Source organism: Triturus cristatus, chromosome 2_2 (assembly GCF_964204655.1).
Source record: "Triturus cristatus chromosome 2_2, aTriCri1.1, whole genome shotgun sequence".
NCBI lineage: Eukaryota > Metazoa > Chordata > Amphibia > Caudata > Salamandridae > Triturus > Triturus cristatus.
The window spans coordinates 262,245,009-262,532,105 of record NC_140582.1 but is presented as its reverse complement, the minus strand read 5'-3'; the positions used below and the strand labels follow the sequence as shown (position 1 = coordinate 262,532,105).

Sequence of the window (287,097 nt, the reverse complement as noted above, 5' to 3'; positions counted from 1 at the left end):
GAAAGTACAACAGCTAGAGGCCTAAAAATTAGGGTCCCATAAGGTAAACCACTATTTGACCCCATCCCATCTTGCAGTTCACAGGAATTGAGGTTGCAGGAAGTGAAAAGCGTGATTACACCCCCCTTCTTGGCCCAGGCTAATTAGAAGAAGTTCATTATACAGCTGCAATCAGAGCTCAACATTTGCTACATTGAAAAGATTCTGCCATTTCAATAAAGTGACACTGCTTCTTTAGCAAAAAGACACTACATGGGGGACATGGCTAGCCGCCGAAGAATGGTAGCGAGCTATAGACGCTCCGAGTCCATACGGGAGTAATCCCCATATATCTGCTCAACATCCTGCCAGAGTTGTGAGCAGCTGGGGTGCTGGTGTGCCAGTGACTCCCTAGAAGCCTGGAGGGGGGTGTGGGGTTTGAGGCGTGCTGTACCTACATCTTGAGAGCTGGCACGTCTCCAGCGTCGTACATCTTGGGAAGATGGCGGGTGGAGACTCCATGGCCCGGTGACGACCTGCATGGAGGCAGACGCCTTAAGTTGTGGACCCGAAAAGCCCTGCACGATTGTGGGAGAGCACCCACTGCTGGCCATCGGACTGCCACTGTGATGCTTGGGGCCCCCAGTTTCTGGTGGCGCAGCCCTGTCCGACCAGACCGTGGAGCGAGGGGTGATGAGACGCACCTGAGTCATGGCAGCGGAGAGAGGCCCTGGAAGGAACAGGATTGGCCGTTCTGCTCGCTGGGCGCACTGGGAGCATACGGAAGATTTGTTTCTCCACCATGGCCTGAAACGTGAGTGAGTCGACTTGTGAGGTGGGCCTGACGGTGTGGCTGGCTCTGGGACTGTAATTGCGGGGGGCCCAAGCTAAAAACTATGCAGAGGTCTTGGGTTGGGCCACTAGGTGGAAGGGGCTTGGTATAGTCTGTGGGCCTTGGGCCCACTCCCCTCCCCCTCACCTGCAGTTTGTTCAGGACTGGAACTGTGGAGTTTGCCGTGGCATTTCGGGCTCCTAAAGCTAATGATACCCATCGGGGGCAATGGGAGCGCCCACAGTGTTGGGCCAGTATTGGCCCCAGTGATTTCTGACTAGTCGTGTGGCCCATTGAAAATATACAACAATTTTTATTGTCGGTGGGGGAGACTCACAGACTCCACATCCACTATAAGTAGTACCTTGCTCCTTGGAACCCTTGAGCCCTGCCTGCCTGTTGTCCTGAGTTTGGGAGGTGTCCATTGATGCCTGAATTGTGGACGAGGCCTACAGGTGGTGTATGGGAGGTCTCGTCCCAGTCCCGTGATGAACCGGTGGCAAAAACAGGAGCCAGCTCTAGACATGGTGAGAGGTAGCAACCAGAGGTTCATGCAAAGAGGGTTTCTGGACAAGTACCAGTGAAAATGTCCTCTGCCACAGTGGGGTCACGGAGGTCGATAGCGGATGGGAGGTGAAAGAGTTGCAGCAGGATTCAGAGCCTACCCTGTGCTCCATTATAGCTTCCATTCAGGAGCTCTCGGGCTCAATAGCACCTATTAAGTTCAAACTGGACTCGGTCACTACAGCGGTCAAACTGTTCTGGGCAAATTTCCAAAAGATTTCGGGAAAAAGTTACAAAATCGGAAACTAACAGAAATGCTCTACTATCAACAACAAAACGCCCAGAGGAACAGGTGCAGACCTTGACCAAGCAAACTACAGCCCTGTGGCAAGCCTAGAGGACCAAGAGGGGTGCGCAAGGACAAACAATATCAGAGTGGGGGGTGTCCCGGAGGGGATGGAGGGCCTGAGTGTGTACCTTTTCCTAGAAGACCACTTCTTCTCGGTGGAATGGCCTCATCGCGTGCTGGCCCCCCCATTGCCACCCCGAGGCTTGGGGCTCTGCCACATGCAATCATAGTGCAGATCCTGAACTACAGGGCCTAGATGCAATACTTCAGTTGGCTCGCTCTCAGGAAGACTTATGCATTGATAATGCAACGATCCACTTATTTCCAGACTTCATCCTGCAGGTTCATTTTGATAAAGTTAAGAAAGACCTGCAAGAAAAAGAAATTAAATACATGATATTCTTCCCTGCCAAACTGAGAGTAATTGCCAATAGATTAAAAACTTGGCATTTCGCCACACCAGAGGAGGCATAGGATTGGCTCAAAGGATGAAGGGTGGTGGGGAGATGAGCGAAAGGTGAGGATGAGGGACTCTGCCCCCCCCCCAACCCCGCGTCCGCCCCTCCCGGCAGAACAACAGCAGATGTAGAATCCAGCAAGAATTGAGCAGACGGACTGGATGGGGATTTCCCCTGAGGAGTCGTAAGTGATGTGAAATATAGACAGTGACTGGCCTGCTTAGGATTGCGGGGTTGGGGTGTGTGGGAACAGGCACATATAACTCAGATAACTTTGAACTGGCCTCAGTAGTGATGACACAGTTTTCAGATTTTATACTTGTAATGGGAATGCACATATACAATCACTGATTTTATCAAAACAGTACTCATCTCGGCGACCATAGCCAACCTCAGTTACTAGATGCTGTTAGAGGGGCGACAGGAATTCTGCAAGTTGGGAGGGTGGGTAGTTCAAAACTCATGATGCAGGGAGGGGAAAGTTATTGGTATTTACGTATGTATTACAGTTAACAGAGTTTTTGGCTTCATGCGACACACGCTACTATGAGGGGAGGACAAGGGTCCACACCTCTTTTGGAACATCGACCATGCAATGACATTTAAAATCAGAGCATGACAAGGAGTAAACCGGGTGGTAAGTGGAGAGGCCTCAAGTGGAGGCCAAGGACGGCACGACATTGCCAGGTGTGAAAGAAGAATTGCACCAAAAATAACAAGAGGAGACCACCCTGCACCTTAGAGTATTTCCACTATAGTGTATGAAGTGCAAGGTACATATCATGGTGCCTGGAATAGAACTATTAGCTTGGGAGGGGCAGTTGGAGGAACACTACTGAAAGATTCACAAATAAAAAAATTAAAAATAAATTTTAAAAAAGTGTCCGATTGCCACAAGATTTATTGAAGAAAAGTGAAAATCACAAAAACATCACCAAAACCCTCTAAATACCCCAAAACAGATCTTTTGAGAACAACTTACAAAAAAACACAAGATAAGAGCTTGTCTCCCATAAGCCCGGCAGCAGGCTGTGAACAAGGCTTGGCCACTGGCCAGACCATGCGGCTACCCATTACAGCGCACTGGTAAAGGCTGTATGTAACGGGTATATGGCGTAGGGCCTGGCTGCAGGCTAGGCCCTGTAGCCAAAACCCTTCTCCACACTGCCGAAGTCTGTGCAAAGCAGGGATTGGCTGAACTTGGTAGGTTGGTTTCAGAACTTAGCTGAGGAGTAGAGACTGCTGCTCGCAATGGTTAGGGGCATGGCCCTGCATAGACCAGGCACTACACCCTACATCTTGCTGTGCATGGCCAAATACTTCAAAGGGGCTTTGAAATGTAGAATCATGTTTAAAAAACAATTCAATAAATAAATAGTCAAAAACTGAGTTATGTTTCTGGGTCAAATGCACAAAATCAGTAGAAGTTGCCAGTTATGGTATCAAGCGCACAATAACTCATTTTGTTTACAATACACAAAACACCCATTTGCCAATTTCCCAGGGAAAAACAGTCCAGCACGAGTTAAACATGTAGTGTGATGTGAATTAAGGCATTTGTTTTGTGAGTTACAGTGGTTTTGTGCATTTGAGCTAGACCCATAACTCAGTTTTAAGCTACTTTTTATTGAAAAAAAGATATGTATGTCTAAATAAAATCCTAACTTCTAGATTGTAGTTCTTTCTGTTTTGAATTGCAGAACGCATTACAGAAAATTGGTGAGGCTGCAGGATAATAGACAGTTACCATCATGAGTTTTTACTGCCTGTGCTTTTAAAACTAAGAATGAAAGTTTCAGGTTCAGAGATGTAAAGACTTTTTTTATGACATTGATGGCTTTGAAAAGAAATCCCCAAACATACCCCTTGATGACTTCAGAGCTTTTAAAAGTTTTGATGTCACTCTTGTAAATGCCCACCTAAAGTCATTTTTATATTTAATATTATGGGCCTAAAATTAATAATCTTCAGCTGAACACCCTTGAGTGGCTACAAGAACTATGGGCCATATGTATGAAGGCAAATTTGTGATCGCAGACGCCGAAATTCGCAGAATTTCGGCATTTGCGATCGCAAATCAGCAGTGTCCAATGTATGACACAAAACACCCCTTGCAAAATAAGGAATCGCAAATTTTGCGATTCCCTATTTTGCGATTGCATTTAAGGTATCACAAATTGCGATTCCTTAAATGCAATGTAAGAAGCACAATATAAGTGCGATTTGGCCTTAAGGAATCGCAATTTACCACCAACTTCAAGTTGGTGGTAATTTGCGATTCCTTTGAAAATGCACTTTTTAGCATTTTTCAAACTGCCATGTAACTCACATACATGCCCTTAGGGAATGTATGTGTACCACATTTCAGGGGTGCAACAGGGTGTCCTTTTGACACCCTGGCACCCTTGAAATTGCATTCTCAATTTGCGATTCTCTAATTGTGAATCGCAAATTGAGAACACTTCCTATTCATTCCTACGGGCCTCTAGGCCCATAGGAATAAATGGGGAGGTATTCTTCAATTGCGATATGCAAATTGCGATTCCCAATTAAGGAATATGTAGGATTTGCTAAATGTTTATGCAAATGCTACATACATAGCCTTTTGCGATTCTCAAATAGCGATTCACAAAAAAATCGCTATTTGAGAATCGCAAATGGACATTTTCATACATATGGCCCTATGTTGATAAATTGTTAAGACTGCTGTATAATTCGTTAGGAAAAATTGTGCACCCCAGTATTGTCAAGTGAAAAACCTTTAGAAAGATCCAATGTACCTGTAACTCTATCCAAAACCTGAATGAGTACAAAATAAATGATTAACTTTTTGTAGGTTGACAGAATGAGCTGTAGTAACATACATGCACTTATGTTTTCTGTCAAAAATCTAACATACCGCTTGTCTGCTGATCATGAGCCTCCAGTTGACTATAGAGGGTCGGTCAGCCTTTTAACAGCTCCCACTTGTACAGTGGTATAAGCCTGTGGTACTGCGCAAAAGGCTGGAAGTATACCCCAAGCACTCCTGTGACTTCAAGTGTACACAACAGCCGTGGTTGTTTTAGAGCTTGCTGCACTTCTGTCTTTCCACATTAGCACACCACGGCACTGCAGCGCATGGCAATGCCCTTTCATATTTGGCTTGACAGTGCATTGCTCAACTGCTTGTCTGGGTGTAGCTGAGTATAGTTTGGAAGATCCTCCTGCCCAATGATTTATAGTTCCTCCTGAGAAAAGCTGGAGGCCCTCTCTTCGTGATCGTCATCCCTTTCGGAGAAATAGAGGAAAAAAGGAGCAATAGGTTCGATAAAGATTGTGTTGTGGTCAATAAATGGCTCAGTAATGGTCTACTTCATGTTCCTGTATTTTACTTTCTGTTTGCAATGATTGGTGGATATCTCCACCCTGACAACAGCGCCCTCTGCCCACCTCTGGAACTGTTCGTCCTACATAGCATAGGCAGAGAAACCCAGAATGGAGATTGAATGCAATAATGTGAAAATATTTTGAAACGGATAGATGTAGGCACAAATAAAAATAACACTATTGTTTAATGAAAAATTACATAAATAAAATGTTTTTTTTAAACATTTAGAAGAAAATAGTAGGTGTTAAAAATGTGAGTAGGTAAATCAATTACATTTGACTTAACAGACACATTCAATGCCTGAGTGGTGTTGGAGCATAAAAACCACATGTTAATCTATATGAATCATGTATGCAGTCATAACCTGTAATACATGAATGAAGGTATAAGTGATGAGTGAGTGTATGCTTATTACGAGACATGCAAAGACTAATTGTGACATAACAGTAGTGCAACAGTGATGTCTGTTATGGCAATATATGTGGACGATGTCAAAGTCGGCCATTCATCCTTTACTCAACACTATCCAACCACTGTGATACAGCAACCAAAGTAGCAGCTCAGGTGAACAATGAGGCCACTAGTGGGTCATGCACCTGCAGATCCTGACCTATGTTCTGCGTACCTACTCCAGACACCTGAATGGGGCCTCAGTTTATGTGCGACAAGCAATAGGCTACAAAATCCTGCACGCAATTTCCGGGGAGTAATGAATCACAGCTATTGTATGATCAAGACATCTAAAGTGTAACTTGAGGAAGCCACAAGTGCCTCTTAAGAGCGACTTGAGGATGCTAAAATCCCCCTTAATGATGGCTCCTGTGCGTGTCCAGTTTTATCTCTTCTGAGGCTGTATAATTGGATGTCAGAATGGGCTGTGGAGATAGGGAGAAAGGGCATACCAAGAATTATCTGCAAAGACATATGCGGTACATTGTACAGAGTCATTTTAAAAAATGTGGGCATTCTATACATGCTTTCTTACAATGGTAATATTAGGGTTACATGCTGTGATGGAGAGAGGTTTTGACTATGTTTGTGATGTCACCCTTGCAAGCCAGTGTTAGTTGGTTACACTTACCTAGTACCGACATGCCACTGAAATCTCTTGCCACCAACTCCTGTGCAAGAGGTGATTATCGGAAGATGTATCTGCAAGAGGTGATTATCGGAAGATGTATCTGTTGTGTATGCACCTAAGAAAGGCAGTATGCACATCAATAAAGCAGCCTCTGGCATTACACATAGCTTGCACGTTGATGGAGTGTTAGTGGTGCAAGCTGTGGAAATGATGTTCCCCGTGGTAGTGTTGCTGGATTATCATATATGAGCACTAAATGCAATAATACACAATGGAAATAACAATGGTATAGAATACCATGGCCAACCATTTCCTGTCCACCAGTGACTGTGGTATGGTGATAAACTGGTGCACTTAGCTGGTGATGCATCTCAGTTTCTGTTGAAAACATTGTCATTAGCTTGCCTTTGAGATTGCCACTGTGCCTCCACTGATCCTCTGTTAATATCCAGTGGCCAGGAAATGGACTACAGCCAGTATTTTGACAGGTACACAGATGACCTTGTAGAGGGCTGCCGGTGAAATTGGCCCTTTATCCTAGTCTGCAACCATGTCAAGGTTCATAATAGGTAAAAAGCTGTACTGTCAATGGCTGCTTCCCTGGACATACTAAATGATCTTCTGTCTTTAAATCCTCGTTCTCCTCCTCCTGAAATTGTTCCTCAAATGAGGGGCAAGGCAACAAAGATATTTACTGACATGGTGAAATAAATAATTGTTTTATCTGTCTTGCCTTATCATGCATTCAGCCCATAGGTGATATGTGGCTATTGTAATGAGTTTCATATGTTGATGGGTGTGGTAGAGTCCCAACTGGTCATTCGTTCCCTTTCTTGCAGGGGTAGGTATGTTGCGCTAAATTAACATTGTTTATTCTTTTAATTTTTTATAATAAAAAATATAAAGTTATAAATGAAAAAAGTAACTTTATTTATTTTCCTCTTAATTCCTGTGTGGTGTCAGTGTTATTCCATGCCTTCACTGATTTCTATGGAAGTGTATTGTAGTGCCACTGGTTGACCATGTAGGATTGCTAGGCATTGTTGAAGAAAACAAGTTACTTACCTGCAACTTTAGTTCTCCAGAATTGGAAACTTTCATAGATTCCCATGCTTGCATCATTCCCCGTCGTCGGAATGGGAGTCCCTGGTATACATAAAATAGCAATAGACCCCATTACCAAAATAGAACCTAGGCCTAGGCCCATTCTTGTTTTGCAACCTATCCACCTCTTTTTGTAAAAGAAAGAAAACAACCAATCAGGTTAGCCTCACCCCCTAGAACCCTCCTGAGAGAAGCTCAGAACCTCAGATTTTTGTAGCCGTTGTGTAACCAAACCACTGAAGATGGCAGAGGCTGAGCTTTCCCAGGGGAGGCAGGTGGGTCGCATGGGAATCTATGAAAGTTTCCAATACTGGAGAACCAAAGTTACAGGTAAGTAACTTGTTTTCTTACTCCAGTATTGGAACTTTCATAGATTCCCATGCTTGTATCAGAGTAGCTAGCAGTTATCAGCACATCTTTTGGAACCATTACCAATATCAAACTAGGAGCAAAGCCATACTAAACAAATCATGAAGACATTCTCAATGGTCAACACCATACTTAGAAATATCAGAAACATAAATACATAAGGTTCAAAAATGTGTTAGAGCTGATAAAACAGTAACATGGAAGGAGGGATGAAAGGGAAAGCTCCCCGCTAGTGAAAGAGGTTCTTCAGGACTGCTTGGCCGACTGCTGTGTCACTCTGCGTCCCAGAATCGAGGCAGAAATGCTTTGTAAATGTATGTGTACCGTTCCAAGTCGCTGCACGGCAGATCTCCCGGATAGGAACACCAGCAAAGAGGGCTGTAGAAGAAGACATCGCCCTCGTGCAATGAGCAAGGACTCGCCCTTCCAGGGGCTTGCCCGCTGCCTTGTGACAATACTGGATAGCATTAGTAATCCAGCGAGCGAGCCCATGCTTGGAAAGGGGAAATCCCTTACGAGGGTCACTAAAAGACACAAACATTTGAGAAGACTTTCTGAAGTCTTTAGTTCGTTGAAGATAGAACTTTAGGCACCTCTGAATGTCCAGAGAGTGAAGTGAAGTGAGTGAAGCTTTCTCTGCTGGAGTAGCCGGTTGAGGGAAAAAAGTCTTAAGAATTACCGGCTCATTGAAATGAAAGTCCGAAGGAACTTTAGGAATGAATTTTGGGTTAGTACGTAGTACCACTGTTCCTCTTTTGAACTGTAGAAAGGGTTCCTGAATGGTGAGAGCCTACATTTCTCCCACACGCCTTGCAGAAGTCAAAGCTAGAAGAAGCTACCTTCCAGGAGAGGAATTTCAACTCTGCTTTGTGAATCGGTTCAAAAGGAGGCTTCATAAGCTGGGTGAAAACCAAGTTCAGATGCCAAAGAGGAGGAGGAGGCTTGACTGGAGGGAAAACTCCGAAATGTCCCTTGAGAAACTGTTTAATTATCCTTGCCGACCAGAGGGAAGGGCCTGAAGACGTGCGTCCGAAGCGAGAAATTGCCGCCAGATGCACTTTGATAGAAGAGTGAGCCAGTCCCGTTTTTGCTAATGATAGAATGTATGGAAGAACTTCATGCGGCTCTGATTCAAAAGGATGGAGGCCATTGCATTGACACAAGATACATAAATGCTTCCATTTCAATCTGTAAGTCTTATTCGTACTTGGGGCTCTTGCCTGAGAAAGTACCTCTTTACATTCTGCTGAGAGATTCAGACCATGAAATTCTCGCTGCTCAGGATCCATGCTGAGAGCTCAAGAGACTGAGGATCCGGATGCCAGACTTGGCCCTAGGACATCGTCAGCAGCGAAGGAATCGGCTGCAAAGGCAGAGGAAGGTCCAGGGAGAGAAGTTGAAGCTCTGTGAACCAAAACTGTCTGGGCCACGCAGGGGCTATCAGAATCATCCTGCACGGTTCTGCTTTGAGCATCCTGAGAAGTCTGGGGATCAGAGGAATGGGGGGAAAAGCGTAAACAAATGCGCCTGACCAGGCCATCGAAAGCGCATTCCCCAATGATCCCGGATGGTGAATTCTGCTTGCATAAAACGAGCATTTCTTTTCTCTGGAGTGGCAAAGAGATCTATGGAAGGTGTGCCCCATTTGTGAAAAACCTTCCGAAGAATTAAGTTGTTCAGTTCCCACTCGTGGCTGACAGACTTCAGTCTGCTGAGAGTGTCCGCTGCTTTGTTGAGGACACCTGGAAGATGTTCCGCTCGGAGTGATATTTCTTGTTGAATTGCCCACTCCCACATTGATTGGGCTTCTTGTGACAACAGTCGAGATCTGGTGCCTCCTTCTTCGTTTATATAATGCATGGCCGTCGTGTTGTCCGTACGTATAAAAACTGTTGACTGTTGAACTTGTGGAAGAAAAGCTTGCAAGGCTAAGCGAATCGCCCTGAGCTCCAGCAGACTGATATGCAACAGACGATGCTGAGGCTGCCACCGGCCGCTTACATGAAGATCTTGTAACACCGCTCCCCAGTCTTATGTGTGGAGCTGGGGCTAGCCTGAAAGACAGACCTTGAGAAATGTTTTCTTTGGTCATCCACCATGACGCCGCCTCTTTCATGGCCTCGGTCACTGAGATCTTGTCGTTGAAGGATCCGTCGACTTGGCGCCACTGCAAGTCTAACTCTTCTTGGAGAGGACGCATTCTTAATCTGCAGTGAGGAATCGGGGGTATGCATGAGGAGATGGAACCCGGCAGGGACTTGTAGAGGCAAACTGAAAGTGACCTTCTTATTAACAGTTGGGAAGCCATGGACCTCAGCTTCTCTTGCCTCGCCAAGGTCGGGAAAGCCTTGTTTACGGATGTGCTTAGAATGGCTCCCAGAAATCTGGCTGTACTTGACGGACTGAGAGAAGACTTCTGTTTATTGATTGTTAGGCCGTGATTGGCAAACAGGCGTGTACACGTTATGACTGTTTCCTCTGCTGCCTGTTTGGTAGGAGCTTTTAGCAACCAGTCATCCAGGTAGGGGAAGACATGGAGCTTTTGTTTCTGCAGAAAGGCTGCTACCGGAGCTAATACCTTTGTGAAGATCCGAGAGCACAACGCAGTCCAAAGGGAAGAACCCTGAATTGAAAATGGCTCTTGGCTACTGTGAAGCGAAGAAACCTCCTGTGAGCTGAGTGAATGGGTACGTGAAAATAAGCGTCCTCTAAATCCAGAGTGGCCCTGAAATCCCCTGAGTTGAGAAGTCGAAGGATGTCTTGTAGAGAAACCATCTGAAAGGATTATTTGATGAGATAGGTGTTGAGCTCCCACAGATCTAGTATAGGGCGCCACTTTTCTAACGTTTTCCAGATCAGAAAGAACCGGGAGTAAAACCCCTTTCCCCTTTGAGAGATAGGGACCGGTTCTATAGCTCCTTTGAGGAGCATTTGATGGACCTCTAATCGTAGCAGACGGAGATGTTTCGATACCGTGGCACGAGGGGGCATGGATGGTGGTGGCTGAACAAACTCCAGGGTATGGTCGTAACGAATGATGTTTAATACCCAACGGTCTGATGTTATTTGTTGCCAGTTGTGGAGGAAATATGAAACTCTGCCTCCCACTGATGACACAGGAGGAGAGGGGGGCAGTAGTCAGAGCCAGCAAGCCGCTAGTGGCGCTTAGAGTTGTCTCTGCCGTGACCCTGCCTTCCTCTATTGTTCAAGCAAGAGAAAGAAGAAGAAGAAGATTGATTCTGCCGTTGGTTATAATTCGGCTTGTAGGATTGAGACTGGGAACCATACGAGGAGTACCGTTGTTGTTGGTAACCTCCCCTATATGAAGAGTTACCTCTTCCCCTCGCTCCTCTGAATGGGAACATGCGTTACTGCACAGTCCCTAAGGATTTTGCTGTTTCTGTATCCTTCTTAATATCTTGGAGCGCATCATCGATATGTTTCCCAAACAATTATTCCCTATCAAAAGGTAGATCCAAGATTTTATTCTGGACTTCCAAGCGGAACCAAGTGGTCCGCAACCAGCCCTGTCAGTGAAGGACAGCCGCTCCAGCCAAAGAGCGAAAGGCAGTCGTTGCAATATCCATTGCACAATCAATGATTTCTGCCAATGTTATCTTGCCTTCCTGGAGAATCTTTTTATCTTCTTTCTTTCCTTCTTCGGCAACTGATCGAGATAGGGGGACAGGTCGCACCACATCTGGCAATCATATCGTCCAAGTATAGCCAAAGAATTAGCCGCTATGACCAGCAGGCTGGATATAGAAGAAAATCTTTTGCCCACATTATCCAGACACCTGACTGGAGGAGTGGTAAGGGGAGCTGAAGGATTTCTAGATTTCCTCTGAGCGGCCTGCCAGATGACAGAGTCCGGTTTAGGCTGGCTCGTTAAACAGGCCGGGCTACCGTCCGGAGCCTTATATTTCTTCTCCAGACGAGGTAAAACTGGAATGACCGTGGCAGGATTTTGCATTGCCTTTAAACCTTCCTCCCAAACATGGTCCACAATTGGAATTGACCTGACCGATTTCTTATAAGGTTCCTTAAAATCGTAAAGGAAGCACTCAGATTCCACCTAGGTCATGGGCAGGTCGAACCTTTTAGCGGCCCTCTCAATTAAGTTATGGAAACCCCCTATATCCACAGGGTGGAATCAACAGGTGCTGGAGCAGGAGAAGCTGGATCCGGAAAAACATAGTCATCCCACTCTACTTCTGGATCTGGGATTGTGACATTGCCTTGGTCGTCGTCAGAAGTGTCATCCTGGACGGGAGGCGCAACTGGTGGAACATCATGCACTTCCAGCATTGCCTGAGGCTTTGGTAATTGAGGGGCCACAGGACGATCAGGAGGAACAGCAGTAACTGGCCCTACTACTGGAACAGGAGGCTCTGTCGCAAATCTTTTCCTGTAATCCAAGAGCATAGCTTGTAAATCTGTTAGCAAGGAGGAGGGCATTTGGACCATCTCCTGATGATAGTCTCGTTGATATTGAGAGGGAGGACCATACTGCTCAAAATCCTAAAACTCCCCTTCAAAATCCGTGTCCTAACATTTGACATGTAGCTGAGAAGGACTATTAGCATAGCCAAAAGGTCCGTCCTCACCCGATTCCTCTTCTTCGAGGAGAAGTGCAGGGGGTAAAGGAGTCCCCCTCCTTGGCGAAGTCATCTCCGGTGTGATTTGACGTTTTTTTACCAAAATCGTAATGTTTTCCACCATGGGACCGTCGACGGGACTGTCGACATCGAAGAAAGAATCGTCGATGAAGAAATCACCGTCGTTGACGCAGCTGTCTTCGACGTAGTCGTCATCGATGTCATCGTCGTCGACATCCTCGACGCCGGTGGCGTCGTCACACTCATCGTCAACGATAGAAATACCACCGGCGTTGAACTCGTCGACACAGAGCCCTGTGTTAGTACCGGTGACGATGAAACAACCGTTGACGAGCTTGTCGACTGGGTGAAAGATGAAGACTGTACCTTAGGCTTTTTCGTCGACAGAATCGATGACGGCATCGTCGACGAGTGAGTCTTTTTTGATGATTTCACCTCATAAGTCAATGATGATGGCTTTTTGAAGGTCTTTGAAGCCGCAGGAGGAGACTTTGGAGGAACAGAACTGAATTTCCTCTCAGAACTTACTCCTGTTGATAGTCCTTCCCTCTCCTTTACACCTTGGTGAGGAGATTCGACAGGACTAAGCCTTTCAGACCTATCAGAGGTCTTTTTCAAGGCCTTACCAGGGCGTTTCTCAGAAGGTGAAGGAGAAGCTCTACCCCTTTTGACAGACCTTCTGGAAGAGGTCGCAGAAGATGTTTTGTCGCTGTCACTGGACACTGGCTCCTTTCTTGACTTCAGCTTCTAGAGCCAGGTCAGAAGACGCCCTTCCCAATCACGCAAAGTCTTGGTAGAAAAAGTGCGGCATATCTTACAGTCTGCAGCCTTATGGTCTGGGTACAGACAGTAAATACAGTCCTTGTGCTTGTCTTCAAAATATATAACCTCTTCTTAGCACAGGTAGCACATGCTTTAAAGAGGGTCTTCTTCTCTTTATCGGACATCCTGAAGAAATTGAAGAAAAAACTGCTGAAAGAGTTGTAGAATCCAAGTTTTAGGAAAACAACTGAGCAGAGCTCAGTGGAGACTCCCTTGCACAACGTGCGGTAGAAAATCTGAGGTTCTGAGCTTCTCTCAGGAGGGTTCTAGGGGGTGAGGCTAATCTGATTGGTTGTTCTTTTTTTTTGGTCTCTTTTACAAAAAGAGGTAGATAGGTTGCAAAACAAGAATGAGCTTAGGCCTAGGTTCTGTTTTGGCAATGGTTTCTATTGCTATTTTATGTATACCGGGGACTCCCATTCCGATGACGGGGAATTATACAAGCATGGGAATCTATGAAAGTTCCAATACTGGAGTAAGCAGATTTGGGCTGTTTTGCCAGATGTTTTGCCAAAGGTCCTACCGTTTGAGGTTTCAACTTTTGATACAAGTTATGGTGGAGACAAGTAGCGCATACATGAGATGCTTGGGTGCTGTAGTATTGTTGACTAGCACCGTATAGGGGATGAAAGGTATCCCTATCTTGAAAAATGGGATTGACTACAACAATAATTGTTCTCCTTTCCAGAGCGGGGCCTCATATTCCTGAGTAAAGGTTCCAGGTGAGGTGAGGTCCAGCCCTCGATAAATTTGGGTGAGCATCAACATAGAATCGTTGTGTTGAGAACAGGACAGTGGTGATTCCGCCAGCTGTTCTATAGAAGTGTTTTTTGAGATGTCATTTTTGAGGTCACATGAGTAAAAATATGTTAATTTATATGTTTTCGCATAGATGCCTACTGCATCCTTTTTGAGGCGGAGGATCAGATGAAGGTTGTATTAATTCCAACCTGTTAAGAGCAATATAAGCATATATACTCTTTCTATTTTCTTTCTTATCACATGTATGCAGTAGCAAAGACTTGACAACTGAGGTCCTGAAGAAAGCCCTGGGTAAAAATTGTTTCCCAAATGGCTGAAACATGTCGACCTGAATAGCAGTCATTTGTTGAACACTGTTTATTGCACTGTTGTTTTTATTTAGAGTATGAGGTTTTCTTTTCTCTTTATTAAATACATTTTTTTCCTCATAACTCTATTTTAGCACATCACTTTTTCTTTTCTGAGCACTGCATTAATTCCTCAATTGACTAATAATCAACTATATATGATCTTTTCTCTCTTGTCTATCTGTTGCTTCTCGGTTGATCCGATTGAAAGAGCTTTTTCCTTAGAAGATAGTCTCTATGATCAAGAGACATATCTTTCATTAGGATGGATGACCAGATGATAGGATTGATCACATAGACAATTGATGGTGATCCAAACTCTGCTCAAGGGTCCCATTTTTCTTTGCTTTGCTCTTGTTGTCTCTTGATGACATTCTTTTTTTGCACTTCTATTTTTGATACACGCTGACACATATATAAATACACCCTTATATATATGGATTCACTGTAAGACCCCCAGTTCCTTTAGTGTTTGATATTGCAGAGGTCCTATTGTGGCAGATTTAGATGTACCTTGTGTGAAAAAACAATTGCCTTAACTATTTTGTAGATGTGTTTGTATACTAAAACATATATCACTGTGTGCAGAAATCTCCACACATAAGAGATAGGTGGAGGTCTCCAGTCAGAGATTTGTGAATAGCATTTCTGAGTATCTTAAGCAGCACAGCTAGAGTACTGTGTTACATATTTAAAATGATTTTATAAATAGCCCACTTAATCTAGGTTTTAGTAAATCTTCCATTTCAATAAATCTCCCTTTTACCTATGGATTACAAGAAAATCAGCTCACAGGTCCTGGCTAATATGGCAGCCAAAGTCACTTGTTGGTTTTTGGAAATCCTACTGTTGATGTTGAACTGAAGCTCTAGTTTATTCATTTGATTTGCGGTCCAAGATGGACACTTAATGAGGATGCTACTGGGAGGAATATAGGCTTCTTACTAGGCAGAAACTGGTTCATTTCTTCAACCGCTTTGGAGCCACTAACTGGTATGATGCGGGGGGGTCCTGCATGGAGACATACAGACTGCTCCACTTGTTGGCCTGTTCTGCACATCAACTGAGACCTCAACTCACCTTCTTCAACTCATTGCACAGGCTGTGAAGTTGTGCATGAGGCAAGAGGGAAGGGCTGGTGGAGTCGCAGCCCCAGTCCTTTGGTCTTCATCGAGCAAGCGCATCAGGGTGTCCGAAGGGGGTCTGTGATTGCCAGATGACTGATCAATGAGTGAAGTGGCCATGCAGGAAAGGTGCTCAGACGCCTGCCTTGCTGATCACCTGCATATGATCACAGATATATGGTCAGTCTGCAAGGTTTGTTGGAGCATACAAAAATATAATGGTGGGACGCAACATCTTCTGCTTCACATCTTTGCCGATCTGGCTGGCTCGAAAGAGGTGGCAAGGGTACAAGGGCATCAGCAGTGGGTAGCTGGTGTACAGCATCTTGTAGGACATCCTACCACAATGCCATCTTATGTACATTACACCTTGCATATCACTTTACATGTTCTTTCCTGTGTCTACTTCTGCTTGAGGTGGTGTCTGTCTCATATGTTTTCGTAGGTTATTTTGATTATTTCATCATGTTCCTCTCTCTGTGCTCCAGTCCCTTTCTGAAAGTGTCTATTATTGTATTGCTTTGCTATCTGTCTGCTTGTCTATTTGGTACCACTGATTTCTGTGTGAGCCTACTGAAGCAACTAATTTAGACTGCTCCTATTTTAGTTAGACTCAAAGGAGAGGGGTACAGCCAATCAGAATGCAGTGATGGAATCTTCTTATATTTACTTTCAGCCCTGCTCAGACTGCAATTGCATAACGGGTGTGACTAAGATAGATCTTGCCACTAGGAGTCAATAAAAAGATGCACACAGGAAAACACAACGGTGATGGGTGGAATGTTTGCACGAATCTCAGCCATTGGCAATCGCACCGGGCTATATTCCAGTCCATTGTTTTTCAACCACTATGCCACTTCAGATAAAGACCAACCATATGCAAATCGGGCTTTGTCATGCTCCAGTAGGACCATTACAACTAACTACCAGGTCACAACACCTCTGCTTGGGAAGACAAGTAACTCCAGAATGATTTCAGCCTAGCTAGGCATTCTTGTGAGGGATAGACTGAGTCCTGTGGGACAGCTACAAAGAGAGCCACATCTAGGCATACCTAGGAAACTAAGGACGTCACACAGACGAAATATAAATGTGCTAGGTTGAATCGTTGTAAAAGACGCAGACAGAGAATTGAGTATGAAGAAGGAGAAGTTCATAGGACAGCCAATGCTAAGGGGATAAACAGACTCTATGGGATGCTAAACAATGTGCTTGGTTACATAATGTATGATTGGATATTATGGTCCATTCATGCCATTACGGGGTTTTGTTACATAAAAAGAACTAGGCCAAAGGCTGAGTGGTTAGTAAATATCACCAGAAACCCAAATACTTTGTTGGACCATAACTGAATGTTTGGTTTACCTCTCTTTAAGAGGCTGATAATTAGACAAAAGGAAATGGTGAAGATGAGCAGTGTGTTTTGATGCTGTTATCATCAAAATACATTAGAAAGTAAATCAGACTGGGACTGGTCCCTACAATTTAAGTAATTTCCACAATGATGGTTAATAATTTACAGGTATCACAGCTCCAAATAATATGTGTTTAAAACCCTTCTTTTTGTGTACAATAAAAGTACATAAACCTGCCCTGCCAAGTACCACGCATCAGGCGTTAGACTAACACATACATTTCAGTCTGGTGGTCCGCATCACCACACTGAAATGCAAAGCCACGCGTTATAAGTGTAGCGCCTGCTTCAGCTGTCTCGTAGAGCTGCTATTTAATTCCCAATTGCTGACTGAAACTCATAGCTGGTGGACTGGCAGCACGACATGGCGTGCTTGCTGCTCCCAGCAGGCTTATAGGGGCTGGCTGGGCTGGGCTAGCTACATTGTAAGAATATTAGACAGGATTTCCGAAACCACGCCACAGCAACTTTGTTCACTGACATCAGGAGAGGTAGTGCCCAGTGGACACAACAGAGACATCAGCCCACCCATGTGACTGGTCACTGGACTTGTGACTCACAGACTAATAGGCAGAGGTGTCTTGCCACCTCCTGTGGTGGCGCAAGAGGGTGGCTGCAATTCTATTGAAGAAAGGTTGGCTTTGGCAATGGCAGTGCTGTGCAGCTTGCGCTGCTGCAGCTGCATGATAAAACCAGCCCTGCCAAGTACCACGCATCAGGCGTTAGACTAACACATTTCAGTGTGGTGGCCCACATCACCACACTAAAATGTAGACCAGCTCACCACTGTGCTGCTGCTGAGATATGACAGTGCCTTAAGGCTGCAGCCCAGTGGGCGGCTGCGGCATGATTGCCGCAGGAGTCATTGTTCCATTCACGAGGCAGCCAGTAACCGAATTGCCTATAATAGACTCGCAAGGTAAGTGTGTTAGTGCCCCTCTGAAGTGTGTATATGGTCTCTCAGTCTCTGAAAATGTGGTCAGTAATGATTTATAATAACAGCGGTTTTAGCATGGTCATGATCAGCTGCCTGCCACTGCCCTGTGTGTTAGCTGAAGTTCACACACAGAGTAGTCTCTCTGCAGTTTACACAGTACTTTTCAGGAGCCCTGAACCGCACGACATAGTTGAAGTGGCACTTACTAACTCGTTTTGGACTGTGATGGTGACGTTCAATGACTCTGGTCAGTGGTGACATAGATAGTGTCACCCATAGTCATTGAACTGTCACTCGTGATTATACTGAAATTATGAAAATGTCACACATATCAATCTGAAACCTTGGCAGCTATGCCAAAGATGTCCCACAATATAAAATACGGGATAAAGTACTTTTAATGGTATTGCATGTCACTGGGAGGATCTGTGACCATCTAGAGGAATAAGGCCCAAGGTGAAGTTCCTATATTAGGTCTTGGAACTCTGAAGTGACTTGCAAACCTTTTTTAAAAGACAGTAGAATATTTTTTAATTTTCATAATACATGGTCACACCTTCACTCACAATCTTCTTACATCATTGGTGTCTTGTTCTTTTAGGCTCATTGCAGACGTGCAGAATAAAAGCAGAATCTGTACTTCAAAATTAAACACACTAAAAACAATTTGTAATTTTTTGCAAAAAGATTTCAGAATCGGTTTAATGTAATTCAGATTAAAAAATAATGTTGTGCAAATTGTGTAGAAACATGCAGAGGTTCTAGCTTTCATGTTATGACATATATAGCATGCAAAAAAGAAATATGTTGCAATAAATCTTCCCTTTATATTGATCAGTTTTTTTTCTAGAAAAACATATCCGAAAATGATAAAGCCAGTCCAATTTTATGGCATGGCACAGAGGCTACCGCTATGCAAATCTCCTTTATTGCCAGCCCACAGCAGCAACATAGAACTTTAGTAAGGTAAGAGCTATGAAAGAACCTTCAGATACTCCTATAGAGGAGGGAGGCAGACTGGCCCAATTCTGTGCAAACTAGAACTTGGGGAGTCAGTACTCCTGGGTCCTAGAGCCAGTGAAGGGATACAAGATAGAATTTATAGGTACACCAATGCAAAGGAAAATCCCTCCCTAAATGATCTTCTCTTAGGAAGATTCAACCCTAGTATCACAAGAGGTAAAGGACTTTTTGACCAAAGGGGCAATTCAAGAGGGAATGGAGCCATACTTTATCAGCAATATCTTTCTAGTGGAGAAGAAAGACAAACGGATGGGACCAGTAATAGATCTAAAAGAGTTGAATGAATGGGTGGATTGTCATCATTTCAAAATGGTAGGGGTGCACCTCCTAAGAGATGTACTATGGAAAAGGGACTGGCTAACTTGCTTCGACCTAAAAGAGGCATACCTGACTATTCCAATTTGGCCACCAAAACAAACATTTCTTCAATTTACCTGGATGGGCAAGCTTTGGTAGTTTTGCAGTCTCTCTTTTGGACTTTCCTCAGCTGTGTAGTGTTTCTCCAAGGTTGTTCGTCCCATAGCGGGATGGCTAAGGACAAGAGGAGTGAGACTAATTGATCAACCTAGACGATATACTAATAAGGGCCCAATCCAGAGAGATAGTTTCACGTCAGACAGAGCTCACTATAAATCTCTTCGAATACCTGAGGTTTGTCGTAAACAAGAAAAAATTGTGCACAGTACCAAGTCAGGAAACACAATTCTAGGTTTTAGTCTTAAGCACTATATGGACAGAATTGAAATTACCTGGGGAGAAGGCATGAAAACTTTGCAAGGAGTTGGGGAATATTTTAGCAAGAAAGGATTTCCCCTTGAGGACTCTAGAAAGGATCCTAGGTCTCCTGTCTTCAACGATCCAATCGACTTACCAGGCCCCTTATATGACCAGGCACTCCAAAGACTCAAAGCAAAAACATTGAGAACAAGTAAAGCTTAATCCTAAATATTGTGTCTGGACCCGAACTCCAAGAAGGAACTAGTATTGTGGCTGAGGAATGTAGAAGCATGGAATGGCAGGGCCATTTTTGGAGAAGAACCAGAAATAGCGATAAAATTGGGCGCGAGCTTAGAGGGATGAGGTGTTAGATGTGGTGACTCATCAGCAGGGGGATGCTGGACAGATCAGGAGAAGGAGTTGCACTTCACTGTTCAGAATTACTGGCATGTTCATTTACTGTTCGTTGCTTCACCAAGGACCTAATGAAGTGTTCTGTGCTGTTACGCATGGACAACGTATCTGGGGTCAGATATGTCAACAAGATGGGGAGCCCCCCACTCGAAGGGGCTAGCGGACTTGGCCAAGGTATTCTGGGGTTACTGCCTAAGCAAGGGCATCTCAGTAGTGGCAGAACATATTCCTGGATTATGCAAAAGTGTTGCAGAATTGTTCTCCTGAAACTTTAGGTACTCCAGCATTTGGGAGGCTGAACAGGGGAATCTTCCTCAATATCCAGATGAGTTGGGGACCTTTTGGGGTGGACCTCTTTGCAGACAGACTGAACACTCAACTACCAAATTTCTTCAGCTGGAGGTCAGACCCTCAATCCCGGGGGATGGATGCCTTCCTTCAGAATTGGAGGGGTTTAGCACCCTATGCTTTCCCTCCATTTGTCATGCTACCAAGGCTACTGCTGCACGCATGCAGGAACAAGGAGATCACAGTAGTAATAACACTCCTTAGAGGTCACAGGCCTGGATCCCACTCCCATTGGAAATGAGAATAGATTTAGCAATCCTAATTCAAACTTTCAAGGAGATAATTACAGGCCCAGAGGGAGGGCCACACCCTCCTGTAGAGCAGGGACTTCTAACAGCGAAGGCCTAGAGGATTTCAAGAGACAGTGGCAAATCCCAGGTCTTTTGGCAGATGCTTTCAGACTCAAATCGGAGTCATGGGCACCTGGCACAAGAAAAGCATATACACTGCCTGGGAGAAATGGGTTGGCTGGTGTCTTCGACGGGATTACAATCCTGTTTCAAGTGATCTAGTACAAGTAGTTAATTATTTATCCGAATTATTCACATCAGGACTCTCTTACAAAACAGTTAATGGTTACAGATCAGTTATTGCAGCAGGTCATTGCCTTCTAGACGGAGTTTCTGTAGGACAAAATCTATTGACTACAAAAATCATACAAAATATGCTGGTATGAAACCCACCTTCTACAAAATAAGCTGCCTGATAGGACATTAGAGATGTCCTACAGGTCCTAGTAAATTGGAGAGAGAATTCTGGGTTAGCCCTAAAGCGTATCTCTTATAAATTAACTGTCTTTATCGGTCTAGTATCGTTTAGACGGACCTCAGATGTGAAAGCCCTAGACATCACCAGCAGGGCCCACCAACCTGAAGGGGTTTGCTTTTATTCAAAACGACAACCAAAGACCATGTCAAATTCTGGTTTCTAACTCTTCTTTACACAGAATGAAAGACTTTGTGTGGTGAAATGCTTGCTGGAGTATGAGAGGAGTACTGTGAATCTAAGAGGAAATACGGAACAAATGCTAATATCTCATAGATCACCTCATAGAGTAGTCTCTTCCCCCACCTTAGCACAATGGGTGAAGGAAGTAATGAAACAAACGGGTGTAGACATTTCTATGTTTGGTGCACACTACCTTAGGTGTGCTTCAGCCTCCAAAGCATTTTTCCTGGGCGGAGGTTTGCAGGATAGACTTAGGGCCGCAGATTGGTCCAATTAAAGTATTTTTAAATCTTGTTATTTTAGACCTGTTACAAGTGCAATCGACAATGTATTAAATACACTTTAAACTTGCATAATGTTAGCCTCCGTGTTATGCTATAAAATTTAAAAACATTTATTGCCTGGTGGGCAGTAAATCTGTACTTTATCAAAGACACTGAGTTTAAGATTATCTCTACACATTGTTACCCTCCCTATTGGAGTAAAGTTACTGAATATACTGATTCTTTTCTCTTACAGAGAAAGAGACTCACCATTGAAAAATTTTCATTTGGAATTAATGAGATCGAAAATGATCTTGTTCGCAACGCCAAAGATGGGAGAATATTGCGTGTGTGGGGACCTTATAGTCTATTAGAATGTTACTAAAGTTCTATATTCTTCAATTGTTGCTGCTGTGAACTGGCAATAAAGGAGGTTTGCATAATCTAAGCCTCCCTGTCTTTAATAAAATCCAGATTTTCTGCCCAGCACGCTGTGAAAAATCCAAATTTTCCTAGCTTATGCTGAAGCTGCAATAATGCTCAGTCCCCTATTTTTCACCCTGACAGATTAATCTGGCAGAAGGTATGTGACATCAGAACTCAACTGTAAGAAGTTTTTACAGTTGAACAGCTAAGTCATTTTGTTATTAGAGGTAATCAGAGATGTGTCTGGTACTTATTCACGAGACTCCTGAGTAGCGCTTGGGCTTGTCCACAGTCCCCTCACACCAATTTCCGGAGACGTCCGTGGTGTGAAGGTGTAGCCTCCTATATTTATGTTTTATAGGTTTTTCAAGCTTGAAATTTAAAAGGTTATTCTTTCTCTGTTGACCTGCTTTTGCGCTACTGTTCTTTTGATTTGTTTTTCTGTATTTGTTATGGAGGTCGCTATTGCAGCACCTAACGGCGCATCGTGGTGTCCCTAAAGTGGGGGCTGATATTATCTTTGTTGTTGAGGCAGATGCAGCATACTACTTCAAGGTTTTCTATTCTTGGGTTACATTTCCAGCTGTGTATGGGAATGATAACTTGTTTCATAAATATACTGCAGCTACGGTTCTGCGGAAGTATCGCCCTTATCGATTACTTGAAGTTCCGTTGACAGCTTGGGAGCATACCATATGGTTTAATTGCACCCTTCCTCACCCTGTTTCTGTGGTTCGTTTAGGCCCCTTGTCAGTTGATGGGGCCACATGGCCTGTTTTGCCTGGTTTTACACCACATCCAAATTATCTTAATGTTCCTCTCGCAGAGCTATGTCAATTACATTCATCATCGATTCATATACATAGAAGTGTCATACAGTTTATGTCACTTAATATTTAAGTGGCTCTGGCTGGAGCCGCTCCTCAACCACCTGGACATGGTGGTGGTCTTGTCATTAGTCCCATCATGATTAATTCAGTAATGGGCAAACTTCCTCAGAATAGGGATGATTTCCCTTACTAGCTTGCAGAAAAATTTCAGCAACTCGAAGGCTGTTTTTCTCCATACTACACCTGTTGAGAAACACAGGATCCTTACAATGAGTTTACCAAGTGGTATTGTTCCCACATTAGCTGATTGCACCACCTGGGGGATGTTGTTTGCTGCAGTGTATACACTGTGGTTTGGCACCCCTTCCACGAGTGTTCTACCGAGCGTTCTGAAAAAAGGTTCATTATAAACACGGCGCTGGTCCAGCCCTGGAATTGGGGATGAGGATAGTGGGCATGTTCCCAATTGTCTCTGATATGATTCTGGCCAATGTCAAAGGTGAAACAGTTAGCTTACAAGTACGTCAACGCCTCTCGGCGGTGGCAGACGTTGATCGGCAGCGTCTGTTACCAATCATTATTGCAGATGTGTATACATCATTGGGTCGCAATTGTTTCCTAAAAAGACATGGAATAAAAATCAGCGGTAGCTACAGCAGAAGCCTAGATCTCATGCTGGTTCACCGACATCAGACGCTTCTGACCGTAGATATGATTTGCGTGACCGCTCTAAAATTAAAACACCTGAGAGGTTTCAGGTTCCTGATCCTCGTTCCTTTCAGGAATCGTCGGATCAACAGTTCAGCGTGGGCAGACATCAGGATAGCAGAGAAGGCAAGTCTGCGCAACCAAGACGAGACCCGCAGTGCCAGTTTGGCATAAAACCCTAACTGGAGGGACCACCTATATATTGTGCCCCTTTTTATAAGAAAAAAGTTGCCGCACTGACTGCTAAGTAAGCCTCAGGTGGTGAGAACCCTGTTCCTCAACTGGAGATGGGTGATGACAGTCCGGCGGAGGTTACCATAGTGTGGGAGGCACTCCACCAGTGTCTGGAGGTGATAGCAACTGACACGTTCATTACAGTTGAAGCAGCTGATACACGAGTTGCACCACCTGATAGGCTTCATGAGAAGTGCCTCCAAATTGAAGGTGATATTAAACGAAAAATCAAGGCTTTTTTGGGGACAATCTTACTTCTTCTTATGATATTTTGCTGGCGGAGGTTGATTGGCCTCCCCGGCTTTTCACATTACGTCTCAGACTAGGCTAAACAAGCTTACGCATCGGAGTGGGCGCTAGCACTTGCCCTGGCTGTGTATTGTAATCGGGTGGGTTGGGATGTGGAGTCCCCGGCACATGAAATTCTTTTGCGATTAATGCCACAACCTCAACCACAATATCCAACCAAGTGTGAAGAAAAATCTTCTGTCAGTGAAATCTTGACACAATTAGAATATCAGGGTGTGATTGAACCCTGTATTTCATCAATGAATAATCCTCTTTTTCCGATATTGAAACAGGATAGTTCATATCGTATCGTTTTGGATTACCGTCATTTGAAAAGTCATGTTCGTACCTTTGCGGTACAGAACACCCGCATTTGATACCATTGTTCGTAAAAAATATAAAACGACTCTTGATATCTTCAATGGTTTTTATAGTCACAATTTGGCTCTTGAAAGCTGTGACTTGAAAGCCTTCAGCGCCTTAGGCAATAACTAAAGATATACGCGCTTGCCTATGGGATATCAGATTAGTCCCGGTGCTTATGCGGCACGCATAGTGTCTCTTTTGCATGAAATTGACTCTGATGCTTTCTCTTACGTTGATGACATTTATTTGACGGATGATGAATTGATACCGCATCTTGTGTGAGTCTACCGCATCATAATGTATTTTGCAGACTTGGGATACACATTCAATTTTGCCAAGTTGCATATTGCCTGTTTGGCAATTCTTTTTTTGGGTTATGAACTCACCAATTAAGGTAGGGGGTTGGCCCCCCACTTTCTGGAGAAATGTGCTCAATTGCAACCTCCTTCTACTCTACTATAACCTTCTTTCTCGAGTTCCTGTTGGCTTCCGGAACATACCGCACTACTTTGGTCTCTGCAGTCTGGTCTGCTTGAGAACAACTTCTGAAAGAACGCTCTCTAGCTCAGGGTAAATGCATTTTTATGATCACGCTTGTCCCTGCACTGTATGCAGTTACAAAGGCTAGTGTCCAGAATTCTAAATCCTTGCATCCACGCTGGATACAATGGTCTAGTTCTTTGACGTAAGCTGAAGTCAACTTTATCTTTGACCCGTTTGCAGACACAGGAGTTTTTACAATATGAACAAGTACATCCTCCTCCTTTGTCTTTGCTTTCTCTGGATCAATACCAATGTATTATATACACTGATGGATCTGCGCAGCCGGTCGTTGGTTCTAAACATGCTTATTCGTCGGCAAGTGCAAAAGTGGCAGGGAAAATTGTTGCTGGTGATTTTCAATCCTCCTTGGTGCACACATAGTCTCTTGGTGATTGCATGGCTCAATTGGTTACGTGCGTTGGTTTTGGCACGTGAATTTGCTGATCCTGATGCCTCCACTCTTGTGGTGTTTGATTCGTTTTACTGGGTACAATCCTTCAATGAAAACGTATTCTTTTGGAAACAAAATGAATTCCATGATTCCAAAGGTAGCGTAATTAAGCATAAGATGCTTTGGGTGCGGGTGGCCAATCTTAAGGAGCGCTTGCCACTGACACATGTTATTTATACTGTGGGCCATCAACGGGTGGGAGCACACGCTGCTTGTAATTTTATGGCTGATGAGGCAGCCAAATCTGCAGTAGCCACTTGTTCACAGACATGTTTACGGCCCCTATGTGGGACAGAGACAGCACTCCTAGCAGTGACTGAAGAGTCCAGGAGGATCCTGGATCAAGGTGGCGTAGCGGCTATCATTCTACTGGAGCTCAGCGCCGCATTTGACACCGTTAACCATTATATCTTGATTAGCAGACTCAGCAGATTGGGAGTGTCAGGGGGTGTTGTTACTTGGCTACAATCTTTCTTAGAAGACAGATCCTTTCAGGTCTTCGAAGGAGAAGTTGTGTCTAAGGGTATGGCCCTCAGCTGCGGTGTGCCTCTGGGATCCTCCCTGAGCCCCACGTTATTCAATATATACATGAGGCTGCTGGCTGAGATAGTCCAACCAATTGGTATAAAAATTGTCCCATACACCAATGACACACAACTTGTCATGGCCTTAAACCGCCCAGAAAACACATCTGCAAGCTTAGGTCCTTGCTTAGAGGAGGTTGCCAAATGGATGGAGCTCTCATGTTTAAAATTGAATGGAGACAAGACGGAGCTCATTCTCCTAGGCAACTCCCCAACTTCTAACACAGGGTTACTGTTGCCAAATTGTTTTGGCCCTGCCCCAACACCAAAAATTCTGATCAAAAGTCTGGGCATGGGGCTGAATCGCTCCCTGCCTTTTGGATACCAAACAGCCAAACTGTCTGCGACATGCTATGGCATCATGAGGATGCTTCGGAAAGTTCTCCCCTCCTCTCGTTCCTATCAAGAAGGAAAATGGTCCAGGCTTTGATTCTCTCACGAATGGACTACGGAAATGCACTTTATGTAGGAGCTCCTAAGTCCACAACAACCAGATTACAGATCATTCAGAATTGTGCAGCCCGTTTGCTCCTGGGTTTCCCTTATCGGCAATCGGCCAAACTTGCTTTGAAAACTGGCTACCAATATCAGAAAGAATCAAATTCAAAGCACTCTGTGTTACCCATAAGTCTTTTGGGTGAAGGGACAGGTGATGAATCAATCTATGATCATCCCCTACCACCCTAACAGAAGCCTTCGCTCGATGAACATGTTGCTCGCAACAGTGCAAAAAACAAAGAGAGCAAGAAGCGGTGGCTGCTCCTTCTCCTATAATGCGGCTAGGCTGTGGAATGCCCTTCCCCCCCATATACGTCAAGAAACCAACTATCTGTCTTTCAGGAAATTACTTAAAACCTGGCTTTTCAAAATCACTGTTTAGTAGAGGTGTTGTCTCAGTTCCCGTCCGCAAGCAGCGCCGGGATGCCTCAGGGTAGCGATGCGCTCCATAAATGTTTATTTCATTTCATTCTGTAGCAGCAGTCACAAGGTCCATGTCTAAAATTGATGATGATATTTTTGCACCTATTGCTGCTACGAAAGAGGGAACAGAATATCCTCAAGGTTTCCCTTCAAGTTATACATACCAATCGTCGTCTGATCAAATTCCATTTGCAACTATTCCATCCGTTGGGGATCGGCTGACTCCCAATGAGGACCGCAGACTTTCTTTGATCGTTGCGCTCATAAAGGCATGGTTTCTGCCCATGCCGAAGTAAATGTGACTATTTCCCTTTTGCAGCAATGTTTTTGGTGGCGTGGTTTATACCAACTAGTGCGTAAATATGTTCTGTCTTGTGAGATTTGTCAACAGATTAAGGCTTCTACTGTTGCACGCCCACCACATACTCAGCTTTAGGTCTCTAATCAGCCATTTGGCTGTATTTATCTTTATCACTGTGGTCCTTTGACATCAGACGCTGCATTTAAAGATATATTGGTTGCAGTGGATTGGCGCACTAGATTCCTTTGGGTTTGGCCTCCACGTAGTGCTGATGCTCAAACTGTCATTAAAGATTTGTGTGTCTTTGTCGGAACATTTACCTGTGGCACCTTCCATTCTGAACAAGTTCCTGCGTTTGCCTCTAAGGCTTACCGGGATGCGATGAAGTCGCTGGGGGTTCAGGTACAATATTCATCTCCATACCGGCCCGAGGGCAATTCAGTTGTGGAGCAGATGAACCGTGACTTAAAGCAATCTTTGACAGCTAAAGTCTTAGGTACTGGCAGGGGTTGGATGACTGTCAGGCCTACAAGCTGCTCAACACATTCAGTTGTGTATTGCAGGTCAGAAAGATCAAGAAGAGCAAGAATCAGAATCCAGGCCCCACTTGGAGCAAGTAGTGGCACAGATGGAATTTCAACATGGCCGCTGATCTCTCAATCTGAAATGCGGTCTAGTTGTTTCCATAAAAAACGATTTTGAATCTTAATAAAGCGTGCATTAGCTCAAGGGCGCGCACTTCACTGAGGTCATTTCGAAGTAAGGTACCTTTAAAACTTGCTCCGTGCTTCGTAAGGTTTACATTAGAATATTTGGCGGTTTAGCTTGCTTCAGGTTTCCCTTTCGTCCTCTGAGCCCGTCGGGTATTAGGAGCCCCTAGTGCTTCGTGTTGGGGTCTGCGCACATCGCCTGAGAGAAGTATTTTTTGGGCGTATCCTTGTCATCAAGAAGTGTTCCTACACAGACAAAGTTACGTTGAGTTTATCGAGGGAAGAGCAGAGTCAGAACTCAGATGCATTTGACTGTTTATGTTAAAGAAAACACTTCATGCGCAGCTAAGTGGCATTTAATATTGTTTATAAAAATTGGTTACTGAAAAAGGTCTATGTATATACTGACTTAAATATTGAAATTGAAGTTAACAAAAGCAAAACGAACTGACCTTGGTGTAAAGACAGTTCTCGTTTAACCTAGAAGAAGAGAAACAAAAAAGGTTAAAAGGTCATTAATCCATTTCTTTCTACAAACAATACTTAATTAATTTGTCATACTTACATAGCGTGAATTGAATAATACTGTAAAAGAAGAGAAGCTCAGTTTCAGGAAATCTGGGTAGGTTAAATGACATTAAGGAAAATATTAGAAGATTTTTAGAATAGGAATAGAACAAATATCAAGCAGTAATTTTTGTGTGCTTAGTTTCCTCAGGTTTCCCTGTCTGAAATACTACTCAGAACTTGACCACAATCAGAGGGAGGATCTGGAAACCAGAAATCCTGGGCAGCCTCTTCTATTGTTTGTTGTTTTATCCACTCCCCTTTCCCCCTTGGGGGTCTTTTGGAGGCTAGGTGAAATATCGGGGCTCCGGAGGATCTTTGAGAGAGAGTTGGGAAAAAAGCAAGTTTCTGTTCCTGTGCAAGTCTTAGGTAAGAGCGCACTGTCCTTGACCCTGACTCATTTGTATGGAGTGCAACGTGCACTAAATAATCGCCCTAGAAGATCTCTGGGTGGGTGGACCATATCTGAAATGCTCTGTGGCATTAAAATGTTTGTGCCAGACCTTGATGGTCTAGACGTTGTAGCGGCCGCCGCATCCTTTGACATAGATAACCATTGTGCTATGTTACAGGATCTACAAAAAGCTTGTGATTGACAAGCAAGAGCCCAGTTGCCCTCTTCTGCAGATCCAGCGGTGCTGCTTCCTGTTGCGGGTTGGCTTCCTAAAGTTGGAAACCAGGTATGAGAAAAGGTGGAAAACAAAAAAGAGTTTGGTCCATCCCACCGTGCACTGATCAGAGTCCTTGGTTTGAAAGGCACCCACACTGTGATCCTGTCTCCTCTGCCTAGTCGTATGGAGAATGATTACATTTCAATAGAAGATGTCAAGCTACACCATATGGCCGATACTGAATGGTATGCTTCCAAGCATTTCATGTCGAGATCTTTCACTGAATCCAATGGCTTCTGTTTCTTTGACTACTCCCCAGCAAACCGAGGGAGAGACGGAACCTTCAATTGATCTATTGGCTGGTTTTCCTTCTACTTCCACATTTGTGGATATTGAGTATGCTTCTGATCCAGTTGAAGTCCTAGTTGACATTCCTGAGAGTAACATACCTGAGACATCTGATGCAGCACATCCCCTGATGTTTCAGCTGGGATCCAGGGGTTATTTTATGGATCGTAATAGATTTTCCACTGGCACATCTTCCTCGTCATCTTCTGTGCAGGAGATCCCTACCCGTATCAGTGTTTTTATCTCCTGATTCAAAAAGACTTACTTGGTCCCGCCCTGGACATATATCTAGATGGTGCTTACGATGATATTCCTCTTCATGTGGATTGGATGTGTAACTGTGTTTTTCTTACTCATTAATGGCCACTATTTACCTGAATGCTCTGCTGTGAACTTTGTTGATTGAGTTCTGGCCCATCACACATCGTCCCACATAATGAAAAGAGACCAAGCCCTTGTCAGTATATCAGCATTCCCTGTTGTTGATGGTATAGTCTGGGATAAAGTTGCATACAATATCCATGGCCTGGCCGAAATTTTGAACATTCCATACGTCTTCCGCATTTTGCTGGGAGATGTGGTTTTGCCTGACATCCATTTAGATGACTGAGATGCTCAGGCCGTTCATTCGTTGTTCTCTGATTTAAAATATTATGCTGCATTTGACACTGAAGACTTGTATTTAAATTTAGCTAATTGCGCAGATTAATTTTGTTATCAACATTATGGCCATCATTTCTTACACAAGACAAAAACACAGAGAGCCTTTTTTATGGTTTAAATCTTTTTTTTAAAAATAAATGCCAAGCATTGTATACTAGCAAGAGGGCAGTGCAAGCAATTGGGCCACGCAGGTCCCCAGTGCAATCGAATGACATATGTGATTACAAGGTGGAACAATCTATAGGAATAAGAACAGAAATACAGCCCCCCACCCTAGCCCAGGAGTAGAAAGAAAGGAGAAAGAAAAAGGAGTAGGATAGTGCTCTCCTTCCTCCCCAACTACCCTCCAACCCGGCCTATCTATATGTGAGTAGCACACTAGCTTGAGGGGTTAACCCCTGAAGTGAAAGTGTTCAGTGGTACCAAGCGCAGTAAGCGCTGGTAACTCAGGCATGTAAATTCCCTAAAGTCCTGTGCCAAGAGAGCCAGCTGCCATAATTCGCTAAATCCCGAGCCTTTGCCAACCATGGTGAGCGAAATCTTTTCCATGCCTAATATATGCCACAGGCAGTGAAGCCACCCGGTGTGTGTTGGAATACATGTAGATTTCCCATGTGTGAGAATGTTTTGTGTGGCGGTGCCCAGCGCAAGCGCGATCTGTTTCCCCCTCCTGGATTTCAGAGGATAGGTGAGCGGGTTTGGAACCCCCAAAAGCACATACTCCAGGAGCCGAGGAAGCTCTGTGTCTAAATACTTGTGGAATTCATCGAGAACTTGAGTCCAGTAGGGTGTCAGATGTTCACACTCCCATAGTAGATGGACAAGTGTATCCACCTTCCCACACCCTCTCCAGCAATCCGGACTATGTGCACTGTCAAAGTGGAGCATTTGCTCGGGGTGTAATACCAGTAATACGCGAGCTTAGTACAGGTTTCAGTGAGACCTTTGTGAGTCGCAGTGTGCCGCGCCCTGTAGCAGATCCCCTCCCATTCCTTACTAGTGAGATCACGACCCAAGTCTCTTTCCCATCGGGCCCAACCTGCATGGAAGGTATGAGTGTAGTAGGACGGAAGCATTCTATACAGGTCCGAAATTAACTTCTAGTCTGAAGAACGCGTGATCAGCCATCTCTCATACTGGGTGAGAATACTATGGGCCTGCGATCTATTATCCGGGTGCGAGGCCCAGTGCCGCAACTGCAAATAGTGCAAGCGCTCAGATTCCGGGAGACCATAATCAGTGCATAGCTGTGCGAAGGGCACAACCCCATCTGCGTCGTACAGAGTACCTAACGTGTGGAAACCAATGGTTCTCCAAAGAGGGAAGGAGGTCTCACCCATCCCTGGTCCAAAGTCAGAATTGTCAAAAAGAGGAGTGAGTGGGGAAGGGAAAGTCATCAGCCCGTGACGTCTGTTCGTCTGATCCCAAACCAACATTGTAGCGCGGGTCACATGAGAGGCGTAAAGGTTGGGGGGACGCTGAGTCTTTCGAAGGAAAGCGATCTTCATCAGAGAGGTGCCCGGTATTGCGCGGTCTTGGAAAAGCCAGTGTTTCTCTGACTCAGCTCGGCTCCACTCCACTAAGTGTCGAAGCTGTGCGGCTTTATAGTAAAAGAGTCCCTTTTTTAATTATACCCAATGGGAGCATTGTCCAACACCGGTAAAGGGAAGTTCAAAGACCCAACAAAGTCAATTTGTGTATTTTTCTGGTTACAATCTGTCTGACCTATAGTACTATTTTTATGAATTGAAGATGCCACCCATAACTAAGTTTATGTTAACACAGACTAAACTGGTTTATTCCATGTCCTTCAGGAAAGTTTTGCCCGAGATGGGTTATGAGCATTGGAAGGACACAATTGATTTAAAGTCCATTTGGGGTACTAAAGATTGGCAAGTGCAGGGCATTGAAGCTTGGTATTGTGCATGTCTGATACCATCTCAAATCTTATTGCTAAATTACACAGTACAACAGACTACTTGTTTCGGTTTAGCCACAGCCTAAAATCTGAATATTCCCTCCATTCCATTATTAGCTCCATATCATACATGGCAAACGTACCTTAACTATACAATTGAAGACTTGGCTGTCTTTTTCAAGAATGGCACACTTAACTCTTCCAATATTGATCCCTTGGGATGGTTAGTTCAAGTGCATGTCATTTACGCTTTTTGAATACTATGAGGGGTTTTACACAAAGTAGACCTGATCCACGTTTTCCACATTTGCATAGTTAACACATATTCAGTGGGTAAATTGTATCAGCAATGGTTGGAACATTCCACACTGTCGTCTTTGAAACAACACACTTCTCATTTGTCAGGTGACATCGATTTGGATGATTTTCTTTTAGGTCCAAAGTCCCCTCGAACAAAACGCTTTATTTATTCCGCATATAATGAATTTTGTAAACTGTTGCAGATGGAAGCTGTGGTGCGTCTCCCGCCAAATTGACCAGGCTAATTTAGAAAAAATAGTTGCAGTGGTAGAAAATAGCATTAATACACTGCCTTCCCGTATATATACTTTAGATAATATTGTATCATCTGCCATTGACATTGTGCAATATGAAGTGCCTGTTTTGTATCATGGTCAAAATCACTTACGTTCTGTATTGCAGATAGCTTGGACGTTGCAAACATCTAAAAATGGAAAAGTGCCATGGGATTATTTGAATGCTTCTGCACTGTGTTTGCCGTTTAATTTAACAGATTAACAGAAATTAATGTCCATGAAAGATGCCACATATACATTGTTGCATATTGAACAATTAGAACAGTTACCGTTTTTGGTAGCCGAGACTGATTCAGCTGTGTGGTTAATACATGGGGTTATTTTACTGCCTATCTCACTTTTTCAGTTCACAGCATGCATAAAACATCATCCTGTTGAGAGATATGAGCCCCTCTGCAATAATTATATTCATGAATTATGGTCATTACCTTTCACCTTTAGATGTCAGCGTAAAGAGAGAGAAGTTTTTCTTATAGGGGAGGACTGTGATTCCACAGTTGAACATTCCCTAGTCTGTAAACAAGATAAGCTTCACGGAGCCTGCAATGTTACGGCTCTTAATCTGGCTTGTTTTTGAAGAGGTACTCCTGTCCCGCTATTATTCCCAAATTAACGTTGCTTTCTAACAGAAGTTATCTTATTTTGAATAAGCACGATTGCTGCAGCTTGAGAGCTGGCATCCCGTATATTGTAACAGTTTCTCAACGAGTTACATGTTGCAGCAACGTCATGTTTCCACCCCACATGGGATTGTAGATACTTCACTTTGGCCTTCCATTCCGACTTTGAAAAAAGATTTCAATAAACTAAGCAGACTCAAAGCGCTATTGTTTCAACAAGAAGTCCCTCTCACAACAGCTCGAGACCTTCGAATTGCAGTTGGCAAGAACCGCAAGTGAGATACACTCGCTGCTAAACACGAATCTCCCACTTCATTTTGGGGAATTAATACACCAAATTTTTAATGCGTCTGATACGGAGGGCCTTGCTCACTTTTTTAAACTTGTGGGATCTGGCCTTGTTTCTTTCTTTCAGACTATTTTTGGAGAAATTCCGGCCTTTATTCATTCTATTTTTTCCAGCGCCTTCGGAAGGTTTCTCCTGGTGCTCCTGTTGGTTTGCAGTGTGCTGGTTCTCCTATTCTTGCTTCGCAATAGAAGCTCGATCTGTGGAGCAGCCAGACCCGGTCCAGCTGCAGATGTTCTGTGATCGTATGTGGCAGCTCTTTGGTTCTATGCAAGTTGAGTCTTTTGCCATTGACTACTGGCTGACCTTCAGTCATGCCTACTTCACCTGAGTGCAACCTGTGTTTCACTGCCTCCGGTATACTTTTCAATGAGCCATCTGCCTTCTGTGTAGACTGAAGAGGGAGCTTTGGACTGCGAGCACGTTGGAGCGGCTCTTCCTTTCATCTACTCCTCGCGGAACCCGCTTCGCGGGTCCCGCTTCGCATCTGGTTCTTTAATTAGCGCTGCTGGAAGTGCGCTGTGACTGTGAACTGTTACTCCTGATTGAGCCTCTGTGGCGGTGGTGTGTGCAGGGCTGCGAGCGTGGTCAAGCGAGGACTTCAAGTCCCAGGAGCGCCTGACCCTCGGCATCACCAGCAGCTGACCCGCTCTCCCTGCTGGCTCCTCCCCCGCCTCAGCGCGGCTAAAATCAGCGCGTCAGTTTCTCTGTTGGTTTCCTTACCTTCTGTGTAGACTGAAGAGGGAGCTTTGGACTGCGAGCACGCTGGAGCGGCTCTTCCTTTCATCTACTCCTCGCGGAACCCGCTTCGCGGGTCCCGCTTCGCATCTGGTTCTTTAATTAGCGCTGCTGGAAGTGCGCTGTGACTGTGAACTGTTACTCCTGATTGAGCCTCTGTGGCGGTGGTGTGTGCAGGGCTGCGAGCGTGGTCAAGCGAGGACTTCAAGTCCCAGGAGCGCCTGACCCTCGGCATCACCAGCAGCTGACCCGCTCTCCCTGCTGGCTCCTCCCCCGCCTCAGCGCGGCTAAAATCAGCGCGTCAGTTTCTCTGTTGGTTTCCTTACCTTCTGTGTAGACTGAAGAGGGAGCTTTGGACTGCGAGCACGCTGGAGCGGCTCTTCCTTTCATCTACTCCTCGCGGAACCCGCTTCGCGGGTCCCGCTTCGCATCTGGTTCTTTAATTAGCGCTGCTGGAAGTGCGCTGTGACTGTGAACTGTTACTCCTGATTGAGCCTCTGTGGCGGTGGTGTGTGCAGGGCTGCGAGCGTGGTCAAGCGAGGACTTCAAGTCCCAGGAGCGCCTGACCCTCGGCATCACCAGCAGCTGACCCGCTCTCCCTGCTGGCTCCTCCCCCGCCTCAGCGCGGCTATAAACCTCCCTTGTGACACCGCAACGCGGGAGCGTGCGGGAGCGCGCCGGGAGAAGCCCGGGACAAGGGCGGGACCGTCTGAGGCCGTCAGAGGCTGAAGAAGGCTGGGCTGGGCCCCCTCCCTTGGTTCTCCGGTATTAAATTCGTGTGACACTGTTTTATAGATTTTATTGTATTGTAGGTTTATTAGTTTTATTTTATTCTACAATTGTTATTAATTGATTTTTACTTCCCGTCAAATACAGTCTCATGACGGCTAAAAAACTGCGCTCTGGGCGAGTGCTTGTAGGGAGATCTGGGTCTAAAACCAAATCTAACCCCCTTCGGAACAAAATTGCAACTTCTATGCAATTGAAAGGTCAATGTCAGCTTTTCAATTTTTGGGACAAAGGGAAAGATAAATCTATTGGTCTGCAGTCCCCGATTGAAATCCCTGGGTCTAACGATTTGGTGCCTGTTAATGGGGTCATCGATGTTTCCTCTAGTTTGAGCTTGGTCGCTAGTCAATCTTTGCCTATTTTAGTTAGCCCCAAAGTACTAAGGGACTTGCCTTCGGCGTTAAATAATGTATCTCTGAAACAGAATACTCCCCCTGAACCTTCGGGTAATATGTCCTTAAAATCGGATAAAATTGTCCCCTCCCAAGTTGCAACAATGAATGTTCCTAAAGTATCAGTGAATACTGATCTTTTGTCTACCGCGTTAGTTAAATCCCCTGTAGTAGGGAACGATTTTACACTGCCTGACATTGATTTAACAGCACATAGGGCGCGGGTGGAAACGTTACATGGGAACCCTAATGGTGTGCCTTTAGAGGAAGCAATAACTATTTCGAATACCGGTCCTCTAAGAAGCACACCTTCTAATAAACTTGATTTTTCCCTTTCTCAATTGAATTTTACATCATGTTCAGGTCCAGTGTTGAACAATTTAACTGAGGGGTCTCCAAACATTAATGGGAGGCTAATTTCTAATTCTTTGTCCTCTCTGGAATCAATTCTTTCTTCGATTTTGAGTTTACTCGAAAAATTTGTGGGAGGTTCGGATTGTATTTTTGACACTGTAACGCAAATTTTGCAAGTACTTCTGCTAAGTAAAAATGAGTTAGCGTTAGATCTTCCCATTCCATCGGTCTCTCTGTTGATGCCCCCAAAAATAAGCGCTCCTTCCGCTTCGGCAGTTTTGGTTTCAGCTCAATCTCCTCCTTTGACAGAAGGTCAAAGGGAAAAGAAACATGCAGTTCTTCCAGCTGTCCCCAATCCTGCCAAAGTGGTTTCGGCTGGCGCTAATTGTATAGCCCCAATGACTGACAAGATAGAGGTAATAGCAACATCTCCTCTCATTCCTAAATCTGAAACTCCATCTCTTTTTCCGATATTCTCCTTGCCACCAATTAAAGAAGAGGAGATCTCTAAAGTAAATACGGGATTGATGGGAAAAGTGAGTCTCCTGAAACACAAAAAGATTAGAATGAAGAAGAGGAGATCCATTCGAAGATTCGCTAAAAAAAGACAGAGGAAACTTCTTTTTGATAAGAATGCTGAATTAAGTGCAGAAGATTCCCCGCAGGTGGAGCAGTCTCCTACCCCTCATGTTGAAGTTAGAGTTGTCTCGCCTAAAGAAGTCGCCCTTGCCTCTGGTCTAGGTTCTATAAGCTCAACCAATCCTCTCTTCCCTAAGGTTTCCCAGCCCTCCGCTAATCCTTTCTCAGTTTATTGTAATGTTAGTTCTAAGGTTAATACTTCTAAGGTTAATACTTCATCGGTCATCCCGTCCTCTTCTTCCTTAAACCCCTCAGCAAGAACCTTTCAGGTCCCATCTTCAACGTCAATTATTCTCCCAAAAGAAAAAATAAGTGTGGATACTTTATATCTCGATTTTTCTCCCTTATTTGAACCAGATTTAATTTTAAATAGATCTGCCCTATTGATCTGTTTTAAAGAGATCGAAGGTTTGAAATTAATTCAAACGTCCGATTTAGATATTGTATCTCTCCTTAACTCCTTCGTGGGGAAACCAATAAGATCAACAAGGGTGAAATTCTATTCGAAAGTTGTATTAAATCTTGTTCTTCAGTGGGCAGAGGAATTCCAAGTTAGAGGGATAGATGTTATGCCACACTTTGGGGAAAAGTGTACTCAAGGGTTTCGTGCCAATTCCTCACTATCACTTCCCTCTAATACGGGTGTGCTGTTGTCGGATTGGTCTAACCTCAGATCAGAGGACCTAAAAATTTGTGTGGCTAGGAATGAAAGGCTAGTCTCATACAAAAACGCTCCCCTTAGGCAGACAGGGAAGGATGACCAATCTAAATGGAGTTGGTTACCTGGAGTTCTAGCGAGTAAATCCGCTCCCTGTTCTAAACAGCCTTCCAATTTTTAACAGAGAGCTGAAATTTATCTCATGGAACACTGCAGGATTCAAGGATTATAAGGAGAAATTGGGTTTCTTGCATTCTCAAAAGGCAGACATAATCTGTTTGCAAGAAACCTGGGTCGAAGGAAGATTAGCTTTGGAAAAAGACTATTTTGTTTTGGAATATAGCGCAACCAGCACTAGAAGAGGCCATGCTAAGGGAGGGTTAGCATGCTTGTTATCTAATAGATTGCAATGGAACTATTCACACTATCTAGATCCAGGGAAACTGTTTCAAGCAATAACCCTAAAAGAGGTTTTTGAGGATTGCCCTAATAGATTGTTGATTGTGGTTAATATTTATATTCCCCCCAATTGTAGTTTTAATGCTGGTTTAAAAACTTTGTTCACCTTTTTAACTAAAGTGTTGGATCTCTCCCCAACTCCGCATGTGTTAATGTTTGGGGACTTAAATTGTAATATATCTAACTGTGGGTCGGAGTTGTTTAGAAATATTCAATTGGAAGAGTCTTTGAATATACCACCTGCCCAGTTTCCCTCTAAAATCAAAACTAACAAAAGAGGTAAACTTATTTTGGATGGATTACTTAAAGTTGGATGCTTAATAGTAAACGGGAGGCTTCCTTCTGACACCCCGGCAGCTTATACTCATAAATCTAATAAGGGAAAATCTATTATTGATTTTATCATGGTAGACTATGCCGGTTTTCACCTACTAAAGGATATGAAGGTCATTGAGTCTATTCTTAGTGACCATAATGCATTGATGCTTTCTGTCTCCGTTAATCTTCAGAAAGTGGATCCGTGGAGTCTGGATACAGATTTTGTGAATTTTGATTCCAGTTCTGGGAAATGTTTTTGGAACACTTGTACTGTTGAAAATGTGGTGCCTCTTTTGTATTTTGCTATTGAGAATTTACCCCACTGGGAAGGGAGAGAGTTGTTGAGTTTTATTAATTTTTTAGATTCTGTAACTGCTAGTGCAAAAAAGAAACCAGGTGTGAAACAATTCTTCGCAGTCCCTCATCCTCTACGTGCTATAAATAGAGAAATAAACAAAGTGGTAAGGGGACAATTTTTATCCTTTACCCAAGAAGCTAAGTCTAAATTGTTTATCTTAAAGAGAAGAAGAGTTAGACTTAAGGCCCGTTTAAAACGTTTTAAGGAAGATGCCCTCTGGATTCAACTGAGGGAAGCTTCGTATAATGGCCAACCCAAGACTTTCTGGTCCTTAATTGGCAAAGGTTGTGGTACCAGAGCCAGTCCTACGCCTATTGCCATTGAGGAACAGGTGTGGGCTCATTATATCGAGAAGTTGTACAGTAACAATAATTCTCAAGTTTTTAATGCTGAATCGGAAAATGTCTCACATATACTTGACTGTCCAACGGAAAGGGAAATTGAGTATGCAATTAAGAATATGCGTTCCTCTGGTGCGATGGGTCCTGATAAAATCCCTATTTCAGTATTAAAACACCAGAGTGAACTTTGGAGTAAAATACTCTTTCCAGTGTTTAAATTTTGTTTTTCTAGTGGAAAAGTCCCCCCCTCCTGGAAAGGAAGTATTATTGTCCCTTTATATAAGAAAGGGCCAAGAGATCTACCGCAAAATTACCGTCAAATCGCCTTGCTTGATGCCATTGGTAAGGTTTTCGCAAAATGTGTGCTTATCCTAATGAATCAATGGGTATCTGAACATGAAATTCTTCCCATGGAGCAAACAGGTTTCAGACAAAATCATGGAACTTTAGATAACCTGACTGCATTGCAAGTTATTACTGAAAAATATGTGAAAATCCGTGGTGGTCAGGTATATGGCGCCTTTATTGACTTCTCCACCGCTTTTGATAAAGTAGATAGAATTTTGCTGTGGAGAAAGTTATTTAACTTAGGTATGCCCCCATCCCTGATCAAGTTAATTCGTGCCCTTTACTCTGACACCTGGTGCAGAGTTCTACTTGGAGGTGAACGTGGTGTATCTAAATTAATTCCCACTTCCAACGGGTTGAAGCAAGGTTGCCTTTTGGCTCCATTGTTATTTTCTTTATATACAGTTAATTTACCCGTCACACTTTCTGCTTGCGCCGGTATTGCCCCTTCCTTGGGTGGTGTTCCAATTGCATGCCTTATGTATGCAGACGACATCTTGATTTTGGATCTCACCCCAAGGGGCCTGAACAATCGGCTGCAAGCACTCTTTGAATTTGCGGAAAGTCATTTCTTATCAATAAATACGGCAAAAAGCAAGGTGATTTGCTTTTCCGGTAGAAAGAAGCCTAAATGCCTTAATTATCCATGGGTTGTGGGGGGGAAAAAACTGGAATGTGTGAAATTTTACACCTTCCTAGGTAAAATTGTCACTTCTAATTTAAGTGACAAATTACACATTGATAATAACTCCCGGAAGGCTATTTCTCAGGGAAAGAGTTTAATTTCCCTGTATAAAGCCACAGGTAGAAGGCATTTTTCTATTCTTTTAGATGTTTTCAGAGCGAAAGTTCCGGCCTCCCTGTTGTACGGAATTGAGTTAATTGATGTAAAAAAGTGGAATTTTTTAAACTCTGCGGAAGGGAAAATTTTACGCAGTTTAATGTCTGTAGGTACAGCAAATTCGACTGCTTCCTTGAGACAGGAATTGGGTTTACGTAGCAGTTGGGTTCAAGGTCTGGCAAGTATAATACGTTGGGTAGTAGCTTTATCTAAAGGTGAACCTAATACCCTAAGAGATCTTATAAAAAATGAATTATTAGGATCTTTTAATGATTTCTCCCTGATTGTAAAAAACTTCAGATTTGCCGTGCTGCAATTAAAATTGGATGAGGGGACTTTATTTTTATTATCCTCTCATCAATTAAAAACTGTTCTGAAATCAGCCTCTTGGGAATTGGGGTTTCGTCAGGATAGAGACTTCTGTTTAGCGAAAAAAGGTGGTTCACCTGTTATTGATTCTTATACCCTGCGAAAAGCTCAATTGTATATGTCTTGGAACATCTCTCATGGCGTAAGACGCCTTGTGTACTTAGTAAGACATAATTTGCTTCCCCTGAAAGCTCTACATGCCAGCTGGTATGGTCATTCGGCATGCTGTGATCTTTGTCAATTGTATGATCAGGACTTAGATCATGTCATGTTTGTTTGTCCTGCACTGATGTCTTGCAGGCGTAGATGGTTGAGACCAATTTGCTTACAACTCAACATATTATCTGCCTCTTCATTTAAGGCAGCCTTGATTAATCCACCTAATGAAATGTTTGTTTTTAAACTGTACAACTTTTTAAAATGTTTTTTGGACCTGTATTAAGCTTGAGTAATTGTGATGGATTATTATATTATGTATTTTTTGGTTTTGTATGTATATGTTGTTTTATGTGGACCTCATAAAGAGTTCCTTATCATAATAAAATAAACTTGAAACTTGAATGAGCCATGGATGTCTGCCTGTCCAATAAGGGGAAAGGATGTAGCCTTGCGGCTAGAGTTCCTGACTTTGGAGCTGGGGACCCGGGTTTGAGCCTCGGTGCCGGCTCAGCATCCTCTGATTCTGGGTAAATCACTTAATCTCCCCACACCTACCAAATAATGAATGTGTCCTTGTGCAACATAACTGGTGCTCATGTGAAGCACTCCAATACCTGAGGATCGAGTTTGTGCTATATAAATCTGTAAAAAATAAAATAAATACCACACACGCTGCCCTGGATTACGATCTGTTAATGGGTCCGTTAAAGGCCCATGACCAGGTATGTGCCAGGAGTAGGTGTTTGGTGTGCGATCTGCTTGGACCAACGGCAGACTTGAGTACCTGTGCTCTTGTGCAGCGCCTCACAGACCAAAGTTTCATCAAGGTTGCCCTGAGATGCTCCTAACAGCCTCTGGGTATGAGGAGCATGTGCGCTCGTTCAACCTAGTGAACTAGATGGCATACTTTTTTACGGTGGAAGGAACAGACAACATGTTGGAGTTCATGGCATTCTGTTTTTCTCGCAACATTCATGACTTTGAAGACTAACTGTGAATGTATGGTATTTTTGGATCGCCCAAGTCTATTTTTTTATATAAATTATAACGTTGCAATACAAACAATTTTTGGCCTTCACAATTATACCAATTGGTTCTTGACTACAACGATTTGCCTTAGCTTACCTATGAGTTTTGTTTTCGCATAGGGCTAAAGCCCTGGCCAAGGGGAGGGGGCCACGTGGCCCATAGGGACGTTATCGTTTTTCGCTAACTTAGCATGAGCGCGTTGCAGCTTGCCTGCTGCTTTGCACGTTACTACACGTCTTTATTTTTTGCAATATTTTCAACGACTGCCTTCACATGAGAACTCATCGCTGTGTTCGCTTTCTGCATGTTCCTGGGATTTTGAGTAAAGATTATGTGCAATGTCGAACAACAATGCCCCTTGTTATTTTGTTCTGGCCAGTCCTTAGTCCTTAGACATAACATACTGATGCAGCTGTTGTTTGGACAGCGTACTTGTGTTTTTTAGTGAGGTACACGAATGGGTGAGACACAATTGGAAAGGGACCATTCCAGGAAGAAGAGCACCTATGATGGAGATCAACCATCTATAGGCTAGGGTATGGGGTCTACTGACAAAGCCCAGAGATCTTCTATTATATAATAATACTTCTTCTTAGCAAGGGAAGGGAGGTTAGGCACTATAGCCCTTTCTCCATTGTCTTTTTATGATGACAAAACCCCAGAGAGCTTCTATTATATAATAATACTTCTTCTTAGCAAGGGAAGGGAGGTTAGGCACTATAGTCCTTTATCCGTTGTCTGTTTATGATGATATCTCCCTTCATGATTTATAGACTGACTGCTATGCTGACAATATTTGTACTATGCATTTTCCTGCTTGTTGTGGCAAGTATACTGCATGTTAGGTCACGTTAGTTAAAATAAATATTTTAAACTGTTTCGTGTCTCCGTCAGATCGTATTGTGGACAAGTACAAGAGAGTGAGCGAAAGGGTGTGTCTTGTTACCGCAATTCCTCTGGGAGTGTTGTGTTCTGGGGTGCCTAATCATGTGTTTCTCTGTGAGTGAGAAGGAGAACAAGTGAGGTACTATAGTAAGTGGGTCCTGGGTTTGTGGGTACTAAGGTGGTAGGAAGACTCCATCCCTATACACCAAAGTCCCATATTCCTGCACATAGTTCTGTGTTTGTGAAAAATCCCTGCAACAACTTCAGTCTACATGTATTGTACAATTATAAAATTGCAAATATGTTCAAATGTATAGTTGGCAGAACAATACACAACCCCTCTTAAAAAGGGGTTACAAGGATTATCACAGTTCTAACGTGTGAGTTTGTAATCAGAGGTGACCCTTGCCTACTACAGTAATATGTGAGGTGTCATGTAAAAAAATACAGCTCTACAGTCTGTAACATAGTGTACTTGCACTTCAAATTAAAGGCCTATTGGCTTTAACAAATGTTTTTCCCAATAAATTAGCCAAGCCTACTCTCCTTGTCATTTAAAAAAGATCAGAACTATGGCTTTGGACATAACTTTTCTCAGTGATCCACTCAGGCTGATAGCCTATGTCACTGGCCTGTCACCACAACCAACTTAGTCCTGCTATATTGAGCATATGCTTTCCCTCAAAGCCACCTTTAATCATAGTCGTAAAATTGCAACTGCATACACAATCCACTGTTACATGCCTGTTTGCTTTAACATATGCTTTTCTCAATAAATATGTCAGGGCTACTGCTTTACTGAAACTTGTCATAATAAACTGATTAGGCATACAGCTTTGATCATTGGCTTGACACCATAACCAATTTAGTCCCGCTGTATTGAGCATTCCCATCAATAAACAAGCATTGGCATAGGTCTCGCCGGTGGGAAAAACATATCTTTTTTTGTCAAAGCGCCCATGCCGCTGTTGTGAAGATCGGAAGCAGGATTGGTATTCAGAAAGGATTTATTAACAATAAATATGAAATACAGGAACAAGCGAGTGCCAGGGAACACGACTACACTCTGCAGCCTAGATCATCTCCTCTCCACACTATCGAACTCTCGAACCACAAACATCCAGAGATGACAGACATGCATTCTATTATAGATCTTACGCACGAACTAAAGGAACCACAATACCCAGATATACACTACACATCCCCCTTCCTTAATAACACAAAAGAAGGAACCAGGATACAAAATAAAAACACAAACAAATATCAAATAAAAAGAGAGAAAAAAGAAACACAAGAAACCTTCAAATAATTCTACAATACCTCATATTACATAATCTTTTAACCACACTTAAGGAACCCTACTCCTTTTTGAACAATTTACACTCTGAGTATCAGAAATAGAAAAGTCTTGAACTGCTTCAGGACTAACAGAAGAATCTTGAACTACTCCAGGAACGACGGAAGACCCTTCCCCTCCTGTTGTAACAGAAGCAAATTTGTTTTGAAGACCCTCTCCATTGGAAAGTGCAGCATTGGGATCTCCATCTATAGGGTTGAATTCCTCACCCAAATAATCATCTGAAAATAACTGGGACTGTACACCACTGTTTTGAAATAAATCCTCCACCCAATCATTTGTTGAAGGAACAACAACTTGTTGATCACCTTGCACATCAAGGTTACTAATATCCAACGCCACATTCTTAAGATTCCACACTCTCCCATCAGTCAATCTCACAGAATTGCATAGAACCTCAACAACTTGCTTTGATGCTTCAAATGTACTCTCCCCCTTTGATACTTTGATAGGTCTTCTTTTTCGAACCCAGTCTCCCACCTTTACAGATGTAGATTTCACACCATGACGAATATCGTAAAATATTTTACTCTTCGTGTGATTGGATTCTAACTCATTTTTAACTTGTACTGGGGACCATTGTTGCACCTCCCCTTGAAAAGACCAAAAAGGATTAAACTTACATCTTGGAATTCTACCCCTCATCATAAGAAAAGGAGACACTCTTGTAGATGTTTGAACAGTGATCCTATAGGCCCAAACAGCCTTATGTACCTGTAACTTCCAATCTAATTGTTTATTCATGGCAGCTTGAATTATTCCTTTTACCACTCTATTAAATCGCTCCACAGTGCCATTTCCACTAGGATTATATAACAAAGTGGTTTTGTGTCTTATACCACACCTTTCAAAATAATCTTTTGCCAATTTTGATGTAAACTGCACACCATTATCACTAAGTAAACAATTTGGAAGTCCTTCTGTAATAAAAATGTTATCCAAAAACTCCAAAACCACCTGGGTGTCCACCTTATCCACAATTTTGACAATTGGCCACTTAGAAAAAAGATCAATTAAGAGCAATCCATATTCTTTTGAATCACCAACAGGTCCAAAAATGTCAATAGCTACTGTCTCCCAGGGAAGGTTAGGAATTAAGCCTTCAGACATTGGAGGTCTTAGGGTCTTGAAGGATTTATCAGCTGAGGAACATACTGGACAGGATCTGACAAACCTCTCAATTTCATTATCAATACCAGGCCACCAAAAATTTTTTTTAACCACTAATTTAGTTCTGATAATTCCAGAATGCCCTTCGTGACACAATTCTAAAATTCTCATTCGCAATGATTTAGGGGGAATAATACGGTCGCCTCTCATCAATATATCCTTATCACTTGATAATTCCGTACGCACCTCCCAGAAAGGTCTCAAATCCACTTTAATTCTATCTTTCCTAGGCCATCCTTTACACATAAAATCAGCCACTGAACTTAAGTCACTATCTTTGTGCAACTCCTCTAACCATTCTTCTTTAGCAATAGCTGGAGCACCTGAGTCATGAACAAGAGCAATACTGTAACTACTCCAGGGATCATCAACACCTTCCTCCAAAGGGACCGGTAATCTGGACAAACAATCCGCAACCACATTATCTCCGCCGGGTACATAACAAATCTTATAAATGAATTCTTTCATGCGCATAGAAATTCTTGCTAACCTGGCCGAAGCTCCCACACTACCTTCAGTGGTTAAAATACGCACTAAGGGTCGATGGTCCGTGCGAATGATTACAGGTTTTCCCCAGAGAAATGCACGAAAATGTTCTAGACCCCATGCACAGGCTAAAGCCTCTCTTTCTATAATTGGGTACTTGCTTTCTGCAGGAGATAAGGCTCTAGACGCAAATAAGATAATACTTTCTTTGCCTCCATCACTCTCTTTTGTGAGAGAACAGCCCCAAGCCCTTTATCGCTTGCATCCGTAGTAAGTAAACAATCAAAACACGGGTCAAAACTGCTTAAAGCACTAACATGCTGTAAGTCACCTTTGATTAGTAAAACCTCCTTCTCACAATCCGGTGACCACTCAAACTTAACATGTTTCTTTAAGAGAGAACGAATTTTGAAAACTTTTGCTGCAAAGTTAGGTATATATTTCGCACAATATTCTGCCATACCCAAAAATGATTTGACCTCTTCTTTAGATTTAGGAGCAGGTGTCATAACAATAGTGTTAATCAGCGAAGGTTTTGGTTTTACACCCTCATCGCTTATAACATGCCCTAGATACGAAACACTTCTTTCTGCAAATTTGCACTTGGACAACTCAACAGATAACCCCGCTTCTTGTAAGGTATGTAAAACTTTGTGCAAGGTGGTATCATGTTCATCCCTATTTCTAGTGGCAATGAGAATATCATCCTGAAAAAAGGAAACCCCTTCTAAATTACCTAAAAGCTTATGCATTAATCGTTGAAAAACGGCCGCTGCTGATGCAAGCCCAAAAGGCATGCGTCTAAACTGGTAGCAACCAAAAGGAGTGATAAAAGCAGTCAACTTTCTTGATTGCGGTTCCAGTACGACCTGATGGTAAGCTTTTGAAAGATCTATAGTGGAAAACCATGTTGCCCCTTTTAATGAGGATACCATCTCATTGATTCTTGGAAGTGGAAATTTCTCAACCACAATATTATTATTTAGATGGGGCAAATTAATGCAGAGACGGATTTTTCCATTCGATTTCCTTGCGACGACGACTGGAGAAATCCACTCTGAAGTGTCAATTTCTTCAATGACTCCCTTGGATAATAATTCTTGGAGTTCCTTATTAACCTCATCCCTTACTAACATAGGGATTGGTCTTACTCTATGTACTTTGGGTTCTGCACTATCTTTAAGCACAATACGGTGCTCCAATCCTTTGAGCGCCCCCAACTGCTCATTGAAGACCGTAGGATAATTTTTACAAAGGACATCGCCCATTTTACTAGTTTCATCCATTACCAACACTTTTTCTTGGCTATTGGGGTCTAAAATAATGTGTAAGCTTTTTTGATCATGCCAGCCTAAAACTGACGGTCCAAGCTTAGCGACATATAGCTTGCCCCTAGCTGACCTTCCTTTAAAAAGAAACGTAAGCCATCTGTAACCCAGCATGTCTATTTTCTCCCCTGTAAAACTTACCAGGTTAACATCAGAAACATTCAGATAATTCCCAATTTAATCCATAAAATTCTTCCTCCACACATCTTCACACACAATAGTATATGGTGACCCCGAATCAGCGTATACTTTCGTAACTACTCCACCTAAGGATACTTCACAGATTGGTTTGTTCCTTAAATAACTTTCGTCAATGTTCAAAACAAAATTCCCTTGTAAATTTTTAACACAAATTTCTTCCCCTTCTACAACACCCTCTGTATTATGTTCATCCTCATGCACATACTTAATATTACTACGCCTACGACACATTTTACTAAAATGTCCCAATAGGCCACATATCCCACATTTCTTCTTTAAAGCAGGGCAATTCTTGCTAAAGGCTAAATGTTCACTGCTGTCACAACGATAACACTTCCTTGCCTCCAACTTCCTATCGCTGGTAAAAGATTTTTGTGACTGGTTAGACCACCATCCTGTAGCTTGTTGACTTTGGTTCTTAGAATAGGCCTGTAACTTAAAAACACCAGAGGAGTCTTTCATTGGGTCTTTATCAGACTCCTTGAAAACTGTGGCACATCTGCCCGACATTTCTGACTTTCTCATGATGGCTAAAACGTCTTCCAAAGGTGCATCTCCATTCACCCATAATCGATCTTGAATAGGTGAGTTGTTGTTGTGTACAATTAATTGGTCTCTAATTAAGTCGTCGTGGAGATCTCCGAATTTGCAATCAATGGCTAATTATTTTAGATCAACAAGCCATTCATCTACTAATTCTTCTTTATTTTGTTTCCTCTGAAAGAATTTATGCCTTGTTACGCCAATGCACACTTTTGGCGCAAAATATCTGTCCATATCTTTAAGTGCACATTCAAAAACGTCTAATTCAGCCACAGTTACTTTTGTCATGCGAGAATACGTTTTTATTCCCATAGGTCCTAATGAATGAAGAAGAATTATTTTCTTTTGTTCAGGCTTCATTTTACCAGCCTCATCAATTGCACACACGTAGTTTATAAAATATCCCTTCCACTCAAGCCATTTCATATCAGGCTGTGGGCCATTAACCCAAAATGGATGAGGTGAGCTGATGCTAAAACTTTGTTGTGCCATTGTACCTTCAGTTGAGCACTCACTTCCAGTTGAACACTCACTTTGATCTCCTTGATCCATGCAATTTTTTTTATTGCCCAGGCTGTTACATTAATGTTCTGCTCCCCATTCACTATGCAAAATTATTGTTAGCAAAATGAAAAAAAGAAGAAAAGGCACAAAACTAAAAAAATATATTAATATACACGTGCCCCGACAGTCTCACCTGTTCCTGTTTATGTCCGTTAAATACAGTTCTTCATTGAGCTTACGAGTTGGACCTTTTACTCGCAGAGCTAAAGCTCACCGTGCAAGTGTCAACACGTACCGTAGACTAGCACAGCCCCACTCAAAATGGCCGCCACGCAAGGTCATAAAGCGTGAACTAGCGTTCCAACGTCATACGTCGGTGTTGCCAGCGCGCATCACTGCATTGAAGATCGTTGGACTGCACTGGAACTTTATCACCGCCTGAATGATGCATCCAATGACGGTTAACAACCGTTGTTCAGTCAGACTCTAGTAAGGTAATCCTACCTTATAAATCCTTCTTGCCTCTTTCCCTTATAATTCTTTTTATTTTTCCAATGGTATGCGATGGATCCGCACGCCGATGCGTGTATCGTAAAATGTCTCTAGAGCTTGACTCACAAGAACACGATCTTCACATCGTTCCGTAATACTCCTTCGAATCCCGATCGTCGCCAGTTTGTTGTGAAGATCGGAAGCAGGATTGGTATTCAGAAAGGATTTATTAACAATAAATATGAAATACAGGAACAAGCGAGTGCCAGGGAACACGACTACACTCTGCAGCCCAGATCATCTCCTCTCCACACTCTCGAACCACAAACATCCAGAGATGACATACATGCATTCTATTATAAATCTTACGCACGAACTATAAGGAACCACAATACCCAGATATACACTACAGCCGCGCTTTCACTTTAATAGCGGCCACTTACCTTTCTTTAGATGCGGTTTGTCTAAAGAAAGGGTTCCGGCCTCCATTATTGTGAAAGGACTGCATGAGCGCTAGTAAACAAACAAATAAATAAGCGCGGACTAAATACTTAAAGCTGGCAATGGTCCTGCTGCTAAAATAAAGAAAGAAAGAAACGTGGCTGCTATAGTTAAAGTGGGCTGCCATTATTGAATCAAATAAAAACGGACACATGCTGCAACGTAGTGGGTGGAATAGGGGCAAATCACTAAACAAAATAGTGCTCACAGCCAAGATAAAGCAGACAGTGTAACAACACAAGTAAAAAGTCCAGTCCATATGGGAGTTAACAAATACAGACAAGGCAGTACCAAGGAGGGATTAATAACGAATGGAAGCCAGCGTGTAGGAAGGACAATGACACAAGCCAATTAAAAATATGGGTGGAGAGTGGGCGAGGCTTCAATTCCATACTCCAATACAGCATGTCCCCCAGCAGCAGCGCAGCAAAAACACGTGGAAGTACTTTTGAAATAAATGTATCTGTTAATAACATAAGGTGCAGCTCTCTAGCCAGACCTAAAAAAAACCCAATGAATATGCTGATTGCCGTGGCTTTTGAGTATGTTTCGCTTTTTGTTTAGAGTGTAACCAATATTCCTAATAGGATGTATTTTAAGCATATTTACACTGTAACTATTAGCACAGTAAAATCGCGTCAGTAGTCTCACCATAATAATGAGGGATTGTGACAACAGTTTCTGTTGTGTTTGTATTTAGGCAGAATAAAACTGTGCTCTCTCGGCTTCCGTACACTGCAAGACGGCAGAAGGCAAAGGGCGCCGTGGGGTGGGGGTAGCGAATAATCTTAGGGGGAGGTGGCTGTACTGCCCCCAAAGGGCAGGCTAAGCTTTTCTCCGGCGTGTAATTTCGGCAGTGGCAAGTGCTGTTCCCAGAATCCGAGGCAATCTCGTTCTCCAGCCAACGGTACAATGATGGCCTCCCGGAACCTGCTGAGGGGAATGGCAGCGGTAACGGCGCGAGCAGAGGTAACTAACTGATTTCGAAGCCTCGAGACTGCGCGAGCGCGAATCGAAAGCAACTGTCGGCTTTGGCACGAGCGTCTAAGTGGCGTATACTGCTGGAAACCCCGGTGCTTGCTCCCTGACTACCTACAGTAGCTCCACCTCACAACGGTGTTTATTACAGCCTGAAACTACTTTACTGGAAGTCGCATTATCAGGCAGACGTTGAGAAGGTGGATTGCAGCCTGAAACTACATTACTGGAAGCAGTAGCAGGCAGGCGTTGGGGAGGTGTTTACTCTGTGCGCTTCTGCACGTTCGCAATGCCAGCCTGTCAGGCGGCAGACAGTAGCAGCGGTGGAAGGGTGGAGTATTAATGGTGGCCCGCTTGCACTGAATGTGACATTTTAATGCAAATTGTTTACTTAAGTTTTCCAATCATGAGCCAAATTTCACAAGGGGTACGATGTTCGTGTCTGGCAGTTAATCTAGCCACACACACTTCTGGTTCTGTTTTATTCACTTTGCTTATGTTTTATATAGCGCCAACCTGGCCCATGGGCATTGGAGCACTTTACGACAGAACCAGACGATGTTACTGTTTTTTTTAGGTACTGAATCGCAGGTTGTTTACCTGAGGAACGTCCTCGAACATGGTTCCTCGTGTTTAATTTCGTTAATTTAGCCACTGGACACCACCCAATCCTCTCCTTTTTGTATATGATCTGCTTGATTCTCCACGTGCTTTGAGTAGACTGATCCGAACCTGCATTATTTTTGTTTGAGCTTTGGACATTGTGCTCTGTTAATGAATGACCTTGCCATATACGTCAATGTACGCTGACCTCTTAGCGTTTCCACCCCTAGCCCTTCTAGTATGTGGCAAAGTTTAACACACAGTACCTTTTGTGACAAACACAGTTGCATCTCTTAAATAAAACAGACCACACGTCGTTTGGGGGAAAAACTGTCACAGGTTTATTCGCATTATCTTATGCGGTACACAGTTAGAGTTAACTTACTGGTGATTAACTGTGTGCAGCGCTGTTTAGGTCTAACTGCTGACACCCATCCTGAAACAATCTCTAGCCACCGGGTATCACAGTGCTGTCTTATTCGCTATTCGGTTCTGGGTATTCCTCATTGGGTCTGCAGCCCAAAACATTTTACTGGTTGCTGCACCTGTGCCGCCATGGAGCAAGGTAAGGCCAACTCCCAGCTGTCAGGATACCAACTGTACCTTGCAGGATGAAGGGGTTACTGTCTCGTTCATCTCATGGCCCCCTTATGGCCTGAGGGGTATCATATTTATCTGCCCCATCCGATGGGGGCATTATTTGCTTTTTGCATTAGGATCACCCAGTAACTCTGCTTGTGACACTATACAGTGATTGCAGGTTTTCTTGGCACTTTTTTGCAGGATGGGTGGATGACAAATTTCTCCGCTGCTGGCACCTGGAAAAGGGGAAGATCAAGGTGGCAAGCCCACCTTCCACCCCTCCTCCCCCTGGACCCAAAATGCAGGTTACCCGCTTGCAAAAGGTCGTTTTGTGATAGATAATTTTGATGTTTCCAGATTATGTTTTGGGCTGTTTACTGTTGTGGGCACTAGGCCTACCCACACAAGTGAAGTACCATTTTTAGGTCTCGCCTGACCCAGCGCATGCGCTGGTCTGGCGAGACTTATTGAGAGGGCTCCAAAAAGTGCTACCAGGCCAGCCTAGAGCTACAGTGCATGTGCGCGGGCGCGTGCGCCGCGTTTTACCGCGATTACTTTCACTTTCGGCCACACGGCCGCTTTGATGTTTGATCGCGATCACTTTCGCGGCCGCACGGCCGCTTTGCATAGCCAATAGGTCTAGCTTTTGGGACCTTATAAGTATTTAGTTATATAACTGTTGCATGGCTAAACACTTATAAGGTCCCAAAGGCGAGACCTATTGGCGATGCCAATGCTTGTTATCAGCAGTTTTGGGGAAATGTTGGGTGGAAGGAAGTTTTTAGCTCCCTGCTGATTCCAGGTTTTTCCATTACAGAAATGTGAGCAAAATGGTTTTTTTTTTTTTTTTTTCTCAGTCAGTTTGAGGTCTGCAAGGGATTCGGGGCAAAAGAATACTCAAGACCGTGCACCCTGGATACAACTAGATGTCTAGTTTTATTTTTTAAAGTACAGGTTTGTTAGGTTTCCCTAGCTGCCGACTGAGCTAGGGCTCAAACCCATAGCTAGGCCCATTGCAAAACAAGGGTCAGTTTTCAGTGGAAAAATGTGATATGTTCATGTTGTGTTTTGGGCCATTTCCTGTTGCAGGCACTAAGCCTACACTGAGGCACCATTTTTATCAAGAAACTTGGGGGAATGCTGGATGAAAGGAAATCTGTGGCTCCTCGCAGATTCCAGAACTTTCCATTACAGAAATGTGAGACAAATGTGTTTTTTTAGACAGATTTTGATGTTTGCAAAGGATTCTGGATAATGGAATCAGGTGAGAGCCATACAAGTCACACCATCCTGGATTCCCCTGGGTGTCTAGTTAAAAAAAAAAATGTACAGGCTTGCTTGGTTTCTTTAGGTATGTAGAAAATGGAGAGAGACCCCTTGTAAATACCTTGGGAAATAAGGTACTTTGCACAAGTAGATTAATTTCTCCCTTGGGGACAATATATAGCATGGTGATCAACTGTCACTCCCCCGCTACACTAATGTGACGTGTAAAGGCTTTTTTTTTTTTTTAAACAGTAATACATTTTTCTATGACATCCAAATATACTAAAACATTTTCCAAAACAAAAATATCAAGAATAATACAATTCATAAAATCAACCTAAACAAATACAGTAATTACAATTCATAAAAATTATCCACACATATGACAATTCATGTTATGAACCAGCATAACCCTGAGACAGAAACAGATTTTAGACAATACACTTTGTCATATACATTGGCATATCCTAAGGGAGTTACTTCAAAACGCAGCTTGGATACAATACTCAATCTTTGTATCAACAAGTCTGAGTTGGCCCTGGGATTATGCTCATAATGTGGTGAGAGAAAGGAGGCACAGAAGTGTTCATGACCCAGAGGATCGAGATAACGCTGACAGTCAATATAAACGTCGGCATTTAGAAAAACGGAGAATAAGGTCCGTATAGAGTGCAGTTGCTAATACAGAGGAATAGCGTTAAAAGGATATCTGTCGAGAGGCCGTGCATCCAAACAGAGACCTCAAGAGCAAAAACACAACAGAAGTTAAATAATAAATACGAGTGAGGTGCGACAAATACTGAACATAAACAACGAGAGGAAGGAGTACTTTAAAATTCTGATATAAGTCTCTACTCCAAAAAGAGGAATGAGAAACCACAGAGCACAACTGAGAGAATAAAACTATTTGTCTTGAAAAAGATAGCAATGTAAATTAATCCATCGAAACGTGTCGACGCACTTATGAGCATGATCCCAGGGCCAACTCATACTTGTTGATACAAAGATTGAGTATTGTATCCAAGCTGCGTTTTGAAGTAACTCCCTTAGGATATGCCAATGTATGTGACAAAGTGTATTGTCTAAAATCTGTTTCTGTCTCAGGGTTATGCTGGTTCATAGCATGAATTGTCATATGTGTGGATCATTTTTATGAATTGTAATTACAGTATTTGTTAGGTTGATTTTATGAATTGTATTATTCTTTATATTTTTGTGTTGGAAAATGTTTTAGTATATTTGGATGTCATAGAAAAGTGTATTGCTGTTTAAAACATTTTTTTTTAAATAAAAAAGCCTTTACACGTCACATTATTGTCTCAGTATATAACTAGTTTTGGGGTTGATTGTGACAATGTCTAATATCATGAGAATGTGAAGTGGGGGAGTGATAGTTGATCACCATACTATATATTGTCCCCAAGGGAGGATTTAATCTACTTGGTTTCTTTAGGTGCCAGCTGAACTAGAGCCCAAAATCCACAGCTAGGCACATTGCAAAAAAAAGAGGGTCAGTTTTCAGTGGGGAAAAATGTGATGTGTCCACGTTGCCTTTTGGGCAGTTTCCTGTCGCGCACACTAGGCCTGCCCACACAAGTGAGGTACCATTTTTATCAGGAGACGTAGGGGAACACAGAATGGTAGGATGAGTGTTATTACCGAATGTCTTTCTCTGCATTTGGGCCTTCCAAATGTAAGATGGTGTATAAAAAAAAATTCATTTTGAAAAATGCACTCTAATTGACATGCTAGTATGAGTATCCACAAATTCAGAGATGTGCAAATACCACTGCTTCTAAACGCCATATCCTGTTCTCATTTGGGAAATACATAGGATTCCTTGATATCTATATTTCACTCATTATATTTTACCAAATAAATTGCTGTATACCTGTTATATGATGAAAAACTATTGCAAGGCGCAACTCAGTTTTGGGCTCTGGGTACCTCGTGTTCTTAGTGAACCTACAAGCCCTCTATATCCCAGCAACCAGAAGGGTCTAGCGGACGTAACAGTATATTGCTTTAAAAAATCTGCTATAGTTAGAAGAAGTTACAGGTGAAAACGTAGGCACAAATAGTAGTTTCTTTCAACTCAATTTCAATATTTTATTTAAACTGGTACTTTCTATAGGAAAGCAAAAGACACACAATTGATGGACGGAATGTAGAACAAATCAAAACATTCACCCCCAGTCAAAAGATCTGGGTTAAATCCATCATTCTTTTGCTCACCATGCCACCCCAGTTTAGACCAGGCCATATGCAAATAAGTCTTGACCCTGTGCCTCATGGGAACAGTCCAGCCCGAACTGCCAAGCCAGGACCTCCCTGGACCGGAAACAAGCATCCTAGGACCGGTTTCGGGGTTTCACCCCTCTTCAGCCAGGATAGCTTGATTCCAGTGGCACAGTGAGCCCAGGACCCACGTCTGGACATACCTGGTGCACTTAGGGTGAGAAAGCAAAAGACACACAATTGGAATGGCATGGTGAGCAAAAATTATGGATTTAGGCCCAGATCTCTGTACTGGGGTGAATGTATGACATTGTTCTGCATTCTGTCCATCAATAGTTCTTTTTGCACTTTCTATATAGGAAAACCTTGAAGGATCTACACATATGACCCCCTTGCTAAATTGAGAACTTTGTCTACTTTTTAGAAATGTATAGCTTTCCGTGATCCATTATTGGTTTCACAACCATTTCTACCACTAACTGAAAGGAGGTTGAAAGCACACAAAAATAAGAAAAATGGTCTATGTCCTAGTAAAATGCCAAAACGGTGCAGATATTTTTTTTTCCGACAAGTCTGCTTAATCTTGAAAGCTGGGAAGATGGTGATTTTAGCACCGCAAATCCTTAGTTGATACCACCTGCAGGGAAAAAACAGACACTTTTTTCGGCAGCACTTTTTTCCCCCAAAAAAACAAAATGTTGCTGTATTTTGGCTAATTTCTCGGTCCCCTATAGAGGAATCCACAAACCCTGGGTACTTATAGAATCCTCAGGATGTTTGGTAAAAAAGGACACAAATTTGGCGTGGATACCTTATGTGGACAATGGGTTATGGGGTGGCCTGAGGGCAAACTACTCCAAATAGCCAAAAAAGGATTACCGCTGATGAGAAAAGGCCTTGCAGCAAAGGGCTTAAAGTGTAAAAAAAAAAAACGCTATCACACAGTCAATGCCTTATATATAAAAAAAAAAACTTGCTACCATGCTGTACTGCAACAACACAGCTGTAATAGGCCTCGCATTTGCGAGAGTTAGAGCTATTGGCGTTGTAAATGACAGTGTCTTTTACCCATGTGTTTGGTTTTGAGTGGAGTGGATGTATGTGGTTTGGAGTGGAATCACGGGGGTTGAATTGGAATTGTTGTGGAATTGTGTGGGGTGCAGTGCATTTGTGTACTGCAATTATGTGGCATGGTGAATAGATAGGGGCGAGAGCTGCACATAATATATAGAAAGTAAGATAGAGAGGGATAGGTAGTTTGTGCACGCAGTGGTGAATGAACTCCAGACAGAGGAGCAGAAAGAGTGTTTGAGAAAGAAGGGGAGAGCAGGCCACAGACGCATAAAGATGGATTGCCTGTGTATGCAGAAGACAACCCAAGAAGAGGAGGAGGGGTGGGTAAAGTAATGAATGCCTGCCAGACAGCAGTTAAATAAGTGCATCGACTATAGAGCTCTTTATATACAATGAAGCTTGAGGTTCCAGTGGGTCCATGCAGCCTTTCATCCTGCCAAGCTTGATAAAGAATAATGCTCCTTTGAGTTTAACCCCTTATTGGCAAAAAGTTTCATGAAGTGTATTGCTTTGTCAGTTGTCTAGCTGCATAATGATGCAAAACATTTGAGCAGTCTCTTCAGCCCCAGGGCACCACTCCCAGCATATTTACCTCGAAGTTTAAAAAGCTGCCTCTTGAGGGTTATTCTTTTAAATTAAAAAATATTACTCATCTTCAAAAGAAGTAGCTCGGCAAACAGCATATCCTGGAATAGACTTTTTGGGAAAATAACTAATCCTTTGACCTATCTAAATACAGCTGACCAACAAGCCGCAATAATAGATAAAGCTCAGCGACCGTCAGATGGATACCGTCCAAAGTAAGACATTTAAAACTCAAACACCGTGTTAGTGGTCTATTTGGAACATATTAAAATATTATGTTCACTTACTTTGAATGAAGTCTTTCATGTAAAGAGCAACGACAAAGCAAAGAAACCATAGCCAATAAATAAATAACGGAAATAACGTAAGCATTAAAACAAATACAAAGAGGCATGAAGCACTGCTACAACTTAGCTAGTTGGCGCACAGAGAGTAATGCGTCTACAGAGACTAATGTACTTGAGGCGTGCATGGGGAGCATAAATAATTAGGTAAAGAGTAACACATAGGATGGACAACTAAAAAGTAACAAAAGTGTCCTGTAAGTAATTCTGTAGGGTGCACGTAAAATAAGAAAAGATTGTAGCTTAATGGAACGTTAAATACTTGGACCGGGGGGAATACGCCTGGGATAAAGACATGTTACAGAGCTGCAGAAGCATCTAGTGGATTAGAAAGACATGACACCACATACTAAAGGTGCGGTAATGTAGAAACGTATAGGTAACAGCATACCACTGTTCAAAGCTCGTGGTGCATCTCGCACCAAGATGCAGTGAAACTGCCTTAAAGCTCCTACACGGCGGTTTAACTAACTTTTGTAGCCGTGCTTGATTGCCTCATATTTTCTCATAGACTTTTCGTTACGGAAAGTGATGCAAATACTAGAAAGATGTGAAAGCGCAAGACGAGCATTTTAGACGATTCGAACTCGGTAAGTCATGGCTATCTGGTCATGAATGAGAGCTACTTAAACAGGCAAACAAAGCAGCAACGGGTTGGAGGTGGTGGTGTGGGGACGGCTCCGCACGGGGAGTTTAAGTGAAGTGTGATTAAATTAACTCCGTGTTTGTACCTCAGAAATGAAATGTTTCCAACGGAGGTGGCTGCTGCATTTAGGGAGACGATGCAATCGAAATGCAAATAAAATTAAAAGGGAGGGCTGGGAGTGGGGTCTTTAAAAACGAGACAAGGTCAATCCTGTGAAAGCACACAGGAAAGCCAATGAAAAAACAAGACGCGGATACCTCTTCTAGGAAAGGATACAAACTAACTCCATGTTTGTACCACAGAAATGAACGTGCTGCGATGCAAATTAAAAAAAAATGAAGCTGCGTGCCCAATTACTACACACTGGGTCATGCAGTTTGATCCAGGAGTACATGCTTGCTGTTGGAGGGAGGACCACCGGGGAGTCGGGGAGACTACTCCGGGGCACCTTCCTACCGCAAAGTTATAGCCGAGCGCCGCTGAGAAGCCCCCTAGGGGAGGTCCTTCTCCTATGATCGTACTAGGCCCAGTAATACCACCACACAGGACTCCGTATCAGTTGCTTAACTTGGTTCTTTATCAATAGTAGTACGTTCAATATTTACAGGGGGATCGAGGGATCCAGTAAGAGTCTCAATGTCTTTAGAGGGATAGGGTAGCGGGACAGTCTTAGTACCAGCCAGGTACGGGAAGGCTCTGCGCCAGACCTTGAGTGCTGGTCTCAGAGCGGCTCGGACGTGGGGAGCCGCGACGGCGTCTGCAGGGCTCGGGTGGTAGTTCCGCTTGGGTCGAGCCGCGACACAGTCAGCAGGGCTCCGGTGGTAGGTCCGCTTCGGTCGAGCCGCGATGAGGTCAGCTGGGCTCTGATGGTAAGGTTCAACAAGGTCGGGCCGCTACAGCGTCAGCAGGGCCCCAAAGGTTCGTGAAGGTCTTTAAGCACGGTGGAGCCGCGACGTCGTCAGCAGGGCTCAGAGGGTGGGTTCAGGGTGAGTCTTCTTCCGTAGGGTCAGCCGCGATCTGATCAGCAGGGCTCTTGACTCCAGGATACAACTGTTGTCCTGTTGTCGGGTCGCCCCAGATATAGGACTGGAGCCCTTTGATGTCCGGACCCTTGCGCCCGGGGGGGGCGGAGAGGCCGGGTAGGGAGCGGCCAGACGCCCAGCAGGAGAGGCGCCAGGCCCCAGAGAGCTGTGGGGCGATCGCACCTAGGTGCGGAAGGACGGTTGGGGGTCCCATCGATACTGCCCTCCGCCGGGAGTGGGAAGGGTTCACGTGGTATCCCCCTGGCCAGGGGTTGGCGCCTCGATGTCGGGCCTCGCTGGGACCGAGGCCGGGTGAAGCGGGGTCACGTAGGTGGTTACGTAGAGTCACGTACAATCCAAAATGGAGGAGCCCCGAGGTGCATGGGACCTCGTGCGGCTTAGCGAGGGGGAACAGGACCACGCCACGAGGCCGGCTCCAACACTTGCCTTTAGAAACACTTATGGAAACTAGAATATTGAACAGGAATTGAAGCGTCACACCTAAGCACCATAAACACATGGAAATGTCGCACTTAAGCAAGCTCAAAACATGGCAGCTATGGGCCACAAGTTAAAATGTTTTTGGGTACACAAGTGAAAAACTGAATGTTCAAACCTATGAACAGAAATTTGGGGGCATATCCGCAACACCCGGCGATAATTATCGCTCAGCGCTCTTAGCGTGAGGATAATTATCGCCGGGTAACGTGGATTTTTATGGCTGAGATAGCGTGCTATTAGCAACGCTTATCTCCTTAGCGATAAAAATCCTCACGCTAACTGCCTAACGTGAGATTATCGCTGAAAACCCAGCGATAATCTCACGAAGTGTGGCGTTAGCTTGCTGATAGGGCCTCACATACTTAGCCATGATATCCACCTTCCATAGGATATCATGGTTAAGTCAGTCCTGAAGCAGGCGTAAGGAAAGTAACAGTGGTTATCGCTACTTTTCCTGCTACTATGCTTCATAGCGTGAGGCTTGATGATAAGCGACATTTCTCTTGTCATGTTAGGTCAGGAACGCCCACTTTGCATCTCATTAGAGATGCAAAGCTGGGCGTTAGGAATTCCCACGCTAAAGCAAGGTTTCACGCGTTAGGGTGGCCTTGCTAATTAGGCGATAAAATTGCCGCTTTTCGGCCGAAATCGGCCACAAAAGTGGCGATAATTTTTTATCGCCAGCTTGTAAATATGCCCCTAAGTTCGCAAATTGTTACCAACCCATTTTCAGCACAGAAACGCTACTGTTCTCGGCCGCCCCTTGTTTCACCTCATAACATTGCATAGTGGCGGCAGTCAAGAGGAATTAACATTACACAACCTCAAGGTTCACAGAAATGGAAGAGAAAGCAAACCAACATAACATCGAACTGCACATTCCCTTGTAAGTCAAAAGTGCGCTTCAATTTTGAAAGAGTAAAAACTGCTCTCTTTTATGTGCTAAGTCCATATGCAAACCATCATCCTCGCTGCTTGAAGTTATTGAAATATTCTAAAATTACATTCACAATAACTAAACAAAATAAAAGTAAGTCCTAATCGTCGTCATGGAAAGTGATGCAAATACTAGACAGATGTCAAGCTGCGAGACATGCATGTTTATTGATTTAAACTCTCCAAGTCATGGCGATCCAGTCATAAATGAGAGCTACTTAAACAAGCAAACCAAAGCAGTGACGGGTGGGAGGTGGTGGTGTGGGGATAGCTCCGCACGTTGAGATTAAGTAGAGATTAAGTGAAGTGGGCGCAACGTCATTCCATGTTTGTATCACAGAAATGAACGAGCTGCCAAAGCAAACACAAAATAAAGCGGCGGCAGCAAAGCGCTTGCGTTGTGTGAGAAGCCTGCCCATATGTTTTTACCACAGAAGTGAAACGTTTCTGATGGAGATGGCCACTACGTGTAGGGAGACGATGCAACGCAAATGTAAACAAGAAAAGAAAGGTGAGGCCCCTCTTGTTGGTGATTAGGAGCGGCTTGTCGCACAGCTTAAAAGAAATTAAAATAATGAGGAAAAGAGTTGGGTGAGTCGCGAGGCCGCCATAGTTTAAGATTAAGGGTGGCGTCCCGGGCTACTAAAAAAAAAAAAAAAAAAAAAAAAAGGGCAGAATGTTAAAAAATAGAGTTTTGGGAGCTCCACAGAAGAAAAGAAAGGCGCGGCCGCCATTGTTAAAGATGAGGGGTCGTGTGCAGCCTCACTGTGCATGTAAACTGTAGAGTGGGTTGCAGAAGCGGGAGAGCGTGTCCTGCTGCAACAGCAGCTGGGAGAAAGTAATTAATAAAATAGTGCTCAAACTGTAAATGCATCATACTGAGTAAGAACGCATGTAATGGGGCAGTCCTCATGGGAGGGTGCAACAGGAGAAAAGATGGTACTAAGGAGGGACTACTAAGCCTATTCAGCCAATTGAAAAGATGGGCAGAGCTTAAAGTCCATACCTGAATGCAGCATGTCTTGAAGAGACTGCTCAAGCGCAGCCTAGGCAAGACCTAAAACAACAAATGATTTAAAGCGAACAGCGTTGACCACATCATAGCACTTTTGCCAGTGTAGTCAGAGAAAAGGGGGTATTGGGTCAATAGAGCATATTTAGTGTAGATCACTTGTCCTTGGCAATGGGAGACCCCTTCCCCATTAGTGGTACAGAACTTCAAAATGTGCCAGTGCAAGTGAAAGAAATCATTCTTTTTGTGGCAATAATTCCAATGTATTGCTTTTTTAGCTATGTTACGATGCTTGACTCCTTAGTCATGCAGAACAGAGGCGGATCATAGATCCCCGAGACGATAAGAACATATAACAGCCAAATTGGCCTGTGTTTGCATTCCTACTATTGTGTGGTCAAGGCCTCTCATATTACTAGTAAAATTTGAAGTGGTGATCCTTAGTGAAAAGGGGCTGTGAATTAGGAGCTAGTCAAGAACTATCAGGAGTGTCCCTAGTTTATGGGAAATCGTGACACTTCATTTGGCAAACAGTGCTGGACTGCGCTTACGGTGGCGTGTGCCTTATTCATACCATGATGGTGAATCCTAGAGTAATCCTTTTCTGTAACTGGATGTGGTAAAAACCTAATAAAGTGAAAGCAGTGGAACAATGAATTTTAAAGAGGGAAGGCTCGATTAAGTGGGCGCTCAAGGGTCATGGAGACCCACGCGGTGTGCTCACACTTACTTCTGTGCCAAGTGTGCGTGGTCTCTTTCGGTCAGCGAGGGCAGCCGCCTTTGTGGTGGTGGTTCCTTTTTTATGTGTCACAGTTAGAGAAAGTAGTCTTGTTTCTGCACACGCCCTCCTCAGTTGTCCCAAAGGATTCCAGGTCACGGGTTGACCAGGAGAAAGTGGGCGCCATCTTGAAGTAAAAAAGGAAGCGAGAAACAGGCTAATCCCTTTTGCCAGTGTTCACTGCCGCTGTGGTGCTGTACAATATGGCTGGAAAAAAAATGTTGCAAACCAACTGAATCCCGCATAGGTGAGACCTATTTGTTTTGCCAGTGCTTGTGTAGCAACAGTGATGGCATCCGCACTAGACAACATGCACATTAGAACTAGAACATAAAAATAAGAACAACATTGGGTCGTTTTAAAGAAATCTATCTGTATGTTGAGTAAAGGGTCTCAATGAGACTGATGGCAGCAGAGGTAGTCTTTGAACTTTTACTGTCATTGAAGGTTTGGCAAGTGCCTTTTGCGTGGCAGTACTGTTGGAAAATAGAAGGGAAATAGGGTTCAAACCAGTGTGTATCTTTTAAACAAATCATGCCATCTCAGCTGACATTGCCAACATTGTGTTGTATTAGGGTACATTTTGGAGTACTACACTGAGAGAGACCACTCTTCCTTGCTCCCCCACCACACTTCATCAGGCTCTCTTGCAGTTTTATTTAAACTATACATTCTTTTTACTGTCGGGTCATATTCCTGTAACTCAGCAAAATCCTTTTTGTAGCTCAGTAACTTGTTTTACGTAAAGAGTGACTTCTGGCTTAGGAGACAGTACACTTGGAAGCATTTTGATGAACAAAAGCACTATCCCTGGAGGGCTTTTTTGTCGAGAGTGGATTGGTGTGCAGCACATATGACCGTAGCATTTTGAAGGGTTTGAAGCAAACGTTTTACATGTAACCTATTATTGATAGTTCCCCCCCACCCCCCCCCCCCTGCATTCAGAAGAGTCTAAAATCATCGACAACCCCAAAATGTGTCCTTAGAATCATTGAAAAAGGTTATAGTTTTCTGTGCACCTAGAATGCAAGCATGTGCGATTGCTACCATTTCAGCTGATTGATCTACTGAGAATGTGCATGGAGTAAACCTCAATGCTCAATAACTTTGTGTATGGTACAGGAACATAACATTCAGCTAAAATCCTGTCATTGTTTCTGAGACATGGTCCATAAACGTGATGTTCAAGTTCGCAATTTGGTAAAAGTTCATTGGTAAGGTCAGTACGAGGTTTGGTAAAGTGGCCAAATTTTAGAATACAGTGATGAGGTTACACAGCGAGAGCTATGGGGAAAAGGGTAACCCTGGGCGTAGTTTGCATAGTAGCGCTACGCTAAGTGCACTTCGCACTACGTAAGCTACGCGAGCTGCGTAGTGCGCTAGGGAAAATGCTGTTCCTACTGATTGCACAGTGACGGATGCTTGTCCGCACTGTGCAATCCTTGCAAACGGCATCTTGCACAGTGCAAGCGGTCTTTTTCTGCAGCTTGAGTAGATATGTACTCGAGCGGCAGTTTTCTCAACGCGGACTTGTAGTTTCTCATTGCGAGCGGTCGCGAGCATACGCGACCACTCGCAATGAGAAACCTGACCTCCCCGCGTTGAGAATCTCGCCGGGACGTTTATTTTCCACGCTCGCGATCGGCAACTTGATGTTGCTGATCGCCAACGAGGAAAAAGTCTTGCCGGGATGTCATTTTTCTCGCTCGCGGTCGCCAACTTGACGTTGAGGACCGCAAGCAAGCAAAAAATGCCCGCTACGCATTTTGCACTGTGCTACGTGCAATTCGCGTAGTGCGTATGTGGTGTACTGCCTTTTCCTCTGCATGTGATGTCTTAGTCATAGAATTCTACTATGTCATTTAGGAATGTTGTATGAGTCATGGACCAGTGTCATGTCATTCTATGTGGAGTTTGTAAGTAAACCTTAGCAGTTGATGCTAGACCTGCTGGTTGATGGATGGGATTCTTGGTGGAATAAACTTAAGTAGAAACTGCATACCTGTGTCCAGTCTTATGTCCCAGGCATGCTTGAATGGCGCATTCGGGAGGATGAACAATAAGAATCTCAACACAGAAGATTGGTGAGAGGTCTCTTTATTTAAAAAGGAAAAGATTTATCATCTAAGGATAATTTAAATCTAAGGTATATCCTAAGTGGTAGTTACCTTCATGAATCATTAAGAAACATGAAATCCTTACTGCAAGTTAAAGAAGTTTCTCAAATTTTGCAAAATTCATGGTAAAGGATTGGGAGCTTCGCCGCATTTATACCCTGATTGTTCCAAAAGGATCTTGTAGCTTGTTGGTGTTTGAGTTTTATCGATGCGGGCTCATCCTTGCTTCCATCTGAGACTTGTAATGAGACCCTGCTCATAACGCTTCTAAAGATATACAATGACTTTGTGAGATTCTTCATATGACGCTTTTGAAGATATACAATCGGTAGTAGTAATCAGCAGGGAGTGCTTATTGCCTGGCAATTTATAAAGCCTCATTGTGACTAAGAGGAAGCGCTTTGGTATTTCCTTTTGAATGAACAATTTTACATCTTCGAAGGCTCTACATTTAGCGCTTGATCGTAAATGACAAGAAGCACGTGATGAACTTAGATGCTGTTCATATTTCAAGCTCTATACATTGGACTGGTGGTAACCATAAAATTACAGTTGGTGCTTGCAAAATATTGCACAAAGTCTTCTTCATTCATCTGCATATGTCGCGCTGATGCGCACAGCATTCATGTGGATTTTGGGAGCAATTCTTGTTTGCGGTAAATTTACTGGAAGCGCTCTGCATTTGATAAGCTGATGTGCACAGCACGAAAACGTCATCATTTATTAACAATCCTGATGTGCACAGCATTTGTAACGCTAACGCGTACAGCTTTCAACTTCTATGTCCATGCCTGGCCACCAATATGACATTCTCAATCGTTCCTTACATTTTGTAAGACCAGCATGTGAGGAATTGGCTAGATCTATTAATTCTTTCCTAAGACTGCAGGGAGGAACTAACCTCTTTCCCCGAAATAACAGATTATTGTCCACTGATAATTCATTACGCACTGGCCAAAATTTTTTAGTACTCTCAGATCTTTCCTCGTTGCTGTTCCAACCCTTCTTAATCGGATCTAAAACTTCATTTAAAACCATATCCAGTGCCATTTCATCACACCATCTTTTTTCACTAATGATCTGTTGATCAATGACACAAACCAATTAATCAGAATCGTCCCAATCATTTTCAACTCCTGGTATGTATTTTATCATGAAATTGTATTCTTGTAGCCCTATCACCCACTTTGTTATTCTGCTGGATATGGCATCGGGCCCTTTCTTTTTACTAAATATCTCCACCAGGGGCTTATGATCAGTTCTCACTTCGAAATCAACACCCCAAAGGAACTTTTTCAATTTTTTTATTGCCCAAAATACTGCAAGGGACTCTCGTTCCACAACTGAATATCTAGTTTCAGGATCTTTGAGACTTTGTGACAAACACATAATGGTTTGCATCCCATAGGAACCCTTCAGTTGCAAAATAGCTCCCAGACCCTTTTCACTTTGCATCAGTGATGAGTATGGGTTTGATCATAGGGTTAAAACTAGCAAGAGAAGGTGCTGCTTTAAGTTTTCCCTTGATATCAATGAACTCCTTTTCACAACATTCAGTCCATTTGAAATCCACGTCTTTCTTTAATAAGTATCTCATATTTGCTGCGCAATTAGCAAAGTTCTTTACAAATTTCGAATAGTATTCAACTACCCCATACCATTTCATGAGTTCACCTTTGCTGGTGAACTCGTCTTTTGAATTGTATTAATTCGATCAGCTTTAGGTTTCACACCATCACTTGTAATGTTGAGACCTAAGTAATCTATTGAGTTTGTTCTAAATTTACATTTTTCAGCCTTAATTGTTAAATTATGATCTGTAAGTCCCCCCAAAGCTAGTTTCAAACGAGAGTCATGCTAACAGTTATCATCCCCATAGATTAATATGTCATCTTGTTAAACATAGACACCTGATAAACCATGAAGAATATTTTCCATTACTCTCTGAAACACTGAAGAGGCTGATACTAATCCAAAGGGCATACGTATAAATCTATATGTGCCGAAAGGTGTTATGAATGAAGTTAAATCCCTACAGGACTCTTCCAATTCTATCTGGTGATATGCCGAGTTAAGATCTATTGTACTAAAAACTTTGGCTCCACCCAACAGAGACAATAACTTGTTTATGTTTGGCAAAGGATATTTGTCGATCACTACACATTTGTTTAATTGTCTCAAGTCAATGCAGAGTCTCGAATCCCCACTGGGTTTGCGTGCTACCATAGCCAACCATTCAGTCCCTTCAACCTCTTCTATGATTCCCCGATCTTTTAATTTTTCAATTTCTTTTTGCATATCCTCCCCTACTGAAAGAGGAACATTCCTCACTTTGCAACATACCGGAATAGCATCTTTTTTAAGTAGAATTTTATGCTTGTATCCTTTGAGACACCCCAGATTTTTACTGAAAACATTGGGATACTCTTTCTTAAGATCATCAACCAAATCCCCACTTTCTTTTTTCATAGTGGAATTTATGTCACTTCTTAGTTGAATGGGAGGATCAGCATTGGGGTCAAGGAAGACTCCATGGTCACCTTGATGGATCCAACTGATGATGCTATCACCTTTTTTTGATACGTAAATTTTACCTGAAACCAATTTCTTTTTGTACTCGATCAAACCTGTGAAATACCCATGAAGTTTGATGGGCTCTCCCCCATATGTCAATGGCCTTATGTCTGGCTTTAAAATTTTAACTTTACCTTTCAACTTATTCATATAAAATCCACATGACACAATTGTAATTTTCGCTCCTGAATCGAATAAAACTCTAGTTTTGGCTCCTTCAACTAAGATTTCATCATATGGACAATTCTTCTTCTTTTCTCCACTTACCACCTGCACAACTATCTGACCACATTCATAATCTTCAGAGTTGGATTCATCGTATTCACAATCATTAACATCAACTTCTTTAACCTTAGGTATCCCCTTACTATTACACATTGAGGCAAAGTGACCTTTCTTTTTGCATTTAGGACATGTTAAACCTAAAGCTGGACACTTTATATTATTAGCCAAATGTCCCATTTTACCGCACCTGAAACACTTACTATTGGTCCGTTTTTCATTAATTTTTTCTTTGTTTGATGAGACTCCTTTGTAACTCCTATCTTTAGATCCATAACTCACTTTACCTTTGTTCTTAATTTCTTGAACCTTGAACTCTTTCATGGAATCTTTCTTCAAAACTGCAACACATTTCATCAAACGTTCAATCCTTTTGGCTACAGCGAGAACCTCATCTAGGGTAGGCTCATCACGTGACCATAATTCTTCCCTGACCTTCTCCATATTGCATCCACACATGAACTGATCACGTATACGTTCATCAGTTAAGCCATCGAATTTACAAGAAGAAGCACGTTTCCTTAAAATAGTTACATAACATTCCACCGTTTCCTCATCACCTTGCATCCTCTTAGCGAACATATACCTTTCTAAAATAGTGCTTACGTTTGGTAAGTAATGATTATCTAGTCATACCCAAAGTTAAAGAAGTCAAGATATATGATAGTGAGAATGGTGAATCGGGGATGGATGATTATGAGTGCCGACAGATTGTTGCACAAGTTTTGAGTGGTGAAAAGAAAAAGAATAGTCCTTGTGACAACATTTTGGTTGAAGGAGCAAGCACTAAAGTGTTATTTGATTCAGGTGCAAAAATAACTATTGTCTCGGGTGGGTTCTACTTGGAGAACTTGAAAGGTAAGGTAAAACTTATGAAACCTGATATTAGGCCATTAGCTTATGGAGGAGAACCCATTAAGCTTGATGTATATTTTGTGGGTCTCATTGAATATAAAGGTAGACTAGTCTCAGGGAAGATCTATGTTTCCAAGAATGGAGACCGCATTATTAGCTGGATCCATCAAGGTGATCTTGGAGTTTACCTCGACCCGAATGCTGACCCTCCTATTAAGCTAAAAAATGATGTGAATTCCATCCTTGTAGAGTGTGGTGATGATAATTTTGTTTCTGAACTCAAGAAAGATTATCCAGACCTTTTCCGAAATGAATTAGGTTGCCTCAAAGGGTACCAACATAAAATTGTACTTGGGAAAGACTCAATACCTGTTTGATGCAAAGTAAGGAATCTTCCTCTTTCTGTGAGAGATGACATGAGAAAAGAAATTGATAAAATTAAAGATTGGGGTATCATAGAGGATGTTGAGGGCACCGAATGGTTGGCCCCAGTTGTAGCAGCTCGCAAATCTAATGGGGATTTGAGGCTCTGCATCGATTTGAGGCAATTGAATAAATGTGTGGTGGTTGATAAATATCCATTACCAAACACAAATGAATTATTAGCTTTGTTAGGTGGTGCCAAGGTTTTTAGCACAATAGACCTTACTTCAGTGTATCATCAAATAGAATTAGAAGAGACATGTAGAGACTTCACTTCCTTCATAACGCCTTTTGGTACTTATAGATTTAAAAGTATGCCCTTTGGCTTGGTATCAGCCTCTTCGGTCTTCCAGAGAGTTATGGAGAGAATTCTTCATGGTCTCCCAGGTGTTTGTGTATCAGGATAACATTTTGATATATGGTGATGATGTGAGTCAGCATGATGGTCGTTTAAGAATCGCTTTGGAGAAATTATGTAATCACAACTTGACCATTAAAGCAGAAAAATTTAAATTTAGAACAAACTCAATAAATTACTTAGGTCACAATATCACCAGCGAAGGGGTCAAACCGAAGTCAGATTTAATCAATACTATACAGGAAATTAGTTCTCCTTCGTGTAAGAGTGAACTCATGAAGTTCTTAGGTGTAGTAGAATATTATGCTAAATTTGTGAAAATGTTTGCTGATTGTGCGGTCAATATGAGGCATTTATTGAAGAAGGGAATTGACTTTGAATGGTCTGACTGTTGTGAGAGAGAATTTATTGATATTAAAGAGAAACTTAAAACTGCACCTTCTCTCAGTAATTTTAACCCAAAGTCTAAACCAGTACTCATCACTGATGCCAGTGAAAAGGGGTTGGGTGCAGTCTTACAACAAGAAGGTCCTAGTGGTATGCAAACTATAATGTTTCTATCACGTAGTCTCAAAGACCCCGAAACCAGATATTCAGTGGGAGAGAGGGAATCTCTCGCTGTATTTTGGGCCATTAAAAAGTTTTAAAAAAAATATTTGGGGCATTGACTTTGAAGTACAAACCGATCATAAACCTTTGATTGAAATATTTAGCAAGAAGGGCCTTGATTCGATCTCTAGTAGGATAACTAAGTGGGTGATTGGTTTGCAAGAATACAATTTTGTTATAAAATATATTCCAGGTTTAGAGAACAAAGTAGCAGATGTGTTGTCACGCCTTACACCTAAATCGGTATCTGAAGAAGAAGATTTAGAGGATGCAGAAGAGTGGGTTTGTGTAATTGATCAAGTGAGAATTTCTGAAAAAAGTTGGTGTGACGAAATGTCTCAAGATGACATTTTAAATGAAGTCATGAAACTTATAAGGAAAGGTTGGATCAGTAATAAGGAAGGATCGGATTCTAGTAAGAAATTTTGGCCAATGCACAATGAGTTATCCATCGATAAAGGATTATTATTTCATGGTACGAGGATAATTCGTCCGAGCACTCTTAGGAAAGAGCTCATTGATTTGGTTCATTCTTCACATGCTGGCTTTACTAAATGTTAAGAGAGATTGCGCATGACATATTGGTGGCCAGGTATGAATAGGGAAATTGAACGGATGTTACGTGATTACATTCCATGTTCATTAAGCGATAAATCCAAAAGTACACGTGTTCAGCCGATGGTTCTAAGAAGACGCCCTTCTGGTCCTTGGCAAGATATAGCTTTGAATATTTTAGGGCATGTTCATAGTGATGGTTCACATACTTTTGTATTGGTTGTCATTGACATGTTTTCATGATGGCCTGAAGTTTTCTTTCTATCAACTATTGATTCTAGACATGTTGTTTAAAGGATTTATTTTCAAAAGAAGGGATTCCTGAATCCTTATTAACTGACAATGGGGTCAAGCTTGTCTCTGAGGAGATGAGAAATTTTATTTATTCAAAACGAATCATACATAAAACATGTTCTCTCTATCATCCCCAGGCCAATGGAATGGTAGAGAGATTTAACAGTGATTAAAGAGACCATTTCTTTAGCAAAGTCTCTTTCTTTAAACTGGAAGTCTGAAGTAATAAAGAAAGTAGAAGAATATAGGTTGTCTCCTCATTCTACGACTGGGAAGACACCTTTCTTAATGTTCAGAGGTAGAGTTCCTAATACTAATGCAGAACCTGGATGGATAAACAAGTATGAATTAAGTAAAGGGAAGGAGTGTAAATGTGATGACCTTGAGATTCAGAAGAGGGAAGAAGAGAAGGCTAAAGTAAGGAAAAGTTACTTTGATGCAAAGAAGGCTGCAAAAACAACCAAAGTAGTTGTATGTGATCTTGTTATGATAAAACGTCCAGGTCTGATGGGGAATTCTGCTTCAAAATTTATTAAACCAATTAAAGTGATCAAAGTGTTTAAAAATGCGATAAAGACTCAAGATCATCGCATTTGGAACCTTAATAGAGTTGTTGTAGTTAGAGGAAAAATTAACTACAACTCAAATGAAAGCTTGAAAGGAGCTACTCCGCAAGTTGATGGAAAAGGTGAAATTCGTAGCTCATCTAGGATATGTAAACGACGATCTTATCTTTCAGATTATGTGTAAATGTTCTTACTTTATGTGTTTAGATAAAGAGGGGAGGTGTGTGGTGTACTGCCTTTTCCTCTACATGTGATGTCTTAGTCATAGAATTCTACTATGTCATTTACGGAATGTTGTATGAGTCATGGACCAGTGTCATGACATTCTATGTGGAGTTTGTAAGTAAACCTTAGCAGTTGATGCTAGGCCTGCTGGTTGATAGATGGGATTCTTGGTGGAATAAACTTAAGAAGAAACTGCATACCTGTGTCCAGTCTTATGTCCCAGGCATGCTTCAGTGTAGTTGCGCAAACTACGCGAGCGTAGCGTAGTCCTACGCCCAGGGTTAGAAAAGGGAAGCAGGATTCAACGTAGTACATCATCCCAATGTTATATGAGAAGTAGATGGCAGTGGCATTTCATATCTTGTCAATCTGGACATTGAAAGATGCTGACTTGTGGTGAACTGTATAAGTAGAGTAACAGCAGTGAGAGGTAATCCTTATAGCAGTGGCCACCGTATGCGGGCACAGCGGCAATCTTGCGCCAGCATCAAGAGCAAAGGCATAATCACGGGTTTAGCTCCAGGGTGATGTTAGGGGTGTGATTACCCCCTTAATAAATGAATTCTGATCTGTGTAGTTGGGTCCAGGGGCCTCCAGTCAGACTAGCAGTTTCTGTTGTCCGGTTTCCTCTTGAATTTGCAGCCCTCATAGCACTGACACATGTCTCTATACAACTTTGCAGAGCCCCACTTCTATTCCCTCTCTCACAAAACAGACCAAGAACAAACAAAGGACTCGATTGCTCTTATATAGTGCAGAGAAGCCTTTTATAGTTAATACTATTCTCATCCATTTTGCCATTTCAGTGGCAGTGTTGTTTGGAAAATCTCTGTTTCACACCCCATGAATATAACTGACTAAGCTACGCCCCTGGGAATAATGTGCAATAGTTTTTTTTGACACTACGACCTTGTACAAATACACCTAAAATAAAACCCTTTCTCTCATGGCAATACAACAAGAAAGGTTGGGCATAATCAAACAGTCCTAATACGGGTGCAAATGGCAATACTTGTTTCAAACTCTTAAAGGCTTGTTCTGCCTCTGTGAACATACACAAAGGTTTATGGGTGTCTTAATGAAATCTTGCAATAGTTTCACAATAATGGTATTCCCCAAAACTCACTGTTTGCACTACTCTGCTATCCCCTAAAGATTGTATACCTGGGAGATGGTAACAGGTCTGGGTAGCTTCTGGATAGGTTTGATGCGATGTACAGACCGGTATCGTTCTCCAGCCAAGATGTTATGGCCTAAAATATCAGAACAAGGCAGACAGATTTGCAGTTTCTGTTTATTTAGACACTTTATGTCCCTTTTTAGTCAATTCAGTCAACAAGTGCAGAGAATCGCCTTCCCATGTGAGGGTTTAGGGAGGATCTGGTCCGGCTGTTCGGGTTGGGACTGCTCCCATTGGAGCGGGTCCAGGTTTTTTTTGCATATGGCTGGGTGGAAACAGAGGTGGTATGGTGTGCAAAATAACGATGGACTGGGATGTAGCTCTGAGTAACTACCAATGGCTGAGTTTAATTAAAGAATTTCTACCATCTCTTTTTTTGTATACTTCTGTGCGAAACTCGAAAGTTGGATGGGTATGCCCAAACATGGGGTTTGTGCACACTGTGCCACTGGAACCAAGCTATATCTGACTGATGAGCCCTGGTAACTGCGAAACAGGCCTTGGGTTGCTTGTGCTCCAGTTCAGGGATGACCTGTTCTGGCAGTTCCGGTTGGACTGTTTTTATTGGAGCGGAGTCATGACTGATATTCTGACGGCTTGTTTAAAACTGAGGTGGCATGATGTGCAAAATAATCATGCACTTGTCTGTGGACCGGTGTAATTTCCAGTGGCTGAGATTAATTCAAGTATTCCATCCATCTCTTTTTCGTATACCACATCATAATTTGGCGGCAGGTGATTGCCACTGTTAAACCATGGAACTGGCCACCCATCTAGGATATTAGGTTAGAGTTGTGAACATGTGACTCTGAACAGAAACTACTCTTAAATAGATACCATGATGAAACTAGTTATGTGGTGTATAAGATGTTTTAATAGATGTAATATTCAGCTTTTTTGTTTTTAGAGAAAAATTGCCATTTCACGCAAAACTGCCAGATCAACTTTTTCATTTTTGTTTAGGGACTTAGAAATAGATACCATCTCCAAGGTGGTTGGAAGGTGAAGAAGGGTTCAAGAGGAAAGTGTGTTGGTCAGTAATTGGACCAAAAGAGAAAGACATACTGTTAGACCTGTCAGCCCTTTGGGTGGTCCCTCCTCATCATTATTTATTTTGTCCCACTTTTGCCTCAAACCCTGTTATAATTTTTCCTTTTTGGGAACCACCAGACTTTTTAGTGTTGATGCAGGGTCAGGGAGCCATTTCCCCTACCCCTGGAACTTCTGTCTGAGGCCCTGAGACACAAAATGGTGGCCACCCATTGTCACCTGTGACATCATCAGAACCCACTGGAGATTTCTAGAACCTTCCGTAACATTCTAGAACCCTGGGACAGAGGGAGGCAGTTTAGAATGTTGGGAGGCCATCTCAGAGGGGCAGTTGGCACCTGACTAGAGAGGAGAGAGGACCAGTTCAGAAGGAGGTCGGAGTAAGGCAGCAGGGGTGGAAACCAGTGCTTGGAGTGGGGTCCAGAAACCCACCCTTGATGCTAGTCCCTACTGACCAAGCCCAGCCTAGAGCCCTGTGTGGGACCAAGACCAGAAAAACCATCTTAAGGACCTACATATTGTGAAGAGGCCTTAAAGAAGAAGACCAGCAAGCTCCTGACCTGTTTAGCGGTGTCCTCCTGGAGTCCTGACGTCGAGAAGCCTGGAGACCTGAGGTGGAGAAGAGGCGCTGACAGGAAGCAGACGTCGTACCCGGAGCCGCCAGAGGTCGAGTGAGGGCGCCGACGGAGGTCGTGGAGAGGCACCGGAGGTCGAGTAAGGAGTCACCCGAGGTCGAGTGAGGGCGCCGACGGAAGTCGTGGAGAGGCGCCGGAGGTCGAGTCGGGAATCACCTGAGGTCGAGGTGAAGCGCGCCGGAGGTCGGGAGTGGAGATCGCACTCCGGAGTCGCCGGAGATCGAGGTGAAGCGCGCCGGAGGTCGGGAGTGGAGATCGCACTCCGGAGTCGCCGGAGATCGAGGTGAAGCGCGCCGGAGGTTGGGAGTGGAGGTCGCACTCCGGAGACACCCGGAAGCGGGGAGGCCGTGACCCTTCGACGCCGGAAGGCGACATCGAGCCGGAGCAGCCCAGCGACATCGAGCCGAGGCCGCCCAGCGACATCGATCCGGAACAGCCCAGCGACATCGATCCGAAGCCGCCCAGCGACATCGATCCGAAGCCACCTAGCGACATCGAACCGGAGCCGTCCAGCGACATCGACCCGGCGCCGAGCGGAGCCGATCATCGTGAAAAGGGCAGTAAGTGGTAGAGGGGGCGTCTGAGGCCCCGTGGAGCCCTAAAAGACCATTCTAGGGGCTAGAGGGGTGTTAGAACCAGCCTGGGAGTGCCAGGGGTGAACTGAGACTGGTGCAGTGACCTCTGTGAGGGGTTGTGTATTTTGGGAGAGCCAGATCCTTAGGTTACCCTTATTCTACCTCAGTTCAGGCCCAGCCTTGACCAATCTAGGTGGGACACCCCCCATGTCATCCAAATGACCACAAGCTGTACTTGGGCAAAGTGAAACCAAACTACCTCATGAAAGGGTTGTGAACTGTAATTGTCATTGATTGTGTTATTTAAGTTATTGAGGGTGCTTTATTTATTGTCTTCCACTGTATTTATTCCTGACTGTATTTATTTGCCATCTGTATTTATTGCACCTATATTTATTCCGTGTTTATTTATGACCTGATCCTATTTATTGAAACCCCACTGTGGTATTATTTATTTGACCTGCTATTTTCAAGAAAAGTCTTATGGTATTGTATGTACGTTTTGAAACCTGCAACTAAGAGAAAATAAGATAAAGACAAACTTCTTTCTTTCATAATTTTTACGGTGTAGTGTTGTTTTTGGAACGGATGAACGCATGGTTATTGTGAGGGTGTGACGTACGCTTCACACGGTGCCTGACCCCAGCCGCTCGAGCCAAGCTACCACCGTGTTGGGAACCTGGTGACTGCTAACCCGGTTGCCCGGTTTCCAACATAAAATTGGTGTTCAGTGGTGGGATTGAGCTGTGCTTGCGTCTACTCGACAATAACTGTGGGTAGTCCATAGGCCTACACCGGGAGTTTTCTCCAAGCGGACTTCCTAATTTTGAGTTTTGTTTTTTCCAAATTTACTTCTGGTGGTGGGAGGAGGTATTACAAAAGGTACCCCCCTGCATAGATTCTGTAAGCAACTTTGTTCTATCCTGAGTGGGCAAAATGGAGTTTGTATTAGAGGATGTGGAAACTTATACTGTGGCCCAACTCAGAGAGTTTTGTGAGCGAGAGGGGGTGTTTTGTCCCCAAGGTGCAAAGAAGGGTGAGCTCCAGACCAGCTTAAGGGCTTGGGGGAGGCACGACGAGAAAGTAAGGTGGAGAAGGAAGATAGGGATGGAGAGCCTGTCAGCGAGGGGGCTGGTTTGTACCAATCTGAGGTGGGGGACCTAGTAGCGGGGACCAGAACACTTTCAAGGAAGGGCAGCAGTGTCTCTAGCAACGGCTTATTAGAAGCAGAATTCACTGACCGGAGGGAGAAAAGACAGCTCACATGGGATTTGGCGAAGCTGGAGAATGAAAAAGAGGAACGGAGGATGGCTCACGAGTTGAGGCTCAGGGAGATAGATCTCCAGATCTACGGGTCGGGGCACACCCTGTTCCTAGTGGTGGCAGCGAAGAAAGAGGAAACACCAGGGAATCCAAACCCTATTTGCCAAAAGACATAGTAGCTAGTTATAGTGCGGGTGATGATATCGCCAAGTGGCTAGCGGCCTATGAGATCTCATTAAGAGTCCATGGGGTTCCAGAGAAGTATTGGGGAGGGGGATTGTATAAATACATGCCTCCAGCTGGTAGGGATACATTATTGGCCCTGGAGCAGGATGAGCAGACCCACTACCCCACCATGAAAGTGGCGCTTGTAAGGAAGTTTGGACTAACACCCGAGAAGTATAGACAGAAGTTCCGGGGTAGCCACAAACTGGGCACACAGAATTGGGTGGATTTCCTGGACTATGCAAAGAAGGCATTAGAGGGTTGGATACAAGGCAGTGAGGTGAGGGACTACGAGGGGTTGTTTGATTTGATGTTGAAGGAACACCTGCTCGAAAAATGTTTCCCTGAACTGCGTCAACACCTGGTGGATAGCAAGCTGACCAATCCCTGGAAGCTTGCTGAGGAGGCGGACATTTGGGCTAGTACCCGGGTGTCCACAAGGGGGACTGGAGGGGACTCTCAAAAGACCGGACAGGGCGCCCCCCAGAAGAAAGAGGGAGGGGAAAAGAAAACGGAGTTCTCTAAAGGCCCCCAAAATAGTTCCCAAGGGAAGGGAACAGGATTCACCCCTAGGGCTAACCCACCCAGAAACCCTAATCCTGGCCAGAGTCAGCAGCCAAGGGTTGTCCATTGCTACGAGTGCGGTGGTGTCGGACACTATAAGGGAGATGTGAAGTGCCCGAAAAGACTACCCCCTCCCATCGGAGGAAAGGCCCCCGGAGTAGCTAGTGTAGTGCTCGGGGAGGAGATGCCCTTATGGAAGGGAAGGGAGTGGGCGGGTGTCACTTTAGTGTCCCTGGGAGAACGGGAGATGGTTCCTAAGATCCAGGTGCCCGCAAATACCACTAAGTATGGGCAGTGGGTCACCATCAACGGCCAAAGAGGGGAGGCTCTGAGAGACACAGGAGCCAGTATGACTATGGTACGTAGCCAACTGGTGTCTCCAGAGCAGGTGATTCCCCATGTACTCCACCCCGCCGCGATGGCTGACGGCAGAATGGGCCACTATCCGGTGGCCGAGGTTCCATTTGAATGGGAAGGTGTTGCAGGGTTACTTCGAGTTGCCGTAAGCCCTGCCGTGCCAGTCGATTGTCTGCTGGGGAATGACATGGAGCATAATGCTTGGAAGGAGGTGGAATACCGGACTCATGCTGAGATGCTGGGTACACCTGACTGGGCCTGTGTCAGCACAAGGTCTGCGACTACCCGGAGGGGGAGTTCATTTAGGCGGGAGCCTGGAACAAAGGCACCGCCGGCTGCCAATCAAGGGAAGAACCGAAGGCAGGAGGAGCCTGCCTCGGCATCCGCACCCCGTGTGACGGATAGGCCACCGCAGGAGGTGGACCAGGAGTCCGCGGAGGGGGATGTTACCAAACTGGATAACCTACCCATCCCGGCCGAGTGGCACGTGGAGGGAGGGCCGACCAGGGAGGAATTCTGCAAGGGCCAGAAGGAGTGTCCTACCCTTGAGGGACTGAGGCGACAGGCCGAAGCCTAGGCAGCAGGGAACGTTGAGGGGAACTATAATATTTACTGGGAGGATGGCCTCCTCTACAGTGAACCCAAGGCACCCATGCACGGATCGTCACGGGCCTTGGTTGTCCCTCAACGTTACCGAGCCTTCCTTCTGGAGTTGGCTCATGAGATCCCCTTGGCAGGACACCTGGGGCAAGACAAGACCTTTGCCCGTCTTGTCCCACACTTTTATTGGCCTCAGATGAAAGTGTCGTCCGACACCTACTGCCGGACGTGTGTGTCTTGTCAAGCCAGTGGGAAAACAGGGGTGAAGCTGAAAGCTCCCCTGGAACCACTTCCGGTCGTTAGCACCCCCTTTGAAAGGGTGGGCATCGACATTGTGGGTCCGTTAGATCCGCCTACTACAGCTGGTCACAGGTTTATCCTGGTTCTGGTGGATCATGCCACACGGTACCCAGAGGCTATACCTCTAAGGACCATTACAGCACCTGTTGTGGCTAGGGCCCTGATGGGAATCTTTACCCGAGCGGGTTTTCCCAAGGAAGTTGTGTCCGACAGGGGGACCAACTTCATGTCAGCATACATGCGGGCGATGTGGAAGGAGTGTGGAGTGACCTACCGGTTCACCACTCCTTACCACCCCCAGACCAATGGTCTGGTGGAGAGGTTCAACAAAACCTTGAAAGGCATGATCAGAAGTCTGCCTGAAAGTCTGCGGAGGAAATGGGACGTCCTCCTACCCTGTCTATTGTTTTCCTAGAGGGAAGTGCCACAGAAGGGAGTGGGCTTCAGCCCCTTCGAACTTTTGTATGGGCACCCTGTGCGTGGACCTCTCAGCCTGGTGAGAGACGGATGGGAAAGAACTCCCAGAAAGCTTCCCCAGGACGTGGTGAGCTACATGCTGGCCTTCCGGAGCCAAATGGCTAAGTTGTGGAAGCAAGCTTCTGACAATTTGGAAGCCAGCCAAGCAGTGATGAAGGCGTGGTATGACCACAATGCTCACCCGGTGGAGTTGGAGCCTGGCCAGAAGGTGTGGGTGATCGAACCAGGAGAGCTTAGCGCCCTCCAGGATCGCTGGTCAGGACCCTTTGAGGTGTTGGAGAAGAAGGGTAAGGCTACCTACTTGGTAGACCTGAAGACCCCTCGTCAGCCCCTACGGGTGCTGCATGCCAACCGCCTCAAACCCCACCATGAGAGGCCCGAAGTCCTATTGTTAATGGTGACTGTTAGACCTGGCATCATTGGCATGAGTTTCTCCTCCATTTTTTTCTGTTTGCCTCCTCTGTTTACGATGTTTTTGCTGGATTATTGCTTTGGGCACTGTGCCACTGCTGATCAGTGCCACAGTGCAAGTGCTCCCTATGTTAAATTGTTACATTGATTGGTGTTACCATGATTGGCTTGGTTGACTTACTGTTCAGACCCTAGTCTAGTGCACTGCGTGTGCCAAGGGCGTGTAAGTTAACTGCTGCTGGTGGGCTTGCAGCACTGGTTGTGCCACCCACAGAAGCAGCGTGTAAAATGTGTCTCAGGCCTGCCACCGCAGCGCCTGCGTGCAGTCCCTGACTGCCATGTCGACTTGGTAAGGAAACCTACTTGCCAGTCTCTAAACCTTCACTTTGCCACATTTCAGACACCTCTATGGTAGGCCCTAGGGCAGGGTGCATTGTTGGTAAAAGGTAGGTCATGCCCTGATGTGTGTGGCATGACCTAATAGTGAATTACAGCCATTTTCGTTTTTCACTATTGAAGGGCTACCTGCCTCCCATAGGCCAGACTGGGCAGACGGATTATTAACTCCATTATAATCTATCTGACTCAGGGAGCATGGTAGCGAGTCGAGTTTAGTATCCCTGAACTCAGAATTTAATAACACACCCTTTAGGATGGATGGTTTTTAAATTCTATGTTTGAAAATAGCACTTTTAGAAAGTGGCTATTTTCTTGTCCAACTATCTACCGGTCTCTGCTGGTTTGGTGTGTGTGTCAGGGGCTGGGGGGCTCCAGAGGTCTGAACGAGTCAGTGTGGGGTGAATGGGGCGTTTACACATAGAGTGAGGGAAGAGTAGCCTGCCCTGCCTGACACAAAACTGGCTCCACCTCCTGCTGGGCGACTGATAGCCCTGCTCCTGCCAGTGACAATACTGGCTCCGCCTCCTGCTGGGCGGCTGAGGACTCTGCCCTGCTCAGTGAATGGGCCAGGTGCCTCTGCCTGGCAACACCCACAACAAACCTGAGATGGTGGGAATCTCCCTGTTTGGACAAAGGGAACAAAGGAGAAATGGGGTATAAGAGAAGGACCCCTGAACCAAGAACTCAGATCACTTCTGACAAGGAAACCTGTACCAAGGACAAGAAGCCTGCTGATCTAAGGACTTGCCTCCCCTTTCTGCCAGAGTGCTGTTTTGCTGTGGAGGAACCTGAAAGCTGCTTCTTTATTTTTGCCAAGGAACAAGGAGAGAGGAACTTGGTGTGTACTCTCTGAACACTTGCTAGGAAATCTCCAAGGACTGGAAGAGTGCCAGTCTCCTGTTGAAGTCCCAGGGCCAAAGGACTTCACCATCTACTGAATTGCTGAATTGCTGGAAAGTGTTGTTTCCAGTACACAAGGGAAAATCTGCAGTCTCGACGCCAGCAGCAACGCCAGTGAGCAGTGGGTATCGGCCCCGGCTCCAAGTGACCCCGTCTCGACGCCGGTATCGACGCCAGTGAGGAGTGAGTATCGGCTCTACCTCCAAGCGACCCCGTCCCGACGCCGCTGCTGATCGCATCGACTCGACGCCCTTCTCGACGCCGTGAGCGCTGCTCCGGCCCGACATCCCTCGACACCGCTGCGGATTGACCCGACTCCGAGGCACGATCGACGCCGACCTCGACGCCGACATCTCGACGCCGTGGATCATCGTTTTCTTCATTTCTCAAGGTACTGTACTTGTGGGGTCTGTTGCGACTCCAGGCTCGACGTAGCGCTCCTCGCGGTCAACGCCGAACCTTGAGAATCTTGTAGACTCGACGTCGTGTGACTCCCGTGGGGGTTACATTGTTGCCAAAGAACTGTGCTCAGAAGAATACTTTGCTAAAGAACTATTTGCCAAGAAGAAACCTTACTTGAACTATTATTTTCCTTCCAAAGAGTATTTATTAAGACTGTGGTATATTTTTGTCGTTGTTTGGTCTTGTGCTAAGCCTTATATAAAAATCCTATTTTTATAATAACTTCTGTGTCGTGTCCATCTGTAGTGTATTCACTGTATTACTGTATGTGGTCATAAATGCTTAACACACTGCCTCTGAGATAAGCCTGTCTGCTCTGCCAAGCTACCAAGGGGGTAGCAGGGGTTATCTGAGTGTGTAATCCCCTTTCCCTGACTAGAGTTGGTAGGTCCCTATTTGTCAGAAGTGTATACCTCTGCCAACTAGAGACCGCCGGTTCTAACATTGGTGGCAGCGGTGGGATTGAACTTTGCATTTATGACTCATGTGCAGTGATTAGTGTACGCTACATAGTGAAAGCAGACCATAACGCAGCCACATTCTGTTTTGGTAGGATTGCCTATTTTTGTTCTCCGCTTTCCTGGAGCTTATTTTTTTAAACACTGCCAGTTTTGACCATGGAGAATGCCGGAGCTGCTACACCTGTGGAGAATGTTGTGGGGGAATTTGATAAGGAGAAGATAGATTCCTACACGCTAAAAGATCTAAAAGGATTTTGCAAGCAGTTTAAAGTTCCTACCACAGGTGTCTCAAAGAAAGAGGGCTTCCTCAAAGCGCTGAAGGCCTGGTTAGAGGCCAGAAATCCCTCTGATCCGGTGGTGGTACCGGAAGAGGAAGAAGAAGAGGAAGAGGAAGAGCCCACAGGTGGGCCAGTGTCATCTCCAGGCAGTAGTGCGTCCTCTAGGAGCCTTTCCCCCGAAGAATTAGAAGACAGGGAGAAGGAGAGGGGGTACAAGTTGGAAATGGCAAAACTTAAATTAGGAGGGCAGTTGGAATTAGAGAATGCAAGAAGCAAGAGAGAAGCTGAAATGGAGAGCAAAAGATTAGATTTTGAGAGAGAGAAATTAGCGTTTGAACGTGAGAAGATGGTGAGGGAGATGGAGCTTAAAACTAAGAGTTTAGAGTTGAATCCCTCTGGTGGCAGCACTCCATCTGTGCCTGCAGAAAGTAGGTTTTATTTTCCTAAAGATGTGATCAAAGATTACAGTAAGAATGAAGATATGAGCCAATGGTTTAAAGCATATGAGTTAGCGTTATTGGCCCACCGGGTCCCTGAGAAGGATTGGGGAACGGGGTTGTGGAGCCGCTTTACAAACGAGGGGAGAGATACCTTGTTGAGCCTTCCTGCTGAGGATAGGATGTCTTATACTCATATGAAAGATGCTTTAATGCTGAGATATGGCTTAACTCCAGAAAAGTACAGACAAACCTTTAGAGAATGTAAGAAGTTGCCTGGTACTACGTGGGTTGAATATGTGTCTTTTTTCTGCAGAACCATGGATGGTTGGATAAAGGGTAGCAAGGTTGATAGTTATGATGCTCTTTATGATTTGTTTGCTTGGGAGCACTTGTCTAATAACTGTTTTCCAGAGCTACGCCAGCACCTTGTTGATAGCAAGATATCTAACCCTAGAAAACGTGCTGAGGAGGCGGACCGCTGGGTCAGTACCAGGGTCCACAAGGGTCCAGTGGGAGACTCAGCCAAAGGTGGGCAGGGTCCCCAGCAGAAGAGTGGGGGGGACAGGGGTAAACAGAGGGAGTTTCAGAAAGGGCCCCAAAGTAGTCCCCAAGGGAACCAAGGGAAGGGTTCCCAGCCTCCCCCTGTAAAGAAGCCAGAGGCCCCGACAGGTAAACCTGTTCACAGGGGCCCCATGACCTGCTATGCCTGTAAGCAGGTGGGACACCGTTATTATGATCCCCAGTGTCCCATGAAGGATTCGAATGCACCGCCGCGTGCACCCCCTCGTCAGGTAGCGAGTGTAGCCCTGGGAGGGGATGAGATGGGTGCCCCCGGTGGGTGGGGTCCCGCAGAAATGTCCCTGGTCTCTTTAGGAGACGTGGAAATGGTCCCTCCAACCCCTCTGCCTAGTAACACTAAGAAATATAGGCAGTGGGTGACCATTAATGGCCATAGGGTGGAAGCTCTCAGAGACACCGGAGCGAGTGTGACAGCTGTCAAGTGTCACTTGGTGTCCAGAGAGCAGGTGGTCCCTCATGCATTCTACCCCGTTGTAGCTGCTGACAACTCACAGAGTCAGTGTGAGGTAGCTCAAGTTCCCTTTGAGTGGGGGGGTGTCTCAGGTACTCTTCAGGTTGCTGTGAGGCCCGCCATGCCTGTTGATTGTCTCCTGGGCAACGATTTGGAGGACTCCCCTTGGGCTAAGGTGGAGAGAAAATCGCATCTGGAAATGTTGGGTCTGCCTGAGTGGGTGTGTGCGACCACCCGGTCCATGTCAGTCAGTAAGGGTGTTGATGGGGCCCTGGAGCCTGAAAGTATGGCCCAGGTCCCAACCGTGAAGAGAAGAGGCAGGGGGCGCGGGAAACCGTCCCCCATCGTTCCCGCGGTCCAGGAGGGAGCAGACCCTGAGGGGGATGCCCTGGAACCGACAGGAGAACAAGTGGCCGAACTGGGAGACCTGCCCGAGCTGACCCATTGGCAGCAGGATGGTGGTCCCTCCAGGGAGGAATTTTGTGCTGAACAGAAAGTGTGCCCTTCTCTTGTGGGTATGAGGCAGCAGGCCTCAGCCCAAACGACAGGTGATCAGTCAGGATCACATTGGGTCTACTGGGAGAACGACCTCCTGTATAGCGAGCCTAAGGCTGCTGAGCCTGGGTCAGCCCGTGTGCTGGTGGTACCCCAGCGCTTCAGAGCCTTCCTACTGGGGTTGGCTCATGACGTTCCGTTAGCTGGACATCTGGGGCAGGACAAGACCTATGACAGGCTTGTCACCCATTTTTATTGGCCCCAGATGAGAAGGGATTCAGATATCCATTGTAGGACCTGTCAAACTTGCCAGGCAAGTGGGAAAAGTGGGCGGAAGCGGGAGGCTCCCCTCCAACCTTTTCCCGTCGTCAGTACCCCCTTTGAGCGAGTGGGAATTGACATTGTGGGGCCACTGGACCCCAAGACAGCCATGGGCAACAGGTTTATCCTGGTCTTGGTGGACCATGCCACCCGGTACCCGGAAGCCATCCCTCTCCGAACAGTGACGGCCCCCGTGGTGGGACGGGCACTGATGGGTGTTTTCTCCCGCATGGGGTTCCCCAGAGAGGTGGTGTCAGACCGGGGCACCAACTTCATTTCGAATTATATGAAGTCTCTGTGGAAGGAGTGTGGGGTAACCTACAAGTTTACCACTCCTTACCACCCTCAAGGTAATGGGCTGGTTGAGAGATTCAACCAGACCCTAAAAGGCATGATCATGGGTCTTGAAGAACCAATGAGGCGTAAATGGGACGTCCTCTTGCCATGCCTGCTGTTTGCTTACCGTGAGGTGCCACAGAAGTCTCTAGGGTTCAGCCCCTTTGAGCTTTTGTATGGTCACCCGGTAAGAGGACCTTTGAGTCTGGTCAAAGAAGGCTGGGAGCAATCTCCCAGGAAACCTCCCCAGGATGTATATAGTTACATGCTGGCCTTTAGGAACCAGACTCGGCGCTTCAGAGATCTTGCTCAGGCAAATCTGGAGGCCAGCCAGGAAGAGATGAAGCGGTGGTACGATCAGAATGCCACTCTGGTTGAGCTTCAAACTGGTCAGAAAGTTTGGGTCATGGCCCCTGTGGAACCTTGTGCGCTCAAGGACAGGTGGACTGGACCATTTGAGGTTGTGGAGAAAAAGAGCGATGTCACCTACTTGGTGGACTTGAAGTCTCCCAGGAACCCCTTAAGGGTCCTGCATGTCAACCGGTTAAAGCCCCACTTAGAAAGGTCCGAAGTGGGCATGCTCCTTGCCACAGATGCTGGGATGGAGGAGGAGAGTGAGCCTCTTCCTGACCTCCTGTGTGCAAAAGAAAAAGATGGGTCAGTGGATGGTGTTGTCCTCTCTGACACACTGACCCCTGAGCAGCAGCAAGATTGTCGCCATCTGTTGGTACAATTCCCTGATCTGTTCTCCTTAATCCCTGGTGTCACTCAGTGGTGTGTCCATGATGTGGACACTGGGGACAGCACTCCTGTGAGGCACAAGGCCTACAGGGTGACTGACAAGGTCAGAGCATACATCAAGGAGGAGGTCTCCAAGATGTTTGCCTTAGGGGTGGTTGAGTCCTCTAGCAGTCCTTGGGCCAGCCCAGTGGTCTTGGTCCCAAAGGCTGCAGCGCCTGGTGCTTCACCAGAACTTCGGTTCTGTGTGGATTACCGAGGACTCAATTCGGTCACCAAGACTGACGCGCACCCCATCCCCAGAGCTGATGAGCTCATCGATCGGTTGGGGGCTGCCCGGTACCTTAGTACGTTTGATCTAACGTCTGGGTACTGGCAGATCGCCTTGACTGATGGGGCAAAAGAGAGGTCTGCATTCTCCACACCAGATGGGCACTACCAGTTCCGTGTGATGCCCTTTGGGATGAAGAATGCCCCTGCCACATTCCAGAGGTTGGTTAACCAGGTATTGGCCGGGCTGGAAGATTTCAGCGCCGCCTACCTGGACGATATAGCAGTGTTCAGCGCCAGCTGGGAGGAACACTTGCGCCACCTCCAGGAAGTGTTGTTGGCCCTGCGCAGAGCAGGCCTCACAATCAAGGCTAGTAAGTGCCAGATTGGGCAGGGTTCAGTGGTGTACTTGGGGCACCAAGTAGGGAGCGGCAAGGTGGCCCCCCTGCAACCCAAGATAGATACCATCCTGGCTTGGGAACCGCCCAAAACCCAGACTCAGGTGAGAGCCTTCTTGGGTCTCACGGGTTACTACAGGAGGTTTGTCAAGGGGTATGGCAACATTGTGCACCCCTTGACCTCGCTGACTTCCAGGAAGCAGCCGAGACTTGTGATCTGGACTGACGCCTGTCAGAAAGCCTTTGACACCCTGAAAACTGCAATGTGTACAGCACCGGTCCTCCAGGCACCCGACTTTTCAAAAGAATTCATTGTCCAGACGGACGCTTCAGAGCATGGTGTGGGGGCTGTTCTAGCACAGATGAATGAGGAGGGCCGAGACTTACCTGTAGCCTTCATCAGCCGGAGGTTACTTCCCAGGGAACAAAGGTGGAGTGCGATAGAGCGTGAGGCATTTGCTGTGGTCTGGGCGCTGAAGAAGCTAAGACCCTACTTGTTTGGGTCTCACTTCCGGGTTCAGACAGACCACAGGCCCCTCAGATGGTTAATGCAGATGAGGGGTGAGAACCCAAAACTGTTGAGGTGGTCCATTTCCCTACAGGGGATGGACTTTACGGTGGAACACCGCCCTGGTACAGATCACGCCAATGCTGATGGTCTGTCCAGATTTTTCCGCCTTAGTGATGAGGACTCCCTGGGTGAAGGGTAGTTCTCCCCACATTTCAGCTGGAGGGGACACGTGTTAGACCTGGCATCATTGGCATGAGTCTCTCCTCCATTTTTTTCTGTTTGCCTCCTCTGTTTACGATGTTTTTGCTGGATTATTGCTTTGGGCACTGTGCCACTGCTGATCAGAAGGAGTGTGGAGTGACCTACCGGTTCACCACTCCTTACCACCCCCAGACCAATGGTCTGGTGGAGAGGTTCAACAAAACCTTGAAAGGCATGATCAGAAGTCTGCCTGAAAGTCTGCGGAGGAAATGGGACGTCCTCCTACCCTGTCTATTGTTTTCCTAGAGGGAAGTGCCACAGAAGGGAGTGGGCTTCAGCCCCTTCGAACTTTTGTATGGGCACCCTGTGCGTGGACCTCTCAGCCTGGTGAGAGACGGATGGGAAAGAACTCCCAGAAAGCTTCCCCAGGACGTGGTGAGCTACATGCTGGCCTTCCGGAGCCAAATGGCTAAGTTGTGGAAGCAAGCTTCTGACAATTTGGAAGCCAGCCAAGCAGTGATGAAGGCGTGGTATGACCACAATGCTCACCCGGTGGAGTTGGAGCCTGGCCAGAAGGTGTGGGTGATCGAACCAGGAGAGCTTAGCGCCCTCCAGGATCGCTGGTCAGGACCCTTTGAGGTGTTGGAGAAGAAGGGTAAGGCTACCTACTTGGTAGACCTGAAGACCCCTCGTCAGCCCCTACGGGTGCTGCATGCCAACCGCCTCAAACCCCACCATGAGAGGCCCGAAGTCCTATTGTTAATGGTGACTGTTAGACCTGGCATCATTGGCATGAGTTTCTCCTCCATTTTTTTCTGTTTGCCTCCTCTGTTTACGATGTTTTTGCTGGATTATTGCTTTGGGCACTGTGCCACTGCTGATCAGTGCCACAGTGCAAGTGCTCCCTATGTTAAATTGTTACATTGATTGGTGTTACCATGATTGGCTTGGTTGACTTACTGTTCAGACCCTAGTCTAGTGCACTGCGTGTGCCAAGGGCGTGTAAGTTAACTGCTGCTGGTGGGCTTGCAGCACTGGTTGTGCCACCCACAGAAGCAGCGTGTAAAATGTGTCTCAGGCCTGCCACCGCAGCGCCTGCGTGCAGTCCCTGACTGCCATGTCGACTTGGTAAGGAAACCTACTTGCCAGTCTCTAAACCTTCACTTTGCCACATTTCAGACACCTCTATGGTAGGCCCTAGGGCAGGGTGCATTGTTGGTAAAAGGTAGGTCATGCCCTGATGTGTGTGGCATGACCTAATAGTGAATTACAGCCATTTTCGTTTTTCACTATTGAAGGGCTACCTGCCTCCCATAGGCCAGACTGGGCAGACGGATTATTAACTCCATTATAATCTATCTGACTCAGGGAGCATGGTAGCGAGTCGAGTTTAGTATCCCTGAACTCAGAATTTAATAACACACCCTTTAGGATGGATGGTTTTTAAATTCTATGTTTGAAAATAGCACTTTTAGAAAGTGGCTATTTTCTTGTCCAACTATCTACCGGTCTCTGCTGGTTTGGTGTGTGTGTCAGGGGCTGGGGGGCTCCAGAGGTCTGAACGAGTCAGTGTGGGGTGAATGGGGCGTTTACACATAGAGTGAGGGACGAGTAGCCTGCCCTGCCTGACACAAAACTGGCTCCACCTCCTGCTGGGCGACTGATAGCCCTGCTCCTGCCAGTGACAATACTGGCTCCGCCTCCTGCTGGGCGGCTGAGGACTCTGCCCTGCTCAGTGAATGGGCCAGGTGCCTCTGCCTGGCAACACCCACAACAAACCTGAGATGGTGGGAATCTCCCTGTTTGGACAAAGGGAACAAAGGAGAAATGGGGTATAAGAGAAGGACCCCTGAACCAAGAACTCAGATCACTTCTGACAAGGAAACCTGTACCAAGGACAAGAAGCCTGCTGATCTAAGGACTTGCCTCCCCTTTCTGCCAGAGTGCTGTTTTGCTGTGGAGGAACCTGAAAGCTGCTTCTTTATTTTTGCCAAGGAACAAGGAGAGAGGAACTTGGTGTGTACTCTCTGAACACTTGCTAGGAAATCTCCAAGGACTGGAAGAGTGCCAGTCTCCTGTTGAAGTCCCAGGGCCAAAGGACTTCACCATCTACTGAATTGCTGAATTGCTGGAAAGTGTTGTTTCCAGTACACAAGGGAAAATCTGCAGTCTCGACGCCAGCAGCAACGCCAGTGAGCAGTGGGTATCGGCCCCGGCTCCAAGTGACCCCGTCTCGACGCCGGTATCGACGCCAGTGAGGAGTGAGTATCGGCTCTACCTCCAAGCGACCCCGTCCCGACGCCGCTGCTGATCGCATCGACTCGACGCCCTTCTCGACGCCGTGAGCGCTGCTCCGGCCCGACATCCCTCGACACCGCTGCGGATTGACCCGACTCCAAGGCACGATCGACGCCGACCTCGACGCCGACATCTCGACGCCGTGGATCATCGTTTTCTTCATTTCTCAAGGTACTGTACTTGTGGGGTCTGTTGCGACTCCAGGCTCGACGTAGCGCTCCTCGCGGTCAACGCCGAACCTTGAGAATCTTGTAGACTCGACGTCGTGTGACTCCCGTGGGGGTTACATTGTTGCCAAAGAACTGTGCTCAGAAGAATACTTTGCTAAAGAACTATTTGCCAAGAAGAAACCTTACTTGAACTATTATTTTCCTTCCAAAGAGTATTTATTAAGACTGTGGTATATTTTTGTCGTTGTTTGGTCTTGTGCTAAGCCTTATATAAAAATCCTATTTTTATAATAACTTCTGTGTCGTGTCCATCTGTAGTGTATTCACTGTATTACTGTATGTGGTCATAAATGCTTAACACACTGCCTCTGAGATAAGCCTGTCTGCTCTGCCAATCTACCAAGGGGGTAGCAGGGGTTATCTGAGTGTGTAATCCCCTTTCCCTGACTAGAGTTGGTAGGTCCCTATTTGTCAGAAGTGTATACCTCTGCCAACTAGAGTCCGCCGGTTCTAACAGTGACTGACGGAGCAGAGGACGTGGAAAGCGAGCCTCTCCCCGACTTATTTGCGTCTCAAGAGAAGGATGGGTTGGTGGAGGGAGTGATTCTCTCCCCGTCCCTAACTCCTGAACAGCAGGAGGACTGCCGCCAGGTCCTGGGGCAGTACTCTTCGTTGTTCTCCCTTGTTCCGGGTAGGACTCACCGGTGTGTCCATGACGTGGACACAGGAGACAGCCCACCTGTGAAGTCAAAGATCTACCGGATGACAGACAAGGTGAAGGCCAGCATTCACAGTGAAGTCACTAAAATGCTGGAGCTAGGAGTGATTGAACCTTCCAGCAGCCCCTGGTCCAGTCCGGTGGTACTAGTACCAAAAGCTGCACCACCGGGGGCCCAACCGGAACTGAGGTTCTGTGTGGACTACCGGGGACTGAACTCAGTAACCAAGACTGATGCTCATCCGATCCCGAGGGCGGATGAACTGATTGACCGGCTGGGAGCTGCCCAATATCTGAGTACCTTTGACCTTACTTCTGGGTACTGGCAGATCTCTCTGACTGATGGAGCTAAGGAAAGGTCAGCCTTCTCCACGCCCAAGGGCCACTACCAGTTCTGCGTGATGCCCTTTGGGCTCAAGAACGCACCTGCCACGTTTCAGCGTCTGGTGAACCAGATCCTCGCCGGAATGGAGAGTTTCTCTGCTGCTTATCTGGACGACATTGCCGTCTTCAGTAACAGCTGGGAGGATCACTTGCGTCACCTGCAAGCTGTTCTCCAGGTGTCGTATATAAAGTATTACGCACTCATAATTTCTATAGGTATCAATAGGATCATGCATAAAGCAAGAGGCTGAGTCCGTGGTATCAGGTTCAAAAGGGCTTTATTCCAATAACTCGAGGTATAGGGAGAATGGTTCCATCACCACAAGGGATCAGGAAGGGTCTTCTGCAACTTTATTCACAGAGTACAGTATATATACATTCAATATTATACGTAAGCAGGAGCGCTTCAGGCAGAGCAAGAGAGAATGAGATAAGAGCATGTGGGCGTGTAAGTAGGCGTGAAGGTGGGTGTCCATGTGGGCGTCCACTTGATGAGTCATAGGTGAGTGTCATAGGTGGGTGGGTACCTGGAGGGGGTTGCGTGATCAGCTGGAACTTTACTGGAACTTTGCCTTACTTGTGCTCAACTCGAGCATGACGTGTAACTGGGGGAAGGTTGCTGTGCAGCCGGGGAGTCTGGAAGAGAGGCCTTCAGTGTCAGGACGACCACCACATCTTGTATTATCTGATATCTAAAGTCCGGAGCAGGAACTGATCTGTGACATAGGTTGCCCATCACCAAGAGCCGATGTGGCTCCTATTTCTTTATTCACTGCGTGGGCCTTACATGGGGGCTATGGGTTTTTCACTGACGTGAGCTTTGCAATCACTGAAAGGGAGACAGAAAGGCTAGGCTCTATCCTTTGCAGGCGGGTTTTGTTTATTCCTCCTTTTCCAGGCAGGAATGTGATTCAGTAGGAGTAAGCAGATAACCGTGCTCAATACTATCTCGGCACCCCGGACTGGGCCCCTTTGGCTGAGGCCCAAGTGTGCGAGGCCAGGGATACGCAGCTGCAGCTCTCAGAGCGTCTGAGGCCTGAAACCTCTTTTCGGGCTCCGGCTGAGCCACAAAATGGGCTTTAATGAAAATGGCACGAGTGCAGGAAAACATGATGCAAAACGTGTAGGCCTCAGTGCAGATTTGTCGTTTCTCTCATGGGAGACTTGATGGCAGGCCACGTTATAGCATAGGCATCATGGTTGACAGGCCATGGAGGGAAAATGCATGGCGTACATGCATGTACAGGAAACGTTGGGGAACACATAGGGGACACATAGGCCTTGTCATAATCTTTATTTTCTCATTCCCTCCTTGTCCCCTAGTGGACCCTTCATGTCACATCTATTCTCATGAGACAGTCGATCTGTTCTTGCAGCATTATTTTTCCATTTTCAATGCTTTGTATATGGGGACGTGGAACACATGCAGTAGCACACAGGCCGCAAATGGCCGGGCCACACTGCAGACATAGACAACAACTGAATACCATTAGTAGTATTAACCCACAGACGATCAACACTTTCCATCCCCATGCCGATATTACTCCCCAGAGCCAACTGGACCAAGTCCACGTGCCTGGGTCTTGATGTATGCTTTGGGCAATCTTGTGGAGCCTTGTTATTGCTTTGTATACAGATGGTGCGGTATTAGGAATAAAAACACAACAGCTGGAGCCGATGATTCTACAAGCCCCGCCCCTATCCGCCAGGATGACGTCAAGAACAAGGCGGTTCTGAAGAACGACCATTCTCATAGCAGACTGTTCCTGGGTCAAGTTCCCCAGGGCTGATGCAGTCTCTTTTACAACTGTTTCTAGAATCCTTGTTAGCCTGCGGATAAGTTTACTATTCTGGACGGGACCTATGAAGAAAAAGAATCCTTTGTTGAAATCTGTATATTGCTCCCAAGCTGTCTCGGTCTGGTCAATGCCGGAGGCATCGAGCCCTCGTCTGTGTCTGATAAGTGCTAGTTGGGGATCTTGATGATAGTTCGATGGGGCCAAGAAAATGGGTGGTAAAAGAAATGATATGTAGCACGTCCCACCCCAGTCTAAGGGCAGCTGTACATAGGCTGTCTGGCCACAAATAAAGTAGGTGTGTCGTGATGCTCTGAAATAGGACTTTCCTTTGTCTTTAAACTCTATTATAGTATTACACTCGCTGTGCCCCAAATGTACTGAGCCTTCTTTTCTGACACACAAGTCCCCTTTTACTGGCAGGATTGTAATTGAGGATGGACCTACATTGTGTATGGGCTTGACATTCAACATTATAAAGTCGAGGGTCGCATTTCCTTGCTGATACTCTTCATTTTCTAGATCTGTACCTTTTCTTTGGGGAAGACCTTCTTCGTCTGGGAAACATGCTTCATTCATGACTTTATTCAAGTTACCCCATACCCAGTCACCCCTACACTCCTTGTCTTGACATTCTTTGGCATCACCGTTGATGGATGTCATTAAGGCAAACCATGCTCCGCAAGAACCATTATGGGAGAACGGAAAAGGGAAAAGAGGCAACACTCCCTTCACCTTCTGATACGGGGGAAGTCGGCCACAGACCCAGCAGTCTGTAGCATTGCTAGTCTGATGTGAATGGTGCAGCATCTGAATAAAGGTATTGTTGCGCAGGGCAAGTCGATAGGATAGCTCATAGGATGGCAGATCACTAAATGTATGCTTTATGGTATCATTAGTGGAGGAGTGTAAGAGTGAGGCAATAGGAGGAAAAATAGCATGTAGTATTAAGCTGATACATATTATCGTGATGCACAGAAGAGATAGAAAAATCAAAGTCACTATACATCTACCACGTAATATTTTACAGTATTTGCTTTTCATCTTGCTCTTTTTATGATTATCATTGTCCGAGATCTTATGCAAGTCAGAATACATGTTCAACCGATTCACCACCTAGTGGACTTAATTGATCAAACTGGGCCTGGCTTTCTAGATCTAAGTTTAGCTTTGTACTCCTGCTGAGGAGTCTCCTCTAGTAAAGGGGGCTCAAAGTCTAAAAAGTTTGTTTCCTTTTTAAAAGAGTCTTTATTCCCGAAGTAGCGCTTGCAGTGGTGTATATGCAGCCATCCTTTCCGTCCTTCGACTTTAACGGCTGTCCTCGTCGTCAATTGCACTAACTTCGGCGCCTTCCACCTCGGCTCAAGAGGACTCGTCCTGTCAAAGTTCCTTATTAAAATATAATCCCCAGGAGCGATGGAGTGTTCCTTGACCTGGGTGTTGTCAGGGAAGGCGGCGGCAACCTGCGAACGACAAGAGAGTAGTGCAGACATCAAGGAAGCCAGGTAATCTGTCAGCAAGTTACTATCAACATCAGTAATCTTTTTAGGCATCGGAGTGCCCCACATATTCGGTGGCCTACCAAAGACCACTTCGTAAGGAGATAAGCAAGTTCTAGAATGGGCTACCATTCGCATGTAAAAGAGGGCAACCGGCAGGGCTACCATCCAATCTACACCTTTTTCTGCACAAATCTTTGCTAGTTTTGTCTTTAAGGTTTGATTGTGCCTTTCTACAAGGCCTGCTGCTTCAGGATGTCGCACACAATGAAACTTCCACGTATACCCTAACAGAAGGGACACCTGCTTCATGAGTTCAGAGGAGAAAGGCTGACCGTTGTCGGAATATACGACACGCGGTAATCCATAACGTGGGAAAAACTCTCGCACCAATTGTCTGGCGGTAGTTACAGCAGTTTAATCAGGGACTGGATAGGCTTCTGTCCATCTTGTGAGTGCACATACAACTACCAGGACATATTTGTAACCTCTACATCTGTTCATTTGGATATAATCCATTTGGAGGACTTCAAAAGGATGGTCAGGTGGAGAGAATCCACCTTGTTCCACCGGAATGCCTTTACCTGGATTGAATTGGCAACAGATCATACATGTTCTGACTTTTTGTTTCGCTGCTGCACGCAGGTGCTTGTTGAACCAGATATTCTGTAAGCTGTCTAGCATTGCTTTCTCTCCTAAGTGTGCAGGACTATGTGCGGTATTTATGATCACTTGTACCATCGAATCAGGAAGAAACCATGTTGCTTTGCCCTTAGTCATCCAACCCTGATTAGTCAGTACCCCTCCTTGCTCCGACCATTTCTTTAATTCGTCTAGAGTAGCATGTGTCTGTATATCTTGTACATCCCTGGAAGGATCCCTGACTGTCATGGCTTTGGTCATTGATGGTATCTGTGAGTTCGTCATGTCTAGTGGGGTCTGAGCTGTCTGTTTAGCAGTTCGGTCTGCCAGATCATTGCCTTGAGAAATGGTATCTGTGGCTTTAGTATGTGCTTTGCATTTCAGGATAGCTATGGCTGTCGGTAAATGTATCGCTTCCAGAAGGGCTTGTATAAGGGGGCCATGCTGTATCTTGGCCCCGTGAGAGGTCAAGAAACCTCTTTCTTTCCATAGTACTCCCAAATCGTGAACTACCCCGAATGCATATTGTGAATCGGTGTAAATGTTTACTCTCAAGTGCTTAGCTCTTATGCATGCTTGTGTCAGAGCGATGAGCTCTGCTGCTTGTGCTGACAGTATGTCTATTCTTTTAGTCTCTATGATTTCAGTAGCAGTGGTCACTGCATACGCTGCCACTAATTCTCCCGCCCCCGTCCTCATGCATGAGCCGTCAACATAGAGTGTTAGGTCAGGGTCTGGGAGTGCAACATCTGTCAAGTCTTGTCTTGGTTTAGTCACGGTATGTATCACTTCAACACAGTCATGTGGTGGAACGTTTTCTGTACTAGAGGGCAAAAGAGTAGCAGGATTCAGTATGTTGCATCGTCTGATCTCTATGTGTGGTTGAAATAACGTCAGCTCATAACCTGTCAGTCTCGCTACAGTCAGGTGTTGGGTTTGTGTCCGGTTCAAGAGAACCTCCACTGCGTGCGGTACTTGTACTGTCAGGGGTGGCCCAGCACTATCGAGTCACTTTGTCTTATGGCTAAGGCCGTTGCTGCAACAGATTTTAGGCACGCAGGCAAAGCCTGGGCTACTGGGTCCAATGTACTAGAAAAATAAGCACAGGGCTTGTGTTTTCCTGCATGATCTTGTGTGAGGACAGATAGTGCTGTTCCATCCCGCTCTGTCACAAAAAGCATAAAAGATTTGTTGTAATCAGGGGTCGCTAAAACTGGTGCTTGACATATAGCTCTTTTTAATTCTTCAAATGCCACAGTGTGTTCTTGTGTCCAAGGGAGGACATTAGTAGAAGCTGCCTCCTGTGTAGTCAACTGCATTAGGGGCTTGGCTATGTAAGCATACTGGGGAATCCACTGCCTGCAATATGAAGTGAGGCCAATGAATGCACGTACCTCCTTTTGTGTCTTGGGCTGTGAGAGGCCAGAAATCAATTGAATACGTTCCGGTGTCAGTCGCCTACCCTCTTTGGACAGCAAGTGCCCAAGGTACGCCACTTGCTGTTCACAGAATTGTAACTTCGAAGGGGACACTTTGTGCCCCTTGTCAGCCAGAAAGTGTAAAACCGTGAGTGATGCATCTTCGCAGTCAGTTTCTGATCTTGCTGTGATGAGAATGTCATCTACGTACTGTATCAGTGCTGTAGTGGTAGGCATATGAATACTGTCTAGTTGCCGTTTGAGTGCCTTACTGTAGATGCTAGGACTCTCTGTGTAGCCCTGTGGTGCTCTTGTGAATCTGAAGCTGCGGCCTTTTAAACTGAAGCCAAAAAGATATTGGCTGTCTGGATGTATTGGGATACTGAAAAATGCGTTCTTCAGATCGATAACTGTAAAGAACGTAGCCTCTGCATCAATAGCAGTCAATAATGAAGAAATGTCCGGGACCACCGGGTACTGTGGGACTACACATTTGTTCAATTCTCGCAGGTCCACAACTAATCTAGAGACAGGTGGTGCTTCGGGATCAGTTCGCTTAAGAATAGGAAGAACAGGTGAGTTGCATACATTTGAATCAGTCTCCACCACCACCCCTTGTGCAATGAGTTTGTCGATTAATTTCAGTAACCCTACTTCAGCCTCAGGTGGGATCTTGTATTGTCGTATCCGTGGCAGCACTACTCCTGCTTTGAGGGTGACCTGGTGTGGTGTAATGTTCATGAAACCTACGTCAGTCGGACCTTGTGCCCATAGGTGCTGTGGTACATTTTGGAGCCTGATGTCAAAATCTTTTATTACAAAATGTCCCTTGAAATCACGTAAATACAGTCGCACTCCTTCTGGCGAGCAACAGATAATTGCTCCCAGTTCCTTTAATGTCTTTATACCAAGTAAGTTTTCTGGACATGATTTAGTAAGCAGTAAGTCTGTTGTATGTATCAGTGGACCAACTCCTAAAGAGACTGGTTCCGAAACCTCGTTAATAATTGGCTTTCCTGAAAAACCCAGGGATATGCTCTTTGAGCCCGAGAGGGGTGCCCCTGGAACCTCGGAATGACTGATGGTAGTTCTACTCGCCCCAGTGTCAATCAAAAACTTTTTATCCTGTCCCAGTAAACGTGTATGTACATAGGGACCCTCTTGGTCCACAGGAACTGGAATAAGGGGCAAGTCGAATTCCCTCTCTAGGCTCCTTCATGAATATGCTTGGTATTCTGGATAGTTAGGTTGAGCGTGCTGATACATTTGTGCTGTTGCGGGGGTGGGTGCAGGTGCATGGACTGGCGGTGGCGGCGGTGGAAACGTATCTGATGTCTGATGCGTGTTATTTTCCTTGGGAGAAGATGGACGTGGCTTTGTTTTACCTGTAGCTATATTGTGTTTCAGGACTGCACATTCATTTACGTAGTGGCCTGGCTTCTTGCAATAATTACAGTTCCCTTTAACTGGTGTCGCGCTACTTTTGTTCGTGTTTGTGTTTGCCATTGCCGATTGGGCCACCAGCATCTTCATCTTTGTGTCTTTCATGCGTCTCTTTTCCTGCTCGTGTTCTTCTCTAATTCTGTTCTGGTGATATTGTAACATTTGTAACATTTGTGAAGGGCTGTTTGCTTGCCAAGTACTCTCAACCTTCAGTACCCTATACTTAATCTCGGGTAGGGAATTTTCTACTAGTTTGCTCACGAAAAGATGGGGGTATGATTCGCTACCGGGCTTAAGGCCACTATTGATAGTAAAACATTTCTCAAACCTAGAGTAAAAATCGCTTGTGTCCTCGTCTGGTTTCTGCTTACAGGCTGAAATAGCATCCCAGTCTTCCTTTTTAGGTCTCGCCTGAGACAGCGCTTTAGCGCTGCTCTGGCGAGACTTATAGTAAGCACTTTTGGAAGTGCAAACAAGTGCTTTCAGGCCGCCAACTACTGTGCATGTGTGCCGGGCGCGCGCACCATTTGGCAGCCTGAAAGCACTCGTTGTCTTTCACTTTCGCCTGTCACACAGCCGCGCTTTGAAGTGTGATCGCGATTGCGATCACTTACATTTCGCGGGCGCTTTGATGTTTTCAGTGAGCCGCGCGGCCACTGAGGACATCAAAGCGCCCGTGAACACCATTTGCCACCCCCACCTCATCAGCCAACTTACTCGCCATGTCTGCTCTGGATTCTTGTGCCTCTTTTTAAAACTCAGGAGCAGTAACATTGTCGTGGTGTCACTAGGGCTTCAAGTGGATGCTTTTTCAATATTATATACAAGCCACAGTTACTGCTAATTTATCTGCTGCTGTTATCAATTGTTTAAATTAGATACCAAGTGGAATGTGCCTCCGCCCAGTAGAGCAATACTCTTGCCCCTAACATTGTTTGGTGTATCATTCTGCTTCCTGTGGGGTGTCCGCATTGCCATGTATGCTGTACTTTTTATATCTCAAAAGTACATTTATTTGTCACACACTACATTATTTATATTCTAGATGCATTTTATACATAATGCAATAGTTTTCAATGTTTCTTTGTTCACTGTTGTAGGCTTTTTAAAAAATGGTTAAATCAGGATTTAAAGTACAAGCCAGCCCTATTGTCTTGGCCAGTGCTTGTTTCCATCCCAGCATGATTACTCCACCGTTTCTAGCAGACCTCTGAGTTACATTTCTTTTCGGAAGGCAACGGCACTTCTATTTCCTACAAAGTCTACATTACTTTATTAATCTGACTGGCCAACTGGAAAATTGAGTTTCTTTTTTCTTTTTACATTTTCTTCTTACTACTTACAACAAAGTTTATATCTTTCCAGCCTTCTAACTACCAAACAAAAATATTTTTCAGTTGTGTGGAGCGTGTAAGTGAATGGTTAATAGAACATCTGTCTTTCCAAATTTCCAAGAATTAAGTTCTCAAATAGTGACTAGTGGGTGTGCCCTGTAATTTATGGGCTGACAAGGAGCAGATGTAGTTCTGTTGGTTAAAACGTAGGCTTTGGAATTAAGGCAACCCGAGTTCTTCTAATCCCATCTCCCCCACTTAAACGAAGCTGTGTGACCCTGGGCAAATTGCGTTATCTCTCTGGCCTGATTTCCCTTATCAGACAAAACTGCATTGCACCAGTGTAATGTTAGGTAATCTTGACATATTCGCAGGGCCACTAGAATTATGGTTATAGATTTGCCTACATAATCCATCATCTGCCGCACAATCTGCAGATTTTAACAAAAAAATATTTTGCTTCTAGCTCAAACGGTTCAAAAGTTTGTAAAAATGCAGCAACGTGTTACTGTGAAGTGAAAAGGTTGACTGGTCACCTTTCTGTAACTTATTGCTATATGTGGGTGTTAAACTGTTTCTAATAAGGTACAAACAATGCCCAGACAGTGTTGAAAAGCTTAAAAATGGCAAAATAAATCACAAATTGTGCAGCGTAATGTTGCATAATTTGCCTTTTCTTGCCACACAATTTACTAAACATTGACGCATAATTTGACCCTCCCCTGCCGTATAATTCCAGTGGCCCTGCCTATTGGGAAATAAAAGAAAATGAAACACGTCATTCAGTTCAGTTCTTTATAGTTTATACGATTTACTTTATAGAAAACACAGTGAAAAAACAGAATGCATTTTTTCACGTCATCTTTTGTCGGATGTAATTTTAAAGTCTAGTACAGAGGTAGATTGTGTATATATATATATAGTTCCAGCAACAATGTGCTTTCGCCATCAACAGTACTAGTGAAGTGTTCGCATATAGAAGATGCCTAAATGAAATGATTACTGTAACCGATTAAAGGGGCAGAAACTATTCCAACGTATTTCAGCATAAATTATAACCATTAAACTGCCCTTCGCAGCACTAGGAGACCGGGGCATACACTGGTGAAACAAGCATTTGCAATGCAATAGGTCTCGCATTTACGGGAGTTTGAGCTATTGGCATTGTAATTGACAATGCGTTTTATTTATGTTTTACAAACAAAAACATAAATAAGAGGCATTGTCATTTACAATGCCAATGGCTCAAACTTGCGTAATTGCGAGACCTATTGCATTGCAAATGCTTGTTAGTAACTAATAATCTAGGCAAAACTTGTACAAGGAGTTCAGGTAATTCTTTAGCTCGGGGACCCAGACCAACCCCCGGGGCTCTGGCTGCATCCTCTCTTTCCAACACATCCCAGCTAATCTTTTTCTCTCCCACCTCCCAGTCCTTTTCTTTAAGCTTCTCGTAAATACCAGCAGGCAATAGTACTTTAAATAATTTTAGAATGTCAGCATATGTATACTCTCCTAAGCGGAGAATGTCTTTTAGTTCTCGGTGAAAACCCCCCGGGTCTTTATCATGGGAGGGCAACATCTTTTTCATTTCCAGTATCTCTAATTTCGACAAGGGGGTGTAGACATACACCCGTTGTAGCACATTGTTTGTATCTTTTACAGGATGAACCTCTCGTAGGGGGTTCAGCTTGTCGTATAACTGTCGCCTATCATGGGGTGGAGCGGGAAGCAGGGACCTAGTCACGAATTCTATATATTTGTGTCGCTGATCTAGGATGACATTAATCAATTCAGTACCCATGTTCGTCCACCTATCTAGTACTATGTCGTCCAGCAACTTATACAATAGACCGGGATCAGAATATTGACTCTCATACAACGTAATCAAATGTTGGACCATGTAAACACCAGCTATGCGCTGTTCGTTTGGTGGGAGGCTCAAGAACCTTTGGGCTACTATATCATTATTATATGTATCATATTGGGACACCCACAGGGTGGCTGACCGTGCTAATTCCTTTTCGGTCGGGGTGAGGGGCTGGTCGTTACCTATCCATCTATTCAGGGCCTTTTCGGTAGTTTGGAATAAACTTTCAAGGGAATATCTTTCTTTTATAGCCGTTCCCTGTTTACGGTAATTGAGGCCCTTGGACCTCTGGGACCGTCGGGCATGGCCCACGTATAGTACTTTGTCTTTGTCCCCGGCTTCGTCATCAGAGGATGACTCGGCCTTTCCGTCCGGTCCTGCTTCGTGTGAGGCTATTATTGCCTTTCGGATTTTGGTCAACATGCTGTCTGTCTGTCCTGATTTATCATGCTGACCGGCATCTATGTGATCACTCCAACCTATATAACAAGGGTGTACGTCCCCGTCACCTTTGTCTTTCCCTGATCAGACAGTTAATTAGGAAACGAAGGATATAGTTCTTAACAATTACTTTTCGGTTTTGTGTGGCCTCTGCTATGCACTCAGGACCCTCCCCTGTTCTTATGAAATTGTACATTTTCTTTAGGTGTTTATCCATATCTGGTAATTTTTCCAAATATGCGACTGCTTGTCTAAGTCTTAGTGAAATCACGAGCATATTGCTCTTTCCTGGATCTGGATCGTATATACATTCGGAGATGTCTACTTTTACAGTCGGCCCCCCTCCTGATGCTGTCCCGGATCCCTCCCCGCCGTCCTCGAGCTCCTGGAGTTGGGCCTGTGTTGGGGGTGCAGGGAAAGATCCGTCTAGGTATGCTGGTGGGGATTCCTCTAGGTAGGTGGTAACAAACGCTTCGGATGCTGTTGGTCTTATTTTTCGGGGTACTTGCGGTGGCACTCTAACGGGTCTTTCTACTGGGGCCACTCTTGCTAGTTCCTCTGAAAGGATGGGATAAATACCAGCAACGACAGTAATTCTTTCTCTTTCAGCCTGTTCTCTTTTTACCCGCTCCCCTTCCTCCTGTAACTTCTTTTCTTTGGTTTTTTCAGACTCCTGTCTACTTCTCTCTGCTTTGTGGAACTCTTTCTCTGTTCTTCTATGTGACTCCTTGCGCCAAAACTCAATGGCATCCTTCTGAGCAGGTCTACATTTTCTCTTCCATAGCTCTTCCTCTACCTTCATAATGCATTCCGCATCCCACGTTCCCGTGATAGGCCATCTATACTGTGTCTCTAAATCCTTCGTGTAATCCACCCATAGCTCTAAAAACAACACGGCATCTAAACCATGTTTACAGTACATGAAATGTCCAGGTGTGTCTCTAGGCGGAATGTTAACTGATTCCTCTAATACACCTTTCCTAGTACCTATTTTACGCAGTTTCGAAAACAACGGCATGTTGAAAATGTAACCAAAAAAAAATCACAATGAAACCATCTTACATACAAACCTGATACATTCAAACCTAACTGAACCTGACTAAGACCATAACATTCATACAGTTGAATTGGTGATTTGAATACTTGAATACTTGAATGACTCTATGCATGCACTTGTATACTTGAATACTTGAAAACTCTATGCACTGGAATACAGCACAACCATACCGGTCTCACAAGTGAGGCACGTCTTTACCGTGTTCATTAAATGAACCCGTCTTTATGCAACCCCCATGAAACTCACCGGGAAGCAGAACTTGAAAGCCTCGGACACTCGACGCTGCGCATGCGCGGGAATGGCGTACCTTTGGCGGATCTCTAGAAACCTCGGACACAGCTCTCTCGCAGGGTGGGCTCTGGGTCGGGACGATCCGCAATCCTCACCGCCTCGTATGGATGCCTGGTCGCAGTCCGTCTCCTCCGTTGGCCTGAGGGAGTTGGCGGGAAAACCCGCGACGTGTACACTTGAAGTCCGTCACGGCTGTAGAAGGGGGCAAAACTGAACCTTCATCTCCGGCGCGTGGGGAAGGGGATTCGTCCCTATTCGGGCGCCATATAAATGTCGTATATAAAGTATTACGCACTCATAATTTCTATAGGTATCAATAGGATCATGCATAAAGCAAGAGGCTGAGTCCGTGGTATCAGGTTCAAAAGGGCTTTATTCCAATAACTCGAGGTATAGGGAGAATGGTTCCATCACCACAAGGGATCAGGAAGGGTCTTCTGCAACTTTATTCACAGAGTACAGTATATATACATTCAATATTATACGTAAGCAGGAGCGCTTCAGGCAGAGCAAGAGAGAATGAGATAAGAGCATGTGGGCGTGTAAGTAGGCGTGAAGGTGGGTGTCCATGTGGGCGTCCACTTGATGAGTCATAGGTGAGTGTCATAGGTGGGTGGGTACCTGGAGGGGGTTGCGTGATCAGCTGGAACTTTACTGGAACTTTGCCTTACTTGTGCTCAACTCGAGCATGACGTGTAACTGACGTGAGGTTGCTGTGCAGCCGGGGAGTCTGGAAGAGAGGCCTTCAGTGTCAGGACGACCAGCACATCTTGTATTATCTGATATCTAAAGTCCGGAGCAGGAACTGATCTGTGACATAGGTTGCCCATCACCAAGAGCCGATGTGGCTCCTATTTCTTTATTCACTGCGTGGGCCTTACATGGGGGCTATGGGTTTTTCACTGACGTGAGCTTTGCAATCACTGAAAGGGAGACAGAAAGGCTAGGCTCTATCCTTTGCAGGCGGGTTTTGTTTATTCCTCCTTTTCCAGGCAGGAATGTGATTCAGTAGGAGTAAGCAGATAACCGTGCTCAATACTATCTCGGCACCCTGGACTGGGCCCCTTTGGCTGAGGCCCAAGTGTGCGAGGCCAAGGATACGCAGCTGCAGCTCTCAGAGCGTCTGAGGCCTGAAACCTCTTTTCGGGCTCCGGCTGAGCCACAAAATGGGCTTTCATGAAAAGGGCACGAGTGCAGGAAAACATGATGCAAAACGTGTAGGCCTCAGTGCAGATTTGTCGTTTCTCTCATGGGAGACTTGATGGCAGGCCACGTTATAGCATAGGCATCATGGTTGACAGGCCATGGAGGGAAAATGCATGGCGTACATGCATGTACACGAAACGTTGGGGAACACATAGGGGACACATAGGCCTTGTCATAATCTTTATTTTCTCACAGGCCCTGAAACACGCTGGGTTAACGATCAAGGCCAGTAAATGCCAGATCGGGCAGGGGTCGGTAGTGTACCTTGGACACTTGGTGGGTAGGGGAGCGGTGCAACCCCTCCAGGCAAAAATCGAGGCAATCATGGCCTGGGAACCCCCCAAGACTCAGACTGAGGTCCGAGCTTTTCTGGGCCTCACAGGTTATTACCGCCGCTTCGTGAAGGGGTACGGGACCATTGTGGCCCCCCTCACGGAGCTTACGTCCAAGAAACAACCTCGACGGGTAGTCTGGACGGAGGCTTGCCAGCAGGCCTTTGTGAAACTGAAGCAAGCCATGTGCGAGGCCCCGGTCTTAAGGGCCCCAGACTTTTCCAAGGAGTTCATTGTCCAGACGGATGCATCGGAACATGGCATTGGGGCAGTGTTATCGCAACTCAATGAAGAGGGTCTGGATCAACCCGTGGTATTCCTATCCCGGAGACTACTTCCCAGGGAACAGAAGTGGAGTGCAATAGAGCGTGAAGCCTTTGCCGTGGTATGGGCTCTGAAGAAGTTGCGGCCATACCTGTTTGGCTCGCACTTCCTAGTTCAGACCGACCACAGAACCCTTTGTTGGCTGATGCAGATGAAGGGGGAGAATCCCAAGTTGCTAAGGTGGTCTATTTCCCTACAGGGAATGGACTTTCAGGTGGAACATCGGCCTGGAGTGGACCACGCCAATGCAGACGGTCTCTCAAGGTATTTCCGCCTTAGTGATGAGAACTCCCAAGGGGTTGGGTAGCTCTCCCCACTTTCAGCTGGGGGGGACGCGTGTTAGACCTGTCAGCCCTTTGGGTGGTCCCTCCTCATCATTATTTATTTTGTCCCACTTTTGCCTCAAACCCTGTTATAATTTTTCCTTTTTGGGAACCACCAGACTTTTTAGTGTTGATGCAGGGTCAGGGAGCCATTTTCCCTACCCCTGGAACTTCTGTCTGAGGGCCTGAGACACAAAATGGTGGCCACCCATTGTCACCTGTGACATCATCAGAACCCACTGGAGATTTCTAGAACCTTCCGTAACATTCTAGAACCCTGGGACAGAGGGAGGCAGTTTAGAATGTTGGGAGGCCATCTCAGAGGGGCAGTTGGCACCTGACTAGAGAGGAGAGAGGACCAGTTCAGAAGGAGGTCGGAGTAAGGCAGCAGGGGTGGAAACCAGTGCTTGGAGTGGGGTCCAGAAACCCACCCTTGATGCTAGTCCCTACTGACCAAGCCCAGCCTAGAGCCCTGTGTGGGACCAAGACCAGAAAAACCATCTTAAGGACCTACATATTGTGAAGAGGCCTTAAAGAAGAAGACCAGCAAGCTCCTGACCTGTTTAGCGGTGTCCTCCTGGAGTCCTGACGTCGAGAAGCCTGGAGACCTGAGGCCTGAGGTGGAGAAGCGGCGCTGACCGGAAGCAGACGTCGTACCCGGAGCCGCCAGAGGTCGAGTGAGGGCGCCGACGGAGGTCGTGGAGAGGCACCGGACGTCGAGTAAGGAGTCACCCGAGGTCGAGTGAGGGCGCCGACGGAAGTCGTGGAGAGGCGCCGGAGGTCGAGTCGGGAATCACCTGAGGTCGAGGTGAAGCGCGCCGGAGGTCGGGAGTGGAGATCGCACTCCGGAGACGCCGGAATCTGAGGTGAAGCGCGCCGGAGGTCGGGAGTGGAGGTCGCACTCCGGAGACACCCGGAAGCGGGGAGGCCGTGACCCTGCGACGCCGGAAGGCGACATCGAGCCGGAGCAGCCCAGCGACATCGAGCCGAGGCCGCCCAGCGACATCGATCCGGAACAGCCCAGTGACATCGATCCGGAACAGCCCAGTGACATCGATCCGGAACAGCCCAGCGACATCGATCCGAAGCCGCCCAGCGACATCGATCCGAAGCCGCCTAGCGACATCGAACCGGAGCCGTCCAGCGACGTCGACCCGGCGCCGAGCGGAGCCGATCATCGTGAAAAGGGCAGTAAGTGGTAGAGGGGGCGTCTGAGGCCCCGTGGAGCCCTAAAAGACCATTCTAGGGGCTAGAGGGGTGTTAGAACCAGCCTGGGAGTGCCAGGGGTGAACTGAGACTGGTGCAGTGACCTCTGTGAGGGGTTGTGTATTTTGGGAGAGCCAGATCCTTAGGTTACCCTTATTCTACCTCAGTTCAGGCCCAGCCTTGACCAATCTAGGTGGGACACCCCCCATGTCATCCAAATGACCACAAGCTGTACTTGGGCAAAGTGAAACCAAACTACCTCATGAAAGGGTTGTGAACTGTAATTGTCATTGATTGTGGTTTTTAAGTTATTGAGGGTGCTTTATTTATTGTCTTCCACTGTATTTATTCCTGACTGTATTTATTTGCCATCTGTATTTATTGCACCTATATTTATTCCGCGTTTATTTATGACCTGATCCTATTTATTGAAACCCCACTGTGGTATTATTTATTTGACCTGCTATTTTCAAGAAAAGTCTTATGGTATTGTATGTACGTTTTGAAACCTGCAACTAAGAGAAAATAAGATAAAGACAAACTTCTTTCTTTCATAATTTTTACGGTGTAGTGTCGTTTTTGGAACGGATGAACGCATGGTTATTGTGAGGGTGTGACGTACGCTTCACACGGTGCCTGACCCCAGCCGCTCGAGCCAAGCTACCACCGTGTTGGGAACCTGGTGACTGCTAACCCGGTTGCCCGGTTTCCAACACATACGATCAGTAATATATTGAGGAACATGTGTGTTGTAAATGCCAAAGAATTAGGTAGTACAAGGAAATTACAGATTATAGAGGCAGATGTGGTAGCGACATTGTCAATAAGGTATGAGGTGGGCATTTTGTTAATGACCGATCATATGTTTGATCCTACAGGTTTTCAGGGAATAAAGCATTCAAGAACAGTCAGCTCCCCGTAGTCTGTTCTAAAAGATAAGGTCTCAATTTTGAGGGAGAGAGGTGAATGTGTTCAAACTGGTCATTTGAATTCTAGTGCACATTTGGACAATACCATTTTTCAGTGCCCTAACTGACCACAATTGAAACATAAGAACTACCAGGCAGTATGGATGTCCCACATCCCCGTACCTAGCTTTGCACAAACCTCCCACCTCCCTGTCAACCCACCCCCCCCCTCAATCATTTCGCATCCTATTCAACACAGGCCCCTCCTGAGTTTAGATTCAATGAATTCTTTCTTTCACTTTTGCACAACAACAGAATGGTTAGAAACTGAAACCAGTTCAGAAAGACCTCTAATTTGTCTTCTAATGCATATTGTGTGTAATTGCCTCTGTACCTTGCGCAGTAGCCTTTTAAGGAACGTTGCTACTTGAGCGATTTCTGTAGCATTATCAATACCAGAATAACAATCAAACACATCTTTCAAGCAATCTATGTAAGCTGCATGTGTTTTTCCTTTGTTTTGTTTATAGTTATTATTCTTGGATCAGCCAGTTTAGTAATACACACTTCAACAGTGGCATTCAACAGAGCATCTGTAGCCGCAATGAGAGCATCCGCATCAATATGTGCCTTTGGTGAATTTTCTTTGTCTGTCAATCAGTCTCTCGCTTCACAAAACATAATTACATATAGAAATTGCGTGACATCAGCCCAATTGCGTTTATAGCATTAGAAACAGTTAGCCGTTATTTTTGAAGCTTTTATGGGTTGTTGTGTGTTTTAGTAAATTGTGTGGTGATATTTAGGAGATTGGATGGGGACCTGGGAACAAAGATGGTGACTCAGCCTCCCTATACCATAGCTAGGTACTCTCATACGAGTAGGAGGGCCTCTGGTTGAAGTGCGAGACGTCATTGGGGCTTCACTGTCTTCCTCACCAGCTTGTGGGGGGAAGTGTTCAAGTCTGGGAGCTCTTTTAAACTCTCTCAACCTTCTCCCTGCAGTCATCCTTACACTATCCTGTGTGATAGCCGCACTGTGGGACCAATTGTTTTGATGTGTCACTTTGGAATGGCTTTATTCACCAGGCTCAATGTGCCTAATTGCATTGGATGTGCCAAAGTCCTTTCTATCGGCCAATTGAGTGGTGCACACAACATATGTAGCCCTTATATTTCCTCCATTGTCTCTTAATCGTGATCCATTTACAAACACTGTATCAGCAAAATGTTCCGAGGTTCATCTTTTATGTCTGGATGAGGTTTTGTGTACATCTGTCACTGTACACAATCATGCACTTCTTTGTCATATGGCTGGGAAGGTAAAGGCAATAATGTGGCAACATTCAAAACTCTGCACTTTTTACAGGTATGGTGGGAGTAGCGAGCAAGGTTATTTCCTAACTTGTAAGTCGGGCTTCCAACAAATGCGTTTTACATTGCATTAACAATATTTCAACTGGATGGGGTACACACAGTGTCACAGGTTGCCCCAAAACAATATCATCAGACTGTTTCACAGCTATTGCTACTGCGGAAGTATTTCTCAAGCACCCTGGGAGAGCTGTCACTACAGGATCCAAAGAAGCTGAATAATACATAACTGGACGCTGTCCATCACCACAGGCAAAGAGCAAACCACACTCTGTACAGTGCAGGAAAAATCTTTATTGTAGTCTGGCATACTTAGGGCTGGGAATGAACAGATTGCATTTTAACTTCTAGAAATAACACTTAAAAATCCTCCGACCATGGCACTGAATTTGCTTCTGGATTTGCTTCTAGGACAATTTTTGGAGGGGTTGGTCTATGAGGTTAAAAGGATAGAATCCACTGCCTACAACACCACGCAATACTGAGGAATCCCCTCAACACTCTCTCTCTCTCCCTGTCTGTGTGTCTCTCTCTCCCTCTCGCTCTCTCTCCCCGTCTGTGTCTCTCCCTCTCTCTCCCCGTCTGTGTCTCTCGCTCTCTCTCCCCCCGTCTGTGTCTCTCCCTCTCCCTCTCTCTCTCTCCCCGTCTGTGTCTCTCGCTCTCTCTCCCCGTCTGTCTCTCTCTCTCTCTCTCTCTCTCTCTCTCTCTCTCTCTCTCTCTCTCTCTCTCTCTCTCTCGTTCTTTCTTTCTTTCTCCTTCTCTTCCTACATGCCACCTGTAACACTGCTTTCATCGTCTCCTGGGACACCGTGCTTGTGCCTTTCTCTAATTCATACCACAAATAGATTATTTTAGACTGACAATATTGGAGCCAAATAATTCATCAAACCAATAATGCCACATATACATGCCTCTTCATAGATGATGCAGTCAACAAGACACCAATGTATTTAGCCAGCACAGATCTTTGAGCAAAATGCAAAGATTCTAGACCCATGTGAAGGACATGGGAGAAAATAGATGATGATTTGGTATACCCTGGTGGATTCTTTGTTTACAAAAAACATATTTTGGACCATAAAAGCAAATTAATTTAGGCTATCTTCGTGCAATGGTATTGAGGAAAAACCAGAACATATATCTATTACAGTGAATTCTTCCATGTCCGGGATCTGGGACATGTGTACGGCAGGGTTTGGAACAATAGCGAAACTGAGGTCCACTATATCATTAATTGCTCTCATATCTTGGACCATTCTTCAAGATACCCCATCAGCCTTGAGCACAGGGAGAAGGAGATGTTGCATGGGCTGGGTTCTATTCTGATGATAATCTGCCTCAACACATCTTGTATTGCAGGCTCAATTCCTTCTACTGCCTTCTGTGGCAAATTATTTTGGGGAATTCATGGTAACCTAGCACAGGCCCTCAACCTTACATGTACCGGCTGGGCATTGTGCATCTTTCCTATTTCGCCACCCTTCACCACACAGATTCTAGTTGGCACACAATTGTGCAGGTACCTGATTAAATTCCGGAGAGTTTATACACTACATCGTCATTAAAATCCTCACTTTAAAATGTGTTAGGATATTTTGTCTGCATGAACGCACTTACCAGAGTACAACACAAAATTCAGTTCATCTTGCACAATAGATTTCTTCCCAACAAATCCAGTGGCTAATATAGCTGACCAAAAAGTCATGTCGTTCTGTGATAGGACCTATAGTTACCAGGATGGGGTTTGAAATGGGTTGAATGATAACAGAATTGCAAATGTTGATTGGTTGCACTTATTTTCCCGGAGATGGGGGATTAGGGTTCTTCTGTTGGTCTTATAGTAGAATCTGCAGCCCCAGTATCGACCATGAAATCCACAATGTTTCCATTCACTTTCCCTTTCAATAGGGGCCTTTTTTAGGACTCGCGCCTAGCGTTGCAGTGCGCTGCACTGCTCGCGCAGCGCGAGACCTCTTGCACGGGGTTCTGAAAGCTGCTCACGTTCGTGCGTGCGATCAAGCTTTCGCCGGCTGCCACTGGGTTTCGCGTGCTTTTTTTACAGAAATAAGGCACGCAATTGGGCAAAGGTGGGCGCATGTCCCGCCTTTGCTCTGCCCATTCCCACCGGTGTCTAGCACGCGCATCAGTGTGGCACAGACATCAGGCTCCCTCTGTGGTGCGCACGCACCACTGGTTTCGATTCCCACGTCTGCTCCTCTGTGGTGGGCGCGCACCCCTGGTTTCTGAAATGACCTCGCGCAGGACATCGAGTGCTGGCTGGTTGTACATAGTATTGATGGTTTCTCCTTTTCTCTGTCCATAACCTTCCATGGCACCAAGAGACCCTTTGTGGACGGTGCACTGTAGAAATGCTCTGTACAGATCAGTAGATCGATAATACATCATTGTTCTGGTGTTTTCTTGCTGTCAACTAGAAAGGTACATATCTACGCATCCATCCAAAATTACTGTCCGATCTTGGCATTTCGTTGCCTGTTTTATGTACCACTGGTAACTTTTTTATATTCTCTGACTTCCCTCCTGGGGCCTAATTTTATCAATTTATATGCATTGTCATTGTTTGTAGGAATTGTCTTCTTTATTGGGGAACGGTGAGAGAATATTTAATTGAAATCTCTTGTTGGTTGATTTAGACATATTTTTACTTATACTATAAGGGGCACTGCATGAGCTGTTGTGTATTTGAATTGCACTAATAATTAGTAGACTCTGGCCTAGCTATACTCTCAGGAGGTTGGGGCACCTGCTGTACCAGTGAGGTAGCACTGCGATGGCCACAAAGACCCATGCAGTGATCCTGCATACACTGCATTCTGCCCTAACATCTGTTAACGGCCCTCCCAGAAACTCATTAATAAGAGCTTAGGAATAGGGCCATTGGCCTTGGCTTGCTTCGTGTTTCCTAAGCTCCAAAGAGTGTCAGAACAATATCTGGCAAGCGTCCACTAACCCGGATTGCACATTCTGTTTTTATTTATTAAATTTTTTACTTGGCTACCTTTCAAAACACACGTTAACAATATATAAACTAACAAGTTAGTATATCAAGATAAAGCGTAGGATAGGGAATAGTGGAGGAAATATTTGCCAACTAAATGAGCTGCATTTGTTTTCATGCACTGCATCAGACTTGTGTATAGTTTATTTTCACAAAAGTGCCGTTGTTCCTTCTATAGGAAATAAGCTAATTTATAGATAGTGAAATTTTACTTTTCAGGAAGAAATGTGTGTATTTTCCGGAACTGGCAAGGTGAGGTTTCAAACAAAACAGCATTTCTGAAATATATTTAAAGCTTATATTTGAGGCATAATTTATGCTTAGTTTGGGACGCTGTTTTCTGTATTTTCCTTGGTACCAGGGGGCACTTACCGCTATGGTTATTTCATTACTGTTAGACTTGGGGGTCTCTAGTTGGCACAGGTATGCACTTGTGACAAATAGGGACCTCCTCCTCTAGTCATGGTAAGGGGGTACACTCCTAAAATAACCCCTGCTCACCCCCTTGGTAGCTTGGTACGAGCAGACAGGCTTAACTCAGAGGCAGTGTGTAAAGCATTTGTGAACACATACAGTACCCAAGTGACAACACTACAGATGGACACCACACAGGTTTTATATAAAAAATAAGAATTCTTTATATAGAGTTACCACAAGACCATTAAACGACAAAAATACACAATACTGTTACTTTAGATGGTCGAATTTTGCTTAGTTCTCTTTAGTTCTTAAATGCGACACTTTAAGTCAATGTACCTTTTAGATGCGACACGCAGGGCAATGAAAGTGTTGCAACGATGTTGATACGATGAAGTTTTTGGTGCAAAGAAATAAAGATGTGAAGATCTTCCAGATGCGGTACGCTTCTCCGATGTTGCGAGAGGACTCGGGTCGATGCAGCGGCGACACCTTTTACGCAATGCGACGACAGCGGCCTTGGCAGCGGCACTGTTCTCCGTTGCGATACGCTTCCGCTCAATAAGATGCTGCAGCGGCGACACCCCTTTACGCGATGCGACGACAGCAGCTCCTACGACGGCACGCTTCTCCGTGGATGCGAGGCGCTTTTCTTGATGCGGTGCAATGCGATAACTACGATGGCTGCGATGGCGACACGCTTCTTCCTCGATGCGAGACTCTTCTCTTGATGCGGTGCAATGCGTCGGCTACGATGGCGACACGCTTCTTCGGCATTGCGAGACACTTCCTGGATGATGCGAGGTGCTTCCGCTCGATGCAATGCTGCAGCGGCGACACAGTTTACGAGATGCGACGACAACCGCTCCGACGGCGGCACGCTTCTCCTTCTTGAGTCGCGCTTCCAGCTCCTTGCGACACGCAGTCCCTCAGAAGGCTCAACAACAACAGCAGGCACTTCCAAAGAACTCTGGGGAGTGAAGTCTGTTGTTCCTGAGACTTCAGCAGGAGGCAAGCTCTTTTCCAAACCCTTGGAGATCCTTCACAAGTTGAGCAAAAGTACACACAAAGCTCCTTTCTCCTCTCTTTGGCAGTAAGGCAACCACTGCAGGCCAATCCCCCAGGTTCAGGGATAGTTTCCTCCTCAGCTTCTTCTGGTTCCTCCCTCAGCAGAGGTTCTTCCTGTTTTCCCAAAGTGATCTAAATTCTTGGTAACAGAATCCCAATACTTGTACCCCAATATCCTTTGTCCTATGAGGGCATTGAGGCCCTTGCCCAGTCCAAACCAGTTCCTGAGCACTCTGTTTACCAGACTTCTCCTTTCCTTTCACAGTGTAGGGCAGAAACATCAGACACCCCACAGGAGGTGGAGCCAGCATTGTGGAAGGCAAGTACAGCCCTGGAGCACTTTGTTGACAGGATTCCTTCTCTTCATTCACTGTGCAGGGCAGAGACATCAGCCGCTCCCCAGGAGGTGGAGCCAGCATTGTGGAAGGCAGGCACAGCCCTATTCAGGTCCCTGGAGCAACTCCGCCCACCCATCTAGATGCAGATCTCTATTTTCACCACTGGGACACCTCACTCTGTCTCCTGGAATTCCCCAGCCCTGTCACTCAAATAAACCAGACAAAGGAACACACAGCCTAGCAGAGGCAAATTTGAATGGTTAGACAAATAAATGACTGCTTTCTAAAAGTGGCATTTTCAAACACAGAATGTTAAAACCAACTTCACTAAAAGTTGTATTTTATCATCCTGAGTTCAGGCATACTAAATTTGAATTTCTACCATGTTCTCTGAGTCAGTTAGGATTATAAAATGTAATAACCAAACTGCCCATTCTGGCCTATGGAGAACAGGTAGCCTTGCAATAGTGAAAAATGGCTGTAATTCACTATTAGAACATGCCACACACACTAGGGCATGTCATACCTTATCCTTACAATGCACCCTGCCCTTGGGCCTACCATAGGGGTGTCTGATATGAAGAAAAGGGAAGGTTTAGGGACTGGCAAGTGGGTGCACTTGCCCAGTCAGCATGACAGTACCAGACTGCACGCAGGCTCTGCAATGGCAGACCTTTAGACACATTTTTACAGGCTGCTTCTGTGGGTGGCAGAACCAGTGCTGCAAGCCCACCAGCAGTATTTGGATTTACAAGCCCTGGGCACTCCTGGTGCACTGTCCTAGGGTCTGACAGGTAAACCAAAGCAACCAATCATGGAATCACTAATCATACATTAATTTACAATAGGGAGCACTTGCACTGTGGCACTGGACAGCAGTGGCACAGTGCCCTGAGCAACTAACAACAGCAAAAATACATGAGGCAACAGCGAAAAATGGAAGGGAGACCCACGCCAAGGTGCCAGGTCTAACACGTGTCCCCTCCAGCTGAAATGTGGGGAGAACTACCCTACCTCCTTGGAGTTCTCATCACTAAGGTGGGAAAATCTGGACAGACCATCAGCATTGGCGTGTTCTTTACCGGGACGATGTTCCACCGTGAAATCCATCCCCTGTAGGTAAATGGACCACCTTAACAGCTTTGGATTCTCACCCCTCATCTGCATCAACCATCTGAGGGGCCTGTGGTCTGTCTGAACCCGAAAGTGATTCCCAAACAGGTAGGGTCTCAGCTTCTTCAGTGCCCAGACCACAGCAATAGCCTCCCGCTCAATAGCACTCCACCTCTGTTTCTGTGGAAGTAACCTCCTACTGATGAAGGCTACAGGTTGATCTAGGCCCTCCTCATTCATCTGTGATAGAACAGTCCCCACACCATGCACTGAAGCGTCTGTTTGCACTATGAAATCCTTGGAGAAGTTGGGTGCCAAGAGCATGGGTGCTGTGCACATAGCAGTTTTTAAGGCCTCAAAAGCTTCCTGACAGGTGTCAGTCCAAATCACTTTCTTTGGCTGCTTCCTGGAAGTCAGCGCTGTCAAGGGTGATACAATGTTGCCATACTCCTTGACAAACCTCCTGTAGTAACCTGTGAGTCCTAAGAAGGCTCTCACCTCTGTCTGGTTTTTGCCGGCTCCCAAGCCAGGATGGTTTCAATCTTGGGCTGCAGGGGCGCCACCTGGCCGCTCCCTACCTGGTGTCCCAAGTACACCACGGAACCCTGCCCGATCTGGCACTTACTCGCCTTGATCGTGAGGCCTCCCCTCCGCAGCGCCATCAACACTTCCCAGAGGTGGCGCAGATGTTCTTCCCAACTGGCGCTGAACACTGCGATGTCATCCAGGTAGGCGGCACTGAACGAATCCAGTCCAGCCAACACCTGGTTGACCAACCTCTGAAAGGTGGCAGGGGCATTCTTCATCCCAAAGAGCATAACCTGGAACTGGTAGTGCCCATCTGGTGTGGGGAGTGCTGACCTCTCCTTTGCCCCATTGGTCAAGGCGATCTGCCAGTACCCAGACGTTAAGTCAAACGTGCTGAGGTACTGCACAGCCCCTAGCCGATCTATGAGCTCATCAGCTCTGGGAATGGGGCGTGCGTCAGTCCTGGTGACTGAATTGAGCCCTCGGTATTCCACTCAGAACCTGAGTTCGGGTGTGGCACCCGACGCGGCAGCCTTTGGGACCAAGACCACTGGGCTGGCCCAAGGACTGCTAGAGGACTCCATTACCCCTAGAGCAAGCATCTTGGATACCTCCTCCTTGATGCACGCTCTCACCCTGTCAGTCACTCTGTAGGCCTTGTGCCTCACAGGTGTACTATTCCCAGTGTCCACCTCATGGACGCACCAATCGGTGACACCAGGGATCAGGGAGAACAGATCAGAAAACTGTCCCAACAACTGATGGCAGTCATTCTGTTGCTCAGGGGGGTCAGGGTGGAAGAGAGGTTGACCCATCTTGCTCTCTGGCTGACAGGAGGTCAGGAAGAGGATCGGTCTCCTCCATCCCAGCATCTGTTGCCAAGAGCATGCCCACTTGGGACCTCTCCAAGTGGGCCTTCAAGCGGTTGACCTGCAGGACCCTCAAGGGGTTCCTGGGAGACTGCAAGTCCACCAAGTAGGTAACCGGACTCTTGCGCTCCACAACCTCAAAGGGGCCGGTCCACTTATCCTGGAGCGCACAGGGCTCCACTGGGGCCATGACCCACACCTTCTGTCCAGGCTGAAGCTCAACCAGAGTGGCATTCTGGTCGTACCACTGCTTCATCTCCTCCTGGCTGGCTTCCAGATTCGCCTCAGCGAGTTGTCTGAAACGCCTAGTCTGGTTCCTAAAGGCCAGCATGTAGCTATATACATCCTGGGAGATTGCTCCCAGCCTTCTTTGACCAGACTTAGAGGTCCATTTCACGGGTTGTCCATAGAGAAGCTCAAAGGGACTGAACCCTAGAGATCTCTGTGGCACCTCCCGGTAAGCAAAGAGCAGGCATGGTAAGAGGACGTCCCACTTACGCCTCATGGGTTCCTCAAGACCCATTATCATGCCTTTAAGGGTTCGGTTGAATCTCTCAACCAACCCGTTTCCTTGGGGGTAGTAAGGAGTGGTGAACTTATAGGTTACACCACACTCCTGCCACAGGGACTTCATATACTTGGATATGAAGTTGGTCCCCTGGTTAGACACTACCTCGCGAGGGAATCCCACTCTGGAGAAAATTCCCATCAGTGCACGTCCCACCACGGGGGCCGTCAATGTCCTCAGAGGTATGGCTTCCGGGTACCTGGTGGCATAGTCCACCAAGACCAGGATGAGCCTGTTGCCCATGGCTGTCTTGGGGTCCAGTGGCCCCACAATGTCAATACCCACTCGTTCAAAGGGGGTGCTGACTACAGGAAATGGCTGGAGAGGAGCCTTGCACTTCCTCCCACTCTTTCCAATTGCCTGGCAAGTCCGACATGTCCTGCAGTGAGTGTCTGAACTCCTGCGCATTTGGGGCCAATAAAAATGGGTAACAAGCCTTTCAAAGGTCTTGTCCTGCCCCAAATGTCCTGCCAATAGAACATCATGAGCCAGCCCCAGTAGGAAGGCTCTGAAGCACTGGGGTACCACCAGCACACGGGCTGACCCAGTCTCAGCAACCTTAGGCTCTGTATACAGGAGATCATTCTCCCAGTGGATCCAATGTGATCCAGACTGATCACCTGCTGCCTGGTCTGCAGCCTGTTGCCGCAGACCCACAAGAGAAGGGCATTCTTTTTGCTCCTTGCAGAATTCCTCCCTGGAGGGTCCTCCTTGCTGCCAATGGGTCAGCTCAGGCAGGTCCCCTAGTTCGGCTACCTGTTCCCCTGTAGGCTCCAGGGCATCCCCCTCAGGGTCTGCTCCCTCCTGGACCGTGGGAACTTCGGGGGCGGTTTACCGTGCCCCCTGCCTCTAGTCTTGATGGTAGGTACCTGGGCCTCCCTCTCAGGCTCTAGGTCCTCTTGAGCACCTTTACTCGCTGCCATGGACCGGGTGGTCGCACACGCCCAGTCAGGCAAACCTAACATTTCTAGATGAGCACTCCGCTCCACCTTCGCCCAAGGTGAGCTCTACAAGTCATTCCCTGACAAACAGTCAACAGGCATGGCGGGCCTCACAGCTACCTGAAGAGTACCAGAGACCCCCCCCCCCCCCCCCCCCCCCCACTCAAACGGAACCTGAGCCACCTTGCAGTGACTCTCTGTGTTGTCAGCGGCAACAACTGGGTAGAATACTACAGGGACAACCTGCTCTTGATACACCAGGTGACACTTGACAGCTGTCACACTGGCTCCCGTATCTCTAAGAGCCTCGACTCTATGGCCATTGATGGTCACCCACTGCCTGTATTTTTTAGTGTTATCAGGCAGCTGGGTCCTGGGGACCACCTCACAGTCTCCTAATGAGGCAAGGGACATCTCTGCGGGACCCCACCCACCTTGGGCACCCATCTCCTCACCCAGGGCTACACTAGCCATCTGCCAGGGAGCTGCACCAGTGGGTGCTGGTTTTCGAAACAGGCGACACTTGGGATCATTGGCAAAATGACCCAGTTCTCCACATTTGTAGCATCTCGGGGGCCCTCTTTGAACATGTGGACCTGTCGGGGCCCTTGATGGTTTCTGGGGGGAGGCTGAAAACCTTTCCCTTGGTTCCCTTGGTGATTACTTCGGGGCCACCTATGGAACTCCCTCTATTTACCCTTGTCCCCCCCCCCCACTCTTCAGCTGGGGACCCTGCTCACTCTTGGCTGAGTCTCCCACGTGACCCTTGTGGACCCTGGTACTGACCCAGCGGTCCGCCTCCTCAGCAAGCTTCCTAGGATTAGTCAGCCTACTATCAATCAGGTGCTGGCGTAGCTCAGGAAAACAGTTACTTGACAAGTGCTCCCATGCAATTAAATCAAGAAGTCCCTGAAAATCATCAACCTTGCTACCCTTCAACCAACCATCCAATGCTCTGTAGAAAAAAGTGACATATTCAACATAGGTACTGTTTGCTATCTTTGTGCAACCCCTGAACCGCTGTCTGTACATCTCAGGGGTCAAACCATATCTAGACATCAATGCTTCTTTCATATGGGGATAGGAATTATAAACATCAGAAGGCAAGTCTAGCAGTGTGTCCCGCCCCTCACTAAGGAACCGCCGCCACAACCCCACTCCCCAATCCTTCTCAGGGACCCGGTGGGAAGACATGGCTACCTCATAGGCCTTGAACCACTGCCCAATATCAACATTTTTTTAAAATTCCTTCACTACATCTTTAGGGATATATACTCTAGATTCCACAGGCATTGACGGTGTGCTGCCACCAGAGGGAGCAATTTCTAAGCTTTTGGCTTTCAACTCTAACTCCCTCAAAACCTTTTCATGTTCAAACTGTAGCTTCTTCTCTTCTATGGATAACTTTCTACTTTGCATTTCAAATTCTAACTGCCCAGTTAACTTGATCTTCGTCAGCTCCATTTCGTGCATCCTACACTCTTTTCTATCTGCCTACTCCTCTGGAGATAGACTTTTACCAGAAACACTGCTACCGGCAGGGGAAGGGGTTCTCCTTCCTCTTGGACCCACTGGCCCATCCAGCTGCTGCTCTGCATTATTATCATCATCAGTGGCATTCCTTGATTCTATCCAGGCGGCCCTCAGCGCCTTGTAGAACTCTGCCTTGTTTTTGCATCCAGTAGTGCAAACATTAAATCTTTTGTAAAAGAATTTCAGCTGTACTTGTTAGCTTTCCATTTTCTCTTCTTCCCATTCCAACTCATTATCAGCAGAGACTATGGATGCTGCTTTCTCCACCATGGTTAAGCTTGGCAGTACTCAAAAATAGAAAGTCCCAATAAGAAATCTACCAACAAGTATTGGTTGTGTTATGGTCTGCACTCAATAAGTAGTGTTTACCAATCACTGTACATGAGTCACAAATGCAAGTCCAGAATCCTCACCACTGACCACCAATGTTAGACTTGGGGATCTCTAGTTGGCACAGGTATGCTCTAGTCAGGTTAAGGGGGTACGCTCCTAAAATAACCCCTGCTCACCCCCTTGGTTGCTTGGCACGAGCAGACAGGCTTATCTCAGAGGCAGTGTGTAAAGCATTTGTGAACACATACAGTAACCAAGTGACATCACTACAGATGGACACCACACAGGTTGTATATAAAAAATAAGTATTCTTTATATAGAGTTACCACAAGACCATTAAACGACAAAAATACACAATACTGTTACTTTAGATGGTAGAATTTTGCTTAGTTCTCTTTAGTTCTTAAATGCGACACTTTGTCAATGTACCTTTTAGATGCGACACGCAGGGCAACGAAAGTGTTGCAACGATGTTGATGCGATGAAGTTTTTGGTGCAAAGAAATAAAGACGTGAAGATCTTCCAGATGCGGTACGCTTCTCCGATGTTGCGAGAAGACTCGAGTCGATGCTTCAGCTGCAGCAGCGACACCTTTTACGCGATGCGACGACAGCGGCCTTGGCAGCGGCACTCTTCTCCGACGTTGCGAGACGCTTCTGCTCGATGCGATACTGCAGCGGAGACACCCCTTTACGCGGTGCGACGACAGCAGCTCCGACGGCGGCACGCTTCTCTGTGGATGTGAGGCGCTTTTCTTGATGCAGTGCAATGCGACCACTTGATGGCTGCGATGGCGACACGCTGCTTCGGTATTGCGAGACACTTCCTGGAGGATGCGAGACGCTTCCGCTCGATGCGATGCTGCAGCGGAAAAACACTTTACGAGATGCGATGACAACAGCTCTGACGGCGGCATGCTTCTCCTTCTTGAGTCGCGCTTCCAGCTCCTTGCGACACGCAGTCCCTCAGAAGGCTCAACAACAACAGCAGGCACTTCCAAAGAACTCTGGGGAGCTGGGGGTGAAGTCTGTTGTTCCTGAGACTTCAGCAGGAGGCAAGCTCTTTTCTAAGCCCTTGGAGATCCTTCACAAGTTGAGCAAAAGTACTCACAAAGTTCCTTTCTCCTTTCTTTGGCAGTAAGGCAACCACTGCAGCCCAATCCCCCTAGGTTCAGGGATAGTTTCCTCCTCAGCTTCTTCTGGTTCCTCCCTCAGCAGAGGTTCTTCCTGTTTTTCCAAAGTGATCTAAATTCTTGGGATCAGGGTCCCAATACTTATACCCCACAATCCTTTGTCCTCCTGAGGGCAGAGGGGCCCTTGCCCAGTCCAAACCAGTTCCTGAGCACTCTGTTTACCAGACTTCTCCTTTCCTTTCACAGTGTAGGGCAGAAACATCAGACACCCCACAGGAGGTGGAGCCAGCATTGTGGAAGGCAAGTACAGCCCTGGAGCACTTTGACAGGATTCCTTCTCTTCATTCACTGTGCAGGGCAGAGACATCAGCCGCTCCCCAGGAGGAGGAGGCAGCATTGTGGAAGGCAGGCACAGCCCTATTCAGGTCCCAGGTGCAACTCCTCCCACCCATCTAGATGCAGATATCTCTATTCACCACTGGGAGACCTCACCCTGTCTCCTGGAATTCCCCAGCCCTGTCACTCAAAGAAACCAGACAAAGGAATAAACAGCCTAGCAGCGACAGGTTTGAATGGTTAGACAAGAAAATGACTACTTTCTAAAAGTGGCATTTTCAAACACAGAATGTTAAAACCAACTTCACTAAAAGTTGTATTTTATCATCCTGAGTTCAGGCATACTTAATTCAAATTTCTACCATGTTCTCTGAGTCAGTTAGGATTATAAAATGTAATAACCAAACTGCCCATTCTGGCCTATGGAGAACAGGTAGCCTTGCAATAGTGAAAAATGGCTGTAATTCACTATTAGAACATGCCACACACACTAGGGCATGTCCTACCTTATCCTTACAATGCACCCTGCCCTTGGGCCTACCATAGGGGTGTCTGATATGAAGAAAAGGGAAGGTTTAGGAACTGGCAAGTGGGTGCACTTGACCAGTCAGCATGACAGTACCAGACTGCACGCAGGCTCTGCAATGGCAGACCTTTAGACACATTTTTACAAGCTGTTTCCGTGGGTGGCAGAACCAGTGCTGCAAGCCCACCAGCAGTATTTGGATTTACAAGCCCTGGGCACTCCTGGTGCACTGTACAAGGGTCTGACAGGTTAACTAAACCAACCAATCATGGAATCCCTAATCATACATCAATTTACAATAGGGAGCACTTACACTTGCACTGTGGCACTGGACAGCAGTGGCACAGTATCCTGAGCAACTAACACCAGCAAAAATACATGAGGTATGTGAGAAGTTGGCCTGGTATATGATGTTCACTAGTTAAAGTGACCACCTTGTACCATGCCAAGCAACCCTTATGGTGTGGTTGTAAGTCAACCTTTTCGGACTAGCTGCCCTAGTGGTAGCGTAGGCTAAGCAGTCTTTGAGGCTAAACTCGTTAAAGCGTGTTAAGCAGGCTGTTTTACCAAATGTAATCCCCCTTTATACCAATGAAAGGACACCACACAGATATATATTGAAAATATATATGTATTTATTTCTCAAAGTATCCCCTAGACTCTTTATGAGCACAGGAGCACAAATCGTTAAACAAGAATACGTTAGAATACACAGAAGTTGCACTTTATATGGATAGGCCCTGGTGGCCACTCGAACCATATACTAAAATAGTGGTATAAGTACCACGAACAGAAAAGGGAAAAGGCCTAGGGCCTCTAGAATCGCTGGGCCTACAAGGAGCTAACTTTAGTTAGTGACCAGGAGGTCCACGGGTTGCGTGTGCAGAGCAAATAGTCACACGCGGGCTCCCATAGGTTTTCAATGGGTGCGTAAAAGTTACAAAGTTACTGCAAAAAGGATCTTCCGGAGGGACTATGAACTCAAGATTGGAAACACAGACACTAGAGATGATACTCTACACTTGGGCACCGGAGTGCCAGCTTTACCTCACCCACAGGAAGCGGGTGCATAGGTCTCGAAGTGCGTCGGGTTTCTTCTGTATGTTCAATGGAGCCTGAAGACAAAGATGCTGCAGGCGGTCGGTCCGGAAGAGATGCGGTGGATCCAAGAGTGGATCGGAGTTGTAGAAGACCTGTAAGCAGAGGGGACAGTGTTCACAGTCACTAGCCAGTGACCAGCGTGGCACCAGGTGGGTACCAGGCGATGTCGGGTGCAAACAGGAGGAAAGGTGCAGCGTGTCTCTGCAGCCACGTGGTCCCTGAAGGTCGACGACGTCCAGGAGTCGGTTCACGAGCTGTCCCACGCAGGCTCTCGCTGTCGGCGATGTCGGCGACTTGGTCGAAGCAAACAAGCCTTGGCAAAAGCAATTGTTGTGGAAAACGAAATAAGCTGATGGTTCTGACCAGCAAGGTCAGAGGGACTGCTCCTTTGGAGGGGAGCAAGGGCCAGTCTGGAGCAACCAGACCAGCGGTGTAGTTCTTGAAGTTCGTCGCCAAGATGGCCACTAGCCAACGGGCCAGCAACCGGTTAGGCGCGTCGAGTGGCAAAATGCAGAGGGGCCCCACGCAGATCGTGGAGATGCTGGAGGGCTCACCTTTGGTGCAGATGCTGCTCGGGTGTTGGGCTTCTCAGGACCCAAAGCACAACTTGGAGGGAGCCTCGGTTGTCGCGCTTGCAGCTTGTCGTGGTCTTTTCAAGATGGCTGGCTCCACGTGTCTCGGTGCCTCCACGGGTTCCTTCTTTTCAGGGACTGTGGATCGGGCGGTGAGAGGTCTGGAGGTCCAGGTCTTGTCAGTCTCTGGGCTCGGGCTCCGGCGGGAGGCGGCGGCAAAGCAGACGTTGATTCGCTGGATGGTGCTTGCGTTAGCAAGGTGGTCACTCCCTGACCACAGGGGAGATTTCCTTCAGTCCTCTGTGCAGCAGAGCGTCGAAGTTCCCGTCTTCTTCTTGTAGATAAGTTGATTCCAGGATGTCTGAAGTTTTAGGACACAGCTCCTACCTTTAAGCGGATTCTAGGGGCCGGACTACCTGCTAGGTCCCTCCCTTAGGGTGGGACCAGGAAGGGGGGTGGTTACACCCCCAATCCTTTGTCCAGCTCGCCCCAGGCCCGGGGCTGGTGTGCCCCAGGACCGGATTGAACTGGCATATGCACTGAGGCTCCTTGTGAGCCTCAGGCATGTCTGGTTTCTTTCAAGCCCTACCTGACCAATACACAAAATCCTGTCTGGGGTGGTGCACGCACCTCCCCTGGCAGGAAACCCTTTGTCCACACCTCCCAAGCTGGAAGGACTCCCAGCAGGAGGAGGGCAGACTTGTGTCTGTGGTGGCAGCATCCATTTTGTGGAGCTGAGGCTATGTCTGATTTTACCCGGGTTTCAGGTACTGTACATGTCGTGTCCCTGTAGAAGGGTGGAATGCTAACCCCGTCGCCAGAATTGGCGAGGGGTTAGTATGCCAATTCGTATGACACCTTACTCGACCTGTTTTGATAAAGCCAAACCAAAGATAGCATTTAACCGCGAGGTTCATAATGCACTTAAGAGTATATGGTATGACGATATCTGGAAACGGTAGAAGGAAGTTGTTCCGACCACTGCAGACAGGCTCAGCTTATGCCAGAGCACCATCTCACATGGAACCAAGCACTCTGCCTTCAGGATTGTTAAGGCCTGCCATAGGAGTGACTTATAGGTTAACATGTGTCCCATTTAAGGTTAGGTATAGGTATACTACACCTAAGTAAGAGGTGGTTACACCAACTTACCCCAGCTGAGTGATCAGCCAGTTGTGTCAAATTTGTTATGCCAAGCCTGGGGTGGCATAATACATGCTTCAGCCCCTGGCAGGCCTTAGATACACCAATGCCCTGGGTACCTAGTGTACACTGGTACAGGGGCTCACAGGGTGATCCACTTCCAATTGGTTATGCACCTAAGGTGCATAGTGTCAATTTAGTTAGAGAGAACAGCAGGCTGGGGGTCTGATTAGCAGGCCCACAGCCTCAATATGTCAAAAACCAGTGAAGCAAAAAGCAAAAATTTGGGGTGACCATAGGATAGCAGACCCTACTCTCCTACAAGGTAACAGCAAAAAATGGAAAGGAGACCCACGCCAAGGTGCCAGGTCTAACAATTACTTTTTGGAGACATTTATACTATATGTTGGTAAAGCTTTACTCTAGAAGGGTGAACACCCGAGAAGAGCGATTGTGAGCACAACAGACAGGTATTCTATTTTTTCATTCAGACCCTCTGTTATCTTACCCCCTTTATGTGAATATTATGCTGGTAAGTGCACCATTATTGCCTATTCGGGGAGTGAATGCCTGCGAATCCTCACAAAGTCCGAGCTGCTTGCAGCCACTGCGCATGCACCCGTTTGTGTCGCTCTCTCTGCCACCTCTGTCTCACACTATCGCCATCCTTCTCTTTGCCAGCCAGCTTTATTTCCAGCAATGATTCACTCAAACCCCTTCTGAATAAATGCACCGCCACACTGCACAACCCAAGTATCAAAAAGATTGCTGCTGCATAGCAAGAAAGTAAATACCATTCTTGATTCCTTCAGATTATGTCAGCACTGCGTTATCTATGCGTTGTATAAAAGAGCTTGATCCAATAAAAATCTGTAGGTAACAGAGATGGTTCAGAAGGTTGAGTGTCTGCTGGTTCTGCAGTATAAAAAAATGGTAAACAAGTTAGTGGGTAAATAAGACATAACAAAAAATGTGAAAGCTGAAAAAGCAGTTACTAAAGATAAACAAGCATTTGCAATGCAATAGGTCTTGCGTTTGCGAGAGTTTAAGCTATTTACATTGTAAATAACAATGCCTTTTTATGTTTTAAAAACCAAAACATAAATACAAATCATTGTAATTTACAATGCCAATAGCTCAAATAAACAAGCATTTGCAATGCAATAGGTCTCGCATTATTAAAGTTTGAGCTATTGGTGTTGCATTATTTAGCAATGCCAATAGCTCAAACTTTAATAATGCGAGACCTATTGCATTGCAAATGCTTGTTATATACTGGAAGCATAGGATACTGAAAGCAGTCTTCCCCATCCTCCCTAGGCAGAAAAGCACAGTTTAGCATGGATGTTGGCTGTATCGCTAGTACCAGCACCATAGCAGAGGTAGAAGGAGGAGGAGCCACTGTCAGATAAAATTGAGCTGGAACTATAGTCGGGGAACGGAAGCAGCCAGTGTGACTGGGGCAGTTGGCATAGTTGGTGGGTTGAGTTGGTTTTACTGCCCCACCCTCAGGGCATTATCCCCTTTTTGTTGTGGGCACTCTTTCCTCCAGTGCCCTGGTTTTGTAAGCTACTAAAAAAGTGGAGATTACACATGTATGCTACAAAAGTCTAAGTTACTACAAATGTGCAGTTTGTGTATAGCGCTTTGTGGGAAGTTTTGTAGTAGAACTACTGCTGGACTACAAGCCATACAATAAAATGCATTTTGCGAATCTGGCCCATAGAATGCAATTATAAGTGTTAATTACATTTATGGCGTAGAAAAACAACTTACACATTTTTCAGTGTCAATGAGTTTGTATGGGTATTGGTTTAGAGAAAGTAGAATACACTCTGTTATCTTAAAGTTTAAAAAGAGGGTCACGTTGTGAAAAGGTGCACAACAGTTTAAAATATGCACCATTTTCAGTTATATTTAATTTGAGAGAGGCATTCCATCACTTATTATTATTATTATTGTTTTTTTAGCATTATTTATAGTATTATTATTACTTCAAGTTTGTTGTATGCTGTTTTATTAGTGATAAGCTTAAGTATCATTTACTTTCTGTTCATGCTTTTAATGTCTACGTTGCAACCTTTATAATATTTTAATTCCTCAGGCATCTATCATCTTCTTTCTTAATGTAATGTTGATCATGACATAATAAGGGTCAAAACACACAAATATATATATATATATATATATATATATATAATCTACTGGCGGTCGCCAGTAGATAGTTATAGTTAGGACCCTCTTACCATAGGAAATCCGCAACATTCTATTTTGAATAACTTTGGCGCCGGTCGACGAATCCTCGCAAAATTTTCAAAATAGGGGGGGCGTCGAGCTCCGCTCCTACCCTGAAAGTCTCGGGGGGATTCGTCAAGCGGGGACTGAGATAAAAGGGGGGTCCCAAAACGCGTTTTTCCCATGCATTTTTCCATAGGACCTTTAGACAGAGCTACAGCCCGAACGGCTGAACAGAATTTAATGAAATTTGGCAGAGAGGTAGTCCTCAGGTCAAGGAAGTGCCTTTTGTAGGTTTGGTGTAAATCTGTTCAGTAGATTCTGAGAAAATAGCCTTTAAATCAATATATATATATATATCTAAGCCAGCTTACGGTGCGCTTACGGTGCGCTTACCGTACGCGTACGGTGACGTGCGCGAGCGCGATTCTGATTGGCCGTTAGATCTTAGTAAACATTCGAATCTGTCGAAACCAGGAAGCGGCGGCTGCCATTTTCTCTCTCGCACTCTGACAGGGGGTTGAAAAACAAAGTGCAAAAACATGTAAAGGGGCTGTTTAGACAGCTCCCAAGCACCTAGCCATGTCGAGGGAGTCCCCAACGATCCCCCAAGTGAAAAAAGGCAATTTTAATTTTTTCGAAAATTTCGCCGATTACGCTTACCGTACGCGTACGGTAATAAATAATAAAAAATAAAAAAATATATCCACATTCTCCCCACCCCGTGTGCAAATGGTTCCCCAAGGGCACCATTTGTGCATGGCTTATTACAGCAAAACAAAACATATATTTTACCTGTCACAACGATGCTCATCATATGTCCTCCATGTGCGCACGGTGCGCGAAGCGCATCGTGCGTTCATGGCCCATCTAGCGTAACGTGGGCACGCGGTGCGCGAAGCGCACCGTGCGCGCACGGAACGAACTGCGTTAAGTGGGCGCGCACGCCACAAATGGCGTAAAGTAACTTAGCATTTAAAAAACCGTACAAATTCACTGAAAAAACCATAGGTTTCACACACGTTATAGTTAGGAATTAGCATTTAAAAAACCTTGCAAACTCACTGAAAAAACCATAGGTTTCACACATGTTATAGTTAGCTGGACATTTTACTGATAAAAAAACCAATGAAATTCCCCCGTTATAGTTACTGTAGGCAACTATAACTCACGCGACAGTAATCCTCTGCTGATGACATATGTGTCTTTATGAAAAAAAAATATTTGTAATATATGTATAGCTAAAATTTAATGGAAGAAGACATGGGCAAATAAGTGTCTAAATACAGTATTAGCATCAGCAGAGGATTGCGGTCGCGTGAGTTATAGTTGCCTACAGTAACTATAACGGGGGAATTTCATTGGTTTTTTACGAGTGAAATGTCCAGCTAACTATAACATGTGTGAAACCTATGGTTTTTTCAGTGAATATATATATATATATATTCACTTAAAATCCATAGGTTTCACACATGTTATAGTTAGCTGGACATTTCACTCGTAAAAAACCAATGAAATTCCCCCGTTATAGTTAGTGCAGGCAACTATAACTCACGCGACCGCAATCCTCTGCTGATGACATCACTGTATTTAGACACTTATTTACCCATGTCTTTTTCCATTAATCTTTAGCTATACATATATTACAAATATTTATTTTTCAGAAAGACACATATGTCATCAGTGATGTAATATCTGACGTCATCAGCAGAGGATTGCGGTCGCGTGAGTTATAGTTGCCTGCACTAACTATAACTGGGGAATTTCATTGGTTTTTTACGAGTGAAATGTCCAGCTAACTATAACATGTGTGAAACCTATGGTTTTTTAAGTGAATTTGCAAGGTTTTCTAAATGCTAATTCGTAACTATAACGTGTGTGAAACCTATGGTTTTTTCAGTTAATTTCAAAGGTGTTTTTTTTTTTTTTTGTTTTTTTTTTTTTTAAACCGTTTATTACAGAATCCAAAAGATATACAAAGATGGGCCTACAACCTTCAGGCCGGCCGCTAGCAGACAGAAAGAGCATATAATACAAACAGTAGAACACATGCTGCGGCAGAAGAGAGATCACAGGAGTTGAAAGAAGCGTTGGCAGCCACACCATCCGGACCCCACACAACGGTTTCATTTTTATATAAATAACGAAGAAACAAGTCCACAAGGCAACCCACAATCGGAAACAATAGGTTTTTTAAATGCTAACTTTTAAGTGTGATAGTAGTTATATCTATTTTTTGTACTGATTTTCTACAGTTTAATTGTTTATTTATAAATATTTTATTCATTAAATAACATATTTTTCTGAAAATTGCAAAAAACATTTTTTAATTAAAACTGAAATATTGGTTAATTTTCTTGTTTTCATTTTTTATTTTGTTATATTTATATCATTTTCTTTAAAAAAATAATTCCAATTTTTTTCGCAGTCGCGCACTCAAAGTGTACACATCACGGTGGGTGCGCGCATTCTAGCCGCCATTTTAGAAAAGTCATGAAGGATCCGCGTATGGTGTGCGACGGCTGCGTGTTTTTCAGTTACATCATATACATTTAATATCACGTGATATGCGCGATTGGTATGCGACCAGTCTGCGGCTCCTGCTCCCGCGCATTCGCGACACATGCGCATCACGGTACAAGATGTTTGCGCGCTTGCGGGTCCCACGTGACATCATATACGTGCTGGGGCGCGCTGGGTGCGCGACTCCCGCAAAAAAAAATTATGTTCCAAAATGATATGTATGTGTCTTTAATATACATATTAAGGCAAGAGATTATGTAAGATATTCATCAAAATAATATATTTGTACTTATAAGAAACTTATATTATTTTTAAATACATTTTCGCGAAGTCGGGTGCGTGCGTCATGAGTGCAGAAAACCAGGTCAGTAGAGCTGCTGTAGAGCCAGAGAACCAGGTCAGCAGAGCTGCTCTAGAGCCTAAGAACTAGGTCAGCAGAGCTGCTCTAGAGTCAGAGAACCAGGTCAGCAGAGCTGCTGTAGAGCCAGAGAAACCAGGTCAGCAGAGCTGCTTTAGAGGGAGAGAACCAGGTCAGCAGAGCTGCTTTAGAGCCAGAGAACCAGGCCAGCAGAGCTGCTTTAGAGCCAGAGAACCAAATCAGCAGAGCTGCTTTAGAGCCAGAGAACCAGGTCAGCAGACCTGCTTTAGAGCCAGAGAACCAGGTCAGTAGACCTGCTGTAGAGCCAGAGAAACCAGGTCAGCAGAGCTGCTTTAGAGAGAGAGAACCAGGTCAGCAGAGCTGCTCTAGCCGACACTGACTGACTGACACTGACTGACTGACACTGACTGACTGACACTGACTGACTGACACTGACACTGACTGACTGACTGACACTGACTGACACTGATTGACTGACACTGATTGACTGACACTGATTGACTGACACTGACTGACAGACTGACTGACAGACTGACTGACAGACTGACTGACACTGACTGACATTGACTGACACTGACTGACTACTCTCTACTACTCTACTACTCTCTCTCTACTACTCTCTCTCTACTACTCTCTCTCTACTACTCACTCTCTACTACTCTACTACTCTCTACTACTCACGCTCTACTACTCACGCTCTACTACTCACTCTCAACTACTCACTCTCAACTACTCGCTCTCTACTACTCTACTACTCACTCTCTACTACTCACTCGCTACTACTCTCTACTACTCACTCTCTACTACTCATGCTCTACTACTCTCTACTACTCACTCTCTACTATTCACTCTACTACTCACTCTACTACTTTCTACTACTCTCTACCACTCACTCTCTACTACTCTACTACTCACTCTCTACCACGCTCTACTACTCACTCGCTACGACTCTCTACTACTCTCTCTCTCTACTACTCTCTACTACTCACTCTCTACTACTCACTCTCTACTTCTCTACTACTCACTCTACTACTCTCTGCTGCTCTCTAGCACTCACTCTCTACTACTCTACTACTCTCTCTACTACTCACTCTCTACTACTCGCTCTCTACTACTCGCTCTCTACTACTCGCTCTCTACTACTCTCTACTACTCACTCTCTACTACTCACTCTACTATTCACTCTCTACTATTCACTCTCTACTATTCACTCTCTACTACTCACTCTCTACTACTCACTCTCTACTACTCACTCTACTACTCGCTCTCTACTACTCGCTCTCTACTACTCACTCTACTACTCAATACTACTCTCTCTGCTACTCACTCTCCACTACTCGCTCTCTACTACTCGCTCTCTACTACTCGCTCTCTACTACTCGCTCTCTACTACTCGCTCTCTACTACTCGCTCTCTACTACTCACTCTCTACTACTCACTCTCTACTACTCTCTCTACTACTCACTCTCTACTATTCTCTACTACTCACTCTACTACTCTCTCCTACTCTCTACCACTCACTCTCTACTACTCTACTACTCACTCTCTACTACTCACTCTCTACTACTCACTCTCTACTACTCTCTCTACTACTCTCTCTCTACTACTCACTCTCTACTACTCACTCTACTACTCTATACTACTCACTCTGTACTACTCTCTCTACTACTCTCTACTACTACTCTCTACTATTCACTCTCTACTACTCACTCTCTACCACTCACTCTCTACTACTCTCTCTACCACTCACTCTCTACTATTCTCTACTACTCACTCTACTACTCTCTCCTGCTCTCTACCACTCACTCTCTACTACTCTACTACTCTCTCTCTACTACTCACTCTCTACTACTCACTCTCTACTACTCACTCTCTACTACTCACTCTCTACTACTCACTCTCTACTACTCACTCTACTACTCTATACTACTCACTCTGTACTACTCTCTCTACTACTCTCTACTACTACTCTACTATTCACTCTCTACTACTCTCTCTCTCTACTACTCTACTATTCACTCTCTACTACTCACTCTCTACTTCTCTCTACTACTCACTCTACTACTCACTCTACTACTCTCTGCTGCTCTCTAGCACTCACTCTCTACTACTCTACTACTCTCTCTACTACTCACTCTCTACTACTCGCTCTCTACTACTCTCTACTACTCACTCTCTACTACTCTCTACTACTCTCTACTACTCTCTCTCTACTATTCACTCTCTACTACTCACTCTCTACTACTCACTCTCTACTACTCACTCTCTACTATTCACTCTCTACTACTCGCGCTCTACTACTCGCTCTCTACTACTCGCTCTCTACTACTCGCTCTCTACTACTCACTCTCTACTACTCTCTACTACTCTCTACTACTCTCTACTACTCTCTCTGCTACTCTCTCTGCTACTCTCTCTGCTACTCACTCTCCACTACTCACTCTCCACTACTCACTCTCCACTACTCACTCTCCACTACTCACTCTCCACTACTCACTCTCCACTACTCACTCTCCACTACTCACTCTCCACTACTCACTCTCCACTACTCACTCTCCACTACTCACTCTCCACTACTCACTCTCCACTACTCACTCTCTACTACTCACTCTCTCTACTACTCACTCTCTACTATTCTCTACTACTCACTCTACTACTCTCTCCTACTCTCTACCACTCACTCTCTACTACTCTACTACTGACTCTCTACTACTCTCTCTCTACTACTCTCTCTCAACTACTCACTCTCTACTACTCTACTACTCTCTACTACTCACTCTCAACTACTCGCTCTCTACTACTCGCTCTCTACTACTCTACTACTCACTCTCTACTACTCACTCGCTACTACTCTCTACTACTCACTCTCTACTACTCACGCTCTACTACTGTCTACTACTCACTCTCTACTACTCTCTACTATTCACTCTCTACTATTCACTCTCTACTACTCACTCTCTACTACTCACTCTCTACTACTCACTCTCTACTACTCACTCTCTACTACTCACTCTCTACTACTCGCTCTCTACTACTCAACTACTCACTCTCTACTACTCACTCGCTACTACTCTGTACTACTCACGCTCTACTACTCTCTACTACTCACTCTCAACTACTCTACTATTCACTCTCTACTACTCACTCTACTACTTTCTACTACTCTCTACCACTCACTCTCTACTACTCTACTACTCACTCTCTACTACTCACTCTCTACTACTCACTCTCTACTACTCACTCTCTACTACTCACTCTCTACTACTCACTCTCTACTACTCACTCGCTACTACTCTCTACTACTCACTCTCTACTACTCACGCTCTACTACTGTCTACTACTCACTCTCTACTACTCTCTACTATTCACTCTCTACTATTCACTCTCTACTACTCACTCTCTACTACTCACTCTCTACTACTCACTCTCTACTACTCACTCTCTACTACTCACTCTCTACTACTCACTCTCAACTACTCACTCTCTACTACTCGCTCTCTACTACTCAACTACTCACTCTCTACTACTCACTCGCTACTACTCTGTACTACTCACGCTCTACTACTCTCTACTACTCACTCTCAACTACTCTCTACTATTCACTCTCTACTACTCACTCTACTACTTTCTACTACTCTCTACCACTCACTCTCTACTACTCTACTACTCACTCTCTACTACTCACTCTCTACTACTCACTCTCTACTACTCACTCTCAACTACTCACTCTCTACTACTCGCTCTCTACTACTCAACTACTCACTCTCTACTACTCACTCGCTACTACTCTGTACTACTCACGCTCTACTACTCTCTACTACTCACTCTCTACTACTCTCTACTATTCACTCTCTACTACTCACTCTACTACTTTCTACTACTCTCTACCACTCACTCTCTACTACTCTACTACTGACTCTCTACTACTCTCTCTCTACTACTCTCTCTCAACTACTCACTCTCTACTACTCTACTACTCTCTACTACTCACTCTCAACTACTCGCTCTCTACTACTCGCTCTCTACTACTCTACTACTCACTCTCTACTACTCACTCGCTACTACTCTCTACTACTCACTCTCTACTACTCACGCTCTACTACTGTCTACTACTCACTCTCTACTACTCTCTACTATTCACTCTCTACTACTCTCTACTACTCACTCTCTACTACTCACTCTCTACTACTCACTCTCTACTACTCACTCTCTACTACTCACTCTCTACTACTCACTCTCTACTACTCACTCTCTACTACTCACTCTCAACTACTCACTCTCTACTACTCGCTCTCTACTACTCAACTACTCACTCTCTACTACTCACTCGCTACTACTCTGTACTACTCACGCTCTACTACTCTCTACTACTCACTCTCTACTACTCTCTACTATTCACTCTCTACTACTCACTCTACTACTTTCTACTACTCTCTACCACTCACTCTCTACTACTCTACTACTCACTCTCTACCACTCTCTACTACTCACTCGCTACTACTCTCTACTACTCACTCTCTACTACACTCTCTCTCTACTACTCTCTACTATTCACTCTCTACTACTCACTCTCTACTTCTCTCTACTACTCACTCTACTACTCTCTGCTGCTCTCTAGCACTCACTCTCTACTACTCTACTACTCTCTCTACTACTCACTCTCTACTACTCGCTCTCTACTACTCTCTACTACTCACTCTACTACTCTCTCTCTACTACTCTCTCTCTACTACTCTCTCTCTACTACTCTCTCTCTACTACTCACTCTCTACTACTCACTCTCTACTACTCACTCTCTACTATTCACTCTCTACTATTCACTCTCTACTACTCGCTCTCTACTACTCGCTCTCCACTACTCACTCTCCACTACTCGCTCTCCACTACTCGCTCTCCACTACTCGCTCTCTACTACTCGCTCTCTACTACTCGCTCTCTACTACTCGCTCTCTACTACTCACTCTCTACTATCTCTGCTACTCGCTCTCTACTACTCGCTCTCTACTACTCGCTCTCTACTACTCGCTCTCTACTACTCGCTCTCTACTACTCGCTCTCTACTACTCGCTCTCTACTACTCACTCTCTACTACTCGCTCTCTACTACTCTCTACTACTCGCTCTACTACTCGCTCTACTACTCACTCTCTACTATTCTCTACTACTCACTCTACTACTCTCTCCTACTCTCTACCACTCACTCTCTACTACTCTACTACTCACTCTCTACTACTCTCTCTCTACTACTCTCTCTCTACTACTCACTCTCTACTACTCTATACTACTCACTCTGTACTACTCTCTCTACTACTTTCTACTACTACTCTCTACTATTCACTCTCTACTACTCACTCTCTACTTCTCTCTACTACTCACTCTACTACTCTCTGCTGCTCTCTAGCACTCACTCTCTACTACTCTACTACTGACTCTCTACTACTCTCTCTCTACTACTCACTCTCAACTACTCACTCTCAACTACTCACTCTCAACTACTCACCCTCAACTACTCGCTCTCTACTACTCGCTCTCTACTACTCTACTACTCACTCTCTACTACTCACTCGCTACTACTCACTCGCTACTACTCTCTACTACTCACGCTCTACTACTCTCTACTACTCACTCTCTACTACTCTCTACTATTCACTCTCTACTACTCACTCTACTACTTTCTACTACTCTCTACCACTCACTCTCTACTACTCACTCTCTACTACTCACTCTCTACCACTCTCTACTACTCACTCGCTACTACTCTCTACTACTCACTCTCTACTATTCACTCTCTACTACTCACTCTCTACTTCTCTCTCTACTACTCTCTGCTGCTCTCTAGCACTCACTCTCTACTACTCTACTACTCTCTCTCTACTACTCACGCTTTACTACTCTCTCTCTACTCACTCTCTACTACTCACTCTCTACTACTCACTCTCTACTACTCACTCTCTACTACTCACTCTCTACTACTCTCTCTACTACTCACTCTCTACTACTCACTCTCTACTACTCGCTCTCTGCTACTCTCTACTACTCACTCTCTACTACTCTCTCTGCTACTCACTCTCTACTACTCACTCTCTACTACTCTACTACTCTCTACTACTCGCTCTACTACTTACTCTCTACTATTCTCTACTACTCACTCTACTACTCTCTACCACTCACTCTCTGCTACTCAACTACTCTCTCTCTACTACTCTCTCTACTACTCTCTCTCTACTACTCACTCTCTACTACTCACTCTCTACTACTCTCTACTGCTCACTCTCCACTACTGATTCTCTACTACTTGCTCTCAACTACTCTCTACTACTCACTCTACTACTCACTCTCTACTACTCTACTACTCTCTCTACTGCTCACTCTCTACTACTCTCTCTACTACTCACTCTCTACTACTCACTCTCTACTACACACTCTCTACTACTTGCTCTCTGCTACTCGCTCTCTACTACTCTCTAGTACTCACTCTAATACTCACTCTCTACTACTCTGTACTACTCACTCTCTACTACTCCACTACTCTCTACTACTCTCTCTCTACTACTCACTCTCTACTCACTCTCTACTCACTCTCTACTCACTCTCTACTACTCACTACTACTCACTCTCTACTACTCTCTCTCTACTACTCTCTACTACTCACTCTGCTACTCACTCTCTACTACTCTCTACTACTCACTCTCTACTACTCTCTACTACTCACTCTCTACTACTCACTCTCTACTACTCTCTACTACTTTCTACTACTCACTCTCTACTACTCACTCTCTACTACTCACTCTCTACTACTCACTCTACTACTCTCTACTACTCTCTCTACTACTCACTCTCTGATACTTTCTCTACTACTCTCTACTCCTCACTCTCTACTCTCTATTACTCACTCTCTACTCTCTACCTCTCTACCTCTCTCTCTACTACTCTATACCTCTCTACCTCTACCTCTCTACCTCTACACCTCTACCTTTACACCTCTACCTCTCTACCTCTCTGTACATGCACATATATATACATATATATGCATTTATATATGTATGTGTATATATATATATAAACATATAATCTGCATATCTATATAAATATAAATTCATGCAAACATATACATATACATATATGCATACATATGAATGGTATGTATATGAAATTTTGAAAAAACACTAATAAAAGCAAAGCTAAAAAGCCACCTAATTATATACAGAATTGCTTTAACTTAAACGAGGGCGAGACCTATTGCATTTTCAATGCTTGTTTACTTTGGTTCCATCAAGAAGGCATTCAGATGTGACACATTTGCCATAAATTCTGAATGGTAGCACTCTAGTTCCTCATTAGATCACTGTAGCAAAGCTACTGCTCACCATGCAAAGTGCATGTTTCAGTCTGCATGTCAGAACTTTTTAATGAAATAAAAGAGGATTTGAGAAGTCAAAATGTGCCCTAAGTTTTCTGTCTGCAGCACTAATCATAATTTCTATGGCAAAACGAACCCCCTCATTTTGTTCCTTTGCAATTTAAATGTTTTAAATGTTACCACTTTATTCCAATCAAGATGGCTTCAGGTGTGCCATACCTTTGTCGTAAGTAAGACTGTTAGCGCTCTAGTTGTTCTTTAAAACACTCTAGGATTTCTGTCATTGGGCTATACTTGGGCTACATCTCGGTGATATTTGTGCTACATTTGGGCTCTTTTGTCTCTGGTGGCCATCTTGGGAACCTTGTTATGAAGATTCCTAATTTCCTCATTAACTGCAGTCTCCTCAGTAGGCATACTGTCAGTTTTTTACTTTGATTCAATGAAGAAGGCATTCAGATGTGTCACACATTTGCCATAAATTCAGAATGTTAGCACTCTAGTCGCTCATTAGATCACTGTAGTAAAGCTACTGCTCACCAGGGAAGTCTGCTGCTGGTATTGAAAGTGCATGTTTCAGTCTGCATGTCAGAATTCTTTAATGAAATAGAAGAGGATTTGTGAAGTCACTCAAAATGTGCCCTAATTTTTCTTTCTGCAGCACTAATCATACATTCAACGGCAAAATGAACCCTCTCATTTTGTTCCTTTTTATATTAAATGTTTTAAATGTTACCACTTTATTCCAATCAAGATGGCTTCAGGTGTGCCATACCTTTGTCATAAGTAAGACTGTTAGCGCTCTAGTTGTTCTTTGGAACACTCTGGGAAGCTGCAGTAGAACACAAAGGAATCAACTGACAGTCTCTGCCCTTGTTGGGTGTACATGTTTTACTGAGAATGTCAGACTTCATTCTCACATGACTGAGAAAGATAATGTGAATTTACAGAAAATATGCTCTCAGTTTAGCTTATAGATCACCTTCCAAACCTCTGTGGGAAAAGCATGTGAAAATAGTTTTCTTCCAAACATGATTCATGATATCCCAGCAGAAGGCTTTTTCACATGGTAAAATCACCTTAGAACATACCACAATTCCTAAAATGAGTATGGTACCATCAACAAATGATTTATAATGTAACTAAAGTCTTAAAACCTTCTATTAACTGCAGTGCTTTTTAATGAGGTGTTATCATGTATATTGGTCCCAAGATGGCTGCCAACACTTCTTGGATGAAGTGCTGACAGCCAATCAGATCTCACAATGTGATGTGTGGTTAGGCTCCGCCCAGATATGTATATGATTTTACTTTTGATTTTCACAGGAACTACTGAACGGATTTACACCAGACCTGCAAAAGGCACTTCCTTGACCTTATGGCTACCTCTCTGCCAAATTCCACGTAATTCTGTTCAGCCGTTCGGGCTGTAGCTGTGTCTAAAGGTCCTATGGAAAAATGCATGGGGAAAACGCGTTTTGGGACCCCCCCTTTTTCTCGGCGCCCGCTTGATGAATCACCCCGAGACTTTCAGGGTAGGAGCTGAACGGAGCGCCCCATTAGTTTTGAAAATTTCGTGAGGATTCGTCAACCGGCGCCAAAGTTATTCAAAATAGAATTTTGAGATTTCCTATGGAAACTAGGTTGTAACTAGAACTATCTACTGGCGACAGCCAGTAGATAATATATATATTTTATCAATAGACTCCACAATTCGAAATGTATAGATACATATAAAAATGAACATTTTTTATCCCAATGTTTCATCCATACCACTCATAACCTGTACTACTTCAGGACATCAAAACTGTTGAAGACCTTAATTTCTTTTTTCTATGTTTAATTAATACATATATCCAATCCAATCCAAACAGCTTTATTCGACAAAAGTCATAAAAGCGAGACAAAACAAGTACAGGTACAGAATACACAAATAAATTTAGCAGAAAGACAGTATAAAAACGATACTGTTTAAAATATTTACAAGTTTTAAAAATGCATATGATAAAAAATCATTGGGTGTAACATACCGGACATCTGACTTTACTGTTACACTTGGTTCTTATAATCCATGCCCACCCCAGGAATTTAGCCACAGCCACAACAATTACCGGGTCAGTGCAGGTGCGAAGAAGTCTTCCTGCTTCAGCACTCTGTCTAGTAACCAATAGTTGGCAAACGGGTTTCAACCATACACGCCTCGGGGCCAAATAGGCAGGGCATACAAAAAACATATGCGCTAATGTTTCCACCTGGGATTTGCAGAAGGAGCATAAATTACTTTTCTTAGGTTCCCACCGGGCTACAAATGAATTTAAGGGCAACGCTCCCACCTGCATCTGGAAAAATAATTTCCTATCTAAAACTTTGGTTACAAGGTCCCAGAAATGTTCTAGCCTAGGGACAGATTTGATATTCATGAATTCGTCAGAAAGCGAAAGGGGTTTAGTGGCAAGAAATACCTTTTTGTGTTGGTCAACTCCCAATATTTCTCCTTCAAGAGAGCTTTAGATGGGAAAGTAGCTACCGTAGGGTTCTCCCAAAGATCGCTCAACCCCAGAGCCTCAAGGGATTTTCTAGTTTCATTAAGCCAAGCAATCTTCCGGGAGCCCACCAGCGACATTATATCAAGAAAACCCTCTGCATACTGTGCCAACGCCGGAGTGGTCCATAGGCGACGCCAAAAAAGGATAGGTCGAAGCCTGGCTACATCAGCTATAGAGTTCTTCCCAAGGTCATACCTTAAGGGAACTATAGGTGTGCTCTGCGGGAGAGAAGTGATACTACGCAGGAACTTGTTTTCCGAGATGGTTAAGGAAGACAAGTTCTCGTACCCCCACAGTTCCGCACCATAAAGAGCCGAGCTCACTGCTTTAGCACTATAGACCTGTAACGCAGGTCTAATAGGCTTCGAAGGAGACTTTTTAAATTCAGCGGCTAATACTCCAACAAGCTGCCTATGTTTTAGAGTAGTCAGATTTCTCTGTAGCTTCCATGCAAAATTGTTTTGGATATTGACTCCAAGATAATTAAAAGCCTGTACTTGGTCTAGTGGATTATTGAACAAAACAAATTGATTTCTAAAAGATTTATGTGGCCTGAATACCATAAGCTTAGTTTTTTTAATATTGACCTCCAGGCCACGATCAACACAAAAGGACTCAAAAATATTTAATGAACGCTGAAGTCCGCCAGGTGTTTTAGCAATTAGAAGCGTGTCGTCAGCGAACATTAGAATAGGGACCTTTGTGTTGCCAAGAATGGGAGCATCAACGTGAGCTTTCAAAAGATGATCCGCTATGTCGTTGATATATAGGGAAAATAAAGTGGGGGCCATTGCACAACCTTGCCTGACACCTCTCTGGACCGGAAAATCATCAGTCAACGTGCCCTGGCCACCCCATCTGATTCTAGCCGAATTATCTGCGTGAAGCCTCTGGATTAAGGACAACAATCCGCCATGAAGCCCCAGATCTTTTAGAGTCTGCCATAGTTTCGAACGAGGGACTAAGTCAAAGGCGGCCCTTAGGTCCACAAACACTGCATACAAATTTCCCTTGCCCAAGACCACAGTCTTCCAATAAAGGAGGAAGACTTGGTCAACAGTGCTAATGTGCTGGCGGAATCCTGCTTGAAATGGGGATAAAATATTTTTTGACGCAATCCAGAGATGGACACGATTTAAAATCAGTCTACCGGTAATCTTCTGGATAGCGTCAATCAAGCTGATCGGCCGATAATTCTCAGGAAGCGAGCGGTCTCCCTTTTTGTACACCGGAATTATTTCCGCCGCTTTCCATGAGCTTGGAATAGGGGCACCATGTGCCATCGCATTAGCAATCAGCTGTATATATCTCCCCCATTTTAGCTTGTCATACAGGAAGACATCCGCAGGAACACCGTCCGGGCCAGGAGCCTTGCCAGACGCCACTCCTACCAATGCTAGATCCACCTCAGAGATAGAGAAATTATCTTCTGGATTAAACAACTGGGGGGACCCATAGCTATCAGAAAGATCAGTAGGGGAAGCATACTGCGGTTTAAAATACTCCACCCACTTCTCTTGCGAGACATTGTTTTGGGGACACTCAGGCTGCGCACCAGAACCCCACTTTACAATGCTCCAGAATAATTTACTATCATTCCGAAGACTTGCTTCGAGGAGGTCCTCCCACTTTTTACCATCCCATTGGCGTTTAGCCTTAGCGACACAGCTCTTGTAGATGATTCTTCTGTGACGAACCAGGCTTACATCGCCACCCTTCAGGGCAGACCCAAGCGATAGCCTTGCCTCCCTGCATTCTTTATTATACCAAGAGGCTTGTTGGTTAACGCCTCTTGGTCCTGGTCTCGCTTTTGTGAGGAAATAGGATTTCAGACTTGCAAATAAACTATCGTGCGCTGATGTTACATCCCTCAAGTTCCCCTCAGAGGCAAAAACTGACTCAATAACAATGATGGAACCATCCACCTCCTCAATAATTTTTGATAAGGTGGTAGGGTTCCCCATAAGTCCGGACCATCTCAAACGGCGCATGTCGTTAGATGACACCACCGCGGGAGGGGATAACTCCCTGGCCTCAACAGGACCACAGTCTACCTTCCACCATTTATGTAATAAACAGAGAGGGTTGTGATCGCTCTCTGGAAGGGACACTATTTCCATATCAACAAGGGAGTGCCATAATTTCATATCAGCCAAAATATAATCAATTCGACTCCTACTCAGCCCGTTGTTAAATGTGCAGGCACCCTCACGATCGCTTGGCATCCTACCATTCAGAGCCCTCAGGCCCCTTTCCATACAAAGGGAATTAATCTGAATGGCAACTTCTGGCCATCTTGATATAGGGGACAACTCCAGGGGAGTGATACCCCAACATAACTCTCCACTATCCTGTGGGTCCCACTTATTATCGACAAGAGGTTCAAATGATACGTTAAAGTCACCTGCAACGATGATGAAGGTGTCAGCTGAATAAAGATCAAACAGGCGAAGTAGGTCATCGATGACCCAAGATTTTACACCTCTGGAGCCCCTTACGTACACATTATATATGTCGATTATACCTAGTGAACCAAGATCTAACCTCAACAGTTGAATGTCTCTACTTCCCGTGTGGAAAAGCTTGGTGGTCAAACACAATTCGCTTCTTAACCAGATAGTTAAACCCCCTGATGGACGCCCATGGGATCCCTTGGTTGCCGGGATGTGAAAATTTAGGTAGCCCATACAAAAACGTGGTTCGAGAAGCCAAGTCTCCTGGAATATACAAATGTCCATTGAGTTAATAAAAACTACCCAATCAGAAATAGCTAGCTTGGAATTTAAACCAGCAATATTCCAAGAACAAAGAGAGCCACCAGCCAGAGGAAAACCGGCAGTATCAGGGATGGTAAGTTGCGAATCTGCTAAAGGGCTCATGGCGGATGGATCAAGCCCCTGACACGATTCCGGGGCAGAGACAGAATGACTGCTACTCAAGGTTATAGCCACTTGGTGGACGGGTATAGAATAGGGGTCAATACAAGGGTCAGCCATAGTGGACTCCTGGTTCTCAGTGTCCCTCACCCTCTCACCCCTATCCCAGAAACCAGCACCCCCCTCATTGTATAGTCAGTCATTGATATCCAGGGATGAACCAACTACGTCCCTATCGCTGCATTGGCCACGCTTCGACCCCCCTAGATCATGCGAGGGGTAGCTTCGCAGTTGGATGAAGGAACCTTCTGGGGGACAAGTTCTAAACTCAAGAGAGAGAAGATTTTCGTCGAGGTAATTGCTTTTAAGAGTTAGTTCGATGCAATCAACCGAGACCCTGGATGAAGAAAGTCTAATAGCTCTGGAGATATCCTCCCTAATGACTGAACGACAGCCCCTCACATGTCTCAACCAGTGGATCGCCTTGTTAACTTGAAATATGGTTGTACAAATAGATCACAATTATTTCAGACAAATGTTTTGATACATCATGAAAAATAAACCATATGCAAAGATCCATATAATCCAAAATGCAGGTACTCTCCCATATCCAGAGAACATAAGATGCTCCCATATTCTCAATGTATATTGGATACTCCACTATTCTCTACGTTCGTTTCGGCTGTGAAGCTTTCCCCAGGAGAATCCTATTGCTTAATTTGGGAGTCTTAATCACATAAGCCAAATAGCCTAAACACCTTTTCTTGCGCCAATTCCATTCCTATTCATTCTCAATTATAGGTGGCATAGATTCATGATGTATGGATAGCGGTTCAGTCTCAGGATTTCCAAACTTATTTTATATAGCTTCACCATATATGACACATGGAGGTGCCAAAGTCTCTTTACTGTTGCGGTGGGTTTCGCACATGGCTGGACAGTCTCCGGTTATAATCCACTTTGCGGTCAACCCGGGTAACGCGAGTACTGAGATTGATGTGAATTTGCAAAAAAACAGTCTTAACTTGAGTATATTGACTCTCTGTTCATGCTTTTAATGTCTACCTTGCAACCCTTACCGGATTAGCTCATTCTATCTCATAACTGTAGGCAAATCATGGGATCCCATACTTGCTACTAATACGTTAACCATTCACCAGCATTTTATGAAATTGGGAAATCCTGCTTTTTCCCGGTAAAGTGGTGTTCACATCAACATTAGGCAAAGTGCATTCTGCTTTTAATGACCTCTATATAGTTGCACTTTATCTGCTTTCTAATTCCTTGATTATTTCTCTTCCTCAGGTACGAAGATCATTTGCCACTGGACCACGCCAGCAAGACAGCAAATTCTATGAATTCCGAACATATTCCATTAAGCCAGATAAAATTAAAGACTTTGTTTCTTTGACCAATGACAATTTTCACCTGCGAACTGCCCATTCTGAACTTATTGGCTATTGGACCGTGGAGTTCGGTGGGCTGAACAAGGTGTTTCACATTTGGAAGTATGGTATGCACAATTTCTCTTTACATAGTAATTTCAATGTGCTACACAGTAAATTGATGCATGGTTTCTGTTTTATGTTTTGTGAATTCTGCTTGCATAATTTGCCAGGCAGAAGATTGGAAACTTGAGAATGACAAATGAAATAAATAATAATCACCTATATGCACAGCATATACATGTTAATTCTGTATGGCATGTAATGCTTGGTATAGTAAACAAGCATTGGCATAGCCAACAGGTCTCACCTTTGGGACCTTATAAGTGTTTAGCCATGCAACAGTTGATGTTGTTGCACCAAGGATATTGTGCTGCATAACTAAATACTTATAAGGTCCCAAAGGCGAGACCTATTGGCTATGCTGTAATGACAAACTTTAGATCTCCCCTGGACCAAGGAATGTACCGTCACTTTCCCAGGAAGAGAATTTCAGTTCCAAACTTATGGAATATAACATATACACAGCACTTCCTAAGGTGAGCAAACTTTCAACACTCCCCCAAAGGCAAGGCAAGAAAACAATATATACACAGACTTTGCACATCACTTGCTCAGGAGTAGCACCAACTTCCTATAACACAATTACCTGCTAGAAGGGAATTCACCCATCCTTCTACAACAGAATACTTGGCCAAGAAGAGTCCACACCTCCTGCTACAAGGAAAAGACGAATTGGTATATCAGGGATGTATTTATTAGTAAATAGCATCACACAGTAAGCCAAATGCACCTAACATAGCAGACTCTAACATATCAATAGTATGATTGAAACCCAATCAAGGCAAATATATATATATGAATCAGAAAATAAGAAGGGAAGGAAAGAATCAGTAAAGAATCAAGAGACAGTTAGTAGCAGAGACACCTCACCTAATGCTCCATCATTTCACCCCGCTTTGCTCAAGGAGAGTCCATTGCTTGAACCGAGTGAAAGCTCAGAGGTGACACCACTTTTTCCATGACAGCACGTCTGCTCCACGGATGAACTTCCACCAAGCCAGTGCAGACTCCCCTTTTTAATACACATTCAAAACACAGCGAAGCTTCTAGCAAGCCACGCCCCCTAGTTCTCATGAGAGCCCGTACCAGCTTGCTTTAAGGTCAGAGCAATGGTTGATCAGGCCCTTGCTATGACTAAAAGTCAAACCATGTACATTCCTCTGATAAGAACCAGTTCTCTCAAGTCAGTAAAATGCGAAAAACAAAAGGAAAGAGCAGACCATGCCCTCCCCACTTTGCAGCTTCGTGCAGGCACAGAAAATGGCTTCAGAGTTAGTTAAGCCATGCACACAAAGGCCCAAAGCAGGATGGAATTGAAAGCACCTATAATTCTCATCCACACAACTTACAAGCACCACTGTGCACACAGCAAAGTTTGAAGCAAGGTAAAGTCAGAAGGCAGAATGACATTAGACCACGTCAAAGCCAATAGGTCAAAGTCATAATTCACCTAACCCAAATAACATTATACACTTAATCCCTCAGTATACAACATTGAGCACATGTGTGCACCACCACCCACAAGACTGCACCTCAACATCCCATACCTTCTATTCTTGGAAAGACTATTCCACTAAAAGACAGAACAAACTTAAGTCAGTACAGAATGGTGGTAATTGAGGGTCATCATAGGGTGTCAGACCACAAAAGTGGCTGATTCACTACATATGCCGATGGTTGTTTAATTATTGTCTGGCTCTGCCATGCACACCATCATTATGGACATTAAAAGTAAATATGTACCCCACACGCTGGGATAAAACTATGAGGGAGGAAGTTTGCGTTTTTGTTGTCCAAAGGCAAACCTTTCTGCGGCAGGGGTGAAGGGTGGTACCTGTGAAACAAAAAACATGGCCTGCTGGTCCCCCATGCCACCATAGCGGAATGGTTGGCCTTGTTTTTGCAGCTGGCCAGGTGATTGACTTCAAATATTGGTGGCCTGTTGCAGCTGGGTCAGGAAAGGCAATGCCTCCCCCTCCCCAGCAGTTTAGCAGCTGACCCTCCAAACCCTGAAACCTGCTCTACGACGGTCTGATGCACAGTGCAACGCAAGTATTTATAGTCAACAAACTAGAAAAATAATCATTGGAGGGAGATATTGCAACTTTTAGCATTAAAGATGTATTAAAACTATTTGAACATTAGGTGAACTGCTTTGACTTTCAAGAATTGCTGGTGGTGATGACTGTGGAGTGCAAGGTGAAGGGGATCGGAGGAAAATGCAGATAAGAGTTGGACGTTACACAGTGCTTAATTTGTAAAAAAATAAGTAAGTGCCATGGCCCTCGTCCGGAGGCCACTTCAGCTTGAACACATAGCCCCATCAGTGTTGCCAGTGACACTACCAACACAACGACTCCCCATCACACTTCTATACGTGTGACAATTCAGACTTTGCCAGGCCCCCAAAGCTGTAAGAATGGCTTGAGCAGCAGGTATTAGCCATTTATGCTGCATATTTAATTAATAAACTACGGTCTTGTGCTCATCTTCAAGTTAGCTAAACAGCACCATCATGTGGCAGACGGTAACAAGTGCCGATGATGATAATTAAGTGCTGGTGCCGTGCACCGGAAACCACCGGCACAAATTAAACACTGGACATACCACTGCTCTGGTCACCTTCTCTACGGAAGCAGGGCTAGACTGAAAACTAAAACCAGTCCTAGTACAAGAGATCAAATCAGCCACTCTAGTGGCGCTTTGTTTCTTTCATCTCCCGAGTCCTTCCCCAGCTCTCACTGACTAAGTCACATCCTGCTGCTCCAGCCACAGCAGCACAAGTGGGCACTCGCCCTCTGCATCGATATGTTGGACTCAGTGCAATGCGGTCACCACAAGTTCGGGTCCTCACTGTAAGGGCACAGTGAGCCTCACCCCATGCTCTCAGCATGGCCCATCAGCGGTCCTGCGTGATTCTCATGAAAAAGAAACCAGCGAAATCCAGCTTGAGAGATCTTTTCTTGTTGAACCGGTTTCCTCAAATCTTTCACTTTGAATGGCATTCACAAGGCTGACAAAACCAACCCTGTGAATATCGTTTTTGGCGAACATTCTTATAAAACGTGTGCTTCCTCGTCTAACCCTGGACTTTTATCTTGATTCCGGGGAGGCTTTCCCACCGGCACCCCCTTGCGTTTTTTTTTCTACCCTGCAGATGTTACAGCCTCCTCCTTCTCCTGCTTCCCTTACTTGGAATTTCAAAAGTACTAAAAATGGCTCATCTGAGCCCCAAAAAGTCTGGCACATATGACCCAAAAAAACGATAGGTAAGCGGGACAGTCTCTGTGCGACCATGAACGGCGGCTGTGCGCAGCAATGTCTGAAGATCGAATCTCACTGAGACAGACTCCACCTTATATCTTCTGTGAACTGAAGTTGATACATTGGGTGCTGTTCCAATACCTAATTTTAACATCTGAAAGCACTATGAAATGGTAATACTGCAGTATTAAGCGTTGTCTATGAAAAATGTTTTGATTATCTGCGTGTGATCTTGGACACATCGGTTTATATCCCTGTACGTCGGTCCCCTTTGTGGCAAAAGTTGGGAGCTCTTAAAAACAAACAGAACCGTATGAGATACCTTGAAATGTGAATTTGTGCAACCATGCCAAATCCCAGTTCGGAGGCATGTTTGTACTTCAGGCTATCGAAGGCCACTGCACACACCTTTTATATTTCTCTCTGCCACATTTTGATACAATCTACAATATGTAACAGAAGTGCTCTATATGTGCATTATGTTTTTTTAATGCCTTGCTAAATAAGGTTGTCCTTGTCCGTGTAGGGCAATCGGACAGTGCCAGAAAGGCTGGCCTGACGGGTCGCTGTGTGAGCCGGGTTTCTTGCTCTTTGTGTGGCTGTCTGATGGTCTGCTGGGCCGGTCTTTACTGCTGATTTCTACGATATCAAACAAGCATTGCCTGCAGAAAGTACAGGGTCATGCAGTCTGACATACATTTGCTGAACACCTACACAGGCTTCAGCATGTCTTCATAAGTTCAAAACTGCTTCGATTTGCAAATGTGGGGCACTTTTAAGCTATCTGGTTTGCTCATGGTGCCATTTTTATTTCGTAACCCGGGCCCGTTTTCTTTCTCAATCTGCCTGCTTGGTAAATTTGTTTTAGTCGCTGATCTCTCTTAAAGCGCTCTGATGGGGCACAGGGCCTGGTTCACGCTAAACAAAACCGCAAATAAATAGAAATGTAAGGATGAGGGCGCTCTGAATCAAGTCGGGTGCACCAGGGAGACTCCTCAAGCTTAGAAAGACTGACTGGGTTAGGAAACAGACCCTGAGTTGGCGTTTGGCATAGTGTTAACTTGCATCTTTCTAATGCACAAACACAGTAACAGGGTGACACGAACACTGGGGCAGGGACTGAGTGATGGAGACAATGCGCGCGCACATGCAGTAAGGAATGCAGCTTCATATGCGAAGTGCACGCACACGCAGTTAGGTGCGACAGCATAGTGAACGGGCGGGGGGAGTGAGCGCGGGAGCGTGGTGAACACGCTATTTAGAACAAGATGGCGTCGGAATGTCCACAGTCCGTACGGACACGCGCATGCTGTCTGCTTTGGACAGATGGCGAGAGCAGCCATCTTTGTCCATGCAGGCGTGTTCATGTAAGCTCACGGGGAGAATTGATTCCAAAAGGTCCTCTCCATGACGAGGGCAGCGCATGCGCTGCTTTCGCCAGGCGAGACCTAAAAATAGTTTTAAGGATTTTCAGAAGCAGTGGTATTTTTGATTGTATTATATTTATTTGTATGAGGGGAAGTGTGTGCCACAGATCCAAGCGTATTAGAAGATGGCCTAGTGCCTCGGATGATGAGTTAATATTCTTTTGCATAATATCGTCTATGGAATAAAAAATATTGAGTTAAGTCCTCCATAAACCTAATTGTTATTTTCAAAGTATGTATTACTTCATAATGGAGATCTTCTGAGCAACGTGAAAGAAAGTCTTGCTTCCATTAAATACACGGAGGGGAGTATTATGCTTCTCTTAACTTTATAATTCATCAGCAGCAAAGAAAACTTCCAATAATATTCCAATAAAAAAAAACTACAACCCATCATGATTGCTCCAGTAAACTGATAAAGCATACTCCAACCAGTAGAACTAGCCATGAGTCTATAATATCCTTGGCGTGGCTTAGCACGCGATGAGAGCAGACGTGCCCGGGTAGAGCTCCCGCTTGAGCCTTCCTGCCCTGGGTCGTTTCTCCGTCAAACTCCTCTACACTGCCCGATACTGCTGGCGGACCTGCTCCGGGACCTCCTGCCTGCCCTGGCTGACTTTGGAGTGCATCGGAGGTGGGACACCGCACCGACCCTGGCCGTCCTGCTGGGCGCGAGTCGGGAGACCGCGACTACGCGAGCCCGCGGCTTCAGCTGGTTCCCTGGGCCTCGTGCTGCGGCCTGCGGGGGAGCTATCGCGGCACCGAGAGGAAGCCCGCGACCGCTGCGGGGGTGCCCCCGCGAGACAGGCGATGCAGTTGGGGACACCTGGGGACCCCCCCTCCCCCACGAAGAGCTAATTGGAGGCGGTGGCGAGCTGGGGACAACCCGGAGGGGACAAGAAGACGCAGCCTGCGGCACCCGGCCTACGAGTGAGTTGTATGACTGGGGCCCTGGGAGCGGCGGGGTGGCACCGGAGAGGCGCGGTGCCTAGCCACTGCCGCATGTAAGCGATTGCCCTCGAGCTACCATTGGGCTGGGATGGCCTTTGGGAAACAGCAACGGAGGTCCCCAGGCCTACGAAGGGACGCAAAGGCTCTGCCTTCCCCCCGCGCTCTGGCCTGGTTACAGCTGAACTGAGGCAGCCTTTTCCCCTCCTAGTTTCCTGCAAGTCTTTGGACGCTGGGGGTGGACTTGCACTGGACAGGGGCTACACCACTGAAGGACACAGCAGCACATATCGCCGCTGCCCGAGGGCACTGAGGCCGCTGCCGGGGCGCCAGGCTGGACCCCCTGGACACGCGCAGCGCAACTCCTGCGCCTCTGGCCGCTGCGGGGGGTGACCGCGAACGCGGAGTGGAAAGGGGGCACAGGCGCGACCCAACCCCTTGGAGGGAGCCATCAGACGCCAGACCAGCTGCCGTTGGACCCGTCGCTGATTGGAACCTCTGGGCCCGCGGTGACCGCGACGCATCGCACGCGGCCTGGCGGATTGGAGCAGCAGAGCCCGGCGCCGCGCTGGAATGGAGGAGTGAGCCACCCCTCTCCCTCGAGGTGGTATAGGACCCGCAACGGCGGCCTCGACGTCGCGGAGGTGCTTCGCCGCGCACGACGGGCCTCCGCTCCTCTGCGACAGGGAAGAATACCTTGCACGCGCCACCAGCTCCATGCCTAGAGGGGTGCGAACGCGCACCGGACCGGGAGCTGCAACGGCGAGGGGAAAGCACGAGAAAGCAGCACCCAAGATGGATACCGAGCACGTAGCGGTGAAGCTGGATAGCGTTCTGGCAGCCATGGAGAGGATGGAAGAGTCCCTGCAGCAGACAAGCACCTCCCTGGAGACCCGAATCGATGGCGTGGCAATAGACTTAACCCACCTCCCAGCTGATCATAAAAAGCTGCAAGCACGCACAAAAACGCTGGAAGACACAATGGCAGATGTCGAGCCAGCGGCGAAACAGACGGAAACAAAGGTACAAGACCACCTGAACAGAGTGGAACTCTTAGAGGGTAGAGCTGAAGACGCGGAGGGCCGGGCACGAAGAAATAACATCCGCCTAGTGGGCATACCGGAGAAATGGGAAGGGGCGGATCCTGCCCGCAGGGTCAAGGACTGGCTACGAGACCTGCTACCGGACAGCGCGCTTTCCCCATACTTTGTGGTGGAGAGAGCCCACCGTGTGCCCACGAGACCGCTCCCCCCGGGCTCTAACCCTAGACCGTTTCTCCTTCGGGTACTCAACTACAGAGACCGAGATGCCATACTGCGCGAAGCCAGGAACCTAGGGGAAGTCACCATAGACAACGCCGCGGTGATGTTCTTCCCGGACTACACAGCGCGAGTGCAGAGACAGAGGCATTCCTTCCTGGCGGTAAAACGAAGACTGCGCGAAGCGGACCTCAAGTACTCGCTACTTTTCCCAGCCAAACTGAGAGTGGTGGCGCGAGACAAGACACATTTCTTCACGAGCCCCGAGGAAGCGGAGGCCTGGCTGGATGGAGGAATGCCGGACGCGCTGCGAAGGGCGCTGGGAGCTGCCGCGACGGAGAGGGTCAGAGGATCAAGACGACGGCACCGCCGCAGGTCGCCCACGCCGCCGCTGGTCAGAGGAGCGATGAGCCGCTCCCCACCGGTGGACCTCATTCAACAGGAACAGCGGGATGCCCTGCGCAAGGTGGCGGAAATCAGCAATTCCCCGGCGCCGTCGCTCCGCCCGGGCGCTAGCCCGGCGGTGTCCTCAACGGACGATGAGGCGATCTATGGCATCCCGGATACGCAGAGCTCTGGGGGGCCCCCGGAGGTCACGCCGCAAACAGCGGATCTCTTTGGTTGACGGGACCCGGTGGTGGACTGACACAGGACTACCTGAGTTGCTGCTTGGCTGCCCCGCCTACCACTAGACCTGCCTAGGGCCTCCCTGCGCCCACACCGTCGCTGCTCTGGGGGACTCGAACACGGAGCTGGACACTGTGAGTACATTTTCTAATCATAAGCACGTGAATCATTCACCCACTTCGCATATACGCAAATGTGCCCCACAGTGCTTAACCGCCGGCCCGCTGCCACAGGAACCACTCGGAGGGGGACATGCCCCCCCCCCCCTGGTGCCCTCGCCCCCACTAGACTGGTAACTGGGCGTACAGCTGCCAAGGCATTGAGCAACAGACTCTAGACGTCCGCCGGCCAGCAGTGGCTTGCACACCCCACCCAGGAGAGATGCAGGGCACTTCCAGGACTGCACTGTTTTGGTTACTGATAAGATATAAACCACAAGATCCCCCTAAGACTGTATAGTTCACGAGCTCACTTGAGTGTTTGGACGGCGAACCGTTGTGCAGCCGACCTTTTGGTATTTTGGACTTTGTTGCCATGTTAAGGCTTTATGTGTTCCCTTTCTTCCCTATCCCCCTACCCTACTGGAGATCACGACACTGCGCACACAATACTCAACCTAGCTGCATGGTGGGAGTGGACTGCTGGACCTGGGGGACCCTTGGGATGGGGGCCACGCCCTGGGGGGATGAGGGAGGCGCGCACGCACGCGACTGCTATGGCTAATATACAAATATGCACCTGGAACGTCAGGGGAATGCACACACCGGCTAGGCGTTATCTTATCTATTCATACCTAAAGCGACATAAAGTCAGCATAGCGCTGCTCCAAGAAACCCATTTGAACGGAGCTGAGGTGCGGGCACTACACCGTAGATGGCGAGGGAAATTGTATGCTACGGAATATTCCTCATACGCTCGCGGAACACTGATATGGGTCCGCCCTGGGACTCCTTGGGAAACCACAGAAACTGTGGTGGATCGGGAGGGCAGGTATACAGCTGCGCAGGGCAGGCTAGATGGCCAGCTTATTACACTAGTGTCCCTCTTTTCCCCCAACGTCGATCAGGGCGGCTTCCTGGCGCGGCTCTCAGCGACCATGGCAACTTGGCATGCAACCTCATGGATAATAGGGGGTGACTATAACTGCACTTTAGACATCACACCGGATCGCTCCGTCCCACCCCCAGCTAACGCCTCTACAAGGGGAGCCACGAAAGCACTATTGGAATGGGCCGCGCAATGGGATCTACATGATGTTTGGCGGCAGCGCAACCCGGGGACGCGGACATATTCCTACTACTCTGGCGCTCACGACCTGCATGTCCGCCTGGACCGGTTCATGGCGTCTACTGACCTCCTACCCCACGTGACAGACACACAATACATGGGCCGCACGCACTCTGATCACAACCCACACTTCAAGTCCATGGCCTGGGTCCGCCCGCACCCCCCGTGCCCACATGGTGCCTACAACCTGCGCTGTTACTGGACGCGGCTTTCCGTGATGCCTTGCTCGAGCGCGCCGCGCAATACTATGAGGATAATGCCGGTACGGCATCCAATCCACAGGTGGAGTGGGACGCCTTCAAGGTGGTGCTCCGAGGACACTGCCTGCATGCACAGGGGCATGTGAGGCACCAACTAGAGAGGGACTTAACTAGGCTGGAATCGGACTTGCTTGCACGAGAGGAGGGGGCTGTGGATGGAGACGGGGACCCACTACACGAGGCCCACACGGAACATGCACGCCTCTTGGAGCGACTCCGAAATGTCAACTATGCCGCGCATTCGGCGAGAACACATCACCTTGGCGACAGACCAGGCAAACTTTTAGCGTGGCTGATCTCACAGGACGCCCGCTCGACCCCGGTGACGGCCGTACAGAGGGAGGGGGGGGAACTAGTGTACACGCAACTTGGCATACATGACGCCTTTACTGCCCACTATGACGCATTGTATCGCTCCCGCCTATCAGTCCCTCATCCTGATATAGCCGACTATCTCTCCCCCCTGCAAATGCCGCAACGGACTATTGCGCAGCAAGACGAGCTGGGAGCCCCGCTGGAGTCAGATGAGCTCCGAGAAGCCATCTTTAACCTGTCCAATGGCAAAACCCCGGGCCCGGACGGGCTACCGGCTGAGCTTTACAAGGCTGGCTCGGACATCCTCGTCCTGGAACTACTGCGAATGTACACAGCGGCAGCGGAAGATGCTGCTTTACCCCCAACGTTAAATGAGGCCATACTGGTCTCTATTCTTAAACCTGGCAAGGATAGCACATGGGTGGGCTCTTACCGCCCACTGGCGCTGCTGAACACGGATTATAAAATCCTGGCTTCTGCGTTAGCCAGGAGGCTGGCCCCTCATGTACCCGCTCTGGTGCATCGAGACCAAAATGGATTTGTCCCCACACGCCACACTTCCTACAACATCCGCCGCCTCTTTCGGGTACAGGAATACGCCACGCAGCAGTGGCCAAGGGCGGGATGCCTGATACTGGACCTGGAGAAGGCCTTCGACTCAGCCGAGTGGCCGTATCTGAGGGGGGTCGCAGAGAAATATCGGCTGGGGGGGGGATACAGTGCTATGATTGACCTACTTTATGGCAGACCGACAGTCCGAGTCCGTACGGGCCGCCTCCTCTCCGCTGCCATCCGGGTCCGCAGGGGCACCCGCCAGGGCTGCCCGCTGTCGCCATTGCTGTTTTCACTGGCCATGGAACCCCTGGCCGCGACTCTCAGGACGCACGGACTGGAATGGGGAATTCCATTGGCGGATGGCCTGCATGCGGTGTCTCTGTATGCGGACGACCTGCTGCTGTACGTCAGGGACATAACTGCCATCCCTGCCTCCCTCACTGACGTCTTCCGCACCTTTGAGGAGATGTCGGGCCTGAGAGTCAATTGGGCCAAGTCGGGAGCCTATCCCTTTAGCCCAGCAACGCCTGAATGCGACATCCGGCTGGGAGGGGACAGGCTGCGGTGGCACCCCACCACCTTCCGCTACTTGGGGATAAGGATCTACAGAACCCCAGCAGACGTCCTGGAGGGGAACCTCCTTCGAGCAATCGCTTCTGTCCGAGCACAAGTTGGCTTCTGGAACACCTTACCCCTTAATGTGCCTAGTCGTGTGGCACTGACCAAAATGATAGTGCTGCCTCGCCTACTCTATTATTTTGCAAATATGCCTCTGTATGTTCCCACCAAGCTGTTCCGCGAACTAGAGGTGCTGCTGCGTAGCCTCATCTGGAACAAGGGGAGACCGCGAGTGGCGCTGGCTAAATTATACATGCCCACGGATTCCGGGGGCTTGGCAGTTCCTAATATGGAACTGTACTACCTCGTGGCACAGATGCAATGGGTGGCGGGATGGCTGTGCGGCAAGCAGCTTGAGGACACTACCTCGCACGCGGCTGCCTGGACACGAACACAAATAAATACACTGTTCCACCCGATAACCCGCACGCCCTGCCCCTCCCAGGTCTACCTGGCGGTAGCGCGCAGATGTTTCCTGCGGTGCCTCCGCCTCACGCGCGCGACTACGCCATACGCCCCGAGTTTGCCACTCTTGGGCATGCCTGGCCCGACGGGACCGCTCACGGAGGCCCACTTGGCTGGATGGGAACAAGTGGGAGTGGACACGCTGAGCGATCTATATGTAGATGGCGACTTACTTGCGTTCGCCAACCTGGCTGAAGACACGGCTCTCCCGGCGGGACAGTTCCTCCTGCATGCCTCCCTCATGCGTACGCTCACGACTTCCTGGGGCGACATGGCGGTGGAACCCCCGACGCATACCTTCATCCAATATCTGCACGTTATGGGCAATGGCGCGCACGTCATACACTGGCTAGCACAGGCACTGCAGGCGCACTCGCAACCATCCACATTAACACTGAGGGAGCGCTGGGCGACAGACAGGGGAAGAGACTGGACAGACAAGGAATGTTACGATGATACTGGCCAGCCCGACCAACATTCCACGCAACCCCCGCCTTAAAATTATACAATACTACATACTGCAGCGTGCATACCTCACACCTGAAAAGATTTAAAGATACTTCTCGCGGACAGATGCAGCTTGCCAGCGGTGCTCGCTACCGGGAGCGGACCTCTTACACATGCTATGGCATGGTCCTGGTATACAGACATACTGGGACAACGTATTGTCTCTGCTTGCGCGCAGTGCTGATGGACGACTACCGCGCACATGGGACGCATGCATACTAGGGTTGTATAAGCGCACAAAAGATAACAAAGTGCAGGCACGCTTTTGGGACATGGGTCTCATAACGGCCAAACGCTTGCTCACCAAGCATTGGAAGGCAGCAATCCCCCCGCACATCAGACATTGGAAAGCCTCCTTCGTTAATTGGGCACAGGCGGAGAGTGCGGTGCTTCTTCGCGAGGAAACTGCAGGGCTCCGGAAGTTCCCCGTCGCCCAGCTTTGGGACGACCTCCTCACAGCCTTTCAGGTGGCCTGCCAGGACCGAGGGATAACCTGAGTCTCTGGAGAGCACCGCTCCCCTGCTGGCTGGGTAGCGATATCCCTAAGACCGTGACAGAGTTAGCTCCCGCCCCCCTCTGCTTGCCCCCTAGCGCCTCTAACTTTTGCCCTACAGGAGACTGCTGCCGGGAATCACTCGCTGTACAACCATGGCGCGCGCGCAGGGATTGCTGCTGCCGCAGTCTGAAGCAACGCGCACAGTACCCGGTTACGGGCCCAGACGGGAAGACATGATCACTCCGCCCTACCCAGCCGCTCCCTCCCAGGCACAGAGGAGCGCCCTATACATAGAGAAAAAGGGTGCGGACACCGGCGCTACGGGCTCTCGGCCTTTCTGACAGCCCCCTTCTCCCCCCCCCCCCTCCCCCCCCCTCCGGCCTGCTGCTTACCGCGTATATCGCGTGGTCCCGCTGTGCCCCAATCGACAGTTGATGCCCCCTACCGCTCTAACGCAGAATGATCTCCTCTTCCCTCCTCCCCCCTTACCCTTGACCCCGCCTGAGTTTACGACCCTAATCTTGATCCCCCCTATCGCAGCACATACACAGGGAACAGTTTGGTTATTGGTTAAGCTCCCTGACCGGATCCCTACCTAACCACGGATAACAAATGATGGATGCGTTGTCCGGCGCCCCCGAAGCGCTACCCTACCTAGCGTGCCCTGAATACTGCTGATGAGGCAGTGATGGTGCACACTCCGCGCAAGGGACGGATACGCCCGGAAAGCACGGAACGATCTTACCCGGAGCGCACAGAGTTGCATACCAGGCGTACCCAGACACTTAGCGGCTTGAGGGGCACAATGCTGGAGGGACGGATGCGCGCCACGTAACACACACATAGACTTGAACTGCGAAGCTGCACACTGGGCTCGTCGGATATATGCGCTGCCATATATGTCACTGTGAGCTATACCGAAACCTCCTTGTCGCGCTCCAGCCTACACTATGAACACGACGCTGGTGCTAAGCTGCCCGGAGGCCTTGGCATTTGGGGGTAACCACGGTGTCCTGTACGACTCCCGCTAAGGGCCTGGGTGGCAACCGAAATAGCCGCAATGTGGGCTGGAACACAGCGCCATCCTCTATTGCTGGTAATGCGCTTCAGAAACACCACAACAAAACACAGAAAAGCACCATAGGCCTACCTTTTCACAATGTACGCACCTAATTCCTATACAAATGTTCACCTGCACATCGCCGCCGGACCTCCGGGTTGCCGGCTGAATGGCTGTGTCTTACCATCTGGAAACGTGTGTTTATTGTCTCACTGATCCGACACCTTGGATGGTGAATGTACATTGTAAAATGATGCAACTGCGATTAATAAAGGTTTAAAAAAAAAATAATAATAAATGAGTCTATAATATCCTTGAACAGCACCTCCCTTTTCTCTCTTCTTTGATGTAGTTACAGCTCCTCATCTCCTCCCGTTAGTCCCTCTTCTGGTTTTCACCTAACAGAACACAAATTAAAATTAACGTCTATAAGAGGTCTCAGGAAAAAAGATAAACGTGCAACATACTTTGTCATGGTGCAACTCTTGTATCTACATTTTTCTAAAGGGCGAGATAATAATATTCTCCTCCCTGTCTTATACAGACGGTCTTTCCCATTGCTTAGAAAATCTCCGTTCTCTGTTAAGACACAATTACGCTGAGTATACTAGTTTAAGGCTTGCTCAAAACATTTCCAACCACACTGTCAATAGGTTTAAAGTACAATTCAGTAACAACGAATTCTTCTATTACCCTCATAATATCCTTAAAGCATGTACCTGCCTGGAACACCTTGAAGGCCATTACACCTCTAACAAAATTACCTCCAAAAACTCCTAAAGCCAAAGTTAGTAGTGCTTGATGCGGTGGCTTTAAGGCTATCAACAATTGCTTAACTCCTTTAGGCCTCAAACCCTCGGTTCCTCTCTCATATTCTTCTAATCATTTTATAACACAACAATTTCTCATCTGCTAAGGAAGCTGGTTGCCAAACTGATCTTGAATTATTTTAGTTCATCAGGAAATCACAAATGTTAATCGTTACAGGAAGGAAAAATTACCTTTCTAACGCATATAAGGTCTAACCTCTGAAAACCGTCTTGCAGGATATTAAACAAATTAAAATCACTGACTTACCTAGTAACTCCTTTAAGGACCAATCTTCATTATTTTTCCATTTTGAAAACAGTTCCCACAGCTGTTCATATCGTGGTTGAAGGTGTAAATGGCATTTTCTTTAACTTCAACAATCTACATACTAAGTGACTTTCTACTGGTGCCCCATTTACTTAAAAATGACCTGTCAAAATGGCCGACCCATAAGAGTTCACTCCCCTAATGATTTACCCAGCTGGCCCAGATCGGGCAAAAAATTATAAATGTGAACTGCAGCCACTGAAGCGGGATGCACACCCCCTTCCATAACCAGCTATATAGTCTTTGGTAACCTACAGCTTCTGAGTGTACCTGGTAACTGTGTCTCCTTAGTGAGTTACTCCGCATGTTCCAAAAGGCCACTGGTGTTCCATCATTCCAAGAAATCCTCTGTGCCATTAGGGTCAATAGGTTGTCCTCTAAAAGGGGATGAACGACTCCCGCTGGATTCATCAGCATGCAAAGGCTTTAAGGCATTATTACTGGAGGCTGCACTGAAAGCTCTAGCAGATCTGGATACCACAATTGATTCAGCCGCCATGTCTTCACAAAGTCTACATACAACTTTCTCCTCACGTACAGCACCACCCTCCGAATCATCTGGAAAGGGAGAAAAGCATAATTCAGTTGTGGGCCCCAGCATTGAGGAAAAGCACCTGTTGCCGCTACTTCTGAATCAGGCCTCCAACTTCAATATTGCTCCATCTGATGATTTAGTCTGGCTGCAAATAGATCTTGATGACACTTACCCCACATGTCCTTTAACATTTCCATTAATGTTGTCTTCTATATCCAATCACTCTGACCATACAAAATGTCAAGACTCCCGGTCCTCTCTCTGATTGTAGAGACCCGGAAAGTGTTCCGCAGTCCCTGCATTCTGATGGTCCAGGCAGAAGTGCCAAACCTCTTTTGCCAGTTTCGCCAGCCTCTTTGCTTTTGTTCCTATTATGTGATTTATGTAGCACACTGTTGTTGTCTATTCTCAGCATAATAGAAACATTGTGCCTTGTCCTTCGTGAACCTCTTCATTGAAGAAGAACATGCTTAAAAACTCCAAACATTTGCTATGCATACTTTTTCGTGTTCTGACCACTGACCTCCTGTTGGTTACAGTATTCCACACATCCTAGTTGGGTGGCATCTAAGTCTATCACTATTTCTGGTCTCAGCCCGCCCTCCATATGTCCCAACCACCATTCCAGCTCTGCATATGACAGACCTCATCTCCGATAATTTTGCTGCAGTGCCTAGTAGTGTAATGGGGCAGGAATGACTACCTATCTCCTCACTATCTTGTCTAGATCGGTCAATGATATTTTAGTTTGTAGTAACATTTGCATATTTGATTTTTATCCTAGGTATTTCATCTGGAGGTTTCAGCAGAGCTTGTACTGAGTCTATCATGCTGAGATTACAATATCAGGAAAGTGTTCCAATTATTCCAACTCCCAGATTCTGTCGAAGGAAGATTGCAAACGACACCTGAGACTGAATTCTGTCTTTGTTCTGTGTATGGCACAGGACAAAGTCCGGTATCGTTCAGGTATATTTTCATCTGGACCCCCCTGGTCCTGAAATATGCTGCCATCGTAGTTAGGGACTTTTTAAAGCACCATGGGGCTAAAGATAAGCCAAGTGTTGAGCTGGGGTCTTTCAAGATCTTGTTGTTATACAGAAAGTGCAGAAACCTTCTGTGAGGCTCCTAAGTGAGTACTGTCAAATAGGTGTCTTTTAAATCAAGCCTCGCCATCGAATCCTCTTGTCTCAAAATATCCTCCAGGAGATTAATCCTCTTTCCTGAAATGGTGATAAATGTATCACTGATACCGTTTTTTCAGGTTTATTACTGGGCACATGTCCAGTTTATCCGTTTTTGCCACCAAAATCTACTGCTCAAAAACTCTCTACCCTGGTATCTACTTTCACTATGGCACCTTTGTGTAATAATTTCCTTACCTCTTGATTCAAAGCAGCTATGGCTTCCTTGGAAAATTCTAAGTTTTTTGGTGTTTTTTCCTGCTGGGTTGTAGGCACAGAATCTAACTTGATGCCTTCCGCCAGCTCGAATACCCAGGCTTCTTGGGACATAGTTCACTAATTGTTTTGAAAATAAGCTACATTCACTCCCACTCCCCCGTGTAAACTGCTGCCCACCTGTCTGATATGCTTTGGTTGCCTCTCTATGATCTGCCTCTCATTGGGGAAAATGCTGATGGTTATCTACTGTCCTGCCATTGCTGGCCACCTCTGTCTCCCTAGGACCTGCTTGAAGGTGACCTAACTCCAGCCGAGTGGCCTCCACCTTGTCCGGCCGTGCCGACCTTTTCCCAGAAACCTTTAGGGATAAATGTGCCTTGTCCAATGTAGCATATGTACTGACAAATGTAGTCGCCTACTTTATAAACCGGTCTCTGAACACTTGACCCTGTGCCATACTACTAGCCTAATTTACTGTCAGAACCCCAATTTTAGGGTCTATTTTCAATCGAAAGGAATTTTGTTTCTCTGTCACTATTGATCAGTTTGCATTACCCAAAAAACAAACTGCTCTTTAGGCCTATCCTATCTGAAAGAAAACCGTTAGTTAGATTCCTCACCTTAGAATATCCCCAGGCGTCAGGCTGGATCCGGAAAGATTTTTGTAGCAATACCCCTTGCGCGTCGGTAGGCGTCGTCTGTGGCTCCGTGTCCGTCGTCAGCGTCGTGCGCCGGAATGACGTCGTCGGAGTACTTAAGACGCCGCCGTCGCGAACTGACGTCAGTTCTTCTTTTTCCCGCGCCAGTAAGCGCCGATCCGGGAAGAGCTTACCCCTAGTCATTTTTTGACTAACTTTTTTGACTTCTTTTGGTCTATCGACTCGACTCTGGTGCCGGTAGGATGCCTGGTTTCAAGGCCTGTGACGCGTGTTATCGCCTGATGTCGGTGACGGATCACCATCGCCGGTGCCTTTATTGCCTGGGAGCCGACCATGACGCGGAGTCGTACCTCGATTGCCAGGCCTTGACGTCGAAAGCTAGGCGGGAGCGGTCCCGTAAGCTTCTCGAGCTTCGGCACTCGGCTCCGCGCCGCTCTCGGTCCCGGTCCAGGAGGAGGTCCAAGGACCGATCGCGGAGCCGCAGCCATCGTCATCGCTCGTCGGGGTCTTCGGGTAAGTCGAAGCACTCCAAGAAGTCCAAGAGACGACATTGTTCTTAGGACTCCCCTCGCCTGTTGCGCGACTCGGCTGAGGGTCAGGGTGGTCCCACCCCCGCGGAGCCGCAGGAGCCGCGTCCGTCCCCATACCTGCCGGTCCCTGGGACTGACGCGACTCAGGCGGAGGTCAGTGCCTTCCACTCGGCCATGAGGGGCCTGGCTCCGCCGTCGACGCCTGTAGGCGCGCCTTCGGGCCCCGCAGGTTCGACTGGGCGACCTCGGGTGCCTGCGGCTCCGGCCCTGGCGCCGTCGACGGCTCCGATGCCGCAGGTCCCCGAGGGATCAAGGCCTGGATCTCGGTCGGCGCCAGTCGACCTCACGACACCTCCTCCGCCGGCGCCGGTGCCGACACCGGTTCCACCTCCGGTGCCGTCTCCGGACGACGCCGTTCCCCGGTTCAGCCCCTGTCCGGACCCGACGCCGGTACGGCGCCGCACCCGACATCGATGGATGACCATTTCATCTACCGTCCGGCTCCGATCGTTCCTCCTGTTTATCAGGAATAGGATGACAGGGGCGACTGGGAGAGGTCTGAGGACCCTATGGCCCTCCAGGGTCAACTTGCACAGGACTGGGCAGACGAACTGGGGACATGCCAGTTGTCTGGACACTTCACCGGACGCTGGCTTCATCTCTCCTCCGACTGTGGCCTGAGGAGGGTGCAGCTTTTTCAGTGGTGCTGCGCAAGGCGGCCGAAGCCCTTGGGCTGGAGTTGCCTGCTGTGGCCCTGAGGACTAACGTCCTCACAGAGGTCCTTCAACCAACAGCAAGCTCCACTGAGCCTCTGCTGCAGTTTAATGAGGCCCTCATAGACGTTCTGCAGGGCACTTGGTCCAAGCCCTCCACAGTTCCTCCTGTGTACCGAAAAGTTGCCCGGCGCCACCGCCCTGCTCCGGGCGACCCCAGTTTCCTCTCCCAACACCCCACCATGAGAGTCTGGTTATCCAGGCCTCAACCTCCCAATCCTCCTTCCCGTCCGCCCCTCCGGATCGGGAATCCAAGAGGTTGGAACAGTTTGGCAAGAAACTGTTCTCGTCCCTGAGTTTGGGGCTGCGGTCTTTAAATACCGCTTGCCTTTTGGACCGTTATTCCCACTCTCTGAGGGATACGGTGGAGGACGTGCTGCCCTTGTGCCCGGTGGAGGTCCGGGCACGACTCAGTCAAGCACTTGCTGACGGTCGAGATGCAGCACGGCACGCCATACGTTGTGGACTTGACACCACGGACTCGCTGGGTCGGGCGATTTCCACCACGGTGGCGCTTCGGCGTCACGCCTGGCTGAGGTCCAAGTCATTTTCAGGGTATGTCCAGAGTTCCCTCATGGACATGCCCTTTGATGGCACTCGCCTTTTTGGTGAGAAGGCGGACAGTGCGCTGGCTCGGTTCAAGGACTCCCGGGCCACGGCCAAGTCCTTGGGTCTTTCGGCCCCGCGGCCGCAAACTTCCGCCTTTCGTGGCCAAGGAAGGGGCGCCTCCTCACATCCACCCAGCCACCGGCCGCAGAACCAACCTGCACGCGGTCGCGGACGTGGATTCCACCGAGGCGGTACTGGAGGTCAACGTGCCGGTCAGTCCACATCCACCCCGGCAGCATCCGCCTCAAAGCCCTCCTAGTCCGAGCTTTCAGGCCCATTCAACGCCAGTGGGCGGCAGAGTTCGCCATCACCTGCTCCACTGGCGCTCCATCACGTCGGACAGGTGGGTGCTGCAAATCGTCCGAAGGGGCTACTCCCTCCCCTTCGAGACGATCCTCCAGCCATGCCACCGCTGAACCACCGTATGTCGGGGATCATTTGCATCTTCTACGAGAGGAAGTTTCGGCCCTCTTGGCCAAAGAGGCCGTCGAGCGCGTTTCTGGTCCAGAAGTAGGTTGTGGTTGTTATTCCCACTACTTTCTGGTTCCCAAGAAGGGCAAAGGGGGCCTATGCCCGATCTTGGACCTCAGGAGCGTGAACTCCTTCCTCCAGAAGGACCGGTTCAAGATGCTCACTTTAGCTCTGGTTCTGGCTGCCCTAGACCCTGGAGACTGGATAGTAGCGTTGGACTTGCAGGATGCTTATTTCCACATCCCCGTCCTGCCGGCCCACCGGCGTTACCTGCGGTTCACGGTGGGTCAGGAGCACTTTCAGTTCACCGTGCTCCCCTTCGGCCTCACCAGTGCCCCTCGGGTGTTCATGAAAGTGATGGCGGTGGTCGCAGCTCATCTGCGCCGATCAGGGGTTCCAGTCTTCCCCCTATCTCGACGACTGGTTGTTGAAGTCGGGCTCGCCCCAGCAAGTCGTCTCCCACCTCCAGACTACGGCCGGCCGACCTGCACTCGCTGGGGTTCTCCATCAATGTGCCGAAGTCGCACCTGAGTCCCTCCCAAAAGCTCCTTTTCATTGGGGTGGTTCTCGATTCGGCGCAGTTCCGGGTCTATCCGCCGGAACAGCGGGTCCGGGACATTCAGGCCCTGATTTCCATCTTCCGGCCTCTGTCCTGGGTTTCGGTCAGGTTGGTGCTGCGGCTTCTGGGGCTGATTGCCTCCTGCATCCTGTTGGTACCTCACGCCAGGTGGCGATGCGGGCTCTGCAGTGGGACCTGGAGTTTCAGTGGGCCCAGCATCGAGGCAACCTGTCCGACCATGTCTTGATCTCGGAGGGCACTGCGAACCAGCTGCAGTGGTGGCTCACGAATCGCGATTGGGTCAGCGGCAGATCCCTCTCCCTACCCCAACCGGAGCATGTCGTAGTGACGGATGCGTCCCTACTGGGATGGGGGGGCCATATGGGAGAGGCGGAGATCAGAGGACTCTGGTCTCCGGAGGAGACTCGGCTCCATATCAACCTCTTGGAGCTGAGGGCGATCCGACTTGCACTAAAAGCCTTCCTTCCCTCTGTCCGGGGAAGTGTCGTGCAGGTGTTCACGGACAACACCACCACCATGTGGTATTGCAACAAACAGGGCGGGGTGGGGTCGTGGACCCTTTGTCAGGAGGCTCTGCTCCTCTGGACATGGCTGGAACATCAGGGCATCACCCTGGTGGTTCAACATCTGGCGGGCTCTCTGAACGCCAGAGCAGATGAACTCAGCCGCCGGTGCATGATGGATCACGAATGGCATCTGAACTCTGTCGTGGCGCAAGGTCTCTTTCTGCAGTGGGGAGAGCCTTGGTTAGATCTATTCGCCACCGAAGAGAACGCGCAATGTCAGCAGTTCTGCGCGTTGGAATTTCCAAGGCGGCACTCGCTCGGAGACGCTTTTCGTCGCGAGTGGAGTTGCGGTCTCTTGTACGCCTTTCCGCCTATACCACTTCTGCCCAGAGTGCTGAAGAAGATCAGGCGCGACCGGGCCCAAGTCCTCTTGGTGGCTCCGGATTGGGCACGAAGGTACTGGTATCCCGAGCTACTCAGTATGTCCATCGATCCCCCGATACGACTGCCACTTCAGGAGGACCTTCTGTCGCAGCAGCAGAGGACGGTCCTCCACCCGAACCTGTCCAGCCTCCACCTCCATGTGTGGAGATTGAACAGCGACAGTTGATGCCCGTTGACTTGCCTCCTGAAGTCTGTGATGTCATTCTTGCAGCCAGGCGTCCCTCCACAAAGACGGTATACGCCTGCCGGTGGAACAAATTTGTGGCATGGTGCACAGCAAAGGCTGTGGATCCCCTTTCTGCCCCTCTTTCTGAGGTTCTCCTCTTTCTTCTTTCTTTGGCCCAGCAGGGCTCTGCTCTGGGCACCTTGAAGGGTTATCTTGCTGCAATCTCTGCTTTCTTAAGGCTTCCTGATCAGCCTTCTCTTTTCAAGTCCCCTGTTGTCTCCCGTTTTCTTAAGGGCATTACTCATATGTTCCCTCCTGTTCCATTCGTAATGCCTCAGTGGGACTTGAACCTTGTTCTCACTTTTCTGATGTGCGCTCCCTTTGAGCCCCTTCACAACTGTCCAATTCGTCTACTGACTCTGAAAACTGCCTTCCTGGTGGCTATCACCTCCGCTAGGCGGGTGAGTGAGCTCCAGGCTCTGTCAGCTAAGCCTCCCTTCCTTTCGGTTCATCCGGATAAGGTTGTCCTCCGGACACGTCCTTCTTTTCTTCCTAAAGTCGTGACTCCCTTTCACATCGGGCAATCTGTCACGCTGCCCACCTTCTTTCCGCATCCTTCAAAAGATGAAGAGAAACTCCACCGTCTGGACCCAAAACGTACGCTGTCCTTTTATTTGGACCGCACTAAACAGTTCCGGGTGGACGACCAACTTTTTGTTGGGTATGTAGGTGCTAAGAAGGGTAAAGCTGTGCACAAGCGGACCATCTCGCGATGGGTCGTGTTGTGTATTAAACTCTGCTATTCCTTGGGGAAAAAGGTCCCTCCTGTTGGGCTGAGAGCCCAATCCACCCGGGCCACAGCGGCGACAACTGCCCTGGGACGGGGAGTCCCCTTGCAGGACATCTGTCACGCGGCGACGTGGGCTTCACTGCACACGTTCGCCAAGCACTATTGCCTGGACAGCCAAGTCCGGAGAGATGGCCACTTTGGCCGTTCTGTTTTTCAGGACTTTCTGGTGTGATCTTGGTTCGCAGGCCCACCTCCGGGGTTGGTATTGCTGGGGTATCTATTCTAAGGTGCGGAATCTAACTAACGTGTTTCTTTCAGATGAACAAGTTACTTACCTTCGGTAACGATGTATCTGTAAGAAACATTAGTTAGTTAGATTCCTCACCGACCCACCCAGCCTCCCCGTTCTGCGAACCGACATCTAGGGTTAAGGTTTTCCCCTTCAGGGCCCTAGATTTTTTGGCACCAGTGTCGGTCTCTTGCATGGCTCAGCGTCCCTGGCGCGGAAAGCTATGTATAAGAACTGACGTCAGCGCGCAAGGGCGGCGTCTAAGTACTCCGACGTCATTCCGGCGCACGACGCCGACGACGGACACGGAGCCGCAGACAACGCCTACCGACGCGCAAGGGGTATTGCTACAAAAATCTTTCCGGATCCAGCCTGACGCCTGGGGATATTCTAAGGTGAGGAATCTAACTAACTAGGGTTTCTTACGGATACATCGTTACCGAAGGTAAGTAACTTGTTCTTTAAGACATCTGGATCTCCATGAGTTCCTGAGGTTTTCACTTCTTTACCAAGATCTAAGATTTTTGCTAGGGGCACATTGATGCCTAAAAGACAATGCTGGCATACTCTCCTCTCAGGCTCTAATAAAAGCCTTCTTAGGATCATTATTAGTCTTTGATGTTAACATTAATAGCTTTGTGTCCAACTGTGAAGTCACTGCTTCCTTTCCATTAATCTTGGGTATGAAGCACCCTGCTCTGTTTGTTGTGTACCTCACTGTCCAGCAGTATTATGTGCCTTTTAACTAAATAACTAGCTACTTCAGTTGATCTAGGGTGTATAATTGTTTCTGGTACAAAGTCCTCCGCCTCCTCCTCTCTGGGATATGTCTGGCCAAGGGATACCTGCCCTGGACTTGAGGGGAAAGCCAAATGTCTCCTTTTTGGTTTGAAGGACACATCAAATAAGGAGTCTGTGCTCATATCTGAATGAGTTCTGTCCTTGTCAGTACCTTCTGCATCATCCTATATCAGTTGCCCTTTCTCCCCTCATTCCCCTCATATAGGAACCTCTGTGCCCAGTTCTGAGCTGCTACCCATAAATAACTCTCACAGATCATTAAATGAGTCTCTTTTAGTGGTAGAGCCTGCCTAAGACTCTTTCCTTACTGCCTTTGATGGCTTTTCACGTTCTTTTCAACTGTCTCCTCTGTTCCTCTGCAGAGTACCCGCTCTTTAGTTTACCACTTCCAGATTTTTTTCTCTTTCTTATCAGACATGGATTCCCTCCCAGGCAGGCTCTTTAGGTGGAGTATATGGCTGGATACCACCTCTAGGGTGTTCTTGTTAGACTCTAGCACTTCAGATATATCACATTGCACTGTGTTTTCCACTGATGCTCCTACGACATGCTTGAAGCTCCTTCCAAGAGGGGAATTGCCCTCTTTATTTTCCCCTTCTTAGGAACCATAATCCTGTTTCCTTTTGAGGGCAAAACTTGAGAGCTCGATAGGGGCCCGTCTCAGCAGCTGCTTTTTAAAGCATTTTAAAGCATTAATCCAAAGCATAGGATTAGTAAAGCCTTTGAAAGTCCAGCTTAGTGTCTTGGAGTGCCCCATCTGTCGGCTGTGTGCTAGACAAAGAAACTTGGAACTGTGTCCATAAGAAGGGAGGAGGTCTATGGGAGTGGGGAGATGAGAAGGGGAGGAACGTGGTGGGTACGAATGTTTCAGGGGTGGCAATCCAACATCCAAGTGAACAGAGCTTCCCAATTCAGGGTTTCCAAGGGTTATTCGGTCAGGCACAAGCGAGGGTATCACTTTCTCAACACGGCAGTTCCTTAGTGTCCTAGTCGGTAGGGCAGTATTCCAACAGTTTTTTCAACCCTCTTAAAGCGCTGAGTTTACTGTAATATTGTTGAAATACAGCCCTACCGACTGGGACACTCCGGAACTCCCGTGGTGAGAGAGCGATCCCTTTGCTAGCATGTAGGTTGGACTTTCAAAGGCTTTACTAGTCCTGTGCTTCTGATTAATGCGGCACCTGACCCGCATATGGTGACACATTTGCTGTATTCAGCTTGCCTTTTATGTATGACACATGTAATCCCCAATAAAGAAAAGTGAAATAAAAAAAGTCAAACATATAGAGATTTTTTAATGTACTCCATACTATATTGTCCATTGTCATAATTGTATTCTGTTTATTCATATTTGCTACAATACGTTTACTATCTGTGATCATACTTTTGCATTTGTGCTGCACAAATTCAGCTGTAAATAAAGTCTTTAAAAAGAAAATATTGTTGGAAGTTTTCTTTGCGTTAGTAGCAAAGTTAAGAGAAGCATAATAGGAGCCTAAGTAGAATTGCATTTTAGAATTTAGAATATTATCCCTTGTCAATTCAGTGTCTCTGCAAAGTGCAAAATGGCGAGAAAGGGGCTGGGAGGCAGAGATGAGGCCAGTCTTGCTGACCATTGTTTTAAAAAAACCTCTGGGAATCTGGCCCAATACAGAGGTCTGGTTGTAGTTTGGTATTCATTTTTTAAATTACAAAGACAACTGAAATGGGGAAGCTGGAGAAACTTGCTTGTTATCTACATGAAGTGTCGTAATACCATAAGGCCGCCTTCATATCAAAAGAACTACAACATACGCATATTAGGTCATTGTACATAAGTGGTAGGTCTTTTGCTTTATAAGTGGTTAGAATTCTACAAGTACTCTCCATACATTTGTAAGTATTTTATTACAACACGCAAGAGCAAACCAAAGCCTTCAGCACCCTGGTACTTAAAACACCTTGCTGGCACTATACAATCTATCTGCAGACAGTAAAGAAGATGGAAGAAGAACCAAACTCCCGAGGACCTCTTGATACTGTCGTCTGTCTGCACATCACACAGACAGCTCATCACACCACCCCAAGCTAAGTACTGTACCAGCACCATCAATGAAGCCACCAATGGAAGCAGAACGCTGTTCAAGACAATCAAGCACTGCATCGACACCTTGTCAGACCCACTTATTTCTCACATCACAAAAAGTGCAATGCCATCAGCCTGTTCTTCTGTGAAAAATACACTAAAGATCTAAAAGAACATTGATGACACCAAGCCTGTTTCCTCTCTTACACCCACCCCTTCCCAAAGAATCTTTTTATGGTCACCCTTCGAACCCTATCTGTCCCAGATCTTGCAGACATACTCCACTCCCTCAAAGCCATTGCTTATGAATATCAAGCCTTACCCTCGTCCTCCATCAAAGTACTCTCTATGAATGCTCCCTTACCCCTACTTACCATTGTCAGTGTCTCCCTCTTTCAAAACTTCTTCCTAGAAGCTTTCAAGATAGGCCAAATTCTCACACTGCTAAAGAAACCTGCACTAGACCTTGATGACTCCAGCAACTGGCCCGTAACTCATAAACCATTCATCTGCAAGTTCAATGAAAAAACATTCCATGTTCAGCTTCAAGATCACATCAGTGCTAATCATCTACTTTACTTCGACCAGCCTGGCTTAAGATCATGTTGCAGCATAGAGCCCGCTACCTTATACATTGTAGAAAATGCCCTCTTGACCACAGATGAAAATGAACCTTTCCCCCCTGATATTGTCGGACCGCTCAGCGGCCTTCAAAACTGTTAAACTTCTGACCCGGGAGTCTCTAAATGGGATTCACCAGAGAAGTCCACTGTTTCTCCTCCTTCCTTTTCAATCTGTTTGTTTCCATGGGCACCTTCAGGTCACAAAAACTCCCCATCTCTTTTGCACACCCTCAGGACACCATGCTGTCTACTGTCATATTTAGGCTTTGGTTGGAGCTGCTTGGTGGTCTAGATTCACCATTATGTTGATGATGCACAGCTCTACTTGAAAGTTTCCTGTTGCAGACATCCAAAACATGGCTGTCCGGTACCTACTTGAATCTCAGCCCAGCCGAGACATAATTCTTATTATTTCCCAAGCAGGATAAAACAAGATATTATACAAACCAGGCTACATGACATGAAACTTGACGGCTTCGAACCCCAACTTCCATCAATTGCCCAGTCTCTTGAATTCACCCTGGTCACCAATTCACCCTCAAGTAATACATTGGTAAAAAAGAAAGGAGGTCTGGTAACAGCTCTTTCTTCTGAGGAAAGTCCAACCATTTCTACTGTAAAAGCAGCTTCAGAACTGCTGTTTAAGCCCTCATGCCTCTTGCTTCTGGACGGCGGTAATGCCTTATTCAATGGCCTCCCAGACTCCACACCGGCATTACTTTGGGGCATCCTACACACTGCAGCACATCTCATCCAGTGCTTGAAGAAATGTGATTGCATCACCCCACATCCTTCTGCAACTCCATTGGTTCCCCTTACCAGCCTGCACCACCTTCAAAACCAGTGGCATCATTTACAAACCCATCACGACCCGCACCCCCGCTTATCTTGCAAACAAGCACATCATCCGTAGTGGTTCTTGCCACACCCGCAGCAAGACATCATCAGAGTGCAGACATAGGAAGCTTACAGAAGGAAAACAAAATAAACCAGCATTGGCATAGCCAATAGGTCTCGCCTTTGGGACCTTATAAGTGTTTAACCATGCAACAGTTAATGTTGTTGTACTAAGGATATTGTGCTGCATAACTAAATACTTATACGGTCCAAAAAGCGAGACCTATTGGCTATGCCAATGCTTGTTTGTTTTTTGTTGCTGTTTTTGTTTAAGTTGCCAGATCTACAATAGCTGGACATGGTTTTTGTTCAGTTATTTTCATCAAATTTTACTTGTTTTCATAGCTCTGAATGTTGTTTCCATTCTGGTTGTAGGAAACAGTAATTCCCGGTGTGGGGGCTGCCTAGCTGTGCGCATGCGTCGGACTTTGCAAATGAGAAAATGCCTGGTGCAGGCGCAATTTACAAGTGTGGAGTGAGTAAGCCCCAGGCAGCGTGACTCTCTCACACAGGAGTTCATGCACTGCACCTGCATACTCAGCATGGTTTAAGGAAACTCGACCCACTCCCTCCCAGGCATCGAACACATATTTACCAAGAAACTCTGAGAAGACACCTGCCTGCTGCACTGACTGCTGGTGGTGTGTGTGCCTGGTGGAAGCGTACACTGACGGCTGGTGGTGTGTGTGCCTGGTGAAAGCGAGCCCTATTGGCTATGTCAATGCTTGTTACTTTATGGATGAGCGATGTGTATAATCTCAGTGCCTAATTTAATGTGTTGGGGGAGAGTTGTATGGCACCATGAGGGACAAATAATTAATTGTAGAAAAAACAATCCAGTTGTGCGGGCCCTTAAGTAAATGCTTAAACTAATAATAACAGGGATGCAAGAGTCAAATGAAACTGACGAAGAGGTGGAGGGGGTAGTGCGAGCAGAGGAGGAAGACAAACAAAAAATGAAGCTGCAGAAAAGGGAGGGAGAGAAGGGAGGGGGTAGGGCAAGCAGAGGAGCCTGATTACGGCAATAGAAGACACAAATAAAGCTGACCAGAAGGGAGGGGGTAGTGCAAGCAGAGGAGCCTGATTACAGCAATAGAAGACAATCTGTCAAGGTTGCCCGAGCTCATAAATTAGGCGTGGAAGCAGGTTTAAGTTTCTATTTTGGCATTGTCCTAACGCAGTGTGAATTAAACAAACAAATAACTGTGCAAACACATAAGCGAGGAAATGTCAGGAAGAAAGCGGAACTAACATGCCTCGCTCTGGCACGCGCTATAGATAGAGCAGGTGTGACGACAGAGAACAGCGAAGGAACAGCTTCCAGACCACACAGGAAGAAGGTTTTAAGAAAATGCACGCTTGCCACGCTCCCTGGGGATAAGTTAATACTGTGTCACAAAAAGCCTCAAAGAAGCTAGAACGGGATTGCTGGCAACGGGATGTGTTTTTACAGAATGAGTTACTACTCTGGGGAGTTGAGTGGTTTTATTACAGCATAACACAATTATAAAAGTAAATCATGGTTGCAAATGTCATTTGTTCCTGGAGTGTATGTATAGCACCATATAAAAATGAAACTGATGCGACTGCTGGAAAAAAATAAAAGTGAGCAGGAAGTGATTGCAGGGACACACTCTGTGGTGGGGGAGGGGCAGAGCGAGGTGCTTGGGATAGCGCTGTGCTTTATGAGCCATGACGACCAGACGGAGGAAAGAAAGATGGCGGCTGCGCTCGTGAACGCAAGCTTGAGGCCAGGAAAAGCCTCTGGTAGCACTTTAAAAATCCACTAGCTAAATGTCTCGCAGAGGAGCGCATGCGCTGGCTCAGGCGAGACCTAAAAAAATCCACTAACTAAATGTTTCGCAGGGCAGCGCATGCGCTGGCTCAGGCGAGACCTAAAAAGCAGACCTTTTCCATCCATGCACCCAGGATCCTCATATCTATCAGAACTGCTTCAACGCTGCTCCAGTTTGGAAAGAGGTTGAAGACTCATTTCTTTAAAGAACCCTACATCAGACTGCATTAATCCGTCCACAAACCAGGATCCTCTACTATTTCTCATTGATTCTACGCTTGTCTCTGACCAGGCGCAGTGCTCCACTGCCTTTTGGCTAGGGTTGCCCTACAAAAATACCTTCTACATACATAACAGTGATTAATGCAAATGAGCAAACACTGTTAGTTGTAGGTATTTGCACACTTCGAATGCTACATCCAATCAATCAATTGAGTAATACAGAAACCATATTCTCACTGCAGCGTAAGAAAATTGGAGGGTTCAGATAAAAAAATGTTTTCCATTTAAAGAAAAAACACTTATTGCTGAAGTAATCCTCGTGTTCTAACCGTGGACCTGCAGATTAAATGTAAAGTTATAATCCTGGAGAGTAAGTAGAAAACGAGTATGAAAGGTATGCGGTGCTAAACCTTTATATTTGGACATTTTGAAAAGTCCCACGCAAGCAACGAGTATGCTTGTAATTGTAAACTGACTGCATTCATGATGCACCATGACGTAAAAGTCTCTTCTAACACAGCAAATTGAAAGAACAGTTGCCACGGGTATTAATTATATGTTCATAATATCTATTTACTGGCAAACTTTGATAGTCTTTGAAACATAGTAAAATATGAGGTGTGGAGAAGGCCAGAGCTTCTTTCTGATGTTGTGAAAGGTAATTTATTTTGGAAAAAAGTGATGTGGCCATGTACCTTAAGTACTGGTATATGCTAGTAACATTATAAAGAGCATCTGATAGGTGATATATCTATGTTTCAGTCAGTTGCCTATCTCGAAGATCCCTATGAGCAGTTGAATATGTAAATATGGAAGTACAGTGCTTCTGAGAGGCAAGTAGAACTGGGACACACACATTAGGCCAGTACATTTGCAAGGCCAGATGAGGTATTAATGGGTCATGGCTTTCCCCACTGTTGTTTCAGAGCATTAATCGGTCTGGAATTGATTTTTCCTTTGATTGTGTACCAAACTGTGAGGAGGTCATGCCAAACATTACCCTCGCTTTTTATGTGAGAGTCTTGTCAGAGCTGTTATTTGTTTGCTATCAAGCAAAGAAATTGTACCAAGGAGAAATGACTTGGTTGCATTAGTAAAATGTAGGATAGGGAGCAGCACAGAGGGGGGCACTTGTTTGGTGTGAATAACGACTCCCACCCAAATGTTTCTGATAGCCATCTGTTCCTGTGTTAGGTGGAGTTGAAGGGTCAATAGCACCATTCTGGAGCCAGTCATGTTGGCTGACCGGATGCTGGCCCTACTGGCAACAGTGAAGAGACAAAACAAAAGGGTGAGACGGTGCGAGCTGGCTTGTCCCGTATCTGTCCGGTTCATAATTGGAACAATGTCCATCCCCTCCCTGACTGCTAGGACAACGCCACGCTGGATTCTTATCTCAAGGAGAAATCTTTGAATGAGCTTGAACAGAGGCCCAAGTGTCAAAGTGAACAAGCATTTGCAATGCAATAGGTCTCGCTTTTGCAGGACTTTGAGCTACTGGCAGTGTAAATGACAAACCTTTTATCTATGTGAAGGTTTTGAAAACATAAATAAAAGGCATTGTCATTTACAATACCAATAGCTTAAAATTTCGCAAATGTGAGACCTATTGCATTGCAAATGCTTGTTTCCTGAGACTTCGGTCAGCACATCATAATAAGGATAGTAGTTCCTGTGTTAGGACAAGTTTGAGACTATGCATGATCATTCAATTTCAGAAATGGGACGTAAGGTTCGTTTTAGATTGGGTATTTAAATAAAGTAGATTTGTCATGGGTCTCTTCCCAATGAAAGCCTGGTGGGACAAAATCACTAAAGTTGTCCTGGAGCACGTAAGAAGATGCATCTGCCGCTGCAACATGACATCCTCAATCTTACTCACTATGATCTGCCCTGCAGCAAATCAGGAGACACAAAGATGTTCAATAGTCAGTCACAAATTAACTGGAGCCAGTGTTAATGCATCTTTTTGAGCACCAATATTCACAAAGCGTTCCAGGCATCTCCCAATCTACAATAAAGGAAATAAATTTGGAAAAGAAGATTGCGGTAACATTAGGAATTTCTGTGCCTCCATTTTCACTTCCTAGTAAATCTTAGACTGATACGCTGAGAAGATATTCAATAAATCAGAACCATGATCCTACTATTGACTCTTCAGGCTTCGGATGCAAATCATGTAAAAGAAGCAATGTCCAAGGGGATACATTTGCTATGCATTCGCCATAAACCCACAACACTGTACTTTCGAGCAGATGAGGGCAGGTAGAGGGGAGCCAATATTTCATGGTGCGTGGTAGCAATGTAAGGCAGAAAGACGCCACACAATTGTTACCTGTAGCAAAAGGGGGTAAGAAGGGTTATTTTCTTAATCAGCAGGGGAAGCAATCTGCTCCAAAAATGTAATGTTGACCTGTGTCAAACAAAATTTCACTACTCTATAAACCACTGGGCCATAAGGTAAGCGCCCGGACTGCAGCACACACCAGTCAGCGCCTGATCATTAACCTTTGCAGATGCCAGCGCCGCTGCGGTTGCTAGGGAGACTGTAAAAAACAATTTCCTCTCTTCAAATGGAAGATAAATTATTCTGCTTTGCATTCTAGGGGTAAATGGTCATCTCTGTGCTCCTTTGAGTGGGCTCTGCATCCAAGAGGGGTGGGAGGGTGAGGGGGGGGGCAGGGCTTTGCAATCAGGACCAGCAGCAGTCACAGAGGACGTGCGCCTTCAGCTGGGCACCGAAGGCAGCCAACACCGGAGAAATACAGAACGGAGAGCAAACTACAAATCCATTTCGGTGACTCCTAACAAAACAAGCGCTGGCCCTGTTAGGAGGGGCCGGCTCCCCGGCACAGGTGGGGACCCTAGGAGCCCCTGACGGGTGAAGCGGGGGGCAGCGGGCGGGAGGGGGATGTGTATTCCCCAAGGGCCAAAGGGAAAGCACTGATCCTCGGGACATACGAGCGTATTTCATATTCCTGCAGGCTGTGGAAAATGTAGAAACCACAGGCTCCCACTGCCGGCCTGTGAACACTGCGGCTGTAGGAAACCGAGAAGGGCTAGCGGACTGAAAGGGGAAAGTCTGTACAAACAGGGCATGGGAGTGCACAGGAAAGTTTGTGTGACAGACATTTAAAGGTTTTTGGGTGGAAAGAGGGCGTGGATAAGGGGTAGAGAGGGAAGTTTGAACCTGTAAGATAGGGTTGAGGAGGTGAGGGTTTTTCAGACGGGCGGAATTAGAGGGGGTCTGGATAGACAAGCGCTCGCCAGGCAGCTGCTGTTTGTGTTTGCATCGCACTTTCACTTTAAAGTGAAAGCGCGATGCAAAAATAACCACACGGCGCCCTGTCTCCATTTGAGACGGCCCATCCGGACTGGATCGCAGGGCTTGCTTACATAACACGCCTCTTGTGATAAGAAACTGCTTCACGATAGCTGAGAAACAGGCGATCCAGTCCGGGTGGTCCGGCCAATAAAGCGAAAAGGAGGCACCCTAGAAACCTTCTTCCCAATGGCATCCCACTGTTTAACATAAACGGTGACGCAAGCCAATGGGAATAAGGGGCAGGGCTTCAAGCCCTTTTCTCAAAGTACTCATGTGCAATAAATCTCGCCGAGCGAGCTCTGCATCTGCGCAGCAACACTAGGCGAGACCTAACAACGGGTAGAGCAGAGGTGAAAGGCATGCTGGCACTTTAGATTAAACTTAGGTGGCATGCCTTGACTGAGCTGTTCTGTTTGGGGTGCTACTTCAGTGGTCTGTTAACTCAGCTTAAAACACACCAGTAGAGCATTAGACCTTTGAACTTTAGATTTATATCCATTAAATAAGCAGAAAAGGTAGACATGACATAGGGTAAAATGTATTAGTATAATGCTTTTGTCTACATGCTTTTGCTAGCATGTTTTAAGTTTCCATTGTGTATGTCTGCAACGATGTAGCACCCTTTGTCTTTGGACTGGATTAGAACCTCCCTTCGAGCTGTAGGAGGCATGCACTGACCTGGGTTCCAGTCTAGATCAGGCAGTCAAGGTAGGGCATGGTTTTGTCATCTTTGTTCCAAGATATCATCTTTTTAGGTCTCACCTGACCCAGCGCATGTGCTGATCTGGCGAGACATTTTGTAGGTGGGTTTAGAAAGTGCTACCCACCTTTTTGTGCTGGCGACAAGCTACAGTGCACGATGCCATGCACGCGCACAGCTGCTCCCCGCATTCTCCCCTCCCTTCTCGCCCAGCCATCTCCTGTGCCAGCCTTAGCACCATACTCCACCCCCCCCCCGCTGCTGCGCGCGCATCCCTAGCGTGAGTCATCGCGATCACTTTCGCTTTTACAGTGATCGCGATGTCCGTTTTAATCATATTCTAATACTTTCTTTTCTTGTCAATACACTCTTACGTGAAATTCACTCGTACGATATGCGTGATTCATATGGGAACGCATTAGTATAACTTAAAGATAGCCGCCCAGTTTGTTTTTACCACTCTTACGTGAAATTCACTCGTACGATATGCGTGATTCATATGGGAACGCATTAGTATAACTTAAAGATAGCCGCCCAGTTGGTTTTTACCACTCTTACGTGAAATTCACTCGTACGATATGCGTGATTCATATGGGAACGCATTAGTATAACTTAAAGATAGCCGCCCAGTTTGTTTTTACCATTACTGCATGTGACTCAGAATTTGGGAAATAAATAGCGATTCCAAGATGGCACTCATGGTCCACGCCGCGGGCACGTGAGAAGTGCTCACCTCCTCTACTTTATCAGGCAGTCAAGGTAGGGCATGGTTTTGTCATGTTTCTTCCAAGATATCATCTTTTTTATAGCTTGTTGGAGTTCTGGTAATGTAGAATTGTCAAGACCACCATATCAGCGAATTGATGGAAAATTAACTACAAAATAGACTATAGAGACACCTCGGGAGTTCCATTTCATTGTTTCAATCCCAATAATTCAACAATATGAAATTGCGTTCCAATTTTCCTTCAACTTCAATTGAATGTAAATATAAAATTCACTGTTTTACCATCATGAAATCTGCTTAAGATATTTCACTGTGCACTTTTGTTTATGTTGCTTGTCAATGCGCTGCTTTGCTTATAAGGTTTGACAGTGTGCTCTTTTGCTTGTGATGTTTTACTGTGCACTTTGTTGCTTTCTATGTACCAAGTGTACCTCTAATAAAGTATAGATTTTGCCCTGTTTTTGAGTTAGAAAAGGCATTTGATTCCCATGACTGTGCATACAAGCAGTCGGTCCTTAATAAGTGCAGGCTCAGTGGATGCAATGCTAACTGGGTGAAGATTCTATACTCCACACCTACTGCTAGTGTGAAGCTAGGCCGCTGTATCTCAGATTCTTTCACAATACGCTGAGGCACATGGCATAAATTCCCTCTCTGCGCCTCACTCTTTGTGCTCGCAATTGCACCACTGGCCGAGTCCCTCTGCCAAGTGGGGGCAAACCTGAGCATCCCTATGGCCGGGACCACACAGGGTTTTGCTTTTTGTGGATGCCCTATTGGTCTGTGTTCAGGATCTCACAACAGACCGACTTTTACTAGGTCTTCGGTCTTAAGAGCAACTGGAACAAATTGTGGGTTTTTAGGTCGAGCATAGAGCAGCGCATGCGCTGTGCTCTGGCGAGACTTTTAGTAAGGTGGTTTTCAAAGTGCTACCACTGTGGCCTAGAGCTTGCGTGCATGTGTGCGGGCGCATGCTTACTAGCAGAGGCGCCATATGGCTTTCCTCTCTTGTCATGGGTGATCAGCTTTCAAGATACAAAAGCTTTCTTTCACAGAACTGTTACTACAACTGTCTACAAGGTGGTGGTGTTCCCACATTGTATATGGAAGCTACTTAATATCGACAACATAAAATTTAATACGGCATAGTGTTGCTTCCTGAGGACAGAGGCAGCTGGCGTTTTGTTCCTGCGGTGCCCCCTGTCATTGTCTCGCACCATGTTCTCAGTAAGTATTACTATATATTTATGGTTTTTTTCAACTCAAGATGCCTCCACTCCATGTGTACGATTAGGAGTTCTTTGTGAACAAAGAAGATGATGTTCGTCTGATCGTTCTAAGTTTGTTCCTGTTACTGGTTTCTTGTGTATACTTCACTGATTTTCCAACTGGTCTGCTGCATCACAAGCTATCCCAACTGTGAGGGGTTGGGGAGGGGGGTGAAGAAGGCTGCTTTCTACAGAGTTACACTGGCATTTGGGGTTCCCACTGCCCTTGTTTCTTGTAGTCTTTCTCCAAAGCCTGATGGGAAGTGTAATGTTCATTCCTCTGGCTGGTTGGAAGCACAATACTTGCCTCCATGTCCTCAATAAAACCAGAACTTCCTTATACTATTTAGGAAAGTCGGCAGGTTTCATGGTTATTGTAGGAGTGGATTGATTGCTTAGGGCTAACGACGCAATTTCAAATGGTTTCAAAGAAGTGATTCGGAATTTAAAACTTTTGGTTCAAAGCCATTATTGTGAAGAAGATGAAGAAACAGTTGAAGACGTTGGCGCACCACTGGACAATTGTCATGAACTTCTGGACACAAAAGTAATGACATTAGCAGTACACGATTCCACCAGGCACACACACCACCAGCCATCAGTGCACGCTTCCACCAGGCACACACCACCAGCCTCAGTGCACGCTTTCACCAGGCACACACACCCACCAGCCGTAAGTGCACGCTTCCACCAGGCATACACACCACCAGCCGTCCGTGCACGCTTTCACCAGGCACACACACCATCAGTCGTCAGTGCACACTTTCACCGGGCGCACACACTACCAGCCGTCAGTTCAGGCTTCCACCGGGCACAAACCACCAGCCGTCAGTGCATGCTTCCACCAGGCACACACACCACCAGCCGTCGGTGCACGCTTCCACCAGGCTCACACACCACCAGCCGTCGGTGCACGCTTCCACCAGGCACACACACCACCAGCCGTCAGTGCACGCTTCCAACAGGCACACACACCACCAACCGTCAGTGCACGCTTCCACCAGGCACACACACCACCAGCCATCAGTGCACGCTTCCACCAGGCACACACACCACCAGCCGTCAGCGCATGCTTCCACCTGGCACACACACCACCAGATGTCAGTGCACGCTTCCACCAGGCATACACACCACCAGACGTCAGTGCACACTTTCACCAGGCACACACACCACCAGCCGTCAGTGCACGCTTCCACCGGGCACACACACCACCAGCCGTCAGTGCACGCTTCCACCGGGCACACACACCACCAGCCGTCAGTGCACGCTTCCACCGGGCGCACTCCCCACCAGCCGTCAGTGCACGCTTTCACCAGGCACACACACACCACCAGCCGTCAGTGCACGCTTTCACCAGACACACACACACACACACCACCAGTCGTCAGTGCACGCTTTCACCAGGCACACACACACAGCCAGCCGTCAGTGCACGCTTTCACCAGGCACACACACCACCAGCCGTCAGTGCACGCTTCCACCAGGCACACACACCACCAGCCGTCAGTGTAGCAGGCAGGCTCTTCTCAGAGTTTCTTGGTAAATATGTGTTCGATGCCTGGGAGGGAGTGGGTCGAGTTTCCTTAAACCATGCTGAGTATGCAGGTGCAGTGCATGAACTCCTGTGTGAGTGAGTCACGCTGCCTGGGGCTCACTCACTCCACACTTATAAATTGCACCTGCACCAGGCATTTTCTCATTTGCAAAGTCCGACGCATGCGCACAGCTAGGCAGCCCCCACACCCCCGGGAATTACTGTTTCCTACAACCAGAATGGAAACAACATTGAGAGCTATGAAAACAAGTTAAATTTGATGAATATAACTGTTAACAAAAACCATGTCCAGCTATTGTAGATCTTGCAACTTAAACAAAACAGCAACAAAAAACAAACAAGCATTGGCATAGCCAATAGGTCTCGCTTTTTGGACCGTATAAGTATTTAGTTATGCAGCAGAATATCCTTGGTGCAACAACACCGACTGTTGCATGGCTAAACACTTATAAGGTCCCAAATGTGAGACCTATTGGCTATGCCAATGCTTGTTCTGATATGTAAGGGTACAGCCCTACAGCGCTGCCCGATGGATTAGGTGCCTTGCGCTATGTGCCAGATTACTCTCAAGTACCTCGGTAGTACAAAGGGAAGCCGCTGATCTTCACGGAGGCGAAAGAGGTGCTGAAATTTGCCAGGAAAGCAGAACGAACGAATGGGGAGCAGCGCGCAAGCCGTGCGGCCTCCCCGGTGGACAGGCTGAGTGATGTGGAATGAACCGACGGACGTTACTGTGCTCCCTGAACTTCTATTGTGCTGAATGGCGTCCGGACACTCTGCGGATAAGTACCCATCACTTTGTTTGCTGTCCATGGCTTGATAACTGCGGTGGGTGGGGGATGCGAATAGAGGTCGCTGAGGCTGACGCCACATGGACTGCTGATACTTATGGACTCAACAGGTGACACCGCTACTGTTCTTGGGCGATGCAAAAGTCGTTGCCTGTTGTGTGTGGTCTGCTGGGGCTTTGGACGGCAGAATGTTCGGCCACCCTATCGATCACAGATGGGGGAGTGTGCCGGTAAACCCACGCCCTCGAAGGGATGATTCCCGTGCAACCGCTCTGTTTTGGGGTTAGTATTGGGAGGGGTACAGTATCTCAACCTAATTGGGGGGCTGGAGTGGGAGGAGGGGAGGGGGGGTTTGTATTGTTTGTTGTTGTTGAACTGCAGAAATGTAAGGTACTATTGAAGGACGACACGATATTATCCCTACACGCACACACTTTCCTGATAAGTGCGAGATATGATACACTGGATATTAGGCCGTCTGCCCTGCCCCTAACCCCACAGATAGACACACTGCAGCGTAGGACACATTACCCATTACTGCACTGACTGCGCTGCGTTGTCTGACATGGAATATACGAGGTCTCAACGACCATCGCAAGATTAGATTGACTCATGCGCACCTAGCCAGACACCACATCGACATCTGTCTTCTACAGGAGACTCACCTGCTGCAGAAAGCGGGAGAACGATTGCGACATGCCAGGTGGGGTGAGGTGCACACATCCGGATGCTCCAACTATTCCCGGGGGGTGGCCATATTAATACGTAGAGGCCTGCCCTGGCAAACATTTAAAGTGCATGCTGATTCGGAGGGCAGGTATTTAATGATACTGGGGAAACTGTTCCATAAGCAGATAATCTTAATTAACACTTATGGTCCCAACACAGATGACCCGGGTTTCTTCAGGACCGTCTAGCTGAAGGCGCAGGCCCTTGGCACGGGGGAGTACATATGGGGAGGAGATTTCAATGCGGTGCTATCGCTGGAACACGACAGGGAGGGGATAGCGCGCACACATCACCCGCATACAGCGGACCTTCTTCGAGGTCTAATGGAGGAATACAACCTGCTGGACTCGTGGAGGATCCTACACCCCGGTGAGCGAGAGGGCACATGCTTCACACCACACAGGAAGGCATGGTCTAGATTAGATTTCTGGCTCCTAACCCCACATGTCCATGCCTGGGCATCTGAAGTTCACCATAGAGCGCGCACCCTGTCAGATCACTCTCCGGTTGAACTGGTGCTACGGATCCCCAAACCATACATCACCCCATTCGCGTGGAAGTTGCCGGCGCAGGCCCTGCTGGATCCGTTTTTTCGCGAGGAGGTGCACCAACATATCCTCGATTATTTTGAACTAAACTCGGTGGCGTCTGTAGGCACCCTATGGGAAGGTAGTCATCCGGGGCCACTGCATTGCGGGACAGGCTAGAGTGCTGAAGGACATTAGAAATACACTCCAGAGGCTAGAGGACCGCTTACATACTCTAGAAGTACAATATAGCTCTGACCCCTCAGTGACCACGCTGGCGGAAACACGCACCACACTAACGGAATACCAAACTGAGGCAGATAGGGAGCTTAAATTTCTGCATAAACATGCAACGGCGCGCCGGTATGGCGAGGGGGATCGCCCAGGCAGAACACTTGCCCAGGTGTTGCGCTCGCAGAAGGGCTCCTCATACATTCCCTCAATCGAAACGTCGCGAGGCGACACCGTGTACTCCCCTCCGGAGATACTAGATACATTTCGGTCATTTTATAAAGACCTATACCGCTCCCGGGGTGGGCCCTCATCGGAAGATTTCTCCGATTACCTAGACACGATTCAGCTAATATGGTTTAATGCGCACCAAAAAGGGTACTTCGATCGCCCCTTTACACTTGAAGATGTCAAGGAGGCATTGGGGTCCTTGGCACCCGGCAAGGCGCCGGGACCGGATGGCCTACCAGCGCAGTTTTACAAGGAATACGCTGACCTCCTAGCCCCCCGGCTGTTGACGGTATACGCTGAGGCAGTTGACTCTGGTGTACTCCCTACGACGATGAGAGAGGCCTTCATTATTGCCCTCTTAAAACCCGATAAGAATGCCCGGAGGTGCGACTCGTATCGGCCACTATCCCTGATAAACACGGATGCGAAAATATTCGCTAAAATGCTCGCTTTGCGGCTACAGCCGGTGCTGCCACTCATGATCCGCCCAGATCAATCGGGGTTTGTGCCGGGCCGTTCCACGGCCCACAACTTACGGACCCTGTTTGGAGTACTGCACTATTTAGCCCCCCACGTCAAGGCCGCGGTGGTGCTGTTGGATGCCACGAAGGCGTTCGACTCCTTGGAATGGGGATTCCTATTTCCATTGCTGCAGCGAATGGGAGTCAGTGAAGCGTTTATCCGCTATATTCGACTGCTCTACACTACCATCACTGCCCGTGTGAGGGTAAACGGGCTTGTGTCCGTGCCCTTTGCTATCGGTAGGGGCACGAGACAGGGCTGCCCCCTGTCACCCCTACTCTTCGCGATTGCCACCGAGCCACTGGCGGCCCGGATCAGGCAGCACCATGCGGACAGGGCAATTTGATTCACATCCCGGGCGTTGACCATTTCAATGTACGCAGATAATATTACCCTTTATGTAACTGACCCACAAGACAATCTCTCCCCCATGACGAGTGAATTGATACGATATGGCCTGCTATCAGGAGTGACTATTAATTGGGAGAAATCGGTCATACTGCCTCTGACGGATGCGACGCCCCGCTTCACGCCGGATTGCCCGCTGGAATGTGCGACCGGGCCGGTACGCTACCTGGGGGTATGGATTAGCACAGACATGCAAGCATTGTGGAAGGAGAACTATGGGCGGGTGATGCGGTGGATAAAGGAGAGGGTGGGCCGGTGGAAGCACTTGCCCCTGTCGCTGGCTGGTAGGATTGCCGTGGCCAAAATGGTCATACTGCCCAAGCTGCTATACTTATTTGTTAATGTCCCACTCCCCTTGACTAAGCATTTCTTGAACAAGATACGCTCGCTCATGATCGAACTGGCGTGGGGGGGGTAAACAGCCGAGGGTGGCCTGGGAGACCCTTACTCTCCCACAGCGGCAGGGGGGTATGGCGGCACCAGATTTTACGCTATATGCGTACTGTGCGCAGGCGCAATTCCTGCACTATTGGGTGCACCCCACGCCGTATCAGCCGCATGTGGCGATAGAAGCGGACATGGTGGCCCCGTTACCACTCAGCACTGCCCTATACGTGCCACACAGAGGGAGGCGCAATGAAATTGACACGGTGCGTGCGCTTCAGTGGGCCTGGGACGGGTTGCGCCGCCGGGCTAAGCTGGACTTCCTCTACACTTCATCGATCCCTCTGCGCGGGAACCCCATGTGGCCCCCGCTGCAGCGCATGAAGACGGGAGAGCGTGCAATGTCGCGTGGTCTCCATACGGCGGGTGACATTTTCCCTGATGGTGTTTTCATCGCGCTGGAGCGGATGTGCGCTGCGGAGACCCCGACGATGCTTGACACCCTGCTCCATTATCAGCTTCGGCATACGTGTCAGGCACTGTTTCCTACATTCCCGGAGCCGCCGCCGAGTTTGCTAGCTCTGGAGAATATCCTGAAGATAGAATCAGGGCGTAAGCTGATTTCCCGCCTATATGGACGCATGCAAAGTGCTCATCCAATAGTGACCCCGGCGGCGCGCGATTTGTGGAGTGCTGCATTGGGGGTTGATATCACTGACGCTCACTGGGACCTATGCTGTAAAATGCTTGAGACACTATCCCCTAACTACAGACTCCGGCTGATTCATTTCAAATACATACACATGATATATCGTACCCCAAGCAGACTTCATCGTATTGGCTTAAGAGACTCGGACTACTGTTGGAGGTGCACTGCGCGCGGCGCTGATTTTTTGCATATGTCGTGGGAATGTCCCATGCTGGCCTCCTTTTGGGCCGAGGTAATGCGGTTGGTGGGTATCATCACGGGGCTGCAGATCCCATACACTCCGCAGGTTGCGCTTCTGGGGATCTTGCATACGATTCAGCCTAAACATCGCCAGCTGCCGGCCATGCTCCTTTTTCTTGCCAAGCGCCAGGTAGCAATACATTGGGGGGCTACTACGTCACCCAACATTAGGGAGTGGCTTAAGAGTGTGGTATACTGCCAGACGCAGCTCACCCTATTCTGGGAACTCCTGCCACTGCGCACACGCCCGAGGGATATATGGGAAACATTCTCACATTGGTTGACTCACACACCACTTCATACACTGTAGTACGCTGATTTTCATGGTGGATGGCTGGGAGGGGACGGAGGACGGAGAGCGCAATGGACTACTGCGTTGGGCACTGGAGATGTGGGGGATGTTGGGGGTGTACTGGGGGCTGAGACGGATATGGCCTATGTTATTGATTTTCGCTCAAGAACGAATGAGTGGGCACTTGTTGGTCCTCTGATAACATTGTGTGTGTGGGGAACTGTCTCGTCGGTACTATATCCTATGCACCCTGCAGTGTATTACGTTTGTTTTGTTGTTGAAAATGCAAATAAAAAGAATTAAAAAAAAAAAAAAAAAAAAAGTACCTCGGTAGTACTGGTAAACCACTCTGATGCAGACAATATCGATGGAAATTTGGGTGCAGCAGTACGTTCCCTGAAATTGCAAAAATTCTGATCACACTATCAATGATGGCCAGAGCGGTTCTAGTGAAAATAGTTGTGTTGCCCCGCCTGCTTCATTATTTTTCAGCATCCCAATGGAATAACCAAGATCCTTTTTTCTGCAGCTGGATGTGCTCCTCAGAGAACTGCTGAACAGAACTGGTGGAGACAAGTAGTTTTATTAACACTAAAGTTACCCACAGAGAGAGGAGGGCCAGGGGTCCCCAATTTTGAGAAATATTATGTCGCGGCTCAGCTACAGTGGCCTACCAGGTGGCTAGCTGGCCAATCCCTTGATGACACAACGATGTCCCAATCGGAGCTAGACGCAGGGGCACTACAGATATTATTTGTTTTCGACCTACTGCCTTAAAATTGGGGGACAAAAGCTGATGGCGGTCAAAGCTATGGCTCTGAAGTGGGCCATATTGCTTATCCGCGCCCCCAACCCCTCCATGTCCCAACGTAACCACTCCCTGATCTACAGACCTTGTACACATTCGGACTGGGCCATAAACAAGTCCATTGGCTATACTGCACCCAGCTACTACCTGTAGATGTAGAGTTGTCCCTGCTCCAGTTGTTTACCAATGGGAAACTGACATAGACATGGTTTCTAATGATGAGGAATGGCAGAGAGCGGTGCAATACACCCCATTTGGTGCGGTACAAGAGCACAAGGAGCAGATTTATTGGCCTCTGGCAGAAAAGCATTGTTCCAGTCACTTTAAGAACCCCTCATGCGTCAAAGTCAGGTTGAGTGAGCGAAGCAGCAGGCCCCTCCCACAGCACCATAAATGTTGCCTTTGTGTACCAAGGCTTTGCTTTTCATGCAACATGTGGAAGGCAGGTGAAAAAAGAAAACCAATGCAATATATTCAGATCTTCGATTAAACTTGCCAAAAAATTTACCTGTTTCTGTGCTTTTACAGATGAGCTAGAAGGGATTCAGAGCAGCACTGAGGGTGCCAGGGTAGGCTTTGAAGAAAGGGGAGAGATGCATTACATTGAACCTAAAATGGATAACAAAAACGGTGGGTGTTTGACAACCCGTGGTTTAAGTAAGTTCCAAAGAAAGGGTTGTTGGACCAAAACATATGATCTCACAAAAAGCACAGACATCCAGACTCCCTATCATTAGATTCTAGCAACAACAAAAAACTTTCTTAACTCAAGCAATATAACCTTGACCATAGAGTGTTGGATGTGAAACAGATCAGGACGTCCCAATTTGTGAAAAAACACTCCTTGACATAATTAAACCACATCATTTTATTGGCATAATCTAGGTTAAAACAGTCTTTGATGATTACTCTTTTAAGGGCAAGTTCTTTCTTAAGCCAGACAGCAAACCATAAAGCCAGGGAGCCTAGTGGAATTAAATCCGAAACAAAGCCAACTGCTTGTTCTTTGTGAACAACAAAAGTAGACACTACATGGTAAGGAAAGCAGACGTTTAAGGAATTAGTTCTCTAGTGTTTGAAGTTGCAGCAAGCTGGAATACCCCCGAACTTAGCGCTGTACAGTGATGAAGTTAGACATTTAGTTTGATAGATTTTCAGCACTGCTGTGACACAACCATGCCCTAATTTAGATGAAAAATCAAAAACTGATGCAGAGCTTCCAGATAAGGCATGACTTCTGGTGCGGATCAAAAGCAACTGGCAAAGAGAAGAATCAAAGAGGATCCTTAGAGAAATGTGTTTACCTTACTAAGCTTGTTACCTATAACATATGGAACTCTGCTCTTGGTATTTTTAGTTCCAATTTACCATAATAGTAAGACTTGACAAAATTGTTGTTACAGTCAATATTATCCATAAAGTCAACAAAACTATTCAGGAGATGCTGTAAACCTAAAGCAGTTCTGGAAATAGTGTTGTGGGCGTAAAGTAAAACAGGTACACGCTGGCCATCCACCATGGGTGAATCATTCCCCCACACATAAAACATTATTCAGGCTGTCGATATATAGTGTGAATAAAAAAAGGAGCTAGTGTTCAACCTGGTCTGACAACCCTGTTCAATACATATTTAGACATGCACTCCCCTGTAGGCCTGTAACGGACAGTTGTCGTTAGGTCCGAGTGTAAATCATGTAAAAATGCATTCATTTTCTATCAAACTCATGGCCAGCATTAAGTTCCAAATCTTAGCACTGTTGACCCAGTCAAAGACTGAAGTTAAATCAATGGACCCCTAGTGGACTGCGCCAACCTTAGCATATTTAGTTCTAAGCAAATAAAGGATCAAACCTTGGTACACCATCCCATTCCCGGGCTGAAAACTGTAATGTATGTCAGACAAAACCTAGTGTTAGTTGCTCATGCAGTTAATCTGCTCAAAATAATTCTACCCATCACCTTGACCATAGAATCAATCAAGGAAATGGGGCCATGACGTGGGTCACCTTTATTGCCCTTTTTGAAGACTGGAGTAATTACACAGGTACTCCATTAGGGCAAAATGTGTTATTTGATAGCTGTGTTGATATATAGAGTTAAAAGAGGTGCCCATAAGGCGACATTGGATTTAAACATGCAATTCCAGATCACCCTTTACGGAATGAAATCCTGTGACTGAGGGTGGGAAGGGACCCAGGTTGACGAATATCAGATACCATAGCCACCGGTCAATAGCTGCAAAAAATTATAATATCTCAAGCTATGCTTTTTTCCTCTTAGTGTTTTCAGGCAAAGGTCGGCTAGCCCTTAAGTTGGTAGAGTGGTGTTTTGACCAGGCAAGTAATGTGTGTCGCAGGCTGTTGGTTATTTTTATCTTTCTTTTCAGCTATTTTTAATACGGGCGGGGCAGTTTTGAAGATATAACTGAGTCCTACTAATTTTAAGAGGATGATTTGGCAAGGCCTGTAGGAAGGTGGAATATGACTGCATGGTTACCCCCACTTTTTTCCTGGTGTTTTGCTGGTTTTCGACTAGTCTGACTGGGATCCTGCTAATCAGGACCCCAGTTAATCTGCTTTCTCCCTAAATTGGTTGTGCATGTACTTTAGGTACACTCCAGATTGGATACTGGGGTACCCTTATCAGTCCCTAGTATATGGTACACCATGTACCCAGGGCATAGGTACCCCAGAGGCCTTCCAGAGAGACTGTTGGACTTGGCCCTTCTGGCAGGTTCACCCCTGGACTTTTTTTGCTTTTTACTGATGACTTGGTGTGGTAATTGTTTGGTCTCTGCGCACTTTCCCTGTGTCCCAGGGTAAAGTGCGTGCGTGCTCTGAGTGCATGTGGTGAGATAGGCCTGCCCTCCCATAGGAATGCATGGGGAATGTATGTGTCCCTAGTAGTTCCTGATGCGTGGGGTGTGCAGGCCCGAGTTTGGTATGTGCGGACTCGTGGGAGTGAATGCTGCGCGATGATGTGTGCGGCGTGCATGTACCTAGTGTGGAAGTGCCACTTCTAGAAGTGGGCACTTCTGTGTGCAGTGTGTCTGTCGCGTGATTGGCTGGTCATGTCATGTTGCGGGCTAGGGATTCCCCAGAGTCCGGATGAGTCACCCAGTGGTGAATGGGGAGATCAGCAGCTAGATGGGTGGGAGGAGTACACCTGGGTCCTGAATAGGACAGGGTTTTCCACACACAATGCTGGCCCCGCCCCCTGTGGTGCGACTGACGACCCTAGCCCTGCCAGTGAATAGAGTGAGGGACTGAGCACATCAAGGGTGCTCCCCAACCAGCTGCGACTGGTTTTCCCCCTCACCCTGAACCCAGAACAAAGGGTTTGCCTGTATAAAAATGGGGCTGTGTCCCCACAGAAACTGTTCTCTTGCAGGATCCACTTGAGGGGGGGGCCTGCTGCTGCTGGGCGCCAGGAGAGACCGCCACTGGGGACTGCCTCCCTGTTGGAGGGCCCTGTGAGCTGGCTCTGGGCCCAGTCTTTGCCCCCCTGGCTTTTGAAAACTTTATTGCTGGACCCTTTTGCTTGTAGCGCCTGGGAGCGCTGTGATTTACTGCATAGCGCTAGGAGCGCTTCATTTTGAGGCCCGAGCGCTGCCAGCGCGCTCCGGTGTCGCCCCGTCCCAACCGAGGGAATCCCCGGCGTAGGGATTCCCCCCTGGGGCATCGGATCGAGCGGGAGCCCACCCCGCATTGTGTGTTCGTTGGCGGGTGCCCACCCCGCTTATCTGGTCCTTTCGTTGGCGGGTGCCTACCCCGCTTATTGGTAGTGGTTATCGAGGGAGCCTACCCCTCTTACGAGCCAAGGATCACCGCCGCGGCCGGGGAAGCCCCGGAAGTCAGGCAGTGCTGACTAGGACGGGGGCGTGGCCCAACCAGGAAGCAGACGGGAGCCTACCCCGCGCTCCTGGGATCCTGAGGACGAAGGAGGAGGGAGCCGCGTAGAGATCGAGGGAAGCGGACGGGAGCCTACCCCGTGCTTCCCCACGGAGAAGAGGACGTGACTTCCCGGCCCCAGAGCAGAGAGAACGGAGGCGACGCGGGAGTCCCCAGAGCAGCCCGGTGAGTGTTTAAGAAGGGCTGGGGGACTCCGCGCATGTGCTGGGGGTGCGGGGGCAGTGATCGAGCCCCGGGAGGCTCCAACGGTTGCCACAGCATTTCTCGAGCCCCGTGAGGCTCTAGGGGGGCATCTCGATTGGCGCAGAGTCCAGAGGGACTCCCACGTGTGGGGCAGTATCGCTTCTTGAGCCCAGTGAGGCTCCATCGTTGTGCAGAGCCACGAGGGCTCTAGAGGGCATTGTCCGGTGTTCAGAGCGCCCGGAGCGCTCCAACGAAGGGGGGCACGACTGTTCCGAGCCACGAGGGCTCTAGGGGACATTTCTGAGTGAACAGAGCCCAGAGAGGGCTCCAGAGGCACGCAGAGTGCCTGAAGTTCGTTTTCCAGCTGCCCAGCACTTAGTGGGCAGCTGCCACGTTTAGGTGGGGGACCATTTTCGTTTCAGCTTGCGCAGCTGGCGCAGCTTGACTAACGCAGGGCGTCCTAGCCCCTACCAGGCCAGTTGGCCCAGGGACTGCCACAGATAGTGGCTAATGTGAGTTTTTGCGCCATTGTTCCTTTCCTGCACCTCTGAATGTGTTTATGCGTCATGTGCTTTGCTTTACACCTCTGAATGTTATGCATCATGTGTTTATGTGCTTAGACCCCTACAGGTATTGTGATACTTAGGTGGTTGTGTTCTCCCTAACACAGGTGGTGCTAGTGAGGTCCTGATTCCCTGCGCAATATTTTCCTAAGGTGGTTAGGGTTGCGTAGGTGGTACTTACCTGATACCAGTAGTTACTGGTTGTGTGCTACATATGTTATTTTGTACGACAGTATTATTCCTATGTTCTAAGAGTGCTAATTCCGGACAGCGGTCCACGTGGCCCTGTCCCCTGTACATATAATCCCTTGTAAATTCTGCCTGTGCCTGTTGGCACATTGTAGAGTGTGTGTTTTTGTCTAATGTGTTGTGTATAATACAAAGGCTATTTTTATAGAATACCTTGTGTGGAGTTTCCTTTGTGGTGGGCCTTGGGTGTTGTTGCTGGGTGCGCGCGCAAACGCTTTACACATCGCCTCAGGGATAAGCCTGTCTGCTCGTGCCAAGCTACCAAGGGGGTGAGCAGGGGTTATCTTTGGCGTGTAACTCCCCAGCCCTGACTAGAGTGGTGGTTTCTGTCTGGCTTTGGCGCAAGCCCTAGCCAACCAGAAATCCCATTGCTAACAGAGACCATTCAAACTGACATCACAGGTCTGCTACGGCAGCCTGTGTAAGGTGGTGCATGCACCCCTTACTATAGATATAGGTTTAATGTAATACATCACTCCCTACGTTTCCCAAAGGATTGGGCAAAGGAGGAAGCTGATATTCCCCGTCAATGTGATGGCTGCTTGGTCCAGGACGCGATGCCCCTGTCCTTCTATGCCCTTTCAACTCTTATATGCGTTAAAGATTTTTAAAGCCAATCCTAACTGAGCGTAGCTTTGGACAAGCTAGGCCTGCCCTGTTGCAGATGCTGACGAATATCAGAGCTTGTAACCATGTTGCCTGTTTTTTAATGAATGCTTTTAAAATGAGCAATTCATTCATTTGAGGTTATTGTATTGGTTGTTAGTGTAGTCTATGCAATCTCCTTGTTTATAGCTGCAGCCTAGGAGGGTCTTAATGTGGTTTATTATACGATTTGTTATTATTTTTATGACTGTGGGGTCTTATTGATATTTTTTTTATTGTCTTTTATGGTTTATATGTTTTAAACTGAAAACAGAAAATTATTGAATTAATTGTTTCACTTTAACTTGATGATACTGGACAGTGATCTGTTTGCAAAATAAAAGTTAGCTAATCAAACATCTTATCTTTTTTTTTTTTCTCCCATTTGTCGTAGACAGTTTTGCTCACCGAACAGCAGTCCGGACTGCACTGGCCCAGGATGAACAATGGCAGGAAAAGTATATTTCCAAAATGCTACCCTTATTGGAAAAGCAGGAAAATGAAATCGCATACCTGGTGCCATGGTGTAAATTAGAGAAGCCAGAGAAGGAGGGTGAGTATTAAAGTAGAATGAGAGTGACTGTAGGCTAATGGTCTTATCAGTAGAATGAGAAATATTAGAAGCACAGAGATACGCAAACTTTAAGAGCGCAAAGTAATTTTGATTTTAATAAGAGAACTTTTTATTTTATTTCGCAAATAAAATATGCCATATGCTTATTACTTTAAACATCCCAACCCTTCAAATAAAAAGGTTAACGGGAAAGAGAATTGGTGCATGATGTTAATTTATTAACATTTTATAGTTTTGTTTAATTTTACTTTTGCCTCTTTGTGCTGCTCACTCAGTAAAATGGCAACAATATTGTTGCTCATGCGTTTCAAATAGCAAAATTCTATATTTTCTTTTGACCCTCACAAGCAGTGCAGATATTTTGTATTAAGCGGTTTTGTGTCTAACACTTTTGTTTATTGCCTTGGTGTGGTTTTATCTACACATACATTGGATAATTTATTGTTTTAGAACAACTTGGAGAAAAATTGGATTTGTTTGGTTTTCAGCTTTTGAAAAACTTTAATTGGGGGGGCATGGCCAGGATGCCGGGGAGTAGGACATGTCTTCTGTGTTTCCGCCACCCGAGCTCGCATCAACAGTGCCCAGAGGGTTTCCTGGCTGGCAACACTCTAAGCATAGGTGAGACTCCGACTCCCTCTTTGGTTGAACTACTGGGGAACGCGAGCATTAAGATGGCGGCTGCCTAGGCCTCTATTTGCGGGCTTCACAGCTGTCTGCTCTGCACCCTAATACCAAGGGGGAGGGGCACCCGAGACTGTCCACCACTCCACTCAACCTTTAAATAGCGCTGCCTGGAAGGTGATTTGGAGACCTTTGAATATCAAGGGCCATGAGGCTCTGGACGGCCCTGATATATCGACCTGACCTCCCGCAGCCAGTGAGACCCTCCAGAGGGATACCAAGGCCGATGAACTCGCCGCAAAGCGAAGGACCCTGGAGTGCTGGGCTCAGCTAAGTGGCTTCATCAACACCTCCAACAGCAGTAACAGAAATAGTAATAAGGGCACCTTCAGTACCACCCGTCCGGTACTTTCAGCAACCTTACCTGCAGTACTGCTGTCGCATATCCTAGGCCCATGCATTGCAGCAGACCCACGCCTGTTGTTGGCAGCTTCAGGGGAGTGAGTGACCTATAAGCCCTCAAAAATGACCTCACACAAGACATGTGGGAAATGTGTCAAGACCTGTCTTCACTCGGAGATCGCATTTCTATACTGGAAGAAAACGAAACAACACGATGAGTTAAGGGCTCAGAGGACCTTGAAAACCGGTCCAGCCATAATAACATTTTACGCAGAAGGGTTCCATTGGGGGCAGAGGGCTCCGACATAAGAGAATAGACCCAGGCGCTCATTCGCTACACTCTAGATTGGGAAGACAACACTGAACTGGGCCTGGACATGATCCATCGGGTCTGTCGGTCCGAGGGCACTGCATCAAAGTCATCTGACATACTAGCTTGCATCTACGTCTTTCAAATAAGAGGACATTCTGAGAGCCGCCAGATCGAAACAACCCATCTGCTTCAGAGGACACACTGAAGGCCTCTTCCAGGAAGTCTCCCTCCTTACCCTCCAAATCCAGGGAGTTCAATCCAGTGACTAGTTTCTTATGCTCCAAAGTGGTGTCCTATGGCTGGGGGGGGCACCCCTTCAGACTAATCTTCCACTGGGAAGGCCAGCTCCATCAGCTGCGATCACTGAAAAAGGCTCCTCTGATTCTGGGCCTCCTGGCTGAGAGCGTCTCCCCCTACTACTGCAGGCTCTCCCCATGGCTCCCCAACACGAGCCTCGGCATGGCAGACTATAGAAAGATCAAACGGCTCCCATGCCCTGGCCCTGAGGAGCGGACACTGGAGTGCCGAGATGTCCTAGATAAACTTGCCTCTGGCACGTGTGGCATGTCCACCAGACAATGCCCCTCACTGGTTGCTTTCTGCCTGCTATTATTCTCAGCCGGTACTTCTTCTGAACTGATGGCTGCCTCAGGTGGCGGAGAGGCATCTGCCACCTTGGAGATCTGACCCCAGTCTCTCCGCTTCCGGCCTAGTCGAGTATGCAGAACACCATCATTAACTGACTCGTACAAATTGTGTTTTATGATGTTATTTTTTTATAATTGTTCATGGGGTTATCATTCCTTCACCTTCCATGGTCGGACTAGGACATCTTTGTTTTGGGTCGGGTGCCAGCCCTACACTCCGGGCTCATACTCTGCATGCACTTTCCCTGCTCTTCTGTAGCTCGCCAGGACTTAGCACCCCCTGACTGACTGTCCTGGAAATTAAAATTACGAGCCTCAACGTCAGAGGCCTCTTCCTTCTACAGCACTCTTGCAGAAACATCTGTCTACTCCAAGAAACGCACATATTACCCAAGGACTTCCACTGCATGCAATTCCGCACAAGCTGTGGTCTTCCAACTCCTCAAAGCGAGGGGGGGGGGGTAGCTGTGTTCTCCATGAGGTTTAGGGCAGACATAGTGTCTAAACTGATAGAGAATTAGGGACGCCTTCTAGCATACCAACTTCGACTTGGCACCTTCCATTTTACCCTGGCAAACATTTATGCACCCACCAGCAAGGTTCCTTTGTCATGAACACCCTCTCTCCTGTAGTTCAGACCCCAGATGCTGCCTTAATGGTCAGGGGTGACTTTAACCTGGTCAAGGATAATGATCTAGACCATTCTGGCCAATTCTCAAATCAAACTGGGGCTCTTGCAACGCAAGGAAACCTTTAGTTGGCGGACTGTGGCCTGTGCGATATCAGGTGCGTAAACCACCCTAATACTAGGGAGTACACTTATTATTGAGCTCTCAGACCATGCACCTCAGACTCTAACTGCACGCATTGACACAATGCAAGAGAACCCCTTGCGCTGGTGCCTCAGAGAATCTCTACTTTAGTCTCCTTCGACCACTGCAGCCATACACAAGACGATCCTAGACTACCTACAAACCAATGATACTGACCAGGTCACACTGGCTTCCGTTTGGGAAGCATTGAAATTAGTAGTCCGAGGGGAATTTATTGCTATATCTGCATCTGAAAATTGCACCTGTAAAAAGAAATAGCGGACCCTTGAGCTGAAAGTCCTAGAGCTTGAGGCAATACACAAATGCCCTGGGCCCTACTGGTCTGGGGAAAGCTGGAACGAACACGCTTGCTTCGCTAACAAATAGATTTAGACAGAGCAGAATACGCCTTAGTCCATCTAAAGATCTACCCTGGAGGGCAATTGCTGTGGGCGACTGCTAGTACATCGCTTGCAGGCCAATTTTCATTCTGTGTCTATCCAAGTGATCCGCCCCACCTCGATCACAGAGGCGTGATTAGACCCATAGATCGCAGACACATTCCAAAGTTTCTATAGCACTCTCTACAAAGAAGCAGCAGGGGCTCCTGTCAACCCCTCGGACTACGTCACAGCCTGTCCACCAACCCCCCCTTCCATCCCAGGTGGCTGACTTCTTAAACACCCTATAAGCATTGAAGAGGCAGTCTCGGCCATAGCCAGCCTGAAGCTAATGAAGTCCCCTGTGCCGGATGGATTCCCCTTAAAATTTTACAAAACCTTATGCCAAGAACTAGCCCCAGTCCTCACTCGACTCTTTAACTCCTTTGCCACTACAAGCTCCCTCACGGATTCCATGCTGGAAGCTTCGATCTTGGTCATCCTCAAACTGGGCACAGATCCAACGTTATTTGGGTCTTGCAGGCCCATATCTCTTCTAAACGTAATGCCAAAATATGTACAAGCACATTAGCCCACCGCCTCAACCCCCTCATGCCGGGACATATCTCTCTAGAGCAGGCTGACTTCATACCAGCACACCAGTGTGGAGACAACACTAGACACATCTACTCTCAATGAATGCAGAGAAGGGGTTTGAAAGTGTCCATTGGCCCTACCTCTTCAGGACTCTGGAGTTTTTGGCTTTGATAACAGGCTCCTAGGATGGATAAAAAGCATCTACAGCTCCCTAGAGCAGCGGTGCATGTGAAAGGACTGTCATCCCAACCTTTTCCAGTCTGCCGCAGTGCATGACTTGGCTGCCCCCTCTCTTCCCTCTTTTTTTACCCTGTATATGGAGCCCCTTGCCCAACACATATGAGCACAACCAAATATCACTGGTGTCCGGTTCGGGGGAGAACAGAACCTCATTAGCCTTTATGCTGACAACGTGATCCTGGCCATCTCAAACCCAAGGGTATCTTTCCCTGCTTTGGTCACAGAACTCCATTCCTCTGGAACCTTCTCTGGCTTCAAAGTCAAAATGCAAAAATCCCAAATTTTGAATCTTTCTGTCTCGACTGAAAACCTATTATGTGCTCAATTTTCATTAGATAGGGCCTCTGACTCCATTCCCCTACCTCGCGATCAAGCTAGCGAATTCCATTCCCCAAGCCATTTCACTTTATTACAACACGTTGGCCTAGCAAATCCGGTCGGCTATTACCAACTGGGAACGTCTGGGAGTCTCCTGGCTGGGCAGGGTCGCAGCCATTAAAATGACAAACTTACCATGCATTCTTTGCCTTTTCCAAGCCCTACCGTTGACCTTGCCAAAACGTGCACTTCCATCAATGCAATTCTATATTAATAGGTTTGTGGGGGGGCAGGGAGGGAGAAATCTCGCCTCCACAAACATCTCATATACCGTCCGACACGTGAGGGAGGCCTTGCAATGCCCTCCCTACAGCGTTACTATTTGGCCTCACAGCTACGTCTCTCAGTAGAATGGAGCAGGCAGCTCACTGAGAAGTACTGGTGCTTTATGGACCAGGCAGTGGCAGGTTCCAACATCTTGATGTAACCTTGGCTTTCTCGGAGGCATAGGGCTTGGGGACTCCACTCTTCACCGGTCACGAGCTCAGTCTTTCGAGTATGGGATGCTGTGGTGACCAAAGCGGGGTTAACTTACTTCCCTTCCCCAATGACGTGTATCCTGTCTAATCCACATTTCACTCCAGGTTTCGACTGTACGTGGATTGGCTGCATGTTTGACCCCCAGGGAATAATTCTCTTTGACCAACTGAAAATAGAATACAGCTTGGTGGAGGAAGACTTCATCCCAGTACCTTCTGGTCCACCCCTGAGTGATGCAGCCCTCTGTCCAGCCTCAAGCAGAGAGATCCTTGACACCTTTCGAGAAGTGGTTAATACTTAATGAAAATTACAGGCAACTTATCACAGTGTTATATACCATCCTCAGCCGAGGGTAGACTACCACTCGCTCTGCAGGACAGAGGAGGTGGGAAGAGGAAATCGGCAGAACACTTACCGATTAGGAATGGGTTAACTTTCTCCATAGAGCCCGTCATACTGTGCACAACATGTCTAGCACAGAAACAGTATACAAAATCATGTTTTGCTGGTACCTGACCCTTGCATGACTGCAGAGAGTTCTAAAAAGTGCTGGAGGGGTTGTGGGGGGACCGGTTTGATGCTCCACCTCCTATGGCACTGCCCCAAACTCACTTGCTTCTGGGTCCAGGTCCTGGACGACATTGACCGAGCTTTCAACACTTTTTTCCCTTGGTTTCCTGCATACACAATCCTTGGGCTGCCCAGTTCCCTGACGTTTCTACTCCACTTGTGTTGAGGTAAGCATATGGCATTATCTCTAGGTGCGGCACACCCGGTGATCCTTGCTTAATGGGAAACTGACAGGAGCCTTCAACACACAACTTGGTTACATAAACTCTGGTTCATTCTGGGCATGGAGAAGTTGATAACAGTGGACCGGAGACCGGCTGACTATGCCTAAGAGTGGGCTCCTTTCATACATCTTCTATCTACTGAATTCAATGAACTGGCGTGCCTGACCTACCTGAAATTACTTCGGCTGTTGCCCCCATCTGGCCCCCTGTTGCCTGCTACCTCCGCCTAGACATCCTAAGTCACTGGCCATAATGACCGCTGACCTTTGACACGACTGACCACCTAACTACATCTTGAAATGGGGATGGGGGGGTTGTTTTTGGGGTTGCTTGTGATTTCTTATGGTTAAATGCCTCAGTACCGCTGCCCGCCGCAGGGTTGTAGCCAAGAGACTGTGTACATACACCTATCTGGTTATAGCACGCTGCCGGCGTCTTGGGGTTATAGACGTTCGGCTGTGTTAAAACTTTACTGTGGCATAAATAAAAAATAATTTATCTGTAAAAGCTAGAATTGTTAATTGAAGTTCTTTCTAATTTTGCATTACTGTTTTAAAATTTTATTTATTGTATTTAAATTTAGAATGGTTGGATAAGGCCATTACCAGCATTTTTTTCAAATGCTGCAATAGATCAAGACCATCAACCCTCTTCCGATTTCTTGTTAAATTTGGATTTATGATTGATTTTGTAACAATATCAATTGCTAGTTATAAAGTCATAAAATTGGCTTTTTTTTTTTTATCTTCAGGATTTTTACATTTGTTTTAGGTTGGATTTGTTTCTTGGTACTGGTTCCAAAATGTGTGTATTTGTTTTAATGGGAATGTTAGTTAAAAACTTGGGATTTAAGTAACATTACAGTCATTTTATATAGGAGTTTCACCTAATCAGAATTTTTGATTCCAATTTTTTTATGCAATAAATCTTTTAATTTTCAGTTACCAACACCTACAGCACGGAGGCCATCATAGAATGTTACGGGTTATAGTCCACTATCCTCCTTGTTCAAAAACGTTTTAAATTAAACCTTGCCCACCTACCCTGCCTCATCCAGCACCAGGACAGTGACAATTTGTGTGCTAGTTTAGACCATTACCAGTTTTGGCATCTGGAGACAAGTGTGTAATGTTATGATCCTATGTGGCAGCTGAGAATATTTCTAAATATCTAGTCCCTCTGAGTTTTCTAGGAGTCAAAACTCTGGGTGTCGTTGGAGATTGTGAGCACAATCTTTTCCATGTCGCAGAGAAACCATATTTTATGTAGCAAAATCTGAAATGTTGGAAATGTTTGCTTCCTTCAGTGCATCAAGAGGGTCTTTTTAGCGGATATAATATCTTTGCCTATTCCTCTGAGATTTGAGGGGGGATGTTTTATTTGGTAGCCCTGACCATTGTGTATGCTGGGAGTCTGGGGATCTCGATTTGTAATATGTTGCCTATGACGTCTAGAACATCTGATAGAGACATCTAGCTGCAGATTCCTTACCTTTGATTTTCCCAGGCATCAGATTGAATCCGGAAGATTTTCTGAGAGCAATACTCTTGCGTGCCGGTAGGTGGCTTTGGTCAGCTCTGCGTAACGTCACTGCGTCGTCTCCGCCATCAAGACGCGTCATCTATATAGGTGCCACCTTGGCGCGCTGACGTCAGTTCTTTTCTTTTTGCACCAGTTAGCGCAGATCCGTAAAGAGAGCTACCCTCTGTCACTTTTTGACAGTATTTTTTCAACAATATATCGAACTTTTTTGGGGTGTAGGACGTCCAAGAAGACTTCTGTATTCAAGCCATGCGCCGCCTGTCACCGCGCCATGTCGGTAATGGATCCACACCTGGTTTGCCTTTGGTGCCTGGAGCACGTCCACGACTCAGTCGTGCTCTGACTTCCGGGCCATGGCTCTGAAAGCTTTGAGGAAGTGGTCCTTAAAGCTACTTGCGGCCCGGCACGGCGTTTTTTGCCCCGGAGTTCTTGTTCACAGTCCTGGTCAAGAGGAAGGTCCGGGCACCACTCCGGGAGCTCTAAGCCTGCGGTCTCCCACTCAAAGTCTTCGAGTTGGTCAGGTAAGAAACATATAAAAAACAAGAAGTCGAAGTGTGCTTTGACTTCTCCCCACCAGGTGGCTAACGCGACAGAGGAGTCACTGTGATCTAGTCCTCATTCGGCTGAGCCTGCCCCGGGGTCGACTCCATGCTTTCCCGCTTTCCCGGAGAGAGACCCCCGCCCAGCTCAAGGAATTTTATGACTCCATGTGCTGACATTGCCCTGCACCAGGCGGCCAAATTTCCTCACCAACCACCCTACAACAGAGAGCTTGGTGGTCCAAGCCTTTACATTTCAGGGTGTGTTCTCTTCCGCACCCCCGGACCGGGAATCCAAGAGGCTGGATAGTTGAGGCAAGAAAATGTTTACTTCCGCCAGCCTTGCATTGGGGTTGGTGAACAGCGCATGCCTATTGGGCCGTTACTCTCACTCCCTGTAGGAAACAGTTGTGCAAGTGCTGCCACCAGTCCTTGAGGAGGCCCAGCGCATCCTCTCCCAAGCAGTATCCGATGGGAGAGAAGCGGAAAAGTTTGCAATTTGTTGTGGGCTTGACACCACTGACTCGCTAGTCAGATGGATTTCATCGACAGTGGCTCTTCGACGCCACGCCCGACTGAGAACTTCTGGCTTTTCTGGGAATGTCCAGGCTTCCCTCGTGGATATGCTCTTTGATGGCACCCGTCTCTTCAGGGATAAAGCATACATGGCCCTGGAGTACTTTAAGGACTCACGGGCTGTGGCCAAGTCATTGGGCCTCTCAGTGGGCACACGTGGCTACTTTACTGCATTTTCTCCTTAGCCTTTAAAATTGGCCTTATGGTAGGTTCTCTTTTAATAACCTGGGAGTGAAAGCTGTAAAGTTTCAATAAGGTTTTCTTATCAGTGATAGGTATTTGTATGTAGAACCTCCTCTTCTACAAATATAGTGAAATCCAAAAATGACAGGGATTTTATTATATACAGTGTGCGTGAATTTCTCCGATCACAACCTATCAGCCATGGAAAAATGGCAGAGTTGAGTACATGTCCCTTGCCCATACCACTAGTACATAATCTATATATCTCTTATAAGTTAGTATGTTGTTTTTTAATGAGTTAGATGGATTTAAAATACATTTCTTCTCAAAATCATAGACATACAGCCCGCTACTCTTGGGGCGAAGGTACTCCTCATGGAAGTCCCATGTATTTCCAAATAAAATGTACCTTCGAATTCAAAAAAGTTCCTTGTGAGTGCAACTTTTGCATGCTCCAGAACAACTGTAGGTGGTGTCATATGAGCCCAATTCTCTTTTGAGAGTTTCTTATATTCTTGTTGAGTGTCTTCCTGTGGTAAACTAGTGTACAGACTTTCAATGTACAGACAAATTAAACACATTTTCTTCAGGATTGAATTCTATCTCTTTCAGTTGATTCAAAAGATCTTTGGTGTCCTTAAGATAGATGGGGGTCTTTTGTTCCAGTGGTTTCAGAAAGAAACAGATTTCAAAAGTGAGACAGAGGTTCCAGAAGTGAGTCAATACCAAAAACTATGGGGTACCCAGCTGGTGGGAATCTGTTTTTTTTTTTTTTTAAGTATTTTTATTAAACAACAACAGTTCCAGTCAGATACACATCATAAAGTGGGCAATCATATATTGTACATACTCCATTGTGCTGGGAGTACTGGCGTGTCCATACAATAAAACGCAGATATCTTGAGCGGTTCAACACAATACACATGGATTCATCTTTTGCACCCTGACCCACATCCTTCTGGCCTCCACCCGCCTCCAGGATCTGTACTTCTCCCAGGGGCACCATATCTTTTCCCACTTCTTAGGACAACCTCTGCTGTCCTACATCACTCTCTCCGCCAGGCGGCACCAATCCATGTCCATTTTCCAGTCGAACAATTTGGGAGGTATCCCTGCACCCCATAGCCGTGCTATGTTGCGTTTAGCGACCCCAGCAGCTAGCATTAGCCAAATGTTTGTGTGCTCAGGCCATCTATCCTCCCCAGTAATGCCCAATAGAAGCCAGCGTGCCTCCGGTTAAATGTGAATCTCCAACACCCCCGACATCACTCCCGCCACTTTTGTCCAATATCGCAGTATTATTGGGCATTCCCAGAGAATATGAAACAATGTGCCGGGTAATCCGCAGCCTCTAACACATTGATCCGACAATGCCCGTCCAATTTTGTGCTGAAGTGTGGGGGATAGTTCACTCTGTGCAGAATTCATAACTGAATTAGTCATTATCTCTAGCATAGGTTTCGCCACGGCAGTTGTCACACATTTAAAGAGTTCTGCAGGCAGCCTGTTAGGGCTGCCACCTTTCCCGATTGGAGGTCCTTAATGGCCCCTTCTACTTCCTCCGCCGTTAAGTCTTGGTCAATGTCCTCCCTGTCCTCCTGTGTCACAGTCGGTAGGGATAGGCCCGCAAGCAGATCTACAGACTCAATAAGCGACCTAGTAGATGCGATTGATAAACATTCTCGTAATATGTTGGGAACGCCTCCGCAATGTCCGCTCCAAAGCAAAGAGTCCCCCCGTGCTTTATGTAATTACCGCAACCAAGTCCCGATCCTGGTCCCATCTCTCCAACCATGAGATGAGCTTGTTCGGTTTTTACCCAACGTCATACAGTCTCCTCTGCGTGGCCAATGCATGTTGGCGCGCTGCGTCCTCCCATAAGTCCCTAAGTCCCTTCTGTTTAAGGCGAAGCCGCAGCAGCAACCCCTGAGTGCCCGGCGTCTCCCGCGCCAGCTCCCGCTCCAGGGCCTGAATCTTGCGCTCCAGTTCATTGCACTTTGAGCAGCTTTGTTTCCTTTTCATACCCACCTCTGCCTGAATGTAGCCCCAAATCACTACTTTGTATGCTCCCCAAAATGTGTAGGATGAGTTGAGAGAACCCGTGTTCGCGTCAAAGTATTGTTGAGTGCGCTCCCTGAGCTTGTCCTTGAAATCCATATCTTTTAAATGCCAAGGTGCAATTCGAGGGGGAAGCGTAAAGTCCCTAAAAGGGCCATGAAGCAGGATCTCCACCGGAGAGTGATCAGATGTACTCCATGCCATGTGGTGGGCTCTGAAGAAATGTCCCGCTTGAGTGCATTGTGTAAAGATATAGTCTAACTGAGGCACGCCACCATGTGCAGTGGATATGTGTGTGTACTGCCTACAGGAGGGATTATACAGTCTCCATAAGTCTGACAAGCCCATCGCGGAGGCAAACGTCCAAAGTGGTCCTGCCTCCTCAGCCCTCCTCTGTCGCGTAGTCCTATCCCATTCCTGGGACATCACATCATTCATGTCCCCACCCAGTATTAACATCCCGGATGACATGTCCAATAATGTTGTGCTTAGTTCAGGGAAAGTATCTATATGGAGTCTAGGGGGGACGTATGTGGGGCATAAATTTAGATGACAGCCTTCCCACGTCCCTGCAAGGGCCACAAACCTCCGCAGTGGGTCCCGCAATATGCGACCCGGGATGAACAGAACCGTATTTTTAACCAGGATCTCCACCACCCCTGGAGCCTGATGTAAAGCCCGCATGCGCCCGAAGGGTGTAGCCATACCGATTTATCACCAGGTAATGGTGGCCACGAAGGTGTGTTTCTTGAAGTAGGATCAGGTCGGGGGCATGTCTGCGTAAATATTGCAGGACCGCAGTCCGCTTGATCTTGTCCCCCGACCCATTAACGTTTCACGACAAGATTTTCAACATTGTTGCAGGTTGGCTGGCCATGTTGACATTCGGTAACATATATACTGCCCATTCACACTCAATGCCCTCCCAATGCCCACCTGCACCCCGGGGCCGACCCCTAATGCTGCATCTGCAGCTGGAACATAAAAAACATCAAGCATTGCGCATACCTTATAATAACTGTAACAAGAAACCCTTTCCAACTCCACCCTCCCTGCAGCACTGCACAGTATGTTCACAACTACCCACCTCCCCAATTTGCAGAGCGCCTGTCACCCATATTGTCTCATTTAAACTAAAGTGAGGCGCATGGTCCAATCTCCCCCCACACCCGGCGTCCCTTAATACTAGAGCCTGGTTAAACATTTTAATCAAGTCCCTTCAGAATACTTACGTAGAAGTCCTCGGATTCCCATGGGTGTTCATTAGTGTCCTGCTTGCCCTTGATCCATTTACTAACGACAACAGCATTCTGAGTTTCATCTGTATTGGAGAGTGCCCCAAAGATCTGTCACCGTTACTCTGATGGCTGCAGTTCGTTACTCAGAATTATCGCCTCCCTGAGCAATCTGCTCCGTGCCAGCGCTAGACTTACTTGTTGTTCAATTTTCTGGCCTGGTCCTGTTTGTTTGCCAACGCTGCTCCCGGTGTGGTCGATTTCCGACCGTGCCAATCCGTCTAACCACTCCCATGTTTCCTCTGGGCTTTTGAAAAACCACAACTTGCCCTCCAACTCGACCCTTAATTTGGCAGGAAACATCATCTCATATTTAAGTGTGAACCTCGGCCGGTGGTGTTGTCGTGCGCGCCTTCAGGACCCTTTTCCTTTGTGTCCATTCCTTTCTGCCATGCATATTTATCAAGTTTAGTCTACATTGCTGTGCGGCCACCTTTCCCGCCCGCCATTTCGCCACCAGCATGGGCTTGAGATCCTGGGTCTGGCAGCATACTCACCGCCGCCTGCTCCAGGGCAGATGCTCTGCCAGGCCTGTCTGGTTTCGCCAGCCCAGCCCCGCATCCTACCAAGCTCAACCCCTTGTGCAACTTCCTCCAATCCGAGGGTTTCCAGGATTATTTTCCAACCTGTGAGGAGCTCCGCAGGTGCACCCACGAACCTACGCCACCGCCCGGGTGATGACCACCAGTGCACCCCCCAGTCCGCCGATGCTCCTAAAGGCGCCACCGGTCCTCGCAATTCTTGTGCGTTGCGTGGTTGCTGCGCTGTCACCGAATGTATGCCCGCGGTCTCACGGGGCTGAGCCAGATAGTTGTGGTAATGCGGAATGTGATTCACCCCGGACGCCTCGTCTTACTTGGCTGGGCCGCGGGGAGCGTCTTTAAATCCAACAGATCACTGTCTTGCCATCTACACGGCGGTGCACTCCCAGTGTATGCCCCGTTCAGCAGACCACGATATTCTCTCAACACGTCCATTTACCCCCGCATTCTGTGCACAAGCTTTAGGAGTAGAGCTGCTGCACAGGCCGCCGGATCCAAGTAAACCATGGGAGTCGGCGGTAGGGAGCAGCTTCTTTTGCCGCTCCCTGCCATTCAGTAGTGTGCAGATTTCTCCGGCGTACTACTGTACACCGCCGAGGAGGCTGATGCCTCTACCAGAGTGGTTCAACAGGCCATTTCACGGTCCGGCCACAACCCGCTCTCTTCGCGACCCCTTCTTCCCCGGCCGTCACCGCCGGAGCTCACCGTCGTTCTCAGCCCTCATTGCCTTCGGGTTTGGTGCCCCTTCAAAGCCTCAGGGGCATAACACAGGCCCCCGCTGCCCCCGCAGTGCGGAGGCCCCCAAGCTCCATGGGGCGCCCTCAGCACAGGACTCTGGCTGCAGAGCTCCTGATTGAGCCCAGAGGGTGCCCCTCCACGTGCCTTGCAGGGAGGCCCCCTCGAGTTTCGTTACGCCAGTGCAAGCCTCTTCTATTTTCGACCACAGCAGGTGAGATTAACACTCCATGCACATCTCTGCCACTCTTTGCCGTCGTCGTGGGTATTTCCTCCCCGTAGCAGTATTCCTCAGGGCCGTCCCGGCGCCATTGTTGCGCAGCAGTTACCAGGCCTGTAGCATATCTCCGGACTGGTGCACCCAAATAACACCGCGCTTGTTTCGGGAACGTTCCCGGTACTCAAGGGGCACTAGCAGCATTGATAGCGGCTTGTTACATATCGGATTTATGTGCGGATATAGTGCCAATATCGGCCACACTCACCAGCCCTCTTGCAGCAACATACGGGTAGCATAAATAAGCAGACAAGACAACTTTTGGTGGAGAAAATTGCTGCAGGTTTATTAGCATACCAAACATGCCAACATGGTGGGTTATCTTACAGGCGATCCAAAGGCAAGCTGCCCCTCGCGGCCTACCACCTGATGGGCCAACTTGCACCGTGGTCTTAGCCAATCGGTGCTTAGCGGTTGTGGTGAGGGGATAGCCCCTCCCCCTTCCGGTGAAATCTTGGTCCACCATATAACTCACGCCCCCCCCCCCCTACGAGGGGCGGAACTTTCAAGCGACCCCCGATTGTACAGGTTTCCAACCGCCCGTAGGACAGATGGGGTGCCGTCGCACCCCAGGGTCCACTGCACAGACTTCCTGGGGATATTGGGCCTCAACATCCTTTGTGCTCCAGAAGAGGGTACCCCTGAGTACCTTTCCGCATCTGGATCGCCATGTAACTCCGCCTGCAACACAAATAAAAAGATGAGAACATCCTTCCTCCCCTCACCCTGACACGCCGGGTAAGCGGTAGGGAGGGAGTTGGCGTCAGGGCGAGGGAACAAAGAGACCGCCAGGGGGGCGGGGGAGGACAATATACCCTTCCCCAACCCCCCCCCCCCCCCCCCCCCCCCCCCACACCGGCCGGAAATGACGCGCATGGGACCCCAACCGGGGTCTCTGGAAAACACTAGACTGCCCAGTGTGCCATCTTGTGGGACTAAAGGGGCTGCCCTCTTATGAGGGTCCCCTGCGGGGACAGTCGGTCAGCCCGCATAGTGCCAATATTGACCACACTCACCAGCCCTCTTGCAGCATCATACGGGTAGCATAAATAAGCAGACAAGACAACTTTTGGTGGAGAAAATTGCTGCAGGTTTATTAGCATACCAAACATGCCAACATGGTGGGTTATCTTACAGGCGATCCAAAGGCAAGCAGCCCCTCGCGGCCTACCACCTGATGGGCCAACTTGCACCGTGGTCTTAGCCAAACGGTGCTTAGCGGTTGTGGTGAGGGGATAGCCCCTTCCGGTGAAATCTTGTTCCACCATATAACTCACGCCCCCCCATACGAGAGGCGGAGCGTTCAAGCGACCCCCGGTTGTACAGGTTTCCAACGGCCCGTAGGATAGATGGGGCACCGTCGCACCCCAGGGTCCACCGCACAGACTTCCTGGGGATATTGGGCCTCAGCACCCTTTGTGCTCCAGAAGAGGGTACCCCTGAGTACCTTTCCGCCTCTGGATCGCCATGTAACTCTGCCACAGCCCTGGGTGTGGCGACAGTCGCAGCCAGGGCCCCCCACCAAGGCCAGCGCTCCTATTTGCATCCCGCTATTTCTAGGGTCTCCCCTAGGTCAAGGAGGAACAAGTCCATGCCTATTCTGGAGAGATGTTCCCCATCGTCCTCGAAACACCCTATGGATTTCACATGAAGCAAACCATGTCTGATGAATCCGAACCCCATTTGTTCGGTGAATTTACGCATCGCGCAATTGACTCTCCTGCGCGCAGCCTCCATTGCTTCCCCAGATCGTGCTCCCTGCCACAGGAGCCGTGGGGTGATCTCCGACCACCACAGTTCACATGTCCCTAACTTATTGCTTAATTTGCAAAGATTGGCTTTCATATCTTGAAGCAATGTCCTCTTGCCTAGTGCCATCAGGTCGTTACCCCCCAGGTGAATGACCAGCAGGTTTGGGGGACTCGGCACTCCCCCCAGTCTCTGCTGCAGTTTGTCCAACAACCCATTCCATTGCATGCCCTGGTAACCCAGCCAAGTTATCTCGGTGTTTGAAAAGCCATGCCTCCACTTCCTGCTCGCAGCCCACTGTGCCAATCTGCTGACGCCAGAATGGCCAATCACCCAGACCTTTGTTCCTGGTAAATAAAGAAATGTGATGTTGCAAAACGTTTATTACCAACACAGTACGCCATAATGAAACATGTAAATTACACTAACATCACACTCCCGCCAGTACCCGGAAAACCGGTTCCTGCAGGCAAACCAAATAACGTGGCACATGGCCATACATAGTTGTAAACAGTAACTTAAAACACAATGCCCCCATCACACGCTATGACCGGGCTGCAGAGAAGGCACATAAAGTTCTTGGGCTCATGGACGTATTAATTTTTTCAAACAGTGGGATTGCCAGCGCCCCACTTGTTTGATACCCTCTGCTGGCAAACCTTCCTTAAATGCTGTAGTTGCTGCTCCAATGCGGAAGGAGTGGCTGCAGAAACGCTTGCTAGGGTCGTTGTTACCAGATAGCGCCAGACACGCATGCATGATGTGTTCCACCTGGTACTTAGTAAGGGGCGAGCTGTCTGCATGTATGAAGAGATAAGCGTCTGCTGCCGGACGCAGAGCCGCGTAGGCGGAGAGCAGCCTAACGGGGCAATACCTCCCGTCCCCCAAACTGTGCAGCCAGAAAACCCTGCCCTTACCGCTCTGATCTGTCTTTGACCTTCGTAGTGTTACTTTGAGGGAATCGTAACAAAGAAGGGTACAAAGTTCCTCATGTACAGTGACGGAGAAGAGCAGGTAAGAGAATATCTCAGCTGGTTAATGCTAAGAAAGACCAATCAGAAGAAAGCAAGGGAAATTGCCTTAATTTGAACTAGTGCTCTCACACACCCAGCAAGCTAGGTGTCATGCTTCATCATATGAGCACTGCCCCTCGTCAAGTCGGCGCTGCAATCCTTGACGGGCTCCCGAAACCGGGGCTCTTTATCGGGGATCTTTTGTTCCTGCCGAAGGTGCTTGGGGGTGAGGGGCCTAGTGGGAGATGATGTAGCAGAAAAGTGAAATTTAAAAGGGGTCAGTTGGTCCTACTTCAACTTTATTCCAAAGGTCAACTGCCCTGTTAAAAATGTGTAGAGTGGCTAATTGCTAGGAATTAGGAATCTAGGCAAGAGCTCTACTCTATATGATCAACATGTTTCTTGCCGCAGGAGTCAGGAGGATCAGGGCAATTCATCAGGATCAAAATAATACTGTCTACAAACATATATGTGGTAAGGAGATTTCTACATACCACTTCTTATGGTTTGTTCCTACAAGGGTTGCTATTGTTGTTGGCACCACCCCGGTTCCTGGCGGTTTGGGTAGGTCGCTTTCCTGTACGTGGATCCACGTCGGACCCAATTGGGTTCCTTTTTAACCGCCAGCACCGTTGCTAACAACAGTAGCAACCCTTGTAGGAACAAACCATAAGAAGTGGTATGTAGAAATCTCCTTACCACATATATTTTTGTAGACAGTATTATTTTGATCCTGATGAATTGCCCTGATCCTCCTGACTCCTGCGGCAAGAAACATGTTGATCATATAGAGTAGAGCTCTTGCCTAGATACCTAATTCCTAGCAATTAGCCACTCTACACATTTTTAACAGGGCAGTTGACCTTTGGAATAAAGTTGAAGTAGGACCAACTGACCCCTTTTAAATTTCACTTTTCTGCTACATCATCTCCCACTAGGCCCCTCACCCCCAAGCACCTTCGGCAGGAACAAAAGATCCCTGATAAAGAGCCCCGGTTTCGGGAGCCCGTCAAGGATTGCAGCGTCGACTTGACGAGGGGCAGTGCTCATATGATTGGGGAAGTGTGGCTCAGGGGTTAGAGGCGGCAGACCCGGAAGCTGAGATCGGTCCTGGACCAGGGTTCAATTCCCCGCCTCGGCGGGTCTTGTGCTAAAAATTCCACGGACTCGATAATTCTCGCCCCGGTGCCTCCTCGACTCACAGGTTCACACTCTGCGACTCTTGGCAATAGCTTGCTTAATCTCCACAACGGCCCCTCGCGGCGGGATGCCTGACTTTCACCTTGTGGATACCCTGCTATCTCACAGGGGAATACCAGGACGGGTTCCCTAAGCAAGCGCCGGGAAACCCACAGCGGGTAGCTGTGCGCTATATAAGCTCAACTACATTTACATACACACATATGATGAAGCATGACACCTAGCTTGCTGGGTGTGTGAGAGCACTAGTTCAAATTAAGGGAATTTCCCTTGCTTTCTTCTGATTGGTCTTTCTTAGCATTAACCAGCTGAGATATTCTCTTACCTGCTCTTCTCCGTCACTGTACATGAGGAACTTTGTACCCTTCTTTGTTACTAGTCATATGGGGTATGTACACTGGACCTCTCTAAACAACAACACCCCTAGTCCCTACCTTTGATATAAGACTTTGAGGGAATCCCCAGCGAGAACCACATCCTGCCAATACAGAGCCATCCCAGTCTTATCATTCTTCGCTCTGGCCACCAACTCACTAATGCGAAGTGCCCCAAAGAAAGCCAGGCTGAACGCGGCAGCAAACCATGTTGCCTCAAACTCTGAGTGAGTGTCCTTGTGCATCCAATCTAGCATCCCCTGGAGTGTCTCAAAGTCTATGGGTGACCTGCTGTCCGGTGCCTTAGGTTTGCTCCTGGCCCACCCTTTTAATGCTGCTCTCACTACAAAAGAACTCGTTGGGTCTGACTCCCCCCTGAGTCTAGTGTGGTGGCTGATTGCTGCAAGGTAACCTGATATCCAGGAATGGCTCTTCCCATTGTCTTTAGCCCACAATATGAAGGACTGCACTCTGGTTGCTAAAGATAGATTGCCTCCATCCCATGGGCCCGTCACTGAGCAGAATTTATTCACACAGGATTTATATCTCTTGTTAGTCCCTGGCGCTAGGGATGACTCGCCCAGGCCCCTCATACGTCTCGCCACTTCAACAGGAACCCCAGGTGTGCTGGGAAAGGTGTCCCCTCCTCTCTCGCTCTCGGCCATGCCTCCCGGAACCGGTGCCACTGAAAACGAGAGAGAGCATCAGCCGCTGTGTTCTGCACACCCTGAATGTGTCGCGCCCTGAATTCAACATTGTTGTAAAGACAAGCCCGCACCAACTCACTCAAGAGGCACAGAACCAGGGGACAACTCGCTGACTGGGAATAGACCAGAAAGGACCCTTTTGGCCGACAGAATTGTGGGCCATAAATGGAAAGCCACCACAATGGGGAATTACTCCAGCACTGTGATGTTGATCGTGATCCTTTTCTTGTGCCAGGCACTGGGCCATTTCTCAGCACACCATTCCCTGTCTAAAATGGCTCCGAATCCATCGCTGCCTGATGCATCTGTGTGTAAGGCTAGGTCAGGGCTGCCTGCCCAGGGGGCCCTCCAGATTACTGAACCGTTAAAGTTGGCCAAGAAATCCGCCCACATGGCCAGATCCAGTCTCATGCCTTTGCTGAGCTTGACCATGTGATGCTTTTTTGAGACCCTGGCGGTGGCCCTGGCCAACCTTCTGCCAAACACTCTTCCAGCTGGTATGACCCTCACTGCAAAGTTCAGTTTCCCTAAGAGCCCTTGAGTGGCCTTGCCCTGCGCAACCACAGACTGGATGTGTTGTGCGAGGTCGCGCACCTTGTCTGTGGGTAATCTGGATTCCCCTGAGATGGTGTCTAGCTCTATCCCCAAAAAGGTTAAGACCTGTGCTGGACCCACCGTTTTACCTGGTGCAAGGGGGACCCCCAAGTGCCTGGCCAGCTGTTCAAAATCCTCAAGGGCTTGCTTACAGTCCTGCGTGCCCTCACTCCCAATGAACAGGAAGTCATCTAGATAATGAGTTCACCCCTGCCACCCCGTAGGTATCCTGAGGGGCCCATTGCAGGAAGCAACTGAACGCCTCAAAATAGGCACATGACACCGCGCAGCCCATGGACATGCATCTGTCAAAAAAGTACCTGCCGTCTAGCCTGAAGCCCAGCAGGTGATGGCTGCTCGGGTGGACTGGTAGCAAGCGAAACGCAGATTCAATGTCCACCTTTGCTAACCAGGCCCCTCTGCCTGCCCTCCTGACTAGGTTCAATGCCATGTCCAGAGTACAATAAGACACAGAGCAGGTGCCCTCCTGTAGCCCATGGTTGACTGATGCCCCTTCTGGGTAAGAGAGGTGGTGAATAAGTCTAAAAGCCCCAGGGTCCTTCTTGGGCACCACCCCCAGGGGAGAGACTACAAAGTTGTTGAGTGGGGGTAGCAGAAATGGACCCGCCACCCTGCCCAAAACCCTCTCCTTCTCTACCTTTGCCCTAACTACCTCCGGATGCTCTCTTGCAGACCTGAGGTTGTCGGCCTCTCTCCTGCCCAGGGGGCCCACGCGGGGGATTTTAAAACCTTCATTGAACCCCAAAAGCAGTGTGCGGCTATCTGTTGTGTTGAGGTATCGTCTAAGAAGAGGCGTGATGTTAGCCAGGCTGACGGGGGAAGGGCCTTTGGAGAAGAGCCCGAGTGAAGTTGGACTGACTGCGGGGAGAAGACATGTGGGGAGGGGGGGGCTTTGAGATGTTGTACTCAGTAGTGTTCCTGCCTCAACTTTGTTGCCCGCTTTTGTCCGCTGGCTGCTTACCCCGCTTGGTATGGCAGGAAACCGCTGTGTGGGGCCCGCCACATGTGCTACACGCATGCTGGAACTTGCAGGTCTTACCCCAAGAGCAAGATCCATTGTTAAAAAGGCGGCAAGTGCCCAGGGGGACCTCCTGAAACCTCCCCTCTGTCCCCCTCCCCTACGTGCCCCTTCCGTTTGTTGGAAATGACCCCTTGGAAGACGACTGTCCCCCCTGTGTATTTCCCTGGGTGCCTACACTTTGCTGTGAACGGGAACCCATATGATCCATCCAAAGCTGGACCTCTTTTTGGTCCCACCCCATCTCCGGGCACTGAGACATCTTCCTCCTGAACTCCCTGTCATAGTTCAACCATCCAATGCCACCCCACCTCATGGCCTCGTTATGTATGGTCCTGGAGTACTGCACCAACCCTGGACCCTGTTCCGGAGATTTCTCCATAGTGACGGATGCTAGTATGGAGAAAGCCTCTAGTCAGTTAGCTATGTTCTTCTCCGGCCAAGGCTGGTATTTTACTTTTTTGTCATCCTCCTTCGCCCCCATTTTCCTGGCGTCTAACCCCTCTTGTCCCAGCATTAGCAGGGTAAAAATGTCCACAAAATCCCTCCTCCAAATGCCTTCTTTGGCTGCCTGGGGCACTTGCCAGGCTAGAGAACAACGCCCAGACAGCAGGGGTGCAGTCGTTACTTGCTGTACCAAGTTGGGCAAGGGAGCGGCTGTGAGAGCAGTAGTAGGTTGTATTACCAAGGTGGGCAAGGGAGCAGGTGTGATGGAAGACAAAACAGCTGTGGCCCCCGAACTTGTATTGACTGACATAGTACTCGGGCTGGCCGCTATGGAGGGGAGCACGGGAGTTGGCGCTGTGCTAAGCACCCCCACACCTCCTGCCCATACACTTGTTGCAGCTAAAGTGGCTCCTTCCTTAGCGCCCCCACTGGGGCACAAACGTGCGGGGCTGGTGGACACAGAACCTGCTTGAAGCTGGGTCATGAAACTGTTCATAGTGTCCAAGAGTTTGGCAAGCTCATCCCTAGTAGCGTAGTTACCTTGGGCCGCGGTACTGTCCAACGGGGTAAGTGGCCCCGGGGGCGTGGGCACACCCAGCGCTGTAACGACCTCCTTGGGGGCCTGAACTGCTCTGCTCCTGGGTGGTGGCAGCGGATCTGCCGGAAAATCCCTGGACGTGGGTTTGCGGACCTGCTTGGGCCTATATGGGCCTGCCTCTGACCCGGGCTGTTGTTCTGTAGGAGGAGAATCGCTGCCAATCCCAGAGTCCTCCTGGTTGGGGGTGTTCAGGATGCCATTGGCCCAAGCCAGGCCTTTGCTCTTGGCCATCTCAAAGAAAATAGCCCACTGTGCGTCCTGCGAATTGCCCGGCATCGTGTCGTCCACCTGGGATCTCTCCGGCAAAAGGGGGGGGTGATCCCTGTCTATCCATGGCGACCTTCGACTCCACACAGGCCCCTGATCTGAGGAGATAAATGTATGGGATCACAACATGATAATGCTTGGTTGTTTATTGCAGACACCTCGAGCCCCCTGCTTCCCTAGACGCTCTTGCCCCCCAAACCCCTATACTTACTTATTGAGCGATGGCGGGAGTGGACCTGGGGCGTGACGCGCCCGAAGGCTGCTCAAATCTTAGCCCTGCGTGTGCTGGTGAAGTGGGAGTGCTGGTGGGAAAAAAGTCAACGTTAACAGGGGACCCTGGTGCGTGAGCGAGAACCTAAACGCACGCCCCCATAGGTCCCGGTGGTCCCCCGTGGGACCCGGACCCGTCTCTCCAGTTTACACCCGAAGGTGTGATCCCTGACCAATACCTTGTTTCTCAAGCTGCCCAACCTCTTGCGACAAAGACCCCTTGTGACGTCGCCTCCAAAAAGACTTTTTGACCTGGAATGAAGAAAGGATTGATTAAAAAGCCCTGGACGAGGCCACCACAATGAACCCCTCGCGCTCTGTCACATCTTCGCTGCAGGCCCCTGTGTCCCCTGGACCCCGCTGCGGCCGTGGACCCATCGTACCATCGCGCAGCTGTACCCCAACGAATGACACAGCACCTGAACAGGAGACACATTAAACATTCCCATACAATATGTAGATAATGCTATTGCGTCCCACCACTATGTCTATGCTGGGGGGGGGGGGGGAGCCAGGCGAGCGTAAAAGCCCTGCCCCACCACCTGCGTTAGCCACCTCCCATAACTGCCCTAGAACAAGCACATGACATACATAGCATTCTAAGTTACATAACCCCTTTTTTTTTTTTATTGCTTACAAAATTGCGCTAAAATAGCAAAAAGCGCAATTGTAGGGGAGACCCCAAGATCCAGTGCAGCCTGCTATAAGATCATAATTTGCCCGCATAAGATGGGCCTAAGCTCGTAGCAAAGGCTCCCGCCTCCTGAAGATCCCATTCAGGCCTCCCATCCAAGTGCTAACCAGGCCCGACCCTGCTTAGCTTACAAAACGGACACTGAACGTCCCATGTCAAGGCGATCCGGTAGCGTGTGCAAAGCTGCACAACTGCATATAAACACAATTCCCCCGCAAGCGCCGAGGGCCCGAAGGGCGAGACTGTCAGGCTTCCGATCGATAGCAAACGGTCCGAGATAAACACAGTCCGAGATAAACACTCTCGGCTACGTAGGGCCCAAACTCTGCCATGCTGGATTCTTAGAGAGGGTTGGGGGGGGGCGGGTACCGTTACGGGGGCACCACTACCCCCACCGACCCCAAGACATGGCTGGCATCCTCTGACCTCGTAGCACTCGAGGATCTTGCTCCGAGGGGATCCTGCTCGCCTGCTCGGCAGGCCCTTATGCATGACCGTCCACGAGTGGAGGGGCCGTGCTGAGGATGGGGCTTAGCCCCTAGCCACGGTGGCCGAGACCAGCGACCGCCGGGCCGCACGGTAGTGCTACTGGGCCATCCCCCCTCCCGCCCAGACCCCCCGGCCGAATACAATCCGCACTCGAACAGACAGGCTCGGGTGGCGCTTGCGGGGGCGGGCGGCACAAGAGCGTGCGATGGGTTCCCTCTGGGCATGGCCCGCGAATCGGACCCCAACAGGGTGCGGAGGGGGAAACGGATAAACTCGTGGTCCCGCACAGAGGGCCGCGACATAGTCGCGTGGATGGTTACAAGGCCAAGAAATAAACTGCATACAAATGCGCAACCAATACGGGTCACAATGCGCTATATATTAAAGGCCCAAGAACCGCGAGCGAGGCCGTGGCCTAGCCAACTAGGCCTGAGGTAGCTGTTGCCAGCGGAACCCAGACCCTTCCCGCCCGACCCCCGTCCCGCTCCCTGACCCCCGAACACCCACGGTCACAACAGTTGACTGGATGGGGCAAGGCCATGGCAGGAGCTGGGCCAGAGCCCCTCACCGGCAATGCCTGCGTGGTGGGGCCCCAACATGGGCCGGAGAGGAGTGGGGGGGGGTAACAAGGCCCGCATTGAACTAACCTGTAAACCAACGCGACCTCGATGCAACAGCTACAGTTGGCGTCAGGGCGAGGGAACAAAGAGGCCGCCAGGGGGGCGGGGGAGGACAATATACCTTTCCCCGACCCCACCCACCGGCCGGAAATTACGCGCAGGGGACCCAAACCGGGGTCTCTGGAAAACACTAGACTGCCCAGTGTGCCATCTTGTGGCACTAAAGGGGCTGCCCTCTTATGAGGGTCCCCTGCGGGGACAGTCGGTCAGCCCGCATTACACTTGCCGGGTGTGTTGTGCCGGAGCCGCACTAGTGTGCGGCCATCTTCGTCCGGGAATCTGTTCTTGTGCATTTTCAGAAGTGTGTACAAGTAAGGTGTTACTGGATTGGTGAATTTGAGGAATTCTGTTTATTTCTATGATTTCAACTTTTCTCCTTCTGCCTGCTCGAAAAGGCAGTTGACTTTGGAGCTCAACTGAGGAGTGATATATCTTTCAAGAATCCTCTAATTTTTCTTATACTGTAAGAGGTGTCTGCATAAATCCCTATATACCCTCAGTGTTGGTAGCATTATCCCTCGGCCCTTGTCGGCGGGCTTTATGATAATGTCTGTATTTGACTTAAGTTCTTCCAAGGCCTCTTTTTTTTCCTTTTTTGTCATGTTATGAAACACCTTAATGTTTCCTTCATTGAGTGCCTCCACCTCATAAAAGCGGCCTGCTCAAAAGCTAAAATCCCATCTGACCTTTTTGATCAGGGAGACAACCTAAGACAGGTACATCCCATGAGTTCTCCTGTGATTTTCAAGTACGATGGTAGATTGGGAGTTGAGTGAACCGGTATACTACTTAGACCACCCACCCCCATTTTATTTAAAGGATGATAAATTTAGCTCATGGGATTTTATCATGTTTAGGGTGAAGTCGGAAGCTTGCCCATATTCTTTTAGTTCTCGCAGCAGTGTAGGAATAGATATAAGCAGGTTAGATAATGCCATGAGGGTAGCGTTGGTTTGAATGACAATCTTATACCTGAATTTACTTATTGCTACACCTTTATTTCTTCCACACACTGAATCTTGTCTGCCTGCAGCTCTGTTGTTAAGGTGGAGTTTCAGCTTGTTCTTTTAGGCACAGTTGGATTGTGGAGTTTGTAATTGCTCGATCAATCCATCAGGTGGGCTTCAGTCTCGTATAAGCTCTCCAAGTACATGCGGAATGTCTCTGCTATGCCTTTTTTTGTATTACGTGTCCCCCGTCTTGTCTCTGTTCTATACTTAGACACAAATTTGCTACTTGTAATTTCCAGCAAGCATTCTGTTTGCTTCATTGTTCGCACTAAAGAACTTCTGTTTACTGCCCAGTAGAGTATTGGTGCCCAGTCCCTCACGTTATCCTGCTGCTGTTAGTTTTCTCCATATCCTAAATGACCCGATTGTTTATGTATTCACTTCAGCCCCCGAGCTGTGATTGCTGTTGTTCCCACTTATTCTGCCTATCTTTATTTTATGCTGCTGAAGCGGCTATGAGATGTCCTCTTATCACTGCCTTTAATGCAGCCAATCGCAATACTATACTTGCTTCACCATTATTGTTTTCTACTTAATACTAATAACTTCAGCTGGAGGTTCTCTCAGATTCCACTATCCTCTGCTATGGTGTGTGGGTGCGATTTGAAGATCCAAAGTTATTGTAGTGTGGTTTGAAAGAGATAGACCTCCTGTCTCTATATGGGTATCTTCCTTCTGGAGTGTCATGGATATTGTGCACATGTGAGTGGGATGTGAATCTTTTTCTTCTGGGTGGTGCTTCAGCCATACATCTATCAGACCTATCTGTGTGAGCCATGCCTCCATGTCTGTTTTAAAGTTTCCAGACCCATTTTAACTTCGCCCACCCTTTAGTGTGTTCAGGTCACACCCTATATTTATAATAATAACTTTTCCTACTTCTGTTATGGTTTCTCTTGACTTGAGTTGGAGCCCTAGAACATCAAGAGTGTAAAGCTAGGTGTTACTTCTCCAATTTAGTTGGGTACACTCCAAGTTGCATTGTTGTGCTATTATTATGGCTTACCCCTCTTTCTTTCCTGGGCCACTGACAAACAATTAATAGGGAAGTCGCATGTAAACTGACACTGTGGCAGTCCCTTTGTAGCAAATGGCTTTCCTAAGCATGATAGTTCCCTTGAGGTCTTTCAAGAGGGACAGAATGGCCGGTCTTATGGCTGGGACATTTAGACACTTGACATTCAGACTGACAATTTTCATAGCTAAGTAGGACTTCTGTCTGTGTAGCCTTGTGCCTTGTTCCGTAAGGCCTCAATTGTGAAGAATGCATTGGACACATGCCTTTGGTTGCACCCCTCTATGTTGCACCCCCTGTTGAAGGATCCCTTCTCTCCTATCATCTTCACTTTGAAAAATGTTCATAAAGACTGTGGTCCTTGACTGAAAATTGCATGCTTTCTTTTGGGGCTTCTGAGGGTTTAGAGCGTCTTCCTTCATGTTCTCTCCTTTATCTGTGCTCCCCCACATTCATCACCCCCCACAAGTAGATATCTTTAATCCCCTGGTATTGTCGACTTCTTTTTCCATGTGTGCAGCTCTGGCTGCTCTCCAAGCATCGTGAGGCAAGAAGGTAGTTCCTTCCTTTCTCTTGCTATATGTTCTGTTATCTGCCTTTCTATTTTTGCTCCTTTTGTTTAAAAAAAAAAAAAATGTTTTTATTACATTTTCACACATTCAACCATACACTAGTAGCATCAGCATTGAGTGAGTATTATACATAATTCCCATGCAGGTTTCTCACTCTCAGCCTTTCACAACGATTGCAATCATATACAGGTCTCCTTAATCTGCTATGTCTACAATGGGCTTGATGGCAGCATCTCTGGATAATCTTGGTACAACATGTGTTGCTTTGTGTCCCACAGAGCTTGTTTTAAACTGTAGTCAAGCAAATAACAAGCATTGGAATAGCCAATAGGTCTCGCCTTTGGGACCTTATAAGTTTTTAGCAATGCAGCACATCATCCCCAGTCACATGCCCACCCACTCCCAACATTATATATCACACTGGGATCAGTAGGACCAATCTTATAAGAAGGAAAGTGAACAGACAAGGCCTACTCTTGTTGTTTACAAATAACAGAACTGGAAGAAGCACATCATTACATCATTAGACATGGGTCAACTTAAAATCTAAGCAGTCTTCAGAAAGAAAAAAACATATAAAACTGTCAACAACCACAGACGCTATTTGCCCTGTTGGTGCTAGGGTGGTGCCCTTGCAATGGTTCCCATTGGAAAAGCATGTCAAAGTTGATGTTCTTTGACCATCTAAAGGTGTTCCATCATAAGAGGTCTACAGAAGTTGTCACCAGCTGCCAATTGGCCACAAAAGCCAAATTAAGGTACTTGTCCCTGACCCATCAACATAAGGTGCCAAGGAAAAGAAGAAAAGATATTTACAGGCAGACACTGTCAAGCTCTGGGACAAGGAAGCCCAACAATATGGAAGCTCAACTAAACTGGTAAAGATTGACAAATGAGCTGCATATTTCATTTAAACAGAAAGGTGTGCCTCTTCTCAACAGTGCTGCAAGGATGAAATGTGCAGTCCTAACCCTTTACAGCAGGGCTAATAAAATTTAAATTCGCCATTCTCATCACAAATTTTCAAGAGAAGAAAAAAGCCTCGTCCTAGAAGGAAGCTATGTAAACTTTTTTAAGGTATTTTAAACCTTTGCTGAATAGTGGAGGTTACTGGTGCACAAGTTATAACCATCAAGATTAGTCTAGGTGTTCTTTTACGATCTGAACAGGTTGTGACCAGACTTAAGATACACCAATGTTAGTGTCGTGTGTTATTATTCCATACTTTGCAAACGTCAATGTTTTCTCTGCCACCCGTGTTAAAGCTTTGCACATCCGAGCTTTTAAAAAACCATAACTCTAGACGGATTAGATAATTTGACGCACTGGTGCTCAATAGTAAATATAGGTCTTCTGCACCCTAGCAAGTATGACGAGCACATAACAAATAACAACTTTTTCCTGAATTAGATTCTCTGAACGATTTAAGGAAGTGATCAATTACACATGCAGGTTTATTTGTTGAATTGCCCAAACCCACTGACCCTCAAATGCTCTCTTTACATGAATTTGTGCTACAGATAAAGGGACACAGTGATCTTACTATGGCAGAAGTGCCATCAGCGTGTGCAGCATGGGTAAGGGATGTTGGTAATGTACTTCATGAAACTTTGTGTCAACAACCTATGACTGTCGCCAGGGTTATGAGAGTAGTGAATCGCGTCCAAAGTACACCATAGTAATTGCACGACTGTCATTCCAGTGAAATCCTCTTAACAAGAAACATTCGCAAATCCAAATAATTTCCATATGAAAACTAAACCGGACTTCTGCGACACAGCTACCCAATCACCTGCGTGCGCATTGTTGTTGTTCTGTTTCTTTAACTTGCCAGGCAATGTCCCTACTCCGACGTGCAACCACACATTAGCAGCACTTTCACCCCTTATCTAGCTCCGTGTGATGCAAACTAACCGCAGCATCATTGTCTGATCAAACATAAAAAGGAAAGCGCGCACTGTCGATGCCCCGGGCGGTACAATAAGCAGGTAAAACTGGAACACGAGGTGTCGAGAGAAACAAAACCTTACCTCGCCAAACACAATGTGCAGGCATCAGCGGGCGCCAGGCTGCAGCCCCTGAAACCGGGAAGGGCAGCGATGTTCCCGCTAGATGGTCTCACACGTAATTTGCAGATAAACATCTTTCACGCCAGCAAGTTTAAATTGCAAGCGATTGATCTGCTTAGCCAGCGGTTTTTCCAGTTGTTTACTCTGACAGGACGGATATAGACCCGCACTCCCAGGAATAAACACAGTAAAAGAAAACAAGGACATCTTTTATGGTCTATTGGTGTATAAGAGCACACCTTAGAGAACAGACATAGCAGAGCAGCAAGGAATGCTCGCAGAAATGGTTCTCAGTGCATGTTAACTCTGCAAAATAACAGACTCTTCCTTCTAAGCTCTCTATTTAGACCTGAACTTCCATCGAATGAACCCATCTCTGACAATCTGAATGTTACTATCCTTCATAAGGTATTGCTGGCCACCGAGCCTTGTAAGAACATCACCGAAAAGAGAACTTACACAGGCAACATACACACAGAGTATTAGTTAGGAAGATGGTGGAATGACATTTACAGGTGTACTAAACAGAATTACACACAAACATCTTGCAATTTATCAACACTTGCACGCAATGGCCTCAATGTAATCAAATGTTCACAGAAAACTGAGCCTCACCAGCACTGAAAAGCTGAGGCTGTCTCACAAAAGTGAAAGTGATCGCGATCGCAAACAAGCGCGGCGAGCGATGCGCTTAATGAGCATGACGAGGAAAGCCATATGGCGCCTCTGCTCGTAAGCGCGCGCCTGCGCACATGCACACAAACTGTAGGCCGGCCATGGTAGCATTTTTTGAAGCCCTTACTAAAAGTCTCGCCAGACCAGCGCATGCGCTGGGTCAGGCGAGACCTGAAAAAGAGCATTGGGTTTGAATAGTCAGTGCATCAGAGGAGGACACACTCTAAGGCTTTCAATACCTCTGACCAGAGATGTACAAGGATACGTCTCCTTGCTTCCCTTTCTTCCTCTCTCCACAGTGTCTGTTCTTCCGCCCGTGCCTATTTCTTAACTGATAATTCTCAACAAGGCACCGTTGGACTCACTGCCAACTTCCCTGTCATGACAATCTGACATCTGTCCAGCACTAGCACTAAGTCAATGAAGCAGTTCCTAATTTTTATGGACTTTGGCGTAAGGAAGGGGACCCCAGCAAGTACATTTCCTAATTGCAGGTCATATCCTGCTGCAACATCCCAACTAGCCTCTGTTCCACTGTTGTCCATATTACATGGATATCTGTGCAAGACCAGGTCATATGGCAGAAGTCTGCCTCCACCAATGCACATCTGGGACAACGCTTGGCTTCTTCCCTGTAAATAGCTGTGAGTTTCTTGGGGGTGATGTATGTTTGGTGGAGATAATTAAATTGTATACATTTGAGGTGAGTGTTACAGGGGACCCTCTGTGGGTATTCCAACATTCTTTACCAGTCACGGTCCAATATGTCTTGCTCCAACTCCGCTACCCATTTGGTCCACAGGGTATGTAACGGCTTCCTACCTATCCTAATAATAGTGCTATTAAAACCTAGTCCGGATTATCCCAAGCTTGGTGCAGGGTTTGTACGCTACCCAAGGGTAGGTGGTGCAGATGCCTTCTTTATGAAGTCATGTAGTCTCATTTAATGATCTTCCATAACTGTTATGCTTTAAAAGAAGTTTCACTCACTAAACCATTCTAGGTTATCTCTATGGCACAAATGCTGAAACCAAAGATGCCTAGTGCTGATATCCCAAGTGTATGTTGTGTGTGTTTGTGTATGTAGCAACACAAAAAGATGATGGATGATAGATGGAATGCTGAACATTGTCAAACTTTTACCCCAGATCTGGGCCTAAATCCATTGTTTCTGTGCTCACCATGCCATTCCAGTTTAGACCCAACTATATGCAAATCATTCTTGACCCATCTTCCCATGGGAACAATCTAGCCTGAACTGCCAGGCCAGTTCCTTCCTGGATTAGAAACAAGCATCCTGGGCCCAGTTTCGGAGTATTGCCCCTCATTCGCCAGGCTATTTTGAATCCAATGGCATAGTGAGATCTCAGGACCCACGTCTGGGCATACCCTTCCCACTTAATGTGACTATAGCGACACAAAAAGATGATGGACGGAATTCTTAACATTGTCAAATATTCATCCCCAGTACAGAGATCTGGGCCTAAATCCATAGTTTTTATGCTCACCATGCCATTCCAGTTTGGACCGAGCCCAGTGCAAATCAGTTTGATTCTGTTCCTCATGGGAACAGTCCAGCCCGAACTTCCAGGTCCTCCTTGGTATGGAAACAAGCATCCTGGGACCAGTTTCAGGGTATCACTCATCAGCCAGGGTAGATTGAATCCAATGGTATAGTGAGCACGGGACCCACATCTGGTCATACCCTTCCCACTTAATGTGACTATAGCGACACAAAAAGATAATGCTTGATCAGGCTATTTACAACTTAATAGCCTGCTGTTTGTACGGTATTCACTTGTGTGTCATTTCTATGGTGACTTGGTAATTTCCTTGAGTTTGATTTATTTGTGCGCGCGCGCCACGTGACAAAAGCAAATTGTGATTTGGCGCTTCCCTCTTTGGGAGATGCACTGGATCATCTGTTGGTGGGCGGGCAGGCTGGCTGGTTTGTAACAGAGGAGGAGACTGTTCGCAGTATGGCAAACATTTGTCTTGCATTGTTCTACTGTCGTACTTTAATATTCGGGACCGCGTAGGGGACAGGGCCCTACCCCTGTCTATCTTGGTATTAGCAAACCGCAAATGGTAAATGCGGCATGTACGAGTGCTTTATATATCGTTCTAGCTATGAATGCACTGTTTACACGTTATTCTGCTTCACTACGCGGGTTTCATTTTGGAAGCAGTGGCCATCTTGTCATTGCCCTCACATAGGCTATAATGGAGTAAATACGGGCCTCGCAGTACATGGGCTTCTCCTCTGACTTCTCTGTGACCTGGGCAGCTGGCTCTGCTGCCCCAGGTCAAACTGGTCTCACGAGCTCCCCTTCCTCCGTCCACCTGTGATTAGCATCAGGGCTTGACCCGTCATAAAACCCTTTCATTCTACACAAGCCTCCGGCTAATCTCTTTCACACCTGCTTGTTCCTGCTTTATGACTTGTTTCCCAAAACAGGAGATGCTCATGTTTATTGGGGGGTCTATTGACATCCGATGTGGGATCTGAACCTTACTGTGTAAATCATTGTGGGCTGGCCGAACTGGAATGTGGGATGGTCATCATGACTCTGCCTTTTCTTTGTAAAGTACACTTGTAATGGCCGTATCATAAACCTAGGAATGTATGCTTGAGGCAAGAAAAAGGGTATTTAAGATGAAGTCCGTTCCTATGATTTTCAGCAGTCTCCTGAGAACATACACGCTGTTGTACTTCTAGGATACCTGTAATTGGTCTGCAGCCAATAAACGAATCTTTGACTTCACCCAGAAGACTCTGTGTTTCTGTAGGTCTGGAACAGGGTGAACCCAGAAGTCATAGGGTGTGTGCCCCTGCACCGCTGGGACTAAAATACCCAGTACTTCAGTTTGGCGCCCAACTCGGGACGATTTCAGCGGTACCAGTCCAAGCCAGAGGTTCGTGAGGAGCTTCGTGTGGAAATTCCGGAGGAAGGCCGCCACTTCATCGACCCCTGCATGTCGACGTGGTCCGAAAGTCTTTTCTGCGAGGTTCTCCGCGTCCCGACGGCTACGAAGGACTGCTGCCCTGATTAATCGACCTGTTTTGGACCCTTGACGAGTTTGAGAGAGCGAAACAATCGAGAGAGTCTTCTGGTGACGTCATCGATCGGCAATATTCAGTTAAGTATAAGTGGAGCGTCTCCCATTTGTTTTTGGTATCCTTCGGGATCGTTTGATTTGGTAAATTGGTAATTTGGAGTTTGCAAACGCCAAAGCCAGAGGACTCGTGTATTCACGAGACTATCGTAATCGATAATCCTTTGACGTTTGGATCTAGACTAGTGAGCGAAGATGCCTGGTTCTGGAATATTTGGTAGATTATTCTGTTTGGGTTGTGGAAAAGATTTCCAGCTAGAGGAATCATGTCCGGTTCCTCCGGTTGGAACTCCAACTTATGAGCTCTATGTAAAACATGGCGTAGGCCCCATTGCATATAACGAAGTGTGGATCCACTACACTAGGAAAGACGGTGTTTTAAAATGGCCCCAAAATGGTAGTTTCGATACCGATATTTTAGATAATTTGGAAATTAAATTGTTTAAGAAGAAAGCCCGGCCGGCGATGTTTGACTCTTTCCGCTTATGGCGAAAGGAAGCCAAACAAAAGGAAATTAAGTTAGCGAAAAAGAATAAAAGAGAGAGAGGTATGACAGTAATGCAAGCAGCTGTACAATTTAAAGACAATGAGGAGGAACAGATGAATGAGCAATTGCACAGACAGCGTAAGTTAGGGATTGACAAATGTTACCCAGCTTTACCACATTCTAAGCAGAATGAGTTAGAAGAAAAGGAGAAAGATCCCCTGATGTCGCATTTGTTGAGTTCGCCACCCCCGTATGCTCAAAATGCCATGGCACCTCCCGGGCTTGTGAATATGCCCCCTCCAGTCAATATACTGCAAGCCTTGCCGCTACCGCCAGTTGCTTTGCAGCCGGCTCTTATCCATATAGCGCAGCCCTCTCAAGGGCCGCCAGCTGTGTTCCCGACTGCCCCCGCGCTTCCTGCGACTTTGCCTAATTCAGCAGCTGCCTCCCCTGACACTCTTCCTTGCACCACTCCAGTACCTGTTTCTACATCCTCTTTTCTTCCCTCTGTTTTCCCCCCTATTCTCGCTTCGGCTTCTCCTTCAGCGCGACAGCGCTTAGCTAATGTGGTTACTACATTAATGTCGCCTCTCTTTGAGTCATCTGGTGCGAATCCTGGTTTACAGCGTAAGCAATTGCGTAGCCAATTGCCTAACCCTGATGAGAAAAAGGTAATAGACAGCATGGCGCGTAGATGGATTGTTTTCCCTTCATTGTATGATGTGGAATCAGTTGTCAACGTTTTCCATCAGTGGGATGCCCCAAAACAGAGATATGTGTTCGAGAAAATGTGCGAAATTCTCTGTGAAGAATTGGAAGATAGTGGTAAAAATCCGAACCCGCAGGAGTTGTGTAGAGTGAGGTTTGATTTTGGAACTGGTATAATTGTGGACCGCGAAGTAGATAAAGCAGTTGCGGTTGTATTGTCCTTCAGGAATGATGATTGTCAACAGTCATTGTTTGAACAAGATGTCCTTGTGGGGAAAAAGGTAAAAGCGCGACAATACCCCATGAGAGAAGTTCCCCCGGTATGGAAGGAAGCAGTTGCAGCTGGTGCCGGTATCGCCGCTGTGCCAGCGCATTTTCAGCGTGTTTGGGTGCATGTTCCATGGAAGTGCTCTGAGGTGTTAGCACTTAAGCAGTCCTTACCTGATCCCCGTAAAAACCCAGCAGGTTATTATAAAGAGTTGTCACAGACGGCAGGGTCATGCGTTATGAATCTGGCCGACATAGACATGTTGTTTGGTAATGTTGTTCCACAGCCTCTATGGGGATCAATTCGTAATGCAGATCACGATGCAGAACTAGGGGATACATGGGCTAACATCATTGCTGCTGATGCTAGACAAACTGGTGGCGCGAAACCAGAACCTTTAATAGCTGAACTGCCTGGTAGGATCATCACGTATATGAAGACAATAATGCCCGCGATGCGCGTAAATTGGGACAAGTTATCTGCATGCAAGCAGAAGAAAGATGAGACAGTGTCAGACTTCTTTACTAGGTTTGAAGAAACCTTTATTGACCACAGTGGGCAGGATATGAGTACTGAGGGTGGCCAACGGTTATTTGTGGATAAGTTTGTGCAGAATTTACTTCCTGACCTGTGTAAAAAGTTGAAAGACTCAGAGAGTTCTTGGGCTGTTTCTTCTTCAGCGCAAATACTGGCTACTGCACAGTATTATGAAAATAGAGATAAGGACGAGAAAGATAGAACAGAGAAGAAAACGAAGGAATTAAAGACAAAAGTCCTTTTACAGCAGGCTTACCCACCACGAGGAGGTCAGAACAATTATAGACAACCCCAAGGTGTCTATCACCAACCCCAACAGTTTCAGAACAACCAGCAAATGAATGGGTATTATCAACCACGTGTCCCTGTAGGTCCCAACCAATGTTCATACTGCAAAGAGGAAGGTCATTATAAATATAGTTGCCCTAAATTAATGCAGCGGAACGGTAATGCGTATGGCGCAAGAGGTAGGGGTGGTCAGCAAGCTCCTAGAGGCAGAGGGCGTGGAAGTGTTCCTCAGAACGCGCGTCCTCTTCCGCCCCAAAGCGCCATTAATAGCTTTGATCAGCAAGCTAACGCGACTAGTAATACGGCCCAGTATTATAATAATGATTATTATGCAGAGGATGGCGATGCAGCAAATAATGATTATTAGGACAGCCATAGACAGAGAGAGGGAGTTGTTTCAGTGCCAGTGGATCAGAGTGGACCGTATGTTGAGGTGACTACAGCAAATGTAACGGAGCCTTTTCTGCTAGACACTGGTGCTGCAAAGAGTTCAATCATGCATTCAAAACTCCCTGGCGCACCTTTGTCTGGCGATATAAATGTTTCAGTAGGTTTTTCTGGCGCCCCAGTTAGGAACCCGATTTCTAGTCCCATGTCACTTTCTGTTGGACCTTGCGAGCTGAAAGCACCCCTGATTCTGACAACAGGTTGTGGTGAGAATTTACTGGGATTAGATTTGTTGAAAAGATTGCACGCTACACTGTATTGTTCTCCTTCAGGAGTACAACTTACATTAGGCAAGAAAGTGATTTCCCCAATGTACGTGTCTAAAAACACAATGCCGCCTGAATTGTCATCCCTTCCGGATGCCCTTTGGGCTACTGGTCCCAATGATGTGGGCCTCTTGGAGATACCGCCATATGTGGTGACTTTAAAGGCTAATGTCAGACTGCCACGTATTCCCCAGTACAAGATCTCTAATGAAGGGCAGAAAGCATTGTTAGACATTGTCAACGACTTGATTAATAAAGGTGTGATTGAGGAGACAAGAGGCAACGTTTGCAATAGTCCGATTTTACCTGTCTTAAAACTAACAGACCCTTCACAGCCACCTGTTTACAGATTTGTGATCGATCTTAGAGAGGTTAATAAGATTGTTGTGCCACAGTTTCCGGTTGTCCCTGATATAACTGCCTTGTTAACGATGATTCCAGCCTCTGCTGCATGGTTTTCAGTGATTGATTTAAAGAATGCTTTCTTTAGTATCCCAATTGCAGAAGAGAGCAGAGATATTTTTGGCTTTAGTCTGGGAGGCCGAAGCTTCCGCTTCAAACGCGCTCCCCAGGGCTACTGTGAAAGTCCATCAATATACAGTCAATCTTTGAAAGCGCAGCTTGATGCACTTGTTTTACCTAGTGGCGCTATCCTGATTCAGTACGTGGACGATTTACTAATCGCCGCGGATACTGAAAAGATTTGTAAAGAAGCCACATTGTCATTGTTGCGCCATTTATCTGCTTTCCATCACAAAGTGTCTCTCTCTAAGCTGCAATATTGTCGACAAGAAGTGACCTACTTAGGTCATCTCTTATCGAAGGAGGGAAGGAAACTGACCCCAGAAAGAATTCAAGCCATTGCGCAGTTGAGTGTGCCGAGAACACAGAGAGAAGTGCGTGCATTCTTGGGCATCACTTCATACTGTAGGCATTGGATCCCTAATTTTTCTTTGTTGGCAAAACCTTTAGTAGCCTTAACATGCAAAGACACACCGAATCCTATCCCATGGTCTGAAGAATGCCAGAGAAGTTTTGTGGAATTGCGTAATGCATTGTGTTCGGCTCCTGTGTTGGGTACCCCTGACTACAGTAAGCCTTTTACATTGTATGTTCACGAGAAAGATGGATGTGCGTTGTCAGTGTTAACACAGCCTTTTGGTGACAGACCGCGCCCATGCGCATATTTTTCATCAACCTTGGACCCTGTAGCGAGGGCATTGCCAAGCTGTCTGAGAGCGACAGCTGCTGCAGCGATGTCTATCCGACAATCTGCTGGTTTGGTAATGGACAATACATTGATTGTTATGGTTCCACACGCTGTAGACACATTATTAAATAGGACCAAGACACAACACTTGACTAGTAGGCGATTATCAGGCTATGAGCTTACACTGTTAGCAAATCACATACACATAAAGAGATGTAATACGCTGAATCCAGCTACGTTATTGCCAGTCCCAGCAGACTCAGACGAGATTGAGCAACATGACTGTCTGTTCAGAACAGAAGAAGAGACGAAAGGGAGAGTAGATCTAAAAGATACTCCCCTGACTGAGTGTGATGGTACTTTATGGGTGGATGGTTCATGTTTCAAACTCCCTAATGGTGACACGACTGCTGCATATGCTATCACGACTTTACACACGGTCGTGGAAACTGCACGAGTGCCACATAATTCGGCCCAAGCAGCAGAATTAATCGCCCTCACGAGAGCATGTGTGTTATCTGAAGGAATGAGAGTGAATATATACACAGATAGCCAGTACGCCTTTGGCGTGGCTCATAATTTTGGGCGTTTGTGGAAAGAGCGTGGGTTCCTGACTTCGCATGGAGCTAAAATTCAAAATGGCAAGTTGGTGAATGATCTCCTTGAGTCACTGACCCTACCGTTGCAAGTTGCGATCATGAAATGCAGTGCGCACAGGAAAGTCACAGATGATGTTGGACGTGGGAATGCGTTTGCTGATGAGACGGCGAAAGAAACAGCACAGAATGTGAAGACTAGAATGTATGTTGCAGGCCCCGCAAGATGGGTTGACGATGTTGGGATGTGTGAGAACACAATAGAGAGTGTGAAGTCGCTTCAAGCTGAAGCCACAGAGAAAGAGTTAAGCAAGTGGAGAGAAAGTATGGGTAAGTTGGATGAGAATGGTTGTTGGATTGATCTGACAGAACATAGGCGATGGTTGTTGCCTGACGCATATGTGCTCCCAGTGGTTACTATGGCACATGGAATGGCACACATCAGTACGAAAGGAATTTGTAAGTTGTTGGCTCCAGTATGGCAGAATGCTGGGATTCCCAAGTGTGCAGAGAATGTGGTCAAGAATTGCATGGTATGCTTGAAGTATAACCCTGGTAGGGGAACCCCAACTCCAGCTGGTCACTTTGCACCCCCATCATGTCCATTCGAAGTTTTGCAGCTGGACTTTATTCACATGGAAAGATGCAACAACCTGAAATATGTACTGGTGGTTGTTTGTGCTTTCTCAAAATGGATAGAGGCTTATCCTCTGAAAGATAACACTGCCCTATCCACAGCCAAAGCCCTTGTGAAGGAATTTTTCCCTAGGTTTGGGATGCCAAGAATGGTGTGGTGTGATAATGGAAGTGAGTTTGTGGGTAAAGTGATGAAGAATGTATGTGAAGGGCTAGGGATAAAGCAGAAGTTCCATGCTGCAAATCACCCCCAATCAGCTGGACTAGTGGAACGCTACAATGGAGCCTTAAAGCTCAAGCTGGCCAAAATCCAGGCGAGCACCGGTCTTAAATGGCCTGACGCTCTGCTTTTAGCACTCCTGTCCACCAGAATGACCATACACTCACGAGTGGGACTTAGCCCTTACGAGGTCGTCTTTGGCCGCCCGGCCAACGTATGGGGTGTACCGAGGCCTACGATGTTTAGTGAGATTGAGCATCCAGTACTACTCGATTACTTGTATGATTTGACTGTTAAACTGCGTGTTTTGCACCAACAGGTACATGATACTCTTCCCCAAGCTTCTGAACCTCCCGGACACCCTATCAACCCTGGCTCGTGGGTCCTGGTCCGAAATTTCCAGCGTAAGAGCAACGACGAGCCTCGCTGGATCGGCCCTCACCTTGTACTTCTGTCGACAAGGTCAGCGGTGCGAGTAAAAGGGAAGAAGCACTGGATCCATGGTACCCACTGCAAAGTAGTCCCCTTGCCTCTGCCATATGACCAGTGGGTCCAGGAGGGTATCGCCGACTCTGAGACAGACACTGTGCCTCGTTTTGTACCATTCAGTGACGCACGCCTAAAAGACACAGTTTCAAATCAAGAGAGTGACAATATTCTGCAAGAAGCTGTGCCACCATCAAATCGACTGGACACCACTGAGCCTGAACTTTTGTTTCAAGACCAAACAGCACCTGGCCGTCTCCGCTATAATTTGAGACCAAGACCCATGGACAAATAAAGATTTCCTTACTATTTCCTTTTGACATGTTTTGCTCTCCCATCTGAAGGACTTTCTTGATTTTTGTTTTTCGAACCACCATCCGGGTTCTGCCGCAGGGTCGCGCTGCCAAGACTTTGGGGTACAGGCCGAAGACGTTAGGTCAACGGTTCTGGTTGGTCTAGGGCGTTTCCCTGGACTGACAGGCGTACTCCTTAGCAGAAGAAACTCATCCGCCGCGAGCGGCCCGATTAGAGGATGGAGTTTTTTAAGATGGAGAGGAAATGAACTTCAAAGCAAGGATGTGTAGAATTGTAAAAACTAAATGTTTTGTATTTTTGTGCCTTTTTACACTGTGTAGTATCATGATGTTTATTGTAGGATTTGTGTTCTTCTCCGCTCAAAAGCCCATTGAACCCACTGAACAGCCTATACCTCTTTCTACTGCCTCCTCTCACTCTTTTCACCCTTTGCCTGAGCACGAACAGACCAGACGATCAGAGTTTGTAAATAACTCGTTTATTCAGCTCTTGCACCAGCACCAACTGGTAATGAATACGACCAATTGCTGGGTGTGCGGGTTAATGCCACATACCATTAACAAGGGTATTCCTTATTTGGTGCTGCCGTATAGTTACAATGGATCGTCATGGGCATTCCAGACCATGTTTCTCTATGCTCTAGATACGTACTCCCCTCGCCAACCGCGTTCCATTAGACCTATCACCAATAATAAGGCTTTGATGAAAGGAGTTGCTGATATGAGTAGGGATATTGATGCATACTCATCCATTCCCAAAGAAGAGCTGAGACCTTATGTAGGATGGAACGCGACGGGGTATAGTATTAGTCTGGGTGAAAGACAGCGAAAAATCTCATCTCCAATCTGGGTCGTACCCCACATGGGTCGGTTCTGCCTACAGGGTAATGGTCAGAATCCTAGAGCTCAACTGGGAAGAAGTGACTGTACTGAAACGTACACTTTCCCGTCACAGTTCTCCCCTGCGTTTTTGGCTGCCAAAGGCACATATTTCATCTGTAATGACCGAGCATATACATGGCTGCCCCCTGATTTCTCGGGCACATGTTATATTGCGAACTTGCTACCGCCGACATTTACTGCCGCCTCTGACTATCACAAGACCAGAGTTGTGAGAGGTGTGATTAGTAAGGAGGATACTGCCGGTCAGGAAGCGGGAGACTTCTTCTTGGGTTTCCTGCCGTTTTGGGGACCTATGGTGAATAGTAGGAACCTGAGACAACTGACACGTGTGGTTGAATCCACTATAAATGTAACGGCTGGTGCCCTTGGTAATCTGACAGCTGAGCTCCAAGCGGATCGCCTTATGACTTTGCAAAACCGCATGGTTCTAGACGTTATTCTCGCAGACCGCGGTGGGGTATGTAAGGTTATTCAATCTAGTTGTTGCATTTTCATACCAGATAACGCTCCAACAGTATATCAAGCCATCTCCAAACTCCATAAAATATCTGAATCCATACACGTGGATAAGGGAGATTGGTCACTGGTGGGGTGGTTCTGGGAATTGATATCTGCCTGGGGTTGGAAAGTTCTGATGGTCATTGGAATGATCTTAGCCATTCTTTTCCTGTTCTGTCTGTGTATACAGTGTGCTCCTACGATATGTGGCCTCTGTGCTACCTTATGTGTAAGGAAACCTGTATCGAGGGACGAGCTAAGTAATAGGATGATGCTACAGCAACATCTCCATGACTTCGTGAACATCGACCTAGACTCGGATTAAGATGAGTATAGTGATTGCCTATGTAAGGGCAAAAGGAGGGTCTGTCGTACTTTAATATTCGGGACCGCGTAGGGGACAGGGCCCTACCCCTGTCTATCTTGGTATTAGCAAACCGCAAATGGTAAATGCGGCATGTACGAGTGCTTTATATATCGTTCTAGCTATGAATGCACTGTGTACACGTTATTCTGCTTCACTACGCGGGTTCCATTTTGGAAGCAGTGGCCATCTTGTCATTGCCCTCACATAGGCTATAATGGAGTAAATACGGGCCTCGCAGTACATGGGCTTCTCCTCTGACTTCTCTGTGACCTGGGCAGCTGGCTCTGCTGCCCCAGGTCAAACTGGTCTCACGAGCTCCCCTTCCTCCGTCCACCTGTGATTAGCATCAGGGCTTGACCCGTCATAAAACCCTTTCATTCTACACAAGCCTCCGGCTAATCTCTTTCACACCTGCTTATTCCTGCTTTATGACTTGTTTCCCAAAACAGGAGATGCTCATGTTTATTGGGGGGTCTATTGACATCCGATGTGGGATCTGAACCTTAGTGTGTAAATCATTGTGGGCTGGCCGAACTGGAATGTGGGATGGTCATCATGACTCTGCCTTTTCTTTGTAAAGTACACTTGTAATGGCCGTATCATAAACCTAGGAATGTATGCTTGAGGCAAGAAAAAGGGTATTTAAGATGAAGTCCGTTCCTATGATTTTCAGCAGTCTCCTGAGAACATACACGCTGTTGTACTTCTAGGATACCTGTAATTGGTCTGCAGCCAATAAACAAATCTTTGACTTCACCCAGAAGACTCTGTGTTTCTGTAGGTCTGGAACAGGGTGAACCCAGAAGTCATAGGGTGTGTGCCCCTGCACCGCTGGGACTAAAATACCCAGTACTTCACTACCCCACTTCAAAAGCTCTTATCTGCAAATAAGGTGTTTTTTATTCGTAAAGGAGAATGCCTCCTACACCTCTCAATGTATATGAGAATCATCCAACTCTGACGAAGTAGTCATGGGCAGCCATTAATTTTTTTCTTTTGAAATGTCTGCACTGCTGCTGCACGTCATATTTTGTTCTGTTGTAGGTGCCATTCACAAATGGGTGCACTTCCTAGTGTGCTCTTCCAAAGTCTAAAAAAAGTTGGCATTTTTCTCTCAGTACTAGTTTTTCGTGCCGTAGGAAATAATTGCGACAGAGGGAAGAGTGTGAGACTGGCTCCCCCCAAACCACCTATGCTTCCGCAGATGTTTGCACATTTAGATTATAAATCCATTTCTATGATCACACTGTAGCCATTAGTTGTCTCAAGTAATGTTTTAGGTCGAGCCTGGGCAAGGCATGCGCGGTTCTGCGAGGCATACTGTATTCAGGTATGGACTTGAAGCTCTGCCCACTCCCTGCCCATATTTTTCATTGGCTTTTGTCATTGCCCTTTGTACACTGTGGCCTTTTTTTGGACAATGGGTTTATTAGTCCCTCCTTAGTACCTCCTTGTCTCCTTTTGTAACCTCCCATGGCGACACCCCGTTATGTGTGTTGATGCTCGGTATGCTTTAATTACAGCCTCCGAGCACTTTTTATTTTAATTACTTTTTTTTTTTCACATGGCAGCAACCACGCTTTAGATTTTAACATCTTAAGCGCAGATTCAGCAATAGCTTTAAAAGTAAAGAAGTAGAAAACAATTTGCTTTGTTTCTATTTGTTTACTTTTAAAACAGTCGCGGCACCCGAGCTTCCGCTTAACCCTTCAGTTTCTAGGCCTTTCCCCCCACCCTGTGCTTAGCCTTTTTTTGGCTATTTAGGGTAGTTCGCGCTTAGGCCCCTGTAACTATTTGTCCACAAAAGGTACCCACGCCAAATTTGCATCCTTTTCTTCCACCATCATGGGGATTTTCAAGGTTTTTTTTTAAAAGTGAAGAAAAAGTGCTGCAGAAGAAAGCGTCTGTTTTTTCCCTGCAAATGGTATCAACAAAGGGTTTGTGGTGCTGAAATCACCATCTCCCATCTTTCAGGGACAGGCTGACTTTTGCAGAAAACCAAAAATCTTTACACACTTTTGGTATGCTACTTTTTCTGCTTTCAACCTCCTTCCAGTTAGTGGTAGAAATGGGTGTGAAAGCAATAATGGATCCTGTAAAGCTATACATTTCTAAAAAGTAGACAACATTTTGAATTCAGCAAAGGGTCATTTGCGTAGATCCTTTAAGGTTTGTTTTAATAGAAACTAACAGTTAAAGTTACGAAAAATTGAAAATGAGTTAAAAAAAACAGCCATTTGTGCCAACTTTTTCACCTGTAACTTCTTCTAAGTATGACAGATGTTTGAAAGCAATATACCGTTACATCCGCTGGACCCTATCTGTTGTGGGGATATATAGGATTCGTTGGTTCACCAAGAACTCGAGGAACCCAGAGCCAATAATGGAGCAGCGTCTTGCATTGGTTTTTCATTGTGTACCGCAAAGGCAGAAATGCATTGAAAGTCGATAGGTAATTACAGTTGCTCCACAATTCTGTATCCCCCTAAGTCTCCCGATAAAAATGGTACCTCACTTGTGTGGGTAGGCCTAGTGCCCGTGACAGGAAACATCCCAAAACGCAACGTGGACACACCACATTTTTACAGTGAATACTGACCCTTTTTTTGAAAAGTGCCAAGCTGTGGATTTTGAACCCTATGTGCTGCCACCTCTAGGTCCCAAAATCCACAGCTACGCACATTGCAAGAAAAGAGGTCCGTGCCTAGTGGCCTTCTGCCGGCTGGTGTCGTGGTGGGGGGGCAGATCAGGGGCTATTGCCCCGATATGCCCCCAAAGGGGGCAGAAAGTCTGTGACTATTGTTTGGGGGGAGTGGGGGCATTGGTATGCCCATTCTGGGTAGCCCCCACCCCTACGCACAAAAAAGCCAGCGTAATTCCTGGTGCCTAGTGGGCCATCTGCCCCGGGTGGCAGATCAGGGGCTACTGCCCCCAACTACCTTCTGGGGGGGGGACAGAAAGTTAGTGGCATTTTTTGAGGGGCCCAGAATGGGCATGCCAATGCCCCCACCTCGAACTTTGGGGAAAGAAATCCCTTGTGCCTAGTGGACTTTCTGCACCCCCCGGGGGGGGAGGGGGGCAGATAAGGGGTATTGCCCCATCTGCCTCTCGTGGGGGCATAAAGACTTTGGCAATTGTTTTTTGGGTGGGGGAATTAGCATGCCCATTCTGAGCAGCCCCCATGCCTACGTATAAAAATAAATCCCTGGTGGCTAGTGGGCTTTCTGCCCCCCACGGGGGGGCAGATCAGAGGTTACTGCCCCCATCGGCCTCCTGGAGGGTGGCAGAAAGACTGTTGCATTTTTTGGGGGGGGGATGGGGGCATGACATGCCCGGCCTGGGCAGCCCCCATCCCGAACTTTGAAAAAACAATCTCTTTCTACGTATTAAACAAAAATAAAAAAATCCCTGGTGCCTAGTGGACTTAGTGGCTATTGCCCCCATCGGCCTCCTGGCGGGGGGAGGGGGGGGCAGAAAGTATTTTGTGTTATTTGTGGTGAAGGGTGGGGGCATTGGCATGCCCATTCTTGGCGGCCCCCACCCCTGCCGCATAACAAAATAATCCTTGGCATCTAGGGTGCTTTCTGCCGCTCAGGGAGGGGCTGCTCCCCCCTCCCTGAAGGCTAGGGGGTGGATCCCTGCTTGGGTATCGCCCTCCTGGGGCGATCCCCAGGCAGGGATCCACTACGGAAGGGTACCATTGGCAAGGGGAGATTCTCCCCTTTCCAACGATACCTCTCCCATGTGTTTCTGTGGTCAAGGGGCAGAGATAGCCCCACGAGCACAAAAACTGTGGAACAGTTAAGTTGTAATGATGACAGCGCGCCATGCGCCCGATCGTCATAACAAGAGAAAACCACAAATATGCCTTGGGTGGTTGGAGAAGGCAAAAAAGAAAAATCGTGTGCTTATGAAGGAATGGTTCCGTCATGAGCACACTTGCACTTGTGCTCATGACGGAACTATTCCGTCATGAGCACAGGAGGGATTAAGATGTTCATAGTGAAAGCATTAGTAACAAAAGCAAGTAAGTAGAAAAAAAAGTAAAGTTGCACGCCTTTTTTCCATTTGCTTACTTATGTTACAATGGTGGTATCTGCGTTTTCGCTTTGATCATCCTAAGCTAAAGTGCGGGTGCCGCGATTGTTTAAAAAGTAAAGCAATAGAAACAAGTATTGGCATAGCCAATAGGTCTCGCCTTTGGGACCTGCCTTATAACTAAATACTTATAAGGTCCCAAAGGCGAAACCTATTGGCTATGCCAATGCTTGTTATGTTTGTTATAGATACGGTTTAGTTGTTTTCACCAGGCTCATGTTTAAAAAAAGAAAAATCGCTAAAAAAAATGGAAACTGCAAGGTTTAGATCAAGAGGCTTTTAGTCAGCACTCTTCATCCGCTGGTTTGTTCACACAGCCCACCACAGCCTACTGCATGAGGCAGCGGGTCAACCCATTTGGTTGTTTCACTACGAGTGATAGCATTTTGCTTTTGTATATGTGCAGAGCTACCTAGAAAGTGGCCCATTTCAGTGCAAGAGCTGGGAAGCCAATCTTTGCTTTCATTTTATTCTTTTTTGGGATGGGTCATTTTTTATTTACTTTTTTTGCAAACATGTAAACGTCACGTTTGACATTTTTTGATTTTTATTACGTTTAATTGCTTTCACCTTTTTAATGTTTATTGTATATTTTGCATACGTTTGGGGGGGGACACATACATTTTCCTTGCCAATGATTGTGAGATCTGGCGTTCGTTTTCACTAAAATACTAAAAAAAAAAACCAATGAAATTCCCCTGTTATAGTTAGTTCAGATAACTATAACTCGCGCGACCGCCACTCTATCACAAGGATGATGTCATCAGTGATGTCATGAGTGATGCCACTGACCATGTCATGAGTGATGTAATATGTGACGTCATGAGCAGTGGATTGCGGGCGCGCGAGTTATAGTTATCTGAACTAAACTAACTATAAAGGGGGAATTTCATTGGTTTTTTACGAGTGAAATGTCCACCTAACTATAACCTGTGTGAAACCTATGGTTTTTTAAGTGAATATATATATATATATATATATATATATGAAAAGCAGGAAACTCCCACAACCTCCGAACGGGCGGCGAAGAAGGAGAGACGGACCACAGGAAACTTCAGGCAAGAGTATTTATTCGACCATTGCTCAGCAAACCATGACGCGTTTCGGGCTCGAAAGCCCTTGTTCACATGCAAAGACAAGTTGCACTGAAAGATTTTTATGTATGCGCTGCAACGTGTACACCCACTTCCTGATCACGTGCTCATAGACCAGGAAAACAGACTTAGTGTGATATATTTTAAATCAATGGAATCAAATTGCACGATAATTATAGAAAAACGTAATACAAATGTAAAATACGTATAGTTGGTAATTTGTGCAATTTAAAATACGGAAATGTAATGATAGCCATTGTCATAGGCAGCCAGCATAAAGCATATACAAGATACTGAACTTGTTCAAGTACGAGAGTGTTGATATAACAGGATAAATCCATATTGAACACCCAACTGACAAGAAAAGTAAAAACAATGCCATAAAAAACTTTTACCGTAAAATATCATCATATATAGACACTCAAAATCTGTACCAATACAAAAAGGTGCGTAGCAGCATTTTCCATAATAGTGCAAAATCGTGCGGAATGTGCAAAATTCTTTTGGGAATGTGTGCCGATATAGCAAGAAAATACAGTAAGATTAAAATAGGAATGAATAAATATTAATAACAATAAAAGATACATTTCTGATAGTTATTGTTAAAATCATATAAATTTCATTTCTAAAATTCCATCATCTTACTGGAAAGTGCTGATAATTCATAAAATGATGTGTATTTATGTATATGACAAAAGAGGTATTGGGAAAGAAATCTGCGGTGTGACCAGATAGCTAAAGTGCAAGTGCAAGAGATAACCACCCAAGAAGATGTGTAATACCACAGCACACAGTAAAAAATAAGAATAAATATAAATATAGATATCAAGATATATAAATATATGTACTAAAATATATATGCGTGTGCGTGTGTGTTTACACAGACAGAACTCATTATAAAGGTGCTGGAATGAAATAAGGAGACTACTGAGGTATATAAAGGTGTGTAAACACATGTGTAATCTCTCAAAGGTTAAGTCATAAAGTCAATTTTATTACGTTTAATTGCTTTCACCTTTTTAATGTTTATTGTATATTTTGCATACGTTTGGGGGGGGACACATACATTTTCCTTGCCAATGATTGTGAGATCTGGCGTTCGTTTTCACTAAAATACTAAAAAAAAAAACCAATGAAATTCCCCTGTTATAGTTAGTTCAGATAACTATAACTCGCGCGACCGCCACTCTATCACAAGGATGATGTCATCAGTGATGTCATGAGTGATGCCACTGACCATGTCATGAGTGATGTAATATGTGACGTCATGAGCAGTGGATTGCGGGCGCGCGAGTTATAGTTATCTGAACTAAACTAACTATAAAGGGGGAATTTCATTGGTTTTTTACGAGTGAAATGTCCACCTAACTATAACCTGTGTGAAACCTATGGTTTTTTAAGTGAATATATATATATATATATTCACTGAAAAAACCATAGGTTTCACACATGTTATAGTTAGCGGAAATTTTACTGATAAAAAACCAGTGAAATTCCCCCGTTATAGTTAGCGCAGGCAACTATAACTCACGCGACTGCAATCCTCTGCTGATGCTAATACTGTATTTAGACACTTATTTGCCCATGTCTTCTTCCATACATTTTTAGCTATACATATATTACAAATATTTTTTTTTCATAAAGACACATATGTCATCAGCAGAAGATTGCAGTCGCGTGAGTTATAGTTGCCTGCGCTAACTATAACGGGGGAATTTCACTGGTTTTTTATCAGTAAAATTTCCGCTAACTATAACATGTGTGAAACCTATGGTTTTTTCAGTGAATTTGCAAGGTTTTTTAAATGCTAATTCCTAACTATAACGTGTGTGAAACCTATGGTTTTTTCAGTGAATTAGTACGGTTTTTTAAATGCTAAGTTTTTTTCCCTTATAATAAGCCCTGTACATTTGGTGGCCTTTGGCCACCAAAAGCACAGGGGGTGGGGTAAGTGTGGATAGTGTTTTTTGCCCTTAACATAAGCCCTGTACATTTGGTGGCCTTCGGCCACCAAAAGCACAGGGGGTGGGGTAAGTGTGGATAGTGTTTTTTTTATTTTTATTTTTTTACCGTACGCTTACGGTAAGCGTACCCCGCGAAATTGCCGAAAAAAAAATAAAACCGTTTTTGCACTTGGGGGATGTTTGGGGACTCCCTCAACATGACTATGTGGGAGGGAGTTGTCAAAACAGCCCCTTTACATGTTTTTGGGCTTGATATTTTAAAAATCACTCTCAGTGTGAGAGACAAAATGGCGGCCGCCGCTTCCTGGTTTCGGCCGATTCGAATGTTTACTAAGATCTAAGAGCCAATCAGAATCGCGCTCGCGCACGCCACCGTACGCTTACAGTAAGCGTACGGTAAGCGTACCGTAAGCTGGCTCAGATATATATATTGATTTAAAGGCTATTTTCTCAGAATCTACTGAACAGATTTACACCAAACCTACAAAAGGCACTTCCTTGACCTAGGGACTACCTCTCTGCCAAATTTTGAGTAATTCTGTTCAGCCGTTCGGGCTGTAGCTCGTTCTAAAGGTCCTATGGAAAAATGCATGGGAAAAACGCGTTTTGGGACCCCCCTTTTATCTCAGCCCCCGCTTGACGGATCCCCCCGAGACTTTCAGGGTAGGAGTGGAGCGTAGCGCCCCACCTATTTTGAAAAATTTGCGAGGATTCGTCGACCGGCGCCAAAGTTATTCAAAATAGAATGTTGAGGTTTTCCTATGGAAACGTGGTCCTAACTATAACTACCTACTGGCTATCGCCAGTAGGTAATATATATATATATATATATATTTTTTTTTCTCGAACACAATATACCATGTAACGCACTCTCAGGACACGGTAAGAGTCGGCGGTAAAATATTCATGTTTAATTCATCTTCACATAACACGTTTCGGCTTGATCATATGCGAAGTGTCCATCAATAACCTGCATTTTAAATACTATGTATTAGACATCAACAGAGGCCTTTCAAATTGACTTGGTGTCGGCCATATGTAGCATAAAGAAAAAGTTCATACTTGAGTTAAACATAACGTATCACTCTGAAAACATATTTATATGTAATATGGTAATCGAAAAACAGTACCCACATCATCAATCGAATGCAGTCATTACGGTTAAACATCAAATGACAACGTAGAAAGAAGAATTAGTAAGGTACATGGCCGGTAACAGTAGAAAACGGTGGGTCATGTATGTGATAAGACCCCGTCTCCCAGCCGAAGGGTCAGGAAAATGGTACCAAAAGACCCCGCCTAGTTGCCCATCCAGGCTAGAAAGAGCCAGAGTCGGAAACCGTCCAATGAGGTTGGAAGGAATCCTATAGGTTAAGAATCTCAGGAAGAAACTAGTGCCCAGTCGTGGAAGTCCGGCACCTGCACGGAACATGTCACGGGGGTGGGAAGGGGAGTGAGTACCATGGCCGGGCGCGCAACACCCATTGGACTCAAAGGGCTTCAGCCCCCTCCACCCCCCCCGGTCGTGTGGGTAAAAACCTCACTGGGTACAAAATTGTGCTGACCAAATGCTCTCGAGTCGGTGCCACCTAAGGGTAACATTGAACCAGTGGGCAGGTGGGGAGGGATACATTCGAATCAAGGTAATGGCAAGTGCCCGGGTAAAAAACGGTCCGCGTTGTCAGTGATCAGGGTACAAGGGGGAAATTAACCCTATAAACTTTTGCGAGGGGGGAGGGGTGGGTTCTGAAAACTAAGCAGGGAAACTTACAGAAGATCTCACAATGGGAGTGTATACACGTCAGACTGTAGTTCTAACACCCACCCGCATGTAATAACCGCATTCCTGTCCAGGAAATAAAGGACAACTGTTCAGTCCCAACAGGTCCAGACGCAGCCAGATACTCAATGCGAAAATGTTGTAACAACTCTTATCTGAGTGTGCATCACCCGATCGTGCCTCCTAAGAAAAGGCTAGGGAACCCGTGTAGGTGTCACCGCTGAATCGGAGTTGGGTCCCTTCCTATCCTCCTGTAACCAAAATGTTAAAAAAAAAAAATACAAGATTACAATCACAGAAATGACGTTCAAGGTTGTATACATATATAACACAAATGCCTCACTAGAAGGCATACTGAAATGAGGAATTTGTGGGTGAATAAAAATGAATGAATGGATGGATGAATAGTTAAAGTATGGAGGAATGGTTGGGTTGGTGAGTGGAAGGACGAATGCAAGACTGTAATGATGAGAGGGTAGATGTTGGAATGGTGAAAGGATGGATGTATTGGTGTAAAAATGAAAAGCTGGATGGATGGATGCATGACAGGCTTAAAGGGTGGAGAAATAGATGGACAGAAGTTAGATTAAGGGACCTTATCTCTCTTCGCTCACCTGAGGACGTTCGAGGGACGGCTCAAAGTGGGGGTATTTTAATTTTCTGGATACTCCCTTGTGCAGGAGCAAGTGTAACACCCGTATCGCTATCTCTGATGCATTCTGATCTTCCGAAGACTTTGCTCCTTATGAAATATATTCAGCGTTTTGCAACAAAAAAAAGCCTGCTTACTATGAATTTTGGAAACTCACTAAATGCGCGTGAAAATGTGCACCTCCAGAAATTCCTAAAGAAAACCTGAGAATTGTGGCTGTATTTTAAACGCCACTCTGTTTCTGACCCTCCCCTCTCCCTTGGTTAAAACAGTCTTCCGCTGTACTTATTGTATCATTTGCCCAGGGACGCATTTTTATTCCCAAATAGAGATTGTACAGTGATTAGAGTGTGGTTAAAAGTAAAAAAAAACAAGCATTGGACGCGCGAGACGCGATGGTGGAGAGGTGGGGGAGAGAAGCGGGAGTTCTGATAAACTGGTGTGAAATAGCAGCAGGGAAAGGGGGGGGAGAGGGGCTACGAGGGAGAGCGACGTAAAGCCATATGGCTGCTTTGCGTGCGTGCACACCTCGTGCACTGTAGCTCTATGCCAGGGGAAGCACTTTGAAAACCCACTTACAAAATGTCTCAAAGCGCTGTCTCAGCGAGACCTAAAAAGTTTTTGCTTTGCGCGCGTGCACGCCTCGTGCACTGTATCTCTATGCCAGGGGAAGCACTTTGAAAACCCACTTACAAAATGTCTCAAAATGTCTCGAAGAGACAGCTTTCGCTGTCTCAGTGAGACGTAAAAAGGTTTTTTTCTGTTGATTTACTTTTGAAGCCATCAAGGCACCCACACTTTACCTAAAAATGTGTAAAGTCAAATCGCGGGTGCCGCAAAAGATCTTGCATTTGCGTGAGTATAAGCTATTGTCATTGTAAATGACAATGCCTTTTATTTATATGTTTACAAAACCTGCAAGCAGCACTTGAAGGTTTTGTAAACACAAATAAAAGGCATTGTCATTTACAATCGCAATAGCTTAAACTCTCGCAAATGAGACCTAGTGCATTGCAGATGCTTGTTTAGGTTGAGCCTGTCGGCAGCACGGATGCCCTGTCTCCTGGTTACCTCTTGTGTTGAAAAAATAATTTAAAAACCTCCAAAAAGGGAGCTTTAGCCCGCCCTTTACCTACCATTCATTGGTGTCATTATCACCCTTGTTTGCTGCCTTCTGATTTGGCAGCACATGCAAGGCGTCAATTCCTGTTTTACTTCCTGTTTAACTTCCTTTTCTTTCTGTGCATGGACCAAGTGCAGATTAATTTATGTTAATTAGTGCCCATTTGCTGCTGTGATTGAGGTATGATTTCGTCTTTCTTTTGTTTTTTTGCATATTTTTATAGCATGGACTCGACCCTACCGGACCTGAAAGTATTGGAGTGCTTTACATGAGCACCAGTTATTACACAAGGTCACATTAAAAAAAATGTTGTCACCGGGAGAGTAGGTGATTTGTCTAGAAACGCTGCAATTGTTATAACATGTCTGAGAACTTCATGTGTTGAAGAACGTTTTGCTTATAGTGGCAATCGAAAGGTGCTAATACTACCAGAGAAATTGCCTATCTGTGTGATATATTGTTTTTTTCTGAATTTAATTGGGAACTTTGCTAGGCATTATAGCAGATTTTGTGCCTTTTTCTTGATTTGGAGAAAGGGAAATGGTGTAATGCTTATTTAGTTATACTTAAGCTTCCCATTAGTGGCGGCTGCCACTAACAAAGAGTGGTGAGGTGGGTGGGGGGCATGAGCAAGGGTTTGCGGGGTTACACAGGACGGGTAAATAATACTGAGTCGGCCGGCCAAACACACTTGAGCAATTAGGCAGTGCACAAGCACTCCTCCTCCACGCGCCCATGCCCCGCCCCTCCATACACAAGCTGGCAAACAAATAATAAAAAGATGCTAGAGCATCGATTTTTATTTTTTGTTTCCTGGCTGTGCGCCAGGTAGTGGAGCGACATTCCTCTGCCATTTTGGAAGAGCTGCCACAGCTTCCCATGAGTTAGTTACTTATTTAGAATGTTTATTTATAGTGAGGACTGAGTAATGCGCTATTGCCCAGAAACGCCTCTTGACAATAGCTAGGTTAAGCTATTGTCTTTTATCCCTCGTGGACCTGTAAATCAATGTCTTGAATTTAAATATCCCTACTCCTCCAGGAACTGGGGGCGAGCCAAAGGGCTTTCCTTCTTTTCTTCTTGAACCTCTCTTCATAACATCATGGTTGAACCTTATTTTTATTTTAGTGTCGAATTGCTCTTCTCTTGTGTCGCCATTAGCTGAAGCGTGGGGACCAGGCAAATTAACTCCATCTGACAACCTTTCAACAGGACTACCTCTCAGTCTGCAGTGCCACTCATCACAGCCAAGAACAAGCATTGGCAAAGCGCACAGATTTAACCCATGTGAGACCTATTGGCTTTGTCAATGTTTTTTTTTTTGCCATGTTGCACAGTAGCACAGCTACTGTGCAACATGGCTAAAAGGAAACAAAATAGGAGCTGTGACTTGGTCAATGCTGACTGCCTAACAGCTTTTTTTTTTTTTTTTTTAACTTTCAGCCATGTTGTACAGCAGCTACTTTGCTACATGTCTGAAAGTATTTTTTTTGTATTAATGAGCTATGGCGCAGCAGCTGTCCGCGTCACAGCATTTTGTTTTAACTTTCAGCCATGCTGCACAGCATGACTGAAAGTAAAAAAAAAAAAGAAAAAACTGTGACATGACCATTCATTAACTGATAAATCTGCGAAAGTCACTGCAGGTAAATACTGTTTGATGGATACTGTTTTTTCAACGGTGAGTGATAAGTCCAGTAAGATCAGAGCCACTAGATGGCCCCAGTGACAGGCACATAAGAGTTTCTTTCTGATATGTGCCAAGGCTGTTTTTATTCTGTGGCCTCCGCAGAAACCTAATAGTTACCATTCAGCAGGTCCCCGCCCATTATATCATTTTGAAGTTGGTGATTGATCATTTTTTATATGATTTGTGTTGTGGTGTATAGGTGGGATATTCGCCTGATGTTTGTGGGGTTGGTAGGTGACAAAATAGGCTTATTTATCAGCGGAGTGACCACCGCCTGTTTCACGACTGCAGGCACAATACCATCAAGTGATTGATACAAGAATTTACAGTACATTGTGGCAATTGCTGAGGTCCGTTTTTTCAGCATATGGTGTTGGCATGGTTCTAGGAAGGAGCCAGACATGCCTTATTTGGTCAGCCTTTTCTACACTTGATTATCCATCACTGCACGGTTTGACCTAGATGGTGGCAATGGGTGCATGATGCTTGGTGCCAAAACTGGAGAATCTGTATTGTTTAGGTCCAAATAGCAGATCATGTTCTATAACAATTGACTATTATTTTTTTGTCCTACCTGGAAATTAGGCGGTCCGTTTGCCACTGTATATTGCTTTTTGTATATGTTGATTTCAATACAGAGAAACATGTTATGGTTCTATTGTTTGCATTATGATTACATCTAGCTTTAGGTTTGCTGTGGATTTGCTGTTGGTACGGCATTCGTTATCTATAGCAGACATCTATAAAAGGCTTCAGGTGTTCGCCCCACTGGGCCCTGACATGTTGCCCATTTTAACGTCTTTTTACGAGTGTTAATGAAGCCCTAGCCCTCGATTATTAGCGGGCATCCTTTGCAGGGATTCTGAATACAATTTAAAGCATGTGATGGGGTCTGGACATGATGATCTCCACAAACTTCAGCTTCATGGTAATGCATAAGTATAGGCTTGCATTACCATGAAGCATGTTGATATCTTTCGTTCTGGATAAAGCCTTATTTTTGCTGAAAATACATCCATACAAATTATTGATCCAGGCCATCTTCTCCCTTACCTTGTTGTAGTATTTTTGTGTAGGGCAGCTACCAACTCATCCAGGAGAACTAGATAGGATTCCTTAAGGCATATCTCCAATACAGCTAAAACATGCACCTGCTGCTGATATTTGAGTGGCGTCTTATTGACAGACATCTTGTTCATATCATACCATGCATTAATAAGCCTCGCTCCTTAAATTTGGATGGATATCCTATTCGGTCCCTGTGGAAAATAACCAAAGGTATCTATGTTATGTTATATAGCTTATAGAGCGCACAGCTGACCCAGCAAAGGGGCGTCCCGGTGCTAATAACAGTCAGATGAGAATACCACCAGAAAAGGCAAAGGGACATACAGTGAAGGGAAGAGATGAGTCTTAGTTGCCTTACGGAATGCCAAGTAGTTAGTTAAGCTACGAATAGACAGTGGGAGAGAATTCCAAAGTTTGGCTGCCAGTGTGCGTAAAGCGTGCCCCCCAGCCCGTACTCTCCTTACCCTAGGAACAACCGCCAAGTGTTGGTTCATAGAGCGAAGTTGGCGGGGGGGAATGTAGGGCGAGAGCAGGGTGGCCAGAATGCCAGGGAAAGAAGAGTTCAAGATTTTAAAAGCGATGCAAAGGGACTTAAACTCCACACGTCTGGCCACCGTCAACCAATGTAGTCAGCGAATGGCAGCAGAGGTAGGGCAAGTTCTTGGGTGGCCGCCGCATTCTGGACCTTCTGTAATCTCAAGATCTCTGACTTTTTGGTCCCCAAGTAGAGCGAGCTGGCGTAATCCAATTTCGACAAAATGGCAGCCTAGATGATAACCTGTCGATTGGACGAATCAAAGTAACCTAACAATGGTTTAAGCCCCCACAGAATACAAGTGCAGGTCCCTGCCACTTCCTTAGTTTGGGCCTGGAAGCTGAGAGCTGAGTCCACCCAAATACCCACATTTTTTTACCATCTGTTTGGGGCTGGAAGGACAGCCCAAGGTTGTAGGCCACCAATGCTCACTCCACAGCTCTCCATCCAGCCCAACCAACAGAACTCCAGTCTTGCTTGCGTTAAGCTGCAGACAGTTGGTAGACATCCATTCAGCAATAGTCACGAGATCACTCCGGAACGTGGAGGCATCCTGTGCTGAGTTACCAGAAAGTGCCACTACCAACTGTGTATCGTCGGCATAAAATACTATTGTCAGGCCTCTGCTCCTAGCCACCGCTGCTAGAGGTTGAACATAAAGGTTAAACAGCGTAGGGCTCTGTGCTGAGCCCTGTGGCACCCCTTGATGAATAGTATGAATCCGAGAGCAAAAAGGGGGAGCCGTCACCTGAAAGGTCCTCTCAGAGGGGAAGCAGGCAAACCAGTCGAGGGCAAAGCCCACAATCCCCGCCTCCTCCAGCCGTTGCAGCAGAATCTGGTTGGAGACCGTATCAAACGTGACACTGAGGTCTAATAAAATCAGTGCCGACGTACGTCCCTCATCCAGTGCGGCCCTCAGATGCTCGGTCACTGCTAGGAGGGCCGACTCTGTGCTGTGGCCTGGGCGGAAGCCGTTCTGAGAGAGGTCTAAGATTTTATTGTTTCCCAGGAAGCCTGTCAGAATGGAATTGACATGGGTCTCAGCAATCTTAAATGCCCATGGCAGCAGAGATATTGGACGGAAATTCTCCAGTTTGGCCGTGTCCAGGGAAGGCTTTTTTAACAAGGGGATCACCCTTGCTTGCTTCCATGTCCTAGGGACAACTGCCATGGACAGGGACATATTAATCACCTGACTCAAAGGAGACAGGAGCACGGGTAGAGAATTCATAAATTGCTCCGGTTTGAGGGGGCCAGCAGGAAAGCCTCATTTCACCTTGCTGTATAGCACACGCAACTCGTCCTGGGAGATTGATGGAAAGGACGCGAGAGTGTAGGTGGTACAGGGACTAAGGGCTGAGCCCAAAGATGGGGCAGCTGGCGGGAAGGAATTATAAATGTTCTCCACCTTTTTCACGAAGAAGGTGGCAAGAGCCTCACATTGCTCATCTGATGTCATGCGGGGCACTGGGGGTAATGGTGGAAAGGGAGCCAAAGAACTATCTAATCTTTTACATCTTTTGCAACTGAGTCTAATGAAGACACCCAGAAGTCACAGATCTGAGACATTATGCATGCCTACACAGCCTGTCTGGATTAGCTTCTCAACAAACCGCATGGAAGGCTTGCTGATCTGATCTGAACAAGACCAAAATGCATCTTGTTGGCCTCTTGCTAATCAGGTGCTCCAGTCCCAGCCTCTGCAGTCTGTAGTCGTATGCGGTCATACCCTCAGCCTATTTTTTGTAACTACAGGGACTCCATATCTCTTATCAAAATCGGCTCAAAATAAGCTTTTTTTCTAACCATAGTGCCCTACACTGTGGGAAAGTTGCTGTAAAAGCTCACCGGTAGAAGTTTAAAATGTATTTTTCAATTTCGTATTTACAAATTACAAACTTATACATATGTTTAAAGAGGTACTCTAATGCTAACAAACTGTGTGACTAATTCTTCCTAGGAGTCTATGAGATGGTCAGCTTTCAGATGAAGCCTGGTGGACCCGCACTTTGGGGTGATGCTTTTAAAGCGGCCATTTTTGCCCATGTCCGTACTGGTTATACAAAACTAATTGGCGTGTTCCATACTGAATATGGATTACTCAACAAAGGTAAGGAGCAACCCACATTTAGCTGAAAATGATTATCATGGTGCTAGGTCTTATTGCCTGGATGTATTTTGTTGTCCAGTTTTAGCTTGTATTTTGTCAGAACCATATACTTTGATTTTATTTATGTTCAATTTCGACAACAAATATGTGTGTGAACACTGTTGACAAATCACCTTACAAATGGAGTATCCTCAATTGGTCCTTATGTTTGCCCACATTAGGCCTTGGATTAGATTGTTGAACAAAATGCAGGACCAGGGATCCCCTTTGGTCTGGCCATCATATGCAGTATAACCTCTAGAATGTTCCCATATGCCACAAGGAAACAAAAAAGCTTGTAGCCACTTTTGAGATACTGAGCTGACTGTTCACTCATGGGCGAACTCAGAGTCTCATGCCATTCATTTCTCATTTTCCATCTTTTGTCTATTTTACTACTTCCTACAGAAATCATATGATGTGTAACTTTCATTATTCTGAACACTTCCAGGTTTTTGATCCCCTTCAGTTTACAAATGTTTCATCTCTGTTGCTCTTTCTCTTTAAAGCAAAAGACTTGCATGCAGAACTTGTTGTCCTGCTTTTACTGGGACATGAATGTAGGTATGTTAAGTTCTTCAGCTGTAAAGAATTCTCCCTTTATGTAGCAGTGGTGAGATGTATTGAAGGGTACTATTTAAACGTGTTTCCTTTTTTAATTTGTTGGCGAATAAGAGATCCAAGATAAGCCACACAGTCTTTCCTCACAAGAGACTCACAAGTTGGTGTCTGCCGTATTTATTTCTTGACTAACCTCTCCATTGACCCTTTTAACACCATGAAAATGTTCACTTTCTCAAACTGCTTGAGATTTTATTTTCTCTTGGAGCTTATGTGGAAACAATGGTGTTTCACAAAATTGAACGTATGGCCAGCTATCACTATTGATATGATCCACTGATCTATCGAAGTAGTCTCAAAGTGTTTCACATGGCATGATATTCTTCTGTGTCTGAGATGTGGACAGCAGAGCCAAGGTATTTTAGGCTTTCCAGGCCTGTTTTCTTCTTTTACACTTACCTGTCCAGTCGCTGTTCTTTAGGTATTCCTTCACATCCTGTGCTAAATCTATAACTGTTGAATCATTTGTACGGGATACGGTTTTTATTTCAGAGCTCTTTTTGTCCTTGTGGTAATCATGTCTGCAGCAGTCACCTTCTGACAAAGAGATCTTCACGATAAGATCTTTTCCATCATTCTCGTTTGGAATGAATTCTGGGGTGAATTAGGTAGACTTTAGCTAGCATTGAGATATGATAACTTGATTTTCTAATCGCTTGACAACTGCGTCTGCATGTTCAACTGCTACTTTTTAAGTTTCTTTGATAAATAAGTTACTAATTAGAAGCAAACATACAGAGAACTAAATTAAGGGAATACTCAACTTCCAGAAGACACAGTTCATTAGGGATAGATACCTTAACAAGATATCAACTTCTGTTTTAATAAACTAAGTAGATGCTAACTCTGCTTAAAGAATATTCTCGACCTCTACTCTTTTACACATCTTCAGATGATCAAAAAGGAGTTGTACATAACGCTACATTTGTATAGCATATCTTGCATGAATTGCTCAATATTTGACTGCCTCCATGGTATTTACTGCCTTCCCTTTCCTGAATACAGCGCTATTAGACTTAAAGGGGAGTAGTCGAGCTTTAGCCCTTTGTTTACTCTGCCATGAGACTCGAGCTGCACCTCACTGATGAGGTAAAATAAGACCCAAACCTGTCAATAGCTGCTATTGTTCTGGTTTACCAGGGATGTTGCCTGGCTGCTTGGGCACATTGTTTAACCAAGAAACCTTTTCAGGAGAAGCCTAGCCTGTATTTCATGATGTCAGCTAAAACACTAGCTTACGGATATCAATATTGTGCAGTATAAGCCAAAGTTAAGTGATAGATGCAGAAATTCTAGTTACATACTATGTTTTGGAGATTCTACAGTACCAGTCTTTCTGGTCACTTCCACTCCGTTGAATGCAGACTTAGGGGGTCATTTTGACCTCGTGGACTTGTTTTGGAATGGAAACATGCCTGATGGGCTACCAGGCATTTTCTTACTGTTCAGAAGTGCTACCGACATTTCCAGTAAGCTGGAAGCTGTAGTGGTAACAGCAGTAGATGTGCTTGTTCAGATGTGCATCTCCCAGAAAGTATCAGCAATGTCTCAAAACGTATTCAGAATACTGTGAAAATGGCGATCAATAATGAGCCTGTGGTACATGGTATTTCCACAATATTTTCCAGATATATTCTACATCTTAGCCTTACCCTCTGTTCGTTCAGCAACTTTAAAAGCTTTGTAGAAACAAATCCAGAATGGTTTCTCTCTGTGGTCTCTTATGATTTTCGTTGGGTGTGAAATTGAGAACTGTAATGAAACTGCAACACAATTCAGTCTGTTATTTCCCTTTTTGAGATCACCATACAAAGAAATGTCAGGTAAATATACACTGAATCGAAAGTGAGAGTAGACCAGAGTCCAGAGGCTTCAGAAACCTAAAAGTACACGTTTTCGGAAAATATCAAGCCTGCAAAATGCATTTTACAATGTACTTAATGGATTGGTGACCTGAACAACAGATGGCGATTTTAATTTCTTATAACTCAGATGGAGAAATATCTTCACGGAAAACTGGCATTGCCTTCAGTTTGGAAATCATGAAGTACAAAAATGTCTAGAACACAATAACATTTTTATAGAGTTTTCACATTTTATATTGTTCCATATGCATTTAGTGTACTACCGATTTCTACCTCAAAACAAGTTTTGAATGCAAACGCCATCTTCAATAGGATAATCTTTTTATGATTTATTTTTGCAGTTCATGTACTTTGGTGGAATGAAAATCCAGACAGTCGTGCTTCTGGTAGACACTATGCCCACGAAGATGCTAGGGTTGTAGCAGCAGGTAAGTAACAATACTTCATTTGAACCATGCATGTTCTGATTTGAAATCGTTGTTTTTGAAGCCACTTAAGCATCTAACGCTGCAATGCAGTAGATGTTAAAGCATTTAAACAATGAATTGTTCCTATGTGCATTCTAAGCTGGAGGTCTGCCTGGCACTTTAAAAGAGGTAGAGCCCGATTCACAGAACTAACTTAAGACAAAGTCCTAAACTTACTATTTTTGGTATTCACAGAAGGCATTTAGTGGTAGTAAAGTTAGGATTTTGTCTTACGTTTGACTTAAGACAGACTTAAGACAAAATCCTAACTTTACTACTACTAAATGCCTTCTGTGAATACCAAAAGTAGTAAGTTTAGGATTTTGTCTTAAGTTAGTTCTGTGAATCGGGCCCACAGAGTTTGCCAATGAACATGACTATTCACTTAAAGTCAATTGAAGCTACTTTGACTAATGTGTGGCCTTAAGGTCAGCTCCTTCTCAAATGCTCATGTGTACAAGCATCATCTCCAATCTTATGTGCGTTCTTCCTGGTTAGTGAGAAATTACATTGTTCTTTTCCCACTCAGCATTCATTAATGTGGTCATCTGAGGATCAGATTTCTCCTGTCTGCTGGGAATATAGTGTTCCATAACCCCAGTCCTTTATACTTTCTTTGTTGGTTTCTGTGCCCCTAATTTTCCATCGCTTTTACTGCTAGTCAGCAGCAGGTTTCACTGATATTTCTTTGCTACTCTGCCAAATGCATCTCTCCTTTTTTTCTAGAGGAATCTAACATCTGACGAATTCTGCAGCAACCATACCTTTCTTTCTGAGACTTTCCCAGCACTACTGGTCTTTCAGAGCGCTACTTGACATATGACTGATTCCCCTCTTTACCTTCATAACCAATTGACCCCAACCCTACTGTTGTATTGTTTGGGCTTAGACCATCAAATAACTGGCTGCTGTTGGTTGCTTCAAAGATCAGGTGTTTTTACAAAATTGAATTTTCTTCATAGACCATTCTCTCTTTGTACACTTGGCTTAATACGTGATATTGTGGCGAAGATTTCCAGGATTACCGATATTTCTCTCTCAGGGGATCTCCATTGATAATCATAAACAATGAATAGTCCCGCCCATGCATGCGGACCCTGGAGTAGTTCCTTCAAAGTCATATTCACTTTGCCTTACTTCAGAAAGGCGAGGAGGCACATGTGATACAAATGCTAAATTTGTCAGCCCTAAAACAGGCTCTATTGCCAATTATATTGAATTATTTCATATTTTGGGAAACCATGCTTAAACCCTTAAAAGTTACTAGAAAAGATTAAATAGTTATTATTTATTCAATCGATCAAAAATATGATCATTCACATTTTAAATACAGTACAGGATCATTAAAAACAATAATATGTGCACCAATATAAAAACCATTAAGAAAGTTATACAATACAGTAAAACAGGCTACTCGATTTTTTTGATTTTTTTTTTTAAAACAATATACATGCTTCTAAAAAAGCCACTAAGCCTGATTATAGTTAAGTTAATGATACTGCGACACAAGAGCAAGTTTGCTCATTTTTAGCCTTTTCCACCATGCAAACATTAAAAACCTCGAGACAGCAAATACTAGCCAGCTTGTAGTATCTGATTTAAATATATGTATTGCTTCCAGTGGACAATTAAAAGATAAAGTATGAAATACAGTGACCAGCCAGGTTTTCCTAAGTTCAGCGTAAAAGGAACAGCAGAAAAAAAAGTGCTTGAATAGTTTCGGGGGAAATATGGTATAGAGAACTCAATGGATTGACAGACAAATTTCCCCAAGAGCTCTTCAGTGCATTCAAAGGAAGGGTTCCATATCTGAACTGAACATACAAAGCTCGTGCCTGGGGCGGTTCACTATCATCCAGAAACCCTTCAACAGCAAATACTCCTTTAACATTCAAGAATCCCGCAGTCAAAGTGCCATGTGCAAACCGGTCAACCCTTTCTGAGATCATTACTTCCCAAAACCTTTTTTTAACTACGGGGACCGTGAGTTTGGTCATAGATCCTGGATCCTCCCAGAGTTGCACCATCCCAATTTTTGTAAACCAGAGCTTAATCTTACTAAACCACTTGATGCGACCTGTTTGCTTGTGCAAGGCAATCCGCTTTACCATTGCCTCCCTCAGGGGCACCTGTGTATTGCTTATCCACACCCTGGTCCAAAACAGAATTGACCTCAAAGTGGCATAAAGATCTATAGGTTTTAAGCCAAGATCAAGTCTAAGTGGCAGGAGTGGTGTATTCACTGGGAGGTTCAAAAGGGCTCTGATAAATTTATTTTCAGCACGAGTTAAGTCAGGTTTTCCAGCCCCCACAATTCGGCCCCGTGCAGGGCCGCACCTAGCCATTAGCCCTATGAATTTCAATAATGGGGGATATTGGCCCGAAAAGGGGAAGCTCTAGCCCTTTGAACTATAGCACTATCAACCTGCTGGAGGGTCACAATGCTCTTTTCTATCTGCGGAGTCCATGCCAGCCTATCGTTGATACGGATACCCAGGTAGTCAAAGGAACTAACCTGCTCCAAACTGTGCATGCACAGGGTAAGTTTCCTCTTATTTGATTTATATGGATTAAAAATCATATATTTAGTTTTTAGCCCATTTATTTCTAAACCCGTATCTTTTCAGACTAAGGCAAATTTATTTAGGAGATTTTGGATGCCACTGAGTGTTCTGGCAATAAGCAGTGTGTCATCTGCAAAAAGCAGACAAGGTATTACCTTGTCAGCCAGTTTTGGGGGGTCGCCACCGCAGTTAAAAAGTTCTCCTATTAAACCATTAATGTAAAGGATAAACAGTGTAGGGGCAATAACGCATCCTTGACGAACGTCCTTTTGAACAGCTATGGCGTTAGTCAGACTGCCTTCAGTATTCCACCTGACCCTGGCAAAAGTGTCTTGATGTAACCTAACAAGAATTCTGAGCAAATAAGATGGTAATCCCAGTGTGCTCAGCGCTTGTCAGAGTTGGAACTGGTCAATGGAATCGAAGGTGGTCTTTAAATCTACGAACACTACATATAGGTGACCTCCTCTGATTGTGACTTCTTTCCAAATTAGCAGGAGAAACCTAAAAACTTGGTCCGTGGTACTGGGTGCAGCCCAAAATCCTGCCTGTAAGTTTGACAAAACACTATTTTCCTCTATCCATTTTTGAATTCTGTTTAAAATGATTTTGCAGAATTTTTTTTGCGCTACATCGATAAGACTGATGGGCCTGTAATTCCCCGGCGACCCTTTATCACCCTTTTTATGAATGGGAATGATTTCAGCACCCCGCCAAGTCTCTGGAATAGCACCCCCCTTCAGGATAGTATTATAAACCCTTTGGAGCAGCGGACCCCAAACAGTCGGTTCAGCCCTAAACAGGTCTCCGGGAGGCTTGTCAAGACCCGGTGCTTTACCGCTCTGCAGAAACTTAATAGCCATAATTGTTTCAGCAAGAGTGATGTCTTCAACATCAACTACTGCACGCTCACAAGGATTCATGCTTAAGGCTGGAGCGTACGGTGGCCCTTGGTCTGCAAACAAAGCCCCGAAGTATTCTTCCCATGCGTGGGGCTGAATATTGAAGTCAGTTTGTGCTACCAAGTTTGGTGATCCCTTTGCCAATAGATGCCAAAAATATTCACTGTGCTTATATTTAGCGGCCTCTAAAAGCAATTTCCAATTTTCAAACTCCCAGTCCTTTTTTGCTTTATTTTGGGCTAGTTTGTAGAGCCTCCTACTGTTCGCGATTTCTGCAGGGGATTTCGATTTTACCATCACCATTAGCTCGCTCCTAGCCCTCTTGCATGCATCGTTGAACCAGGGTGCTGTTTGCTGCTTAACTCTATTGCTTTGTCTGTAAAAGAGTGGTTTTAGACTCACAGTTAGTTCCTGGAAGATACTCATGACAGCCTCTAACCCAGTGGTAGGGATACTTAGATCTATAAGAGACCGCTCCACCACAGAATATATTTGGGGGAGAGTGTTTCGGTTGGCTAGGATCATAGGCCACTTAACTCTCCTATTGTTGTTATTTGTGATGACCTGTGTGGACTCAGGCCTAGAGTGCCTGTGCTGGGTAACTAGCCCCGTCATCGTAAGCGCCAGAGCATTGTGATCACTGTCTTCCCGGGCTATGATGACCATATCCTTGACTAAGGGCCACAGATCTAGGTCGACAAGGATATAGTCAATCCATGTTTTCGATGCCCCGCTCTTAAATGTGTGACCTGCTGCTCTATCAGAATCGTTTCGACCATTACAGGATCTGACACCATGGGCAATAGTGAACGATAGTACTTGTTGCCCAACCCTTGTGGTGTTCTTAATGGGTGGGATCTGAAGTTTCGCAATCCCCCTAGCTTTATTCCCATCTAGGATGAAGTCCTGTATATAGTTCACCGATTCAAAGGTCGTGTTAAGATCTCCGGCGACAATCAACCTGTGATTACCCATGGTCGAATCAAGGTAGTTAGCAAGCAATGTTATTGTCCCTGAGAGTCTGTGTGGGCTGTCAAACCAATTGTATATGTTAAAAAGTATGATTTTTGCCGTCCCCTTATCTGAGGACAGTTCCAAACCAAGTAATTCGGGACAACCTAGGTGCAAGACCTTTACTTTATAATCAAGTGAGTTTTTAGCCCAGATCAAGAGGCCACCAGCTGGGCGACCAACCGGGGGCTGTATAGCTTCAATACTATACATGGTGAAGCCAACCCTATGGACACACCCTACTGCCCAGGTTTCCTGTAATAGGCAGAAGTGAAAGGAGTCTATAAATTTACCCCAATCTGGGTTATTTATTTTTGAGTTTAAGCCCGCTACATTGCAGGATAAAAACTTAAGATCACAACAGCCAGAAACATTTCCCTGTGAGTGACCTATTGGGGTTGTTGGCTCCTCATGAACATAACGGAGGGGAGGGGGCAAAGTATTTGTAACTTGGTCACAAGAACCTGAGTTACCATGATTGCGTAGTACGGAAGTAATACCAGGGACAGCAGTAAATTCCAGAGCAGATCCAACCTCATGTAGCTGTGACGAAAAGGAGAGTACGCTGCCCAGTCAATCCTGGGAATTTAAGCCACTCAGGAGATAAAACATATTACTCAGTTCCAGGGGTGGTGCCTCTATAGATGCACGCAGCATAGCGCTATCCTTTTTGGTAGCGTCAAAGTTCCTCCCTCTACTATCACAATGTCTAAAAAAAAAAAAAACCCTAGCCGTAAAATAGTTAGCACTTTGTCCTGCCTCTGATTGGGTGAAAAAGTCCCCCACCCCAATAGTCGACCTGTAATGTGTGGAAATCTACAGTTTCTAACAATGCAATCACCAGGATGAAACTTGCGTAGTGGACCCACCGAATTAACTCTTCTCACAAATAGGTTGTTATCAAAGTCTGACTTTAGAAAATTTGTATTCTGGGAGAGCCAATAACAGACTTTATTGTTTAGCTGTATCTGGGATTCAACTTGCTTGTTAGTCAACGAAGGAACATTCATGAGGATTGCTACGTAGGGACCACACTCAGGTGGAAGGTATAACGTCACCTTATCTCGATTGTTAGAGACTTTCCCTTTAGGGGACAACAGTGGGGATATTTGCTCATTTATACCCTTTTTATTCCCGTTATTCCCATTAGTAACGTTCCTAACTGTAGAAGAAGGACCTTGCCTGCTAGCACTTGGGGGCCGATCCGTGTTTGCTAAATGGCTAGAGCTTCCAGACCTTCTGTGCTTCTGCACATCTTCACTGGCAGGGCTTCTATCGACACCATTCCTCATTGAACTAAGCGATTCGGCATTACAATTAATAGATGGCCTCTCAATTAATTCTGGGTGCCTACGACAAGCTAAACCCCCAACTAGTTCTTTAGATTTTGCCCCAGAACATGAAATCCAGTCCCCAACCATTGTGCTCATAGATGCCACAGTAGATTCTAATTGATCAAGTCTTTGCAGTATTGGGAGGAAGTTATTATTTGTTATATGTTCAGGGGGAGATGTCACCACTGCATTGACACCATTAGTGGGTGTGCTAATCAGATTTTCAAGTCTGGATAGTTTATCCTCAATCAAGCGTAAATTATTACCAATGGGGTCAAGCAGTAGAGAGATTCGCAAATCCAATCTACTCCACTGATCATTATTACATTCACCAATCTGTTGATTAGAGACTGAACTCGTACCCGTCACAGGCTCTGCTGGCCCTTGGCTGTTGTCCAATACCATGGTATCATATGGGAATACCTTGGGAGTGTTCTTATTTATTTTGAGCTTTGATTTTGACTTGGAATTAGACTTTTGGGAAGTACCACCCCCACGTCGCCTAATAGACGGTTCCGTGATGGAAGACTGCGCCTCCCCACCCTTCACCAGGCTAACATTTTGACTCCTTTTAGACCTCGTTTTGACTTCGTCATTCCTATGAACAGATACTGCCTGAGCCACTAGCATTGTGGGAGGGATTACTAACTTTGTTATAATTGTCTCAGGCGAGATCACAATTTCTTGGTTAAGTGTATCAGCCACACTGGGCTCCCCCAACTCCATACCCTGAGCAATTACACTGTTTGGCAAGTCCCCGGAGACATTTTGTCCCCTCCCCCTTCCTCCTTCCCGAGGCATGGCGTACTCGCCTTAGTAACAGGCAAAGACAGGGTGTCTAAGGGAACAGCTACGGGGGATTTTACCCTGCTTAGTCCGCCCATTGAGGATCTCTTCTGTGCGACTATAGTGTCCAAAGAGAGTCTCTTTTCTGCAAGTAGGATCTCATGGGTTAAAACTGTCTCTGCCCGTGAAAGAAATGCATCCAGAGTCCCCACGACCCCGCCACCCCCTTGCAGTAGACCATCCCTACGTTTAACACGTTTCGCTATAACAAAAAATTGGGTTCCACAGAACAGCAGTACCTTAAATCCGAGCACTTCACAGCAAAGATGTCAGAGGACTGGCCCAGCCCGGCCTCCTTTGGGCTGTGACGGGTGCAGACGGGCCCGCCCTTGGCCCGGGCACGCCCGCGCGCATCCCATGCTGCGGGAGCCTTGTGGGCCTTATAAACATCTCCTGGCGCTCTGTGGGAGCGTCGGCGGCGTGCGCACTGCAGGGACTGATGGGAGGAGTCGTTTAGTGGTGCCCCGATGGTCCTTGAACACCGGATCGGATGCACTGACTCTGGCGGTGGATGGCGGCACCAGCAACAGCAACAGGTACGTTTTCAAGGGGATTAGATAGTGCCATTTTAAAAATGTCCTTCACAAACTCTTTCTACTTCTTTTTAAAGGAAGAGAAATAACATATATGGCAATGTAGGTTGATAGGTTGCAGCATTGCGAACAATGAGGATAGGACACTGTGCCTTCAAGGGCACCTTGACCACCATTGTTCCATCATGCCCTGCATGTGGCTGTTTAACAGTTCTTTTTTCTGTCCTCTGTTGACAGGATCCTGGCATAAAGCTCTAACTTTGTAAGGCTTTTTTTTTGTCTCAAATTCTTTAATCAGTTGCTTTATAAAGTGATTCACTCAACATTATTTAGGGCATAGAGTATTTTTAGATATTGTTCTGACAAGAATATATCAGATTTTTTTTAAAACGCCATCTATTTTTGAGAACTGCCCAGAATGTGACAGAAAAATGGCAAAACACGCACAGGATCTGTATCCTATGTTTGCCTGACTCTCATGACCCCAAGACGTGTCGCCACTGCAAGACTCATGGCCAAGTGGAGCACTGCAAAAAGCAAGATTCCATGCCTGGAGAAACTTCTGAAGGGCAAGGAGAGACTGTTCCCTCTACCAATGCTACGATGTTGCTCACTGAGTATTCTCCCAGAGGGAGATCCAAAAGAAGAAGATCTGTTGGAAAAATAATGCTCCTGTATGACATCAAGAAGAGGTACAGTCCTCTCCTCCGCCTCCTTCTCCGCCTCCTCCTCAACCAGCAATTCCAGTGGTATTACCACTGTCAATCCTGCCAGCCACTCCTTCTTGGCCACCAGTCTCCTGTACCAGTGGCACCTACACCAAGACACCCAAAATCTTGTTCCCATCACACCAGGCCTTGCGGCCATATATCTAGGTCAAGATCTAGATGCCACTGTTTTGATTGTCCAAGATGTCACAAACCTTCATGCTCAAGATGGGGAAGATATTCTACATCCAGATCAAGATCCTCACAGTCTCATCATACCATATCTTCTTTAGGACTATTTTCGCCAACTTGCGAGAATATCTCCTCTGGATGATATCAATACCTTGCAGGAGGTACTTATTATGAGTGCTAACAAATTAAATAGTGATTTACAGACTACTACTGCATTCACATCAGTAATGTTTGAGACATTTCTATAAAGATCTGCAGCTTGACTTCTACTGCCTTTGGTTTCATGTCTCTTAGAACCAGCTATTGAACGTTTTTGGGCAGTGGCTGCTGTAAAGGCTGCACTATTGTGCCTAAAGAGCCACCAGATCAGGATCCATATTTTCTTTGCTCAGATCCATTTCTAGACTCTATCATTGTCTCAGCTGCTCAGAAATTCCATGTTACAACTCCATCCTCTACTGTGTCTTGTGACAAGGAAAGTAAAAAATTGGATTCCATGGCCAGAAAAGTCTATGAGGTATCTGGGGTTTCTATGGAAGCTGCTAGCGCAACTGCTCTCCTACAGAGTTATGACTGGTTGCGGTGGAACTCCATTCAACAATTCTTGGAAGATCTTCCTAGAGATGAACATCAAGACTTTCAAGAAATTATCAATGAAGGCCTGATGGTGTCAAACCAGGTCATTAGTTCCGCAGTGGATTCTTTCACTCTAGCAGCGCATGGCTACAATCCTGGCCTAGCACTTCAGTGCTCTTCTTGTCCAACACTGAGTTCTGAACATGGTGTTTTAAGGACACACTGTATTTGTCTCTCATGCTGACTATGAGATGTCTTGAATGAAATCAGAGCTTGGCACTCTGAAAGCTGTCAGATTAGAGAATAACCGGAAATATGGGAGACACTCCTTTAGGTCCTTTGACTGCCAGTACGTACAACTGAAAATTTGCTTCAAGGGCAAGAACAATCATCTCAACAGTCACACAGACATCAGCAACAGCGCTGTTAGTCAGGGGGCAGAAGAGGTCGGCAATCATCTGCCAAAGCCACTAGACCCACTGATGCTAAACAATGAGTCCTCTCTTCCCCCTTCACCATTACCCATTCCGGTTGAGAGGAAGTATAACATCCTATTGACAAGAGTGGTGAAAAATAAACTGCCAACAAATGTGTTCTGAATATTGTAGAACAAAGATGCTCTCTCAGATTCAAGTATCCTCCACCATCCATTCAGCTGAAGAAAACATCCATCTTCCATGGGAAAAACCCTAAACAAGAAGTTTCCATCCTCTTCCGGAAACACATGGTGATATGGGAATTTATTCTTGTTAATTTATAGTGAACAAGAAAGGACTGAAAAGGTACAGACCCATTTTAGACCCCAAGAAAGCAAACCAGTGTATTTTGAAACGGAAATTCAGAATGTTGGCTCTTCATCAAATCTACACTCAGCTCCATCAAGGGTGCTTGTTATATTAAATAGATCTCCAAGATGCCTATTTTTGCATCCCGGTAGTCAAGAAACGGAGAAAATTCTTGAAGATCACTGTAGGAAGGGACCATTACCAATACAAGGTTCTTCCTTTTGGTCATCAAGGCATCTTCGTCCCAACAAGCAGCTCAGAATTTATCATTTAGCTATCATGACTCTCAATCAGCTGAGTCTGCATTTAATTGCAACAAATCAATTTTGATGCTGGTTCAATCCCTCCCCTTCCTGGTTGCAGTCCAAGACCGTATACACTCAAATGCGTTTCCTTTGAAGGAGTGCTGATTGTCTATCCTTCAGAAATGTCCCAATCTGCAGACAATAGTCTGTCCAACAGTGAGAAAAGTTTCCTCTCTACTGGGACCAATGGTGTCATGCATTTTTCTGTTCCCGAATGCATGTCTCTACATGTGGCTTCTTCAATAATGCCTAGAAGACTCATGGCATCAACTCTCAGGACGATGGGAAGACAGAGTGATACTGACCACTCATGCAAAACAATCACTCAAATGGTGGTGCCCCTCAGAAAATCTACTCAAAGGAATGAATTTCAAACAAGATGTACTGACCCAAACCATAGTGACGAAGTCAACCTTCTGAAGCCGAGGGCAGTATCTCTAGCCCTGAAAGGCTTTTCTCCCATTATTCAGGAATGCCTCTCTCGTTGTTCATCAACCATGCATTATCCGAACAGACAGGGAGGAACGAGATCCAGAATTGGCTAATATCCTGGAAACTCAAGATTACAGCGATCCACCTACTGGGAATCCAGAACATTCAAGCAGACACTCTCAGCAGTTTCATTCAAGTAAATACCTAATTGGTATTAAATTACTTTGTACTTTGCGTCAACCTTTCAGATGGGGGTTTTCTTCAAGTAGATGTTTTGCAGAGGAAGAAAACTAAAAATGCCCAAGCTTCACCTCAAGGTTTTACCAACCAGGTACACCAGGGAATGCCCTATGGATCAAATGGTCAGGCAAATTTCTTTACGCCTCTCCTCCGATTCCCCCACTGCCAACAGTGATTATCAGGTTGTCACGCTCGAAGGCCCGAATGATTGTTGTTGTTCTGAAGTGGCCCAGACAGTGGTGGTTCATGGGTCTCCTTCCCCTCTCCAAGTGGCCATACAGGGGGCTGCTGAGCAGATCGGACCTTTTCCAGAAGTACGGAGGCCAGATTCAACACCCCAACCTGCACACATTGTACTTGGCTGCTTGGATTCTGAACTCATACAATATGGTCACCTGAACCTCCCTCAAGAATGTATGGATGTGTTGAAAGAAGCCAAACAACCATCTACTAGCATTTCCTATTCATTCAAGTGGAAGAAATTCTGTATCTGGTGCTCTCAGAACAACTTTAATCCTCTCATGTGTCAAGAACAGGAAGTTCTTCCATATCTCCTCCATTTGGCTAAGGCAAAATTACAATTCTCATCTATTAAAGTTAATCTCCCAGCAATCACTGCTTACTGAAAATGTCCTTCATAAATGTTCTTTTTCAGAATTCCTGTGGTCAAGGAATTTTTAGAGGGCTTTAATAATATATATCCTCCTCTCAGGAGACTTTCTCCTCCATGGGAGTTTAATATTGTCGTTTCTTGCCATTAGGGTCCTCCTTTCAAACCAATTTATAAGGCTTGTGTCCAACAACTATCCTGGAAGACTGCCTTCTTAGTAACCATTACTTCTGTTCATAGGGTTAGCAACATACAGGTCCTTTGTTCCCATGAACCATTTACAATTTTTCAGAGTAACAGGGTAGTGATGAGAACCCATCCTAAATTCCTCCTTAACACCTTCGCTGCTAGCCTCCCGTCCCCCAACCCCACCCTCTGTGCTAAGCCTTTTGGCTGTTTGGGGTAGTTTGTGCGTAGGCCCCTGTAACTTTTTGTCCACATAAGGTATCCATGCCAAATTTGCCTCCTTCTCTTCCAACATCATGGGTATTTTTAAGGTACCCATGGTTTGTTGATTCCCCTGGAGAGGACCCAGAAATTAGCCAAAATACAGCAAAAAACATTGGGGGGGGGGGGGGGGGATGGGAAATTAGTGCTGCAGAAGAAAGCGTCTGTTTTTTTCCCTGCAAATGGTATCAACAAAGGGTTTGTGGTGCTGAAATCACCATCTTCCCAGCTTTCAGGGACAGACAGACTTTTGTCAGAAAACCAAAAGCTTTTACACAGTTTTTGCATTTTACAGGGACATAGCCGATTTTTGCTATTTTTTCCATCTTCCTTCCAGTTAGAGGTAGAAATGGATATGAAAGCAATAATGGATCCTGTAAAGCTATACATTTCAGAAAAGTAGTCAACATTCTGAATTCAGCAAGGGGTCATTTGTATAGATTCTTCAAGGTTTATTTTATAGAAACTAACAGTTGAAAATAAGAAAAATTGAAAATGAGTTGGAAAAAAACACAATTTGTGCCAACGTTTTCACCTGTAACTTCTTCTAAGTATGACAGATGTTTGAAAGCTATTTTCTGTTACATCTGCTGGAGCCTTCTGGTTGTGGGGATATATAGGACTTGTAGGTTCACCAAGAACCCGATGAACCCAGAGCCAATAACTGAGCTGAGTCTTGCAATGGTTTTTCATTGTGTACCGGGTATATAGCAATTCATTTGGTAAAATATAAAGAGTGAAAAATAGGTATCTAGGATCAAGTATTTCCGAAATGGGAACAAAATCTAGAGTTTAGAAGCAGTAGCTATTTGCACATCTCTGAAATTGTGGGTACCCATACTAGCATGTGAATTATAGCACATTTTTCAGTGACTTCTTTTTTACACATTGTCTTACATTTGGAAGGCATAAATGCATAGAAAGTCAAGAGGTAATAACAGTTGCTCTTCAATTCTGTATTCCCCTAAGTCTCCCAATATAAATGGGAGGAATCCAGGAAGGGGTGACTTGAGTAGCTTTCACCAGGTTCTGTTACCCAGAATCTCTTGCAAACCTCAAACTTTGTCACAAAAAACACATTTTCCTCACGTTTCTGTGATGGAAAGATTGGAATCTGTGCGGATCCACAAAATATTCCGATAAAAATGGTACCTCACTTGTGTGGGTAGGCCTAGTGCCCGGTAAAAGGAAACAGGCCAAAACGCAACATGGACACACCACATTTTTACAGTGAAAACGGACACTATTTTTTTTAAAGTGCCTAGCTGTGGATTTTTAACCCAAGCTCTGCCGGCACCTAGGGAAACCAAGCAAACCTATACATTTTTCAAATCTAGACTCCCCTGTGGCTCTCATGAGGTTCTGTTACCCAGAATCCCTTGCAAACCTCAAACGTTGTCACAAAAAAAACATTTTCCTCACTTTTCTAAGTGGAAAAGTTGTAGGATCACCGGGCCGCCACAAATTTCCTACCACACAGTGTTCCCCCCAGGTCTCCCGATAAAAATGGTACCTCACTTGTGTGGGTGGGCAAGGTGCCCGCGGTAGGGAAGGACCCAAAACGTATTGTGGAAACATCAAAATTACCCATCACAAAACGACCTGGTTTTACAAAGGGGCTCATCTGGGTGTTTGGCCCCGCGCTCGTTGGACATCTTAAGAGACCTACTAAATCCAGATATCTTTGAAAACTAGACACCCGGGGGAGTTCAGGGAGGTATGGATTGTGTGGACCCCCCAATGTTTTCCTACCCGGAATCTTCTGATTTGTGAGGGATCACGGTGCCGGCACAAATGTCCTACCACCCAGCGTTCCCCTTGTTCTCCCAAGTAAATTGATACCTCACTCGTGTGGGTGGGCCAAGGGTCGGTGACAGGGAAGGGTCAAAAACATAGGGATTAAGGGTATAACAGCGAATTCTAAGTGCTAAACTTTTTTTTAAATAAGTTTTTAGCCGATTCTGCATTGGGCAGCCACACAAGTGAGGTATCATTTTACTCGGGAGGCCAAGAGGAATGCTAGGTGGTATGATATTTGTGCTGGCACGGTGATCCCACACACAAATGTATGGAAAAAGTGATTTTTTTTTCAGTTAAATTTGAGGTTTGCAGCGGATTCTGGGTAGGAAAACGTTAGGGGATCCACGCAAGCCATACCTCACTGTTCTCCTCTGGGTGTCTAGTTATCAGAAATGTTTGGGTTTGGTAGGTTTCCCTAGAAGGCCGCAAGCCCGGGGCCAAAAACCAAGGCCCCCCCATCAAACCAGGTAGTTTTTTATGCTGGGTAATTTTGAAGTCTCCACAGTATGATATGGGCCATTTCCTGTTGTGGCCACTATGCCTATCCACACAAGTGAGGTACCATTTTTATCGGGAGACCTGGGTGGTAGGAATTTGTGATCCCACAACTTTCCCACACAAAAATGTGAGAAAAATGTGATTTATTTCAGCTAAATTTGAGGTTTGCAGGGGATTCTGGGTAGGTAAATGTTGGGGGAATCAACGCAAGCCACACCATGACATGCAAAGGACCAAAACGTATTGTGGAGACATCAAAATTACCTTTCACAAAACGACCTGGTTTTGCAGAGGGGGCTCCTGGGTTTTGGCCCCGTGCTCGGCTACTGCCCCATCTGCCTCTGGGGTGGGTGCAGAAAGACTGTGGCATTTTGTTTGTGGGGGGAGGGTGGGGGCATTGATATGCCTTTTCTGGGCAGCCCCCATCCCAAACTTTGAAAAAAAATCCCTGGTGCCTAGTGGGCTTTCTGGCCCACGGGGGGGGTAGATAAGGGGCTATTGCCCTATCTGCCTCCGGGAGGGGGGGCAGAAAGACTGTGGCTAATTATTTTGGGGTGGGGGCATTGGCAAGCCCATTCTGGGCAGCCCCACCCCTACATATAAAAAAAAAATCCCTGGTGCCTAGTGGGCTTTCTGCCCCCCCAGGGGCAGATCAGGGGCTACTGCTCCCATCTGCCTCCTGGGGGTGGGGGGGGCCAGAAAGACTGTAACATTTTTTTGGGGGGGTGGGGGCATTGACATGCCCATTCTGGGCAGCTCCCATCCCGAACTTTGAAAAAATAAAAATCCCTCACGTCTATGGTGCTTTCTGCCCCCCCCCCCAGGGGGGCAAATTAGGGGCTACTGCCCCCATTTGCCCCCCCAGGGGGGGCAGAAAGACTGGTTGTGGTAGAATACAATGGGGGAGCAAAGCCCTTGCCCAAGGGGCCGCTCCCCCCTCCCTGGTGGCTAGTGGGTGGATCCCTGCTTGGTGATCGCCGTGTTTCGGTGCTCGGGAGGGCTGAGATAGCCCCACGAGCACCGAAACTGTGAAACTGAAACCAAGTTTCAGTTTTTGGTTTCGTGGCAATGACGACAGCACACCATGTGCGCGATTGTCATTACAAGGAAAACAAAAAATATGCCTTGGGAGGTTGGGGAACCCCACCTCCCAAGGAAAAAGAGAAAAATAGGAAATCTCGCTGCTTTTTATAGCAGAGGGATTGTTTGCACTTGTCATGAGCACAGAAGGGGTTAAAGTACTCTCAGATTTTCATGTCAATCGAACTATTTCATTACCTATATTTTTTCAGAATCTCTCTTTTCCAGCAGAGAGATCTCTCAACATACTTGAGATGTTAGGAGAGTGTTGAAGTTGTATCTAGATAGGATGAACGCTTTTAAGGCAGTCAAAGCAGCGTTTTGTGGACTATTGTCCTTTACGGGCGGGTTTGGCCACTTTGAAACAATCCTTGTCTAGATGCATTGTCTGCCGCATAATCCTTTATGAAAAGGGCACCAAAACCCTGCCTGGAAGACCTAAAGCACATGCAACTAGAGGTAAAATAGCTACTGCAGTATCAATTAGGAACATTCCAATTGCTGAGATTTGCAAAGCTGCAACTTGGAGGTTGGTTTACACCTTTACAAGACACTATTGTCTTGATTCAGAAGCGAAAGTAGATGCCAAAGTCAGGCAAGCCTCTCCGAGAAATGTTTGTTTAGTTATACTATTCCCTTTTATCTCCTCCCCTGCAGCATTATTGGGGATGAGCTTGCTAATCTATTCAGTGCTCATGATTATCAGTGAAAATCCCCTGAGAGACAAGGAATGGTTTACCTATAATTCTAGTTTTCTCTGAGGGGGAATCTCCATTGAAATCATAAATAACCTCCCTCTTCCCAAGAGAGAAGAGATAAGGTAAGTATAGCTCTGTACTGCTAATTTGTCCGTCAAAAGGAGCCAAGTAAACTGCCACCTACAGGGCATTTTATCTTCCAAATTTTAAAGTAGTTCAATATAATTGACAATATAGCCTGTTGTAAGGCTGAAAAATATAACATTTGTCACGTGCTTGCTGGCCTTTCTGCAGTAAGGCAAAGTGAATGTGACTTTGAAAGAACTGCTTAGGGGTTCCTATATGTGGACAGGATTATCACTGCATATGAATTCATTAGCGAGTTCCCTGAGAGAACTAGGATTACCAGTTAGAAACCATTCCTTTCTCTTTCCAGTAGGTAATCTGGTTTACAAGATGCTGGCACCAAATAGGCAGTTTAGAATTCAGTCATAAACTGAACTAAAATGGCTTTTTTGTGTCGCTGTTATTAGTTGTTTGTAACAGCGTTAAAGTTTTTCAATATGCATGCCAAAATTATTGGGTTTGTCAATTCTTGTTTTTTACACATTTTTTTCCATTGCAGTGCGTGAAAGTGTACGATTCCTGGTATCCCAAAAGAATATGCTACTGATTCCTGCACCATTTTCACCTCTGAAGTAGACAAAAACACTTTTCCAACAGCCATTCTACTGAAATCCAACTCGCTGATTAATAACATGTTTATACGTCCTACCTCTAGTGGCTTTCATCATGATTATAAATTACAAGAGTTGATGACCATGTATTTTCCCCTTTCATGGGTATTGAAAGTATTTATTTACTGTTCCCGGGATCAGTGTCCTATTTAAATCCACCTTTGCTTCTCTGTTTCAGAAGGTACTTGATTTGTTCTTCTTGTATGCACTCTACACCGTTCCAAGCTAGTGAGTCTGACTGTTTGCACCAGTTTTCTAGAAATTCAATCAATACCAAATAATGTGTATGAGCAAAGTGATTTTCAAAGATGCAAAGATCTATTTTGGCTTTCTTTTCCTTTTATACAAAACATAACCTGAATGTGTGTTGCAAGCAGCTGTGCAGCTAGATAATCATCTTTGTGCCTCACAGCACAACAAAGTATGGACTGCTTTAAGGTTTAAAGCATGGTTGTACAAGGTAGACCGTGGAGGGGTAGAACATACTACATTTTGAGGACATCCCCAAATGTGCATTTATATACAGTGGATCTAAATATAGCTCCTTTAGAAAGTGAGTGGTTATCCAGAACATTTGGCATTCATCAGACCTTACCTGGCCTAGGTTGGATTTATTCCACTGGTTTAGAAGATGGTAGTGTAGCAGTACCGAATCGTTTCTATAAATGGGTCAACTATTTTCAAACTTGTAAATTCTACAAATCAAAATCCACTGATTGTTTTTAGTTTTAGGAATTCTGCTAAATCCATTATTTTCTACTGACTTTGTAGTGTGGTTAAAAGCACTTGGCAGTAAATAAAATGTTTTTTTACTGACTGCCCTACCCTGATATCATGTCGAGCTCAAGAGACAAGGAGGCAAGAGCACCATGTTGAATTTATTGTATAGTTTTCCTGATTGTATCTGAGCACCTTATCTGCTTTTTGTGTCAGCTGTGTTTTATGATGTAAGCATTTATGATGTGATTAAAGTTTTCTGTTTTGCATATTTTCCTGTGACATGCTGGATAGTGTGAACTTCCAGAGATCTGTTTTAAAAAGGCATGTTCTGTCTACTTTTCAGCTATGTTTTTTCTGTGGTCTGAAACATTCCTTGACAGAAATGCATTGTTCTGAATTGTACTTGATTTTAGATACTGCTCGATAAACCTTTACTTGCTTTCGATACAACTGCATGCATCGACATAGTGTAACATCCCAGCCACACATGCTGTACTGATGGTACTGTATAGTAGGAAAATGATTTCAATCAAATTGTTTCTTTTTCTGAAAAAAGAAACAGTTACTTGTAATTCAGGTTTTCATCATGGAAATGTTGTTGAAGCCATAAACGCTGAATATTACCATTCATGTCTGGAATCCTACAATACTTTTAACAATAGAGATAATAGTGTGTCTACAAAAACATGTATGTAAATATATGTGTGTGCATGAACTCAAGAAGATGACGCACCCCAGAGCAACGGTATGCTCAATACGTGTTAATTTAGGCAACACAAGCACCAATTTGGAACACGCTGGTGACATTGTGATATGTCTATCAGATAAGGGTGGGAATGTGATTTTCCTCCTTCAAGAGATGTATATAAAGGAAGGGCTCTGCCAGGTCATGGATAGATCATGTTCCATCCCTATTGATAAGGCATCTATGAGTAAGTTCAGTGCAGACTCTAAGGAACTCCTGGTGGACTGCCGTAAGAAAGGTTTTATTGACTGGAATGAATTCCAGTTTTTAAAGTGTGAGAGCTTTCTAGAATGCCCCTCCTGTATTACCTAAAAATCGTAAAGATCCGGTTAACCCCCCCCCCCCCCCTCCCCACCCCCCGAGCACCCCCTCATAACTTCAATTGGGAGCTTACTTGAAAACACATCTCGATACATTGGTTTTTTCTCCAAGTCCATATGTCTACTTCCTACCTCGTATGTACAAGATATTTTCTTTCTCTTATTAATGGCATCCTCTGGGAAACTGATTATTTACTGATTACACTAGATATGGTCAGTTTGGGCACGAACACTGCACATGCCTCTGGGGTACAGGCTTGTCAACAATGTTTAAGATCAAGCTTTGTCATATTTATTACAGTGAAATGATGCTCGACAAGCTGATGTTTTGTCTTTCCTACAATGTGTTTCTATTTGACTCAACTTTGCACAAACAAGTAAAAAGATCTGCGATGGGGACCTGCTTTGTCCCAGCTACGTGATTCTTTACATGAGCTAGTTGGAGAAGCAGTTCCTCGGCATAAGTAAGGGATTTGATCAGGTTGTATTATGGATATGATTTATAGACAATATATTTCTCATTTGGAATGGGCTGGATTGGGAGGTGCATGAGTTTATAAATGACTTGGATACATTTCCTGAGATAATTCAGTCACCATCAAGTTGATTTCATCGACATTGGGTAACATTATGTGGCGATACTCTTACAACTTGATTGTTCAAAAAAGAAACTTCAGGTAATAGCCTGTAACACGCAAACAGTAGCCACTCTAGAAAACAAATTCATAGGATCACATATGGTGAGTTCTTGAGAGCATAGAGCAATTGCAGCACTGAGGGGCATTTTCTGGTAGAGCAAGAATCTATGATACAGAGATGTGAAGAACGAGGTTACTTAGAATCAATATTGATAAATGCTTTAATATATGTTCAGACTATAAAAAGGGGTGATCCCCTGCATAGAGGTGGGAGTAAGAAGTTAAAAATGGAGGAGGAAGAAAGTGTGACCAGATTTATCTCCACATACAACAACAAAGCTGGGGATAACAGAACATTTTTACATAGACACTTGTCTATATTAAGATCAGACCCTGTTTTGGTGGGCAGAGTTCATCTAGTCCCTAAAACACCTTAAGTAAGAGTTTGAGTCTTGGAGATAAATTGAGTAGAAATTATGTTGAAATCCCCTTGGGCTCTGTGGGGCCTATGTTCACAGCTATTGCTGTGACCAAAATTGGGATGTTGATGCTCCAAGCTTCTGCTGGCCATTAGAAGCCCGGAGCACTCCATTGTTTTCAATGGAGAGCTTGATGTTCCAATGTTCTAATTAGTGATAGTTTTTTAATATGATATTCTCTCTCAGGAGAGCAGAAAGATCATGAAATACATCACATGTACTATTGAATATACATTCTGTGCCTGTCACATGCCTGTGTAAGAAACTGTATATTGATAGTCCTACACACCTTTGAAAAAAACAGTACTGGAGCGTATGCGTGCTATTTAGAATGTGGCTATACATTACCCAGTAGATGAACATTTCAGAGATATGCACATAGCCAATCGAAATTTGCTCAAGTTCTAAGGAATTGACCATGTTCCTAGACTTGTAAGAGGTGGTGATCGAGATCTAACTGTGAGGAGACTAGAGAGCTCCTAAATTAAGGTTCCAAGGGGGCTTATCATTGAAGAGAAACTGAATATACAGTTAGGAGTGCCATAACTTATTTACAGATCATATTAGAAACAGAATTATGTAAATATATATGTAATATTATATAACGACTATGCATCTGCTATCCTAATCAATGATTGGAATGGTTTTTAACAGATTCACGTTTCCACGCAGGTTGTAGAGATGAGATATACATTGTCAGTAGTTGAAGAATTGTGTTCCTCACCAGTATTATCTTTGATAAATGTGTAAATGCACACACATTTACATACCTTTACATGCCTGTGAATTGGCCCTGAAACGACAAACACCCTAGAAAAAGTGCAAAGATGGCACAGTCCTTTCTAGTTCTACTGATTATATACGTGCATTCCCTAAATATGAATATTCCCATTTTAATCATATTAAATTTTGGGCAAATTCACAAACTTGTGTATGAACTCCAAAAGGCCTCTTTATTTCAACAATAGGAATATATTTTTCTCTCACAAAAACTTAAAAGCGTATTCAACTGCAAAAGAACCAATACACAAACTTATCAATAGGTAGGTGCTCACCAACCTTTGCCGCTACTTCCACCCAGAAACAACCACTCCCCACTGCTTTAAGAAGTTTTAATCAAACATAAGATCACACCAATATAGTGTAATTTTATGTGTAAGTACATAGGTTGGTGAGTGTAGACTCAACTTTGAATTGAGTCATTGTGTGGGGGTGTTAATACCTTTGTGAAATGGGGTATAGTTTCTGCAGCTGAACAACCCACCTAAATATTCTGAAAAACACTAGCTATGTCTTTACCATAAAACATTGTGATGTTATTCAACTTTGAAACTCATTCCCCATCCTAAATTCGTAAATGACCTGTGCAATATTATCAATTTATGTACAGTGTTATGATAGGCCATATCACACAAGTTCTTCCTTTGCAGTTATTTACACTGTATTTATATATCAAACTGTGCCTAGACTTGTGCGTGACCTAGGTTTATAAGCTCCCCAAACTCCACGGAATACTTCATGCAACTTGAATAGATTTATAATTTCATAAAAGTCTTCAAAGTGTAGCCTATTTGGCCAGGCCTTAAAACTATAGCACCAGATTACATGTAAGCATTGCTATAGGAATATATATACCTTTTACTGGTAACCCCAAGCACCACATATCAAAACTCATATATTCTTATCTGTCTCTAAATTGACGGTGCCAGAAGTACCTAAACACTCTTTGTTCCAAACGTGCCTACTCCCACCCAGATTACGTAGCAGGCTTCTTGTATTACATGGTTGCAACTAGCCTTCCTAAATAATAGCTTTTACAGGAACTTTAAGTCATATCAGTTACTGCAGTGCTAATATATTAGGTTAGTTGTGTTTGCAATACATTATATTTTTTGCTCAGTACAAACACACTGCGCTCAATAACTGCCAGTGTTAATTACATAAAAACAGGACACACACTACATCCTGTTCTGCACACATTGTAGCAGGGATCGTGAGGAGCCCCCCATGTCAAATAGTGCACAGCTTGAGAAGAATAAGGGCAGTGTTTTTTCTGTCCCACAGTGAAACTGAGCTGCGAAATGATATAAACCTTAAACAAACAAACTTCACCTCTGCCATCTCTCATGCTCCACATGGTCTTGCTGGCGACCATGTTAGCAGAGAATTTATCGTGTTTGTCTAATAGAGCAATGGTAGGAACCTAGGGGGAAAAGGCAAGCTTAATTCTATATCCTGTTCTTCCATGAGGCATTGAGTTAACCTACCCCACAACACAGCCTGCTTTCAAGTAGCAAGAGAACCCAACCACACACATTAGCATTTAAATAAGTTGTTAATGGTTGACTACATACAAAGCCCAAACGGTGATGGCTAGGATAACCGCCTCAATGCTGGTCATTACGGATACTCTTTTCTGTCCTGAACTTTCCACTTTCAAATTACTGATTTCAAGTGTGTTAGTGCTATTAGTCCAATGGAAGCAAAACAAGACAACACCCTGACTGCATTAGCATGTCACAAAAATGTTCAGGACCGGTAAGTATTCTCAATGACCTGGATGGATGTGGGCAAACTAGGTTTAACTTGCGTATTTCTGATAGAGACTTCTAGCTGCAGATTCCTTACTTTTTGAATATTCCCCAGGTGTCAGACTGGATCTGGAAACTTTTTTGCAGGATCTCTGTGCCCCAGGAAGGGGTGCCTTGCAGCTCCGCACTGATTCTGTTCCACTCCAAACAACGTGCATGGCCTACATAGGCATCACTCCCACGCGCTGTCAGCACCTCAAGATGCGGATCCGGAGTTTCCTCTTCGAAGACATTTATCTCGATTTTTTTCACATAAATGTCTTCAGTATGCAAGAGATGTCACCCATTAAAATGACAAGGTTTCAAGCCCTTTGGAACTGTTGTAAACAGATGTTTTGACAGATACCCATCAAGTGTGCCTGGGGTTGTGCCATGACTCCAAGGCCGGTGGTAACTGCGCATCAATGAACAAGAAAGGCCAACAGGGAATGCAAGGCAAAATGCTACGTCACCAGTCCTAAGAAGACTCCGGGATGAGACCGCTCTAAGTCCCGCTCCCTGTCCAAAGTTTTCTCTCTCACCTGTTCTGAGAGTCATCAGAGCTGCTACAGAGGTTGGTCTTCATCATGCTCCAAGCCCTCAGGTAAGTATGAAGAGTACAAGTCGTTGAAACACGATTCTGATTCCTCGCACCACTATCATTTGTCTGAACGGGTGCGGAGGCAGTATCAAGCCGTTCTTGATCTCTGCTAACTTCAGAACTGATTCCAGTACAACCAAAATTTCTTGGGCCTTCAGCCACACCGCACCAGCTCAAAGAGCTATGTTCCGGCTGATAGAAACCCTACTGACTCCTCCTGGTGCGCCTTTGGATCCCAAGGAGCCGAGAGGTGTTCCACCTTGCATTCTGCCAGCTGGTTCACCCTCAGTGCCAGCTGTACCCGCTACTCTTCTTTTGCCTCCGACTCTTGTTCTGACTCCGCTGCAAGCGCTTTAACTCATGCCAGTCCCTGGCATGATGATGCCGATTTCAAGGCCTGAAGATGTGGCCCTACACCGATTCGTCCTCTGCCATGATCCCACCAAAGGCACCGCTTCCCCTGCAAGAAGAGCAGTCTAGACAATATTCTCTGTATTCCCTCTTGGAGATGGACTCTGTTAATGATTATGACCCAGGTGATGAGGATGGCAATTGGTACAAGGACTTACAGGAGGCTAGTGGCTCCAATACCTCCTTGTTGACAGATCTTTTTTTCCTTTCTGGACCAGCCACACAGTAGAGTCTGCTTCCTATGCTATGGTTATACAGAGGATAGTCAAAATACTTGGTTTACATCTCCCCACTTTAGAGGCTAAAACAAACAGCTTAACGGAGGTCTTCCAACCAGGGAAATGTCTCCTGAGCCCCTTCTTACCTTTAATGAGGCACTGAGGGATACTTTATTGGGGGTCCACAGTCAATATACAGATTGGCAGGTGTCATCGCCCTGCTCTGGGCAGCCCAGCTTTTCTTTCACAGCATACCTCACTTGAAAGCATAGTGATGTAAGCTTCTACTAGACACCTAATCCCAATGCTTTTCCCAGCACTCTCCCTTATAGGGAATCTAAGCAAGTCGAAACGTTTGGTAAACGTCCTATCTTCTACCAGCATAGCCCTCCATTTGGTAACACCAACTGTTGGGAAACTACTCACACACCCTTTAGGATTTAGTGGCACAAGTCCTCTCTGGTATGCCCGAAGACCTTTGTCCTTTACATTCTCATCTGCTCAAAGATAATTGTGATGCTGCCAAGCTCATGATATGTTGTGGCTTGAACACCAATAATTCTATTGGGGAAGGCCATACATACCAGCATTGCCATTCAACGCCATGCATGGTTGCCATCCCCTGGGCTCTCTGGTGATCTCCAGTCCTCCTTGATAGACATGCCTCTGTGGTTCGGAAAAAAAAAAGTGGATTCCACTATCCAAGGCTTCAGGGAGTGCAGGGCCTCAATTCAATCTATGGGCCTTTACGCCCAGGCTCACCAACTGCAACAGTTCTACTGTACCTTTTGCAGCTTTGGCTAACATGTCCTTTAACACCAACTCATCCAGCCCTCACAGGGAACCCAGCAGTTTTGTGGTAGAAGCCGTGGTTTTCACAGTCTCCATGGCCAAGGTCGAGGTACTACCCAGCCCACCGCCTCGACTGCGGCTGCACCTACCAAACCTCTCAAGTGTGCAAGTGAGACAGCCACCTGGCGGAAGGCAGAATCCAATAATTCCTAATGAGCTGGCAAGCCATCACATTGTAAAGGTGGGTCCTGCAGATTGATCACAGGGCATACGTCTTGCCATTCCTCTCTTTGCCACTGCTTCTTCCACCATCCCATCAGCGACAGAGGACCAGCTCTCCATTTTGCGGTAGGATGTGCAAGCCTTTTTGGCCAAATGGGTTGCTAAGAGGATGCCGGGGCCCACTAGTTTCTGGTGCCCAAGAAGGAACCACCTCCAGACTACAGCGTAACTTCGGTCATCTTTGGAGATCACTATATATATACAACGATATCACACTTGACTCCTCCTCAGACACTCCCATTCATCAGAGCCATTCAGGACACGGTTTTGTTTTTTGTCTTTTCTCCATGAGAGCGAGTCAAGGGCATTCATGCTATGATCCCATTCGTTAAGCCTCGGTCCATGATTCTAGTGAGGTGGACTCTGAGGCTGCTGGCGTTTTGTATGTTAAGCACGCCAGGTGGTATATGCAGGCTCTGCAGTTGGATCTGAATTCCCAATGGGCCAAACATCAAGAGGACCTCTCCGACCACATTCATATTTTGAAGACTGCAATGGATCTTCAGTAATGGTTACTGGACAGCGACTGGGTAAGTCACAGACCCCCTTTCTCACTGAGAAAGGGGTGGACTGATGCAATGCTTCTGGTTTGGGGCGGCCATCTGGGACAAGTGATCAGAAGCCTGGGCTCTCAAGCAGAGTTTGGCCTATACATCAAACATCTGCTTGGTGCGGGGAGGCTGGCACAGGTGCTCACAGACTGTGAGGATACGGGATCCAAGGCGCCTACCTAGCGTATAAAAACGACAAGTCCCAGCAATCCCGGAACCCGGAAGTGGGCGTCCATAAAAAGACGTTGCGCACGACAGAAGGCGTGCGATATTTTGAAACCCTGAATCCCTTTACCGCCGTTCGGAGCTTGGCGACCCGGCGGGAAGAGGGAGTAATTCACAGAGGCTGACGGTCCGCAGGAATCCACTTTCCCCGTCCCTCGGAGATAGGCGCCCAGGCGGGGAGCGGCAGTGGAGGAGTGGTGGCTACCGAAAAGGAAGCAGGTGAGAGGTATCAGAGCTCGGACGAGCTCAACTGCCCGCGCCTCGCAGACCTCGAGAGCAGCCGTTCCTGAGTGACATTGGCTTAGGCTCGGTTGAGCCTTTTCGCATCGCACTGAGAAGAGTGCCAGTTTGAATTCAGCTCGGAGGAGCTTATCTAAGTTGTAACCACGCTCGGAGGAGCGAGCTTTCAGTTTTTGCCCAGTAGAGCTGAACACCCTGAACCGCGCTGAGAGAAGCGCTACTTATGTTTGCAGCTCGGAGGTGCTTAACCAAGGTGTGACCACGCTCGGAGGAGCGAGCTTTCATTTTCAAACCTTACGAGCTTAACCCACAGAACAGCGCTGATAGAAGCGCGACTCATGTTTCCAGCTCGGAGGAGCTAACTGATACACCCGCGCTGGGGGAGCGCAATCGCTGGGGGTCTACGTTCGAAGGAACTCACCTTGTCAGTCAAAGCGTGGAGCCTTACGCTTCTATAGTAGAGCGAGACATTGGGCGGGGTAGAGTTTCTCCAGATAGGGAAGACCACACCAGAACTTAGCGTGTTGATACTCACCAGGTGAAGGAGCGCTACTACGTAGGGTCTCCAGGCGGCGGTGCTCTCACCGTGGAAGCCCACTGTTGGTTGTCGTTCATCCTTTAGCAGTATGCGCTGAGATACACACTCACTACTAGGGTCTGATGTAAGATCCGTAACTGAATAGCAGGAGGGCTCCGTCTGTTTCATTGAAAGGAGTCTGTTATTGTGAATGATTGTGGGTGTTATCACGAGAGGTGAGGTCTAGGCCCTCAATACCTTTAGTATTCACCGGGACTAGTGAGACCTAAAGAGAGTAGACTGTTTTCTGTTGTCAATATTGGTTATGTTTTGTCTTTTCAGAATCTTGTCCCTGCTGACTCTTCCCCTCATCCTTTCCCTCGCCTGACACAGACAACACCACCACCATGTGGTACTCTTAACAAAAAGGTGGGATGGGGTCACAGGCCCTGTTCCAGGCGGCCTTGCGTCCCTGGAAATGGCTGGACCACCAAGGTATTTTCCTGGTGGTGTACTACCCGACAGGATCATTGAATGCCAGGGCAGACAAAATCAGCTGTTGATGCTTACAGATCATGAATGGCAGCTACACTCTAAGGTATGGAATGGAAAGAACCTTGGCTCGATCTGTTCACCACTGTCGAGAACACGCAAGGTTAGCACTTCAAAGTGTCTCTTGCTCGGAGAAGCGTTTGGCCTGGAGTGGAACCTAGGACTCCTGTATGCCTGTCTGCTGATACCACACCTGCCTCGAGTTTTCAATAAGATCATGACAGACTAGGCCCAAGTCATCCCAGTTGCTCCGGATTGGACACGGAGAGTGTGGTATCCAATCAGTCGATCAATCATTTATAAAGTGCGGCAAATCACCTCTGAGGGTCTCAAGGAGTCGGAGCTGCTAGCAGCTGCATGGTGATCTGTTCGTTTGAACAGCGAGGTCTCGAGTCTTTTCCCAAGTTGCTGGAGCAATTAGGTGGTCCTGAGGTGCAGGGGAAGGTTGTTCCAACCTTTATCTGTCCGGTGAGGTATTCCACTGTTGGTTCGTCGAATCCGGGGGGGTGTCTGTAAATAAGAGGAAGGAATTTAAAATGAAATCCCACCCGAAATGATGCTAAATTGAATTAGATTAAAATAGTTAGAAATAAATATAATTTAATGTTAAAAAAGTTAAGATTGATTATGAAATATTTTAACAACCTTATTTAAATGTATAACGTAATGTAACCTTCATTTTATTGAACTATAATTGAATTATTTTTTACTCATCACTTAATACATAATTATTTCGTTTTACTTTAAGTGTGAATTCAGTTTTTTATATAAATTTCAGAAAAATATTTATACTAAAATATTTACAATAATTAATATTTAATTCAAAATTAAGTTAGCCGTGCTATAGCTTTTTATTCCACATTTAAAATTAATATTTAAAATAAGTTTACATTAATATTTACCATCAAATATTTGACTTTTTTTTATTAAATAAACATTCGTCTACTTTTCCCTATACTTTACAAAAGGGAGACTCCCCAGATCTCCTTAAGGTAAAATATAAGTAGAACTTAAAAGATTTATAATAAATTAGTAAAAATATTTTATATTAAATATTATTGTATATATATTTAAAATGTGGTAATAAATTTAAAAAAGCACTAACTTAATTTTGAATTAAATCTTTCATGTAAGCATATTAAATAACAATACTTTTTCTTAAGATTAAATTAAAACAAATTCCCCCTACAATAAAAACCACAAAATGTATTATGCATGTAGAATTAAAAGTAATTTTGCGATAGTGTACAAACATTTAATGTATACATTTATAAATGCATAAAGTTATTAACATATTTTACAATTGAATACTTGCTTTATATTTATTTTTTGCATTAAATTAGATTTATCTTTTTTTAAAATAAAATGTCATTTAAAATCATTTCCTTTGTGTGTGTGTTTTTTTTTTATACAGTTCCTACCTATTTTTCATGAGAGAGATTTTCAATAGCAGTGGTTGTTCATTTTTAATGTTGGACTTACTACTGTTTCTTTTTTTTGGGCAGTAGTAAGTTATACTCATTTATTTGGCTCTAACCTTATTTTCAAGGAATGAAACATGCAAGTCTACACTTTTGAGTAACTTTTAACTCCGATTTTGTGAATACCCTAAAGTAGTAAAGTTAATCGTAAGAGTAAATTACACATGTAGATTACTCACAAGTGTAAGTTTCCTATGTGAATAGCCCCATGCATAGATAAGAGTCAAATTTGTGGGTAAAGCGAGTCCTTCTCTTTCTATAACAGGACTAATAGAGTGCCGCAAACTGTCTGCTTGTATCAGCCTCCATTTTTTACATTTGTTTTGTCCTGTACTGCCCACTAAGGCCACTGTTAATCTGATTTTATACACACCTATAAAGTGTTCCATTGTTTTTGCATTCTACAACGCTTCATTTCGGTAACCGGTTGTCTGTTAAGTTGCAGACTGATCAATGATTACAGAGAAAGAGCATTGGAAGCAAACACAGATCCCTTCCGCCTTTAAAGTTAGATGCTGATCTTTCAAGCTTCTCACTGAGTGCTCCCAAACTCTCTGCTGCTTTCTAAGAAGCAGGGACAAGGCAGTGTGCACACTGCTCTCTGGCCAAGCGAAGCCATCTTCCCTTACCTGATCCAGCACTTTTTTCCCTGGTGTTAGAAAACCCCACTCCCACACCGGAAGGGTGGTAGTGGGTTCTCCCAGACATACACTGTGGTAGCTTGGCTCGAGTGGTCAGGGATCAGGCACCGTGCTAAGCATACGTCATACCCACACAATAACCATGCGTGCATCCGTTCCAAAAACGACACTACACCTTAAAAATTACACTGAAAATATATCTCTTTATCTTCTTTTCTCTTAGTTGCTGATTCAATAAATAATAATACAAACACAGTACACAAGGCTTTTCCTGTGGAAGGGTAAGTCAAATCAATACTATCTTAACGATTCAATAAATAAGGTAGATCATAAATAATCAAGGCATAAATATAAGTGCATTACATGAAAGGCAATTAAATATTATGAGGCAATAAATACTGCGAGACAATAAATACTGTGAAACAATAAATACTGTGAGGCAATAAATACTGTGAAACAATAAATACTGTGAGGCAATAAATACTGTAAGGCCATAAATAGAATGAATACAATAAATACAGTGCTCTCAATAAATAATAAAAGCCAACAGTGACACTTGAAAATCAGTTCACATTCCTGAGGTACTATGGGATGATTTGTCCCAATCCCAGCTTGTAGAGATTTGGATGGCCTGAGGGGTGTACTACCTGGCCTGGACAAGGCTGAGGCCTAAACTGAGGTAGATCAAGGGGGGATCTAGAGATCTGGCTCTCCCACACTACACAACCCCTCTGTATTAGTCTCAGCTCTCCCCTGGCACTATCAAGCTGGTTCCAGCACCTCTCTAGCCTCTAGGATGGTCTCTTAGGGCTTCACAGGGCCTTAGGCGCCCTCTATTCCACTTACTGCCCTTTTTATGAAGTTCCGACGCCGCTGAAGTCGTGTCGACGCCGTGAGGCGGTTCCGGTTCGATGTCGGCGGCCTCGGCTCAATGACAGTTCTTGACGACGCCGGTAGGCGGTTCCGGTTCGATGTCGGTGGCCTCGGCTCGATGTCGACCTCCGGTTCGATGACGTCGGGCAGTCGTGGCTTGATGTCGACTTCGGGCGGCTCCGGTTCGATGTCGGCGGCCTCGGCTCGATGTCGACTTCCGGCGGCTCCGGAGTGCGATCTCCACTCCCGACCTCCGGTGCTCCTTTCCTCAGGTTCCGGCGACTCCGGAGTGCGACCTCCACTCCCGACCTCCGGCACGATTCTCTTCAGGTTCCGGCGACTCCGGAGTGCGATCTCCACTCCCGACCTCCGGCACGATTCTCTTCAGGTTCCGGCGACTCCAGAGGGCGGACTTCACTCCCCCGTCGACGCCGCACACTCGACCTCGGGTGACTTCCTCCTCGACCTCTGGTACTCTCCACGACCTCCGTCGGCGCCCTCTCTCGACCTCTGTCGGCTCCGGGTACGACGTCTGCTTTCCAGTCAGCGCCGCTTCTCCACCTCGGGCTCCAGGTCTCCAGGCTTCTCGACGTCGGACTTCAAGAAGTTACCAGTAACCAGGTCAGGAACTTGCTGTTCTTTACTTTTAAGGCCTGTTCCTGCTGTCCAGGTCCTTAAGATGGTTTTTCTTGCTTTCTCCCACACAGGGCTCCAGGCTGGGCTCAGTCAGTAGGGACTAGTATCAAGGGTGGGTTTATGGACCCCACTCCAGGCACAAGTTTCCACCCCTGCTGCCTCACTCCTTTCTCCTTCAGGTTTCTGCTGCTCTCCCTTCACCAGTCAGGTGCCAACTCCAACTGCCAACCTGGAGATGCCTTCCCAACATTCTAAACCTGCCTCACACTGTCACAGGGTTCTGGAATGTTCTGGAAGGTGCTGGTAGGTTCCAGTGATGTCACAGGTGACAATGGGTGGCCTCCATTTTGTGCTTCAGGCCCTCAGACAGAAGTTCCAGGGGTAGATAAAATGGCTCCCTGAATCTGCATCAATACTAAAAAGTCTGGTGGTTCCCAAAAAGGAAAAAATACTAACAGGGTTTGAGGCAAAAGGGGGACAAAATAAATAATGATGAGGAGGGACCACCCAAAGGGCTGACAGGTCTAACACGCGTCCCCCCCAGCTGAAAGTGGGGAGAGCTACCCAACCCCTTGGGAGTTCTCATCACTAAGGCGGAAATACCTTGAGAGACCGTCTGCATTGGCGTGGTCCACTCCAGGCCGATGTTCCACCTGAAAGTCCATTCCCTGTAGGGAGATAGACCACCTCAACAACTTGGGATTCTCCCCCTTCATCTGCATCAGCCAACGAAGGGGTCTGTGGTCGGTCTGAACTAGGAAGTGCGAGCCAAACAGGTATGGCCGCAACTTCTTCAGAGCCCATACCACGGCAAAGGCTTCACGCTCTATGGCACTCCACTTCTGTTCCCTGGGAAGTAGTCTCCGGGATAGGAAGACCACGGGTTGATCCAGACCCTCTTCATTGAGTTGCGATAACACTGCCCCAATGCCATGTTCTGATGCATCTGTCTGGACAATGAACTTCTTGGAAAAGTCTGGGGCCCTTAAGACCGGGGCCTCGCACATGGCTTGCTTCAGCTTCACGAAGGCCTGCTGACAAGCCTCCGTCCAGACTACCCGTCGAGGTTGTTTCTTGGACGTGAGCTCCGTGAGGGGGGCTACAATGGTTCCGTACCCCTTCACGAAGCGGCGGTAGTATCCCGTGAGGCCCAGAAAAGCTCGGACCTCAGTCTGTGTCTTGGGGGGTTCCCAGGCCATGATGGCCTCGATCTTCGCCTGGAGGGGTTGCACCGCTCCCCTACCCACCAAGTGTCCAAGGTACACTACCGACCCCTGCCCGATCTGGCACTTGCTGGCCTTGATCGTTAACCCAGCTTGTCTCAGGGCCTGGAGAACAGCTTGCAGGTGACGCAAGTGATCCTCCCAGCTGTTACTGAAGACGGCTATGTCATCCAGATAAGCAGCAGAGAAACTCTCCATTCCGGTGAGGATCTGGTTTACCAGGCGCTGAAACGTGGCAGGTGCGTTCTTGAGCCCAAAAGGCATCACACAGAACTGGTAGTGGCCATTGGGCGTGGAGAAGGCTGACCTTTCCCTTGCTCCATCGGTCAAAGAGATCTGCCAGTACCCAGAAGTAAGGTCAAAGGTACTTAGATATTGGGCAGCTCCCAGCCGGTCAATCAATTCATCCGCCCTAGGGATCGGATGAGCATCAGTTTTGGTTACTGAATTCAGTCCCCGGTAGTCAACACAGAACCTCAGTTCCGGTTGACCACCCGGTGGTGCGGCTTTTGGTACTAACACCACCGGACTGGACCAGGGGCTGCTGGAAGGTTCGATCACTCCTAGCTCCAGCATCTTAGTGACTTCACTGTTAATGCTGGCCTTCACCTTGTCTGACATCCGGTAGATCTTGGACTTCACAGGTGGGCTGTCTCCTGTGTCCACATCATGGACGCACAGGTGAGTCCTACCCGGAACAAGGGAGAACAACGAAGAGTACTGTCCCAGGACCTGGCGGCAGTCCTCCTGCTGTTCAGGAGTTAGAGATGGGGAGAGAATCACTCCCTCCACCGACCCATCCTTCTCTTGAGACGCAAACAAATCGGGGAGAGGCTCGCTTTCCGCGTCCTCTGCTCCGTCAGTCACCATCATCAAAATGACTTCGGGCCTCTCGTGGTGGGGTTTGAGGCGGTTGGCATGCAGCACCCATAGGGGCTGACGAGGGGTCTTAAGATCCACCAAGTAGGTAGCCTTACCCTTCTTCTCCAATACATCAAAGGGTCCTGACCAGCGATCCTGGAGGGCGCTAAGCTCTCCTGGTTCGATCACCCACACCTTCTGGCCAGGCTCCAATTCCACCGGGTGAGTGTTGTGGTCATACCACGCCTTCATGACTGCTTGGCTGGCCTCCAAGTTGTCAGAAGCTTGCTTCCACAACTTAGCCATTTGGCTTCGGAAGGCCAGCATGTAGCTCACCACGTCCTGGGGAAGCTTTCTGGGAGTTCTTTCCCATCCGTCTCTCACCAGGCTGAGAGGTCCACGCACAGGGTGCCCATACAAAAGCTCGAAGGGGCTGAAGCCCACTCCCTTCTGTGGCACTTCCCTGTAGGAAAACAATAGACAGGGTAGGAGGACGTCCCATTTCCTCCACAGGCTTTCAGGCAGACTTCTAATCATGCCTTTCAAGGTTTTGTTAAACCTCTCCACCAGACCAATGGTCTGAGGGTGGTAAGGAGTTGTGAACTGGTAGGTCACTCCACACTCCTTCCACACCGCCCGCATGTATGCTGACATGAAGTTGGTCCCCCTGTCGGACACAACTTCCTTGGGAAAACCCACTCAGGGTAAAGATTCCCATCAGGGCCCTAGCCACAACAGGTGCTGTAATGGTCCTTAGAGGTATAGCCTCTGGGTACCGTGTGGCATGATCCACCAGAACCAGGATTAACCTGTGACCAGCTGTAGTAGGCGGATCTAATGGACCCACAATGTCGATGCCCACCCTTTCAAAGGGGGTGCTAACGACAGGAAGTGGTTCCAGGGGAGCTTTCAGCTTCACCCCTGTTTTCCCACTGGCTTGGCAAGACACACATGTCCGGCAGTAGGTGTCGGACGACACTTTCATCTGAGGCCAATAAAAGTGTGGGACAAGACGGGCGAAGGTCTTGTCTTGCCCCAGGTGTCCTGCCAATGGGATCTCGTGAGCCAACTCCAGAAGGAAGGCTCGATAACGTTGAGGGACTACCAAAGCTCGTGACGATCCATGTAGGGGTGCCTTGGGTTCACTGTAGAGGAGGCCATCCTCCCAGTAAACACTGTAGTTCCCTTCAACGTTCCCTGCTGTCTGGGCTTCGGCCTGTCGCCTCAGTCCCTCAAGGGTAGGGCACTCCCTCTGGCCCTTGCAGAATTCCTCCCTGGTCGGGCCTCCCTCCACGTGCCACTCGGCCGGGATGGGGAGGTCCTCCAGTTTGGTGACATCCCCCACCGCAGACTCCTGGTCCACCACCTCCGGTGGCCTATCCTTCCTACGGGGTGCGGACGCCGAGGCCGGCTCCTCCTGTCCTCGGTTCTTCCCTTGACTGGCAGCTGGCTGGGCCTTTGTTCCAGGCTCCAGCCAAAACGAACTCCCTCTCCGGGTAGTCGCGGACCTTGTGCTCACACAGGCCCAGTCAGGTGTACCCAGCATCTCAGTGTGAGTCCGGTATTCCACCTCTTTCCAAGCATTGTGCTCCATGTCATTCCCTAGCAGACAATCGACTGGCACGGCAGGGCTTACGGCAACTCGAAGTGAACCTGCAACCCCTTCCCATTCAAAGGGAACCTCGGCCACCGGATAGTGGCCCATTCTGCCGTCAGCCATCGCGGCAGGGTGGAGTACATCGGGAATCACCTGCTCTGGAGACACCAGTTGGCTACGCACCATAGTCATACTGGCTCCTGTGTCTTTCAGAGCCTCCCCTCTTTGGCCGTTGATGGTGACCCACTGCCCATACTTTACAGTATTTGCGGGCACCTGGATCTTAGGAACCATCTCCCGTTCTCCCAGGGACACTAAAGTGACACCCGCCCACTCCCTTCCCTTAATTAAAGGCATCTCCTCCCCGAGCACTACACTAGCTACTCCGGGGGCCTTTCCTCCAATGGGAGGGGGTGGTCGTTTTGGGCACTTCGCATCTCCCTTATAGTGTCCAACGCCACCGCACTCGAAGCAATGGACAACCCTTGGCTGCTGACTCTGGCCAGGATTAGGGTTTCGGGGTGGGTTAGCCCTAGGGGTGAATCCTGTTCCCTTACCTTGGAAATTATTTTGGGGGCCTTTGGAGAACTCCTTTTTCTTTTCCCCTCCCTCTTTCTTCTGGGGGGCGCCCTGTCCGGCCTTTTGAGTATCCCCTCCAGTCCCCCTTGTGGACACCCGGGTACTAGCCCAAATGTCCGCCTCCTCAGCAAGCTTCCGGGGATTGGTCAGCTTGCTATCCACCAGGTGTTGACGCAGTTCAGGGAAACATTTTTCGAGCAGGTGTTCCTTCAATACTAAATCAAACAACACCTCGTAGTTCCTTACTTCACTGCCCTGAATCCGACCCTCTAATGCCTTCTTTGCATAATCCAGGAAGTCCACCCAATTCTGTGTGCCCAGTTTGTGGCTACCCCGGAACTTCTGTCTGTATTTCTCGGGTGTTAGTCCAAACTTTCGTATGAGCGCCACTTTCATGGTGGGGTAGTGGGTCTGCTCATCCTGCTCTAGGGCCAATAATGCATCCCTACCAGCTGGAGGCATGTACCTGTACAATCCCCCTCCCCAGTACTTCTCTGGAACCCCATGGGCCCTTAATGAGACCTCATAGGCCGCTAGCCACTTGGCAATATCGTCGCCCACACCATAGCTAGCCACTATGTCTTTCGGCAAATAGGGTTTGGGTTCCCTGGTGAACTCTCTTTCTTCGCTGCCACCATTAGGAATAGGGTGTGCCCCGGCTCGTAGGATCTGAAGATCTATCTCTTTCAGCCTTAGCTCATGAGCCATCCTCTGTTCCTCCTTCTCTTTCTCCAGCCTTGCTAAGTCCCATGTGAGCTGTCTTTTCTCCCTCCGGTCTGTTAACTCCACTTCAGACAAGCCACCCCTAGAGGCACTGCTGCCCTTCCTAGAAAGTGTCCTGGGCCCCGCTAACAGGTTCCCCACCTCAGGTTGGTACAAACCAGCTCCCTCACTGTCGGGCTCTCTATCCCTGTCCTCCTCCTCAGCCTTGCTTTCTCGTCGTGCCTCCCCCCAAGCCCTTAAGCTGGTTTGGAGTGCACCCTTCTTTGCTCCTGGGGGACAATACACCCCCTCCTGCTGACAAAACTCCCTGAGTTGAGACACAGTGTAGGTTTCCAGGTCTTCTAGCACAAACTCCATTTTGCCCACTCAGAACAGAAGACAGGTTTTTGCAGAAGCTATGCAGGGGGGTACTTTTTATAATACCTCCTCCCACCACCAGAGTAAATTTGGAAAAAACAAGAACTCACAATTAGGAAGGCCGCTTTGAGAAAACTCCCGGTGTAGGCCTATGGACTACCCACAGTTATTGTCGAGTATACGTAGGCACAGCTCTATCCCACCACTGAACACCAATTATGTTAGAAAACCCCACTCCCACACCGGAAGGGTGGTAGTGGGTTCTCCCAGACATACACTGTGGTAGCTTGGCTCGAGTGGTCAGGGATCAGGCACCGTGCTAAGCATACGTCATACCCACACAATAACCATGCGTGCATCCGTTCCAAAAACGACACTACACCTTAAAAATTACACTGAAAATATATCTCTTTATCTTCTTTTCTCTTAGTTGCTGATTCAATAAATAATACAATCACAGTACACAAGGCTTTTCCTGTGGAAGGGTAAGTCAAATCAATACTATCTTAACGATTCAATAAATAAGGTAGATCATAAATAATCAAGGCATAAATATAAGTGCATTACATGAAAGGCAATTAAATATTATGAGGCAATAAATACTGCGAGACAATAAATACTGTGCGACAATAAATACTGTGAAACAATAAATACTGTGAAACAATAAATACTGTGAGGCAATAAATACTGTAAGGCCATAAATAGAATGAATACAATAAATACAGTGCTCTCAATAAATAATAAAAGCCAACAGTGACACTTGAAAATCAGTTCACATTCCTGAGGTACTATGGGATGATTTGTCCCAATCCCAGCTTGTAGAGATTTGGATGGCCTGAGGGGTGTACTACCTGGCCTGGACAAGGCTGAGGCCTAAACTGAGGTAGATCAAGGGGGGATCTAGAGATCTGGCTCTCCCACACTACACAACCCCTCTGTATTAGTCTCAGCTCTCCCCTGGCACTATCAAGCTGGTTCCAGCACCTCTCTAGCCTCTAGGATGGTCTCTTAGGGCTTCACAGGGCCTTAGGCGCCCTCTATTCCACTTACTGCCCTTTTTATGAAGTTCCGACGCCGCTGGAGTCATGTCGACGCCGTGAGGCGGTTCCGGTTCGATGTCGGCGGCCTCGGCTCAATGACAGTTCTTGACGACGCCGGTAGGCGGTTCCGGTTCGATGTCGGTGGCCTCGGCTCGATGTCGACCTCCGGTTCGATGACGTCGGGCAGTCTTGGCTTGATGTCGACTTCGGGCGGCTCCGGTTCGATGTCAGCGGCCTCGGCTCGATGTCGACTTCCGGCGGCTCCGGAGTGCGATCTCCACTCCCGACCTCCGGTGCTCCTTTCCTCAGGTTCCGGCGACTCCGGAGTGCGACCTCCACTCCCGACCTCCGGCACGATTCTCTTCAGGTTCCGGCGATTCCGGAGTGCGATCTCCACTCCCGACCTCCGGCACGATTCTCTTCAGGTTCCGGCGATTCCGGAGTGCGATCTCCACTCCCGACCTCCGGCACACTTCACCTCGGTCTCCGGCGACTCCGGAGGGCGGACTTCACTCCCCCGTCGACGCCGCACACTCGACCTCGGGTGACCTCCTCCTCGACCTCTGGTACTCTCCACGACCTCCGTCGGCGCCCTCTCTCGACCTCTGGCGGCTCCGGGTACGACGTCTGCTTTCCAGTCAGCGCCGCTTCTCCACCTCGGGCTCCAGGTCTCCAGGCTTCTCGACGTCGGACTTCAAGAAGTTACCAGTAACCAGGTCAGGAACTTGCTGTTCTTTACTTTTAAGGCCTGTTCCTGCTGTCCAGGTCCTTAAGATGGTTGTTCTTGCTTTCTCCCACACGGGGCTCCAGGCTGGGCTCAGTCAGTAGGGACTAGTATCAAGGGTGGGTTTATGGACCCCACTCCAGGCACAAGTTTCCACCCCTGCTGCCTCACTCCTTCCTCCTTCAGGTTTCTGCTGCTCTCCCTTCACCAGTCAGGTGCCAACTGCCAACTCCAACTGCCAACCTGGAGATGGCTTCCCAACATTCTAAACCTGCCTCACACTGTCACAGGGTTCTGGAATGTTCTGGAAGGTGCTGGTAGGTTCCAGTGATGTCACAGGTGACAATGGGTGGCCTCCATTTTGTGCTTCAGGCCCTCAGACAGAAGTTCCAGGGGTAGATAAAATGGCTCCCTGAATCTGCATCAATACTAAAAAGTCTGGTGGTTCCCAAAAAGGAAAAAATACTAACAGGGTTTGAGGCAAAAGGGGGACAAAATAAATAATGATGAGGAGGGACCACCCAAAGGGCTGACAGGTCTAACACGCGTCCCCCCCAGCTGAAAGTGGGGAGAGCTACCCAACCCCTTGGGAGTTCTCATCACTAAGGCGGAAATACCTTGAGAGACCGTCTGCATTGGCGTGGTCCACTCCAGGCCGATGTTCCACCTGAAAGTCCATTCCCTGTAGGGAGATAGACCACCTCAACAATTTGGGATTCTCCCCCTTCATCTGCATCAGCCAACGAAGGGGTCTGTGGTCGGTCTGAACTAGGAAGTGCGAGCCAAACAGGTATGGCCGCAACTTCTTCAGAGCCCATACCACGGCAAAGGCTTCACGCTCTATGGCACTCCACTTCTGTTCCCTGGGAAGTAGTCTCCGGGATAGGAAGACCACGGGTTGATCCAGACCCTCTTCATTGAGTTGCGATAACACTGCCCCAATGCCATGTTCTGATGCATCTGTCTGGACAATGAACTTCTTGGAAAAGTCTGGGGCCCTTAAGACCGGGGCCTCGCACATGGCTTGCTTCAGCTTCACGAAGGCCTGCTGACAAGCCTCCGTCCAGACTACCCGTCGAGGTTGTTTCTTGGACGTGAGCTCCGTGAGGGGGGCTACAATGGTTCCGTACCCCTTCACGAAGCGGCGGTAGTATCCCGTGAGGCCCAGAAAAGCTCGGACCTCAGTCTGTGTCTTGGGGGGTTCCCAGGCCATGATGGCCTCGATCTTCGCCTGGAGGGGTTGCACCGCTCCCCTACCCACCAAGTGTCCAAGGTACACTACCGACCCCTGCCCGATCTGGCACTTGATCGTTAACCCAGCTTGTCTCAGGGCCTGGAGAACAGCTTGCAGGTGACGCAAGTGATCCTCCCAGCTGTTACTGAAGACGGCTATGTCATCCAGATAAGCAGCAGAGAAACTCTCCATTCCGGTGAGGATCTGGTTTACCAGGCGCTGAAACGTGGCAGGTGCGTTCTTGAGCCCAAAAGGCATCACACAGAACTGGTAGTGGCCATTGGGCGTGGAGAAGGCTGACCTTTCCCTTGCTCC

General features: G+C 46.4%; 1 protein-coding gene across 1 annotated transcript; it reads left to right on the top strand.

Annotated features, from left to right (window-relative positions):
* Positions 1-49,796: 49,796 nt before the first annotated feature.
* On the top strand, positions 49,797-266,298 carry LOC146862121 (protein NipSnap homolog 3A-like). Its single transcript, XM_085641312.1, has 6 exons — positions 49,797-50,043; positions 141,168-141,375; positions 189,146-189,304; positions 245,514-245,663; positions 248,530-248,616; positions 264,841-266,298. Exons 1-6 carry the CDS (start codon positions 49,987-49,989, stop codon positions 264,915-264,917), a joined length of 738 nt encoding a protein of 245 aa, XP_085497438.1. The 5' UTR covers positions 49,797-49,986; the 3' UTR covers positions 264,918-266,298.
* The last annotated feature ends 20,799 nt before the right edge of the window (positions 266,299-287,097 follow it).

What these genes read in the sequence shown, in the direction of transcription:
- LOC146862121 (XM_085641312.1), top strand. Translation starts at nt 49,987, where the DNA reads ATGATGGCCTCCCGGAACCTGCTGAGGGGAATGGCAGCGGTAACGGCG. An exon ending in CGGTAACGGCGCGAGCAGAG is followed by an intron (nt 50,044 to 141,167) that starts GTAACTAACTGA and finishes TCTCTTCCTCAG; the next exon opens with GTACGAAGATCATTTGCCAC. An exon ending in GTTTCACATTTGGAAGTATG is followed by an intron (nt 141,376 to 189,145) that starts GTATGCACAATT and finishes CATTTGTCGTAG; the next exon opens with ACAGTTTTGCTCACCGAACA.